Source organism: Cherax quadricarinatus, chromosome 9 (genome assembly GCF_038502225.1).
Source record: "Cherax quadricarinatus isolate ZL_2023a chromosome 9, ASM3850222v1, whole genome shotgun sequence".
Lineage (NCBI taxonomy): Eukaryota > Metazoa > Arthropoda > Malacostraca > Decapoda > Parastacidae > Cherax > Cherax quadricarinatus.
In genome coordinates, this window is record NC_091300.1 from 19,208,716 (window position 1) to 19,497,073 (window position 288,358).

Sequence of the window (288,358 nt, forward strand, 5' to 3'; positions counted from 1 at the left end):
CTCAATGTCAAACTTCAGTGATGAACACAGCAGAAAAATATGCAGCTGATAGCCTGTGCTTGAAGAGCATGAACTTCCCTTCTCCCACCTACATATTTTACTCTGGCTGGTTTGTGTTAATCACTTTATATGTTGAATAAATTAGTCATTCCTACCACAGAAGTCTGCATTCCTCCCAATACAGTCAAGGGTTATTTTGGAACAATCATAGTAGAATTTGCATGTATGCTGAAGCAGGTCACAGACACATCCAGTGCTTGAGACAATAATCCTAAGAAAATTAACCAACTAAATTCCTCTCCTACTGTCAAGCTTACAATATGGTATGGTTATCAAATACCAAAGTAGCTATTACTAAAGCAATGCTGTCAAAACCACAGTAAATCTCGAGCTGCAGAATGTTTTAATATTCATTACGTATCTCTAGCTTGTCTTCAAAATTTAATAACTTTGCTACCATGCCTTAACATTACTGTGAAATAACAAAAGACAAATATTTAAGTGACCACTCACTGCACTGCTATTCTGCATCTTGGGGAAAATACCTGCTCCATTCCATCCTCTGCAACTTTTGCAATGAATCTTAAAATACAAAACTTGGTGACTGCTTCCCACCCCCCTTCCCAGATCTTTATACAATGTTAGGGCCATAGTTTGATAGTATATACCATAATAAAGAATGACTACATTTATACTATATTTGCAATCCGAAGAGCGACCAAATATATATCAACAAAATCAATACACCAACTTCTGCATATAGCAAAGGTTCCTGACAAACATGTGAAGATTAATACCACTCAAGAAAAAAATCCTTTACTTCAAAAAACATTCCAGGACAAGCAAAACATCTGCAGGATGTAACCTTGTGGCATTTCTCTTCACATACAGTACTTCCCTTTGCATATATGCAAAAGAAATATAGCATGGACAATAAAAAAATGACAAATACCTTTCCTGTCAAGAGAGAATCCTCAAAAATAATGGAGGGGAAATTGTCAGCAGAGATATAAGCAGGGCTTTGACCACAATTTAAGACCTTGCAGTTAAAAAATCAGTATGCCACATGGGATAATGATGGAAGAGGTACTGATAACTTTATATACTTTTAATCACCCATAAAGAGTGCAATCCCCCTACACTCCCATATTTCAAATTTATTTAAAACTGCAACATCTTAATTGTCAGTATTGTATTCATACTAAGAAATCTGCATATAACTGGAGCTTTCAAGGCACATTAATGCTTTTTATAAATTACACTAGTGAATTTGATTATGAGACTTCTACAAAACTTTACAAAGATTAGAACAAAATTCAATTTGTGGAACCTGTATCACAATACACTCAATCCACATTAAATTTACCTCATGAATAATGCCCCATCAGATACCAGATTTCTTTCCCATATAGAATGGGATGAATTAAAAAAGTGTAATCACTTACTATTCCATATGAAGTTAATCATTATCTTCAAGGTCTAAAGTTACATTTAAAAGTTTTTATTTAATTTTATCATGTGAAAATTTCCTTTTATTTAATATCATGAATGTTAGAAAATTAGTTCAGCTGATTTCCATAAAATTACACGTGGCAATTAAATTCTGAAGACAAGCAAACTTGAGTAACATCTGAGAATAGCTTCTCTCCACAGCTACAATAAGAATAACTTATGTGCACGAAATAATAAATATTAAAATATAACCTTCAAACATATTTACTGCAATATAACATGTTTAAGATTACTTTGGCACAACACAAGCTAAGATTTTGCTAATGCTCAGATGTTCAACATGCAAAAAGTGGCTTATGGGACATTAGAAATTTGCTTGAAAATTAATAGCGTACTTATCTAGCCTTGTTACCTTCCTTTCAGAATGGTAAAGAGGAACTAAGTAAAGTTAATTTCAGAGAGTATATTGGGAAATACCAATTGAGAGACGAGGAGAATAGCCTCCCTACTGAAAAAAAAAAGCAAATTGCTGACACCCTAATTATGGACCACAGCTATATACAGGACTTGCATTATCTCACTTAGATCATTACATCTTTCCTTTCTTTCAGCATCCGTATGTATTTGTATAAAATACAGAATGGTGAAAAAATAAAGAAATTTACAAACAGACTTAAGAACAAGAGCTGGAGACATATGGAGAAGAAAAAAAAAATTATAAATTTCCTCTCATGCTGGTGAGAAGAGTGGAAGAATGCAATCCAGTTTTCAAATTGGGATGATAATTTTTGCAATGCAAGCCATTCAGTCAAGAAACTACTTATGAGTGAAGTTCAGCAATATTGAACCAATTACTCAATGAATCTGGGATGCATACAATGATGTACTAATCCGAAAACAAATAAATACCCCCTTGTCTGCATGATCAACATTAATCACTCAAAAAATATAAAAAGGTTATCTACATATACGACATTACTTTTTAGAAATAGCTCCTTTAAACTTTAGATCAAAGACCAATCTATAAATGGGTTACCTCCAATTTTCTGTACACATGCCTTAGGATGTTGATGTGCTGAAGAGCAAGTAGTACTGGACAGATCGTCGAAATTATTAGCCATGTGTATGCAGGTGCCAACAGGGAGAAGCCAAGACAGCAGAGGCGAATAATAGATTTCAGTCTCAAACCACCTGGGCAAGCCTTTACAGAAAAATACTATCAGTTACCTCCCCTCCCCCCCCCGCATGCAAATCTTCACCTTGGATGAACACTAAGTTGAATGTCTAGTAATATAATCCAATAGCCTTTCAATTCTAGCTTTTATGCAACTCAGGAAACCGTTAATTTAAAAAAAATTTCATTAAGTAAATGCAGTGGTATACAAATACTAATGTTTAGTTAATGTGTTACCTATTCTATAAATACATAATTTTTCCAAATAGTTTGTAAGTTAGCCCGATGCCAATATACTGTACTATATTTGTTTTAGAAATTGGGATTTTTTTTTTTCAGTTACCTTCAAATATCACTGTCGTCTTGTGTGTATAGCATCTGGGTAGCCTTATGCCAAACAGTCTGTATAATATTTCATCATCTTCAACTTCTTCAAAATTTTAACTGAATTTCCTTTGCAATGCTGCTCCAATCTGCAAATACTGTAATACACGATTCCCCACTCCCTCTTATTTCTCCCAGTAATTTGAAATGCAAAGGCATTAGTAAATTTAACCCTCAATAACTGCAGATAATTTCTCCACATTTTTGATATTACAGCAAATATCACAATATTTCTTAAGACAAGGCAGTCTTCATACCTTTTACCTGGTAGTTCATATGTTGCTCTCAAGATTCCAAGAGACTGGACTTTACAACAGCAACAGATTTGAAAAATTTCGGGGCTGGAAATATGTAAGATAAGTTCACCCACCCTCAATCCCTTAAACTTCAGAGAAAATAATGAAGATAAGGAAGGTAGAGACTGACCTGCCAGAAATAATTAACAGATTCATCTGAAGAGAAAACAAATAGCCACTTGGTATAGTACATACATAATAAGTTTCAAACTATCACAGTTAAAAATATACTGTATCCTAAACCATATGGCAACATTTCTGGAATAATTTACACAATACCCGGCACAACGTTTATATCATGTAACAGCAAATACGTTACTTTGTGCATTTATATTTTTGAAATGAAAGGTTATTTAAAAAGACTTGCATAGGACAATCAAAACAAGGATCAATACACTTGAGTGGTTGCCATATTTTAGGGAGTGATTTTTTCCTTGTGCAACAGCAACAAACTTATGCAGTACTGTAATGTACTTTCATATGAACTGTTAAATAATTCATGATCATGTCTGACTGCCCAACCCCCCTTTGTTTCTTAATTCATACAGAATGTTAAATTAATATTTCAGGATATTTTAATGTATCAGTCAAAGATACTCTATCGTTACCTGTGGGCGAGTCTCGACAGTACATTTGGGATGAAGCCTATTCTGCATACATACAGGGGCCACTAAAATATTGTTGCACAAGCTGTGAAAAGGATTCTTCAGATGAACTTCTGCATTACAAGGCACACACACCATGCAAAGCGAAGACCTAATGAATAAACAATTTGTTTCATTGAAAGACCCCCCCACCCCTGCTTTTTGAAATGTCAGTTCATATACTGTACAATATAACATGCTCTTTCCCATAAGAAATGGGGTGGACTCAGTACCAACATCTTACTGTCTGTACGAGTCTTCATAGATAATAAGGTGATGCTAATCACAGAAAAATTTAAAAGTATTGATATCTTTACTTGTTTATGGACAAAAATTTTCAATCAGTTCAACTTTGGCTTCATAATTCTTAAGCTTAAATTTTAGAATGAATATTTTTTTTTAGCAAATGCACCATAGTACAAATGTTGGTTCAGTCTCCTTATGTTGTGTTTACACAGTAATGATTAATTAACATGGCATTCAAACATTAGAACAAATTAACCAAAGAGATACAGATTACAGTACGATTTAATAACAGATAAAGCACCTGTCGTTTTATAACATCAAATTTTGAAATCTAATTTAGTCCCATTCTGTAGGGGTTATTGTAGCCAGCATTCATTACTAAAAATACTGTAAACTAAGATGCAACATAGTACTAGAATAATCAACATTGTTAACAAGGCCATATCCACGAGCTAATTTGTCTAGTAATAACTGCACAACTGAAAGAAACTAAGATTTAGCAACAACCTAGCATCCAAAAATAGCATTAGCATTATCTCCACAAATACATACATGGATTACTTATTCCAAATCTGAATGAACACGTCTGCTAAGCAAACTACTGTAATAAACATTTCCTTTCATTACTTTGAATTTTTTTTTACTTTATGGTACTTGCTGGCTACTAAACAATGACAGTTTGTATGTCACCTAATGGCTCGCTAGCCCAACAATTCTGATAAACCTCTAGTTTTTGGTGTGAAGAGCAAAATGGAATCATTATTAAATGGGATGAAAACTGTTACATGTCAACTTCTACCCTAACAGCAAACAAAAAATTTGGACAAACTGTTTACTAATGTAGTAGTGCAATGCTGCATGTACAGTATCAAATTCTCAGTGACTTCAATCAAGGTGTACCGTCAAAAAAAAAAAAAAAAAAAAAGTTAGTAAAGAGTTGATTTTCTGCTAAATTCTCTTTAAATTAAAATTGAAATTTGTCTAATTTTTTTAATCAATGGAGAGCTATAGGTGTAATCTCCAAATACTGAATCTGCATTCTGGATAGGCATATTATTAGTGGGGATACAGTTGAAATTAACAGATGGCAGGAACTTAATGTGCTGAAAAATATCTAAGACAGAATTCACAGCAATGTTTTAATAAAGTTGGAAAAAAAATTAGGCTTAAAAGGAAATAGGAAAGCTGCGATTTGGTATTAGAGTTGTGGACGAGTGGAACAAAATCCAAAGTAGCATCACGGAGGCAAAACCTCAGGTGGTTTTAAAAATAGGTTGAACAAGTAAACGAGTGAGTGTAGGTTCGTGCAAGTTAAGGCCTGTCTAGCATGGGCCAACAGACCTGCTGCAAGGCTCCTCCTTACATTCCTATTGTAATTAATACTGGACAGAATCTACTTCCCAAAGCTTGATTTGTACATAAAATCATATTTGAAGGAAATATTAAGCCATTGTTGATTGTATGAAAATGAAACTGTCATCATGCTTTTTCAATTAATCTTTTCTTCATTTGAGTAATTAAGACAAGATAAGATTTCGTTCGGATTTTTAACCCCGGAGGGTTAGCCACCCAGGATAACCCAAGAAAGTCAGTGCGTCATCGAGGACTGTCTAACTTATTTCCATTGGGGTCCTCAATCTTGTCCCCCAGGATGCGACCCACACCCGTCGACTAACACCCAGGTACCTATTTGCTGCTAGGTGAACAGGACAACAAGTGTAAGGAAACGTGTCGAAATGTTTCCACCCGCCGGGAATCGAACCCGGGCCCTCCGTGTGTGAAGCGGGAGCTTTAGCCACCAGGCCACCGGTGTAGTTACTGTATTTAGTTGTTATTCTTAGCAAAACTTATGCTACATTACAAGGCGTAAAAATGTAAACTAAGCAAGCCTAGCATTTAACCGAGAACAGCTCACTTTACTTTTGTACTGTACTTTATGCATAGGACTGTTGGCATTTATGATCATTCTTCAGTTTTATATATATTCTTTTAAATAAAAAAAAAACATGAAAGAATTAGTGGAAATTAAACTAAATTTATACATGGAAAATCAATCTGAAGCACTGTATACAACAGTTTTCAAGAAAACTTCAGACATTGCTGCCAACATTAGAACAGTATGCCACAACTTTTATTGTTTGGTTAAATATTATCAATCAGGTACAAGCTTCAGCATTTTTGGGGGGAGGGGTACATTACTGTATTATTACAACCAAAACTAAACACTAAACCCACAAGGGCTGTACAGCTTTGGAGGGTACAAAAAAAGGTAAGACTTATAGCAGAGAATATATGAACTGTACTTCTTAACTTTCAGAATTTGCTGTTATAGTATTTAAAATTAAATTAAAAATGAAGACTACGAATTTATATAAATTACTTCATATTGATGAAGTATCAAACTGGGTTACCTTAATTTTCCACAGGAATGCTCTATGATGGAGGTGCTGTACCGAAGGGGGAAGAAGCATTGTACAGGAGCAAGAAGCTTCTAAGTCAATGAGATGTATATGCAGGGGAAGCCACCAACCAAAGGCGAACAACACCGTAATTCCACCTGAAGAAATATCAATAACCTATCCACTTCCACCTTTCTAAATGATTTAGGAGCTTCGTACCTACCCATACCTCTAAGTATGTATTCAATAGTCCACTCTCCTATTGTCAAACTGAAGAATTGGAAGCTAAATATAAAGAATTCTTGAGAATCGAGAGTAATTCTTGCACAAAAATAACTTGAGATGGCCCATATCACGTATCTGATTGTACGTACTATAATTTAGCTCAAACACTAATTTATTGTACATTGTAATTTCATAATTTCCTTCCAAAATTACCCTTTGTACATACAATTATATAACTTAAATTCTGCATGGTATTTGCTGAAATCTTTGAAATACATTAGATCCTACTTATCGTAAGTGGGTGGCCCCCATGTCTAGTCACTCCTGCAGGGGTACCTCAGGATGGGGATGCTGTGCTGAAGGGGACGTATCAGGATGTCCAAACTCACGGTCAATGTGCAAACACTCCAACAGGCACATGGCTATTTATAAGTTTCCCCAGTCTCAAAAATCCAGGAATGCCTTTTGTAAAGAAAGGTCAGTAGCCTAACCCCCCCCCCCCAACAAATATGCAATATTTAAAACACTAAATTATACTAAATCTAAACTATCCTACATGAACAGACTAATCACAAAAAAAAAAAAAAAAAAAAAAAAAAAAAAAAAAAAAAAAAAAAAAAAAAAAGGAGCTTACACTTTAAACATTAAAAACTATCCTTTCTCTATGAGATTGGACAAAGGGTCTAAAGTTTCTTTGAACTACAGTACTTACAATTTTATTTATCATGGATCTATTGTTCAAACAATTATCAGTACCTGTATATCACCCATGTACAGTTTCCAAGCGGGTCCCCAGTGGATGTTATAAAGTCGAGAGTTGCAGAACATTTTGGCATGCGAGGGAACAAGTTCAGGCTAGTTGAGCAGGACACAAACCTGTTAAAATCAGAACAATTCTCTCCCCCTAACAGTTTACAGATCACATTTTCATTTTGTACTCAAAAACATACAAGACTTGCCATGCACCAAGTCACAAAATATTGAATAACCTGATACGAAGAAGGATAGATTCAAAGACTACTAGAACAGGCATTAGCTTAACTTTCTAGATATTAATAAGTAACAAAGCCAATAATTACCTTTCAGTTAAGTTTTCAAATTAATTTGATTCGAACAAGTTTAATTGGCAATTGCAAGCTTTTGTGTAAAGGAAGCATCGACGTGTTGGAAAAGTTTTGCATTTAACCATTCAATACATACCAGTTTCACTTGTCATTTTTAGTTTCAGTCCCATACTAGTTTATTTTAACGAAATATCTGGTTACCTCCAAATCCAACCATGTGTGTAGATTTGTGTTCTGCCTTGCCTTGTGTATACTTGCAGAGGACTCTGTGCCACCAGTGCCTGTTCTGTACCTCGCCTTGTAGTACACAATAGTATCTGCTTTTCATAATAATGTTGGTCCAATCTGCAAATACTAAAATTTCCCACTCCCTTGCATTTCCCCCAGCAGTGATGTAATATTTATTTGATAACTACTAAAAAGTCTGATAGTAATATCACCCAAAATTCTTAATCCTTGAAACTGTAAAACGAGCTTGTTAAGTAACTCAAGTCATATTTGACAAAATATAAACATTTTGGTATGCAAGTCTGACCTTGTAATACTATGGAGCTAAGTCACAAATTTAATTCCGTGATTGTATAATGAATTGGGACAATGGCGATGCACCGCTCACCTTTTCCAGTGATAGCAAACTTGGTTGGTCTGACAGCAACTGCGACTAGCAACAGCTCCACATCATAAACACGACAGAACCAGTCACACTGAAAGTACTGTTAGTCCCTATCCTAACCATATTGAAGTACTAGAGGAAAAAAAGTTTAAATTGTCTGGGGAAAAAAAAACTGATGGCAAGACATACCAGCAACATGAAAAAAAAAGATGGAGCATTAACAGTAAACTATCAAAACTACTTTATCTGAGAACACGTTACTCAATCTTGGGATTCGAACCCAAACATTGAAACATTTGCAAATGCACAAAACTTACTACTCGGCGGCGAGTATTCAAGCGCTAAAATACCGCCAGACTTGGACCCAGCAGCAGAGGTTGCACTCCAGGACAGTCGCTACTCCATCACAAGTCGTTCGAGCAGGACAGATACTGACAGCCCATGGGGTGAGAGAGAGTGTGAGACCAATGTGCCAGATGATGTACTGCCACATATATAACAGTTCAATACCATTAATGACAAAACAATCTATGTTAATACTTGTATCTGGTAACAGTTATAGATGAAACCCAATTGCAAGCTAGGCAAAACTTAAGGTTGGAAATTGCAAGTGGTTCTAACATAACTACTTGCAAGCTGATCAACCTTAATTTGATAGTCGAACACTTCAAGGTTAAACATCAGTACAAAACATGTTCCCAAATACAAAATAACAAAAAATCGAACGAGCGATCTCTGGGGGATACTTTATACCAAGCGGCCCTAGGGTGGGATGATCAGCGAAATGCTGGGTGATCTGGATCTCTTCGCCCAGAAGAACCCGTCAGGACGGCTGCAATAAAGAATACGATAGCCCTTCCCATAATAAATATGGAACGTATATCAAAAATATACCAAAGCTTTCAGACAGGATCGATAATTCCATTTAATATACGAAGAGGATTGCACAGGTAAACCATTTTATACGTGTGTGTTTGTGTAAAACCGGCCTTGCGCTGACAGGACAAGCCGTGTGTAAGGTGGCTGCTCGCCTGGACACAGGAGAACCCCAAGGAAGACATTACAGGATCTCAACAGCTGCAAAAGGAAATTATTTACTAATACACTGAATTAAAGTTTCACTGATCTTCACTTTATTTACGTAAATTCACAATACACTGCACTTAATTCTAGAGTTTCTGATTTTAACACAAATTCACTGAAATATGAACGCAAATATGCTCCAAAAACTAAAATTTTAGCGACAAAAAAAAATAGTTTCGTGTTGAAGCCTCCGGGGTGCACTCCTGGTCCAGGTCAGCTGCTGTGTGAGTCAATGCACCACACTACACATATTTATAGCCAAGCTTCCTGCGGAGAATCAACTCTGGGTACATGTGTGTTCCTCCGCGAATGTTCAAGAACTAGGTCCTCACTGTATTATGTTTTATCTCACAATCAGAGTAGCTACTTACGATAAAAATATCATTAAGTCAAATAACAAAACTTTTATGTATACTGTTATAACATACGAATATATAATTAAACATATTTTTATTTTAATCTTAAGCCAAGTGCGGAAGGATAAGTGAGCATAGCGGTGATGCGGCCATCGTGGGAGATGGGAGAGGCGGCGACTGAAGCTGACGTCACGTATGATGTGGATCAATATTGTTTTGTAATCATTATTACTAATAAGTTTCATGCAATTCGACTTCTATTTGCTTTATTCTTAAAAAGGTGCTAATTCCGTTGTAGTCATACAGTGCTCTATTTTACAAACGTTAATATGTCCATTAGCCCAGAGAAAATGCTAGATCTTTCTTCATGGCGTTATTTTTTCTTAAAAAAAAAAAATTAGCTGTCTCCTTAATGCCAGTGAGGGGCTGTTGATCCAAGGAATTAGACCTCTCCTTCCTTGGATCGACCCTTAATGCCTCTCATTCCCCTAGACGCTGTATGACTCCTATGGGCTTAGCGCTTCTCCCAGAGTGTAACAATTATTCAGATAGCTCATGGAACATAAGAAAGAAGGATCACTGCAGCAGGCCTATTTGACCCATGTTGGGCAGGTCTAATTCACACCCACCTACATAAATAACCCACCTACGTCTACTCAAGTACTTGTCTAACCTATTTTTAAAGGTTTTCAGAATGTAATAAAGTTGGTAGAATTACCGACAATATGTAAAGTAAAAGGACACAAGTGCAACTAATGTGACATTTTATTGTGGCAACGTTTCGCTCTCCAGGAGCTTTATCAAGCCGTAGAGCGAAACGTTGCCACAATAAAATGTCACATTAGTTGCACTTGTGTCCTTTTACTTTACAGGTTTTCAGAAGCAGTCATGGGAATCCGTCTCCCCCGACACATTAATGTGTTGGCATAATCGACACTGAAATCTGTATTATATTTTAATTTTTTTCAAGGCGCCTTTGTGAATGCTCGTCCATCTATGGTGGCCTTCCCTACACGGTGTCTTGATGCTGAAGGGCTCTTAATCCAAGGAAATGGTGCTAACTTCTTCCTTAAATTAAATCTGATTACTCCCATTCTCCAGGCGATGTATGATCCCTACTAGTTTAGCGCTCCCCTATGAATGTAAGGTAATGGTGGCTTTGCACCACGACCGTTGAATGAGTCTCAGCATGAACCAGTCTGGAATGTTCCACCAGTGTTTCCAGCACAGCTGTTGTGGCGACCCTCTCACGGCGGCGCCCTAACAAAAGATCTCCATCAAAAAGTTCCCAGATTAACAATGGTCAGATGTGCATATATACATATACCTTGATTTAAAAAAAAATACATGAGAAACTTCCCAGGAGGCAGATTGAGAGAACTGAAGCTGCTCTCTCTGGAATGATGTAGAATTAGGGAGGATCAGTTTTAGGTCCGTTGTTGAGAGTAAGACACATGTGCAACATCTGGGTATCTTTATTGTAGACGTTTCGCCATCCAGTGGCTTTATCAATACAAATTCCAGGACATAACTTGAAGACAGTAGAACTATGTACAGAAGATGAGGTAATCAGTCCCTCAACCTAGGAGTAGGTGCGAACAGCACCATAGTCGTGGTGCTGTTCGCACCTACTATGGTGCTGTTCGCACCTACTCCTAGGTTGAGGGACTGATTACCTCATCTTCTGTACATAGTTCTACTGTCTTCAAGTTATGTCCTGGAATTTGTATTGATAAAGCCACTGGATGGCGAAACGTCTACAATAAAGATACCCAGATGTTGCACATGTGTCTTACTCTCATCTTGTCGGTATTATATACCATTCGTACACAGGTCCGTTGTTGTTTAATAATATATATGTTGATAAATTAGACACATGTGCAACTCTTGGGTATCTTTATTGAGGAAACGTTTCGCCACACAGTGGCTTCATCAGTCCATACGTAGGAGAAACTTGAAGAACAGGAGAAGAATGAGGTAATCAGTCCCTCAACCTTGAGTCGATGTGTTCAGTCCATCAATCTTGATGGTAACGATGAGAGCTATCAGTATGACAACTTTCTGAACACTATACATGCCGCCCAAAGAACATTTATCCTGTATAAAGAAATTAGCTCGAATAAAAATGACCCAAAATGGATGAATAATAGGCTCAAATATCTTTTAGGGCAGAAGAAGGGAATTTATAGGCGTATCAGAAGAGGTGAGGGTCATCTTTTGAATCAGTATATTGTAATAAAGTTGGTAGAATTACCGACAATATGTAAAGTAAAAGGACACAAGTGCAACTAATGTGACATTTATTGTGGCAACGTTTCGCTCTCCAGGAGCTTTATCAAGCCATGTAATGGCTTGATAGTGTGTTAGGTAAGACACATATGCAACAGTTAGACAACTTTATTCCGAAACGTTTCGCCTACACAGTAGGCTTCTTCAGTCGAATACAGAAGAAGCCTACTGTGTAGGCGAAACGTTTTGGAATAAAGTTGTCTAACTGTTGCATATGTGTCTTACCTAACAACCTGTCGGTATTGTATACCATTTTGATGTTCGTTCAATGGCTTGATAAAGCTCCTGGAGAGCGAAACGTTGCCACAATAAATGTCACATTAGCTGCACTTGTGTCCTTTTACTTTACATAATCAATATATGGACATTAAGAGGGACGTTAAAAAGGGATAAGAAAAGCTAAACGGGTCTATGAAATTAAAGTTGCTAAGGATTCGAAAACTAACCCAAAAGTTAGAGATAAGATAGGTCCCCTTAAAAATAATTATGGGCATCTTACTGACAAAGAGAATGAAATGTGCTCGATTTTAAATAATTATTTTCTCTCGGTTTTTATACAGGAAGACACTAACAATATCACAGTAATTAATTGTTACAGTGGGCCTGAAGAAGATAAATTATGTAACATCACACTCACTAGTGAAATGGTTATGAAACAAATAGACCGACTGAAACAAAATAAATCGCCGGGTCCTGATGAGCTTTTTTCAAGGGTTCTTAAGGAATGCAAAATGGAACTCTGTGAACCATTAACTAATATTTTTAATTTATCTCTTCAAACAGGTGTAGTGTCTGATATGTGGAAGATGGCTAATGTAATTCCTGTTTTTAAAGCAGGAGACAAGTCGTTACCTTCAAATTACCGCCCAATAAGCCTCACCTCAATTGTAGGCAAATTACTAGTCAATTATAGCTGAGATTATAAGAAGCCATCTGGATAAGCATGATCTGATTAATGATACTCAGCATGGATTCAGGAGAGGCCGTTCTTGTCTAACTAATTTATTAACTTTCTTCAGTAAAGCTTTTGAGGCTGTTGATCATGATAAAGAATTTGATATTGTTTATTTAGATTTTAGTAAGGCTTTTGATAGAGTACCGCACCAAAGACTGATAAAGAAAGTGGCAGCTCATGGCACTGGGGGAAAGTGCTCTCATGGACTGAGTCATGGCTCAGAGACAGGAAGCAGAGTGGGCATAAATGGGGTTGATAAATTAGACACATGTGCAACACTTGGATATCTTTATTGAGGAAACGTTTCGCCACACAGTGGCTTCATCAGTCCATATGTAGGAGAAACTTGAAGAACAGGAGGAGAATGAGGTAATCAGTCCCTCAACCTTGAGTCGATGCGTTCAGTCCATCAATCTATTCAAGATTGACGTGTACTTAGCTCTGTGAAGACCTGTTTGTGTGCTCTCTGTGAATCTGAACCAGGATGCCCTCTCTTGAGCAGCTTTACCAGCAGCTGAGAGAAGAGCTCAGAGTTGCTAAGCTGGAGATACGGCGATTAACGGAGGAGAACAAGAGGATTCGCAGTAATCCTCCTGTTGTGAGTCCCCAGGTTAAGAGGGGAGCTTGGTCAGTGGCCGGGCAACATGGAACCAAGCTGAAGATCAAGAAAACAGTTGGAGAGGCAGAAACAACGAGAAACCAGAAGACTACCGTGGAAACTTCCAACTCATTCTCGGTGCTACCTGACGAATGTGAATGTTCTACTGGGAATGCCACAACGAGCACCAAGGAAGCATTGGCAGACGTGAGTGAGACATCCCTAGAAACCCCAACGAAGACCATCGAGAACGTCTTGATGAATTCTACAAGTGGTGTAATGCTACCTGAAGAATGTGAGTCGACTACTCCGAGCATCACGAGGGACGACGGCAAGGAAGGTAAAAACATTGTTGTTGTTGGGGATAGCCAGATTAGGTACATGGATAGGGCATTCTGCTTGAAGGATAGGAGTAGGAGGCAGAGAGTGTGTTTTCCTGGGGCTGGGATGAAGGATATTGTTAGCCGTCTGGATGACATCATGAGAGGTAATGGGAGCAATCCTATTATCTGTCTCAGTGCTGGAGGCAACGATGTTGGCAGACGTAGGAGTGAGGACCTGATTAGCAGGTATAGGTCAGCAATAGAGATAATTAGGAGGAAGGGTGGGAAACCTGTCATATGTGGCATTTTGCCAAGGAGAGGAGTTGGAAATGAATGGTTGTCCAGAGCAATTGGTGTCAATTGCTGGCTGGACAAATACTGTAAGGAAAATGCAGTAACATTCATTGACAACTGGGACCTCTTCTATGGCAGAAATGACATGTATGCCAGGGACGGGGTTCACTTATCTAGGTCTGGGGTGGGAGCACTGGCCAATGCAGTGGAGGGAGCTGTTAGGTCTTTAAACTAGGAATAGTTAGTGGTATGGGTTTTTGCGGGAAAACTGTGAAGTCGCAGGGTAGTAATATGAGTACTAGGAGAACTAGTAATAGGCAAAATGAGGTGGATATTGGAAAGTCAGTGGCACTAATTGACAAGGACAGTAATAGGTTTAGTGGAATAACAGAAAGGAGCAGGAAGGGTAAAGAGAGAGGAGGGTCTTTAAATATTTATTACACAAATAGTCGCAGTGCTAGGAATAAGATGGACGAGTTGAGACTAGTTGCTAGTGCAGGTAACATAGATGTATTTGCCATTACTGAGACGTGGTTTAATTCAAAAAGTCGGGACATGCCTGCAGAATGTCACATCCAGGGTTTTAAATTGTTCCAAGTAGATAGAAGTGTCGGAAAGGGGGGTGGGGTGGCATTGTATGTCAGAGATCGCTTGAACTGTTGCATAAAAACGGGTATTAAGTCTGAAGTAACACATACAGAGTCTGTTTGGATAGAATTTTCAGAGGGGGCATGAAAAATTAATTTTAGGTGTGATATACCGTCCCCCAAATTTAGATAGGGACCAGGGGAGACTACTATGGGAGGAAATTGTTAGGGCCACAAGGTACGATAATGTAGTAATTCTAGGAGACTTTAACTTTAGTCATATTGATTGGAATTTCTTGACTGGGAATTTAGAATCACACGACTTCGTAGAAGTAGTTCAGGATTGTTTTTTGAAGCAGTTTGTGACAGAACCTACAAGGGGTAATAACCTGCTTGACTTAGTTCTGGCAAACAACGAATCCCTTGTTAATAATTTAGAAGTTTCAGAGGAACTGGGTGCTAGCGACCACAAATCAATTACATTTAACATTGAATGGAAGTATGATAGTAGGGATAACTCAGTAACAGTCCCAGATTTTCGCTTAGCAGATTACGATGGGCTTAGAGAACACTTATCATCTGTTGACTGGGGTAACGAAGAGAGCTATCAATATGACAGTTTTCTGAACACAATACATGCTGCTCAAAGAACGTTTATCCCTTATAAAGAAATTAGATCAAATAGAAATGACCCAAAATGGATGAATAATAGGCTGAAATATCTACTAGGGCATAAGAAAGGAATTTATAGGCGTATCAAAAGAGGCGAGGGTCATCTTATGAATCAGTATATTGACATTAAGAGGGACATTAAAAAGGGGATAAGAAAAGCTAAAAGGGACTACGAAATTAAAGTTGCTAGGGATTCTAAAACTAACCCAAAAAGTTTTTTCCAGGTATATAGAACAAAAGTCAGAGATAAGATAGGTCCCCTTAAAAATAACTATGGGCATCTTACTGACAAAGAGAATGAAATGTGCTAGATTTTAAACAATTATTTTCTCTCTGTTTTTACACAGGAAGACACTAATAATATTCCGGTAATTAATTTTTATAGTGGGCCAGAAGAAGATAAATTATGTAACATCACAGTCACTAGTGAAATGGTTGTGAAGCAGATAGACCGACTGAAGCAAAATAAGTCACCTGGTCCTGATGAGGTTTTTTCAAGGGTTCTTAAGGAATGCAAAATGGAACTCTGTGAACCATTAACTAATATTTTTAATTTATCTCTGATATGTGGAAGATGGCTAATGTAATTCCTATTTTTAAAACAGGGGACAAGTCGTTACCGTCAAATTACCGCCCAATAAGCCTGACCTCAATTGTAGGCAAATTACTAGAGTCAATTATAGCTGAGATTATAAGAAGCCATCTTGATAAGCATAGCTTGATTAATGATACTCAGCATGGATTCACAAGAGGCCGGTCTTGTCTAACTAATTTATTAACTTTCTTCAGTAAAGCTTTTGAGGCTGTTGACCACGATAAAGAATTTGATATTATTTACTTAGATTTTAGTAAGGCATTTGATAGAGTTCCGCACCAAAGACTGTTGAAGAAAGTAGCAGCTCATGGCATTGGGGGAAGAGTGCTCTCGTGGATCGAATCATGGCTCACAGACAGGAAGCAGAGAGTGTCCATAAATGGGGTTAAATCCGAGTGGGGATCAGTAACAAGTGGCGTTCCACAGGGATCAGTCTTGGGCCCGTTGGAAATAAATGGTATAAAATACCGACACAATGGCAATATAAACACAAATGCAGTATAATGTGATCCTTTATTGACTACGTTTCGCCCACACAGTGGGCTTTTTCAAGTCACAAACAGAATTACGTAGTTCTGTTTGTGACTTGAAAAAGCCCACTGTGTGGGCGAAACGTAGTCAATAAAGGATCACATTATACTGCATTTGTGTTTATATTGCTTGGGCCCGTTGTTGTTTATAATATATATGTTGTTAGGTAAGACACATATGCAACAGTTAGGTATCTTTATTTCGAAACGTTTCGCCTACACAGTAGGCTTCTTCAGTCGAGTACAGAAAAGTTGATAGAAGCAGAAGATACTTGAAGACGATGTAATCAGTCCATCACCCTTAAAGTTTTGAGGTGGTCAGTCCCTCAGTCTGGAGAATAGCATTGTTCCATGGTATGAAACAATATTGTTTCATACCATGGCATGAAACAATATTGTTTCATACCATGGAACAATGCTCTTCTCCAGACTGAGGGACTGACCACCTCAAAACTTTAAGGGTGATGGACTGATTACATCGTCTTCAAGTATCTTGTGACATAATATATATCAATGATCTTGATGAAGGAATTACTAGTGATATGAGCAAATTCGCCGATGACACGAAGATAGGTAGGATAATTGATTCAAACGTAGATGTTAGGGAACTTCAGGAGGATTTAGACAAACTCTACTCTTGGTCAGAAAAGTGGAAGATGCAGTTCAATGTAGATAAATGCAAGGTTCTGAAGCTCGGGAGTGTCCATAACCCTAGCACTTATAAGTTAAATAATGTAGAACTTAGCCATACAGATTGCGAAAAGGACTTGGGGGTTATGGTAAGCAGCAACCTTAAACCAAGACAGCAATGCCTAAGCGTACGTAATAAGGCAAATAGATTACTGGGATTTATATCAAGAAGTGTAAGCAACATAAGAACATAAGAATGTAGGAACACTGCAGAAGGCCTACTGGCCCATACGAGGCAGGTCCTTATCAAAACGATCTCTACCTAAAGCCACCCAAGAAATAACTCCCGTGTGATGAATGGTTTGAAAAACCGACAAGTTGAAGATTGAGACACTTATGCAGAATATGGGAATCTTTATTCAGGAAACGTTTCGCCACACAGTGGCTTCATCAGTCCAATACAAAGAGGAAGTTGAAGATTGAGACACTTATGCAGCATATGGGAATCTTTATTCAGGAAACGTTTCGCCACACAGTGGCTTCATCAGTCCAATACAAAGAGGAATGCGTAAGGAGAGGAGGAGAATGAGGTAATCAGTCCCTCAACCTGGAGTCGATGTGTTCAGTCCATCAATCTTGTAGAATGTACAGCATAGGGCCGTAGACGTGGCTTATATACTGTAGTGAGGTGACGTGAAGCAGATGGAGGCGGGGGTCATAGTGGTACCCTCCACTAGTCGAAGTAGGTCTTCGTCCAAAGGTTGAACAAGTGTTGAAGAATTCTTTGTAACAAGATCCCATGATGCTGCAGTGTCTGACAGTTGTGATGAATGGTTTGAAAAACCGACAAGTTGAAGATTGAGACACTTATGCAGCATATGGGAATCTTTATTCAGGAAACGTTTCGCCACACAGTGGCTTCATCAGTCCAATACAAAGAGGAATGCGTAAGGAGAGGAGGAGAATGAGGTAATCAGTCCCTCAACCTGGAGTCGATGTGTTCAGTCCATCAATCTTGTAGAATGTACAGCATAGGGCCGTAGACGTGGCTTATATACTGTAGTGAGGTGACGTGAAGCAGATGGAGGCGGGGGTCATAGTGGTACCATCCACTAGTCGAAGTAGGTCTTCGTCCAAAGGTTGAACAAGTGTTGAAGAATTCTTTGTAACAAGATCCCATGATGCTGCAGTGTCTGACAGTTGTGATGAATGGTTTGAAAAACCGACAAGTTGAAGATTGAGACACTTATGCAGCATATGGGAATCTTTATTCAGGAAACGTTTCGCCACACAGTGGCTTCATCAGTCCAATACAAAGAGGAATGCGTAAGGAGAGGAGGAGAATGAGGTAATCAGTCCCTCAACCTGGAGTCGATGTGTTCAGTCCATCAATCTTGTAGAATGTACAGCATAGGGCCGTAGACGTGGCTTATATACTGTAGTGAGGTGACGTGAAGCAGATGGAGGCGGGGGTCATAGTGGTACCCTCCACTATGACCCACTGTCAGACACTGCAGCATCATGGGATCTTGTTACAAAGAATTCTTCAACACTTGTTCAACCTTTGGACGAAGACCTACTTCGACTAGTGGATGGTACCACTATGACCCCGCCTCCATCTGCTTCACGTCACCTCACTACAGTATATAAGCCACGTCTACGGCCCTATGCTGTACATTCTACAAGATTGATGGACTGAACACATCGACTCCAGGTTGAGGGACTGATTACCTCATTCTCCTCCTCTCCTTACGCCTTCCTCTTTGTATTGGACTGATGAAGCCACTGTGTGGCGAAACGTTTCCTGAATAAAGATTCCCATATGCTGCATAAGTGTCTCAATCTTCAACTTGTCGGTTTTTCAAACCATTCATCACAACTGTCAGACACTGCAGCATCATGGGATCTTGTTAAGAACATAAGAACGAAGGAACACTGCAGAAGGCCTACTGGCCCATGCGAGGCAGGTCCAAGTCTCCTACCGGCATAAGCCAATGCACCCAACCTAGTCAGGTCAGGTCACATTGACTTAAGGGAGGAACACGGCAACCGACCTGGTAGCACAAGCTATCAGGTCTAACTCACACCCACCCACATCTACTCATGTATTTATCCAACCTATTTTTAAAGCTACACAACGTTCTGGCCTCTATAACGGTACTTGGGAGTTTGTTCCACTCATCCACAACTCTATTACCAAACCAGTACTTTCCTATATCCTTCCTGAATCTGAATTTTTCCAACTTAAAACCATTGCTGCGAGTCCTGTCTAGGCTAGATACTTTCAGCACACTATTTACATCCCCTTTATTTATTCCTGTCTTCCATTTATACACCTCAATCATATCCCCCCTAATTCTACGTCTTTCTAGAGAGTGCAGTTTCAGGGCCCTTAGTCTATCCTCATAGGGAAGGTTTCTGATACATGGGATCAACTTTGTCATCCTCCTTTGTACATTTTCCAGAGAATTTATATCCATTGTTACAAAGAATTCTTCAACACTTGTTCAACCTTTGGACGAAGACCTACTTCGACTAGTGGATGGTACCACTATGACCCCGCCTCCATCTGCTTCACGTCACCTCACTACAGTATATAAGCCACGTCTACGGCCCTATGCTGTACATTCTACAAGATTGATGGACTGAACACATCGACTCCAGGTTGAGGGACTGATTACCTCATTCTCCTCCTCTCCTTACGCCTTCCTCTTTGTATTGGACTGATGAAGCCACTGTGTGGCGAAACGTTTCCTGAATAAAGATTCCCATATGCTGCATAAGTGTCTCAATCTTCAATAACTCCCGTACCCAATGACACCAATCAAACCCAGCCCCTCCCACTCATATAATTGTCCAGTCTCTTCTTAAAGCTACACAAGGTCCTAGCCTCTATCACCCCACTAGGAAGACTGTTCCACGCATCTACAACTCTGTTAGAAAACCAGTACTTACCTATGTCCTTTCTAAATCTAAATTTATCCAACTTATATCCATTATTTCTGGTTCTTACCTGGTTCGACACCCTCAGTACTTTATTAATATCTCCCTTGTTTATGCCTGTCATCCACTTATACACTTCAATGATATCTCCTCTCGTTCTACACCTCTCCAGAGAGTGGAGATTTAAGGCTTTAAGTCTATCTTCATACGGGAGGTTCCTTACACAGAAAATCATTTTAGTCATTCTTCTCTGTATGCTCTCTAATGAGTCTATATCCATCCTGTAGTAAGGAGACCAAAACTGAGCAGCATAATCTAAATGAGGCCTCACTAGTGATGTATAGAGCTGTAAAATAACTTTTGGACTTTTGTTACTTATACTTCTTGAGATAAATCCAAGTAATCTGTTGGCCTTGTTGCGCACACTAAGGCACTGCTGTCTTGGCTTTAGATTTCTGCTTGTAATAAAGTTGGTAGAATTACCGACAATATGTAAAGTAAAAGGACACAAGTGCAACTAATGTGACATTTATTGTGGCAACGTTTCGCTCTCCAGGAGCTTTATCAAGCCATTACGCTTGATAAAGCTCCTGGAGAGCGAAACGTTGCCACAATAAATGTCACATTAGTTGCACTTGTGTCCTTTTACTTTACAGATTTCTGCTTACCATGACTCCCAAGTCTTTTTCACATTCTGTATGATCAAGCTCTACTTTACCTAGATTATAGCTTCGAGGGTTATTTTCATTACCAAGGGCAAGTACCTTACACTTATCCACATTGAACTTCATCTGCCATTTTTCAGACCAAGACATTAATTTGTCCAAATCGTCCTGGAGTTCATTGATATCCTCCTCAGAGTGAATTATACGGCCTATCTTCGTATCATCAGCAAATTTACTCATGTCACTCGTAATCCCTTCATCAAGGTCATTAATGTAAATTATGAACAAGAGAGGGCCCAAAACTGATCCCTGTGGAACGCCACTAGTGACTAATCCCCATTCAGATTTCACTCCATTAATGGTAACTCTCTGCTTTCTATTGGTTAGCCATGCCTCAATCCATGCTAGAACTTTACCTCCTATACCATGAGCTGCCACTTTTCTTAAGAGTCTCTTGTGAGGTACTCTATCGAAAGCTTTACTAAAATCCAAATAAACAATATCATATTCCTTATCACTGTCAACTGCCTCAAATGTTCTATTGAAGAACGTCAGTAAGTTTGTCAGGCAGGAACGACCTCTCGTGAATCCATGCTGAGATTCATTTATCAAGTTATGCTCTTCAAGGTGACTTCTGATAAAGTCAGCTATAATTGATTCTAATATGCTCTTATGTACCTGAATAAACTTACTTATTTACTAGCTGTACCATTTGCAGCATAGCTGTACCAAGGGAAGGGAAAGGGGTGATAACAGTGAGTGAAGGGGGAAGGTTGTGCATCACGACACATATGCAACAGTTAGGTATCTTTATTTTATTGAAAACGTTTCGCCTACACAGTAGGCTTCTTCAGTCGAGTACAGAAAAGTTGATAGAAGCAGAAGATACTTGAAGACGATGTAATCAGTCCATCACCCTTAAAGTTTTGAGGTGGTCAGTCCCTCAGTCTGGAGAAGAGCATTGTTCCGTTGTCTGAAACAATATGAAGTTGAAGTGACAGGATGGAGCCTTTATATAGTGCCAGGAGGTGAGACGTAGGTTGCTTTGGGAGGGCAGGTCCTTCCCAAACCCAGCCGTTCTCACTAGTAGAGGTCGAAGTTGATGGTCTGTACCAAGATACCCTTGTGTTGCAGTGTCTGACAGAATGAACATTAAAATGGTATAAAATACCGACAGATTGTTAGGTAAGACACATATGCAACAGTTAGGTATCTTTATTTCGAAACGTTTCGCCTACACAGTAGGCTTCTTCAGTCGAGTACAGAAAAGTTGATAGAAGCAGAAGATACTTGAAGACGATGTAATCAGTCCATCACCCTTAAAGTTTTGAGGTGGTCAGTCCCTCAGTCTGGAGAAGAGCATTGTTCCGTTGTCTGAAACAATATGAAGTTGAAGTGACAGGATGGAGCCTTTATATAGTGCCAGGAGGTGAGACGTAGGTTGCTTTGGGAGGGCAGGTCCTTCCCAAACCCAGCCGTTCTCACTAGTAGAGGTCGAAGTTGATGGTCTGTACCAAGATACCCTTGTGTTGCAGTGTCTGACAGAATGAACATTAAAATGGTATAAAATACCGACAGATTGTTAGGTAAGACACATATGCAACAGTTAGGTATCTTTATTTCGAAACGTTTCGCCTACACAGTAGGCTTCTTCAGTCGAGTACAGAAAAGTTGATAGAAGCAGAAGATACTTGAAGACGATGTAATCAGTCCATCACCCTTAAAGTTTTGAGGTGGTCAGTCCCTCAGTCTGGAGAAGAGCATTGTTCCGTTGTCTGAAACAATATGAAGTTGAAGTGACAGGATGGAGCCTTTATATAGTGCCAGGAGGTGAGACGTAGGTTGCTTTGGGAGGGCAGGTCCTTCCCAAACCCAGCCGTTCTCACTAGTAGAGGTCGAAGTTGATGGTCTGTACCAAGATACCCTTGTGTTGCAGTGTCTGACAGAATGAACATTAAAATGGTATAAAATACCGACAGATTGTTAGGTAAGACACATATGCAACAGTTAGGTATCTTTATTTCGAAACGTTTCGCCTACACAGTAGGCTTCTTCAGTCGAGTACAGAAAAGTTGATAGAAGCAGAAGATACTTGAAGACGATGTAATCAGTCCATCACCCTTAAAGTTTTGAGGTGGTCAGTCCCTCAGTCTGGAGAAGAGCATTGTTCCGTTGTCTGAAACAATATGAAGTTGAAGTGACAGGATGGAGCCTTTATATAGTGCCAGGAGGTGAGACGTAGGTTGCTTTGGGAGGGCAGGTCCTTCCCAAACCCAGCCGTTCTCACTAGTAGAGGTCGAAGTTGATGGTCTGTACCAAGATACCCTTGTGTTGCAGTGTCTGACAGAATGAACATTAAAATGGTATAAAATACCGACAGATTGTTAGGTAAGACACATATGCAACAGTTAGGTATCTTTATTTCGAAACGTTTCGCCTACACAGTAGGCTTCTTCAGTCGAGTACAGAAAAGTTGATAGAAGCAGAAGATACTTGAAGACGATGTAATCAGTCCATCACCCTTAAAGTTTTGAGGTGGTCAGTCCCTCAGTCTGGAGAAGAGCATTGTTCCGTTGTCTGAAACAATATGAAGTTGAAGTGACAGGATGGAGCCTTTATATAGTGCCAGGAGGTGAGACGTAGGTTGCTTTGGGAGGGCAGGTCCTTCCCAAACCCAGCCGTTCTCACTAGTAGAGGTCGAAGTAGATGGTCTGTACCAAGATACCCTTGTGTTGCAGTGTCTGACAGAATGAACATTAAAATGGTATAAAATACCGACAGATTGTTAGGTAAGACACATATGCAACAGTTAGGTATCTTTATTTTGAAACGTTTCGCCTACACAGTAGGCTTCTTCAGTCGAGTACAGAAAAGTTGTCGGTATTTTATACCATTTTAATGTTCATTCTGTCAGACACTGCAACACAAGGGTATCTTGGTACAGACCATCTACTTCAACAACCTCTACTAGTGAGAACGGCTGGGTTTGGGAAGGACCTGCCCTCCCAAATCAACCTACGTCTCACCTCCTGGCACTATATAAGGCCCGATTCTGTCACTTCAACTTCATATTGTTTCAGACAACGGAACAATGCCCTTCTCCAGACTGAGGGACTGACCACCTCAAAACTTTAAGGGTGATGGACTGATTACATCGTCTTCAAGTATCTTCTGCTTCTATCAACTTTTCTGTACTCGACTGAAGAAGCATACTGTGTAGGCGAAACGTTTCAAAATAAAGATACCTAACTGTTGCATATGTGTCTTACCTAACAATCTGTCGGTATTTTATACCATTTTAATGTTCATTCTGTCAGACACTGCAACACAAGGGTATCTTGGTACAGACCATCTACTTCAACAACCTCTACTAGTGAGAACGGCTGGGTTTGGGAAGGACCTGCCCTCCCAAATCAACCTACGTCTCACCTCCTGGCACTATATAAGGCCCGATTCTGTCACTTCAACTTCATATTGTTTCAGACAACGGAACAATGCCCTTCTCCAGACTGAGGGACTGACCACCTCAAAACTTTAAGGGTGATGGACTGATTACATCGTCTTCAAGTATCTTCTGCTTCTATCAACTTTTCTGTACTCGACTGAAGAAGCCTACTGTGTAGGCGAAACGTTTCAAAATAAAGATACCTAACTGTTGCATATGTGTCTTACCTAACAATCTGTCGGTATTTTATACCATTTTAATGTTCATACAAAGGAGAATCTTGAAGAACAGGAGGAGAATGAGGTAATCAGTCCCTCAACCTTGAGTCGATGTGGTCAGTCCATCAATCTTGAATAGATTCAAGATTGATGGACTGACCATCTAGGCTGGAATATTGCTGCACTCTAACAGCACCTTTCAAGGCAGGTGAAATTGCCGACCTAGAAAATGTACAGAGAACTTTCACGGCGCGCATAACGGAGATAAAACACCTCAATTACTGGGAGCGCTTGAGGTTTCTAAACCTGTATTCCCTGGAACGCAGGAGGGAGAGATACATGATTATATACACCTGGAAAATCCTAGAGGGACTAGTACCGAACTTGCACACGAAAATCACTCACTACGAAAGCAAAAGACTTGGCAGACGATGCACCATCCCCCCAATGAAAAGCAGGGGTGTCACTAGCACGTTAAGAGACCATACAATAAGTGTCAGGGGCCCGAGACTGTTTAACTGCCTCCCAGCACACATAAGGGGGATTACCAACAGACCCCTGGCAGTCTTCAAGCTGGCACTGGACAAGCACCTAAAGTCAGTTCCTGATCAGCCGGGCTGTGGCTCGTACGTTGGTTTGCGTGCAGCCAGCAGCAACAGCCTGGTTGATCAGGCGCTGATCCACCAGGAGGCCTGGTCACAGACCGGGCCGCGGGGGCGTTGACCCCCGAAACTCTCTCCAGGTAAACTCCAGGTAAACATCCATTGAAATCTGTATTTTGGTAAGAATCAGTGATATTGCTCAATACATCCTGGTTGAAACAGGTATCGCATGGAACTTCATGAACAAAACATATAAAGTAGGTTAGGGAAACTCATTATTCCTTAAGGAGAACCAAGAAGCAGCTGGCACTCACAGCTGGTTGTTGTGGTTTGTAAATTTAGAGGATAACATAAGAACAGAGAAAAGAGACTTATAGAGGAACCAGAGAGGAAGTAGAGCGAAGTAAGTCAAGCATGGGTGAAACTTGCTAGTGGAGATGTAATTTAACTTGATGGTTCTGGAAACAGTGACGAGGGTAACGTAGTACTGGGCATGTAAGAGTGGGTAGGGTCTGCTTATGGTGATGTGATTTATTTGATAGATATGTCTGGGAGTTTTGAGATTACTGAGCCAGAACTTGAGAGATGTTGAAACTCTGTGTTTTGTAATATGGTGTAAAATGTTAAGTAAAAGGACACAAATGCAACTAATGTGACATTTTATTGTGGCAACGTTTCGCTCTCCGCGAGCTTTATCAAGCCGTTACAAACAATACATGGACACAGAGGGTGTATATAGGCTCATAGTGAGGTGTAATATTAGTAGTAGTAGTAGTAGTTGTGGTAGTAGTAGTAGTATTTGTATTTTCCGGTAACAGGAAAATACAAGTATGAGAGAGTCATAGAAAAAATGAATATTGAACTTCGTAGAACATCTAATTGGGGAAAGAAATGGAGAATTACAACTAATCCTGACAAGGTCCTTGTTAGCACGATAGGATGTTTTGCATCAACAATTGAAGATGAAGGGGGTATCTCCATCAGAGGTACACCTGTAGCCATTAGAAACCCTAACAAGATTTTGGGATATGAAATAGACAGGCTGCTCCACTCAACATCTCATGTAACTAAAAAGATCAACATAGCCAAAGCCGGTCTTAGCAGTCTCTTTCGATTCAATCAAGCCCCTCAACATGTCAAAAAACATCTGTATAAAATGATAATAAGACCAATACTCGAATACCCTTGTGTCCCAATGTCATTAACAACAAAGACCAACATGCTACGGCTACAAAGGGTCCAGAATAGAGCTCTTCGCTTCATTACCGATACCAGGAGAGACAGAGTTAAAATGGCAGATTTACACATACAACAAGATATTACTGCCATAAATGTACGCCTCGACACTCTAAAAAAGAAACAACTCTATTCAATGCAAGAACTATACATGCCAGATAGAGAACATCCTATACAAGTGGTAAATACCACGGATTATATAATCAATACTCCTCCTCACAGGACTCAAAGAATGACTCTCCCGCAGAGGGTCCGGCGTTTTGTTCATAAAGATGATTACCCTCGACCCATGATATTGAGCAACCTCCCTGATGAAGAAGATTGGGTACCACCAGAACCCTTCTATGTATACTGAGAAAATCATCGCCCCCAATTAGGGAGACATCTTATATAACTTTCTAATGTAAAAATTATGCTATTTACTATGGTTGGACACCACCTGTAAGAAGCCATTGTCACGAAATTTTATAAACTGGCCAGAAAATTATTGCCTTCCTTGTCGCATAAATATCCGTTGTGCAATCGCAAAAAAAAGCAATTGCAACTTGTATAATTACTACCAATTCAGAGTCATGTACTTATATATCTGTTATATCTATGTGACTCTGATGGGTTAGTCTTATACCCCTTAAATAATATCTTATCATTTCACGTACACTTTTTAAATTACACCAAAGTGGTTGGGCCACTTGCCTTTATATCCTACCTCTCACCCCCCTCCCACCCTTTTCCAATATTTCTATCCTTACCCATCCTTCTTCCTTACCCATCTCACCAAAGCTCTGGTCTGAACAAGCAAAGCAAGCTGCACTTCCTACAAGAGTGATGGACTGAACACATCGATTCCAGGTTGAGGGACTGATTACCTCAAACTTCTACTCTCCTTACCCACTTCTACTTTGTATTGGACTGATGAAGCCACTGTGTAGCGAAACGTTTCTTCAATAAAGATTCCCATGTGTTGCATAAGTGTCTCAATTCTTCAACTTGTCTATTTTCAAAACCATTCATCACACAATAACATTAGTTGTAGTAGTAGTAATAACATTAGTTGTTGTAGTAGTAATACAATATGGTAGAACAATCAACTTGTCCTTTTACTTAACATGGTGTAAAATGCTACATGATAATAGACGATTCTCAACATCTGCGTTTACATGGAATTGTTCTTCCTTATGATTATTTTGGCACCATTCCAACTCATAATGTGCCTACGTGAGTTGTACATACAACGCATGAGTATGTTATCTGTTGCATGTATACTTGTGTTCAATGACTGGTGTCAATACATCTAGAAGTTTCCTTCACTAATTTGCTAATATTTGTAGACGAGTGGAAAAACTGGCAAATAGTGCCATTCCCAGAGCCAACTCTGGGAAGCATTAAAAATAGGTTAGAGAAATACGTGGGAGGGAAAGAGTAGGTGTGAGAAGAAACTTTCATATGAATCACCGTGATAGGGTGACGCAGTGTACATGCAGGAAGACAAAAGCTTGGCTGTGGGAGGCGCCTTCATGTTAACCTTGGAGTGATCACCTGGATCAATTGCTTAACTTCACTGTCCCTACACTTATTCTTACTTACTTTTATTTTTTATTGAATATAAGCATATAAAAAGTTTCCCTTGTGTGTATATGGAAAATTCCCATGTGCAGACTGAGTTTTGGCAACCATGCGGCCTCACCCTCAACCCTGCGCCAGGCATCTCACTTCATCTCTTTTTTCCTAACTTTATTTACGAGTATCTCTTTTTCATCTTCGTTTTCTTCAGGTGAATTTTGAGCATATGTATATGGAAAATCTCATATATGGTTAACAAAAATAATGCAAAGGAAAAAGCACTAAGCCCGTATGTGGAAAATTCCGAGGATCGATGTTTGCTGCAACACTGCAGTGCCTCCCTCTATGACACTCTTCTTTATTTATGACAACGTTGGTTCGCATTTCGTCTTTAGTATCATATTTATTTAAAGACTCATATACTGTGTATAAATAAAAAGCAGGTGCATGATGCCAATCTAAACACTATTGTAATGACAACCTTCGATGCTTGGTAGTAGTACACGTGTAGGATGGTCTATACACCATCCCCTTCATGAAGGTGACTCCATGAAGGCTCGTATAGCATAAACCGTCGTAGCCTTTATACAACATGTTCAATGATGGTATAAACCTTGGTAATAAATACCGACAAGTTGGTTTAGAAAGACACGTAAGCAAACACTATGACATATTTATTAGAAAACGTTTCGGTCCTGGGACCTTGATCACTTCTAACATAGTCTATATATATAATTTCTTTCTGCCTCTGTATGTTAGAAGTTATCAAGGTCCCAGGACCGAAACGTTTTCTAATAAATATGTCATAGTGTTTGTTTATGTGTCTTTCTAAACCACGTTCAATGATACTCAGGCGTAAGTTTTGGTAGCTATTAACAACCCCAGTAATATGTTGAATGATATTCCCTACACTTTGGTATCTCTTGTCTTAAGACTGCGCAGCAGGCTTATTCAGTCAAATACAGAGGTGAATTTTATACAGGAGACAGTTGAAGAAGTGGAGAGATAATTTTAAGTATCTGTCCAGCTCCCTCTTGAAGGCAGCCAGGGGCCTATTGGTAATTCCCCTCATGCATGGTGGGAGGCTGTTGAACGGTCTTAGGCCCCAGACACTTATGGTGTTTTCTCTTAGTGTAGCAATGGCACCCCTACTTTTCATTGAGGGTATTTTGCACCGCCTGCTCAGTCTTTTACTTTCGTAGGGAGTGATATCTGTGTGCAGATTCGGAATCATTCCTTCTAGGATTTTCCAAGTGTAGATTATGATATATGTATTTCTCGCCTGCGTTCCAGCAAGTACAAGTGCTTCCAAGCGTTCCCAGTAGTTGAGGTGTTTAATGGAATTGATATGTACAGTAAAGGTTCTCTGTACACTCTTTAGGTCTGAAATTTCACCTGCTTTGAACAGAGATGTTAATGTGCAGCAGTATCCCAGCCTAGAGAAAACAAGTGATTTAAAAAGGATCATCATTGGCTTGGCATCTCTTTGTTTTAAACGTTCTCAATATCCATCCTATCATTTTCTTTTCAGTTGTGATCGTGGCACTGTTGTGATCCTTGAAAGTGAGGTCCTCAGACATTACCATTCCCAGGTCCCTCACATTATTTTTTCGCTCTATTGTATGATCAGAGTTTGTAGTATACTCAGTTCTAATTATTATCTCCTTCAGTTTTCCATAACGGAGTAGTTGGAATTTATCTTCATTGAACATCATATTGTTTTCCGTTGCCCATTGGAAAACTTGGTTTATATCTTCTTGGAGGTTAACCGCGTCCTCAATAGATGACAGTCTCATGTTGATCCTAGTATCGTCTGCAAAGGATGACACGGTGCTGTGGATTACATCTCTGTCTATGTCTGATATGAAGATAAGGAACAGGAAGGGGGCGAGTACTGTGCCTTGTGGAACAGCTTTTCACTATGGCAGCTTCCGATTTAATTAACTCTGTTTACCACTACTCTTTGTGTTTGGTTGGAAAGTTGAAGATCCATCTCCCCACTTTGCCAGTTATTCTTTTAGCACGTATTTTGTGCGCTATTACGCCATGATCGCACTTGTTAAAGGCTTTTGCAAAGTCTGTGTATATTACATCTGCATTATATTTTTCTTCCAGTGCATCCAAGATCATATCACAGTGACCAAGTAGTTGTGAGAGGCAGGAGCGACCTGCTCTAAACCCATTTTGCCCTGGATTATGCAGTTTTTGGGAGTCCAAGTGGTTTGCAATCGTGCTTCTTAGCACTCTTTCAAAGATTTTTATGTGGGACGTTAGAGCTATTGATCAAAAATTCTTAGCTAATGCTTTGCTGCCACTTTTATGGAGTGGGGCCATATCCGTTGGTTTTAGTGACCGTGGAATTTCACCCATGTTTAAGCTCCTTCTCCATAGTATGCTTAGGGGTTTCTTGCAGTTTTTAATGAACACAGAGTTCCACGAGTTTGGGCTCAGCTGAGGCTGAGTGCATGGGCATGTTGCCAATGACTTTCTCAAAGTCTATCGGAGTTAGGGTAATGTCGGAAATCTGGCATACATTGATGGAGTTTTGAGGCTCGTTCATGAAAAAATCATTTGGACTGTCGATCTTTAGACTTATTAGTGGCTCGCTAAACACAGTCATATTGGGATTTCAATATCTCACTCATGTCTTTGTTGTCATCTGTGTAAGTTCCATTATGTCTGAGCAAGGGCCAGATACCACGTATATACTCAATATACTAAAATAACCGTCTCAGTGAGTTATCATTCACCATCACTCCACTAAAGAACCCATTACGACATAATGACAAACGGCTCATTGTTGGTCAGGGGCTCTTGCTCCAAGGAAATTGACCTAGTCTCCCTTTCCTTGGATCGAACTTCAGTACCTCCCATTCTCACAGACGCTGTATGACCCCTACGGATTTAGCGCTTCCTCACGAATTATAACAGTAACAATAATAATAAGGCTCTTGAAGCCAGGAAAGAGTGGATCTAGTAGCGACCAGCGAAGAGGCTTAAAACTTTGGACACGTAAGCAAGTGCTTGTACGTATTTATTACAAATCTACATTACTGAATATAGTAGTAGGTCATTGTTAACAATAAAGAAAAAATAATTTTCTTTTGTCTTGGTAGCTGCGTTCTATATATACGATATCTTTATCGCCATACTGAAATCTCCCAGCTCAGGCTGATAAGTTACATTGCGTTATCTAGTGTAGAAAATCCTGTGACGGAGGCCCCCCTCAAGGGAGGCTCCCAGGCTCCCTAACGCCGGTGAGAGGCTCTTGATCCATGGATTTGGACCTGACCTCCTCTTCTTGGATCGAGCCTGATTATCACCATTTCCCCAGACCTTGTATGACCCCCTGTGGTTTAGTGCATCCCCTTGTAAATATAACAGTAATGATGTGATGGAGTATGCCAAGAACACAATTCTGTGTGATGAAGTATGCCAAGGACACCATTCTGTGTGATGGAGTATACCAAGGACACTTCTGTATGATGGAGTATGCCAAGGACACTATTCTGTGTGATGGAGTATGCCAAGGACATTATTCTGTGTGGAGTATACCAAGGACACTTCTGTATGATGGAGTATGCCAAGGACATTATTCTGTGTGATGGAGTATACCAAGGATACTTCTGTATGATGAAGTATGCCAAGGACACTATTCTGAGTGATCGAGTATGCCAAGGACATTATTCTGTGTGGAGTATACCAAGGACACTTCTGTATGATGGAGTATGCCAAGGACATGATATACATGGTATATTATATCCACAAAATGTAAAATAGAAGTGGATAATTGGATAATATCAGAAAGGAGAAAGAGAACAAACACATGGAAGAAAATTATTAACAAAAAAATAGAGGTAACGGTTGCCAGGTGGTTGAGTGAGCATATTGGACCTTGGACCTGCCATGGTGTAACACCACTGCAAAACACACACACACTCACTCTCAACCCCTTGTAACCACATATGAGTACATATAGGCGAGTACATACACGGGGCCAGGAGCTACGAATCGACCCCTGCAACCACTAATTAGTGGTTGCAGGAGTGTACACAGGTGTACTCAACTATTATAATAAGTAAACCTGTATACCCTCACGGTCTCTATGGCCTCAACATCATAGTGAAAGTTGCCACTGGCTATGGTAGCGCTAATTTTTTATTAATTTATTAACACATCGGCCGATTCCCATCAAGGCAGGGATAGCGCTTATTTATTATTTTATTTTATTATCACACTGGCCGATTCCCACCAAGGCAGGGTGGCCTGTAAAAGAAAAACTTTCACCATCATTCACTCCATCACTGTCTTGCCAGAAGGGTGCTTTACACTACAGTTTTTAAACTACAACATTAACACCCCTCCTTCAGAGTGCAGGCACTGTACTTCCCATCTCCAGGACTCAAGTCCGGCCTGCCGGTTTCCCTGAACCCCTTAATAAATGTTTCTTTGCTCACACCCCAACAGCACGTCAAGTATTAAAAACCATTTGTCTCCATTCACTCCTATCAAACACGCTCACGCATGCCTGCTGGAAGTCCAAGCCCCTCGCACATAAAACCTCCTTTACCCCCTCCCTCCAACCTTTCCTAGGCCGACCCCTACCCTGCCTTCCTTCCACTACAGACTGATACACTCTTGAAGTCACTCTGTTTCGCTCCATTCTCTCTACATGTCCGAACCACCTCAACAACCCTTCCTCAGCCCTCTGGACAACAGTTTTGGTAATCCCGCACCTCCTCCTAACTTCCAAACTACGAATTCTCTGCATTATATTCACACCACACATTGCCCTCAGACATGACATTTCCACTGCCTCCAGCCTTCTCCTCACTGCAACATTCATCACCCATGCTTCACACCCATATAAGAGCGTTGGTAAAACTATACTCTCATACATTCCCCTCTTTGCCTCCAAGGACAAAGTTCTTTGTCTCCACAGACTCCTAAGTGCACCACTCACCCTTTTCCCCTCATCAATTCTATGATTCACCTCATCTTTCATAGACCCATCCGCTGACACGTCCACTCCCAAATATCTGAATACATTCACCTCCTCCATACTCTCTCCCTCCAATCTGATATCCAATCTTTCATCACCTAATCTTTTTGTTATCCTCATAACCTTACTCTTTCCTGCATTCACTTTTAATTTTCTTCTTTTGCACACCCTACCAAATTCATCCACCAATCTCTGCAACTTCTCTTCAGAATCTCCCAAGAGCACAGTGTCATCAGCAAAGAGCAACTGTGACAACTCCCACTTTATGTGTGATTCTTTATCTTTTAACTCCACGCCTCTTGCCAAGACCCTCGCATTTACTTCTCTTACAACCCCATCTATAAATATATTAAACAACCACGGTGACATCACACATCCTTGTCTAAGGCCTACTTTTACTGGGAAATAATTTCCCTCTTTCCTACATACTCTAACTTGAGCCTCACTATCCTCGTAAAAACTCTTCACTGCTTTCAGTAACCTACCTCCTACACCATACACCTGCCACATTGCCCCCCTATCCACCCTGTCATACGCCTTTTCCAAATCCATAAATGCCACAAAGACCTCGTTAGCCTTATCTACATACTGTTCACTTATATGTTTCACTGTAAACACCTGGTCCACACACCCCCTACCTTTCCTAAAGCCTCCTTGTTCATCTGCTATCCTATTCTCCGTCTTACTCTTAATTCTTTCAATAATAACTCTACCATACACTTTACCATTATTATTAGTCATAAATAGGAGGGAACACTGCAATATGCCGTAAATCTGGTTCCGAGTTAGCATTCTTATACCCAACTATTGCAGGTCCCATAAGTTTACCATACTATTGCATTCTTTTTGTTTAACGTTCCAAACTGTTTACATAATGACTACTTGACAGCCTGACCCACTCATCTAGAACCTCCCTACATCCTTTTTTATATCTTTCTATATCTTTAAGGAAATTAACGTCCATATTGTAGTACTATGACTAAAACTGAGCAGCTTATGCCTTGTAAGAGCTCAAGAACAAGTACAGCTTCCGTTAATCAAAATAATATTAAAGTTCATCCAAATGTCCCCCAGACTTACGTTTATATCTGTGGAAAGCCTTATTCGATCTGCTGTATTTTTTAATGTTGGTTTGCTGCCCTTTTGTTAAAGTTACATAACACTATCCTGAAATTTTGTTTCCCTTCGATAACTAGTCTGTACTGATTTGCTTCAAACATTAAAATGAAGGTGTATCCTAATTAGAAGAGTGTTGGAAATGTTACTAAGTGTGTAGTATCAGTTTTCCAATTTAACGGTTTTAAAAAAATGTGGTATTTTTTCCTCATGAAATTTCTCGATTACCTTCTTTGAACAGCTTAAATCGTTAGTGGTTGATGCATCTTATGATAATCATTTAATGTTACCTTATACCAGGAGTTTCCAAACTTTTCACTATGAGGGCCACATCGGATATTTTGCACATTTTCGCAGACCAAAGAAAAAAATCAGTCCTATAAATAAATGAATAAAATTTAAATGAATGAATAAGTTTTATTTGGATCCTTTTTGTAATCAGCATGATATGATTCAGAACAAAAGAGAAATGTGACAATTACGAAGAAATAATACCGTGCTTACAATGAGAAATGATACATAATGAGTAAAAATGTCAAAGTTAAGCCAGTGCTTTGACAGTATAATCAGTTACTGAACTGCAGATAACAAAAAGCTGACACAAGATTAAATTTACACAAGAATAATGGGACTGATGGAACTTTTTTTTTTCAATTTCAAAATATTGCTGAACTGAGGTGAAACCTCAGTTCAGCTTGAGGGGCCAGTTATTAGAATGGACTTCAGATGCTCATCAGATATATTTGTGCGATATTTGGACTTGACATACTTCAGTTTTGAAAATATTTGTTCACAAAGGTACATTGTACCAAAAGCTGGTACGGATCCACAAGCAAATCAGTTCAAATTTGGAAACTATTCAGGCTGTAAAGATTTGCAAAATTGTTTCCTTCTTTATACTTTTCTTTCAGAATATCATCTGCCTGGAGATCAATAATTTCCATTTGAAACTGTCTTGGGAGTGTTTCAGCACTGCAAATGGATTTTGAAACAACTTTATTTCATTTATTTTTTCATCAAGATCAGAAAACCGTTTCTGAAATTGTTTTTGCAAATCATTAATGATTTTTGTTGCAAATGAAGAAGGAAATTCTGCTTCACTTTCTTTGTGAAATTTTTCACAACATGGAAAGTTAGAAACTTTCACCTGGTCTTCAAATAGCATCAGTTTTGCCCTGAATGCCTTGACATGCGTGAATAGATCACAAATCAAATTTGTTTCACCTTGCAACTTCAGATTTAATTGAATCATATGGCTTGTCACGTCAGCAAAATATGTCAATTTCCAAATCCAGTCAGCGTTTGTAAAAAGTGGTTCGGGTCGATTCTTCTCTGTGAGAAATGAATCAATTTTCTTCCCGAGCTGAAAGAACCCTGATAGAACCTTAACACAACTAAGCCATTGAACTGCTATATAATAAGTCAACGAAGGGTATATTTGAAAAAATTAAAAAATTAGAACTAAAATTTGAACAAATTTGGACATATAAATTGTTACAAGCAACAAAATCCTTGACTTTAAGTGGCTATAAATGAGGGTTTATTATTTTTACTATTAATAAATTTTTCAAGTTACTGGGGCCGCATAAAATCTTGTGGCGGGCTGCAGTTTGGAGACGCCTTCCTATAAGCTCAGACGATTTCGGTGCAAATTTGCTAATGTACTAACAAAACATCTTGGAATCGTTGGATTCCATGTGATAACTGGAGACTGTCTCTTCTGGTCAGCTTAACACTTTTAGGGCTTTCATGTTTTCCTGATCGGGAAGTTCTTAATGCTATTGGCCTGCATAAGCCCCATAAAGTGAAGTAGTACAATGACTGCCGTGATCATTGACCCACAAGTGACCTTAGTGTTGGATGTTGCGACGAATTGACGTCACTACTCATGTGACGCATAATGACGTCATCACTCACGTCACAGGGAGCAAAGGTGACTTGTCAAGATATATTTTTATAATTGTATTAATGGGGAAGAACTGAACCTGTTGGGATCAAACAGCATTTCACCAGCTTCAAGACAAGTTGCCAAGAATGGTGATAGTGTTTTCATTGTCATGGAAATGTATTCTGACGCAGTGCTTAGTCAGTGATTCACTCAAGTGATGAAGCAACCTTGGCATACCTGCACTTATTACCAGTAATTATGCAACCAAATCTAGTATTTCTTCTATGATGCTACCTGCAAGTAGTTTGTTTCACTCCTCTACATTAATATTCTACCTCTTTATTGTAAACTGTACTAATTGTAATATTTTTTGCTACTTTTTTTATAATAATGCATAATTAAAATTTACCATTCAGTATTATTATTATTATAATCAAGGGGGAAGCGCTAAACCCGGAGGATTATACAGCGCCTGGGGGGGGGATGTGGAAGGCATTCAGGCTTAATTCGGGGAACTGGAGCACAGATCTAATTCCCTAAATCAAGAGCTCCTCACCAACATCAAGGAACCTTCCTTGAGGGGTACCATTCAGTAACTGTCTAGTCTTAAGTAGCATTTGTATTAGTTTGGCCGAAATGCTCATGCATGTTAGTGGCCTTTGTGCTTAATAATATTTTATTACATGTTAACTACACATTAAACTACTTGAAACTACAACATTTCAAAAGCATTGTTAATTAAGCACCACCAACCACCCAACAACACGGGAGTTACATGATTTCATCGTCTACCCGTCCTCACCCCATGACATTCTTCAGGTCACCATGCGTCACTCACACCTCACTCTCCGCCTATTCAAAAGTTTATTCTCTATAAGGATTACAATGCTGAGTTTACAGAATTTGGTTATTGTGTGGTTTACATGTAGTAAAATAATTACAGAGTGTACCACTAGAACACCTAGCATGGCTAGGCATTTCGGGCAGACTTAGATTAAATCTTAAGTTTAAAGTACGTATTACAAAATTATGAGGTAAGTTGGTATTATGGCTAAGTGACTAAATACTAGTTTGCGAGTTTAGCAATGTGAATGCTTTTGTTTTGGCACAATACATAGTTTCAGTATTGGAGTATCACAGGCCAACTTATGACTAGTTAAGATTCATTATTTTAAGATTGAGATTGATATTTCTGTTTATGGTCAAATGGGTGAGTGAGTGTAAGTGTGAACCACCAGGTGGTATTCGTGTAATTAGTTGACAGGGTGTATCAGGGAGATTAGATGTTTTCTGATGGTAGTTTTGAAGGTGATGAATGTGTCTGCAGTTCTAGAGTTTTAAGAGCATAAGAACATAAGAATGGAGGAACACTGCAGGCCTACTGGCCCATGCGAGGCAGGTCCTTATCAAAACGACTACTACCTAAAGCTTCCCAAGAAATAACTCCCGTACCCAATGACACCAATCAAACCCAGCCCCTCCCACTCATATATTTGTCCAGTCTCTTCTTAAAGCTACCCAAGTTCCTAGCCTCTATCACCCCACTGGGAAGACTGTTCCACGCATCTACAACTCATTTAGAAAACCAGTACTTACCTATGTCCTTTCTAAATCTAAATTTATCCAACTTAAATCCATTATTCCTGGTTCTTACCTGGTTCGACACCCTCAGTACTTTATTAACATCTCCCTTGTTTATGCCCGTTATGCCCTCCCCCATTATCATTTACCCATATTATGATCATAAAAAAAGCAACTTATCCATAGCACTCCAAATTTACCTACTATGCCCTCTACAAGTTTATCCCACTTTAGTACTGTATTTAGATCCCCAGCAACAATTATTTTCTCACTTGGCTCAAAATTCCCTAAGCACTCACATCACTATCTCCCAAAATCTCTCCTCTACAGTCCTCTCTTCCCCAGGTGCATAAACATTTATTATTACCTATTTTTCACATCCCACCCTTACTTCAATCTTCATAATTCTTGATTATATATACACTTTTCCCTCTTTCTATTCATTCCTTAACACTGATTCTTTCAGACGCACCTGATCTAAACCCATTTACACCTCCACACTGAAATTCTCCTACCCCTCTTTAGCTTTGTTTTGCTTAGAGCTAGGACATCCAGTTTCTTTTTTCATTCATTAAATTCACAATTAGTTCTTTCTTCACATCCATCCTACATTCACACACATTCAAACCCATCTTTAAAATTTTCTTTGTCCATTTGGTAATTTATACAGAAAGTTACTTGCTCCTTTCTCCCTGTACTAGTCACCTTTTATGACATGCATGTTTTTTTTTTTTTTAACACTTTGGCCGTTTCCCGCCGAGGCAGGGTGACCCAAAATGAAAGAAAAAAAACTTTCATCATTTAACACTTTCACCATCACTCATACATAATCACTGTCTCTGCAAGAGGCGCTCAGATACGACAGTTTAGATGTCCCTCCAAACTGACAGTATCCCAAACCCCTCCTTGAAAGTGCAGGCATTGTACTCCCCATTTCTAGGACTCAAGTCTTGCTAACCGGTTTCCCCTGAATCCCTTCACAAAATATTATCCCAGCTCACGCTCCAACAGCTCATAAAGTCCTAAAAACCATTCGTCTCCATTCACTCCTATCTAACATGCTCACGCACACTTGCTGGAAGTCCAAGCCCCTCGCCCCACAAAACATCTCTTACCCCTCCCTCCAACTTTTTCGAGGATGACCTTGCCTTCCTTTCCCTACAGATTTATAAGCTCTCCAAGTCATTATACTTTGTTCCATTCTCTCTAAATGGCTAAACCACCTCAACAACCCCTCTTCAGCCCTCTGACCAATACTTTTAGTAACTCCACACCTAATTTCCACACTACAAATTCTCTGCATAACATTTACACCGCACACTGCCTTTAGACATGACATCTCCACTGCCTTCAGTCTCCTCGCTGCAGCATTTACAACCCATGCTTCACACCCACATAAGTGTTAGTACCACTATACTCTTGTACATTCCCTTCTTTCCCTCCATGGATAATGTTTTTTGTCTCCACAGATACCTCAACACATCACTCACCTTTTTTCCTTCATCAGTTCTATGGCTCGCCTCATCCTTCATAAACCCATCCGCTGCCAAGTCAACTCCCAAATATCTGAAAAAATTCACAACTTCCATACTCCCTCCCTCCAATGTGATATCCAGTTTTTCTCTTATCTATGTTCCCTTTCAGTTGTCTACATTTACACACACACCCAAACTTGCCCACTAACCATTGCAACTTTTCTTTAGAATCTCTTAAAAGCACAGTATCATCAGCAAAAAGTAACTCTGTCAACTCCCATTCTGTATTTGATTCCCCATAATTTAATGCCTCATCTCTCCCCAACACCCTAGCATTTACTTCTTTTACATCCCTGTCTATAAGTATGTTAATAAACAACCATGGTGGCATTACACATTCCTAAGACCTACTTTTACTGGGAAGTAATCTCCCTCCCTCCTACATACCCTGAGCCTCACTATCCTCATAAAAACTCTTTACAGCATTTAGTAATTTACTACCTATTCGTAGATTGAGACCCGTGCCAGGACTACGGTCTTGGCGAACATTATACATACATACATGTATTGTTTGTAATGGCTTGATAAAGCTCCTGGAGAGCGAAACGTTGCCACAATAAATGTCACATTAGTTGCACTTGTGTCCTTTTACTTTACATACCTATTCATACACTTCCCCATCTACCGCATTGCTCATCTATCCACTCCATCATATATATGCCTTTTCTAAATCCATAAATGCAATGAAAACTTCCCTACCTTTATCTTAATATTGTTCACATATATGCTTCAATGTAAACACTTGATTTACACATCCCCTACCCATTCTAAAGCTGCCTCATTCATCTGCAATCTTGCTCTGTCTTACCTCTAATTCTTACAATAATAATACTATCATACACTTTATCTGGTATACTCGGTAAACTTATTTCCCTATAATTTTTACAATATAGGTAGTAGGTTGGTAGACAGCAACCGCCCAGGGAGGTACTACCGTCCTGCCAAGTGAGTGTAAAACGAAAGCCTGTAATTGTTTTACATGATAGTAGGATTGCTGGATAGTAGGATTGTAGGATTTCTGTCTCATGAATGTGCAAGATTTCAGGTACGTCTTGCTAATTCTACTTACACTTAGGTCACACTGCACATACACGTACAAGCATATATGTACACACACCCCTCTGGGGTTTCTGCTATTTTCTTTCTAGTTTTTTTTTTTTATTATTATCACACTGGCCGATTCCCACCAAGGCAGGGTGGCCCGAAAAAGAAAAACTTTCACCATCATTCACTCCATCACTGTCTTGCCAGAAGGGTGCTTTACACTACAGTTTTTAAACTGCAACATTAACACCCCTCCTTCAGAGTGCAGGCACTGTACTTCCCATCTCCAGGACTCAAGTCCGGCCTGCCGGTTTCCCTGAACCCCTTCATAAATGTTACTTTGTTCACACTCCAACAGCACGTCAAGTATTAAAAACCATTTGTCTCCATTCACTCCCATCAAACACGCTCATGCATGCCTGCTGGAAGTCCAAGCCCCTCGCACACAAAACCTCCTTTACCCCCTCCCTCCAAACTTTCCTAGGCCAACCCCTACCCCGCCTTCCTTCCACTACAGACTGATACACTCTTGAAGTTATTCTGTTTTGCTCCATTCTCTCCACATGTCCGAACCACCTCAACAACCCTTCCTCAGCCTTCTGGACAACAGTTTTGGTAATCCCGCACCTCCTCCTAACTTCCAAACTACGAATTCTCTGCATTATATTCACACCACACATTGCTCTCAGACATGACATCTCCACTGCCTCCAGCCTTCTCCTCGCTGCAACATTCATCACCCATGCTTCACACCCATATAAGAGCGTTGGTAAAACTATACTCTCATACATTCCCCTCTTTGCCTCCAAGGACAAAGTTCTTTGTCTCCACAGACTCCTAAGTGCACCACTCACCCTTTTCCCCTCATCAATTCTATGATTCACCTCATCTTTCATAGACCCATCCGCTGACACGTCCACTCCCAAATATCTGAATACATTCACCTCCTCCATACTCTCTCCCTCCAATCTGATATCCAATCTTTCATCACCTAATCTTTTTGTTATCTTCATAACCTTACTCTTTCCTGTATTCACTTTCAATTTTCTTCTTTTGCACACCCTACCAAATTCATCCACCAATCTCTGCAACTTCTCTTCAGAATCTCCCAAGAGCACAGTGTCATCAGCAAAGAGCAACTGTGACAACTCCCACTTTATGTGTGATTCTTTATCTTTTAACTCCACGCCTCTTGCCAAGACCCTCGCATTTACTTCTCTTGCAACCCCATCTATAAATATATTAAACAACCACGGTGACATCACACATCCTTGTCTAAGGCCTACTTTTACTGGGAAATAATTTCCCTCTTTCCTACATACTCTAACTTGAGCCTCACTATCCTCGTAAAAACTCTTCACTGCTTTCAGTAACCTACCTCCTACACCATACACCTGCAACATTGCCCCCCTATCCACCCTGTCATACGCCTTTTCCAAATCCATAAATGCCACAAAGACCTCTTTAGCCTTATCTAAATACTGTTCACTTATATGTTTCACTGTAAACACCTGGTCCACACACCCCCTACCTTTCCTAAAGCCTCCTTGTTCATCTGCTATCCTATTCTCCGTCTTACTCTTAATTTTCAATAATAACTCTACCATACACTTTGCCAGGTATACTCAACAGACTTATCCCCCTATAATTTTTGCACTCTCTTTTATCCCCTTTGCCTTTATACAAAGGAACTATGCATGCTCTCTGCCAATCCCTAGGTACCTTACCCTCTTCCATACATTTATTAAATAATTGCACCAACCACTCCAAAACTATATCCCCACCTGCTTTTAACATTTCTATCTTTATCCCATCAATCCCGGCTGCCTTACCCCCTTTCATTTTACCTACTGCCTCACGAACTTCCCCCACACTCACAACTGGCTCTTCCTCACTCCTACAAGATGTTGTTCCTCCTTGCCCTATACACGAAATCACAGCTTCCCTATCTTCATCAACATTTAACAATTCCTCAAAATATTCCCTCCATCTTCCCAATACCTCTAACTCTCCATTTAATAACTCTCCTCTCCTATTTTTAACTGACAAATCCATTTGTTCTCTAGGCTTTCTCAACTTGTTAATCTCACTCCAAAACTTTTTCTTATTTTCAACAAAATTTGTTGATAACATCTCACCCACTCTCTCATTTGCTCTCTTTTTACATTGCTTCACCACTCTCTTAACCTCTCTCTTTTTCTCCATATACTCTTCCCTCCTTGCATCACTTCTACTTTGTAAAAACTTCTCATATGCTAACTTTTTCTCCCTTACTACTCTCTTCACATCATCATTCCACCAATCGCTCCTCTTCCCTCCCGCACCCACTTTCCTGTAACCACAAACTTCTGCTGAACACTCTAACACTACATTTTTAAACCTACCCCATACCTCTTCGACCCCATTGCCTATGCTCTCATTAGCCCATCTATCCTCCAATAGCTGTTTATATCTTACCCTAACTGCCTCCTCTTTTAGTTTATAAACCTTCACCTCTCTCTTCCCTGATGCTTCTATTCTCCTTGTATCCCATCTACCTTTTACTCTCAGTGTAGCTACAACTAGAAAGTGATCTGATATATCTGTGGCCCCTCTATAAACATGTACATCCTGAAGTCTACTCAACAGTCTTTTATCTACCAATACATAATCCAACAAACTGCTGTCATTTCGCCCTACGTCATATCTTGTATACTTATTTATCCTCTTTTTCTTAAAATATGTATTACCTATAACTAAACCCCTTTCTATACAAAGTTCAATCAAAGGGCTCCCATTATCATTTACACCTGGTACCCCAAACTTACCTACCATACCCTCTCTAAAAGTTTCTTCTACTTTAGCATTCAGGTCCCCTACCACAATTACTCTCTCACTTGGTTCAAAGGCTCCTATACATTCACTTAACATCTCCCAAAATCTCTCTCTCTCTCCTCTGCATTCCTCTCTAGTTCTTGTTCTTGTTTATTTCCTCTTATCTCCATGGGGAAGTGGAACAGAATTCTTCCTCCGTAGGCCATGCGTGTTGTAAGAGGCGACTAAAATGCCGGGAGCAAGGGGCTAGTAACCCTTTCTCCTGTATAAATTACTAAATTTAAAAAAGAGAAACTTTTGTTTTTCTTTTTGGGCCACCCTGCCTCGGTAGGATACAGCCGCTTTGTTGAAAGAAAGAAGAAGAATTTTTACAATCTTTTTTGTCCCCCTTCCCTTTATATAAAGGAACTAAACACACTTTGCCAGTCCAATCCCAAGGTACCTTCCCCTCTTTCATACATTTATTAAACAAAAATACCAACCACTCCAACACTATATCAACCCCTACTTTTAACATTTCTGTCATGATCCCATCAGATCCATCTGCTTTACCCCCTTTCATTCAGTGTAATGCCTCACACACCTCCCCCACACTCACATCCTGTTCTTCTTCACTCCTATAAGATATTATATTTCCCTGGCCAGTGTGTGAAATTACTGCCTCCCTTTCTTCATCATTTAAAATTTCCTCAAAATATTCTCACCATCTACCCAAAATGTACCTCGAGCTCCATGGCTTACGGAAGAAAAATTCTCCTTCACTTTCCTATGGAAATGAAAAGAAACACTGTAAAAGATTAGAAAAACTCAGATGGGTGTGTATACACATAAATGAATATAAATAACTGCACGTGTAGTATGAACTAGATGTAAGTAGAAGTAGCAAGATGTACCTTTCATCTTGTGTGTTTATGGACAGTAAGAAAAAACACCAGCACTCCTGCTAGTGTAAAACTGTTGCAACCCCTGAATGGGTTGCAATGATTATTATGTATATATATAATTATTACCTTTTCATTTAATTTTATATTGCTTATATTTGCGATAATAGCTAAATCGTAAATGTATTGCTTTATATTGTTATTTGACGTAGCTTCCTTTGTTAGGTAGGATGTAACATATTATGTGCTCAGTTCAAGTCTTGATTGTCTAACTACTGTAATTATCGCTCTTTGCTTGTTTCCCTGCCGGCTTCTTGTTGGGCAGCGACAGCAACCCACGAAGCTATCACGTGATCGAAGGGGGGGGGGGGGTGTCCTCACCTCGCTTGAAGTATTCAGTCTGCTCTAGACTCTCTTGGAGGTTGGACAGATTGTCTGTCTCATTATTCTTGTTAGTTCTGTAGAACTCTGTTCACAGAACCTTGTATAGACTTAGTGATTTTCGACGTTCTACTGAGGTTGTCTCATAGACACTCTGAGCAACTCAGGTCCTGAACTATAGCTTATGACCTAATTTGTACTGGTATCTGTGTATTATCACAGTTGGGGATTTTCTTATGCTGAACTTAGATTCAGTAGTATGGGAGTTTGGTGACTTGTGGAGGATCTGCTGATGGTCCCTAATTAGTGTCGTTATATCATCTCCTTGTTCCTGATTCTGTGTCGCAGTTGCTTGTTATATTGCTATTGGGTTTAGCATTCTTTTTGTTGTTCAAGCTGACTGTTCTGATTGCCAGTTTGTCAAGAAGTTAGTTTATTTGAGGACTTTGTCAGTCACTTGTTTAAGTCTAGTCGAGTCGTGAGACATAGCGAACTACAGGTCTCCCTCAACGTTCACGTTTTCAACTTTCACGGGCTTCACACATTCGCGAATTCCCGACTGCCAAATTCCCAGCCACCAAATTCCCAGCCACCAAATCATATTTAAGTTTCCCACCACCTGCGAGTCCCTACTACCCTCCCTCCGACCCCCCACAACTGGCAGCCAGCCCTCCCACCACTCAGTGTGGTGAGTGTTTTGTTTGTTCATTATTTGCTATTAAACTACAGTATAAATAATGTAAACCCATTCATGACTGCATATTGGAATGGCTATTCGGACAGGTATTAGACGGTGACATCATGTGTTTACTCTTGAACACTGCAAAGAATTGCACATTTCTGCTACAGCTAATAATAACAATAGTAATAATAATAATAATAATAATAAATATGATATAATTGAAGAAGGAAATTGTACAAAAATACGAGGGAGTGGTTGACACATCGTCAGTGTGACTTTGTTTATGCTGGAGTGAACATTAGTCTCCCTGCTCTTCCAAACATTTCACAATAATTCATTGTGTTTGGTGCTTGTAGATTGAGTGTGACTGGAGTGGTAGAGGCAGTGATTGAGGCAATGGTATTTAATAACATACATGTTAATAATAATACATGTTATTAATAATATGTACTATTATTTATAACAGATGTTATTAAATACATACATGTTAATAATATGTAGGTAGTAGGATGGTAGACAGCAACCACCCAGGGAGGTACTACCGTCCTGCCAAGTGAGTGTAAAACGAAAGCCTGTAATTGTTTTACATGATGGTAGGATTGCTGGTGTCCTTTTTTCTGTCTCATGAACATGCAAGATTTCAGGTACGTCTTGCTACTTCTACTTACACTTAGGTCACACTGCACATACATGTACAAGCGTATATATACATACCCCTCTGGGTTTTCTTCTATTTTCTTTCTAGTTCTTGTTCTTGTTTATTTCCTCTTATCTCCATGGGGAAGTGGAACAGAATTCTTCCTCCGTAAGCCATGCGTGTTGTAAGAGGCGACTACAATGCCGGGAGCAAGGGGCTAGTAACCCCTTCTCCTGTATATATTACTAAATTTGAAAGGAGAAACTTTCGTTTTTCCTTTTGGGCCACCCCGCCTTGGTGGGATACGGCCGGCGTGTTGAAAGAAAGAAGAAAGATGTTAATAATAATACATGTTATTAATAATAACATGTACTATTATTATTTATAACATATATGTTACCCTGCCTCGGTGGGAAATGGCCGACTTGTTGAAAAAAAAAAAAAAAAAAAAATATGTTATTAAATACCACTGCCTCAATCGCTGAGTTATTGTGAAATGTTTGGAAGAGCACGGAGACTAATGTTCACTCCAGCATAAACAAAGTCACACTGACGATGTGTCAACCACTCCCTCGTATTTTTGTACAATTTCCTTCTTCAATTATATCGTATTTATTATTATTATTACTATTGTTATTATTAGCAATAGCAGAAATGTTCGATTCTTTGCAGTGTTCAAGAGTAAACACATGATGTCACCGTCTAATACCTGTCCGAATAGCCATTCCAATATGCAGTCATGGATGGGTTTACATTATTTATACTGTAGTTTAATAGCAAATAATGAACAAACAAAACATTCACCACACAGTGGTGGGAGGGCTGGCTGCCAGTTGTGGGGGTCGGAGGGAGGGTAGTAGGGACTCACATTGGTGGAGGCAGTGGTGGAGTCAAGATAAGATAAGATTTCGTTTGGATTTTTAACCCCGGAGGGTTAGCCACCCAGGATAACCCAAGAAAGTCAGTGCGTCATCGAGGACTGTCTAACTTATTTCCATTGGGGTCCTTAATCTTGTCCCCCAGGATGCGACCCACACCAGTCGACTAACATACAAGTTATTAACACACGTTATTAAATAACATACGTTATTAAAGCATAACATGTATATATTTAGTACAATTTACAACGTTTTCATGTATTTTATGATTATTCATGGTTCAACAAGTTAAGGAAGCAGTATTGTAATATATTTCCCTACAATATATTGGGGCACCAAACATTCACGGTTCTTCAACATTCGCGAGGCCCTTGATCCCCTAACCCTCGCGAATGTTGAGGGAGACCTGTACTTAGAGCACTTACACACATACACACAAACTTACTTGTACATATTTGTAATATCTTATTAAATGTTAATGTACCAGACGGTACTTAAGAATTATAAATGTGATATGTGCTTTCAGCACAATAATATTGTACTCGAGAGATGTGATATTATTTTGATTACTGTGATTAATTTAATTTAATTTAATTTGATAATATACCTCTAGACTTAATAAATTTATTAAATTTTAATTTCTCTAGTTAGTAGCCTACCAGTTGTAATCCTGAAGCACTATTGAATCATACTGAATTCTAATGGATAATTGGACAAGGATACTGACTACTTGTTACAAAAACCCAGTAACAGGCTGGATGCTAGAAGGGCAGTCCTTTCTAGTATTCACTGGAGATTTCTAAGCTTTTAGAATCACGTTTTTTGTAACCAAAACAATTACAGGTTTCCATTTCAAACTCATTTGGCAGGATGGTTGTGCCTCCCTGGGTGGTTGCTGTCTACCAGATTATTCACAAATTATTACTTTATATTTATGGGAAAAGTACTAACCCAAATACAACACAGACTTGCCAATCCACCACTACCTTTTTTTTTTTTTTTTTTTTTTTTTTTTGTTTTGTGTCATCACTCTTAACTTTTTTTAAAGCCATGTATTTCTCATGTGCAACTTTCCAGTTACAGTACTGGCTTGACCTTGTCATTCTACTGTTCAAGCACATGACATTACCAATAGGTTAAACTCCTCAAAGATTCCCTTTAAGTACGGGGTCAACATGGTCAGCTGAGTAGAAGGATCCTAACTGAACATTCATAAGCCAAGTTTTTATTTTAGATTAGGAATACATAACTACAGTAATAAAAAATTCAAGGATTACATGTAGTTTTGGTAAACATAGAACCTGCCACAAAAAGATACAGTATTTAATTTCTATCCTCTGTACTTACAAAAACTTCTGCATGACAAATTTCCTATATACAGACTTCTGAAAGATCTACCATACTTAAGTTTTATCAGACCTATTTCATAAAGTGGGTGTTTGAATTATACAAGCATAGGACAGTGTAAATAATTTAAAAAATCTCAATTCATGGAATTGTCAAGCAAATTGCACATTTGTTTACATTCTACCACACCTCTCCACTTTATGAGGGCCAATGAATAAATATTTACGTATGATATACTGTACATAAAATACTGCACATTTACCCAGCTGAATCTGATATTAAAACTCAGTTGAGCCATATAAACATTAGCAATCATTTATACAGTGTAAGAGCAATAAAGGCATGGAATGAGCTTAGAAACAATAGAGTAAAAGCCAACTCAATACACAGATTCAAAAAATACACATGATGGAGGTAGATCTTGTTAATGACAGCTCAGAAGCAGCCATTGGAGATGTGCTTCATTCATCCTGAACTCTCAAATGTCAAACAAAATTATCTTCATCTACTTTGCCTATGCCTCCAAGTACTTTTGACTTTGTGACCTTCTATGTTCTGCCAATCATGAGGCTAAGTTCATTCAGTCTTTCCAAAAAACTTTTTCCTGTGCCTTTATCACTCTTGCTAAACTTCAAAACATTTGATTTTTATAAGTTCCCGAAGGTACACATTTCTGCCGAATGTATGCCACTGATGTTATCCCACTTTTGTACCCCAGAGATAAATCAGGTAAGACAGCTACAATTTTTTTTTTAATGAACTGGCCATTCCCACTGAGGCAGGGTGACCTAAAAAGAAAAATGAAAGTTCTTCTTTTTAAATTTAGTAATTAATATAAGAGAAGGGGTTACTAACCCCTTGCTCCTGGCATTTTAGTAGCCACTTACAACACACATGGCACAGCTACAAGTATTGTTAACAAATTATAGGAGAGTTGTGAATGGTCAAGCCCAGCTCCTGGTACTGCATCTTAGAGTAGCTGATGCAGTTTATCTTGTTACATGTCTAGTTTATCTTGTTTTGAACTTCTGTGGAGTATGGAGTCAGCCTCTGCTATGTCACTTCTTATCTCATTTACATGTTAGGGTGTCAATAAGGGATCTAGTATGATGGTGACATGCTCTAATGAACAGACCAACATAATTTATATTCATATTGCCTGCCTGAATTTTCTCTCATTTCTATTACATTGCATTTCTCTTCATTAAATGCCATCGTCTGCTTATTACTTCATATGTAAGTGTGCACGTGTAATTACCTGTCGAGATTGCAGGGAGGGGAGGATACAGAGGGTTGAGCTCTATGTTTTTAGTGTTTGCTATATTTTTTAAAAGTTATTAGTGGTTGTAGCAATTACTACCTCCTGAATCCTATTTTAATATTCTACCATACTATTGGTTAAGAATTCTTTTCTAGTAGTATCATTTCAGCACCAATAATTTTTTGTGTACGCAATTATGGCCTCGTGATCTCACTAATGGTGCTAAGAAATCTCTCTCCATTTATATCCTTTAAGTATTTTGAAATTATGTCTCTTCTTGTCCTCCGTTCACAAACATGGGCATTTACATTGTTGTCAATCTTTCTTTGTAACTCATATTTCCTAGATCTGGTAGTCATTTTATATATTATGTTAAAAATTTTGAAATAAAAAAACATGTAAATAATGAGCATGAATTATTGATTACTGGTATCTGATACACATTTTCAATCTCTTGTTTCCAAAAGAAGAATACGATGAGCTGAGGCAGCTAGAGACTGAACATCAGGTTGAGCATCTCTGCGAGCCTCCTCAACACCAGACAACAGATCCATACGAAGTCGCACCACCAAAGTTTCACATACTGCAAGGAAAAAAAGACTTAATGCATTGGCTATCTAATACCAAGGCAGAAAGAGTAAAGAAATAAACTAAATTCACTATCACTTGCTGTCTTTCCAGAAGGGCAAACATGAAGGTCCAATGTAAAACAATTGAACATCTTCACTTGCCTTTCAAAGTGCAAACATTATACAGCATTTCCCTGCTTCTAAAACACAAGGCTTGTTAGCAAAGTTCACATTCTTTGTGTAAATTATCTAGCTCACATATAAAACTGAAAAAATACCAAGAACCTTTCCTTGTCTGACTCTAATATATGCATTATGAATATACAAATTAGTTACCTTTTACTTCAAACTCTTCCTCCAACACCCCTCCCCCTCCCTTCCCTCTGCTCTAGATACTAAATATTCTTCCCTACAAATTTAAATTAATGTACAGGTATAACATAAATAATTTCCACAGTATTGGTATTATAATAGTTATTCTTAACTAGTGAACAGCGACTCAACTGTGATAAAGATATTCGTTTATGAAAACCCTGGTGGACAAAAAGTTTCCACAATAAAGCTACCTGATGTTGCATAAGTGCCTTTTTCATAAAGTGTATATGCTGTGCATATATTTGTAATTCAGAAGAGGATACCTATCATTCTCTTGTTCACATTCATTCAGTCAATACGTATGTTATTATGGATGCGTGCAGATTTGGGACTAGGCCCTCAAGTACCTTCCATATGTATATTATCATGCATCTTTTTCTCTGTTTCAGCGAGTAAATATTTAACTTTTGAGACAATCCCAGTAATTTAAATGCTTTATTGGCTCTGTTATCTATTCCAGCTCCTGATATTTACCCTGCACTAAATGGAGCCATCAACACTTAACAAATCTCTAAACAAGACAGCACAAGTGATATGAATAGTGTCATCAATGGCACAATGGTGGTGATACTATTCAATCCCTTGTTTTGAAAGTTCTCATTATCCACCCTGTCATTTTCCTGACTTTCGTGACATTTACCTTAGTATGTTCTTTGAAAGGTCAGCTGACAATTTTACTCCCAGTCTTTCATATGTTCCTTTTATTCTATTTGGTGGTCCTCTTGGTTTTTGTATACAATATCCCTTTTGAGAGCAGCTGAAACTTAACACCATTGTCATGTTTTTCACTGCCCAATAGAAACCCTGCTTATGTCTTGCAATTTTTTGTATCTTCTACCAAGGTGACTTTCATGCTTATTGTGGTATCATCAACAAATGATGAAACAATACTGTGGCAAGTGCTTTTATCCATGTCTGATATGATGATTAGAAACAATAGAGGCACTAGGACCATGCCTTGGGGTACTGAGTTTTTTATTTTTTTGATCACTAATTTTGGATTTTGCTCTGTTTATTATGACCCTTTGTGATCTGTCAGAAAGTTGAAAATCCATCTACCTATAATCCTCATTTGTGTGCAATCGCCTCAGGATTGCATTTGTTAAACATTTTTGCAAAATCCGTGTATATCACATCTGCACTTTGGATTTCATCCAGAGTCTATATTTTTTTAATATTGGTTTAGCAGCTGTGACAAGAATGATCTCTCAGCTCTAAAACCATGCTGGTTTGGGTTGTGCAGATCATGCTGTTCCATAAAATTTGTAATTTTGGCATCTCATCACTTATTTGAAGACTTGGGATACTTGGGGCACTGGTCTGTAATTTTTCACTACCATTCTACTGCCTCCCACAAATGTAATAATAATAAAAATAATAATAATTCAAGTCTTTTATGTATTATTTACTTATTTTTAATTTTACTGAGGGAGATGGGTTAAACTCCAGAGCTTCATCCAGTCTTTTAGTTTCTGTCTAACTTAGTGTGTTAAGAAATCTCGGCACTTAATGAAAAATACTTTAACAAATACAGTAGGGTCCTGCTTTATGGTGTTTCGCCTTAAAGCGTTCCGCTACTACGGCAATTTCAAATTATGACCAAAACTCTCTATACAGCTCCCTGTCTTTCTAATACAGCGCCTGCCACTGCGTCTCTTCATTATGTTTGGAAACTTTCCAAAATTTCAGGTGTTTTAAAGTTATTTCATATTTTATATACAGTGGTACCTTGACTTACGAGTTTAATTAGTTCCGTGACCGAGCTTGTAACTCAATTTGCTCATATATCAAAACAATTTTCCTCACTGAAATTAATTGAAATGCCATTAATCCATTCCAGCCCCCAAAACACCACCCAGGGGCAGGAGAAAATATTTCAATATAACGCTAATGTCAATTCTATGGCTTATTTATCTATCAGAATTGATCTAATATGACATAATAAACACTATAAGTAACACAGAAACAGGATATATAGTTTAGAATGAATAAAATAGGCCATAATATGGCGAGTGTCCAGGGCCAGTACGAGCATAAAAAATCATTACTGTTCCTTCCTATAACGTGTTCTTTGGTCCTGGGTAAGAGAAAACGGAGTTTTTGAGAGGCTAACTGCACTAGATCACTAGTGCAGTAATATATGAATATCTCGGAAGTAAATTATTGCCTTATTTCATGAAGCTCACCATTTATTTTTGAAGTAAATCCAATAATATTGACAGGAATCATAAAAAATTATTGTTCTACAAATGACTTGTGGAATATTGGAAATATTCCAAATATTTTGGGATTTGTGTGTAAGTAAAGGGCAAAATATTTTGCAAATGTCAAAAACGTAGCAACTTTATTTTATTGTAGAATAACTAAAGATAATTACACGATTACCTCCAGTGAGAACATCGCACTAGCATTGTTTTATAAGTATCAAGTCCCAAAACCACTTTTTGTTGTGTCATTTAGGACGGGGTTCTTGCCAAAAGTCATTTTCAGTAAATATTTTTTTTTCACCCCTAGCTCGGATTTTGGCTCGCAACTCAAAGTATAAAATCGACCGAGCAACGGCTCGTAGCTCGGAAAACTCGTAAGTTGGGGCACTCGTAAGTCAAGGTACCACTGTATACTATGATAATTATACTTATGTGCATCTGTACCTAAGTAAACTTACACACTGTGCTGGCATGCAGTTACACATTAAAATCACAGAGTGTCTTATTAGTCTTGAAGATGTCATATTAATAGTGATAATAATTTTTTTTTTTTCAACAAGTCGGCCGTCTCCCACCGAGGCAGGGTGACCCAAAAAAGAAAGAAAATCCCCAAAAAGAAAATACTTTCACCATCATTCAACACTTAATAATAATAATCACTCTGAGGTGCATTAAATGTCATATAAAACGTTAATATAGACATTCTGCTTAATCCGTCTATGATATTTTTTCAAAATTATATAATAAATACACTATGTAACATATAAATGCGATAAATATACCCACAGTAGAATAAATTAACATAAATATGAGATTTTTTCTAGTTGGCTTGCCGGAGTGAACTAAAACCACACGCATTAGGCTGGTTTGTTTACATAACTTGCGTCTGTCCTTTCTCATATAGTCATTCTCCCTCTCTCTCTCGTTTATTCGTTTAATCTCATTTACTCACCTCTCACCCTACATTAAGACTACAAATATTTTAAGGTAAGCAATGAGTGTACTGTACAGTGCCCATCATGGCATTATGCTGGGTGAGCGCCCTAGCATAATGCCGTGACAAAAATCAAAGGCCAATCATATAGGGAGGGTCTTTTTCATCAGTGCATTCTTCTGGGTAGCAGCCATAAGCATGATATCTCGGCCTGCCACCACACTTCACAGTGACTTCTCATTGTTCACATGGCTGCCATGGTGAGAGGAAGTGTTGCACTGTTGTCTCTCATCTGCCCCAGCTTTTGTCCAGTGTTCCCTTTAGTTTTGGGGCTATACATGTTTGATTATGTGTAAAAGGAAGTCTTTAACACCTGAAAATATAGCTCAAATCATAGGGCTTCACTAAGTTGGGCACCAGACAAAAGAAATTAGTGGAGAATGTTAGTGTGTGTGAGCGTTCATTGAGGAACTGGGTGCAGTGTTTTAAGGCTGGCGGTGGTGTCGAGTTGCCGTCTGCCAAACCTCGGCCTGGCCCCTCAAAGAAGACATCTGTTCATACCTTAACTGCGTTAAAGAAGCAGTTATTCTCTAACTGCCCATTAACTCTCTAACTGCTTCTTTAACACAGTTAAGATACAAACAGATGTCTTCTTCAAGGGACTAGGCAGAGGTTTGGCAGATGGTAACTCGGCACCTCCACGAGCCTTGAAACACTGCACCCAGTTCCTCATTGAATGCTCACACGCACTAACATTCTCCACTATTCCTTTTGTTTGGTGCCCAGCTTTGTGAAGCCCTATGATTTAAGCTATAGTTTCAGGTGTTAATGACTTCCTTTTACCCATAATCAAACATGTATAGCAACAAAACCAAAGGGAACACCGGACAAAAGATGGGGTGGATGAGAGACAACAGTGCAACACTTACTCTCATCACGGCAGCCACGTGAACAATGAGAAGTCACTGTGAACTGTGGTGGCTGGCTGAGACATCATGCTTACAGCTGCTACCCAACAGAATGTACTGATGAAAAAAAAAAAAACCTATATGGTAGGCTTTTGATTTTCGTCACAGCATTATGCCAGGGCACTCACCTGACATAATGCCGTGACAAGCACTGTAGTATATGCAATTTATCGTTCTAGGGCGCTCCAAATGCCTAGTATATAATGTGTGGGTGGGGTGGCCAGATGGGGTTACAATACCTACCACACTATTCGATACATACCTACCCTACTATGCACCTTGCACCCTATATTAAGACCACAAATATTTTAAGGTAAGTAATGAGTATTCTTCCTCCATAAGCCATGCATGTTGTAAGCGGCGACTAAAATACCAGGAGCAAGGGGCTAGTAACCCCTTCTCCTGTACAAATTACTAAATTTAAAAAGAAAAAAATTTCGTTTTTCTTTTTGGGTCACCCTGCCTTGGTGGGATATGGCCGGTTTGTTGAAAAAAAAAGTAATGAGTGTACACTATATGCATTGTATCGCTCTAGGGCTCTTTAAATGTTGAAGTATATTACATGTGGGTGGGGTGGGGTGGAGTGGACTTTCTGGTTACCATACCTACCACACCTAACTTCTTACAATAAACACTATTCACTTCTCGCCCCTACATTGAGATTACAAGTATTCTGAGGTAAGTAATGAGTGTACTGTGTGTGTATTTCTTTTTATTGATTTTTAATGTCTTGATCTATTACTAACTTATCTGACATAAGTGGAAACAAATGACGTTCTGCTTTCCGGCAGTAGCCTGGAACCTAACCTGCCGTATAAGTGGGGCCCTACTGTACTGCATTGTGCTGAAACCTATATTAGGTAACTCACCTTTCACTTTTTCTAGGAATTCATTCAATACAACCAGGGACTCTCGTCGCAGACTATAAAACTTGGCAACACCTAAAAAAACAAAAAGTTGGAGTTAATGACAATATTAAAATTTATACCACTACAATTTACAAATCAGTAATTTTATGATTTTATAATGACAGCAGGCCTTCATCAAATTACTAAAACTTATGCTAAGTGCTCATCACATGATAGAAACTAGCGTCAGTTCAAAATTTATTTCTCCTAATAAACAAAAATCCTCCAACAAAATTGAATTAGCCCCTCAAGCGAAGTTCCTTGATACTGGTGAAGGGCTCTTCATCCATAGAATTAGGATTAAAACTTGATTGCCTTCCATTTTCCAGGTGCTGTATGACCTCTACTGATTTAGTGCTTCTCCTTATAATAATGATAATAATAATAACAACATTTAAGAGATGATAAAATGCACACAACAGCTTTCAAGGATAAATAAGGTACTGATTGAAGGAAAAAATTACCTAAACAATAATTGAATATCTTGCAGGAGTGATGCAAGAGAGGATCAAAGAGAGGTGTTCCCAAAGAGGAAGGAAGCTCTTGCAACAGAAAGTGTCGACTCCAGAAATGCTTCAATGCTCCCACGATACTCAGCTGTGTCTTGCGAGGAACACGTGACACACTGTTATTTAACATTTCCACTACTTGCTCACTGTATTTTTCTGAAATTAAAACCCCAAGTACATATGAAAATACTTGCAGTGCTTATTACAAATCAGTATAAAATGTTTTTTTTTTTCCCTTCTGAGAATGCTCTTTGCAGCATTATAACCAACATTTATAATTTTGACAAATTTGCCAATCAATATTGTAAGGCATATTCTATGGAAAAAAAGGGAAGAAAAAATGGATCAGAAAATATAATATACTGAAGCAGAGGAGGAATTCCTCTGCTTCAATGTGATTTTTTTTCAGCCTTATCCAGCCCCCCTTCACCGTTGTCATCCTTATCAGAAAAGTCCACATATTCCCTATTTTTTTTTTTTTTACTTTATTTATCTATCTTTAAATCTATTAAGAATAATTTAACATCCTACAGTGAATTAACAACCTACAATCAGTTTTAACTTTATTTTTGTACTCACACGACCATGTCAATTTATAGCACTATATTTTACAGCTGCAATAATTGCTAAGATTCAATCTTTATCTTGGGATCCAAATGAAACTTTACTAAATTTGTTAAAAATCTTAAATCCTTTGCATCTAGCTCTTTTAATGTGCCAACATACAAAATATTTGAAAATCTTCTTTCAACAAACTGGCTGTATCCCACTGAGGTAGGGTGACCCAAAAGCAAAAACTAAAGTATATTTGAAAATATGACATGAATATTAGACCTAAACTACCTTGGGTAACCTTGGATAAGGGCCAGGCACGCCCTAAGGAGTTTACCATCTCATCTATAAGGTCCCAGCGCAATGATTCTTCTTTTTTGTTGCGCTCTTCATCATCAGTGGACTCCTGTTCTTGTTTATCCTAAAGATAAAGAGGCATTAATTCTTAGATACTTACTGTTTCTTATTTTTGTTATACAGTAGACCATTACATTACACGTTTTGGTTACTGAAAAATTGCAGCACAATTTTATACAACACTTCATAAAACTAACTTAACACAGTTCAGTTTGCAGGAGGGGAAAAATTTGGAGTGTTGCCCACGGAACACTTGTGATAAGGAAGGAAGGAAGGAAGGCCTGAAAAAAAGTGTATGTTTAGAACAGGCTGGTTCCACAACTTTAAGTTGCATAATAAGTTACTAATATTAAGTTTTCTGGTAAAAGTGCTTCAGCTGATCATAGAGCAGCAAGTAATTTCCCTGCTGAATTGCAGGAAATTATTTCTGAGGGTAGCTATGAGCCACATCAAGTGTTTAACCCATTCACTGTTGGTGGCGTATAGATACATCTTACAAGCTAGTGTTGGCGACGCATTAATACGCCAAAATTCTAGCAGTGTCAAATCTAGTGGGAGAAAGCTGGTAGGCCTACATGTGAGAGAATGGGTCTGCACGATCAGTGTGTGCAATATGAAAAAATCAGGGCACCCACACTGCATTGTGGGAACGCTATTTCAGTAGTCCTTGTTCACCATGCCTCGCAGTAAGAAATATCTCACTCCTCGGCGAATTGGGACTCTTCTGTTCCTAAGTGATAGTTCTAACACAGATGGAAGTGTCAGTGAAGATGAATTTCATAGTTTTGAGGAGTTTGTGACCAAAAGCAATGCCTGAGATAATAGAAATAGTGCTGAAAACCCAGACGACCATCAACCTTTCACCTCTGGTGCTGGGCCGTCTAGTTCATATTCAGCTGTACCACGGCGAAAAAGGAAACTTTTATTTCCCCGTGTCCAGGACTCAGATGTGAGCAGTGATAGTGAGTGTGATTTCCAAGCTCTTATTACAATTCCAGTATTATTATTATTATTATAATCAAAAAGAAGCACTAAGCCACAAGGGCTATACAGCGCTGCAGGGTAGGGAAGGAAGCGAGGGTATTGGATGGCAGAAGGGAGGAGGGATGTTAGGTAAGACACATATGCAAAGTTAGACAACTTTATTCCGAAACGTTTCGCCTACACAGTAGGCTTCTTCAGTCGAATACAGAAAGTAGGCAGGAACAGTAGAGATGTGAAGACGATGTAATCAGTCCATCACCCTTGAAGTCGTAGAATTTGAGGTTGTCAGTCCCTCGGCCTGGAGAAGTTCAGTTCCATAGTCAGGAACTATCTGAAGATCAAGCGACAGTGCGGAGACTTAAATACTGTCGGAAGGAGAGGTGCAGAGTAGTAGTAGTAGTAGTAGTAGTAGTAGTAGTAGTAGTAGTAGTAGTAGTGAGAATGTAACCACTGAGAGGTCATGTCCCTCTCAGATCCAACACTTCTCACTTGAAAAGCTTGTCCATTCTCACTACTACTACTACTACTCTGCACCTCTCCTTCCGACAGTATTTAAGTCTCCTCACTGTCGCTTGATCTTCAGATAGTTCCTGACTATGGAACTGAACTTCTCCAGGCCGAGGGACTGACAACCTCAAATTCTACGACTTCAAGGGTGATGGACTGATTACATCGTCTTCACATCTCTACTGTTCCTGCCTACTTTCTGTATTCGACTTAAGAAGCCTACTGTGTAGGCGAAACGTTTCGGAATAAAGTTGTCTAACTGTTGCATATGTGCCTTACCTAACAACCTGTCGGTATTGTATACCATTTTGATGTTCATCAGGGAGGAGGGATGATCAGTAGGTTACAGAAAACAGCAGGGCAGGGGATAGTACGGGGGTAGAGGGTAGCAAGAGATTGAAGTAGAAAGGGCTGAAGTTATCAGAATTTGTGAAGTCAGTCAGTTGTTGTCAAAAAGTCAATGAGAGAGTCCGAATGAAAGGTGGGTCCATCAGCGAGAAGGGAAGGTAAAGAGAGAGCAGCGGAGCGAAGACGACGACAGAGGTAAATTCTGCGTGCTCGTTGATAAAGTGGGCAGTCCAACAGAATGTGGCTGACTGATAATGGAGCTTGGCAATTCTCACAGAGAGGAGCAAGACGCCTCTCCATGAGATATCCATGAGTAAGACGAGTATGGCCAATGCGAAGACGGGAGAGAGTAGTCTCCCAACCTCGACACTGGTGATAAGAAGACAGCCAGTAACCTATACTCGGTTTAATAGATTGAAGTTTGTTGCCGAGCATAGTAGACCAACGTTGTTGCCAACGGGTGTGAAGGTGGGAAGATATTGCAGCAAAATAGTCCGTAAATGGAATACCTCTATAAGAAACTGGTAGGTCATGTACTGCTGACCACGCAGCAGTGTCTGCCTGTTCATTGCCCTGTACGTCAACATGACCAGGGACCCAACAAAAAACAATATCTTTATGCTTGGTAAAGATGCGGCGTAGCCAAAGTTGGATACGGAGGACTAAGGGGTGAGGTGTATCAAATTTTTGTATAGCCTGTAAAGCACTAAGGGAGTCTGAGACAACCACAAATGATGACACAGGCATAGATGCAATACGGATAAGTGCTGTAAGGATGGCATATAATTCAGAAGTAAAAATACTAGCCGAAGATAGTAAATGCCCTTGTACGACGCTGTCCGGAAACACTGCTGCGAATCCTACGCCGTCAGAAGACTTAGAGCCATCTGTGTACACAGCAATGGCATGAGAATGAGAGTGAAAGTGGTCAAGAAAAAGAGAGCGGGAAGCGACCGTAGACAGTTGGGCTTTCGAGCAAGGGAGGGAGAAAGAACAGACTCGAACGGCTGGAACTTCCCAGGGGGGTAGGGAAAAGTGAGATGCTACATGTACATAGAAAGGTGGTAGTTGAAGAGAAGACAAGAGCGAATGAAGGCGAAGAGAGAAGGGACGGAGTAAACAGGGGCGGCGAACAAATAAAGAATGTCTACTAACATCAGTGACCATTCTATAAATGGAAGGATTGCGGAGATCATGAGAGCGTACATAGTAGCGCAGGCAATGGGCATCACGGCGATCGGATAAGGATGGAACGTTCTCTTCTGCATAGAGGCTCTCAACAGGGGAAGAGCGAAAAGCACCAAGGCATAAACGTAATCCTTGGTGATGAATGGGGTTAAGGCTAGAGAGAGTAGCAGGAGATGCCGCTGAATAGATCTGGTCACCATAATCAAGTTTCGATAAAATAAGGGTGAAATGTAGGCGAAGGAGGGTTCGACGATCAGCTCCCCATGAAAGATGAGCAAGGGTTTTAAGAAGGTTCAGCCGGCTGTGACAAGTTGCCTTCAGAGAGGTAATGTGAGGTTTCCAGGATAACCTATGATCAAAGAGGAGGCCCAGAAACTTGACTGTATCACGTTCAGGGATACGGGAGCCATAGAGGTACAAAGGATGATCGGAGATGACAGAGCGTCTAGTGAAAGTAATTTGGTGGGTTTTAGTGCTGGAAAATTTAAACCCACGTGTGGTGGCCCAATTGGAAACACGGTCGACTGCATGTTGGAGAGAAACTGTAATGAGGTGACAGTCAGCGCCTGCACAGGCAATAGCGAAGTCATCAACATAGAGTGATGACCAAATATTTGATGGAAGACTAGAGGCCAAATCATTAATAGCAAGGAGAAAAAGTGTTGTGCTCAGAACACATCCCTGGGGGACACCTTCAGCTTGGATAAAGTCCGGGGAGAGCACATTATTAACCCAAACACGGAAATGCCTGCCAGTTAAAAAGTTCTTAGGGAAGGATGGTAGATTGCCTCGAAGGCCTAAGGAGTGGGCTTGGGCAAAATATTATACCTCCAAGTTGTGTCATATGCCTTCTCAAGGTCAAAAAATATGGCAATAACTGAGTGGTTATTCGCAAAGGCATTACGAACATACGTATCCAAGCGTAGTAAGGGGTCTATGGTAGAACGTCCCTTACGAAAGCCATATTGACGAGTGGAGAGACTGTTGTGTCTCTCTAAATACCACACTAAACGTCTATTTACTAGGCGTTCCATTACTTTGCAAACTGCACTGGTAAGAGCAATGGGACGATAGTGGGAGGTTTCATGTCCTGTAGTGCCTGGTTTGCGGAAAGGGAGAACAATGGCGGATTTCCACAGCTGTGGAAGAACTCCTTGTGACCAAATAAGATTGTAAAGGCGTAATAGGACTGCAAGGGCTGACTGATGTAAATGTTGTAGCATACGAATATGAATGTCGTCGGGCCCAGCTGCTGATGATCGACAGGCTGAGAGTGTTGCCTCCAGTTCTTGAAGTGTAAAAGGCACATTATACTGTTCTTCTCTGAGAGAAGAAAAGTCCAAGGGTGCTAACTCTCTGGCAGACTTTGAGGAAAGAAATGAGGGGCATAGATGGAGTCCCTGAGAAATACGGACCAGATGATTGCCAATTTCGTTGGCAACATCTAGTGGGTTTGCTATATCAACACCGGCAACCCGCAGAACAGGAGCCGGGTCAGGAGAATATTTACCACTCAGTTTTCGTACTTTTTTCCAGACTGCACTCATAGAGGAAGCAGAGGTGATGGTGGAGACATAATCTCGCCAGCAAGTGCGTTTAGCGTCACGGATGACACGGCGAGCGATCGCACGCTTCTGTTTAAAATCAAGGAGTCTCTCTGTGGTTCTATTGTACCGGTACCTGCCCCATGCAGCGCGTTTCAAACGTACTGCACGAGCACAAGCAGGAGACCACCAAGGCACGCATTTCTGAGAATGCCTGCCCGAAGTTTGGGGTATAGAATGAGAAGCTGCGGTGAAAATGGAGGACGAGAAGAGGTGTAAAAGCTCATCGATGGAGGACGAAGAAGGAACCTCTTTAAAAACAGTTAGGTGTGAGTAAAGGTTCCAATTTGCCCGATTAAATTGCCAGCGTGGGGTGCGAAGAGGTGGCGAATATGAAGGGGAAGTAAGAATGATTGGGAAATGATCACTGTCATGTAAGTCCGGGAGAACAGACCAAGTAAAGTCTAATGCGGCGGAGGAAGAGCAGACTGAGAGATCGATGCAAGAGAGAGTATGAGTCCGAGGATCAAAATGGGTGTAAGTACCTGTATTTAAAACATGGAGGGGGTGGGTGGCAAGAAAAGCCTCTAACTGAATTCCACGGGAATCACAGTGAGACCCCCCCCAGAGGAAATGGTGGGCATTAAAATCACCAAGTAACAGAATCGGTGGCGGTAATGACGAAACAAGGAAGGCAATATCCGGAATAGATAATGCCTGAGAAGGAGAAAGATATAAAGAACAGAGCGTATACCACCTATGTAAGTGGATACGGGCTGCTGTGTAATGCAGCGAAGTATGAACAAATAGCTGATGGTACGGAATATTAGTGCGTAGAAGAAGGGCACTTTCATTAAAGGTCCCATCAGGAAAAGGATCTGAAGAATACAATAAATTATAGCCTGAGATGGGAGAAATAACAGCAGAGTGTAATTTTGGTTCCTGTAAGCAAACACCAACAGGGGAAAACTGGGAGAGTAACATCTGAAGCTCACCCCGATTACCCCTGAGGCCGCGTATATTCCACTGTAAATAGGCCATGATTGGCAATGATAAAGATACTTGAAATCCGCAGGTAAGGGTTCCTACGGACTAGAGGGGTTAGAAAAGTCCACATGCGGAGGCAGTGGAAAACGTTCAAGCAGCGAAGGAACGGTGCGCTGTGAAGAAAGGAGTTGAGCAGATGGAGCAGAGGAGAGAGAAAGAGCGGAAGGTGGATCAGTGTCCATTGATGGTTTGGTCTCTGCAATATATTCAGAGATTAAACCATACCCCCGGCCGGGATTGAACCCGCGGTCATAGAGTCTCAAAACTCCAGCCCGTCGCGTTAGCCACTAGACCAGCTAGCCACAATAAGATTCATCCAACTAGGTATATTTCTACACCATAGGAAGGTTAGCACAGGCACCTCTGTGACCACAAATGCAAGTTTTTACAGACGAATCTCCAGCTAGCGTGGCCGTGACGAACTCTAGCTCAAGTCCCTTCACTGCCGTCAACATGACTTAAGAAATCGTAATGACACGATTGCAAACAAACCATACCCCCGGCCGGGATTGAACCCGCGGTCATAGAGTCTCAAAACTCCAGCCCGTCGCGTTAGCCACTAGACCAGCTAGCCACAATAAGATTCATCCAACTAGGTATATTTCTACACCATAGGAAGGTTAGCACAGGCACCTCTGTGACCACAAATGCAAGTTTTTACAGACGAATCTCCAGCTAGCGTGGCCGTGACGAACTCTAGCTCAAGTCCCTTCACTGCCGTCAACATGACTTAAGAAATCGTAATGACACGATTGCAAACAAACCATACCCCCGGCCGGGATTGAACCCGCGGTCATAGAGTCTCAAAACTCCAGCCCGTCGCGTTAGCCACTAGACCAGCTAGCCACAATAAGATTCATCCAACTAGGTATATTTCTACACCATAGGAAGGTTAGCACAGGCACCTCTGTGACCACAAATGCAAGTTTTTACAGACGAATCTCCAGCTAGCGTGGCCGTGACGAACTCTAGCTCAAGTCCCTTCACTGCCGTCAACATGACTTAAGAAATCCCGGCCGGGGGTATGGTTTGTTTGCAATCGTGTCATTACGATTTCTTAAGTTATTCAGAGATTGCTTCAAGTGTTTCTGAATTCAGAGACGTTGTATGGGAGACAATATTGGAAATGGTAGGGGGAGGATGAGTAAAGATTGGAACTGTATTGGACTGTACCAAGGTAGGGGGGGGGGTGAAAGGGTGGAGGGAACTGGAGAAGCATGGCAGGGGACAGAAGAGGCAGGAACCTGGGAGGTGGCAGAAGAGGAAGAAACTTGGGAGGGAACAGGGTAGGAAGGTACAGTACGAAGAGGAGGGTGAACCTCTACACTTGTAACTGAGCCAGTGAGAGGGGGAGAACCAGGGACAGAGACAGGGAGGGTAAAAAGAGGAGGTGGAAGATGGGTAGGAGGTGTTAACGGACCTTTTTTTGACTTTTGAGAAGTAGAGGGACGATTGGGAGGAGGTGTCGTACGAGGTCTCGTCGATACTGAGGCTTGTGAGAGAGAACTCGAAGAAGCGAGATCAGACTGAGGCGTTGAAGTAGGGACGTCTGAGCCGAGGACAGCAAAAGGATTAGATACAGGAGTGACTATGGGAGAGGTAACCACAGAGGTGGGTGTAGAAGATGGGATACCAGAAGTGGGGGGACGTTTTGAAACACGGGAATAAGAAACACGTGGGAGTCTCCCTTGGAGGCGGAGATGAGAAACTGCCATGGCATAAGGGAGACCTTCTGTCTCTTTGAGGTAACGGATTTCCCGCTCGTTTAAATAGACTTGACAACGGCGAGAGTACGAAGGGTGAGCCTCATGACAGTTAAGGCAAGAGGGAGATCGATTGCAAGACGTATTAGAATGGTCATCGGCACCACAGACTGGGCATTCGGCGATAGATCTGCAATATTTCGCTGGATGGCCAAATCGCCAGCAATTTCTACACTGTTGTGGTGTAGGGATCACCTTTCGAACTTGTAACCGATGTCCTGCTATATAAACTGAGGATGGGAGTTCTCGGCTGTCAAAAGTTAAACGAGCCACATTGCTAGGGTATCGTCTCCGCCCGCGGGCAGGAAGAACGTAAGTGTCTACCTTGAGAATTGAGAGATCTTGGAGTTCCAGCTGTTCAAGAATGTCAGTGCCACATGTCTGGAAATTTTGTTGAACTATGGTATGGGGCAGAATGACGGTACCACTACAAGAATTGAGGGAATGATGTTTTTCAAGAGTGACAGGAACAGTATCGATATGGGAAAGACGAGAGAGCTCATGAGCCTGGGTAGCATTCTGTACGGTAATGATGCGCGTACCGCTCTTAAGAGCATGAAAAGAAATATCTTTACCAACATGGCGTAGGAGTGCCTTGCCAATACTGTGGTCAGAAAGATAGGCAGTAGAGGAAGTCGGTCATAAAGTGAAGAATTTAGTCCATTGTTCAGTCTGAAACTGAGCGTGGAAAGGTAGTGAAGGACGTGTTGATCGTTTCTGAGAAGAACGAGAAGGTGGAGAAGTATCATCAGCAAGTAATTGTCGTTGGCGTTTAGGTGTGGGACCAGAGTTGGTCCGACGTGGAACGGGTCGGCGATTTGAAAATTGCCGCACCATAGAGGGAGAGGCCGGAAGCATAGTCAGAGGAGAGCGAAGGTCCGATAAATCGAAGGAGTCAGTCGAGGCCTCAGTACCTGAAGCGGGTGAGGAAACAGCACCAGCAATAGGTACAGAGGTATGAGGAGTGTCTGAAGAGTGGTCCAAAGACGAGGCGGGGTCAGAACGGGGTGCGGTATCAAGAAGGGGCCCGGGGGTAGTAGGTTCATGGACTAGGGCTGCCATGGTTAGGTTACTTCTTTCTTTTTGTTTTTAAGAAAAAAAAAGAAAGAAGAAAATAAAAATAAAAAAAAAAATAAAAAAAGGGGGGACCGGGGAGGGATAGTTCCTAGGAGGAATGAAAGGGCCAGAAATCTCCCTCCGTGCCCAAGAGGACCTCAGCACCGCAAGTAGCGCAGATGCAGCATGGAACCCGTGCCATACCCTACCCATCATGCTAGTAAACTAACAATCCGGGATAGCAACCTCACATCTGCCGAGCTACCTTGGTGGACAAAAGAGAGGGCGGCCGGATATCCGCCACAAAGCATACCTCCTTCGGCCACCACCCCCGGAATCCGAAAGGTGGCTTCCAGAGATACACCCGTCACCCGAAAGACACCCAAAGCTACTCCGGGATACCGGAGAGGGATCGGGACATCCCCAGGCGATCCAGATTCCACGGCAAACTACGCCACCGCCAAGAACCTCAACGGATTGGGATAGACCCTGGTATCCTTTCCCCTACCTAGGAACTACTGCGCCTGTGGGAGAAATCCCAAAGGCCAAAAAGAGGAAGGGCAAAAGGGAGGGGTGGGGAGGAGGAGGAGGAAAGGAAAAAGGGGAGGATGGGATAGGGGAGGGGAGATTGGGGGGTAATTAGGTTCGGTCTGAGGAAGAAGACCGACAGGTCTAATTCCTCAGACCAAGAGCCTCTTCACCACGCCAAGGAGCCCCCCTTGAAGAGGTACAATTCCAGTAGCGACAGCAAGGAGGAATATTCTCCAGTGAAGCGGCAATATATATGACACATGCATGCATTCTGGTAGTGTGCCATATGCTATTCTAAGGGGAAGGAGTACATCTTGGAGTACATCCCATGGCACTACATCAGGAACAGATAGTGAAAATGACAATGATATTGTTACAATTGGGATGGATAATGTGCATGCATCACCAGATGGTAGTGGTGCCATGCACCTTGAGGCAACAGCAGTGGCCTATGCTGGTAGCCATGCTGCTGACTCAGCACAGCTACAACAAAGGCCACCCTCACCCACCCAACACACCAACCTGCACAATCACAACCACCTGTCAATATCCAGTACCCACCAGCAGACCGCATCTGAGACTGCCAGCAATGTGCCAATTTTGTTCCCAATCCCCATCACTTTGATGAAACTCAAAGTGGAATATGGCCATCTTGTACACTTGGGAACAATGCCACTGAACTGGAATGTTTGTACACCATGGCTAACACAATTATTTCACCAAAATCAAGTCTATTCCAGTGGAAGGAAACAACTGTGGCTGAGATGTATCTGTTCTTTGCCACAATAATGCTTATGCCACATGTGTATAAGCACATTGTCACATCATACTGGTCGACAGACTGCCTGATTTCAACCTCAGCTTTCAGTAATATAACACCAGTCAATCGATTTGTGCTACTGTTATGTATGCTACACTTCTCAGACAAAACATGGCCTGACAGAAACGACAGGTTATATAAGATCAGGAATGTGTTTATGTATCTGAAACAAAAATTCTGTATGTATTTTTATCCCTTCGGGAAGCTTGTTATTAATGAGTCTTTGTTTCTGTTCAAAGGTAGACTATCGTTCAAGCAGTATATACCAAGCAAGAGGAAATGCTTTGGTATAAAATTGTTTGAACTTTGTGACTGCTACAGTGGTCTTGTATTAGATATAATTGTGTACAATGGAAGTAATACACTGCAAGATACCAGGAAGTTATTGGGTATCTCTGGTGATGTGGTTAGAACAATGATGGAACCATGTCTTGGTAAGGGGCATATACAATGGACAATCAGGTAAAGGCTTCATCGGCTAGCGCCAAAATCGACTAATGGCTCACTCTGGCATAAAAATATTGACTCAGCTAACGCCAAATAACTCAGCTAAGGGCTTTTGTCCCGAATGTGTCTGTGCGGCCTGAACGGGCCCGGCCACTCCACGACTTCGTGCACAGCCAGTGTGCCATTGTTTACAAGCCAGGGAGGACAATTCCATGCATAGAAGCGATATATTTAGTATTATTCCATTGTTTTTAGTGCTTGTAACTGCTAAATAAGCCACAATGGGCCCAAAGAAAGCTTTTAGTGCCATCACTGTGATAAAGAAGGAAAGAAACAATAAAATTCAAGAAAAAACTTGTAGCAAAGTACCAAAGTGGAGGAGGAAGAGAGAGGGGAGAATGTGCCTTCTGCAGTGATTCTATGATATGTACAATACTAAAGCAGCAGGCATCGATAAAGGCTATAGTGCCAGCCAGTGATAAAGTGTAGAATTAACAGTGTAGCAAGTAAGTTAAGAGAGTAAGTGATAGAAAAATAACTTGAAAGTAACTCTCCAATGTTGCTGGATGTGTGTAAGGCCGCTAAATATATGCCACCCTGCTATCTTCCACCACTCTAAACCTCTGCCAGCATCTCCTCCATCAAACTAATTAAACTAACATCTCCTCCAAGGTAAGTGTAAATATAAAAGTGTAAGTATAAAAGTAATTTTTTTTTTCCCAACAAACCGGCCATATCCTACCAAGGCAGGGTGGCCCAAAAAGAAAAACGAAAGTTTCTCTTTTTAAATTTAGTAATTTATACTAGAGAAGGGGTTATTAGCCCCTTGCCCCCGGCATTTTAGTCGCCTTCTACAATACGCATGGCTTATGCAGGAAGAATTCTGTTCCACTTTTCCCCATGGAGATAAGAGGAAATAAACAAGAACAAGAACTAGAAAGAAAATAGCAGAAAACCCAGAGGGGTGTGTATATATATGCTTGTACATGTATGTGTAGTGTGACCTAAGTGTAAGTAGAAGTAGCAAGACGTACCTGAAATCTTGCATGTTTATGAGACAGAAAAAAGGACACCAGCAATCCTACCATTATGTAAAACAATTACAGGCTTTCGTTTTACACTCGCTTGGCAGGACAGTAGTACCTCCCTGGGTGGTTGCCGTTTACCAACCTACTACCTAAATAAAAGTAAATACATGTTTAAGTGTAAATATAAAAGGACCCCAATGGAAATACGTAAGTCACTCTGACTTTTTTGGGTTATCCTAGGTACTTTACACATATGCTGCTATGTATGATAATCTATGTGCATAACTGTATTTGTGTATACCTGAATAAACTTACTTATTTATAAATTAAAATGTAAGTATTTCTTATTTATAAATTACAGTGGAGCCCCGACTTACGATGTCCTCAACCTATGTTAAAACCGACTTACGATGCTTGTCAGCATAAAAATTTGACCCCGACCTACACTGAAAAACTCAACTTATATCATTCGTCCCGAACGTGGCCGTCTGGTCTGTCTGGCCTGAGCGCCTCAGCTGAACTAGTGTGACATTGTTTACAAGCCGGGGCGGACGGTTGCACGCATACATTCAATAAATTTTGTATTATTCCAATGTTTTTAGTGCTTGTAGCTGCTAAATAAGCCACCATGGGCATAAAGAAAGCTTCTAGTGTCAACCCTGTGGTAAAAAGGGAGCGAAATACTATCGAAATAGTGTCATACCACGGTCAGCTGCTGCTGCTACTGTAGCACTGTCAGCTGCTGCTGCACCATGGTCAGCTGTACTACTCGAAGATGTGGAGAGACTGTTATTGGTGTGGCTTATTGAGAATACCGAGAAGCAATTAACCCCAGAGGGTTAGCCACCCAGGAAAACCCAAAAAAGTCAGTGTGTCATCGAGGACTGTCTAACTTATTTCCAGTGGGGTCCTTAATCTTGTCCCCCATTATGCGACTCACACCGGTCGACTAACACCCAGGTGAACAGGAAAAAATGCCTGGAACTAGTGCTCATATTGGTGAATTTAAGGCCAGCAAAGGTTGGTTTGAGATACTTGAGAATTGTACTGGCATAGACAGTATGATAAGGCCTGTTCTGGAAGAAAATGCCAAACAGGACCTACATTACTCAGGAGGAAAAGACACTCCCAGGACAGTGTCTCATCACTCATCACTACATCTTCAATAAAGGTAAGGTTCATTTATTCTTCATTTAGTACACTAGTACATGCACAATATATATTGTGCATGTATCCTCCTTTTTGTGTGTAGGAAAATGTATATTTCATGCGGTAAAATTTTTTTTTTTTTTCAGACTTTTGGGTGTCTTGAACGGATTAATTTGATTTCCATTATTTCTTATGAGGAAAATTAATTCAACTTACGATAATTTCGTCTTACGATGTGCTCTCAGGAACGGATTAATATCGTAAGTCATGGGTCCACTGTACATATATTGTTTAAGTGTGATAATGTTGGTGGATTCTGCTGGTGCATCCACCACCACTATGTACAGCTTCTCTCAGTGGCCCTTATAAATCCAACAACAACACTTACACCATTTACTCCTCTCATACACTATGACATATTTTATTCATTCTAGAGCATGCATCATGTTTCTAGGTTATTAACCCTTTCAGGGTCCACAGGCCTTCTTAGAGACTTGTTCTCAGGGTCCCCAAAATTAAAAAAAAAAAAAAAGATAGAGAATCTTTTCCCGATCATAATGACACCAAAAGTATGAAATTTGACGGAAAACTTACGGAATTATGCTCTCGCGAACTTAGTGGTCTCGACGATGTTTACGCATCGGCGATTTTGCCCACTTTGAGCCCTATTTTTGGCCAATTCCAATTTACTAGTTGACAAAATCATAACTATTTCGCCAGAACTCCATTTTTTTTCTATCAAATGAGTACAAGAAACCAACAATTTACCTATTTAAACTATCCAATACAGTGGTCAGAATTTAGCAATTTTGCCAATTTCACACAAATTTCAAGATGCCAATTTCCAAATAGGGTTCAGAATAAACAAGAAAGACATTCCTGGCACTAAAATAATATTTCCTCTGTTTATTAGTCACGTCCCCAGGCCCCTCTTACATTTCTTTTGCTCTCCACTTTGAATTTTTCTCACAAAAAATAGATTTACTGTTTTGCAGACTACTGCATTAGTGTAGAAATGGTATAAATAATATCGGCGCACTTGTGAAAGAATATTAGACTCACCAGTTGACGTGTATTGGACGCTTAGCATGATTTGTTTACTTTTGAACTTTGGTAAAAATCGAACATTTCTGCTACTTTGAATTCAATTTCAAGGTACTTTTCATTGTAAAACCAGTCAAAATCATCTCAATTTCTGTAATATGTCTTCCATTCTATACAATGAGACCAGGAAAACTAGAATACAACAATAAATATCATACAAAAATATAGTGCAAAAGTCGCTGTTTTAATCCAAAAACACAGTCAAAGTTTTTTTTCTCATTATGCACTGTGTGCTGTAGGATTTTTTTTTATACTGTGCACACTGACCACACAGACCCATTCTTTCATATGTAGGCCTACCAGCTTTCTCTCACTAGATTTGAAGGCGCTAGAATTTATGAGTACTAGTATGTCATGGACCCTGGAGCGTAAGCCGCACTAGTACGGCCGAAAACCTGAAAGGGTTAATATTGTTTATAATGTCATATTAGATGAATTGTTATAGATAAATAAGCTGTAGAGATGATATTAGCATCATACTGAAGCATAATAAACTTGCCTTCCTCTTGTCTCCTGTGTGTCTACCATACACCAAGAAGTCAAGTCAATAAAGGTAAGTGTGATGTTAAATGTTCATTTATCCATTTTATTAGTGCATTATATTTATTTATCACTGTTTTCTGTATGTATATTTATATTTAATCTTTAAAAATATTTTTTGTTAATACTTTTGGCTGTTTAAAGTAAGTAAGTAAGTAAGAGTGTGAGTGAGTGAGTGTGTGTGTGTGTGTGTGTGTGTGTGTGTGTGTGTGTGTGTGTGTGTGTGTGTGTGTGTGTGTGTGTGTGTGTGTGTGTGTGTGTGTGTGTGTGTGTGTGTGTGTGTGTGTGTGTGTGTGTGTGTGTGTGTGTGTGTGTGTGTGTGTGTGTGTGTGTGTGTGTGTGTGTGTGTGTGTGTGTGTGTGTGTGTGTGTGTGTGTGTGTGTGTGTGTGTGTGTGTGTGTGTGTGTGTGTGTGTGTGTGTGTGTGTGTGTGTGTGTGTGTGTGTGTGTGTGTGTGTGTGTGTGTGTGTGTGTGTGTGTGTGTGTGTGTGTGTGTGTGTTAGCACAGACAATAAACTGGTGAAGATGGCCTGTAACTCGGGGAACAATGAAAACAGACAAGTTCTGGTGTGACCACTGTGGCCATACAAGACAAATGTCGGAATCATTGGACTTGGTCTGATAATTTAGAAGACCACTGAACACTGTCACTACAAAAAATCCAGAATTATGGACTTTGTTCCATTTTTCCCAATGATTATGGTAGCCCAACCAATTTTTTTGACTGTAATTTCCAAAACCCATTAAATGGGAGTCTGTTAATTAGAGGTTTTACTGTAATAACGACTTTTTATAAAAATCTACCTCAGTGATTATTCTGTATGTTAATATTTACCTTAAACAGCATAATATTTTGCCTTGGTTAGAATATAGTAATATTAACTGATAGAGATATTATCAAGCAATAAAATATATGTAATGACTAAAACTGGAGACATAAAAAAGGCTTATGGGCAGTCAAGCCTGTTAGTTTTTTGGTCTTTTATGGACTATTGAAAAAAAAAATTTAAGTGAATTAAAGAAAATTAGTGACAACTGCTGAAAACAATAACAATGATGCAAAATACTCACAGGTGTCAGGTATGGCAGACAGATATCAAAGACCTGTTCAAATCTGTCAATTTGGTAGGTGTCAAGGACTGTAGAGAGGGCTTTAATGGCATGAATCTTATATTCCATCTTTTCTTTGCTGGCCTCCCTGGTCAGTACCTTAACAATGTCTTCCATTAGTAGTTCATCTCTGTCTGGGTGTTTCAAGGTGCTAAGTATTGACTTTGTGTGCATGGCTACATTTGAGAGTGCTGTAACAAGGGATTCTTTACCAATCCATGTTCTGCCTTGCAGACTGCTGATTAGAAGTGTGATTAAGGATGTGACAAGATCATTATTCATACTTGATCCCAGTTTCTGAGACATTGTTGACAAGGCTCTGCCAGCCTGAGCTTTCATTGCCCAATTTGAACTTTGTAAAGCTTGTTCACAAATTAAAATAATTTCATTTAAATAAAGCCTCACTCCAGATTCTGTTCCAGGTGTATTATCCGACCAAATTTCTTCCCAGATTTCAACGCCACTAAGGTCACCCTCAGCAGTTTTCTCAGCATGCATTGCCAAAAATGCCAGAGGCATAGCCTGGCAAGCATGCTGTTTCATTATATCACTATTTTGAGCATGCATACTACGGAGAGTAAGAGCACTACTCATCCTTACGGTATCCTCATCTTTCTCTAAATACCAAGTCTGTAATTTTGTCAGGATCTTTTCTACACTTGAAGTTTTTGCAGTTTTAACTAGATTACCTATGGCATTAGCATATACCTTCCTCACCACTGCATTTCTATCACTCAGACCATTAACAAGTGCAGCCAAGAGTTTTCCTGTATATTTTTCCAATGGAGCAGGACAGGTATGAGTCAGTGTCTCTACAACATGAGCAGCACCTGCACGGCTTGCAAGGCCAACGGAGCTCTTAAGAACATCCACCAGACCTCCCACTAACTTCTCCATGGTACTTTCATCAACAAACTGCAAGACATAATTTAATGTATCCATCATAGGTGTGCTTCTTGCTGCAGCAACTCGAGCCACATCTAGCTTCTCTCTATCATCATCATTTAACCTCACTGAAGTATAGCTAAGAGCTTGAGATTCAAGTCCTGAAAGAGCTTCGAGCAGAGCTGGAACTAACGTGCCTAAGTGTGGCCTCACTAGGGAGCCTCCTGTACGGCATAATTTGGACACAGTCTGCAGGCTCACATTCCTTACTTCAGGCACAGTACTAGTAATGCCTGATGTCAGTAGAGTGGGCAGGACTTCCTTAAGCATCTTCTCACTTTCCTCACCAGTACTCTCACACACCTGACAAATATATAAATTTTTGTATATACAAAAATAACTTTTATATAATAAGTAACTGCAGTATATTCACATGCTGAATATATGATAAAGCAGAGATTATAAGTTATATCTGATTTGGAAAATACACACACATTCATGCACACATAAATATGAATGCAAATTCACTTAAAGTTTGCAATAAACACAGAAATGGTACACAAATAAGTCAAAGATAAACAACATGAATATGGCCTTTTTGAAGACAAACAGCACCTGGAAAAAAAAATGGAAGCACAAACTTCTGCCCCACATTCTAATACTGCATTTTTAAAATTATCCCATTCCTCTGCAACATCCCCACTACCCATACTTGAACTAGCCCACCTTTCTGCCAAAAGTTGCTTATATCTCACCCTAACTTCCTCCTCCCTTACCTACCCATCAACCCTTCATCCACCAATACATAATCTAACAAACTACTTTTGTTACGTGCTATATCGTATCCTGTATTCTTATTTATATTCTTTTTCATAAAATATGTATTACTTATTGCCAAACCTCCTTCTACACATAGTTCAATTAAAGGGTTCCCATTTTCATTTACCCCTTGAACCCCAAATTTACCTATTACTCCCTCTACAACATTTTTACCCACTTTAGCACTGAGATCCCCCAACTGCAAGTACTCTCACACTTGGTTCAAAACTCCCCATGCACTCACTCAGTATTTCCCAAAATCTCTCTCTCTCTCTTCTACACTTCTCTCTTCTCCAGGTGCATAAACACTTACTATAACCCACTTTTCACACCCAACCCTTATTTTACTCCACATAATCGTTGAATTTATACATTTATATTCCTTCTTTTCCTACCAAAACTTTTCCTTCAATATTATTGCTACTCCTTCCTTAGCTCTAACTCTTATTAGCAACCCCTGACCTAATCCCATTTATTTCTCCCCACTGAAACTCTCCTACCCTTTTCAGCTTTGTTTCACTTTAAGAGCAAGGACATCCAGCTTCTTTTCATTCATAACAACCACAATCATCTCTTTCTAATCATTCGCACATTCAAACATCCCACTTTGACGATTTTCTTCTTTTTCTTTTTAGTAGGCTATACAGGAAAAGGGGTTACTGTGATGTAGTCCACTATGCTTGTGAGGTCTCTGAGGGAGACCTAATTAACCAGTAAATGGTCACACCTTGCCTTGGTAAATAACTGTCAGACATGCCTTTCGGCTTAGGTCTCAGGTCTTTTGTTCTTGACAGCGTCAGATCTCAGTGTCAGATCAAAACACATGGTCTATGCCTTATGGGGAAGGGGAGTGCTTTGAGGATCATATAAGCTCAAGGAACAGCTGAGCAGGAGATTCGAGTGAAGCTGCTGCTGGTGTGCAGAGCTCTGAGCAGCAGAGATTCGAGCGGAGCTCTGGCCTGTGTGCAGAGCTCGGGAGAGGGCTGCTGGAGTCTCTGGAGGGGAGACTCTGTTGGAGACTCTGGGCAGAGTACTGGTTGGAGCAGTGCTTGGCTGTGTAGGTCTTGGGACCTGTGGCTAGAGTGTGACTGAGTTCCTGTGGTGAACTGTCCTCTGAACAATATTGTAAGTTATATTCTGTTTCGTCAGTTGATTGTATTCCCTGTCTCATTGCTTATATGTACCATCCCCATTTATCTAAACCCAATAGTGTTCTCCTGTTCCCAAATATATTATTGTACAAGGACTTAATAATAATAATAATATTCACTGTTTGTTTGAGTGGAATAGTAATATTCACTTTCCCTAATATTTATTCTTTTATTCATTATTTTATTTCAAGTACTGAGAAGGTGAGTAGTGTGGTAGAGATAATGATGTAGTCACCAGTGATCTCACATTACCTCCGCTCCTGTCATTCGACTCACCTCTCTTGCCTATCCCCTGCCTACTCCCTCTGATTACTCTCTTATTCCCCAATTATCCATACATTCCATTACCCCCCTACATGACATTACTAGGCCATTGAAGATAAAACACAATGAGCTTAACTTTTCTCATATAGCTACATATAAGTAATTACAATATATGAACATAAAGAATTTTTTTTTTTTCAACAAGTCGGCTGTCTCCCACCGAGGCAGGGTGACCCAAAAAAAGAAAGAAAATCCCCAAAAAGAAAATGCTTTCATCATCATTCAACACTTTCACCACACTCACACATAATCACTGTTTTTGCAAAGGTGTTCAGAATACAACAGTTTAGAAGCATATACGTATAAAGATACACAACATATCCCTCCAAACTGCCAATATCCCAAACCCCTCCTTTAAAGTGCAGGCATTGTACTTCCCATTTCCAGGACTCAAGTCCGACTATATGAAAATAACCGGTTTCCCTGAATCCCTTCACTAAATATTACCCTGCTCACACTCCAACAGATCGTCAGGTCCCAAGTACCATTCGTCTCCATTCACTCCTATCTAACACGCTTGCTGGAAGTCCAAGCCCCTTGCCCACAAAACCTCCTTTACCCCCCCTCTCCAACCCTTTCGAGGACGACCCCTACCTCGCCTTCCTTCCCCTATAGATTTATGTGCTTTCCATGTCATTCTACTTTGATCCATTCTCTCTAAATGACCAAACCACCTCAACAACCCCTCTTCTGCCCTCTGACTAATACTTTTATTAACTCCACACCTTTTCCTAATTTCCACACTCTGAATTTTCTGCATAATATTTACACCACACATTGCCCTTAGACAGGACATCTCCACTGCCTCCAACCGTCTCCTCGCTGCTGCATTTACCACCCAAGCTTCACACCCATATAAGAGTGTTGGTACTACTATACTTTCATGCATTCCCTTCTTTGCCTCCATAGATAACGTTTTTTGACTCCACATATACCTCAATGCACCACTCACCTTTTTTCCCTCATCAATTCTATGATTAACCTCATCCTTCATAAATCCATCCGCCGACACGTCAACTCCCAAGTATCTGAAAACATTCACTTCTTCCATACTCCTCCTCCCCAATTTGATATCCAATTTTTCTTTATCTAAATCATTTGATACCCTCATCACCTTACTCTTTTCTATGTTCACTTTCAACTTTCTACCTTTACACACATTCCCAAACTCATCCACTAACCTTTGCAATTTTTCTTTAGAATCTCCCATAAGCACAGTATCATCAGCAAAAAGTAACTGTGTTAATTCCCATTTTGAATTTGATTCCCCATAATTTAATCCCACTCCTCTCCTGAACACCCTAGCATTTACTTCTTTTACAACCCCATCTATAAATATATTAAACAACCATGGTAACATTACACATCCCTGTCTAAGACCTACTTTTACCGGGAAGTAGTCTCCCTCTCTTCTACACACCCTAACCTGAGCCTCACTATCCTCATAAAAACTCTTTACAGCATTTAGTAACTTACCACCTATTCCATATACTTGCAACATCTGCCACATTGCTCCCCTATCCACTCTATCATATGCCTTTTCTAAATCCATAAATGCAATAAAAACTTCCCTACCTTTATCTAAATACTGTTCACATATATGCTTCAATGTAAACACTTGATCTACACATCCCCTACCCACTCTGAAACCTCCTTGCTCATCCGCAATCCTACATTCTGTCTTACCTCTAATTCTTTCAATTATAACCCTACCGTACACTTTTCCTGGTATACTCAATAAACTTATTCCTCTATAATTTTTACAATCTCTTTTGTCCCCTTTCCCTTTATATAAAGGGACTATGCATGCTCTCTGCCAATCCCTAGGTACCTTCCCCTCTCATACATTTATTAAACAAAAGTACAAGTACCAACCACTCCAACACTATATCCCCCCCTTCTTTTAACATTTCTGTCATCATCCCATCAGTTCCAGCTGCTTTACCCCCTTTCATTCTACGTAATGCCTCGCGTACCTCCACCACACTTACATTCTGCTCTTCTTCACTCCTAAAAGATGGCATACCTCCCTGACCAGTGCATGAAATTACCGCCTCCCTTTCTTCCTCAACATTTAAAAGTTCCTAAAAATATTCTCGCCATCTACCTAATACCTCCCTCTCCCCATCTACTAACTCCCCTACTCTGTTTTTAACTGACAAATCCATACTTTCCCTAGGCTTTCTTAACTTGTTTAACTCACTCCAAATTTTTTTGTTATTTTCATTTAAATTTCTTGACAGTGCCTCTCCCACTCTATCATCTGCTCTCCTTTTGCACTCTCTCACCACTCTCTTCACCTTTCTTTTAATCTCCATATACTCTGCTCTTCTTATAATACTTCTGCTTTGTAAAAACCTCTCATAAGCTAACTTTTTCTCTTTTATCACACCCTTTACTTCATCATTCCACCAATCACTCCTCTTTCCACCTGCCCCCACCCTCCTATAACCACAAACTTCTGCCCCACATTCTAATACTGCATTTCTAAAACTATTCCAACCCTCTTCAACCCCCCCCCCCACTACTCATCTTTGCACTAGCCCACCTTTCTGCCAACAGTCGCTTATATCTCCCCCGAACTTCCTCCTCCCTTAGTTTATACACTTTCACCTCCCTCTTACTTGTTGTTGCCACCTTCTTCTTTTCTCATCTACCTCTTACTCTAACTGTAGCTACAACTAAATAATGATCCGATATATCAGCTGCCCCTCTATAAACATGTACATCCTGGAGCCTACCCATCAACCTTTTATCTTCCAATACATAATCTAACAAACTACTTTCATCACGTGCTACATCATACCTTGTATATTTATTTATCCTCTTTTTCATAAAATATGTATTACTTATTACCAAATCTCTTTCTACACATAGCTCAATTAAAGGCTCCCCATTTACATTTACCCCTGGCACCCCAAATTTACCTACTACTCCCTCCATAACATTTTTACCCACTTTAGCATTGAAATCCCCAACCACCATTACTCTCACACTTGATTCAAAACTCCCCATGCATTCACTCAACATTTCCCAAAATCTCTCTCTCTCCTCTACACTTCTTTCTTCTCCAGGTGCATACATGCTTACTATAACCCACTTTTCACATCCAATCTTTATTTTACTCCACATAATCCTTGAATTAATACATCTATAGTCCCTCTTTTCCTGCCATAGCTTATCCTTCAACATTATTGCTACTCCTTCTTTAGCTCTAACTCTGTTTGAAACCCCTGACCTAATCCCATTTATTCCTCTCCATTGAAACTCTCCCACCCCCTTCAGCTTTGTTTCACTTAAAGCCAGGACATCCAGCTTCTTCTCATTCATAACATCCACAATCATCTCTTTCTTATCATTTGCACAACATCCACGCACATTCAGACTTCCCACTTTGACAATTTTCTTCTTCTTATTCTTTTTAGTAATCTTTACAGGAAAAGGGGTTACTAGCCCATTGTTCCCGGCATTTTAGTTGACTTTTACAACACGCATGGCTTACGGAGGAAAGATTCTTATTCCACTTCCCCATGGATATGAAAGGAAAAGTAATAAGACCAAGAGCTATTAAGATAAAATCAAAGAAAACTCAGATGAGTGTGTATAAATAAACGTGTACATGTATGTGTAGTGTGACCTAAGTGTAAGTTGAAGTAGCAAGACATACCTGTAATCTTGCATATTTATGAGACAGACAAAAGACACCAGCAATCCTACCATCATGTAAAACAATTACAGGCTTTTGTTTTACATTTTGTTTTACTTTTATATATTTGTTAGGTTTTGTATGCAAAGGGCTTAGACACACAGCAGGCATGTGTGAACATGTCAGATAGGAATGAGTGGAGACTTGAGACTTTACAGGCTATTGGAGTGTGAGCAAGGTAATATTTTGTGAAGGAATTCAGGGAAACTAGTTAGCCAGACTTCGAGTCCTGGAGGTAGGAAGTACAGTTCCTACACTCTAACGGAGGGGTTTGGGATATTTGCTGTTTAGAGTGACATCTAAACTGTCACATCTGCATACCTCTGGCAAGACAGTGATAATGTGAATGATGGTTTAAGTGTTTCTTTTTCGGGTCACCCTGCTTTGGTAGGAGACAACCGTGTTAAAAAAAAAAATTGTATCCCTGTGCAGTATTAATTTGAACACAATTCTTTAACACTCTTTTTACTCACAGCAAATATTTTCCTGTCTTTGCCTTTAAAGGATACTTTGAATCTGATGAATAATACTTTTAACATTAGTAAGATAAATGTGAGTACACTGCTCAGAAAGGTGTATGGGAAAATGAAGTTATGAATGGTATAGTATCAATATGTAATGAAAAAGAGATTTTAAATGTTAACTCTCATTTACTTTATAAGACTTGCACACTTCTCAAATTGTGAAAGAATATAAAGTATTTTAATTTTTAGAAAAGTCTTTTTCAAGGTGATAACAATACATACTCGAAACACATTAGCATTACCTTGATGCAACTCTTGCTTAAAGCATGTAAAGTTTTCTCTGCTGCCTGTCTAACAGATTCTTTGATGTCATCTCGCACTCTAAATAGTGTTGTCCATATTTCCTTGATACGATGTATAGCTTTGGCAGCCGATTGTCTCCGCAGTAAGTCTGTGAGAGCATGGCAAGATGATTCACGCACTCTCCACATACTATGAGTCAAGTTGTTTATCAGGTCACACAGGATTGGGTCATAATACTTTTCAATCTGTAAAAAAAAAAAAAGAAAAAATCTACACCACTTTCTTCAGTTCTTATGAGTGATGAATAAAGAGGAAAATGCATAAATAAATAGTAAGTAGGTTCCAAAATTATAAGGTATGGCCTCATGATCTACAGGTTCGTCATAATCATGAAACTTTGTTAGCCTACTTGATATCCATGGTTGGATTCCCTAATCTGTACGTCATAGATAGTAATATGACATTACCAGTGAACTAAGTTCCATGAATTGCAAAATGACATCATGTATTATCCATTTGTTGATATGTACAACTGACCCAAAACTGTGTAAAATGTTTAAATATATCTAAGTACTGTAAACACTGGCCCTACCATATAAAAATCATAAAATGCATTCAGTTAGTAAATGAAAGCCAATCAGTGTTAAAAGAAGTAATTTAAGTCACTTGAAGGTCTGTAAGGAACTGAATGATACACAATTAGACTATATTCTTACGTAATACATGCTATTTATTTTTTAACGTTCCAGCCATCTCCCACTGAGGTAGGAGTTGGCATTTGTGAAGAGGATGCATGGCAAATATATAGTACATACTCTATATAGTTACAGAAAAAAAACTGTCTGGAGTTTTATGACTCTCTGATCGTGGGTTCTAACCCCATCCATGGTATGGTTTATTTATGCAACATGAGAGAACTTTAAAGATTTTTAAAATTACTATAATTTAGTACAGGATTTACATTAATTAGCAATACTGTATATACAATAGTATAAAATTTAAATAAAATATTTGACACATGTTTGCCTTTCTTCACAACCTTAAATCTCACAATATATAGTGGTGGCACCAAGGGAAGGCTGAAACCTCCCAAAACTTCCCCAGCACCCTAAATAAAAATAGTAATTATAATAATGCTGGTTCATAACAAGTCTCCTAGCCTCCCTTTCTAACCAGACAGCCACTCCTAAGCCAACCCGGTACACAAATTCTAGTGCCACCCCTGCAATAATGTGAAATCAAAATCAAATATTGAAAGTGTACTTGCAGGATTGGAATTTGGTGCAGAGGATTTTCAGGACAACATGCAGACTAGAGACCCTCCACACTCCAATTAAAATCCCACAAACACGCTCAAATTTAAATTCAATATTTGTTTTATACAAATTCTGGGTATAGAGGATAGTTTATGATGAAATTTTATTATAAAATGTACAAGTTAAATAAATATAAAATGTAATGCTTGAAATAAAGGTAGAAATAATAAAAGAAAATGGTAGATAATAATGAAGGAAGAAACTAATTTGCTACTTAAACTGTTAAACTTATCAAGTAAACAAAGTGCTGTAACATGGTTTAAAACTTCCATTAACTGGTACTTTGTTGGTCAAAAGTTACAGGCCAATTTCTGTGAAAAATTTTCTAGGAGTATCTGGGGTAGCAAATTATTTTAAATATAGAATTTCACTATGAGCTGAGAGACAGTAATCATCTTTGTAACTTATAACAATTCTTCATATAATTAATACATAGTTTGTATAGTCCATTTTCCCAATGCCTTGGAGGTTCTATATTCACTAAGAATCTAAGAAGAAAGATGGAGATATTACAGCCAAGTTTGCCGGAAGGTGTTACTCCTGCACCGTTGCCACAAATTTCCTGTGTATCCATACTACTGGGTTTGGAAATTTAATTGTGACCAGAGCAATAGTTTTAAAATAAACAAAAATGAAAACCTAACCTATGTACATTTTGGCTTGAGACTAACAACTCACACAGCCAAATATCCGATATTGTGGAGGATAAACATTACAAATGACTCTGAAGTAACTGACAAAAAGGAATAAAAAGCATACTGATATACAATTAAGGCATGAATGTTTTTGCTCAATTCCATAAATTTACCATTTATGTTTAATATAAAAAGCTTACTTTAGCTTTATGGAGAAACAGTATGCATATAATTGCTCCAAAAATATTATTAAACTATCCAATATTTTTTAATTTTTATCTACAGTGATTCCAGATGTAATATGTAGCTATTTCGAGAAGTAAAGTACATAAACTACTCACAGTTTTTGCATTATCGGTGACTAAGGCATTCCAGATAGCAGCCATGGGTTGTTGGATCTTGGGTGTTGGATCATGCTGGTATCTATATAGCTTTGGAACAATTTGGGGTAGATATGGTTCCAGCTGGGCACCAGCTTGGGTTGCAAGAGTGCCAAAACCAAATGCAGCTCCCTAAAATCAATTAGAGTATTAGAGTTAGGATTTTTGAGTATAGAGCCACCTGTCTTGCTAAGAGATAGATGTTTGTTTATGTGCATTACTAGCCCCAGCTTAGATTAACAGATCAAGGGCAATAACACAAGTAAAAGCAAGCAAGTAATCAATTCTGGTAGAATCAGAGATATCTAACAAATATTTTACATGACCTTTCCCCCATCAGATGTCATTATCTAGGTCACCCATTTCAATGTCTTTACTAATGGGAACATTACACAAACTTACTTCTCAGGTGTCACTAATTCACCAATTTCTATATCTCTATTAATGAGTAATTTATATGGCCTTGATACTGCATTATTCTCTGCATTATTCCCCCAAAAGCCATTAACTTTACTGTCCAAAGTGCCTGCCAAATCTCATTAATATCAATAAAGTAATTTTTGAGGTACTATACTGCTTTTTCACATTTCTGGTGAAGGATAACAAGAGAATACAATTCTATTATAACACATTGTTTTATTCAATACTTGAATGCAAGGTCACAATAGTATTTCTTATTATTTCAATTACCATTTGTGTACAAACATCACCAAATAAATGTCCAAAACAAATGATTATCAATTGTTGCAACATTCAATAATTTCATTTACTTAAGAGCAACTGCTGTTTCCTTGAACATTGCCAGTACTTAAATACACTCACAAACCCCACAAATCAACTATGTATATGCAATAAATATTTATATGTAAGGAACTTAATTTAATACATTACCTTTTTTGAATTCCAAATTGAATTATGGTTGGCAAGATTCATAAACTTGTAGATAAGATCAGGCTGATTGAGATCTGTTGCCAAGGAGCACAGTTCACGATATGTTGACAGGTGTGCTCTGAAATTAAACGTTCTTTTCAATTTATAAATTAAGAAACAATGAAGCTTAAAATGTGTCTTTGTGGAAACATACAGTAGGGCCTCACTTATACGGCGGGTTAGGTTCCAGGCTATCACCGGAAAGCAGACATTGTCGGAAAGCAGAACGTCATTTTTTCCATTTATAAGTGCATAGAAATGCCAGACAAGTTTACACTAAATTATATTAAGTTAGTAATAGAACTAGGCATTAAAAACAAAAAGTAAAATACAGACACAGTACATTCATTACTTATCTTAAAGTATTTGTAATCTTAATGTAAGGCGAGAGGTGAGTAGTACTTATTTGTAGGAAGTCAGGTGTAGGTAGCCCTGGCTCCCCATCTCATACTTAATATACAATATTTAAAACATCCCAGAGTTAAAATACACATACAGTACACTCACTATTTACCTTAAAATACATGTAGTCTTAATGTAGGAAGAGGTGAGTAGTACTTATTTGTAGGAAGTCAGTGTAGGTAGCCCAGAGCCATATTATTAGCATTGACATACCTTGTTCACTGAATTTAATTGTGCATGTGGTGAAAGTGTTGAATGATGATGAAAGTATTTTCTTTTTGGGGATTTTCTTTCTTTTTTTTTGGGTCACCCTGCCTCGGTGGGAGACGACCGACTTGTTGGAAAAAAAAAAAAAAAAAAAAAAAAAACTACCTTTAGATGCCATCATAAATGAAGGGAGAAGTAATGAATAATTCATGCCAAAAATTGTAAACAAAAGTGGAGTGGGAGAGTGGCTGGGCCAAACGCAGATTCATACATGTTTTCTCTGGTGCCTGACCAGAGAAAACATAATGTTGTCCCTCCGCCTGGCTACCACACAGGTCCACAAGTATTATTATCAGAGCACATATAAAATATGCAATAAATGCCAGACAACAAGTTTACACTAACTTATATTAAATTAGCAATAGAAACAGGCATTAAAAACACAATAAAAGGTAAGATACACACAGAGTACACTTATTACTTACCTTAAAATATTAATATTAATGTGTGAGAGGTGAGTGGCAGGGTGTTTATTGAATAAAATCAGAATGGCATACCATCATCCTCTAACTTGGCACTTAAAGCAAGAGGCTTACGACTCCTCTTTTTATCACAGCTAAGCTTAGATGCCATCGTCAATGAGAGCCAACTAGTTAACGGAAGAGTAAACGAGAGAGAGAATGAGATACAGAGTTCAGACAATGTAAGAACACAAACTGAACAGGTAGTGGGCGATTACTTTGTCAGGCAAAATAAATGCGTATTAATATGTGTCTGCTTTTAGTTCATTCACGTACGTTTGTAAGAGTTTGTAAAACTTTTACCTCACAATATTTTTTTTGTTATAATAATAATTACCTCACAATACTCTTACATTATGTACAAGTTGTACAAGTTAGTACAGAATAAACAAACAGCAACACTCCCATTCTCATGCAACACACCATTTTTAGAGTGAATGAAAATTATATTATTATTATCATAATAAAAAGTGTTAAACCCACAAGGGTCATGAACTGCTATATATAGAGTGAAGGCATACGAAAGGAATATTTTTCTACAGTTATCCCCCAGTGTATGACTAGAGAAAATGTAATTCTTCCAACACTATCTACACAGCCGCTTTGTAAATAAATCTCATATTTTTTATTCTGCGAGTGTATGTATCATGTTTATATGCTATGTAACGTGTTTCTTATATAATTTTGAGGAAAACATCATAGATGGATTAATGAAAATGTCTATATTTATGTAAAATAAGGCATTTAATGTGCCCAAGAGTGATAATTATTACGTACTACTGGCGTCATGAGTAGAGAGAGACTTAGCGATTTTAATGTGTACCTGCACACCAGCACAATGTGTAAGTATATTTAGGTACAGGTACAAATAAGTATAATTATCAGAGTACATATAAAATGCACAATAACTGTAAAACACTTGAAATTTTGGAAAGTTTCCAGAAAGAATAGATGTGGTCAAGGCGAAATGCCGTTAAGCAGGGCCCTACTGTATTTTGTGTTGATCACTTTAATTCATCTATCCTAGGTTACTATTTAGGGCTTGTTAGGTGGCATTTGGTACATACACTTGCATAACAGTGTTACATACATATAGCACCATACTAATGCTTTTTTCAGGACCCAATTAACTATACAGACAAGAGTGTATATAAACCTTCACCCTAAAAATAGGACCAATTCACCACAAGGAAAAGAGCTTATATAAACTTTCACCCTAAGAATAAGAGGAAGGATGATTGGAAATCTTCACAAATGATTGCTGGAACTGATGAATTTGGTAATCCACTTTAATTTTTCTTAAGGATAATTTTAGTGCAATGTACATTTTTTTTTTTTTTTTTTAACATATTGGCCGTTTCCCACCAAGGCAGGGTGACCCAAAAAGAACGAAAAACCTAAAGAGAAGGAAAAAAAAACTTTCATCATCATTCAACACTTTCACCATCACACATACATAATCACTGTCTTTGCAGAGGTGCTCAGATACGACAGTTTAGACGTCCCTCCAAGGTGCCAATATCCTATACCCCTCCTTTAACCCCTTGACTGTTGAAACCCCAAATCCTGAAGTGTCTCCTGGTGTCGAAAAATTTAAAAAAAAAAAAATTATGAAATGATAGAGAATCTTTTCCCAATGGTAATGACACCAAAAGAATGAAATTTGATGGAAAACTTAGGGGATTATGCTCCCGCAAAGTTAGCGACCTTGGCGAAATTTATGAATCGGCAATTTCGCCCACTTTGAGCCCTATTTTTGGCTGATTCCATTGTTCCAGTCGACCAAACTCATAGCTATTTCTTTAGAACTCCATTTGTTCTATCGATTGAGTACAAGAAACTGCCCATTTACTGATTTCAACTACCCAATAACGTGGTCAGAATTTTGAAATTTGGCCAATTTCACGCAAATTAAAAAATATGCCAATTTCAAAATAGGGTCCAGAATGAACAATGCAGACATTCCTGGCTCTAAAATAACATTTTCTTTGTTCATCAGTCACATCTCCAGGCCCCTCTGATATTACTCTTGCTTTCTATTTTGAATTTTTATTCAAACAAAAAATAGAAGATTTACTGTTATGCCATATTGTAAAAATTGCATAAATAATGTTAACCCATTTGTGACTGCACATCAGAATGGCTAGTTGGACATTTATTGGACAATGACATCATTTGTTTACTTTTCAACATCGGCAAAAATCAAACATTTCCCCTACTTTGAGCTCCATTTCAAGGTTCTTTTTCATAGTAAAACCAGTCAAAATCACCTCTATTTCTATAATATGTTTTCCATTCTATCAAATGAGACCAAGAAAATGAGAATACAACCATAAATACTATACGAAAATACACCACAAAGTCGGCGTTTTAATAAAAAATACGGTCGGAGTTTTGTTTTCTCATTATGCACTGGGTGCTGCAGGATTTTTTTTTATATGGTGCACACTGACCACACAGACCCATTCTCTCACATGTGGGTCTACCAGCTTTCTCCTGCTTGATCTGAAGCCTCTAGAATTTTTGAGTATATATATGTCAAACACGGTGGCTTGTAAGACGTATATATACGACCGAAACAGTCAAAGGGTTAAAGTGCAGGCACTGTACTTCCCATTTCCAGAACTCAAGTCCGGCTAACCGGTTTCCCTGAATCCCTTCACAAAATATTACCCTGCTCACACTCCAACAGCTCATCAGGTCCCAAAAACCATTCGTCTCCATTCACTCCTATCTAACACACTCATGCAGTTGCTGGAGAAATGCTCATGTTTAATTAGAGCATTGAAAGGAATGAAACAATAATCTTGACCTAATAAAAAATTAAAATCAGACATTAGTTATTACCGAGTGAAAGAGACTAAGCAGATGCATGTAGATAGCTTAATTATAGACACAATTTTCTATCACATTAAACACAAAAGCATATCAAAGGGTCATTCAACACTCATTTGTTGAAACCTGTGAGTTTATACAGTCATTTTATTCTTCTAGTATTACTGAAACATGGAGAAAAGGTAGACAAAAATACTGAAACTGATAAGGGTCATAATGCACTTATAAAAAGCTCCTCACTTCAACCTACCATTATTATCATTGACAAAGAAATAACACAATGCAGATATGAAGAACATGTTCACACAGCAAGCAACTATTAATAATCAACCATGTAACATACCCTGATGGAGCCTTGCCTAGCTCTCCTTCCTGGAAAATTTTTGTGTCATCAGTAACATTCTGGATGGTGCGTTTTCCTTCTGTCAAAGTCTGGACTAGCCCTTCTACCATGGACTGCCGTGTTGCCTCTGAACAACACTCGTATACAACACCCAAGCCCTTGGAAGCAGCATCCTGCACTAAATCTGGGAACAAGGAGCATCTTAAATTTCGTTTTTGTCAACGAATTGGCCAAATCCCACCAAGGGGGTGACCCAAGAAAGAAGACCTAACTTTATAAGATTCATCTACTTAACCACCTATACACCATAGGAGGTTAGAGCTAATGGCCGAGTGGTTAACACACTGGCCTGTGAGTTTTAGGACTCTAGCCTTACCTGTTTTAGGGTTCAAGCCTTACCTGTTCCCTGATTTGCTTGTAATTATGTTGTCATGATTTTGAGTCATAATGGCAACTTTGAAGCGACACGAGCTAGTGTGTGCCACAGCTACTCTGGTGTGGGACTCGTCTGTAAAAAACCTCCATTTGTGGTCCCAGTGTTGGCCCATGCTAACCTCCCTATGGTGTACAGAAATATACCTAGTTAGATGAACCTTATTAGGGCCAACTGGCCAAGTGGTTAGTGTACTGGCCTATGAGTTTTAAGAATCACTTGTCATGGGTTCAAGCCCTACATGTTCTGTGATTTGTTTGCAATTATGTTTTTATGATTTTGTGATGTTAGATAGGAGTGGAGGCAAATGGTTTTTGGGACATGACAAGTTGTTGGAGTTTAAACAAGGTAAAGTTTTGTGAAGGGATTCAGGGAAACCAGTTTGCTGGACTTGAGTCCTCGAGGAGGGAAGTACAGTGCCTGCACTCTGAAGGAGGAGTGGGAATATCTGCAGTTTGGAGGGGCATCAGAACTGCAGAATCGGCACACCTCTGGCAAGAGTGACAGAGTGAATGATGGTAAGAGCGTTTCTTTTTTGGGTCACCCTGCCTCAGTGGGAGATGATCAGTGGCAGTGGCAGCAGAAAATAATAGAGAGAAGCTTACAATGACGTTTCAGTCCAATTTGGATCATTTACAATGTCACACTAACACAAGAGAGAGTTTGATTGATTGATTGACTGATTCGTCAGGACCTGCATCCTGGCACAGATAACCCATCTGAGGATCTTGAAGAATGTTGATATAATTCAGCTGTTCTGTGGCAGTGATCAGGGTCTTGCTGTAGTCCCTGTGCATTCCACAGCAAAATATTTTATGTACAGCATTGGGCTGAGGCCATCAGGCATCCCATCATTGTCTCTGTGTTGGGCGGTTGGGTAAATCTGCAATTAAATGCATGGACTCCGTTTTGTCTATCATGCATATGTTCATGAAGGTTTTCACAATAGATCTGAATGTCTCTGTTTTCTTCTGAGCCTATGAAGTTGCATATGATATTGGTGAAGCACATGATAGTCGACATCATTTGTTGGCTCAGGCAATACAGGATGTCCTGAACTGCTTCCTTGGGATACAGTGCTCTCCACTGGTGACTGTTGTTGTGTTAGGGTTGACACGTTGACTGTAGCCTGTTCCTGCAGCATGAGGCCTGCTGGCTGCTGTTATTGGGTAGGAGTTTGAGCAGGAGAATTGGGAGATGGTTGAGCAAGGGTGCGATTCTGTTGTTGATGTTTCCTTGGCTTCTTTCATCACTGTGGCTGAGGAAGTGACCCTGGATTCCATGCTACTGTAGCCTCCTCTGGACGAGGCTGCTGCTCAGTGGTGAGGGCTCTACTTGATGCTGGAGGCTTGACATCCAGGGTTTTCCATGCAGCCTTGACATGGCAGAGCCTCTCTGAGCACTGCAGGTTCCAGGCATGATGCCTTTTTCTGCAGTTCAGACACTAAGGTTCCGTAGCCTCTCCTCTTTTTAGTTTATCCAAGCAGTCCTTGGTTGGGCGAGACCCACTGCAAATGCAGCATACCTGTTTAAACTGATGCTGGGCACAGAGGTAGTTGTACCTGTGGCACCTGAAGCACCTCAAAGGTTCTAGATTGTAGGTATTAACCTGGTATGTTCCCCAGCAACCAAGATCCAATTGAGCTGGGAGAGGTCTTCTATGTAGAATCAAGACCTGCCTCATAGGTATGCTGCTGTCCTTCTTGGCTTGGAGATGCTTACCTTTCAGGATGATTTTGTTACTGTGAATTGCATCAAGAGGCATGTCTAATGGATAGTGCATTAACCCTTTGACTGTTGCAAGCCCCTTTTTGAAACTGTCACTCTATGTCGAAAAATTTTTGGAAAAAAAAAAAAAAAAATTGTTCTTATGAAATGATAAGAGAATCTTTTCCTGATGGTAATGACATCAAAAGTACGAAATTTAGTTGAAAACTCACGGAATTATGCTCCCGCAAAGTTATTGGTCTCGGCAACATATACGCACTGGCGATTTCGCCGACTTTGAGTCTAATTTTTGGCCAACTGCGTTGTTCCAGTTGACCAAACTCATAGCTATTTCTTTAGAACTCCATTTTTTTCATCAACTGAGTACAAGAAACCACCCATTTGAACTACGTAACAAGGTGGTCAGAAACTGGCAATTTGGCCAATTTCACGCAAATGAAAAAAGATGCCAATTTCAAAATAGGGTCCAGAATAAACAATGTAGACATTTTTGGCACTAAAATAACATTCTCTGTTCATTAGTCACATCTCTAGGCCCCTCTTATATTACTATTGCTTTCTATTTTGATTTTTTATTCATACAAAAAAATAGAAGATTTACTGTTATGCATTATTATAAAAATGGTATAAATAATATCAGTGCACTAGTGAAAGAATATTACTCCCCCCAGTTGACGTGTATTGGATGTGTGGTGTGCTTTGCTTACTCTTGAACATTGGTAAAAATAGAACATTTCTGCTACTTTGAGCTCAATTTCAAGGTCGTTTTCATCATGAAACTAATCAAAATTACCTCTATTTCTGCAATATGTTTTCCATTTTATCACATAAGACCACGAAAACGAGAATACAACGATAAATACTATACGAAAATATACCTCAACGTCGGCGTTTTAATCCAAAAAACGGTTGGAGTTTTTTTTTTCTCATTGTGCACTGAGTGCTGCAGGATTTTTTTATATGGTGCACACTGACCACACAGACCCATTCTCTCATATGTGGGCCTACCAGCTTTCTCCTGCTTGATTTGAAGCCACTAGAATTATTGAGTATACAGTGGAACCTCAAAAATCGAATGTATCACATATAAAATGTTTCGAAAATAGGACCATTTTTTCGGACAAACTGTGTCCCTATTATCGAACGCGCCCCTATTTTCGGACCGCCGGGTACTGGACCTGTCTGCCGCCCGCTCTGTCCACGTCCCCGCGCAGGTGCCGTGAGCAGTCTAGCTTTGTTTATGCTTGAGTGAACACTAACCTGCGCTCTCATTCACACATTTTATGATTATTTCATTATGTTTAGTGCTTGTGGGACTGTGAAATAAGCTGCCATGGGCCCAAAGAAACTTGCTAGTGGTACCCCTGTGGTAAAGAAAGTGAGAAACACCATAGATGTGAAGAAGGAAATAATACAGAAGTATGAGAGTGGTGTGAGACTTGTTGAGCTTGCCAGGATGTATGGGAAAAACAAGTCAACCATCGGTTCTATCCTGTCAAAGAAAGAACAAATCAAGGAAGCTGATGTTGCGAAATGTGTTAATATAGGGAGTGGATGAGGTGCCTTCTTCAAAGATTAAGGAGATTTGTGCCAAGTGGAATGATGTCCAAATGTTTGTGCAGAAGTACCACCCTGAGCAAGCTGAAACAAGCCATCTTTGCAACAAGTTCAATGACAGAACCATGTCCCATTTTAGGGAAATGTTAAAGAGGCACCAGAAACAGAGGACTGTGGACAGCTATTTTGTGAGACAGGGGTCCAGTGACTCTCAAGCTGGTCCTAGTGGCATTAAAAGACAGAAGGGAAGTAACCCCAGAGAGGGCTTTACCTGAAGTCCTCATGGAGGGGGATTCTCCTTCCAAACACTAACCCCAACTCCCTCTCTCCTCCTCCCCATCTTCCAGATACCATCACCAATCTTCAATAAAGGTAAGTAAAAATGTTATTTTATATGTATTACTATACATAATTAAAAACTATAGTATTTGTTGTATGTAAAACTGTAATTAATCTCTATAAAATGTATTTTTTGTGTGAATATTTTTGGGTTTCTGGAACAGATTAATTGTATTTCCATTATTTCTTATGGGAAATATTGCTTCGAATTTTAGACTTTTCGAATTTAGAACTAGCTCCTGGAACGGATTAAGTTCGATTTTTGAGGTTCCACTGTATATATGTCCGAAACACTGGCTCGTAAGACGTATATATACGGCCAAAACAGTCAAAGGGTTAATATGTCTTTTGACATCTGCTCTATGGATTTTAGTTATGTGAGAACGAGTAATGATTCAAGGCCGTTCATCCTCTGCTGTACCTCATAGGACTATGTTTCAGGGAGTGAGAATAAACTCTTTCAGATTTGGGAATACTGATATCTTCAGGCTGTATTTTCTCTCCAGGTGAACTATAGCAGCATAAGGGGTGTCATGGTGTCCTCTGTTCATGAGTTTGAATTTTTTTATCTATGGATGGCTTAGCTTGACTGATCTGCAAGGAAACACTATGCCTTCCCTTGGACTTTGAAGACTGTTCTTCCTGACAGCCTTTGTCGTACGGTATTTCAATGGCTGGGACTGGCATTTCTTCATCTATACTTATCTCACTGGCCAGGCTAATTTCACTCGTATTGCCGTTCGCTAAATCCAGGGAGTAGTCTTGCAGCTTCTTCTCCAGAATTACACCCCATATTTCCAAATTCGAGTCCTCAGTCGAGTCCTTGGAACATCATGACCTCTTCCTTTCAGAAGAAGCCATGTGCTTCCATGTGCCCAGGAGAAGAGATGACTGATGGCTCCTACAAGAGAGTGAGGAGGCCAGTATATACAAGCAAGTGGGGGGGGGGATGACAAGGCCAGGACCAAGAGAGGTAGAAAAAATAGTGGTAAGACTGGTAGTGGAAGCAGCAGTAGAAGAAATAGAGATAGTAAAAAGTAGGGAGAGTAGTTTAGTAGCACAAGAGAGAAAGGGGAGTGTTGAGTGAAGGGAGGCAATAGTAAAGGTAATAGCATTAGTTAACAGGAATGGAGTGGTAGATGTAGTAGTAGAAGTGGGGTCAGTCTAAAGAGAAGAAAAAAAAAGTATTGCAGGACAGCTAAGGGCCCACAAGGGATAGGTTCAAAAACACAGGGAAAGTGGTAGGGAAAGGAGGAAAAGAAAGGATCAGGTCAAGTCATGAGTGTTCTGAAGTTTGGAGCATTTGACAATGTAATGAGAAAAGAAGGCATCAAGAGAGACAAAGCCAGGACTAAGATTCATATAAGGAAAGTTGGCGATTGTGAAGATTAGAAGTATAATATAGTTTTAGCAGAGGACCAGTCATTGGGATGACTGTGATCTCTAACATGACAGAAAAGAGCATTATTAATGTCAGCAAGCCTAACATTTTTTTTGTGTGTTCTATGAGTCTGTGAGACAGTGGCCAGTCACACCGAAGTACAGTGGAACCTTGACTTACGAGTTTAATCTGTTCCAGGAGCTAGTTCATAACTCAATTTACTCGTACAGTGGTCCCTCGTTTTTCGTAATTAATCCGTTCCTGGAGCCGTTACTATAAATGAAATTTACGATTTGCGAATCAATTTTCCCCATAAGAAATAATGTAAATACAATTAATCCGTTCCTGACACCCAGAAGTATTAAAACAAAAATTTTTTTTACATGAAATATACATATAGTACATAAACAATACAATGGGAAATGATGAATGAAACATTAACAGCATAACACTTACCTTTATTGGAGATTCTTCTTAGTGTATGGGAGACTGGAGGAGGAGAGAGATTGGATTGTTTACAGTTTGGAAGGGGAATCCCCTTCCAGCAACACCTCAGGTACCAATTGCTTCTCTGGGGTTGCTTCTTTTCTCTGTTTCTTAATGCCACTAGGACCACCTTGAGAGTCACTCTAGTCCTGTCTCGCAAAGTAACTGTGGAGAGAGCTCTGTTTCTGGCATCTCTTTAACACTTCCCGAAAATGGCCCAAGACTTTGTCACTGTACATATTTCTCACCTTCTTTAGCACAGGCTTGGCACTAGGAGCTTTCTTTGGAGCCATGGTAGCTTATTTAGTAATTGCAAGCACTAAAATGAGTGGAATATTATGAAATATTTTGTAGGAGCACTTGAGGGGACCTTCATTCACTGGTAAACAATGCCAGAGTGGCTGGGTAGGGAGGCCGCCCCGGCTCACACTGTGCGTACGCATCGCGGACGAACTACTATTCGCGAGTCAACCTATGAAAAGCGAGTCCATGTCTATACGAAAATACCCCTATGATTGGCGAAATTTACGATTGCCGAGAACTACGAAAAGCGAGGGACCACTGTATATCAAATTAATTTTCCTCATTTAAGTTAACTGAAAAGCCATTAATCTGTTCCTGCACTCTGGAGACAAGAAAATATTACTTGAATATGATACTATTATCAACTGTACGGCTTATTTATCTATCACAATTCATCTAATATGACATAATAAACAATATAATTAACACAGAAACATGATATATACTCTAGAATGAATAAAATAGGCCATAATATGGTGGCAGAGACAGCGGTGGAAGCATCCGCCATTTCTGTCCCAATTTGACTGTACAGGTCTCCCTCAACATTCGCGAGGGTTAGGGGATCAAGAGCCTCGCAAATGTTGAAAAACCATGAATGTTTGGTGCCCCAATATATTGTAGGGAAATATAATACAATACTGCTTCCTTAACTTGTTGAACCATGAACAATCATAAAATACACGAAAACGTCGTAAATTGTACTAAATATGTACATCTTATGCTTTAATAACATGTATGTTATTAAATACCACAGACTCCACCACTGCCTCCACCAATGCCTCCACCACTTCCTCAACCACTGCGAGTCCCTACTACCCTCCCTCCGACCCCCGCAACTGGCAGCCAGCCCTCCCACCACTCAGTGTGGTGAGTGTTTTGTTTGTTCATTATTTGCTATTAAACTACAGTATAAATAATGTAAACCCATATTGGAATGGCTATTCGGACAGGTATTGGACGGTGACATCATGTGTTTACTCTTGAACACAGCAAAGAATCAAACATTTCTGCTACTGCTAATAATAACAATAGTAATAATAATAATAATAATAATAATAATACGATACAATTGAAGAAGGAAATTGTACAAAAATACGAGGGAGTGGTTGACACATTGTCAGTGTGGCTTTGTTTATGCTGGAGTGAGCATTAGTCTCCCTGCTCTTCCAAACATTTCACAATAATTCAGCGGTTGAGGCAGTGGTATTTAATAACATATATGTTATAAATAAGAATAGTACATATTATTAATAACATGTATTATTATTATTAATAACGTGTTATTTAATACTACTGCCTGAACCGCTGCCTCAACCACTGCCTCAACCGCTGCCTGAACCGCTGCCTGAACCGCTGCCTCAACAGCTGCCTCAACAGCTGCCTCACCCACTGCCTCAATCGCTGCCTCAACAGCTGCCTCACCCACTGCCTCAATCGCTGCCTCAACAGCTGCCTCACCCACTGCCTCAATTGCTGCCTCAACAGCAGCCTCAACAGCTGCCTCAACCACTGTCTCAATCGCTGCCTCAACAGCTGCCTCAACCACTGCCTCAATCGCTGCCTCAACAGCTGCCTCACCCACTGCCTCAATCGTTGCCTCAACAGCTGCCTCACCCACTGCCTCAATCGCTGCCTCAACAGCTGCCTCACCCACTGCCTCAATCGCTGCCTCAACAGCTGCCTCAACCACTGCCTCAATTGCTGCCTCAACAGCAGCCTCAACAGCTGCCTCACCCACTGCCTCAATCGTTGCCTCAACAGCTGCCTCAACCGCTGCCTCAATCGCTTCCTCAACAGCTGCCTCACCCACTGTCTCAATCGCTGCCTCAACAGCTGCCTCACCCACTGCCTCAATCGCTGCCTCAACAGCTGCCTCAACCACTGCCTCAATCGCTGCCTCAACCACTGCCTCAATTGCTGCCTCAACAGCTGCCTCAACTGCTGCCTCAATCACTGCCTCAATCGCTGCCTCAACCACTGCCTCAATTGCTGCCTCAACCGCTGCCTCAACTGCTGCCTCAACAGCTGCCTCACCCACTGCCTCAATCGCTGCCTCAACAGCTGCCTCAACAGCTGCCTCACCCACTGCCTCAATCGCTGCCTCACCCACTGCCTCAATCACTGCCTCAACAGCTGCCTCAACCACTGCCTCAATCGCTGCCTCAACAGCTGCCTCAACCACTGCCTCAATCGCTGCCTCAACAGCGGCCTCAACCACTGCCTCAATCGCTGCCTCAACAGCAGCCTCAACAGCTGCCTCACCCACTGCCTCAATTGCTGCCTCAACAGCTGCCTCAATAGCTGCCTCAACAGCTGCCTCAACCGCTGCCTCAACCACTGCATCAATCGCTGCCTCAACAGCTGCCTCACCCACTGCCTCAATCGCTGCCTCAATCGCTGCCTCAATCGCTGCCTCAACCACTGCCTCAACCACTCCAGTCGCACTCAGTCTACAAGCACCAAACACAATGAATTATTGTGAAATGTTTGGAAGAGCAGGGAGACTAATGCTCATTCCAGCATAAACAAAGCCACACTGACGATGTGTCAACCACTCCCTCGTATTTTTGTACAACTTCCTTCTTCAATTATATCGTATTTATTATTATTATTATTATTATTATTATTATTATTACTACTACTATTGTTATTATTAGCAGTAGCAGAAATGTTTGATTCTTTGCTGAGTTCAAGAGTAAACACATGATGTCACCGTCTAATACCTGTCCGAATAGCCATTCCAATATGCAGTCATGAATGGGTTTACATTATTTATACTTAGGTTTAATAGCAAATAATGAACAAACAAAACACTCACCACACTGAGTGGTGGGAGGGCTGGCTGCCAGTTGTGGGGGGTCGGAGGGAGGGTAGTAAGGACTCGCAGGTGGCGGGAAACTTAAATATGATTTGGCGGCTGGGAATTTGGTGGCTGGGAATTTGGCGGTTGGAAATTCGCAAATGTGTGAAGCCCGCGCAAGCTGAAAACGTGAATGTTGAGGGAGACCTGTAGTATGTTCCCATGCTTTTGCTGTAAGAGAAAATGGAGTATTTTTGAGGCTAACTGCAGTAGATCACTAGTCTTCTAAGGAAAATACTTAAAATATCGTATATAAACACATAATAAATCATAATACACTATAAAATGTAAAGAAATAATAAATTGTTTATATAAAGTGTAGATGTACTTACACACTTGGAGTAGAGATGGTGGCAGAAGTTGAGTGTGGAGGAGGTTGAGTGTAGGGGAGGTTGAGTGTGGCAGAGGTTGAGTGTGGAGGAGGCTGAATGTGGAGAAGGTTGAATGTGGTGGAGGTTGAGTGTGGAGGAGGTTGAGTGTGGAGGGGGCTGAATGTGGAGAAGGTTGAATGTGGTGGAGGTTGAGTGTGGAGGAGGTTGAGTGTGGAGGGGGCTGAATGTGGAGAAGGTTGAATGTGGTGGAGGTTGAGTGTGGAGGAGGTTGAGGGTGGGAGATTTGCAACAACATTGTTTTGTTTCATCACTGAACTTAACTCCTACAGTTTGTTTTATCACTTAACTGACAATTTGTTTTGTTAAATCACTGAACATAAATGATACAATTGTTTTGTTTAATCAATGAACATAAATGATACAATTTGTTTTGTTTAATCACTGAACATAAATGATACAATTGTTTTGTTTAATCACTGAACATAAATGATACAATTGTTTTGTTTAATCAATGAACATAAATGATACAATTGTTTTGTTTAATCAATGAACATAAATGATACAATTTGTTTTGTTTAATCAATGAACATAACTGATACAATCTGTTTTGTTTAATTAATGAACATAACTGATACAATCTGTTTTGTTTAACTGCTCCCATAGCAATGTAAACATGTGTAATGGAATCAGCTGCGCCAACTAGCGGCAGCATTCTTAATTACTGTATTATTACGTACGTGTTTTGTACATAATACGTACGTAATTGTACTAATAATTATTATTAAAATTATTATTATTGATAATAATTTAGGGAACTGAAGCTCTATCATTATTATAATTTTTTTTTTTCAACAAGTCGGCCGTCTCCCACCGAGGCAGGGTGACCCAAAAAAGAAAGAAAATCCCCAAAAAGAAAATGCTTTCATCATCATTCAACACTTTCACCACACTCACACATAATCACTGTTTTTGCAGAGGTCCTCAGAATACAACAGTTTAGAAGCATATACGTATAAAGATACACAACATATCCCTCCAAACTGCCAATATCCCAAACCCCTCCTTTAAAGTGCAGGCATTGTACTTCCCATTTCCAGGACTCAAGTCCGACTATATGAAAATAACCGGTTTCCCTGAATCCCTTCACTAAATATTACCCTGCTCACACTCCAACAGATCGTCAGGTCCCAAGTATCATTCGTCTCCATTCACTCCTATCTAACACGCTCACGCATGCTTGCTCGAAGTCCAAGCCCCTCGCCCACAAAACCTCCTTTACCCCCTCCCTCCAACCCTTTCGAGGACAACCCCTACCCCTCCTTCATTCCCCTATAGATTTATATGCTTTCCATGCCATTCTACTTTGATCCATTCTCTCTAAATGACCAAACCACCTCAACAACCCCTCTTCTGCCCTCTGACTAATGTTTTTATTAACTCCACACCTTCTCCTAATTTCCACACTCCGAATTTTCTGCATAATATTTATACCACACATTGCCCTTAGACAGGACATCTCCACTGCCTCCAACCGTCTCCTCGCTGCTGCATTTACCACCCAAGCTTCACATCCATATAAGAGTGTTGGTACCACTATACTTTCATACATTTGCTTCTTTGCCTCCATAGATAGCGTTTTTTGACTCCACATATACCTCAACGCACCACTCACCTTTTTTTCCTCATCAATTCTATGATTAACCTCATCCTTCATAAATCCATCCGCCGACACGTCAACTCCCAAGTATCTGAAAACATTCACTTCTTCCATACTCCACCTCCCCAATTTGATATCCAATTTTTCTTTATCTAAATCATTTGATACCCTCATCACCTTACTCTTTTCTATGTTCACTTTCAACTTTCTACCTTTACACACATTCCCAAACTCATCCACTAACCTTTGCAATTTTTCTTTAGAATCTCCCATAAGCACAGTATCATCAGCAAAAAGTAACTGTGTTAAGTCCTATTTTGAATTTGATTCCCCATAACTTAATCCCACCCCTCTCCTGAACACCCTAGCATTTACTTCTTTTACAACCCCATCTATAAATATATTAAACAACCATGGTGACATTACACATCCCTGTCTAAGACCTACTTTTACCGGGAAGTATTCTCCATCTCTTCTACACGCCCTAACCTGAGCCTCACTATCCTCATAAAAACTCTTAACAGCATTTAGTAACTTACCACCTATTCCATATACTTGCAACATCTGCCACAGTGCTCCTCTATCCACTCTATCATATGCCTTTTCTAAATCCATAAATGCAATAAAAACTTCCCTACCTTTATCTAAATACTGTTCACATATATGCTTCACTGTAAACACTTGATCTACACATCCCCTACCCACTCTGAAACCTCCTTGCTCATCCGCAATCCTACTTTCTGTCTTACCTCTAATTCTTTCAATTATAACCCTACCGTATACTTTTCCTGGTATACTCAGTAAACTTATTCCTCTATAATTTTTACAAACTCTTTTGTCCCCTTTCCCTTTATATAAAGGGATTATACATGCTCTCTGCCAATCCCTAGGTACCTTCCCCTCTTTCATACACTTACTAAACAAAAGTACCAACCACTCCAACACTATATCCCCCCCTGCTTTTAACATTTCTGTCATGATCCCATCAGTTCCAGCTGCTTTACCCCCTTTCATTCTACATAATGCCTCACGTACCTCCACCACACTTACATTCTGCTCTTCTTCACTCCTAAAAGATGGCATACCTCCCTGGCCAGTGCATGAAATTACCGCCTCCTTTTCTTCCTCAACATTTAAAAGTTCCTAAAAATATTCTCGTCATCTACCTAATACCTCCCTCTCCCCATCTACTAACTCCCCTACTCTGTTTTTAACTGACAAATCCATACTTTCCCTAGGCTTTCTTAACTTGTTTAACTCACTCCAAAATTTTTTCTTATTTTCGTTAAAATTTCTTGACAGTGCCTCTCCCACTCTATCATCTGCTCTCCTTTTGCACTCTCTCACCACTCTCTTCACCTTTCTTTTACTCTCCATATACTCTGCTCTTCTTATAACACTTCTGCTTTGTAAAAACCTCTCATAAGCTACCTTTTTCTCTTTTATCACACCCTTTACTTCATCATTCCACCAATCACTCCTCTTTCCTCCTGCCCCCACCCTCCTATAACCACAAACTTCTGCCCCACATTCTAATACTGCATTTCTAAAACTATTCCAACCCTCTTCAACCCCCCCACTACTCATCTTTGCACTAGCCCACCTTTCTGCCAATAGTCGCTTATATCTCACCCGAACTTCCTCCTCCCTTAGTTTATATACTTTCACCTCCCTCTTACTTGTTGTTGCCACCTTCCTCTTTTCCCATCTACCTCTTACTCTAAAGTGTAGCTACAACTAAATAATGATCCGATATATCAGTTGCCCCTCTATAAACATGTACATCCTGGAGCCTACCCATCAACCTTTTATCCACCAATACATAATCTAACAAACTACTTTCATTACATGCTACATCATACTTTGTATATTTATTTATCCTCTTTTTCATAAAATATGTATTACTTATTACCAAATCTCTTTCTACACATAGCTCAATTAAAGGCTCCCCATTTACATTTGCCCCTGGCACCCCAAATTTACCTACTACTGCCTCCATAACATTTTTACCCACTTTAGCATTGAAATCCCTAACCACCATTACTCTCACACTTGATTCAAAACTCCCCACACATTCACTCAACATTTCCCAAAATCTCTCTCTCCTATACACTTCTCTCTTCTCCAGGTGCATACACGCTTACTATAACTTACTATTATAATTATTATTATTATTATTATTAGTTTAGGGAACTAGAGCACATATCCAATTCCCTAGATCAAGAGCCCCTCACCAGCATCAAGGAACCTTGATGCTGGTGAGGGGCTTCAGTTCCCTAAATTATTATCAATAATAATAATTATAATAATAATAACTATTACAATAACGATAGAGCTTCAGTTCCCTAAATTGATAATAATAATACATTATTATAACGAGAGCCTCAGAACAAAACCAACTCGGTGCACTGTTTACCTAGCTGAGGGAGCAGTTCTCTCCTGCTTTGCTTGCATTTTTGACAGTCATTTGGCCAAATTTCGCTTTTCTAACCATGGGTCCTAAGAATGGATGAATAATGAGAACCTTCAAAACTAGGGATGCCAAGCCCATGAAGACACTCTTCAGGTTGCTTGTTCTATCTAGGCTGGAATATTGCTGCACACTAACAGCATCTTTCAAGGCAGGTGAAATTGCTGACCTAGAAAATGTACAGAGAACCTTCGCGGCACGCCTAACGGAGATAAAACACCTCAATTACTGGGAGCGCTTGAAGTTCCTGAACCTGTACTCCCTGGAATGCAGGCGGGAGAGATGCATGATTATATACACCTGGAAAATCCTAGAGGGACCAGTACCAAACTTGCACATGAAAATCACTCACAACGAAAGCAAAAGACTCGGCAGATGGTGCAACATCCCCCCAATGAAGAGCAGGGGTGTCACTAGCACGTTAAGAGACAATACAGTAAGTGTCAGGGCCCCGAGACTGTTCAACTGCCTCCCACCATACATAAATGGGATTACCAACAGACCCCTGGCTGTCTTCAGGCACTGGACAAGCACCTAAAGTCGGTACCTGACCAGCCGAGCTGTGGCTTGTACGTTGGATTGTGTGCGCCAGCAGTAACAGCCTGGTTGATCAGGCTCTGATCCACCAGGAGGCCTGGTCACAGACCGGGCCGTGGGGGCATTGACCCCCAGAACTCTCTCCAGGTAAAGGACAGTTTTTTTTTTTTTCAACAAACCGGCCATATCCCACCGAGGCAGGGTGGCCCAAAAAGAAAAACAAAAGTTTCTCTTTTTAAATTTAGTAATAGTATATACAGGAGAAGGGGTTACTAGCCCCTTGCTCCCGGCATTTTAGTCGCCTCCTACAACACGCATGGCTTATGGAGGAAGAATTCTGTTCCACTTCCCCATGGAAGTAGGAGGAAATAAACAAGAACAAGAACTAGAAAGAAAATAGAAGAAGAAAACCCAGAGGGGTGTGTATATATATGTTTGTACATGTATGCGAAGTGTGACCTAAGTGTAAGTAGAAGTAGCAAGACGTACCTGAAATCTTGCATGTGTATGAGACAGAAAAAAAAGACACCAGCAATCCTACCATCATGTAAAACAATTACAGGTTTCTGTTTTACACTCACTTGGCAGGATGGTAGTACCTCCCTGGGCGGTTGGTAAAGGACAGTGCTGAGAAGAAAAAAGGATGATTTCCATGGAATTAAATCATGAAATCATACATAAACAAGCGAGATGTCCAGGTTTTGGGTTGAAGGGGAAGCAGGGGGAGCTGGCTCTTAACTCAAATGTTGGCACGTAGCTACAAGCAAAAAATTGACCAATTGACGGCTCGTATCTCAAAAAACTCGTACGTTAGGACACTCTTAAGTCAAGGTTCCACTGTACTGGAAAGGACAAGAAGAGCATGAAACAAAGCAGACACCAGGAGGATCTATAGCATGAGGAGGGGTATGAACTAGATTACTGTGAAGCATGTTAGTTTGGTGAAAAATAAGTCTGAAGTCTAAGGAATGGAGAGAGTTGTTTAGATTTGTAAGGCTAGAAATATAGAGAAGGCAGAGAAAAGGAGATTTCACAGAGTAGAGAATATGGGAGAGATAAAGTCCGTTTAGCATGTGATAAGGTAGAGTTTATGAAATTGGAAGGGTACCCAAGACGAGAGAACAAATTATGAAGAGTGGAAATTTCCAATTCAAGGAACCTAGGGCACAGAGAAAGAGAAATAAAAACACTTTTCTTGACAGAGGGAGCATGGTAAGAAAAGTATTGAATGTACATGCCATTGTGCATAGGCTTGCGATAAATGGAAAAAGAAAAGCCAGTAGCTGAGCAGTGGATATGTACATCAAGGAAAGGAAGCAAAAAGTTAGATTAACCATTCAGCTTTAAACTACGTATGTGCAGGTTATTTGTGTATTGTTCCAGTCACGGTATTGTGATTTTTTGTTCTAATAGTAGTAGTACATAATAAAAATATCAGTAATAGCAGCAGTAACAGTAGTAGTAATAATAGTAATACACTGATACCTTGACTTACAAGTTTAATTTGTTCCATGACCAAGCTCATAACTCAATTTGCTCATTTTTTTTTTTTTTTTTTTCAACAAGTCGGCCGTCTCCCACCGAGGCAGGGTGACCCAAAAAAGAAAGAAAATCCCCAAAAAGAAAATACTTTCATCATCATTCAACACTTTCACCACACTCGCACATTATCACTGTTTTTGCAGAGGTGCTCAGAATACAACAGTCTAGAAGCATACACATATAAAGATACACAACATATCCCTCCAAACTGCCAATTTGCTCATATATCAAATAAATTTTCATCACTGAAATTAATTGAAATACAATTAATCCGTTCCAGCCCAAAAAAAACTACCCAATTTTTTTTGTTACGGGTTTTTCAATAAGAAAAAATGTATTTATAAGTAAGAAATGATTTTTGCCTTTTTTGCCAGGTCCCAGCAATGTTTTAGAAATGCTGGAGTATATATGAAACTCCTTGAAGCACGGTGTAAGACGAGTGTCACTCCACTGCTGACAGTGCAGCAGTGGAGTGACATTTGATGATCGTGCGCTACCTTGGCTTTATTTTTCACTGTTACACCTAAACATGTCTGTCTATCTGTTTGTTTCTGTCTATGTGCTTGTTTCTGTCTATTTGTCTGTCTAGCTCTGTCTATGTTTATCTCTGTCTCTGCTTATCTGTCTGCTTGTGTTTCTGTCTTCCTGTCTCTCTACTTGTCTCTCTGTCTCAGAGAGAGAGAACCGCTCATGAAAAAACAGGTATTACACACGATGCAGAGTCGTCATGTAGATGAATGGTTCAGAGAACTGACAAGTTGATAAATTAGACACATGTGCAACATTTGGGTATCTTTAATGAGGAAACGTTTCGTCACACACTGACTTCATCAGTCCATACAAAGGAGTATGGTGAAGACCAGGAGGGGTTTGAGGTAATCAGTCCCTCAGCCTTGAGTCAATGTGATCAGTCCATCAATCTTGAAAAGATACCTGCACCTGTCCTGCCCAAGTATATAAGCCACTTCTTCGCACATATGCTGTATTCTTTTCAAGATTGATGGACTGATCACATCGACTCAAGGCTGAGGGACTGATTACCTCAAACTACTCCTGTTCTTCACCATTCTCATCTGTATGGACTGATGAAGCCACTGTGTGGTGAAACGTTTCCTCATTAAAGATACCCAAATATTGCACGTGTCTAATTTATCAAAGAGTCGTCATGTCTGATTCCTGAATAAGTGAAAATGTGTATTACTTGCCAGTCATGCTTATTATGCCTTATATCTACAAGCATAGTACAGTATAGCACTTTGTCTGGATTTTTTAGGTTATCCTAGATAATTTACACTATGTATATAATTGTATTTATGTGTACCTGTGAGATAGAGAGAGACAGAGATAGATACAGACAGACAGACAGAAGGAAATAGAGACAGCCAAAACAAGTCAGCCAGCCAGCCAGGCGCCGGCCGGCTGGCCAGCCTACCAAACATGTTTTACATATGTTCCAGAATTGTTTTTCTTTACTTAGGGCATATGTTATAGAACATTCTGGCAGGATGACATTACCAGTGGCATCAAAAGTGAAAGGATGTTACACACTGGTTGTTATAGAGGTTTTTGATATTTCCTCAGTATCTCCTGCAAGTGGTGGGGTATCTGAAGCTCGTTCATAACTCGGATTTTGGCTCACAACTCATAGCACAAAAACTGATGGAGTGATGGCTCATAACTCGGAAAACTCGTAAGTCAAGGTACCATTGTAGTTGTAATAATAGTAATAACAGTAAAAGTAATAATAATAATAATAATAAATGGGGTAGGCGCCTCTGGCCCAGTGGCTAATACATCAGTCTGGAGTTTTATGATTCTCTAACCGTGAGTTCAAGCCCTGCCCATGGTATAGTTTGATGGTAAAAAGAAGAAGAGCAACACTAGGAATTTCTATTGACAAAACTTTTTATGTGACATTATTATTCCTAAGTCTTTCAACTGTTTCCTATTTCAGTTTATTTCAAAGCCCAGCCATGCCCAAGGCATACTACCAACTGACCCCAAAAGAGACAGGAATATCTAGTTATCACAAAGTAATAACCTGGGTGGTAATAACCCAGTTAACATTGCAAGTGGAAACAATCACATTAGTTCACACATCTCATTAACCCTTTCAGGGTCGACAGGCCCTCTCAGAGACTTGTTCTCAGGGTCGCCCAAATTTAAAAAAAAAAAATTATTTTTTCTTATGAAAACAGAGAATCTTTTCCCAATCATAATGACACCAAAAGTATGAAATTTGGTGGAAAACTTATGGAATTATGCTCTCGCGAACTTAGCGGTCTCAACGATGTTTATGCATTGGCGATTTTGCCCACTTTGAGTCCTATTTTCGCCCAATTCCACTGTACTAGTCGACAAAAATCTTAACTATTTTGCTAGAACTCCATTTTTTTCTATCGAATGAGTGCAAGAAACCACCAATTTACCGATTTCAACTATCCAATACGGTGGTCAGAATTTAGCAATTTTGCCAATTTCACACAAATTTCAAAAGATGCCAATTTCCAAGTAGGGTCCAGAATAAACAAGAAAGACATTCTTGGCACTAAAATGACATTTCCTCTGTTCATTAGTCACGTCCCAATGCCCCTCTTACATTCTTTTGCTTTCCACTTTGAATTTTTATTCTCACAAAAAATAGAAGATTTACTGTTATGCAGACAACTGCATTAGTGTAGAAATGGTATAAATAATATCAGCACACTTGTGAAAGAATATTAGACTCACCAGTTGACATGTATTGGATGCTTAGCATGATTTGTTTACTTTTGAACTTTGGTAAAAATTGAATACAGTGGACCCCCCATAGTGATATTAATCCGTTCCTGAGAACTCAATGTTATGCAAAATTATCGTTATGCGAATGAATTTTCCCCATAAGAAATAATGGAAATCAAATTAATCTGTTCCTGACACCCAAAAGTATGAAAAAAAAAAAAATTTTACCACATGAAATATTAATTTTAATACACACAAACTAAAGAAGACATGCACAGTTACAGGACCCTTACCTTTATTGAAGATCTGATGATGATAGATGGGATGGGAGGAGGAGAGAGTCTTAGTGTTTAGAAGGGGAATCCCCTTCCATTAAGACTTGAGGTGTCAAGTCCTTTTCTGGGGTTACTTCCCTTCTTCTTTTAATGCCACTAGGACCAGCTTCAGAGTCACTGGACTTCTGTCGCACAACATATCTGTCCATAGAGGTCTGTACCTCTCGTTCCTTTATGACTTTCCTAAAGTGGTTCACAACATTGTCAGTGTAATAGTTACCAGCACGGCTTGCAACAGCTGTCTGAGGGTGATTTTCATCCATGAAGGTTTGCACTTTAAGCCACATTGCACAGATTTCCTTAAACTTTGAAGTAGGCAACTTCTTCAATTTCTCTCTCCCCTCCTCCGAAGCAGTTTCCTCAGGTGTGGCCTCATGCTGATGAAGATGATCTAGCAGCTCATCAGTGGTTAGTTCTTCATTGTCCTCCTCCACCAACTCTTCCACATCATCCCCACTAACCTCCAACCCCAAGGACTTTCCCAATGCCACAGTGGATTCCTCAACTGGCATAGGATTCCCAGGGTTAGCCTCAAACCCTTCAAAATCCCTTTGGTCTACACATTCTGGCCACAGTTTCTTCCAAGCAGAGTTCAAGGTCCTCTTAGTCACTCCCTCCCAAGCCTTACCTATAAGGTTTACACAATTGAGGATATTAAAGTGCTCTCTCCAAAACTCTCTTAGAGTCAATTGAGTTTCTGAGGTCACTACAAAGCACCTTTCAAACAGAGCTTTTGTGTACAGTTTTTTGAAGTTTGCAATAATCTGCTGGTCCATGGGCTGCAGGAGAGGAGTGGTATTAGGAGGCAAAAACTTGACCTTAATGAAGCTCATGTCCCCACAAAGTCGCTCTGCCAAGTCTGTAGGATGACCAGGGGCATTGTCTAACACCAAGCCGCACTTAAGGTCTAATTTCTTTTCAGTTAGGTAATTTTTCACAGTGGGGGCAAATGCTTGGTGTAACCAGTCATAGAAAAAGTCCCTAGTGACCCTTGCCTTACTGTTTGCCCTCCACAGCACACACAAATTAGCCTTGAGGATATTCTTTTGCCTGAATGCTCTGGGAGTTTCAGAGTGATACACTAATAAAGGCTTCACTTTGCAATCACCACTAGCATTGGAACACATCAACAGAGTAAGCCTGTCTTTCATAGGCTTATGTCCTGGGAGTGCCTTTTCCTCCTGAGTAATGTAGGTCCTGCTTGGCATTTTCTTCCAAAACAGGCCTGTTTCATTACAATTAAACACTTGTTCAGGTTTCAGTCCTTCACTGTCTATGTATTCCTTGAATTCCTGCACATATTTTTCAGCTGCTTTGTGGTCTGAACTGGCAGCCTCACCATGCCTTATCACACTATGTATGCCACTACACTTCTTAAATCTCTCAAACCAACCTTTGCTGGCCTTAAATTCACTCACATCATCACTAGTTGCAGGAATTTTTTTAATTAAATACTGATGCAACTTCCTAGCCTTTTCACTTATGATCACTTGAGAGATGCTATCTCCTGCTATCTGTTTTTCGTTTATCCACACCAATAAGAGTCTCTCAACATCTTCTATCACTTGCGATCTCTGTTTCGAAAACACAGTTGAACCTTTGGCAAGAACAGCTTCCTTGATTGCCGTTTTCTTGGACACAATAGTAGCAATGGTTGATTGGGGTTTACTATACAACCTGGCCAGCTCGGAGACACGTACTCCAGTTTCATACTTAGCAATGATCTCTTTCTTCACCTCTATAGTAATTTTCACCCTTATTCCTGTATGGTTGGCACTAGAAGCTTTCTTGGCGCCCATGGTCACTTATTTTGCAGATAAAATCACCAAAAACGCTGTAATAATACGAAATGTTCCGATTGTATGCTTGGATGTTACCGCGGAGGCTGGCTGGTGAACAATGCCACCCGCGGAACATGTGAGGCTGGCTCAGGCTGCACATTAGACGCGTCTCGGACGAATAGCGTTGAGCGGGTTTTTTAGCGGTATGCGAGGCAAAACCTTAGCAATAAAATGTATCAGTATGCGGATTTAACGTTATGCGATGCCAACGGTATATGGGGGTCCACTGTATTTCTGCTACTTTGAGCTCAATTTCAAGGTACTTTTCATTGTAAAATTAGTCAAAATCATCTCGATTTCTGTAGTCTGTCTTCCATTCTATAGAATGAGACCAGGAAAACTAGAATACAACAATAAATACCATACGAAAATACAGTGCAAAGTCGCTGTTTTAATCCAAAAACACAGTCAAATTTTTTTTTTCTCATTATGCACTGTGTGCTGCAGGATTTTTTTTATGCTGCACACACTGACCACATAGACCCATTATTTCATATGTAGTCCTACCAGCTTTCTCTCACTAGATTTGAGGGCGCTAGAATTTAGGCGTACTAGTATGTCAAAAACCCTGGTGCGTAAGCCGTACTAGTACAGCCAAAACCCTGAAAGGGTTAATACCGACACTCCTGGTCCCTTTCATGGGTAATATCTTAGATCCTATTGTAGTTCATTAGTAACCATGAAGTTATTATCATGACCTGTAGGGTGTGTCTGAATCCATTACTAAAGGGTTGAGAACAGTGAGAATATGAAGTATAGATTTACTGTGTAGCACAATCATCATTGTAGTTTTTATATCTGTTAGTTGTTCTAGGAATTATTGGGCCCTCAGTCAAATTTCAAACCAGGTCTCCTTAACTCAGGAAAATATTACAGGAATAAGAACTATTAAGGAAATACAAAGGAGAGCAAAGCAAGGTTTATACTTAATGGAAATAGAATCTTATAAGGTTTTCTTACATGTAATTGAGACAGAAAAATTCCAGATGGTAGTATCTTCCTTGATAGTTCCAATCTACCAACATATTACCTCAGACCCAGTCTATTTATAGTAAACATCTTTGATGATATTACTTAACTTTAACAAGAACAACTAATGTTTGAGGAACTGACAACTTTTTTTTGATAATATAAATACAGTTAATCACTTAGAAACTAGGATTGCTACATACCATTATTGTCACCTAGGAGGCTCATGAAGGCCTGTTGGATGCTGGACAGTCGTTGCTGGATAATAGGCTTAGTGCGACACCTCTTCAGCAGAGCCAGCAGCCAGATGCACGTTGCCTGTAGGGAAGAAAAAATTATTAAAATTAGAGAATGACCAGAATTCTCCATGGGGAAGTGAAACAGAATTCTTCCCCCATAAGCCATGCGTGTCATAGGAAGCGGCTGAAATGCCAGGAGCAAGGGCTAGTAACCCCTTCTGCATACAGTAGGGGGCCCTGCTTTACGGCGTTCCACTAATACGGTCATTTCAAATTATGACCAAAATTCTCTACACGGCTCCCCCACCTGACTTTCTAATACGGTCACCGTGCCCCACCCAGTTTGTTTACATTCTATGTGAAATCCATAAGCACTAAGTCTCTCCGTTATGTATGGAAACTCCAAAATTTCACGTGTTTTTAAAAGCTATTTCATATTTTATATATATATTTTTTTTTTCAACAAGTCGGCCGTCTCCCACCGAGGCAGGGTGACCCAAAACAGAAAGAAAATCCCCAAAAAGAAAATACTTTCATCATCATTCAACACTTTCACCACACTCACACATTATCACTGCTTTTGCAGAGGTGCTCAGAATACAACAGTTTAGAAGCATATACGTATAAAGATACACAACATATCCCTCCAAACTGCCAATATCCCAAACCCCTCCTTTAAAGTGCAGGCATTGTACTTCCCATTTCCAGGACTCAAGTCCGACTATATGAAAATAACCGGTTTCCCTGAATCCCTTCACTAAATATTACCCTGCTCACACTCCAACAGATCGTCAGGTCCCAAGTATCATTCGTCTCCATTCACTCCTATCTAACACGCTCATGCACGCTTGCTGGAAGTCCAAGCCCCTTGCCCACAAAACCTCATTTACCCCCTCTTTCCAACCCTTTCGAGGACCACCCCTACCTCTCCTTCATTCCCCTAGTAGAATGACATGCTTTCCCCTACCCCTACCCCTCCTTCATTCCCCAAAGTAGAATGACATGCTTTCCATGTCATTCTACTTTGATCCATTCTCTCTAAATGACCAAACCACCTCAACAACCCCTCTTCTGCCCTCTGACTAATGCTTTTATTAACTCCACACCTTCTCCTAATTTCCACACTCCGAATTTTCTGCATAATATTTACACAATACATAGCCCTTAGACAGGACATCTCCACTGCCTCCAACTGTCTCCTCGCTGCTGCATTTACCACCCAAGCTTCACATCCATATAAGAGTGTTGGTACTACTATACTTTCATACATTCCCTTCTTTGCCTCCATAGATGACGTTTTTTGACTCCACATATACCTCAACGCACCACTCACCTTTTTTCCCTCATCAATTCTATGATTAACCTCATCCTTCATAAATCCATCCGCCGACACGTCAACTCCCAAGTATCTGAAAACATTCACTTCTTCCATACTCCTCCTCCCCAATTTGATATCCAATTTTTCTTTATCTAAATCATTTGATACCCTCATCACCTTACTCTTTTCTATGTTCACTTTCAACTTTCTACCTTTACACACATTCTCAAACTCATCCACCAACCTTTGCAATTTTTTTTTAGACTCTCCCATAAGCACAGTATCATCAGCAAAAAGTAACTGTGTCAGTTCCCATTTTGAATTTGATTCCCCATAATTTAATCCCACCCCTCTCCCGAACACCCTAGCATTTACTTCTTTTACAACCCCATCTATAAATATATTAAACAACCATGGTGACATTACACATCCCTGTCTAAGACCTACTTTTACCGGGAAGTATTCTCCCTCTCTTCTACATACCCTAACCTGAGCCTCACTATCCTCATAAAAGCTCTTTACAGCATTTAGTAACTTACCACCTATTCCATATACTTGCAACATCTGCCACATTGCTCCTCTATCCACTCTATCACATGCCTTTTCTAAATCCATAAATGCAATAAAAACTTCCCTACCTTTATCTAAATACTGTTCACATATATGCTTCAATGTAAACACTTGATCTACACATCCCCTACCCACTCTGAAGCCTCCCTGCTCATCCGCAATCCTACATTCTGTCTTACCTCTAATTCTTTCAATTATAACCCTACCGTATACTTTTCCTGGTTTACTCAGTAAACTTATTCCTCTATAATTTTTACAATCTCTTTTGTCCCCTTTCTCTTTATATAAAGGGACTATACATACTCTCCGCCAATTCCTAGGTACCTTTCCCTCTTTCATTATTATTTTTTTTTTTTATTATCACACTGGCCGATTCCCACCAAGGCAGGGTGGCCCGAAAAAGAAAAACTTTCACCATTATTCACTCCATCACTGTCTTGCCAGAAGGGTGCTTTACACTACAGTTTTTAAACTGCAACATTAACACCCCTCCTTCAGAGTGCAGGCACTGTACTTCCCATCTCCAGGACTCAAGTCCGGCCTGCCGGTTTCCCTGAATCCCTTCATAAATGTTACTTTGCTCACACTCCAACAGCACGTCAAGTATTAAAAACCATTCGTCTCCATTCACTCCTATCAAACACGCTCACGCACGCCTGCTGGAAGTCCAAGCCCCTCGCACACAAAACCTCCTTTACCCCCTCCCTCCAACCTTTCCTAGGCCGACCCCTACCCCGCCTTCCTTCCACTACAGACTGATACACTCTTGAAGTCATTCTGTTTCGCTCCATTCTCTCTACATGTCCGAACCACCTCAACAACCCTTCCTCAGCCCTCTGGACAACAGTTTTGGTAATCCCGCACCTCCTCCTAACTTCCAAACTACGAATTCTCTGCATTATATTCACACCACACATTGCCCACAGACATGACATCTCCACTGCCTCCAGCCTTCTCCTCGCTGCAACATTCATCACCCATGCTTCACACCCATAAAATGAGTGTTTGTAAAACTATACTCTCATACATTCCCCTCTTTGCCTCCAAGGACAAACTTCTTTGTCTCCACAGACTCCTAAGTGCACCACTCACCCTTTTCCCCTCATCAATTCATTTATTAAACAAAAGTACCAACCACTCCAACACTATATCCCCCCCTGCTTTTAACATTTCTGTCATGATCGCATCAGTTCCAGCTGCTTTACCCCCTTTCATTCTACGTAATGCCTCACGTACCTCCACCACACTTACATTTTGCTCTTCTTCACTCCTAAAAGATGGTATACCTCCCTGGCCAGTGCATGAAATTACCGCCTCCCTTTCTTCCTCAACATTTAAAAGTTCCTCAAAATATTCTCGCCATCTACCTAATACCTCCCTCCCCCCATCTACTAACTCCCCTACTCTGTTTTTAACTGACAAATCCATACTTTCCCTACGCTTTCTTAACTTGTTTAACTCACTCCAAATTTTTTTCTTATTTTCATTAAAATTTCTTGACAGTGCCTCTCCCACTCTATCATCTGCTCTCCTTTTGCACTCTCTCACCACTCTCTTCACCTTTCTTTTACTCTCCATATACTCTGCTCTTCTTATAACACTTCTGCTTTGTAAAAACCTCTCATAAGCTACCTTTTTCTCTTTTATCACACCCTTTACTTCATCATTCCACCAATCACTCCTCTTTCCTCCTGCCCCCACCCTCCTATAACCACAAACTTCTGCCCCACATTCTAATACTGCATTTTTAAAACTATTCCAACCCTCTTCAATCCCCCCACTACTCATCTTTGCACTAGCCCACCTTTCTGCCAATAGTCGCTTATATCTCGCCCGAACTTCCTCCTCCCTTAGTTTATACACTTTCACCTCCCTCTTACTTGTTGTTGCCACCTTCCTCTTTTCCCATCTACCTCTTACTCTAACTGTAGCTACAACTAAATAATGATCCGATAAATCAGTTGCTCCTCTATAAACATGTACATCCTGGAGCCTACCCATCAACCTTTTATCCACCAATACATAATCTAACAAACTACTTTCATCACGTGCTACATCATACCTTGTATATTTATTTATCCTCTTTTTCATAAAATATGTATTACTTATTACCAAATTTCTTTCTACACATAGCTCAATTAAAGGCTCCCCATTTACATTTACCCCTGGCACCCCAAATTTACCTACTACTCCCTCCATAACATTTTTACCCACTTTAGCATTGAAATCCCCAACCACCATTACTCTCACACTTGATTCAAAACTCCCCACGCATTCACTCAACATTTCCCAGAATCTCTCTCTCTCTCTCCTCTACACTTCTCTCTTCTCCAGGTGCATACACGCTTACTATGGCCCACTTTTCACATCCAATCTTTATTTTACTCCAAATAATCCTTGAATTTATACATTTGTAGTCCCTCTTTTCCTGCCATAACTTATCCTTCAACATTATTGCTACTCCTTCTTTAGCTCTAACTCTATTTGAAACCCCTGACCTAATCCCATTTATTCCTCTCCATTGAAACTCTCCCACCCCCTTCAGCTTTGTTTCACTTAAAGCCAGGACATCCAGTTTCTTCTCATTCATAACATCCACAATCATCTCTTTCTTATCATTTGCACAACATCCACGCACATTCAGACTTCCCACTTTGACAATTTTCTTCTTCTTATTCTTTTTAGTAATTTTTTTTTTTTTTTTTTCAACAAGTCGGCCGTCTCCCACCGAGGCAGGGTGACCCAAAAAAGAAAAACAATTTTCTTCTTATTCTTTTAAGTAATCTTTACAGGAAAAGGGGTTACTAGCCCATTGTTCCCGGCATTTTAGTTGACTTTCACAACACGCATGGCTTACGGAGGAAAGATTCTTATTCCACTTCCCCATGGATATAAAAGGAAAAGTAATAAGACCAAGAACTAAGATAAAATCAAAGATAACTCAGATGAGTCCTAGGTAGTAGGTTGGTAGACAGCAACCGCCCAGGGAGGTACTACCGTCCTGCCAAGTGAATGTAAAACTGAAGCCTGTAACTGTTTTACACGATGGTAGGATTGCTGGTGTCTTTTTTTTTCTGTCTCATACACATGCAAGATTTCAGGTATGTCTTGCTACTTCTACTTACACTTAGGTCACACTACACATACATGTACAAGCATATATATACACACCCCTTTGGGTTTTCTTCTATTTTCTTTCTAGTTCTTGTTCTTGTTTATTTCCTCTTACCTCCATGGGGAAGTGGAACAGAATTCTTCCTCCGTAAGCGATGCGTGTTGTAAGAGGCGACTAAAATGCCGGGAGCAAGGGGCTAGTAACCTCTTCTCCTGTATATATTACTAAATGCAAAAGTAGAAACTTTCATTTTTCCTTTTGGGCCACCCCGCCTCGGTGGGACACAGCCGGTGTGTTGAAAGAAAGAAGAACTCAGATGAGTGTGTATAAATAAACGTGTACATGTATGTGTAGTGTGACCTAAGTGTAAGTAGAAGTAGCAAGACATGCCTGTAATCTTGCATATTTATGAGACAGACAAAAGACACCAGCAATCCTACCATCATGTAAAACAATTACAGGCTTTCGTTTTACACTCACTTGGCAGGACGGTAGTACCTCCCTGGGTGGTTGCTGTCTACCAACCTACTACTTATATATACTTATATATACTTATATATATACTTATATATACTCTGATAATTATACTTATGTATACCTATTATTATTTATTATTATCACACTGGCCGATTCCCACCAAGGCAGTGTGGCCCGAAAAAGAAAAACTTTCACCATCATTCACTCCATCACTGTCTTGCCAGAAGGGTGCTTTACACTACAGTTTTTAAACTGCAACATTAACACCCCTCCTTCAGAGTGCAGGCACTGTACTTCCCATCTCCAGGACTCAAGTCCGGCCTGCCGGTTTCCCTGAATCCCTTCATAAATGTTACTTTGCTCACACTCCAACAGCACGTCAAGTATTAAAACCCATTTGTCTCCATTCACTCCTATCAAACACGCTCACGCATGCCTGCTGGAAGTCCAAGCCCCTCGCACACAAAACCTCCTTTACCCCCTCCCTCCAACCTTTCCTAGGCCGACCCCTACCCTGCCTTCCTTCCACTACAGACTGATACACTCTTGAAGTCATTCTGTTTCGCTCCATTCTCTCTACATGTCCGAACCACCTCAACAACCCTTCCTCAGCCCTCTGGACAACAGTTTTGGTAATCCCGCACCTCCTCCTAACTTCCAAACTACGAATTCTCTGCATTATATTCACACCACACATTGCCCTCAGACATGACATCTCCACTGCCTCCAGCCTTCTCCTCGCTGCAACATTCATCACCCACGCTTCACACCCATATAAGAGCGTTGGTAAAACTATACTCTCATACATTCCCCTCTTTGCCTCCAAGGACAAAGTTCTTTGTCTCCACAGACTCCTAAGTGCACCACTCACTCTTTTTCCCTCATCAATTCTATGAGATATAGTAGGTTGGTAGACAGCAACCACCCAGGGAAGTACTACCGTCCTGCCAGATGACTGTGAAACAAAAACCTGTAACTGTTTTGCATGATGGTAGGATTGCTGGTTTCTTTTTCTGTCTCATAAACACGCTAAGATAACAGGGATATCTTGCTACTCCTACTTACACTTTGGTCACACTTCACAGACACGCACATGCATATATATATATACATACATCTAGGTTTTTCTCCTTTTTCTAAATAGCTCTTGTTCTTTTTTATTTCTTCTATTGTCCATGGGGAAGTGGAAAAGAATCTTTCCTCCGTAAGCCATGCGTGTCGTATGAGGCGACTAAAATGCCGGGAGCAATGGGCTAGTAACCCCTTCTCCTGTATACAATTACTAAAAAAGAGAAGAAGAAAAACTTTATAAAACTGGGTTGCTTAAATGTGCGTGGATGTAGTGCGGATGACAAGAAACAGATGATTGCTGATGTTATGAATGAAAAGAAGTTGGATGTCCTGGCCCTAAGCGAAACAAAGCTGAAGGGGGTAGGAGAGTTTCAGTGGGGGGAAACAAATGGGATTAAATCTGGAGTATCTGAGAGAGTTAGAGCAAAGGAAGGGGTAGCAGTAATGTTAAATGATCAGTTATGGAAGGAGAAAAGAGAATATGAATGTGTAAATTCAAGAATTATGTGGATTAAAGTAAAGGTTGGATGCGAGAAGTGGGTCATAATAAGCGTGTATGCACCTGGAGAAGAGAGGAATGCAGAGGAGAGAGAGAGATTTTGGGAGATGTTAAGTGAATGTATAGGAGCCTTTGAACCAAGTGAGAGAGTAATTGTGGTAGGGGACTTGAATGCTAAAGTAGGAGAAACTTTTAGAGAGGGTGTGGTAGGTAAGTTTGGGGTGCCAGGTGTAAATGATAATGGGAGCCCTTTGATTGAACTTTGTATAGAAAGGGGTTTAGTTATAGGTAATACATATTTTAAGAAAAAGAGGATAAATAAGTATACACGATATGATGTACGGCGAAATGACAGTAGTTTGTTGGATTATGTATTGGTAGATAAAAGACTGTTGAGTAGACTTCAGGATGTACATGTTTATAGAGGGGCCACAGATATATCAGATCACTTTCTAGTTGTAGCTACACTGAGAGTAAAAGGTAGATGGGATACAAGGAGAATAGAAGCATCAGGGAAGAGAGAGGTGAAGGTTTATAAACTAAAAGAGGAGGCAGTTAGGGTAAGATATAAACAGCTATTGGAGGATAGATGGGCTAATGAGAGCATAGGCAATGGGGTCGAAGAGGTATGGGGTAGGTTTAAAAATGTAGTGTTAGAGTGTTCAGCAGAAGTTTGTGGTTACAGGAAAGTGGGTGCAGGAGGGAAGAGGAGCGATTGGTGGAATGATGATGTAAAGAGAGTAGTAAGGGAGAAAAAGTTAGCATATGAGAAGTTTTTACAAAGTAGAAGTGATGCAAGGAGGGAAGAGTATATGGAGAAAAAGAGAGAAGTTAAGAGAGTGGTGAAGCAATGTAAAAAGAGAGCAAATGAGAGAGTGGGTGAGATGTTATCAACAAATTTTGTTGAAAATAAGAAAAAGTTTTGGAGTGAGATTAACAAGTTAAGAAAGCCTAGAGAACAAATGGATTTGTCAGTAAAAAATAGGAGAGGAGAGTTATTAAATGGAGAGTTAGAGGTATTGGGAAGATGGAAGGAATATTTTGAGGAATTGTTAAATGTTGATGAAGATAGGGAAGCTGTGATTTCGTGTATAGGGCAAGGAGGAATAACATCTTGTAGGAGTGAGGAAGAGCCAGTTGTGAGTGTGGGGGAAGTTCGTGAGGCAGTAGGTAAAATGAAAGGGGGTAAGGCAGCCGGGATTGATGGGATAAAGATAGAAATGTTAAAAGCAGGTGGGGATATAGTTTTGGAGTGGTTGGTGCAATTATTTAATAAATGTATGGAAGAGGGTAAGGTACCTAGGGATTGGCAGAGAGCATGCATAGTTCCTTTGTATAAAGGCAAAGGGGATAAAAGAGAGTGCAAAAATTATAGGGGGATAAGTCTGTTGAGTGTACCTGGTAAAGTGTATGGTAGAGTTATAATTGAAAGAATTAAGAGTAAGACGGAGAATAGGATAGCAGATGAACAAGGAGGCTTTAGGAAAGGTAGGGGGTGTGTGGACCAGGTGTTTACAGTGAAACATATAAGTGAACAGTATTTAGATAAGGCTAAAGAGGTCTTTGTGGCATTTATGGATTTGGAAAAGGCGTATGACAGGGTGGATAGGGGGGCAATGTGGCAGATGTTGCAAGTGTATGGTGTAGGAGGTAGGTTACTGAAAGCAGTGAAGAGTTTTTACGAGGATAGTGAGGCTCAAGTTAGAGTATGTAGGAAAGAGGGAAATTTTTTCCCAGTAAAAGTAGGCCTTAGACAAGGATGTGTGATGTCACCGTGGTTGTTTAATATATTTATAGATGGGGTTGTAAGAGAAGTAAATGCGAGGGTCTTGGCAAGAGGCGTGGAGTTAAAAGATAAAGAATCACACACAAAGTGGGAGTTGTCACAGCTGCTCTTTGCTGATGATGCTGTGCTCTTGGGAGATTCTGAAGAGAAGTTGCAGAGATTGGTGGATGAATTTGGTAGGGTGTGCAAAAGAAGAAAATTAAAGGTGAATACAGGAAAGAGTAAGGTTATGAGGATAACAAAAAGATTAGGTGATGAAAGATTGAATATCAGATTGGAGGGAGAGAGTATGGAGGAGGTGAACGTATTCAGATATTTGGGAGTGGACGTGTCAGCGGATGGGTCTATGAAAGATGAGGTGAATCATAGAATTGATGAGGGAAAAAGAGTGAGTGGTGCACTTAGGAGTCTGTGGAGACAAAGAACTTTGTCCTTGGAGGCAAAGAGGGGAATGTATGAGAGTATAGTTTTACCAACGCTCTTATATGGGTGTGAAGCGTGGGTGATGAATGTTGCAGCGAGGAGAAGGCTGGAGGCAGTGGAGATGTCATGTCTGAGGGCAATGTGTGGTGTGAATATAATGCAGAGAATTCGTAGTTTGGAAGTTAGGAGGAGGTGCGGGATTACCAAAACTGTTGTCCAGAGGGCTGAGGAAGGGTTGTTGAGGTGGTTCGGACATGTAGAGAGAATGGAGCGAAACAGAATGACTTCAAGAGTGTATCAGTCTGTAGTGGAAGGAAGGCGGGGTAGGGGTCGGCCTAGGAAGGGTTGGAGGGAGGGGGTAAAGGAGGTTTTGTGTGCGAGGGGCTTGGACTTCCAGCAGGCATGCGTGAGCGTGTTTGATAGGAGTGAATGGAGACAAATGGTTTTTAATACTTGACGTGCTGTTGGAGTGTGAGCAAAGTAACATTTATGAAGGGATTCAGGGAAACCGGCAGGCCGGACTTGAGTCCTGGAGATGGGAAGTACAGTGCCTGCACTCTGAAGGAGGGGTGTTAATGTTGCAGTTTAAAAACTGTAGTGTAAAGCACCCTTCTGGCAAGACAGTGATGGAGTGAATGATGGTGAAAGTTTTTCTTTTTCGGGCCACCCTGCCTTGGTGGGAATCGGCCGGTGTGATAATAAAATAAAATATGGTCAGAATTTTAACGAACTTTTTTTTATGGACCGATTACGTTCATTTTTGGTGTACTATTAGAAGGTTATATCGAGTATGCTGTGCTGAAGTTTCAATCATATCGGCCAAAAAGGAAATGAAATATGCAAAATTTACGAAAAATTGCATTTGGCAGGGCACAGTTTGTCAGTTGTACTTGGACAAGTGGTTTTGATACTTGCTGCTGCTAGAACAACTCTAATTCCAACACTTATCGATGAGAATTCTAAAATAAACCTTATCTTCTTGCTAAAAAAAAATAAAGTTTCATAACTTTTTTGATATATTGGAACATGTCGGCCTTGTTGTCCACATAAATCTAAAAATATTTTGGAAAGTTCGGAAACACGAACGCTACCCCGTAAAACAATCATTCTCCCATGTTTGTTGTGAGAAATAAAGTCAATTCAATCATAAATAAAGCTGGTGTTCCCCTAAATAGGTAAATAAGTTACTTTCGAGATATAGGCCGCAGCGCGTGGCACCCCCGCTGCCTGGGAACAATTTTTTTCCCCGAAAAATTCGCTTTATTTTACACTTTTTCCACGGCCTACGAGTGTTTATTACAGTTAATCATTGTAAATCCGTTTTCTCTCATCACTGATGAGAGAGGGCGGATCCTCTCTTCACCTTCAGGGGAAATATCGATAGAAATTTATTCCTTGGGGCGTCATATTATGCTATATATTTTTTTTTGAGGTGTACTTTTTGTTTATATGCTATTATTATATTGCATTATATCATAATAGATCAATTATGATAGATAAATAAGCCTTATAATTGATATTAGCGTGGGTATGGAATATTTTGTTGGCTGGAGGTGTCGGCCATTTTGTGCACTATTCCCAGGGGTTCCCGATTGGTACCGCGACCATAGTAGCTCCGCCCACTCGGGAATGATCTCATATGGTGAATTTGTATTATATTAGACATAAAGATGTACGAAAACGATAAAAATAACACGGGGAAAAACGTAACAAAAACGTCAACAAAGCTGAGTCAGCGCTTCTTACGCAACATGTTGCGTCAGCGCTGTCACCATGCCTGTTATAAATGGCTGTAATTCCTTTTAGAAACATCGTACAAGGATAATAATTATACCAGCGTGTAGCCAGAAAGTTCAGCTATTTTTTGGTAACAATTACTCAGTTTTCATATATTTTCGAATTTTTTTTTGCTCCGCGCGCGGGAAACCTCAATCTCCCCTTAGCCTTATCTAAATACTGTTCACTTATATGTTTCACTGTAAACACCTGGTCCACACACCCCCTACCTTTCCTAAAGCCTCCTTGTTCATCTGCTATCCTATTCTCCGTCTTACTCTTAATTCTTTCAATTATAACTCTACCATACACTTTACCAGGTATACTCAACAGACTTATCCCCCTATAATTTTTGCACTCTCTTTTATCCCCTTTGCCTTCATACAAAGGAACTATGCATGCTCTCTGCCAATCCCTAGGTACCTTACCCTCTTCCATACATTTATTAAATAATTGCACCAACCACTCCAAAACTATATCCCCACCTGCTTTTAACATTTCTATCTTTATCCCATCAATCCCGGCTGCCTTACCCCCTTTCATTTTACCCACTGCCTCACGAACTTCCCCCACACTCACAACTGGCTCTTCCTCACTCCTACAAGATGTTATTCCTCCTTGCCCTATACACGAAATCACAGCTTCCCTATCTTCATCAACATTTAACAATTCCTCAAAATATTCCCTCTATTTTCCCAATACCTCTAACTCTCCATTTAATAACTATACCTGTACCTAAATAAACTTGCACACTGTGCTGGCATGCAGGTACACATTAAAATCAGTAAGTGTCTTATGTCTCCAGACACCATATTTGTGATGATAATGATGATAATTTTTTTTTTCCAACAAGTCGGCTGTCTCCCACTGAGGCAGGGTGACCTAAAAAGAAAGAAAATCCCCAAAAAGAAAATACTTTCATCATTCAACACTTTCACCTCACTCACACATAATCACTGTTTTTGCAGAGGTGCCCAGAATACAACAGCTTAGAAGTATATACACCTACCATCCGACTTACGACCTGCTCGACTTACGACCACTCGACTTACGACCGTGTTTTTTATGCCAAATATCTGGGAAATAAACAACTATTTGTGTTGTACACAGTGTTTATCCTAAACCTTACAGTATAAAATACAGTACTAACAGCATAAAAAGTAAAGTAAAACATGAAGTACCAAAATAAAACAATAAAATAGTCATTACAAAAATGTTTTGTTGATATTCAATAGTAAAGTTCGACTTACCACCATTTCGACTTATGACCGGTTGCTCGTAACCGAACTCAGTCGTAAGTCGGATGGTAGGTGTACGGATAAAAATACACAATTTATCTCTCCAAACTGCCACTATCTCAAACCCCTCCTTTAGAGTGCAGGCATTGTACTTCCCATTTCCAGGACTCAAGTTTGGTTATATAAAATAACCGGTTTCCCTGAATCCCTTCACTAAATATTACCCTGCTCACACTCCAACAGCTTGTCAGGTCCCAAATACCATTTGTCTCCATTCACTCCTATCTAACATGCTCACGCACACTTGCTGGAAGTCCAAATCCCTCGCCCACAACACCTCATTTACCCCCTCCCTCCAACTTTTTCAAGGATGACCCCTACCCCGCCTCCCTTCCCCTACAGATTTATATGCTCTCCATGCTATTCTACTTTGATCCATTCTCTCTAAATGACCAAACCACCTCAACAAACCCTATCCAGCCCTCTGAATAATACTTTTATTAACTCCACACCTTCTCCTATTTCCACACTCCGAATTTTAGTAAAAATTGAATATTTCTGCTACTTTGAGCTCAATTTCAAGATACTTTTCATTGTAAAATCAGTCAAAATCATCTCAGTTTCTGTAATATGTCTTCCATTCTATAAAATGAGACCAGGAAAACTAGAATACAACAATAAATACCATACGAAAATGCAGTGCAAATTCACTGTTTTAATCCAAAAACACGGTCAACTTTTTTTTTTTTCTCATTACTCATTGTGTGCTGCAGAATTTTTTTTATACCGCGCACACTGGCCACATAGACCCATTCTTTCATATGTAGGCCTACCAGCTTTATCTCACTAGATTTGAGAGCGCTAGAATTTAGGCATACTAGTACGTCAAAAACCCTGGCTCGTAAGCCGTACTAGTATGGCCAAAACCCTGAAAGGTTTAAGACTACAAACATTTTAAGGTAAGTAATGAGTGAACTGTATATGTATTTCATCGCTCTGGGATGCTTAAATGTCAAAGAATATTGTGGGGGTGGAATGGGCTGGTATGGTAGCCTGGCTGGCTACCATACACACCACACTTGATTTCTTACAATAAATGCTACTCACCTCTGACCCTACATTAAGACTACAAATTTTTTTTTTTTTTTTTTATTATCACACCGGCCGATTCCCACCAAGGCAGGGTGGCCCGAAAAAGAAAAACTTTCACCATCATTCACTCCATCACTGTCTTGCCAGAAGGGTGCTTTACACTACAGTTTTTAAACTGCAACATTAACACCCCTCCTTCAGAGTGCAGGCACTGTACTTCCCATCTCCAGAACTCAAGTCCGGCCTGCCGGTTTCCCTGAATCCCTTCATAAATGTTACTTTGCTCACACTCCAACAGCACGTCAAGTATTAAAAACCATTTGTCTCCATTCACTCCTATCAAACACGCTCACGCATGCCTGCTGGAAGTCCAAGCCCCTCGCACACAAAACCTCCTTTACCCCCTCCCTCCAACCCTTCCTAGGCCGACCCCTACCCCGCCTTCCTTCCACTACAGACTGATACACTCTTGAAGTCATTCTGTTTCGCTCCATTCTCTCTACATGTCCGAACCACCTCAACAACCCTTCCTCAGCCCTCTGGACAACAGTTTTGGTAATCCCGCACCTCCTCCTAACTTCCAAACTACGAATTCTCTGCATTATATTCACACCACACATTGCCCTCAGACATGACATCTCCACTGCCTCCAGCCTTCTCCTCGCTGCAACATTCATCACCCACGCTTCACACCCATATAAGAGCGTTGGTAAAACTATACTCTCATACATTCCCCTCTTTGCCTCCAAGGACAAAGTTCTTTGTCTCCACAGACTCCTAAGTGCACCACTCACTCTTTTTCCCTCATCAATTCTATGATTCACCTCATCTTTCATAGACCCATCCGCTGACACGTCCACTCCCAAATATCTGAATACGTTCACCTCCTCCATACTCTCTCCCTCCAATCTGATATTCAATCTTTCATCACCTAATCTTTTTGTTATCCTCATAACCTTACTCTTTCCTGTATTCACCTTTAATTTTCTTCTTTTGCACACCCTACCAAATTCATCCACCAATCTCTGCAACTTCTCTTCAGAATCTCCCAAGAGCACAGTGTCATCAGCAAAGAGCAGCTGTGACAACTCCCACTTTGTGTGTGATTCTTTATCTTTTAACTCCACGCCTCTTGCCAAGACCCTCGCATTTACTTCTCTTACAACCCCATCTATAAATATATTAAACAACCACGGTGACATCACACATCCTTGTCTAAGGCCTACTTTTACTGGGAAAAAATTTCCCTCTTTCCTACATACTCTAACTTGAGCCTCACTATCCTCGTAAAAACTCTTCACTGCTTTCAGTAACCTACCTCCTACACCATACACTTGCAACATCTGCCACATTGCCCCCCTATCCACCCTGTCATACGCCTTTTCCAAATCCATAAATGCCACAAAGACCTCTTTAGCCTTATCTAAATACTGTTCACTTATATGTTTCACTGTATGCATAAATGTCGTAGAATACGTATTATGTGTGGGTCGGGTGGCCTGGTATGGTAGCCTGGATGACTACCATACATACTACTCATCTCACCCTAGATTAAGACTACAAATATTTTAAGGTAAGTAATGAATGTACTATACATGTATGTGTATTTTACTTTTTTATTGTTTTTTTTAATGCCTAGTTCTATTGCTAACTTAATATATGTTCGTGTAAACTTGTTATCTAGTATTTATATACATTTATAAGTGAAAAAAAAGGGTGTTCCACTTTACAGCACTTTCCGCTTTATGGCGGTAGACTGGAACCTAAACTGCCGTATAAGTGGGGCCCTACTGTACATTACTAAATTTAAAAAGAGAAACTTTCATTTTTCTTTTTGGGCCACCCTGCCTCAGTGGGATATGGCCAGTGTGTTGAAAGAAGAACACCAGGAATTATGCATGAGGTGTCCTATGCCTAAATGACATTTTTTTGCATCTTAATATTGCCTAATCTCTATAGAAGAAAGTGAGTTTGGATTGAAGATAGTAAGTCATCATGACAGAATGAAATAGTTAAGAATTTGGTTGAAATGAGCAATGAAACTGGCTTAAAATAGGACTCAAACTCAGAACTTTGAAACAGACGCCATTTTCTGGAACGTAATTACCATCTTTATAGGTAGTAGGTTGGTAGGCAGCAACCACCCAGGGAGGTACTACCGTCCTGCCAAGTGAGTGTAAAACGAAAGCCTGTAATTGTTTTATATGATGGCAGGATTGCTGGTGTCTTTTTTCCGTCTCTTAAACATGCAAGATTTCAGATACATCTTGCTACTTCTACTTACACTTAGGTCACACTACACATACATGTACAAGCATATATATACACACCCCTCTGGGTTTTCTTCTATTTTCTTTCTAGTTCTTCTTCTTGTTTATTTCTTCTTATCTCCATGGGGAAGTGGAACAGAATTCTTCCTCCATAAGCCATGCGTGTTGTAAGAGGCAACTAAAATGCCGGGAGCAAGGAGCTAGTAACCCCTTCTCCTGTATAGATTCCTAAATTTAAAAAGAGAAACTTTTGTTTTTCTTTTTGGGCCACCCTGCCTCGGTGGGATACGGCCGGTTTGTTGAAAAAAAAAAAAATTACCATCTTAATAGATGATCTACTGTATGTGCAAACTCTAAATAACAAACAAAATAAATATGGTAATGATAATACTTCTCCATAGGGAAGTGGAATAGAATTCTTCCTCCATAAGCCATGTCATGTCGTAAGAGGCAACTAAAATGCCAGGAGCAAGGGGCTAGTAACCCGTTTTCCTGTGTACATTATAGCCTCTCCTCACTTAACGATGGAGTTCTGCTCCTAAGACCACATTGGTAAACGAATTCATCGCTAAGTGAGGAGCACACTATAATGGTAGTCAGCTTGTGTCCACCATCTTTGATATTGTGTTGATGTCACCTTTGCACCATTTATAACATTTCTGCTATATTTTTAAATGTTTATACAGTAGTGTACTGTATATTGTAATAAACAGAATAGTGGAAATCAGCTCTAATATACATTACTTAGGTATGCACACTGGTCAGAGAGCCCAATGTAAGTCCAAGTCATCGGTAAACGAGTACGTCGCTAAGTGAAGAGAGGTTGTATTGTAATAAACAGAATAAAGAAAATCAGCTCTAATATACATTATTTAGGTATGGATACCGGTCAGAGAACCCGTCGTAAGTCCGAGTCATCGGTAAACGAGTACATCTCTATATGAAGAGAGGCCGTATTAAATTTAAGAACAAACTTTTGTTTTTCTTTTTAGATCACCCTGCCTCTGTGGGATATGGTCAGTTTGATGAAAAAAATGATAATAGTTAACATATTCCTGTTTACTGTTAATGGAATCATTTTAAACATTTGCCTATGGGGCCTTATAGTGATACACACATTAGGTAGTCTAAAGATAAATGTCCAATATCAAATAAATAAAAAACTAAGCAGTAAGATATCCTCCATCAAGGACACCTAGTAGACACTAGAATTTTAAGGCTCTTAAAACTATAAAATGCATGAAATAGATGTTTAATAATATGAACAAAGAACATTGTCACAAACCTGTCTAACACTTGGTTGTGTTTGTCGAACATACTTGTCGAGAAGTTCCCCCAAAATCCACGTCAGAGTATCTTTCTCAGCTTCTGTGTTTTGTAGTGCTTCCCCAATTGAGGATGCACCCTCACTTATATCCATGGCTTCATCAGTGTGAGGGAACATTTCTGTAATGCCACAATTTGTTTTACTCCTGCAAAATCTTTAAAAATTTATTTATTGTTCGTGCGACTTTCCAGAGCAGAAGTAAGATGCCAATCAAATTCTTATTTTTTAAATTCTTTACTTAATTCTAACACATTCCAGAAGAGACCACTCAAAACTAAACATGTTTCAGTTGCTGCCACAACTGCAGGAGGTATTCCTAGTTTCCAATAACCTGTCAGTAATTAATACAGAATGGTATTTAAATTTTTTTCTTCCCATTCCCTATTTTTCTTCTTCCAGTCTCCTGCAGTAAGGATTTGAGTGTGCATTAACATGAGGTAGTCTACACTAAATGCAGGTAAAAATTTTCAAGTTTTACCTGTCACTGAGCATGTTCACTAGAATGTAAATTTTTTAACAAAATTCCACTTTTCTAACTTTTATAACAAGACAGTGGTACACAACAAGGTGGTACCTCCCTGGATGGTCAGTCTAATAAGTTACTACCCAGACTCGAAAGGTGAAAACAAACATTAACTTTGTGTACCATGTAATAAACTGTACTGCATGTAACTCTTCTGAGAGGCACTACTGACACAATATTGAGTCATACAGGGTTTTTACTTGTTTATTTATTTGTATTGAAAGATACTCAGTATAAACGACATTTAGGTGCTAAATCAACTAACCACTTTACTGGATTTCTTTACATAAGTAAGCAAGGATATAAAGGCCTTATATAAAAGCTAAACAACTATGGAAGGCTACACTCATGTTACTTACTTTCTTCTAACTTCACATAGTCCTTCTCCATGGCTTCATCTGCATCCTTTTCTTTTTCATCTCTGCAACCCTGTAAATGTTTAATTAAACAAATACATGTACATAATCAAATATATTAAAAGAAAAACATTAAGAATATGTATGTAAAAGGAGGAAATTAAAAGTGAATGCAGGAAAGAGCAAGGTGATGAAGATAACAAAAATTTTAGGTAATGAAAGACTGGATATCAGATTGGAGGGAGTGAGTATGGAGGAAGTGAATGCATTCAGATATCTGAGAGTAGACTTGTCAGCCAATGGGTCTATGAAAGATGAGGTGAATCATAGAAATGATGAGGGAGGAAAAAGGTGAGTGGAGCACTGAGGAGTCTGTGTAGATAAAGAACATTACCCATGGAAGCGAAGAGGGAAATGTAGGAGAGTATGGTGGTACCAACGCTCTTATATGGGTGTGAAGCATGGGTGTCAAAAGTTGCTGAAGACAGTGGAGATATTGTGTCTGAGGGCAATGTGCAGTGTGAATATAATGCAGAGAATCTGTAGCTTAGAGACTAGAAGGTGTGGGGTTTCCAAACATATTATCCAGAGGGCTGAGGAAGGGTTGCTGAGGTAGTTTAGACATTTATAGAGGACAGAACAAAATAGAATGACTTGGAGAGCATATAAATCTGTAATAGAAGGAAGGTGGGGTAGGGGTCATCCTAGGAAAGATTGGAGGGAGGGAGTAAAGGAGGTTTTGTATACAAGAGGCTTGGACCTCCAGCAAGTATGCACAAGTGTGCTAGATAGGAGCGAGTGGAGACAAGTGGTTTTTTGACTTGATGTGCTGTTGGAGTTTGAGCAAAGTAACATTGTGAAGGGATTCAGGTAAACCGGTTAGCCGGACTTGAGTCCTGGAGGTGGGAAGTACAGTGCCTGCACTATGAAGGAGGGGTGTTGATGTACTGTAGGTGTGCCTCTAGCAAAACAATGATGGAGTGAATGATGATGAAAGTGTTTCTTCTTTTTTGGTCAACCTGCCTTGGTAGGAAATGGCCTGTGTGTTAATAATAATAAAAAAAAATAATCAGATCTCAAATCTAAATTTTGTGGTGGGAAATGGCCTGTGTTAATAATATCCTATCACACTCAAACATGCCTGCTATATATCCAGGCCACTCCTCTAATAATACCTGAAGCAATTAGTCCAGCAAATAATAAATATTTTATATGAATCCACTTACATTTTTTCATCTGTATGTCTGATGCTTCTTGGAATTCCCCATTACAAATTTCTTCATGTATTCATCCATTAAGCTGCAAAATTTTAACTAGTGACCTGAGTTGAGTTGAGTTCCTCATGTAACAACTGACCAACACTAATACAAGGAACTTACCTCTTCCATGTTTTCTTCTAGCTCTTCAACTGTCTTTTCTTTCATGGGATCCTCGTCAGTCCATAAGTTTCTTCCTGATGGTGACTCGGTACCGAGAGCACAGTCTGCCAGCGACTCGCCAACAGCAAAATGAACCTCAATTTCAGTTGTCTGCAAATAATTTATGTTTAATATAAAAACTACACCAGTAAAATTTGCAACAAAATGGAAGAATAAATCTCTCCTAAATATGGAGTGAACAGAGGTAAAAACAGTGCTAAGAAATAATTATGTAAATGGAAGTTTGAAAGCAAAGACATTTAAAGCAAACTAATGTTAGTAGATCTAAATACAAAATGTACTAATAAGAAGAGAAAACTATGGGGAAAGGGAAAAGAAATATATAAAAGAATATGAGTGAAGGGAAAGGGTAAAATACAATGTAACACAGCTTACCTCCTTAGCCAGAGCCAACAGGGATTCTAAAATTTTCTTTTTATGTGGAAATTCTTGTTGACCTACACAAAGGTATCCAGATGTGGCTATAGCTTGTTCCCGTACCTTAAAGATATGTAATATGTTTGAATTAAAGAAATTCTTCCAATTCTTTGTGAATGTGAAATCACAACCTGTCAAGAAAATTATATATATATATTGCATTAATATACACAAATGATCTATACTTATAAACAGGGTATGTCTATGGTAACCTCTTAAAAAGTCACATTAATGAAAGCATGCTAGTATGGTCTTGGCATACAAGAACATAAGAATGGAGGAACAAGGCAGTATGCCTACTGGCCCATACTAGGCAGGTCCTCCACAAAGCTAACCACCTCCACTCAAATGTTTTTCCAATCTAATATCAAAGAGACTCAACACTTAAGCTTCAAGAACCCTACTAACCCATTATCTGCAGGTCCCAATCATATCCAACCCTTCTCACTTATGTACATCTAACTGATTTTCAAAACTACTTAATGTTTTAGCTTCAATAACCCAGCATGACAGATTGTTGCACTTACTGACCACACTATTACTGAACCAGTACTCTACTACATATTTTCTAAATCTAAACTTATCCAATATGAATCTATTACTTCCATTAACATTACTTATGTATTGCAAAAAGTACACACTTCTACAGAATAAGTGACGGGAGCTATAAGTCTGGGGTGTGGGATGGGCTGTAGCTCTTCCAGTTACGTCCGATGTTGAGCCATTGAAACTAAAACAAGTCTTATAAGCCGAGTTTTACAAGCCGCAAAATATGGTATGTGTAATCCTTTTTACATGTACCCTAAGATAAAATAAAGTGAATGAAAATTTAAGAATTCACAGTTTGTAAACTTGAACATTTTTATAAGCAAGGCATCACATGTACAGGCCTCCCTCAACATTCTCGTTTTCAACTTCGCGGGCTTCACACATTCACGAATTCTCAGCCGCCAAATCATATTTAAGTTTCCTGCCACCAGTGCGTCCCTACTACTCTCCCTCCGACCCCCGCAACTGGCAGCCAACTCGCCCGCCACTCACTCAGTGTGGTGAGTGCTTTGTTTATTCATTATTTGCTATTAAACTACAGTATAAATAATGTCAACCCATTCATGACTGCATAATGGAATGGCTATTCGGACAGGTACTGGACGGTGACATCATTTGTTTACTCTTGAACACGGCAAAGAATCGAACATTTCTGCTACTGCTAATAATAATAATGATAATAATAATGATAATAATAATAATAATAATAATAATAATAATAATAACAACAACAATAATAATAATAATAATAATAATAGTAGGAAGTCTGAATGTGCATGGATGTTGTGCAAATGATAAGGAAGAGATGATTGTGGATGTTATGAATGAGAAGAAGCTGGATGTCCTGGCTTTAAGTGAAACAAAGCTGAAGGGGGTGGGAGAGTTTCAATGGAGAGGAATAAATGGGGTTAGGTCAGGGATTTCAAATAGAGTTAGAGCTAAAGAAGGAGTAGCAATAATGTTGAAGGATAAGTTATGGCAGGAAAAGAGGGACTATAAATGTGTTAATTCAAGGGTTATGTGGAGTAAAATAAAGATTGGATGTGAAAAGTGGGTTATAGTAAGCGTGTATGCACCTGGAGAAGAGAGAAGTGTAGAGGAGAGAGAGAGATTCTGGGAAATGTTGAGTGAATGCATAGGGAGTTTTGAATCAAGTGTGAGAGTAATGGTGGTTGGGGATTTCAATGTTAAAGCGGGTAAAAATGTTATGGAGGGAGTAGTAGATAAATTTGGGGTGCCAGGGGTAAATGTAAATGGGGAGCCTTTAATTGAGCTATGTGTAGAAAGAGATTTGGTAATAAGTAATACATATTTTATAAAAAAGAGGATAAATAAATATACAAGGTATGATGTAGCACGTAATGAAAGTAGTTTGTTAGATTATGTATTGGTGGATAAAAGGTTGATAGGTAGGCTCCAGGATGTACATGTTTATAGAGGGGCAACTGATATATTATTTAGTTGTAGCTACAGTTAGAGTAAGAGGTAGATGGGAAAAGAGGAAGGTGGCAACAACAAGTAAGAGGGAGGTGAAAGTGTATAAACTAAGGGAGGAGGAAGTCAGGGTGAGATATAAGCGACTACTGGCAGAAAGGTGGGCTAGTGCAAAGATGAGTAGTGGGGGGGGGTTGAAGAGGGTTGGAATAGTTTTAGAAATGCAGTATTAGAATGTGGGGCAGAAGTTTGTGGTTATAGGAGGGTGGGGGCAGGAGGAAAGAGGAGTGATTGGTGGAATGACGAAGTAAAGGGTGTGATAAAAGAGAAAACGGTAGCTTATGAGAGGTTTTTACAAAGCAGAAGTGTTATAAGAAGAGCAGAGTATATGGAGAGTAAAAGAACGGTGAAGAGAGTGGTGAGAGAGTGCAAAAGGAGAGCGGATGATAGAGTGGGAGAGGCACTGTCAAGAAATTTTAATGAAAATAAGAAAAAATTTTGGAGTGAGTTAAACAAGTTAAGAAAGCGTAGGGAAAGTATGGATTTGTCAGTTAAAAACAGAGTAGGGGAGTTAGGAGATGGGGAGATGGAGGTATTAGGTAGATGGCGAGAATATTTTGAGGAACTTTTAAATGTTAAGGAAGAAATTTCATGCACTGGTCAGGGAGGTATACCATCTTTTAGGAGCGAAGAAGAGCAGAATGTAAGTGTGGGGGAGGTACGTGAGGCATTACGTAGAATGAAAGGGGGTAAAGCAGCTAGAACTGATGGGATCATGACATAAATGTTAAAAGCAGGAGGGGATATAGTGTTGGAGTGGTTGGTACTTTTGTTTAATAAATGTATGAAAGAGGGGAAGGTACCTAGGGATTGGCAGAGAGCATGTATAGTCCCTTTATATAAAGGAAAAGGAGACAAAAGAGATTGTAAAAATTATAGAGGAATAAGTTTACTGAGTATACCAGGAAAAGTGAACGGTAGGGTTATAATTGAAAGAATTAGACAGAATGTAGGATTGCGAATGAGCAAGAAGGTTTCAGAGTGGGTAGGGGATGTGTAGATCAAGTGTTTACATTGAAGCATATATGTGAACAGTATTTAGATAAAGGTAGGGAAGTTTTTATTGCATTTATGGATTTAGAAAAGGCATATGATAGAGTGGATAGAGTAGCAATGTGGCAGATGTTGCAAGTATATGGAACAGGTGGTAAGTTACTAAATGCTGTAAAGAGTTTTTATGAGGATAGTGAGGCTCAGGTTAGGGTGTGTAGAAGAGAGGGAGACTACTTCCCGGTAAAAGTAGGTCTTAGACAGGGATGTGTAATGTCACCATGGTTGTTTAATATATTTATAGATGGGGTTGTAAAAGAAGTAAATGCTAGGGTGTTCGGGAGAGGGGTGGGATTAAATTATGGGGAATCAAATTCAAAATGGGAATTGACACAGTTACTTTTTGCTGATGATACTGTGCTTATGGGAGATTCTAAAGAAAAACTGCAAAGGTTAGTGGATGAGTTTGGGAATGTGTGTAAAGGTAGAAAGTTGAAAGTGAACATAAAAAAGAGTAAGGCGATGAGGGTATCAAATGATTTAGATAAAGAAAAATTGGATATCAAATTGGGGAGGAGGAGTATGGAAGAAGTGAATGTTTTCAGATACTTGGGAGTTGACGTGTCGGTGGATGGATTTATGAAGGATGAGGTTAATCATAGAATTGATGAGGGAAAAAAGGTGAGTGGTGCGTTGAGGTATATGTGGAGTCAAAAAACATTATCTATGGAGGTAAAAAAGGGAATGTATGAAAGTATAGTAGTACAAACACTCTTATATGGATGTGAAGCTTGGGTGGTAAATGCAGCAGCGAGGAGACGGTTGGAGGCAGTGGAGATGTCCTGTCTAAGGGTGTGGTGTAAATATTATGCAGAAAATTCGAAGTGTGGAAATAAGGAAAAGGAGTGGAGTTAATATAAGTATTATTCAGAGGGCTGAAGAGGGGCTGTTGAGGTGGTTTGGTCATTTAGAGAGAATGGATCAAAGTAGAATGACATGGAAAGCATATAAATCTATAGGGGAAGGAAGGCGAGGTAGAGGTCATCCTCGAAAGAGTTGGAGAGGGGGGTAAAGGAGGTTTCGTGGGCGAGGGGCTTGGACTTCCAGCAAGCGTGTTTGAGTGTGTTAGATAGGCGTGAATGGAGACGAATGGTACTTGGGATCTGACGATCTCTTGGAGTGTGAGCAGGGTAATATTTAGTGAAGGGATTCAGGGAAACCAGTTATTTTCATATAGTCGGACTTGAGTCCTGGAAATGGGAAGTACAATGCCTGCACTTTAACCCTTTGAGGGTCCGTCCCGTAGATCTACGGCTTTACGTTCAGGGTCCAAACCGTAGATCTACGTCATGAGCTCAGCTCACTCTGATAAACTGTGAGTGGTACATTTGGGCCTAGATATGAGAGAATACATCTATGTGGTATGTATGCACCACATAAAACAGATCCTGCAGCACGCTGTGTATGAGAGAAAAAAACTGAAATCATGATTTTTCGATTAAAATAGCGACTTTGCAGTGTTTTTTCGTATGTTTTTTATAGTTCTATTTGCGATTTCTTGGTCTCCTTTGATAGAATGGAAGACATATTATAGAAATAGAGATGATTTTGATTGGTTTTAGCACTGGAAATGGCTTGAAACTGAGCTCAAATTAGCAGAAATGTTAAATTTTTGCCGATATTCAAGAGTAAACAAACGACCTCACACGTCTAATACACGCCAGCTGGTGGGTCTAATATGCATTCACAAATATGGTGATGATATTTATACAATTATTACAGTATTGCATAACAGTAAGTCTTCTATTTTTTGGTGTGAATAAAAATTCATTATGTGAAAAAAAATCAAAATGGAATTTATTTGTAAAGCCTCAAAACGTAACTAATGAACAGAAGAAATGTTAGTTTAGTTCCAGGAATACCTACATTGTTTATTCTGGACCCTATTTTGAAATTGGAATATTTTGACCTTTGTGTTAAATTGGCCAAATTAACAATTTCCGATCACTTTAATTTGTAGTTGAAACAGTTGACTTGGCGATTTCTTGTGCTCTATCGATAGAAGAGAAGTAATACTAGTGAAATAGCTAAGAATTTGGTTGACTGGAATAATGTAATTGGCCTAAAATGGGAGTCAAAGTCGGCAAAATCACCGATTCGTAAATATCGCTGACACATCAAAATTCGCGAGAGCATAATTTCGTCAATTTTCCATCAAATTTCGTACTTTTTGTTTTATTACCTTCACAAAAAGATTCTCTACTATTTCATAAGAAAAAATAACAATTTTTTTTTTTGAAAATTCTTGGACACTGGGGCACACCACTTCAGATTTGGGCCTTGGACCCTGAAGGGGTTAAAGGACTGGTTTGGGATATTGGCAGTTTGGAGGGATATGTTGTGTATCTTTATATGTATATGCTTCTAAACTGTTGTATTCTGAGCACCTCTGCAAAAACAGTGATAATGTGTGAGTGAGGTGAAAGTGTTGAATGATGATGAAAGTACTTTCTTTTTGAGGATTTTCTTTCTTTTTTGGGTCACCCTGCCTCGGTGGGAGACGGCCGACTTGTTGAAAAAAAAAAAAAATAATAGTAATAAAGCAGCTGGAACTGACAGGATCATGACAGAAATGTTAAAAGCAGGGGGGATATAGTGTTGGAGTGGTTGGTATTTTTGTTTAATAAATGCCTCGGTGGGAGACGGCCGACTTGTTGAAAAAAAAAATGTATGAAAGAGGGGAAGATACCTAGGGATTGGCAGAGCGCGTGTATAGTCCCTTTATATAAAGGGAAGGGGGACAAAAGAGATTGTAAAAAAAAATTTTTTTTTAACAAGTTGGCCGAATCCCACCAAGGCAGGGTGACCCAAAAAGAAAGAAAATCCCCAAAAAGAAAAATTATAGAAAATTATAGAGGAGGAATTAATAGAGGAATAAGTTTACTGAGTTATAGGTAGTAGGTTGGTAGACAGCAACCGCCCAGGGAGGTACTACCGTCCTGCCAAGTGAGTGTAAAACGAAAGCCTGTAATTGTTTTACATGATGGTATGATTGCTGGTGTCCTTTTTTGTCTCATGAATATGCAAGATTTCAGGTACATCTTGCTACTTCTACTTACACTTAGGTCACACTACACATACATGTACAAGCACATATATACACACCCCTCTGGGTTATCTTCTATTTTCTTTCTATTTCTTGTTCTTGTTTATTTCCTCTTATCTCCATGGGGAAGTGGAACAGAATTCTTCCTCCGTAAGCCATGCGTGTTGTAAGAGGCAACAAAAATGCCAGGAGCACAGGGCTAGTAACCCCTTCTCCTGTATATATTACTAAATGTAAAAGGAGAAACTTTCGTTTTTCCTTTTGGGCCACCCCGCCTCGGTGGGATACGGCCGATGTGTTGAGAGAGAGAGAGAAGTTTACTGAGTATACCAGGAAAAGTGTACGGTAGGGTTCTTATTGAAAGAATTAGAGGCAAGACAGAATGTAGAATTGCGGATGAGCAAGGAGGTTTCAGAGTGGGTAGGGGATGTGTAGATCAAGTGTTTACATTGAAGCATATATGTGAGCAGTATTTAGATAAAGGTAGGGAAGTTTTTACTGCATTTATGGATTTAGAAAAGGTATATGATAGAGTGGATAGGGAAGCAATGTGGCAGATGTTGCAAGTACAGTGGAACCTCAAATATCGAACTTTCTTCGGTCCAGAAGGCTGTTCGAGTGCCTTTACCAAATGAATTTATTCTCATCAGGAATAATGTAAATTAGATTAGTCCATTTCAAACCCTCAAAAATACACTTATAAAAGCACTTACAAAAATACACTTACATAATTGGTCGTGTTGGGAGCAGTTCGATTTTTGAGGCTCCACTGTACAGTGGACCCCGGTTAACGATATTTTTTCATTCCAGAAGTATGTTCAGGTGCCAGTACTGACCGAAATTGTTCCCATAAGGAATATTGTGAAGTAGATTAGTCCATTTCAGACCCCCAAACATACATGTACAAACGCACTTACATAAATACACTTACATAACTGGTCGCATTGGGAGGTGATCGTTAAGCGGGGTCCACTGTATATGGAATAGGTGGTAAGTTACTAAATGCTGTAAAGAGTTTTTATGAGGATAGTGAGGATCAGGTTAGGGTGTGTAGAAGAGAGGGAGACTACTTCGTAGTAAAAGTAGGTCTTAGACAGGGATTTGCAATGTCACCATGGTTGTTTAATATACAGTGGACCCCCGCATAACGATGGCATCGCATAGCGATTTTTCCGCATAACGATTACTTTTATCGCAAAATTTTTGCCGCGCATACCGATTAAAAACCCGCATACCGATTTTCGTCCGAGACGCGTCCAATGTGCCCTCAGCCAGCCTCACATGTGCCGCTCCGTCCCATTGTTTACCAGCCAGCCTCCGCGGTAACATCCAAGCATACACTCGGAATATTTCGTATTATTACAGTATTTTCGGTGCTGTTTCTGGAAAATAAGTGACCATGGGCCCCAAGAAAGCTTCTAGTGCCAACCCTGTGGTAAAAAGGGTGAGAATTAGTATGGAAATTAAGAAAGATTTTGAAGGGTTTGGGGCTAACCCTGAGAAGCCTATGCCAGTTGTGGAATCCATTGTGCCTACTTCAAAGATTAAGGAAATGTGTGCAGAGTGGGTTGAACTGCAAACCTTTATAGATGAAAATCACCCTGACACAGCTGTTGCAAGCCGTGCTTGTGACTATTTCAATGACAATGTTATGGCCCATTTTAGGAAAGTCTTGAAGGAACGGGAGGTACAGAGCTCTATGGACAGATTTGTTGTGCGACAGAGGTCCAGTGACTCTCAAGCTGGTCCTAGTGGCATTAAAAGAAGAAGGGAAGTAACCCCAGAAAAGGACTTGCTACCTCAAGTCCTAATGGAAGGGGATTCCCCTTCTAAACAGTAAGAAGATAATGCTCTCCCCTCCTCCCATCCCATCAATCATCACCAGATCTTCAATAAAAGTAAGTGTCATGTAATTGTGCATGCCTTTTTCAGTTTGTGTGTATTAAAATTAACATTTCATGTGGTAAAAAAAAAATTTTTTCATACTTTTGGGCGTCTTGCACGGATTAATTTTATTTCCATTATTTCTTATGGGGAAAATTCATTCGCATAACGATTATTTCGCATAACGATGAGCCCTCTTGCACGGATTAAAATCGTTAACCGGGGGTCCACTGTACAGTGGACCCCCGCATAACGATTACCTCCGAATGCGACCAATTATGTAAGTGTATTTATGTAAGTGCGTTTGTACATGTATGTTTGGGGGTCTGAAATGGACTAATCTACTTCACAATATTCCTTATGGGAACAAATTCGGTCAGTACTGGCACCTGAACATACTTCTGGAGTGAAAAAATATCGTTAACCGGGGGTCCACTGTACTTATAGATGGGGTTGTAAAAGAAGTAAATGCTAGGGTGTTCGGGAGAGGGGTGGGATTAAATTATGGGGAATTAAATACAAAATGGGAAGTGACACAGTTACTTTTTGCTGATGATACTGTGCTTATGGGAGATTCTAAAGAAAAATTGCAAAGGTTAATAGACGAATTTGGGAGTGTGTGTAAAGGTAGAAAGTTGAAAGTGAACATAGAAAAGAGTAAGGTGATGAGAGTATCAAATGATTTAGATAAAGAAAAATTGGATATCAAATTGGGGAGGAGGAGTATGGAAGAAGTGAATGTTTTCAGATATTTGGGAGCTGACATGTCAGCGGATGGATTTATGAAGGATGAGGTTAATCATAGAATTGGTGAAGGAAAAAAGGTGAGTGGTGCATTGAGGTATCTGTGGAGGCAAAAAATGTTATCTATGGAGGCAAAGAAGGGAATGTATGAAAGTATAGTAGTACCAACACTCTTATATGGGTGTGAAGCTTGGGTTGTAAATGCTGCAGCGAGGAGGCAGTTGGAGGCAGTGGAGATGTCCTGTCTAAGGGCAATGTGTGGTGTAAATATTATGCAGAAAATTCGGAGTGTGGAAATTAGGTAGTAGGTTGGTAGACAGCAACCGCCCAGGGAGGTACTACCGTCCTGCCAAGTGAGTGTAAAACGAAAGCCTGTAATTGTTTTACATGATGGTAGGATTGCTGGTGTCTTTTGTCTGTCTCATAAATATGCAAGAGTACAGGCAAGTCTTGCTACTTCTACTTACACTTAGGTCACACTAAACATACATGTACAAGCATATATATACACACCCCTCTGGGTTTTCTTCTATTTTCTTTCTAATTCTTGTTCTTGTTTATTTCCTCTTATCTCCATGGGGAAGTGGAACAGAATTCTTCCTCTGTAAGCCATGCGTGTTGTAAGAGGCGACTAAAATGCCGGGAGCAAGGGGCTAGTAACCTCTTCTCCTGTATATATTACTAAATTTAAAAGGAGAAACTTCAGTTTTTTCTTTTGGGCCACCCCACCTCAGTGGGATACGGCTGGTACGTTGAAAGAAGAAAAAGAAATTAGGAGAAGCTGAGGATTTATAAAAGTATTATTCAGAGGGCTGAAGAGTTTGTTGAGGTGGTTTGGTCATTTAGAGAGAATGGATCAAAGTAGAATGACATGGAGAGCGCATAAATTGGTAGGGGAAGGTAGGCGGGGTAGGGGACATCCTTGAAAAGGTTGGAGAGAGGGGGTAAAGGAGGTTTTGTGGGCGAGGGGTTTGGACTTCCAGCAAGCGTGTGTGAGCATGTTAGATAGAAGTGAATGGAGACAAATAGTATTTGGGACCTGACGAGCTGTTGGAATGTGAGCAGGGTAATATTTAGTGAAGGGATTCAGGGAAACCGGTTATTTTATATAACCAGCTTGAGTCCTGGAAATGGGAAGTACAATGCCTGCACTCTAAAGAAGGGGTTTGGGATATTGGCAGTTTGGAGGGATATATTGTGTATTTTTATACATATATATGAGGTATATGTGGAGTCAAAAAACGTTATCTATGGAGGCAAAGAAGGGAACGTATGAAAGTATAGTGGTACCAACACTCTTATATGGATGTGAAGCTTGGGTGGTAAATGCAGCAGCGAGGAGACGGTTGGAGGCAGTGGAGATGTCCTGTCTAAGGGCAATGTGTGGTGTAAATATTATGCAGAAAATTCGGAGTGTGGAAATTAGGAGAAGGTGTGGAGTTAATAAAAGCATTAGTCAGAGGGCAGAAGAGGGGTTGTTGAGGCAGTTTGGTCATTTAGAGAGAATGGATCAAAGTAGAATGACATGGAAAGTATATAAATCTATAGGGGAAGGAAGGAGGGGTAGGGGTCGTCCTCGAAAGGGTTGGAGAGAGGGGGTAAAGGAGGTTTTGTGGGCAAGGGGCTTGGACTTCCAGCAAGCGTGCGTGTGTGTTAGATAGGAGTGAATGGAGACGAATGATACTTGGGACCTGACGATCTGTTGGAGTGTGAGCAGGGTAATATTTAGTGAAGGGATTCAGGGAAACCGGTTATTTTCATATAGTCGGACTTGAGTCCTGGAAATGGGAAGTACAATGCCTGCACTTTAACCCTTTGACTGTTTTCGACGTATAAATACGTCTTACGAGCCAATGTTTCTGACGTATATATACTCAATAATTCTAGCGGCTTCAAATCAAGCGGGAGAAAGCTGGTAGGCCCACATTTGAGAGAATGGGTCTGTGTGGTCAGTGTGCACCACATAAAAAAAATCCTGCAGCACACATTGCGTAATGAGAAAAAAAAACTGATCGTTTTTTTGGAATAAAACGCTGACTTTGAGGTGTATTTTCGTATAGTATTTATCGTTGTATTCGCATTTTCATGGTCTTAGGTGATAAAATGGAAAACATATTACAGAAATAGAGATGATTTTCATTACTTTGACGATGAAAACGACTTTGAAACTGAGCTCAAAGTAGCGGAAATGTTTGATTTTTACCAATGTTCAGGAGTAAATAAATCACACCACACGTCCAATACACGTCAACTGAGGAGTCTAATATTCTTTTACTAGCACACTGATATTATTTATACCATTTTTACAATAATGCAGTAGTCTGCATAACAGTAAATTTTGTATTTTTTTGTATGAATAAAAAATCAAAATAGAAAGCAATAATAATATAAGAAGGGCCTAGAGATGTGACTAATGAACAGAGCATATGTTATTTTAGTGCCACGAATGTCTACCTTGTTTATTCTGGACCCTATTTTGAAATTGACATCTTTTTTAGTTTGTGTGAAATTGGCCAAATTGCCAATTTCTGACCACCATATTGGGTAGTCCAAATTAGTAAATGGGAGGTTTCTTGTACTCAGCTGATAGATAAAATGGAGTTCTAAAGAAATAGCTATGAGTTTGATCAACTGGAACAATGGAATTGGCTGAAAATAGGGCTCAAATTTGGCGAAATCGCCGATACGCATATGTCGCCGAGACCGCTAACTTCGCGGGAGCATAATTCCATGAGTTTTCAACCAAATTTCGAACTTTTGGTGTCATTACCATCGGGAAAAGATTCTCTATCATTTCATAAGAAAAAATAATTTTTTTTTTCAAAAATTGAGCGACATAGAATGACAGTTTCAGAGAGGGGCCTGAAACAGTCAAAGGGTTAAAGGAGGGGTTTGGGATATTGGCAGTTTGGAGGGATATGTTGTGTATCTTTATACGTATATGCTTCTAAACTGTTGTATTCTGAGCACCTCTGCAAAAACAGTGATAATGTGTGAGTGTGGTGAAAGTGTTGAATGATGATGAAAGTATTTTCTTTTTGGGGATTTTCTTTCTTTTTTGGGTCACCCTGCCTCGGTGGGAGACGGCCAACTTGTTGAAGAGAGAGAGAGAGAGAGAAAAAAAAAAAAAAAAAAAAAATCTAAACTGTTGTATTCTGGGCACCTCTGCAAAAACTGTGATTATGTGTGAGTGAGGTGAAAGTGTTGAATGATGATGAAAATATTTTCTTTTTGAGTCATCCTGCCTCGGTCGGAGACGGCCGACTTATTGAAAAAAAAAAATAATACATAATACGATAGAACTGAAGAAGGAAATTGTAAAAAAATACAAGGGTTGAAGCAGTGGTGGAGGCAGTGGTTGAGGCACTGTGAGTCAGTGTGGCTTTGTTTATGTTGTAGTGAGCATTAGCCTCTGCGCTCATCCAAACATTTCACAATAATTCACTGTGTTTGGTGCTTGTAGATTGAGTGCACTTGCTACATAATTAACCATGAGCCCAAAGAAACTTGCTAGTGGTAAACAAATTGAGAAACACGATAGAACTGAAGAAAGAAATTGTACAAAAATATGAGGCAGTGTGCTGCAGTGGTTGAGGCAGTGGTAGAGGCAGTGGTAGAGGCAGTGGCTGAGGCAATGGTAGAGGCAATGGTTGAGGCAGTGGTATTTAATAACATACTTGTTATTAAACTATAACATGTATGTATATAGTACAATGTTTTATGATGTTTTCATGTATTTTATGATTGTTCATGGTTCAATAGGTTAGGGCACCAAGCATTCGTGACTTTTCAACATTTGTGAGGTTCCTGATCCCTTAACCCTCGGGAATGTTGAGGAAGACCTGTACACAAACTTGGGTTAGATTGGTGGCATTCCCACCATCTTAAAACAGGTTTGTGTTCTTATGATGTATCTCTTTACAATGATTCATGGTATGTATAGCTCAAATCCCAGGCATGGCATAGATAAGTCTTCTTAAGCCTGAAGCCCAGGTTCACCTAGTAGTAATGAGGTATCTGTTGCAAGTCACATTCTAGAGGACCCCAGTGGAAATAACATATACTGATTGATTTTCTTGGGTTATCATTGGTTATTAATCCTCTGAGGTTAATAATCCAAAGAAAGTCTTCAGCTATAATACTGTTCACAATATGCTTTAGGTGCTCATTTTTACATTATGTTGCATTGCCCGAATACCTTAGATGGAAGTTTCTTGTTGTTAAATATCTTAATAAGAGCATTGACCAAGGCAAGAGATGAGAGTTGTTTGGTGTCCACTTCAGCAACACCTGGTAAAGGCAGAGTGCTCTGTCTGGCCATCTCTCCTATTGCTATCACTAAAGCATTCTGAATAGGGCTGCTCTCGCTCAGCATCTGATGCACTATGAAAATAAAAAACAAAACACAATTATAGTACAGCAGCATTTATAAAATATAAGAACTGCATAATATTCATGTACTGCTGTATAATCAAAAATAGTATCCTTTAAACATAAAATGGAAAAAGCCATCCAAATAAAAGATGTCAAAATAATGAACTCAACTGATACTTTATTACAGAAGCTCTTATCAAATTGCAGATTGGCTGAAAAATTAATTGTAGTTTATATTCTTAGTATATAGCACAATCAGTATTGGGACTTACCTAGGTCATGAACAATAGATTCATAAGCTGGCCAGTCCTCAAGGTAGACTCCAGACTTCTTCATGTTATTAATGTTGTAAGCATAACTGTGACCCACTGCTAGCACGCAGCTCTCTTGACTGTCCACACGCTGACAGGAAAAACTAAATTTTTATTCTCAGGTAAATTTGATCAATTTAAATACTGCATCCCTTTTATCATATCTTCACTTACAAATATGAATCTATACCCTACCATTCTTTTTATCATATCTTTACCTACAAATATGAATCTATATTCGTACACACTATTTTATATCTTTACCTTCAAATCAGACATTTGATTCTGAAACATCAAAATGCTACAATACTTTTTAAAAAAAGAGAAATATTAGATAATGATAAATTTTGATACTGCATAAATTGCTAGCTAAAAATCAAAAATAAAAATAATTTATATATTACACACACCAAATTTTTCACATTGGTAATCTGGTAAGTGACCTTCTCGAACTCTTGCTGACTCTGAATTTGACCGCTAACTACACCAAAGAGATGAGCTGCCACCTCTCCGTAATGACTTCCACGAAGGATGAATTTCTGTAGGAGATAAATTCCATGCAGGCTACTTATTTTGAGATATGTTATTCATGTTATCAAGGTATGTGGTAACACCTGCAAATCAGACATTATAAACAAGAAAAGAAACTTTCAAGTGTATCACATAATGAATTAGATGCTATTGCCTAAAATTACTGCTGGCAGTCTAATTTAGCAAGAAACTATGTAAACATGGACAGTCTGTGTAAGACTACTCTAAAGTTAAATTAGGTTATGGAAAGCACTAAACTCGCAAGGGTCAGTCAGTACTGCATGGTCAACCTGACTCATACAATGAACTTAACCTGAAGTTAGTTAGCTTTATGGTTCAGTAAATATATGAAACTCTTTCTTCCCCCCCCCACTTACCATCCCCCCACTGCCTAATTTAACCCTTTGACTGTCACAACCCTAAATCCTGAAGTGTCTCCTGGTGTCAAAAATTTTTTTTGGGAAAAAAAAAAAAAAAAAAAAAAAAAAAAAAAAAAAAAAAAAAAAAAAAAAAAAAAAAAAAAATCTTTCATATGAAGTGATAGAGAATCTTTTCCTGATAGTAATGACACCAAAAGTACAAAATTTGATCGAAAACTTACGGAATTACGCTCCCATGAAGATAGCGATCTCAGCGATGTATACACATCGGCGATTTCGCCAACTTTGAGCCCTATTTTCAGCCAATTCCATTGTTCCAGTCGACCAAACTCATAGGTATCTCTTTAGAACTCCATTTTTTCTATCAACTGAGTACAAGAAACTGCCCATTTACCAATTTCAACTACCCAGTAAAGTGGTCAGAAATTGGCAATTTGGCCAATTTCTTGCAATTTAAAAAAGATGCCAATTTCAAAATAGGATCCAGAATAAACAATGCAGACATTCTTGGCACTAAAATAACATATCCTCTGTTCATCAGTCACATCTCCAGGCCCCTCTTATATTACTCTTGCTTTCTATTTTGATTCTTTATTCACACAGGAGGCCTGGTCACAGACCGGGCCGAGGGGGCGTTGACCCCCGGAACTCTCTCCAGGTAAACTCCAGGTAAACACAAAAAATAGAAGATGTACTGTTATGCAGACTACTGCACTATTGTAAAAATGATATAAATAACATCAGTGCACTAGTGAAAGAATATTAGACTCCCCAGGTGATGTGTATTGGACGTGTGGTGTGATTTGCTTACTCTTGAACATTGGTAAAAATCAAACAGTTCCACTACATATTTCTGTAATGTGTTTTACATTCTATCAAATGAGACCAAGAAAACGAGAATACAACCATAAATACTATAGGAAAATTCACCTCAAAGTCAGCGTTTTAATCCAAAAACAGAGTCGGAGTTTTTTTTCTCTCATTATGCACTGCGTACTGCAGGATTTTTTTTATACAGTGCACACTGATCACACAGACCCATTCTCTCACATGTGGGCTTACCAGCTTTCTCCTGCTTGATTTGAAGCCGCTAGAATTGAGTATATATTCGTCCAAAACACTGGCTCGCAAGACATATACGTACGGCCGAAACAGTCAAAGGGTTAACAACATGACTACCTTAATAATCAAGTTTCATGCTTAATTTTTTTTTAGACTCACCAGCATCACCTGCACTTTGATAAATATCCAGCGACAAGATGGGGCAAAGAAAACAAGGAAAAGGGGAGACTGTTTGTTTGCATCAATTCATTCTCCCTCACACCCTCCCTTGCATTACTAAAATAAATGGAGTTGCCCGATGTGTAGCGATGGGTCTCCTACTTGCCAGCTGCAGTGGAAATGTGCGCTAGCAATGGAAATGAATTCAGCTCTGATGTGTACCCTAATGGAAACAGAACACTTCTTTTGGAAACAAAAGCTTAAATTTAAATTGTAGAATACTGAAGACGTGAACTATTATCGCGTGATTATTGTGGCAGGATGCTGAACTTTAAGATTTTTGGAATGTAACCCTAATTTTCTCATATGTTATTCACTTCCTATAGCATGAATTTACAGTGCATGTTGATTTATAAGAACATAACCTGTTTGCTAAGTGAGAGTTTACTTTACATAGTACAGGTCGGCCATCACTTGCCCAGCATCACTGGGACCTGTAGGGTGCCGGATTAGCGACTGTGCCAGATTACAGAGTAGTCAGGTTAGAATACACTTAACCCAACAGTGATATTTATGCATCGGCGATTTCATTCAATTTATGCCCTATTTTTCACCCATTCCATTGTTCCAGTCTACCAAACTCATAGCTATTTTGCTAGTATTCGTTCTGTAGTGATGTTTAAATTCAGCAAGGCATATACAAGCGTTGCACTGAACCTTCGCTTCAGTGCAACAAGAACAGATCTTGCAAGATCTGTTCCTGTTTCTGTTTTGTCATACAAAACAGCTAGCTGGTTCATTATGCGTTAAAACCCATCGACTACACTATAGTCTTCAAGGACCCCAATGGAAATAAGTCACTTTGACTATTTTGGGGTATCCAAGGGTCTCTACACATATGCTGCTATGTATGATAATCTATACAACTGTATTTGTGTATACCTGAATAAACTTACTTCTATTCTGTCAACTGAGTACAAGAAACTGCCCATTCACCTATTTCATCAAAAAGTGGTCAGAAATTGGCAATCTGGCCAATTTCACACAAATTTCAAAACATGCCAATTTCAAAATTTGGTCCAGAATAAACAATGCAGACATTCCTGGCATTAAAATAACATTTTCTATGTTCATTAGTCATGTCTCCAGGCCCCTCTTATATTACTCTTGCTTTCCATTTTGAATTTTTATTCATACAAAATGTAGAAGATTTACTGTTGGGCAGACTACTGCATTATTGTAATAGTTGTATAAATAATGTCAATCCATTCGTGACTGCGTATTAGACTGGCCACTTGGACACATATTGGACAGTGACGTTATATGTTTACTCTTGAACATTTCCGCTACTTTGAGCTCCATTTCAAGGTACTTTTCACTGTGAAACCAATCAAAATCATGTCTATTTCTGTAATATATCTTCCATTCTATCAAATGAGACCAAAAAAATGAGAATACAACCATAAAAACCACACAAAAATACAGTGGACCTCCACCTTACGATATTAATCCGTTCCTCAGAGCTCATTGTAAGCCGAAATTATCGTTAGCCAAATTAATTTTCCCCATAAGAAATAATGGAAATCAAATTAATCCGTTCCTGAAACCCCAAAGTATGAAAAAAAAAATTTTACCACATGAAATATTAATTTTAATGCTCACAAACTGAAGAAGACATGCACAATTACTACTCTACTAAGAATAGAATACATGATAAAAGGTATAAGAGGTCATGCGCTTGCATATTTCAAATCTTACCTTACTAATAGGTATCAGTATGTCACCATTAAAGACACAGCATCAACAACACAGTGTTATGCGCCCCTACTTCACTCCATTATATACAAAAATAAAAGGCCTGGTTAAAATAAGTTCTGTAATAATATATCGCGAACCACTTTATTACTAGCTAGATAAAGCAGGTTCGACTATATATTATTATCGGGTACAGTATGAATCATCAAAAGTACTCTCTTTGTATTATATTGTATTATATTATATCTTTCCCCATGATTATTATAACTATAATATTATATTATATTATTATTAGGTTAGGTATTACGAATGTGTAACCACTACTGTAGTGACCAATTGGTGGTTCTAGAATTGACGCCACGCGTCGCCTTCTGGCAGAGCTGAAGTCATACTATGAAGTAGTTGAGTGAGTCAGTCAGCTCCTAGCTCTGACTCGGTACGGGTCTTCAACCCAAAGCTCCTAGCTTAAACTAAAACTTTATACCAAGTCTTGCCTTTGCCATTAGTCTGGTAATTCACGTCATTTATGAAAGATAACTATTTCGTTACCCTAGACCTTTCTAAAAGAGTAGATTATTAATTGAAATTATTGTATCAAACTCTGTTAATGAGAATTTGAACGTAAGATCGGGTTTCTTGCTGTATAGTGTTTCATTTATAATTGCTTGTGGTTATTTTAATTCACTAACCAAATACCAATGAAGCTAAATGATTGGTAATAAAATAAAACTAACAAAAAAAATGGAGTTATTTGTGCCCCTATTGTTACGGTGAAGATTAAGTCGTAACAAATGGGTTGTCTGTCCGGGAGCTACTTACCCTGAAGTACATATTTGTTTTGCATTAAAATTAAGCTCCCTTGCGAGAATTAAGAAAATGGATCCAGAAATTAAGTCATTATTAGATGAATTAACAGAGGCTACTCTTGACACTTTAAAATTACAGACGTGTTGGCAAATAGCTAGACAGTTAGATATACCTTATAATAGATACCATAGCGCAGAGACTCTTAGGTCCCTAATTAAGGATAGATTATTTCCGAAATCCCAAGCAATGCCAGAATTAGATTTGGAAGATAGTTTAATTTCTCAGTTCGAGGAAGTAGAAATCCCACGGACGGGAACTGCCTTAAATAATGAAGTTGAGCCAGGGTTTACAAGGCCTTACTACTCAGTCCAGTCTCAAAGCTCTTCCCCGTTCATTTCCCCGGAGTATGTATCGGTGGTTGGAACGAACCCTCAGTCAAATGACGGGGATAATTTTAGGACTGGTGCTCGTCCAAAAATACTTCCGGAGAAGACGCCCGAATTCCCTTCGGTGTCATTACCTCTTGGGAATTTCACGTCCGAACAACTAGAGAGAATAGAACGCATATTACTATTACAAAACTCTCAAATCGAAGCTAGAAGACGTCTAAACGAGGAAGAATTTAGGCGTGAAAGGTTTCGTTCTGAAACAAAGCAGAAGGGAGTTCCCGAAGAAAGAGACGTGAAGAGCACGGTAACCGGGTTTGACTTGCATAAAGCAGCTCTAATGGTACCTAAGTTTAACGAAACAGACTTAGATGAATTTTTTTAAATTTTTGAGAATCAGGCACGTTCAATGGGCTGGCCCAAAGACAAATGGGCCACATTGCTGCACACATCTCTATATGGAAAGGCGCAGTCTTGTGTCGCCTCCTTACCATATGAGTTTTATGTCCAGTACGACGTAGTAAAGAGAACTATTTTAGAAGCATATGACATGCTCCCTATTAGTTACCAAATAGCTTTTCGTTCCATGAAACGGCAAACAGGACAAACTTATTTAGATTTTGCCCGAGGGAAAGCAGTGGCGTTTGAACATTGGTGTCGAGCTTCTCGGGTCACGACTTTAAAAGATCTATCACAATTAATGTTACTAGAAGATTTGTATGCAAATTTTCCAGAGGGAGTTCGCCAGTATCTTGTTGGCCATCCGCAAACGACGTTGTTAGAGACTGCCGCGCTGGCAGACAACTTCGAGATTTCCCAGAGGTTGGTACAATATGAAAGCAGCCAGGTTATCAAACCAGCAACGAGACCCGAACCTGCGAAGCCTTTCGGTAAGCGACCTACCCAACCCGTTCACTCCCGTGTAACAAGTAAACCAGAAGTAAAACACCAAATTCAATCGAGCCCATCCTATAGACCAGATAGGTCATGGGAAAAAATTAAATGTTCGTACTGTTCGAAGCTGGGACATTTCAAATCACAATGCTTTAAGCGTGATAGGGACCAGGGAAGGAGTCCATCCTATAGATTGCCCACACAAATCATATCCTCTACGACTCATCCAAGGAAGTCCGAGCCAAGAGTAGACGCTCTGTCCCAAGGGAAAAGAACAGATCCTCCTAGTTGACTAAGCAGAATATGGGTATCATCGTCAAACTTGTCAAGAGCTATGAGTCCTTACTTTTCCAAAAGCAAAGTAGGAATTACCGATAGCCAGTTGTTGCAAGTAAATTCCTTTAGGGATACGGGGTCCTACTTAACATTATTAAGAGAAGGACTGTTATCATTCCCCGCCAGATCATATACGGGTTTCGACGCTCTGTTGGAAGCTTATGGTGGCTCCACTACGCGAGTACCCCTGTACAAGTTATATGTTGAAACTCCTATTTTTACAGGCTGGACGTCAATCGGAGTGTCTCCAACTAACTTCCCCATAAAAGACGTAGACCTATTGATTGGGAACGACTTAGCGGAAGAAGGAATATGGAAAGAGCCCATAGTTATGGAAAATCCAACCGAGGAAAATTACGTCATCGAAGCCCGACGAACGGAACCTACCCTCTTTCCTCTGAGCGTAGTAACCCGGGCGATGACCAAACAGTCGCGTTCTCAGTTGGTATCGGAGGAAGTCATGGACGACGTCGACGTAGGAGTAAGAGACATATTCAACGAAAGCTCGAGTGTAGAGCCAACAATCCACCCAGAACCGATACCAGTTCCTAAGTCGGTGGTTTCCGAAATAGATTTATTCTCGAAGGAGGATCTAGTAAGAGAACTCCAAATAGACCCCTCCTTAAGTGACCTCAGGAAGCTTGCTGTGTTGGGAGAAGAAGCCCTTAAAAGTGACAGCTCTTACTATTGGGAGAAGGACTTACTGAAAAAGAAACTAGGATCTCTTAAAAGTGATCATCTAGTGGTCTTGCCTACCCAGTTTAGAAATTTAGCATGTAAGTTTGCTCATGACAGTCCTCAAGGTGGACATCTGGGACAAAAGAAGACTTTTAGAAAAATTGCTAAGCACTTCACATGGCCAAAAATAAAGGAAGAAGTGGAACGGTATGTAAGAAGCTGTTCCGTGTGTCAACTAGTAGGCAAACCTGCACATAATCCACCACCTGCGCCGTTGAACCCTATACAAGTAACAGGCGAACCCTTTTCACGTCTGGTGATCGACTGTGTCGGCCCGCTACCCAAGACTCGGCAGGGCAACCAGTTCCTGTTCACCATCATGGACACCGTCACCAGGTACCCGGAAGCAGTTCCTCTCAGGAGGATTAATGCTCGCCTAATAGTGAGAGCACTGATTAAGTTCTTCTCTCACTTTGGATTTCCAAGAGAAGTTCAATCGGATCAAGGGTCGAATTTTACTTCAAAATTTTTCCGTGAAGCCTTGGCTCAGTTAGGGGTCAAGACGGTTTACGCGACGGCCTATCGACCCCAATCACAAGGCGTGGTGGAAAGGTTCCATCAAACTTTGAAGATTATGATGAGGTCCTATTGTTTACAGTATTCCAAAGATTGGGATGAAGGTATTCCACTGCTTTTGTTTGCCCTAAGAGAAAGCGAACAAGACAACTTGAAGTTTTCGCCATTTGAGTTAATATATGGGCATCAAATTAGAGGACCAGTACAGGTTCTCAAAGAAGCTTGGACCGGGGAAGAAACGCCGACTTTTAGGAGCTCTCCTACCTTAATGAAAGAACGCCTGAGCCTAGCTAGAGAATTGGCCGCCGAAAACTTACGACAAGCACAGAGTAAGATGAAGGAGGAATACGATCGTCGAACTAAACTTCGTTCATTTGAACCAAAAGATCAAGTTCTGGTTCAACGATTTCATCAGGGACATGCTCTACAGCCCAAATTTGAAGGTCCTTTAGAAATCGTGAAGCGCCTAAGTGACGTGAACTACTTGGTAAGGACGCCGAAGAAGAGGAACTCACAACGGACGTATCACATTAACCAACTTAAACCCTATTCAGGAATCGTTTCACCAGTTTCTACTATAACTCCTCTGAACCAAGAACGGGTTCCAGTAAGTTCGGATGAAATGATAGGAATACCAGTTCTTCTGAACAATTCGACAGCCTTAAAGAATTTAAATTCTCTACTGATAAATCTGGAAGTGGACAAAGGACACGAAATAAAATCCCTGATTAAGGCAAATCTCCACCTATTCAATGACATCCCAAAACCGTGTACGTTGGGTGTGCACGATGTTACTCTCAGAGAACCTACTCCAATCAAGCAATCTCCCTACAGAGTGAGTCCCAAGAAACAAGGTGAGCTAGAGGCAGAGGTGAACTTCTTACTCTCACACGGGTTGATAAAACCAAGTAACAGTCCTTGGGCATCCCCGTGCATTCTAGTCCCCAAACCAGATGGGACCTCCCGTATGTGCACGGATTTTAGAAAAGTCAATGCTGTAACAGTACCTGATGGGTTTCCAATACCCAGAATTGACGACTTAATAGACAAGGTCTCCAGAGCTAAGTATATCAGTAAATTGGACTTGTTAAGAGGGTATTACCAAGTCCCGTTGTCACCAAGAGCTCAAGAGATATCGGCTTTTACGATACCTGGTGGCCTATACAAGTATTGCGTTATGCCCTTCGGCTTCTGTAACGCGGCCTCTACGTTCCAGCGTATTATGAACATACTTACGGGCGGATTGGACGGAGTAGAAGCTTACTTAGACGACTTAGTCGTATACAGCGACAGTTGGCCCCAACACCTTAGACAGCTTAAAGCCTTGTTTGACGCCTTAAGTAAACATAATTTTACAGTGAATTTGTCCAAGTGTGAGTTTGGCCAGACGAAAATTAAATACTTAGGATTTCGGATTGGACAAGGTGAAGTCGCTCCTTTGAACGCCAAAGTAAAGGCCCTCTTAGAATTTCCTACCCCTAAGGATAGGAAAAGCGTATCAAGATTTTTAGGAGTTGCCGGTTACTACCGTCGGTTCTGTCCGAATTTTGCACAGGTAGCTTTTCCCCTAACTGAATTAACAAGTCCAAAAACAAAGTTTTCATGGACTCAGGACTGTGAAATTGCTTTTAATCGTTTAAAAAGATTACTATCCTCTTCCCCAGTATTGCTAAGTCCTGATTTTAATAAACCATTCCACTTACAAATAGATGCCAGTGCGTATGCTTTGGGAGCCGCATTGTTACAGAAGGCTCCAAATTCTGACCTATTACAACCTGTTTCTTATTTTTCTTCTAAGTTAAAGAAACACCAAATTAATTATTCAACTATAGAAAAAGAAGCCTTAGCTCTCGTTGTATGCCTAGAAAATTTTGATGTATATTTAGGATCTTCTACCCATCAGATATCGGTGTACTCCGATCATAATCCTTTGACCTTCATAAATTCTATGAAATCGAAGAACGCCAGAATACTTCGTTGGGCTTTGAGAATTCAACCCTTCTCTATTACCATTTCCCATATAAAAGGAAAACATAATCTCATTGCTGATGCCCTCTCTAGGCCTTGAAATTTTATTAATATACCTTTATTTTTAACAGTATGAGTCGGTACTTTTATGACCATCTATGTTGTGGAGAAAGCTGGAGATGATGTAGGACTGCTGTCTGTTACAACCTCTGCTACTATGACAGATGCTACCCACCACAGAGAGTACAAGTCAATGGCGACCGTCAGTCACGAGGGGGGAGGTGTTACGCGCCCCTACTTCACTCCATTATATACAAAAATAAAAGGCCTGGTTAAAATAAGTTCTGTAATAATATATCGCGAACCACTTTATTACTAGCTAGATAAAGCAGGTTCGACTATATATTATTATCGGGTACAGTATGAATCATCAAAAGTACTCTCTTTGTATTATATTGTATTATATTATATCTTTCCCCATGATTATTATAACTATAATATTATATTATATTATTATTAGGTTAGGTATTACGAATGTGTAACCACTACTGTAGTGACCAATTGGTGGTTCTAGAATTGACGCCACGCGTCGCCTTCTGGCAGAGTTGAAGTCATACTATGAAGTAGTTGAGTGAGTCAGTCAGCTCCTAGCTCTGACTCGGTACGGGTCTTCAACCCAAAGCTCCTAGCTTAAACTAAAACTTTATACCAAGTCTTGCCTTTGCCATTAGTCTGGTAATTCATGTCATTTATGAAAGATAACTATTTCGTTACCCTAGACCTTTCTAAAAGAGTAGATTATTAATTGAAATTATTGTATCAAACTCTGTTAATGAGAATTTGAACGTAAGATCGGGTTTCTTGCTGTATAGTGTTTCATTTATAATTGCTTGTGGTTATTTTAATTCACTAACCAAATACCAATGAAGCTAAATGATTGGTAATAAAATAAAACTAACAAAAAAAATGGAGTTATTTGTGCCCCTATTGTTACGGTGAAGATTAAGTCGTAACACACAGCCACTTGATACTGGAGTTCCGCAGCGAAGTGTCCTTGGTCCCCTGCTCTTCCTCATATACATCAATGATCTTCCAAACGTATCTCGACACCTGAACCCCATTCTCTTTGCTGACGACACGACTTATGTCATCTCTCACCCTAATCTTGCAACCCTCAACACCATTGTTAATGAGGAGCTGATCAAAATATCGACTTGGATGACAGCCAATAAACTTACGCTTAACGTTGACAAAACCTACTACATTATGTTTGGTAGCAGAGCAGGAGATGCACAAATTAACATTAAGATCGACAACACTCTAATTACCAGGCATAATGAGGGCAAATTCCTAGGCCTATACCTCGACAACAACCTGAACTTCAGCACCCATATCCAACAGATAACCAAAAAAGTATCCAAAATGGTTGGGATCCTCTCCAAGATACGATACTACGTGCCGCAAACTGCCTTTCTCACACTATACCATTCACTTATATATCCATACCTCACCTATGCTATCTGTGCTTGGGGTTCAACTGCAGCAACACACCTAAAGTCAATAATAACCCAACAAAAAGCCACAGTAAGAATAATCACTAAATCCCATCCCTGGCAACACCCCCCCCCCACTCTTCATAGATCTAAACTTCCAATATTAACCTTGACCTAAAACGCTTTCTTGATAGTTGTAACAGAACCCACAGGCACAACACCAGACACAAACATCTCTATGACATTCCCCGTGTCCGACTAAACCTTTACAAAAATTCAATGTATGTCAAAGGCCCTAAAATCTGGAACACCCTACCTGAAAATTCCAAAACTGCAGACACATTCATCACCTTCAAAACTACCATCAGAAAACATCTTATCTCCCTGATACACCCTGTCAACTAATAATACGAATACCACCTGGTGGTTCACACTTACACTCACTCACCCATTTGACCATAAACAGAAATATCAATCTCAATCTCAAAATAATGAATCTTAACTAGTCAAAAGTTGGCCTGTGATACTCCAATACTGAAACTATGTATAGTGCCAAAACAAAAGCATTCACATTGCTAAACTCACAACTAGTATTTAGTCACTTAGCCATAATACCAACTTATCTCATAATTTTGTAACATTTTAAACCTAAGATTTAATATAAGTCTGCCCAAAATGCCTAGCCATGCTAGGCGTTCTAGTGGTACACTCTGTAATTATTATTTTACTACATGTAAACCACACAATAACCAAATTCTGTAAACTCAGCATTGTAATACTTATAGAGAATAAAGTTTGAATTTGAATTTGAATTTGACACTTACCTTTATTGAAGATCTGGTGATGATTGATGGGATGGGAGGAGGGGAGAGTGTGGAAGTTATTGTTTAGAAGGGAAATCCCCTTCCATTAAGACTTGAGGTAGAAAGTCCTTCTCCGGGGTTACTTCCCTTCTTCTTTTAATGCCACTAGGACGAGCTTGAGAGTCACTGGACCTCTGTCGCACAACAAATCTGTCCATAGAGCTCTGTACCTCCCATTCCTTTAAGACTTTCCTAAAATGGGCCATAACATTGTCATTGTACAGGTTGCCAACACAGCTTGCAGTAGCTGTGTGAAGGTGATTTTCACCCGTAAAGGTTTGCAGTTCAACCCACTTTGCACACATTTCCTTAATCTCTTTTTTCAATTCCATAGTAATTCTCGCCCTTTTTACCACAGGGATGGCATTAGAAGCTTTCTTGGGGTCCATGGTGACTTATTTTGCAGTTACAAGCACTAAAAACACTGGGATAATGTGAAATGTACCGAATGTATGCGTAGATGCGACTGCATTGGCTGGCTTGTAAACACTGGCGCTGAGGCCACACATGGGACACGTCCCGGATGAATCACGTAAGGCGAGTTTTTTATCACGAGGCGTGGCAAAATTTTTGCGTTCAAATGCTTCGTATGGCGGATTTAACGTAACGCGATGTGTTTGTAAGGCGGGGCCCACTGTATACCACTAAGGGGTGGCTAATGGCTGAGAAGTGAACTCTGTTATTTATCGTCCCATTTCTTTCATTTTTGGTGTACATTAAGAAGCATCTTTGCATCATACATTGCCCAAGTTTCAATAAGATAGTCCAACAAACAACAAATACAGTTATATAGATTATTATACATAGCAGCAAATGTGTAGAGAACCTAGGGTAACCCAAAAAAGCCAGACAAAGTGACTTATTTCCATTGGGGTCTTTTTATGGGGTTCTTTTATGTTTGTCTGTGAAATTCATTGCATTCCTATCATTATTAATGTCGCTACGTTAAGATATAGAGAAGATCGAGACCTTCTCTATAAGTTCTATATAGCTATGGTTTGCAGCAAGCTCACTTATGCAAGTGAGGTGTATGGCTCGGCTTCTTCCTCCTCTCTTCATCGCTTAGACATTCTCCAGAATTCAGCCATCCATAATATGCTGGGGGCATTCCCCTCCACCCCTATCGCAGCCTTGGGGGCAGAGTCGGGGATAGTCCCTCTCTCGTCGGTGAGGACAGCGAGGAACTGTTTATGACTCCATCATATGGCCTCTCTGCCTTGTACTCACCCCTGTTGCCTCTCTTCACAGATGTGGGAGACAGCCTCTGTTCCCCCACGTTTGGCTCAGCCTTCCTTTGTAGCCAGGGCCCAGCGTTCCCTGTCCTGCCTTACTCTTCCTGCACTTGTGATGACTCCCTCCCCTCTCCGGCACCCCCCTGGCTGGACCTGACACGATACATTCACCTGGATTGGCACTACAGGAACAGGGAACCCTCTCAGTTAGCTGCATTTCTATTTGAAGAGTTTCACTCTGTTACATACGGCTCTTCATTCTCCATCTACATGGATGGCTCGGCACGGTCCTCCCCCCCTTCCACATCATCTGCGGCCTTCTTCACTAATCTCTCCCTGTGTCAAACGTGGCGACTGGACCCTGCTCATTCTGTTCTGGCAGGGGAGCTCTTCGCCATTCATCAGGCTCTGGCTTTTGTCCTAGATCACATTCCCCCACAACCATTGGTTCTCTTCTCAGATTCCCAATCTTCCCTGGCACTTTTGTGCTCTGCCCGTCCATGATCACTGCGCGTCCTCGTTCGTCGGACACAATCTCTCCTCCTGTGCTTCTTGCGGAGCCCAGGTTGGAGCATTTCCCTTCAGTGGGTTCCCGCCCATGTTGGAATCTGGGGTAATGAAGTGGCAGATCGGGCGGCCTCCCTCGCGCACACACTTCCTACTGTTACCCCTCTTGCCCTGGGCCACAGTGATTTCACAAGGGCTGTTTGGAAGGGAATCCGTCATCAGTGGCAAGAGGGCCTTGCACATTCCCTCTCTTCTTCGGGGTTGGGCTCTGTCCGAACTTTTAATGGCCTCTGCCCTTGGGCTCGCCATCCCAACCGCTAGGTGAACGTTGCATTGACTCGCCTTCGAGTCGGGCACTCGCGACTGGCGGCTCATCTATATCGCCTTCGGATGACGGACTCTCCGTATTGCCCGTGGTGTCCCTCACAGCCTGAGACGATGGAACACTTTCTGCTGTGGTGCCCACATTATCACTCTGCACGGACTACTCTCCGTGCGGCCTTGCGCACACTTGGGGTGCACACTTTCACTCGACCTGTCCTCCTCAACGGGGAGGGGCTTCGCCCTCTGGACCGTCAGGAGATATTGGCCTGTACCTGCTCCTTCCTGCTGGCTTCAGGGCGTATCATAGACATATGATACATAGTTATTAGTCAAGACATTCTTCCACTTTGGTTGATATTCCCTCTCCTAGCACTGGACGGCCAGGCTCGATACAGCGTATGCTGTCAGTGGCCCTGAAACCCAACAGAAGAAGAAGAAGAAGAAGAACGAAAAAGAGTGCATATCATAGTTAGTCCTGTACTACACTACGTTTTCTCTTAATATAAGCCCCCAAGACAGGGATGAGACAATGGCACTGTTATCCCATATCCTTTATTATTATTATTATTATTATTACTATTATTCATTCTGGAGTATTTACCATGATTTTATGTTATTTATATTGTTTATTATGTCATATTAGTTCATTTGTGATAGGTAAATAAGCAGTAGTGTTGATATTAGTATAATAATACAGCGTATTCCCCACATCACAAGACTCAGGAGCTCATAGCAACTGATAGTGGCTTCAAAGCCACCTTATCTTTTATGGACAATGTACGGTGTAGGTGCTTTACACAACAAGAAGCATTTCTTTTATTCATTGAAACCATGACTAGGGGTAAAAGTGAGCAGGTTATAACAATAAATGGAGAAAACGAAATTGAAATGACTTATGCAGCAAGCAGCACCACCAAACATTAGCAGCAGGTTGGTGTGGTGACCCCAGAAATTTGACATTATGCTAATCAAAATTAGTGCTGGATTACTGATGGAACCGGATAACTGACTGCTGGATTAGTGATGGCCAACCTGTTTAACCAACGTATACAGATAATAAATTTTACGTGATAATTTTAAACTATTTTTGAGATGCTGTAGCTCCCAAATAGTACCAAAAATGCTAAAATTTTTAAAAAATTTGCTTGGGTACCAAATTTCTGGGCCTGCAATTTCAAGAGAGACTACCCTGCACATAATCTTCAACTGGAAAAAGAAAAGCAAGTTTGCTATAATTCTGCTTAGTGGTCACCTCAGTGTGCCATTATGAATACCCTTTTCACAACTGATGAGAAATGGGCTGCTTAAATAGCCACATGAATCCTACCAAATTTCATTAGGAAACTATTTTAACAACCTGTGTAAAAATTACAAAGTTTAAATCCATGAAGAGGTATTCTAAAAACCATCTGTAAACCTGGGTAGCCCCCTTACTGGGGGCTACCCAGTTCAACCAATCATCCTAGATGAAATAAAAAAAATACCTCTTATTAACTATTTTTTTTAACCCTTAAAACTGTCCAAACGTAGATCTACGGTCACTCATATAGCGCTCTGATTGAAAAAAAAAAAAAAAATTAAATGAAGAGTGCATTTTTCTACATGCTATAAAAAAAAAATCTAGGGTCAGCACTTAGCAAGATATAGGCCCATGAAGTTAGCACTGGATGCTCACCTGATGGCAACATTGACTCCTGCCACTTGCAGAAGTGTTGCCAATACAGTGGACCCCCGTATAACGATCACCTCCAAATGCGACCAATTATGTAAGTGTATTTATGTAAGTGCGTTTGTACGTGTATGTTTGGGGGTCTGAAATGGACTAATCTACTTCACAATATTCCTTATGGGAACAAATTCGGTCAGTACTGGCACCTGAACATACTTCTGGAGTGAAAAAATATCGTTAACCGGGGGTCCACTGTACATGTATACCTTTTTTTCTATTTTTTATTTTAAATTATATATTTTTATGTTCTGATAATTACAATTTATAATAGTTCTTGTGATTTCATAGCCAATCTTTGTCCTGACACTAATATTAGGTACTGAAATAGTACTCAAATAGTCACAATCACACAGACAGGTGAAGATTTCCACCTGCCTGGGTCATTTACTATTGTCTAGAAACATATACAAAGTATTTATAGGTCCCAGCAATGTTTTAGACATGCTGGAGTATACCTTCAAGCATGATGTTATGAGAAGTGTCAGTAACCTGCTGACATGACATCATGTGAATCCCTGGTGTTTTGCCATGCCATTTGATGAACGTGCATTCAGGGAACCCTCACTTTATTTGCTTTCACTGTTACACACAAACACGTCTGTCTGTCTGTCTGGCTCTGCTTATGTCTGTCTAGCTCTGTTCATCTGTCTTTCTGTCTGCCTGTGTGTGTCTGCCTTTCCGTCTGCTTGTCTCTGTCTCATCGTAAAATTATTGGTTTACGAGCTGCTCCCTCATTCCTGAGCAAGTAAAAATGCATATTGCATCATAGTTATTTATGTTTTATATTTACAAGCACAGTATAGCACTTTGCCTGGAATTTTTGGGTTATCCTAGGTAATTTACACTATGTATAATAACTGTACTTATGTGTACATGTGAGAGAGAGATATAGACAGGTAGACAGTGATATAGACAGAAAGACAGCCTGAGACAGCCAAAGCCAGCCAGCCAGCCGAATACATAGGAACACAAGAAAGAAGGCACACTGCAGCAGGCCTACTGGCCCATGCAAGTCAGGTCCATGTCACCCCCTGGCTTAGACCAATAACCCACCTAGTCAAGTCACATCCACTGAAGGAAGGAGCATGGCATCAGACCTAGCAGCACCAGCTAGTCAGGTCCAACTCACACCCACCCACACCCACTCATGTATTTCTTTCTTTCAACACACCGGCCGTATCCCACCGAGGCTGGGTGGCCCAAAAGGAAAAACGAAAGTTTCTCCTTTTACATTTAGTAATATATACAGGAGAAGAGGTTACTAGGCCCTTGCTCCCGGCATTTTAGTCGCCTCTTACAACACGCATGGCTTACGGAGGAAGAATTCTGTTCCACTTCCCCATGGAGATAAGAGGAAATAAACAAGAATAAGAACTAGAAAGAAAATAGAAGAAAACCCAGAGGGGTGTGTATATATGTGCTTGTACATGTATGTGTAGTGTGACCTAAGTGTAAGTAGAAGTAGCAAGACGTACCTGAAATCTTGCATGTTCATGAGACAGAAAAAAGGACACCAGCAATCCTACCATCATGTAAAACAATTACAGGCTTTCGTTTTACACTCACTTGGCAGGACGGTAGTACCTCCCTGGGCGGTTGCTGTCTACACTCATGTATTTATCTAACCTAATTTTAGTTTCCTCTTAAAGGGGGAGTGTTAATGCAACATGACATCAGTGAATCCCTGGTGTTTTGCCATGCTATTTGCTCTAGCTGGCACTCAATTGAACTGGTGCTCCCACTAGGTACTAAGTGGTCTCAGATTTTTTTAATACTGTGAACACTGAGTGTTAAGACCCATTCTCTCATGTCTAGGCAATTCAGGCCTATTGCCCAACTTCTGAAGGAGTGAAAAATAAAACGCTGATCTACATTCGGAGCGCTACATGAGCAAAAGGTTAATCTACGTTTGGACAGTTGAAGGGTTAATTATTATGTTATGTAACTGTCTATATTTTACCTCAGGCTACTGACACTTTTATATAATGTTTATCATAACATGGTACATTATACAGAGCTTCTTAGGTTTGCAATACAGTATTAAAAAGCTTACCCGTATCCAATCCATTTTTAGGGAATAATGGGCAAAAAACAGCTCTGGGGCAACAGCTACTATTCTTAAAATTGATTCCAAGGCTGCAGCAGACCAAGCATTGGCTGCCAATTCAGCAAAGCCAATGTATCTCATGAATGGATTAGGACCTGAAATGGAAATTAAATAAAATAGCAGCCATTCAAACCTACTATTTCATTCCTTCATAAAGGACTTCTCTGTGAGTTTCTCTTCTTGATGAGGTAGCAAGTTATTCGAAAAATACAAGGAAATTACAAATACATACTGTATTAGGCATCTATGGAGATAAATAACAAAACAGCCCTAAATTTAGGTTTATGAGGTTGAGTAAGACATGCACCAGATGGGTAGTACTGTATTATTAATGTAATGGTACTGGGTTTGTGTATCTGAGAAAGTATAAAAAAAAAAGCATTTTCAAACATAATGTGCTGGGTATAATTTCAAGTTCATAGCCTGTATTTCTGTAATCCTTTCCTTGTATTATACTGTATGTACTATATACAGTGGACCCCCGCATAACGATGGCATCACATAGCGATTATTCCGCATACCGCTTACTTTAATCGCAAAATTTTTGCCGCGCATACCGATTAAAAACCCGCTCACCGATTTTCGTCCGAGACGCGTCCAATGTGCGCCCTCAGCCAGCCTCACATGTGCCGCCCGTGCCATTGTTTACCAGCCAGCCTCCGCGGTAACATCCAAGCATACACTCGGAATATTTCGTATTATTACAGTGTTTTCGGTGCTGTTTCTGGAAAATAAGTGACCATGGGCCCCAAGAAAGCTTCTAGTGCCAACCCTGTGGTAAAAAGGGTGAGAATTAGTATGGAAATTAAGAAAGATTTTGAAGGGTTTGGGGCTAACCCTGAGAAGCCTATGCCAGTTGTGGAATCCATTGTGCCTACTTCAAAAATTAAGGAAATGTGTGCACAGTGGGTTGAACTGCAAACCTTTATGGATGAAAATCACCCTGACACAGCTGTTGCAAGCCGTGCTGGTGACTATTTCAATGACAATGTTGTGGCCCATTTTAGACAAATCGTAAAGGAACGGGAGGTACAGAGCTCTATGGACAGATTTGTTGTGCGACAGAGGTCCAGTGACTCTCAAGCTGGTCCTAGTGGCATTAAAAGAAGAAGGGAAGTAACCCCGGAAAAGGACTTGCTACCTCAAGTCCTAATGGAAGGGGATTCCCCTTCTAAACAATAAGTTCGACACTCTCCCCTCCTCCCATCCCATCAATCATCACCAGATCTTCAATAAAAGTAAGTGTCATGTAAGTGTGCATGCCTTTTTCAGTTTGTGTGTATTAAAATTAACATTTCATGTGGTAAAAAAATTTTTTTTTCATACTTTTGGGTGTCTTGCACGGATTAATTTTATTTCCATTATTTCTTATGGGGAAAATTCATTCACATAACGATTATTTCGCATAACAATTACCCCTCTTGCACAGATTAAAATCGTTAACCGGGGTCCACTGTACTAGCATAATTACTCTTTCTTCTTTCTTTCAACACACCGGCCATATCCCACCAATGCGAGGTGGCCCAAAAGGAGAAATGAAAGTTTCTCCTTGTACATTAAGTAATATATACAGGAGAAGGGGTTACTAGCCCCTTGCTCCCGGCATTTTAGTCGCCTCTTACAACACGCATGACTTACAGAGGAAGAATTCTGTTCCACTTCCCTATGGAGATAAGAGGAAATAAACAACAAGAACAAGAACTAGAAATAAAATAGCAGAAAACCCAGAGGGGTGTGTGTATATATATGCTTGTACATGTATGTGTAGTGTGACCTAAGTGTAAGTAGAAGTAGAAAGACGTACCTGTAATCTTGCATATTTGAGACAGACAAAAGACACCAGCAATTCTACCATCATGTAAAACAATTACAGGCTTTCATTTTACACTCACTTGGCAGGACAGTAGTACCTCCCTGGGTGGTTGCTGTCTACCAACCTACTACGTTTATAATTACTCTTACTGTTGTCATATAAATCTGAATACACTGTCTGGTTACACGTCCCTGTACTGCTTTTATAATGAACACAATTTATAATACTAATACGTACATAGCATGTAGTCCCATAATGTCTCTATCCTCTTATTAAGTATTTTGTAATTATTGGTACAGTGTAGTAATATCCAAAAGTCAGTGTTACGACACCGTTAATATTATGAAAGTTAACCTCCAATATAAAAAGTTCAGCTATCCAAAAATTCAGTATCATCAGGAAAAAGTAACTGTGTCAACTCCCATTTTGTACTTGATTCCCTATAATTTAATCCTACCCCTCTCTCCAACACCCTAGCATTTACTTCATTTACAACCCCATCTATAAACAAGTTAAACAACCATGGTGAACTTACACACCCTTGTCTAAGACCTACTTTTACTAGCAAGTAACCTCCCTCTCTCCTACACACCCTAACCTAAGCCTCACTATACTCAAAAACTCTTTACAGCAATTAGCAACTTACCACCTATTCCATACACTTGCAGCATCTGCCACATTGTATGCCTATCCACTCTATCATATGCCTTTTCCTAAATCCATAAATGCAATGAAAACTTCCCCACCTTTATCTAAATATTGTTCACATATATGCTTCAATATAAACACCTGATCTACACATCCCACACCCATTCTAAAGCCTCCTTGCTCATCTGCAATCCTACTCTCTGTTTTACCTCTAATTTTTTCAATAATAACCCAACCATACACTTTACCACTTAACTTATTCCCCTATAATTATTACAATCTCTTTTCTCCCCCTTCCCTTTATATAAAGGAATTATACATGCCCTCTGGCAATACCTAGGTACCTTCACCTCTTTCATACATTTATTAAACAAAAATAGCAACCACTCTAACACTATATTTCCCCTTGCTTTTAACATTTCTGTCATGATCCCAACAGTTCCAGCTGCTTTACCCCCTTTCATTCTATGTAATGCCTCAGGCACCTCCCCCATGCTCACGTCTTGCTCTTCTTCACTCCTAAAACATGTTATACCTCCCTGGCCAGTGCATGAAATAACTGCCTCCCTTTCCTCAAAATATTCCCACCATCTACCCAATGCCTCCAGCTCCCCATCTACTAACTCCCCTACTCTGTTTTTAACTGACAAATCCATTAGTTCTCTAGGCTTTAACTTATCTCCAAAACTTTTTTGTATTCTCAGCAAAATTTCTTGACAGTGCCTCTCCCACTCTATCATTTGCTTTCTTTTTGCACTATCTCATCACTCTCTTTACCTTTCATTTACTCTCCATATACTCTGCCCTTTTCATATCACTTCTTTTTAAAAACCTCTCATAAGCTACCTTCTTCTATTTTTATCGCACCCTTTACCTCATCATTCCACCAATCACTCCTCTTTCCTCTTGCACCCACTCTCCTACAGCCACTAACTTCTACCCCACATTCTAATACTGTACTGCATTTTTAAAACTATCCCATCCCTTTTCAACCCCTCCTTCACTACCCATATTTACACTAGCCCACCTTTCTGCCAATAGTTGCTTATATCTCACCCTAACTTCCTCCTCACTTAGTTTATAAACTTTCACCTTTCTATTACTGTTAACATTTTCCTTTTGTCCCATCTACTTCTTATTCTAACTGTAGCTACAACTAGATAATGATCCGAAATATCTGTTGCCCCTCTATAAATATGTACATCCTGAAGCCTACCCATCAACCTTTTATCTACCAATACATAATCTAACAAACTACTTTCATTATGCACTATATATCTTGTATACCTATTTATCCTCTTTTTCATAAAATATTGGCAGAGAGCATGTATAGTCCCTTTATATAAAGGGAAAGGGGACAAAAGAGATTGTAAAAATTATAGAGGAATAAGTTTATTGAGTATACCAGGAAAAGTGTATGGTAGGGTTATAATTGAAAGAATTAGAGGTAAGACAGAATGTAGGATTGCGGATGAGCAAGGAGGTTTCAGAGTGGGTAGGGGATGTGTAGATCAAGTGTTTACATTGAAGCATATATGTGAACAGTATTTAGATAAAGGTAGGGAAGTTTTTATTGCATTTATGGATTTAGAAAAGGCATATGATAGAGTGGATAGGGGAGCAATGTGGCATATGTTGCAAGTATATGGAATAGGTGGTAAGTTACTAAATGCTGTAAAGAGTTTTTATGAGGATAGTGAGGCTCAGGCTAGGGTGTGTAGAAGAGAGGGAGACTACTTCCCGGTAAAAGTAGGTCTTAGACAGGGATGTGTAATGTCACCATGGTTGTTTAATATATTTATAGATGGGGTTGTAAAAGAAGTAAATGCTAGGGTGTTCGGGAGAGGGGTGGGATTAAATTATGGGGAATCAAATTCAAAATGGGAATTAACACAGTTACTTTTTGCTGATGATACTATGCTTATGGCAGATTCTAAAGAAAAATTGCAAAGGTTAGTGGATGAGTTTGGGAATGTGTGTAAAGGTAGAAAGTTGAAAGTGAACATAGAAAAGAGTAAGGTGATGAGGGTATCAAATGATATAGATAAAGAAAAATTGGATATCAAATTGGGGAGGAGGAGTATGGAAGAAGTAAATGTTTTCAGATACTTGGGAGTTGACGTGTCGGCGGATGGATTTATGAAGGATGAGGTTAATCATAGAATTGATGAGGGAAAAAAGGTGAGTGGTGCATTGAGGAATATGTGGAGTCAAAAAATGTTATCTATGGAGGCAAAGAAGGGAATGTATGAAAGTATAGTAGTACCAACACTCTTATATGGGTGTGAAGCTTGGGTGGTAAATGCAGCAGCGAGGAGACGGTTGGAGGCAGTGGAGATGTCCTGTCTAAGGGCAATGTGTGGTGTAAATATTATGCAGAAAATTTGGAGTGTGGAAATTAGGAAAAGGTGTGGAGTTAATAAAAGTATTAGTCAGAGGGCAGAAGAGGGGTTGTTGAGGTGGTTTGGTCATTTAGAGAGAATGGATCAAAGTAGAATGACATGGAAAGCATATAAATCTATGGGGGAAGGAAGGCGAGGTAGGGGTCGTCCTCGAAAGGGTTGGAGAGAGGGGGTAAAGGAGGTTTTGTGGGCAAGGGGCTTGGACTTCCAGCAAGCGTGCGTGAGCGTGTTAGATAGGAGTGAATGGAGACGAATGGTACTTGGGACCTGACGATCTGTTGGAGTGTGAGCAGGGTAATATTTAGTGAAGGGATTCAGGGAAACCGGTTATTTTCATATAGTCGGACTTGAGTCCTGGAAATGGGAAGTACAATGCCTGCACTTTAAAGGAGGGGTTTGGGATATTGGTAGTTTGGAGGGATATGTTGTGTATCTTTATACGTATATGCTTCTAAACTGTTGTATTCTGAGCACCTCTGCAAAAACAGTGATTATGTGTGAGTGTGGTGAAAGTGTTGAATGATGATGAAAGCATTTTCTTTTTGAGGATTTTCTTTCTTTTTTGAGTCACCCTGCTTCGGTGGGAGACGGCCAACTTGTTGGAGAAAAAAAAAAAATGCATTACTTATTACCAAACCTCTTTCTACACATAGTTCAATTAAAGGCTCCCCATTTTCATTTACCCCTGGCACCCCAAATTTACCTACTACTCCCTCTATAACATTTTTACCCACTTTAGCATTAAGATCCCCAATCACAAATACTCTCTCACTTGGTTCAAAACTCCCCACACACTCACTCAACATTTCCCAAAATCTCTCTCCTCTACATTTCTTTCTTCTCCAGGTGCATAAAGACATACTATAACCCACTTTTCACATCCAACAATTATTTTACTCCACATAATCCTTGAATTTATACATTACATTCCCTCTTTTCCTGCCATAACTTATCCTTCAACATTATTGCTACTCCTTCCTTAGCTATTAACTCTATTAGAAACCCCTGACCTAATCCCATTTATTTCTCCCCACTGAAACTCTCGTATTCCCTTCAGCTTTGTTTCACTTAGAGCCAGGACATCCAGCTTCTTTTCAGTCATAACATTCACAATCATCTCTTTCTTATCATTCGCACTACACCCACGCTTGCACATTCAAACATCCCACTTTGATGGTTTTCTTCTTTCTCTTTTTAGTAGGCTATACAGTAAAAAGGGTTACTAGCCCACTGCTCCTGGCATTTTAATTGACTTTTACAATAAGCATGGCTTACGGAGGAAAGATTCTTATTCCACTTCCTCATGGATATGAAAGGAAAAGTAAAAGGAACAATAACTATTAAAATAAAATCAAAGAAAACTCAGATGAGTGTGTATACATAAACGTGTACATGCACGTGTAGTGTGACCTAAGTGTAAGTAGAAGTAGCAAGATGTACCTGAAATCTTGCATGTTTATGAGACAGAAAAAAGACATCAGCAATCCTACCATCATGTAAAACAAATACAGGCTTTCATTTTACACTCACTTGGAAGTACGGTAATACTTCCCAGGCGGTTGCTGTTTACCAACTTACAACCTATAATATTAATGCAAGATTTCAGGTACATCTTGCTACTTCTACTTACACTTAGGTCACACTGCACATACATGTACAAGCACATATATACATACCCCTCTGGGTTTTCTTCTATTTTCTTTCTAGTTCTTGTTCTTGTCTATTTCCTCTTATCTCCATGGGGAAGTGGATCAGAATTCTTCCTCATTAAGCCATGCGTGTTGTAAGAGGCGATTAAAATGCCAGGAGCAAGGGGCTAGTAACCCCTTCTCCTGCATATATTACTAAATGTTAAAGGAGAAACTTTCGTTTTTCCTTTTGGGCCACCCCGCCTCAGTGGGATACGGCCAGTGTGTTGAAAGAAGAAAGATTATGTAAGATTGTGAGGTTGTGTTTGCAAGGGTAGAGATTGTGCACAAAGTTTGAAATAGAAAATATATGAAGGGTAATATTGTAGTGGAAAAAAAATACTGTACTAATAAAGCTTATTACAATACTCCTCTTTCATTGGATAATATTACGATGTGCCTCACCTACCTCTAACTATAGCTCCTGAAGTCACTTTTTGCTGGTGTTCTCCTACAATCTTGTGTACCAGTCTTCCTACAGCAGGTGGGTCAGACCAGAATAATCCTTCCTCACGCCCACTCTGATTGCCTGCTTCAACTTCTAAGCAATGCTCTAAATATTTCAGCATCTGGATGAAAAAATACGAAGAAATTTAATTACACCATAGTCAGTTTTTTTTTTTTTAGCTCAGGCTTAAAACTGATTTGTGGAATGCGATACCGACAAGATGAAAAATTAGACACGTGGCACATCTGGATATCTTTATTTGTAAAAATATTGATAAAGGCACTGGATGGTGAAATGTCTACAAATGAAGATATCCAGATGTTGCATGTGTGTCTAAAACTTTAAAAATTTATTTAATTAAGGGGCACAACATTAGTCAGTTTTGGTAAAAAAATAAATGTTTATTAATATTTTGATAACTGTGGCAACATTTTTACCCTGGGGTCAGCATTTCACTTGCAAACCAAATAATGGCCATACCTGCCCAATCTTTAGGGCATTTAACTGACTCCACATGACCTGCATACTAGAATATGTGATCAAATTTATGTTCTGCTAATGCCACTCTTTGGACTGGAAACTTGTGGAAGTCTAAATACTTTGTTGGCCAGCAACAGTTTCACAGTATAAAAATATGGCACTGTTAATCACCTCACAGACTTAAACAAGTGGTAAGATTTTATGTGAAAGATATTTCACTCATTTTTATTGTGTCTTGAGCATCTTGTAAAATGTTTTGCATGATGTTACATTGGCAATCCTCTCAATTTTTGTTTGTCTTATGAAGCCATAGGAAGGATGGAAGGATTAGAAATGTTGAATAAATACTCTTAATATTATACTGGTAGCATTAATAATATTATAAAAAGTATTCAGAAAGCTAAAATGGTATTCCTTGCAGAGAGTGAGGAAGCTAAGAAGAACAGCAAGGAACACTGATAAATGTCCATAAAATTTCCATATCAAACAAATCACTGAGCAAATGACTTTGATATAGTGACTCAAACACAAAACCAGTTCAATTAAGAGATTGGTTTTAATTTAAGTTGATTTGTTTCTTTATATTTGAGTATCAAACTAAACTTTGGTAAAAGAAAACATTAGACTGGGTTACTATTTTTTGGGAGGCATAGCAAGTAACAGAGCACAATATCCATCTTTGATATGGTGATACCAACACTACCAAACCCCAGTTCAATACTATAATTCTCAAATGTTGTTCTACTGCTCTTCTACATCCAAGACAGATTTACACGAGATGTGTGAAAAAAATTAATCGGGTTGACTTACACACAAGACTATTCAGTACTCTAGTATATGAGGCACTGATTAAATATCACATTTTCCATCATATAAGATACACCAATACATTTGACCCACCTTAATTTTAGGAGGAATTCTTGTGGAAAACACTTTTAATGTTCATTATCAAACATGCACTCTACTGTTACTACAGTTAACGGGCCATACAAGATACAGGGTGTGTTTTTAGAACTTAGTTTTCATGAGTGAAAAAATCGCATCTTATATAGCATAAAAAATGGTACAGTACAGTACTAACTAGTAGTAGTGATCATTACATGTCATAACTGACAGGAGCTATGACATGGGGAAAACTTAAACCCTAAAATTTTTACTCAGACCTGAATAAAATTTCATATTTCAAGAAACCTACCAGCAATATATAATGTAGAGAACTTTAAAATAAAACAGATATGCCACTTAGGATGTTAATTAATTGAAAACTAGGTGCTAAAACCAAACAAGATTCCAAGCCTCTTTAGAAGCAGCTTTAACTACTGAATAAATCTGCATTTCTACTAAACACCAAATGTTACTTCAAGATAAAGAACACTTATTGATGAAAGATTGATAGTGGTTATTCAATGTAAAGTGTGTAAAGTAAACATAAGTCATTGGCAGTGTACAAGAAGAAAGTGTACTTAGTGTTGTAAGGGCAGTATTCTATAAATGTATGCTGTAAAGTTCCTAGTAACTACAGCACTATTTCTAGATGACTGATGAAGAACATCATGTAATAAAGAATAAAAAGCCACAATACTGTGGCCGAAACAATTTACTATACAGTACTAACATACCTGTTCCATTACTGGAAGAGAAAACGGAACAGGCTGATTTGCAACATCATGCCATTTACTTCTTGGGAGTGAATCTACACGCTCCAGAACATAGCTAATAACAGCAGAGAATGGTGGTGCTTGGAATGATGGTGTTCCATCTTTGGCCTCTTTAGCTGCCTTGTATAACTGTCTTCTGGACTCTATACGAATGTCATCATGGCTGGTTAGTAAGAATTATAAGAATTACAGTCATGAAACCCAATCTCTATTGACATATCACAAAGAAGCACATATGTGGATGAGTATATCTTAAAACTTTTAATGAAAACCATACTGAGGAATTTATAATGGGGTTTACCTGTCTCCTGTAGCCACCATGAGAATGAACCTCGAAGGAACATGATCATTAGGAAATACTGATGCTGCATAATGAACAGCTGTACGCCTTAGCTGAGCATTATGATGCAGCACATGCTCAGACAAGAGGACACAAAGTTCATCTTGGCTTGACGTATTAAGCTGTTTACAGACAGGTGCAACCATTGACAGAGCCTCCTGCACAGCCAATAAGACATCTCCTTCTTCCTGTGTTAGTGCATTCATCAGGGTCTGCAGGTAATGAAGCTGCGAGGGATGCGACAACAGGAGGTTTGGAAGTTTAACGGATAATTTTGCCAAAGCTCCATATGCTAATGACCGTAGCCTTGCATCACACTTTTCTTCTTCAATAACCTTAACAACTCCACCAAACAGTACACTTCCCACTGGAGATAACTTATCTTTATCAGCATTGAATGCAATGTGGTGTAGAAATGTTACACCCTGCTGCTTCAGCTTCGTATTTGAATTTTGTCCCCAAAGGCACTCGAAGAACACTTTCAGAGCGAGTGGGGCATAATTACACGCTTCTTTTGACTTTAATAGATATGGCATAAGCTTCAGTCGAATTCTTGTATTTGCAGGATTTTTAAATTTATCTGCTGGAGTTTTATCTTTTGGCATAAGTGTGCCAAGAAAAAGAACATAGAGGGGTGCAATTACTGAACTGCTGTTCCAGTCAACGCTGCCATCTATTCTCTTAAGCTGTAGATCTGCTGCATTAGCCACAGAAAACCTTGTATCAGCTGCTCCTATAATCAACTGCAATACAACTGAGGAAGGTGGCAATACCTCAGAACTTAAAAACCTAATAACAGAAACCTTAAGCTTCTCTAGATCTTCAGGTTTAGGTGCAGTTTCTCCTGTGACTCTTTTAAAGGTGTGGATGCTCATTCCTGCTGGTACACCAGGCACTGGAGGACCCTCAGAATTATCCTGAGCTCCATCACTTGCCCTTTGTTGAGACAGTGGTGTAGCACTAAGGAAAAAAAAAATGTGTATAAAACACACACAAAATGCAATATGACATAACAGAATTGACTATATTCAATACCAACAAAATTACATATAAAATTTCAGTACTTCCAACATTTAAATATATATACAGTACTTTTATTTCAAGTCACTGCACAATTATCAAACCTTAAGTCTTCTTACACACTCCCAATGTAAGTTTCTCATAAACATTTCCATAACCTATGAATGCTATTCACTTTGATAATTCTTTTATCCAAACAACTATATCATTTATTACCTAATGTTCCTTTCAAATATGAAATAATTTCTTCTCTCAAAAGGAATGTAAGCACCTTCATTAGAATTTTTTTTCCTTTACTTAAGGACAAATATACACAATAAGTGTCATTCAAGTCTCCTCAATCAAGCAGAATACAAAATGACTGACCCATAAGGAAGGAGCAAAATATCCAGCATAAAGTCAAGCAGGAGCTTAGCAACTCCTGGTCTCTCCCGCAGACCAAATAATGATGCAGTTTTCTCGGCTGTTTCAGGAATCTTCATATGACCAAATACTGGCACCATCAATAGTAGAAGACTAAGGAAAATTTAATTATCTTAGTTAATAGTACTGTACAATGTTGTTTTATATAGTATAAGCACAGTGTAAATACACAGATGACAAAGTATGTATATATGAACATTCTGTAAGCATTCTATCATCTTCTAGATAAAACAATTACCTGTCCTGATGCTGAGAGGGTTTGCCTTCCAGACTGTTAAGCATGGAGGGTAGGAGCTCTACCTGCTTATTCAGGTCCAGTCTTGGATATCCCATCTTTATGTAGATTATAGAGAAATTCTTGGAAAAAAAAAAAAAAAAAAAGTAAGTATTGCATATAAAATACAAATCGTAATTAATGCTACAATAACCTACAAGCTCTTACATGACATACTATAGAACAAGTCTACTGTCAGACCCAAGAATTACTCAAAATAAAAGAAATTCCCCAATTTTCTACAAAGATTAAAAAAATTAATACATTTCTGTAAAAGATTGCTGTAGTTAAGACTGTACCTTAAAAGACTTGGATACCGCAAAAAGTGAATAATATTATGCATGAAATATCTACAGAAAGTCACATATTTTCTACTGGGCATAATATACTAATCACAAAATTCATTATTACAAATAAAAACGAAAACAGTTACAGTGACAAATGCTGTAGCGCTTGGATCCTGATACTGAGCCAAGAGAGATTCCACTGGCAGCTGGATACTTTCATGATCTTTAACTCGACGGTTAACATGTATCAACAACTCCATCACCTTAGAAATAAACAAGCAATACAAAATTACTATACCATATTATAAATAAAAGAGCTATCTTATGGTTCATGGTAAATTTCACATTACGTATATTGAGCAAGTACTGATTACATTATACAGTACAGTACATTGTAGTTTAGTGTATTCAGAGCAGCTGAAGTACATTAAACAAGGAAGAAGAAATATAATGCATTGCATATAAAGTACATACCTTCTTCCGAACAGGTTCATGTGGAGAGGCCAATTTCAAGATGACAGGTGCTAGGAATTTAAGTAACTCTTCCTGTAAAACATCATCAGTTGCTGCAGAGCCTATTCGAAGAAACACACGCTCTACCAACACTGATAGAAGAAAGGACCATTTAAACCATTAATTGATTTTAAGAAACAACCACACTCAGAGAGTAAACTTTAAATAACATTTCAGTCAATTCTGGATTAATATTAAGTTACAGCAAAGCAAGAAAAACTGAGAAGACCAGAAGACAAGCCATGAAGAAGGAAATGGTGGTGGCAGTGGCAATTGTAGTAGCTGTAGTAGTAAAAATATTGGTGGTGGTGGTAGAAGTACCAGTCATAACAATAATGGTAGTCATAGTTATTTGTGAATTGTTCCAACAACAGAATTGTGACTTTCATTCAACTTTTTTAATATAATGCAATATTAAAAGTATGCTTTTAAAAATAAAATTATGCAAATACTATACTGTACTGGTGGGGCTCTAACTTACAGCGAGTCCTAAAACTCACAGGTCAGTGTGCTAACCATTCATCTATGCCGACCTAACAAGTTTCATCAAACTGAATGTATTTGATAGCTGATTTTGCACTACTTCATTTAAAAAGTGAAACACAAATGAGTTTGTACATTCAAAATGCATAACATGTATTTTTTTTTTTTTTTAACAAGTCGGCTGTCTCCCACCGAGGCAGGGTGACCCAAAAAGAAAGAAAATCCCTAAAAAGAAAATACTTTCATCATCGTTCAACACTTTCACCTCACTTCACTGTTTTTGCAGAGGTGCTCAGAACACAACAGTTTAGAAGCATATGCTACGTATAAAGATACACAACATATCCCTCCAAACTGCTAATATCCCGAACCCCTCCTTTAAAGTGCAGGCATCGTACTTCCCATTTCCAAGACTCAAGTCCGACTATATAAAAAAAACGGTTTCCCTGAATCCCTTCACTAAATATTACCCTGCTCACACTCCAACAGATCGTCAGGTCCCAAATACCATTCGTCTCCATTCACTCCTATCGAACACGCTCATGCACGCCTGCTGGAAGTCCAAGCCCCTCGCCCACAAAACCTCCTTTACCCCTTCCTTCCAACCTTTTCAAGGACGACCCCTACCCCGCCTTCCTTTCCCTAAAGATTTATACGCTCTCCATGTCATTCTACTTTGATCCATTCTCTCTAAATGACCAAACCACCTCAACAACCCCTCTTCTGCCCTCTGACTAATACTTTTATTAACTCCACACCTTCTCCTAATTTCCACACTCCGAATTTTCTGCATAATATTTACACCACACATTGCCCTTAGACAGGACATCTCCATTGCCTCCAACCACCTCCTCGCTGCTGCATTCACAACCCAAGCTTCACACCCATATAAGAGTGTTGGTACTACTATACTTTCATACATTCCCTTCTTTGCCTCCATAGATAACGTTTTTTGTCTCCACATATACCTCAACGCACCACTCACCTTTTTTCCCTCATCAATTCTATGATTAACCTCATCCTTCATAAATCCATCCGCTGACACGTCAACTCCCTAGTATCTGAAAACATTCACTTCTTCCATACTCCTCCTCCCCAATTTGATATCCAATTTTTCTTTATAAGAACATAAGAACATAAGAAAGAAGGAACACTGCAACAGGCCTAGTGACCCATGCGGAGCAGGTCCATATCCCCCCCCCCGGATTAGACCAATGACCCCCCCCCCTGGATTAGCCCAATGACCCACCCAGTCTCGTCACCTCCACTCAAGGATGGAGCACTGCACCAGACCCAGCAGCACAAGTTAGTCAGGTCCAACTCGCACCCACCCACACCCACTCATGTACTTATCTAACCTATTTTTAAAACTACACAACGTTTTAGCCTGAATAACTGTACTCGGAAGTTTGTTCCACTCATCCACAACTCTATTACCAAACCAGTGCTTTCCTATATCCTTCCTGAATCTGAATTTTTCCAACTTGAAACCATTGCTGCGAGTCCTGTCTTGGCTGGAAATTTTCAGCACGCTATTTACATCCCCTTTATTTATTCCTGTTTTCCATTTATACACCTCAAACATATCCCCCCTAATTCTACGCCTTTCGAGAGAGTGCAGATTCACGGCCCTCAGTCTATCCTCATAGGGAAGATTTCTGATACATGGGATCATCTTTGTCATCCTCCTCTGTACGTTTTCCAGAGCATTTATATCCATTCTGTAATACGGTGACCAGAACTGAGAAGTATAGTCTAAATGGGGCCTAACCAAGGATATATAGAGTTGAAGAACAACCTGAGGACTTCTATTATTTATACTTCTAGATATGAAGCCAAGAATTCTGTTAGCTTTACTGCGAACACTAATGCACTGTTGTCTTGGTTTTAGATTACTGCTAACCAGAATTCCAAAATCCTTTTTGCAATCAGTAGTATTAATATCTATTATTTAGTTTATATGTGGCATGGTTATTTAACCCTTTGACTGTCGCAGCCATATATATACGTCTTATGAGGTACCGTGTTTGACGTATATATACTCATAAATTCTAGCGGCTTCAAATCAAGCAGGAGAAAGCTGGTAGGCCCACATGTGAGAGAATGGGTGTGTGTGGTCAGTGTGCACCATATAAAAAAAAATCCTGGAGCACGCAGTGCATAATGAGAAAAAAAAACTCCGACCGTTTTTTTTACTTAAAATGCCGACTTTGTGGTCTATTTTCGTATAGTATTTATGGTTGTATTCTCGTTTTCTTGGTCTCATTTGATAGAATGGAAAATATATTATAGAAATAGAGGTGATTTTGATTGATTTTACTATAAAAAGAACCTGGAAATGGAGCACAAAGTACGGGAAATGTTTGATTTTTGCCGATGTTCAAAAGTAAACAAATGATGTCATTGTCCAATAAATGTCCAAATAGTCATTCTAATATGCAGTCATGAATGGGTTGATGTAATTTTTACAATTATTACAGTATTGCAGTAGTCTGCATAACAGTAAATCTTCTATTTTTTGTTTGAATAAAATTTCAAAATAAAAAGCAAGAGTAATATCAGAGGGGCCTGGAGACATGACTGATGAACAAAGAAAATGTTATTTTAGAGCCAGGAATGTCTGCATTGTTCATTCTGGTCCTTATTTGGAAATTGTCATAATTTTTAATTTTCGTGAAATTGGCCAAATTGCAAATTTCTGACCATGTTATTGGGTAGTTGAAATCGGTAAATGCGCAGTTTCTTGTACTCAATCGATAGAAAAAATGGAGTTCTGAAGAAATAGCTATGAGTTTGGTTGACTGGAATAATGGAATTAGCTGAAAATAGGGCTCAAAGTGGGCGAAATCACCGATTTGTAAATATCACCGAGGTCGCTAACTTCGCGAGAGCGTAATTCCGTCAGTTTTCCATCAAATTTCGTTTTTTTAGTGTCTTTACAATCGGGAAAAGATTCTCTATCATTTCATAAGAAATTTTTTTTTTTTTTTAAATTTTGCAACACCAGGAGACACCTCTGGATTGAGGGTTGCGACAGTCAAGGGGTTAACTGTCCAACATTTAGAACTTTGCATTTGTCAATATTAAACTGCATCTGCCACTTCTCCGACCATTGCATCAGTCTATTCAAATCATCCTGGAGTGCTCTAGTGTCCTCATTAGAATGAATTGGAAGGCCTATTTTGGTGTCATCAGCAAATTTGCTTATGTCACTATTTATTCTCTCATCTGTCATTTATGTAAATTGTGAATAACAACGGGCCCACCGCTTGTGACGTGCCCCCATTCTGATTTCTCCCCATTTATGCAAACTCTCTGCTGTGTATTTGTCAGCCATGCCTCTTCCCAGGAAAAAATTTCTCCTCCTATTGCATGTGCCTTAGGTTTCCTCAATAGCCTCTGGTGTGGAACTCTATCGAAAGCCTTACTGAAGTCCATATACACAATATCATATTCATTACCATGATCTACCTCCTCAAACACCTTAGTGAAAAAAGTTAGTAAATTCTTAAGACAGGAAAGCCCCTTCGTAAAACCGTGTTGAGATTCATTAATCAATCTGTGCCTGTCAAGATGGCTGCGAATTACTTCGGCAATTATCTAAATCATTTGATACCCTCATCACCTTACTCTTTTCTATGTTCACTTTCAACTCTCTACCTTTACACACACTCCCAAACTCATCCACTAACCTTTGCAATTTTTCCTTAGAATCTCCCATAAGCACATTATCATCAATTCAATTCAATTCAATTCAAATTCAATTCAATTCAAAGTTTATTCTCTATAAGGATTACAATGCTGAGTATACAGAATTTGGTTATTGTGTGGTTTACATGTAGTAAAATAATAATTACAGAGTGTATCACTAAAACACCTAGCATGGCTAGGCATTTCGGGCAGACTTAGTTTAATTCTTAATTTTAAAATATTACAAATTATGAGGTAAGTTGGTATTATGGCTAAGTGACTAAATACTAGTTTGTGAGTTTAGCAATGTGAATGCTTTTGTTTTGGCATAGTACATAGTTTCAGTATTGGAGTATCACAGGCCAACTTATGACTAGTTTGGATTCATTATTTTAAGATTGAGATTAATATTTCTGTTTATGGACAAATGGGTGAGTGAGTGTAAGTGTGAACAACCAGGTGGTATTCGTATAGTTAGTTGACGGGGTGTATCAGGGAGATAAGATGTTTTCTAATGGTAGTTTTGAAGGTGATGAATGTGTCTGCAGTTCTAGAGTTTTCAGGGAGGGTGTTCCAAATTTTAGGGCCTTTGATATACATTGAATTTTTGTAAAGGTTTAGTCGGACACGGGGAATGTCATAGAGATGTTTGTGTCTGGTGTTATGCCTGTGGGTTCTGTCACAACTATCAAGAAAGCGTTTCAGGTCAAGGTTAATATTGGAATTTAAGGTAGATGTAGATTGCACAGTAGTAAGTGTGGATGTACTGAACAGGGAGTAAGTTTAGATCTATGAAGAGTGGGGGGGGGTGTTGCCAGGGATGGGATTTAGTGAATATTCTTACTGCAGCTTTCTGTTGGGTTATTATTGGCTTTAGGTGTGTTGCTGCAGTTGATCCCCAAGCACAAATAGCAAAGGTGAGGTATGGATAAATAAGGGAGTGGTATAGTGTGAGAAGGGCATTTTGCGGCACGTAGTATCGTATCTTGGAAAGGATCCCAACCGTTTTGGATACTTTTTTGGTTATGTGTTGGATATGGGTGCTGAAATTCAGGTTGTTGTCAAGGTATAGGCCTAGGAATTTGCCCTCATTATGTCTGGTAATTGGAGTGTTGTTGATCTTAATGTTAATTTGCGCAACTCTTGCTCTGCTACCAAACATAATATAGTAGGTTTTGTCAGTGTTAAGCATAAGTTTATTGGCTGTCATCCAAGTCGATATTTTGATCAGCTCCTCGTTAACAATGGTGTTGAGGGTGGCAAGATTAGGGTGAGAGATGACATAAGTCGTGTCGTCAGCAAAGAGAATGGGTTTCAGGTGTTGGGATACGTTTGGAAGATCATTTTTTGATGTATATGAGGAAGAGCAGGGGACCAAGGACACTTCCCTGCGGAACTCCAGTATCAAGTGGCCGTGTTGCTGATGCTGTGTCTTTAATGGTGACATATTGATACCTATTAGTAAGGTAAGATTTGAAATATGCAAGCGCATAGCCTCTTATACCATAATGGTCAAGTTTGTGGAGTAGTATGCCGTGGTCTACTGTGTCAAAAGCTTTTCTTAGGTCAATAAAAATTCCTAGTGGATATTCCTTATTTTCCAATGCTGTGTAAAGCAGATCTAGCATTTTTATGATTGCATCATTAGTGCTTTTATTTTTCCTGAATCCAAATTGGCAGGGGTTGAGCATGTTTTGTGCCGTTATAAATGAATATAGTCTCCTGTGCACGAGTTTCTCAAAGATTTTGGATAGCAATGGTAAGTTTGATATTGGCCTATAGTTCTTTAAATCTGTAGGGTCACCACCTTTATGTATTGGTGTAACCCTTGCCGTCTTAAGTAGTTTCGGGAAGATGCTAGTTTCTAGTGACTTGTTAAAAAGTAATGAAATAGCATGCGAAAGGACATGGGCCGCTCGCTTGTACAATAATGGTGGGACACGAGACAGATTCCCTGAGCTATTTGTAAGTGACTTTATAATCTCGGTGAGTTCCGTGGGCTCAGTAGGTGCAAGATAGAAGGAATTTGGGAAATTCCCATCTAGGTAGTCCCCTGCATGGGCATTGGTACGTGGGATTTTATTGGCAAGATTAGATCCTATGGCTGAGAAGAAGTCGTTTAGCTTGTTAGCTGTGTCAGTGGGATGCAGTGGTGTTTCATTAGGTTTAGTTAGGACAATATTCTTGTTTTTTTCAGTTTGTGGGTCCCTAGAATCTGAGTGTGTTTTCCAGGTCTTTTTTATATCTCCTCTTGTGTCTGTGAATCTACTGGAGTAGTATAGTTGTTTGGCTTTCTTTATTACTTTGGTGAGAACTGATGAATAGTGTTTAAGAATATCTTTGTGTATTAAGCCCTGTCTATATTGCTTTTCATATTGGTGTTTCTTATCAATGGATTTCAGAATGGTGCTGGTTAGCCATGGGCAACCAAGCCGTTTGTTTGTGATCCGTTTTGTTTTTATAGGACAACGTTTGTTGTAATTTGTTAAGAAAAATGTCTGTCCAGTCATCAATACCATTGGCCTTGGAGAATTCTGTAGGCCAGTCAACAGTCTCTAGGTAAGCTGTGAACTTCCTTATTGAGGCCTCGTCATGGAGTCTAAATGAGACTTCGTTGTATTCAAGTGGTGGTTTACTTGTTTGTCAAGAGGAAGGTAGGGTAGCGGTCTGTAGTGCTATCTGTGATTATCCCTGATTTAAGGGGGGCTAGTATATTGGTCCATATGTGGCCTATTATGGTTGCACTTGTCTAAGTGAGCCTGCTTGGTTTAATTATTGTTGGTATGAGAAGTGTGTTGTTCATATTGTTGATGAAATCAGTTACAGGCTGATCATCTAGTAGGCCAAGGTTGATGTTGAAGTCTCCAGCTAAGAGAAGGTGGTGCTTATTCATTTGTCTGTTTGTTATTAGTGCCTTTAATTTCTCAGTGAAATTTGGGATGTTTGTGTGGGGTATCCGGTAAATGGCACCAACTGTTTTAGGTGTCTTAAAGTTTTTTACAGTAAAATTAGCAAAAATGTATTCCCCATATTCATCACTAAAGCAAATGGTGCTAATACAAGATAATTGGTTAGAGTAATAGATTGCAATACCACCCCAACTTGGTATGGTCTGCAGTTGTGAATTGCTGTGTATCCTGGTAGAGGGTAGATATCTATTGTGTCCTGCTTAAGCCAGGTCTCAGTAAGAATAATGCAGGAGAAGGGTGTCTTTAGTGATTCAAGGAGTGCCAGGAGGTCATCATAGTGTTTACTTAAGGACCTGATGTTGTAGTTAAGTATTGATAGACTTTTAGCATTGTTTAGGATAGTGCTGGCTTGTGATGCTGTGTAATAAAGGCAGTTACTTTATAATAGGTTTTGATTGGGTGTCAGATTATGGAGGTTTAGATCACGGTCAATGTGATCAATCATCTTCTAGGTTTAAATTATGGTTATTTATATCCTGAGTTGTGTGTTGAGTTCTAGTACTGATATCTGTAGTGGTGGGAAGTTTGGACAAGTATATAGCTAGAGTATTTTGGGCATATAGAGTATAGTCACTATTACACATAATGAAGTTGATGTTGTCTATGTGTTGTGCTGGAATGAGCTAAAGTACAACTAGGTATAAACTAATAATATAAAAATTCAAATTAAAAATAGCACAAGATTCTCACTTGTAATTGCACTAAGGTCTAATATAATGACTTTTGTGTAGTCTATGTTTGGTATGGAATTTGGTATGAGCTAGAATGAGCTATAGTACAACTAGGTTTAATCTAATAATATAAAAATACAAATTAAAAATAGCACCAGACTCTCACTAGTAATTGCACTATGGTCTAATATAATGAATTTGGTATTGGTTATGTATTGAGCTAGAATGAGCTATAGTACAATTGAGTTTAATCTAATAATGTAAAAAAGGTATAAGACTCTCAATTTTAATTGCACTAAGGTTTTATACAAGTTGTTTACAAGAACTAGAGTATAACTAGATTTAAATTGACAAGATAAAATACACAAGTTAAGGTAGCAAAAGAATAATAAAAAAAATAATAAAAATAAAAATGGCAATGACTTGGTTATAATACGTTAGTAAGATGGTAGACAGGATAATATAAAAGTTGTAGCTGAAAATACTAGTTTAAAAAAGTATAGAATAAAAATGGGCAATAAAAAAAGTATAAAATAAGTTTGGTCAATATAGTTTAAAGTAAAATTGGGCAATAATAGGGATTATAGAATAAAATTGGGCAATTGAGTATTTCTTAAAGTGAGGTAGAATTATTGAGGACAAGTTATGGTTAGTTTAATATAAAATAAGATATAACAGTGATGTGGTAAGATGTTAAAAAAGGAGATAGATTCTGTAGATATTAATCACAATTAAGACCATAAGGTAGAATGGTCGTTGAATACAACAATGATAATTAAAAGTAGTTGGGGTATTAGAATTTTAGGGGGTGCACAAATTTATGACAATATAACACTAACGATGGACTGTGGGTATTATCTGCACTTTACTCTGATTCTGTTAGTCCAGCCTCACTTAAGAATGTTTTAAGGTCATGTTCTGTAGAGATGAAGTATCTCTTCCCAGTGGGCTGTTTCCTAACTGCGATTTTTCTGTCCCTCACAAAGCACTGGTGGATTTTTTGGGCATAGCGTAATTTTCTTAGCCGATAAAGGAGTTTTGTCTCGTTTTGGTAAGGCACTCACTGACGTAAACATCACTTTTCATAGAAATAGATGTTTTTAGTAGGTTGTTTCTTTGTAGGCTAGTTTGGAATTTTAACAGCACTGTTTTTTTACCCGCTTGGTAGCCCATCAGTTTGCAATCCTTTAGGTCATCACTACGTATGTTAAGGCGAAGGTGGTCCTTGATAAGCTGTAGGGTGGTCTCCATGCAGGTTTCTTGGGCGACTGTGGGTGGGAGATGTTTGCTGTTAACTACAACAGCGTCAGATAGCTGCTGTTGGTCATTATGGTCTTGGAAGTTGGTGATGACATTGCAAGTTGTTGGTCCCATTTTGTATTTAATTCCCCATAATTTAATCCCACCCCTCTCCAAAACACCCTAGCATTTACTTCTTTTACAACCCCATCTATAAATATATTAAACAACCATGGTGACATTACACATCCCTGTCTAAGACCTACTTTTACTGGGAAGTAGTCTCCCTCTCTTCTACACACCCTAACCTGAGCCTCACTATCCTCATAAAAACTTTTAACAGCATTTAGTAACTTACCACCTATTCCATATATTTGCAACATCTGCCACATTGCTCTCCTATCCACTCTATCATATGCCTTTTCTAAATCCATAAATGCAATAAAAACTTCCCTACCTTTATCTAAATACTGCTCACATATATGCTTCAATGTAAACACTTGATCTACACATCCCCTACCCACTCTGAAACCTTCTTGCTCATCCACAATCCTACATTCTGTCTTACCTCTAATTCTTTCAATTATAACCCTACTGTACACTTTTCCTGGTATACTCAGTAAACTTATTTCTCTAAAACTTTTACAATCTCTTTTGTCCCCCTTCCCTTTATATAAAGGGACTATACATGCTCTCTGCCAATCCCTAGGTACCTTCCCCTCTTTCATACATTTATTAAACAAAAATACCAACCACTCTAACACTATATCCCCCCCCCTGCTTTTAACATTTCTGTCATGATCCCGTTAGTTCCAGCTGCTTTACCCCTTTTCATTCTACGTAATGCCTCACGCACCTCCCCCACACTCGCATCCTCTTCTTCTTCTCCTAAAAGATGGTATACCTCCCTGGCCAGTGCATGAAATTACCGCTTCCCTTTCTTCGTCGACATTTAAAAGTTCCTCAAAATATTTTCGCCATCTACCCAAAACCTCCATCTCCCCATCTACTAACTCCCCTACTCTGTTTTTAACTTACAAATCCATTCGTTCTCTAGGCTTTGAGTGTATCTTTACTAAATTACTTTCAAATGTGTTTAAAATATGCATATACATTACAGCACAATAAGTATCTAAAAAAAAAAAAGATTAAGAGCTGGAAAGGTGCCACACATATTGCACTGTTGCCACACTGCATGAGGTTCCACACTCTACAGGGTGCTAACCACTGTAAAAGGCACCTCCCCCCCCCACACACACACATACTTCACAGGGTGCCATAAACTACTCAGGGTGCCACACAATGCAAAGAATATTACATACTGCAAAGAATATCACAAACTGCAAAGAATATCACAAACTGCAAAGAATATCACAAACTGCAAAGAATATCACATACTGCAAAGAATCACATACTGCAAAGAATATCACAAAGTGTCAAGAATACTACACACAATGTAAAGGGTGGTACAGGATGCAAAAGATGCCACATTCTGCAAAAGATGCCTTATACAGCACAAGGTGCCACATACTGCACAGGGTGCCCCACAATTTAGTGGGGCACCCTAAACATTTAGTGTCTCCCCACATGAGGGGAGACACTAAATGTTTAGGGGTTATACAACACCTTCGAGAATGGAAGGTAATCAGATCTGATCCATGGAGAGGGAGAGTAGCTCAAAGGCCTTAGATCAAAAGCTCTTTCCCTGAAGGGTGCCACACATTTAAAAGAGCCTTACATGCAGTGTGTGGAGTCCATACATCATCATAAAAATCCCCCCAAAAATCAGTTTTTCCAACTATGAGGAGAGATAAAGGTTATTTTTTTTTTTTTTATTAACACATCGGCCGATTCCCACCAAGCAGAGTGGCCCAAAAAAGAAAAACTTGCATCATCATTCACTCCATCACTGTCTTGCCAGAGGGGTGCTTTACACTACAGTTATAAAATTGCAACATTAACACCCCTCCTTCAGAGTGCAGACACTGTACTTCCCATCTCCAGGACTCAAGTCCGGCCTGCCGGTTTCCCTGAATCCCTTCATAAATGTTACTTTGCTCACACTCCAACAGCACATCAAGTATTAAAAACCATTTGTCTCCATTCACTCCTATCAAATACACCCATGCATGCTTGCTGGAAGTCCAAGCCCCTCGCACAGAAAACCTCCTTTACCCCCTCCCTCCAACCTTTTCTAGGCCGACCCCTATCCCACCTTCCCTCCACTACAGATTTATACACTCTTGAAGTCATTCTGTTTCATTCCATTCTCTCTACATGTCCAAACCACCTCAACAACCCTTCCTCAGCCCTCTGGACAACAGTTTTGGGAATCCCGCACCTCCTCCTAACTTCCAAACTACGAATTCTCTGCATTATATTCACACCACAATTGCCCTCAGACATGACAGCTCCATTGCCCCCAGCCTTCTCCTCGCTGCAACATTCATCAACCATGCTTCACGCCCACATAAAAGCGTTAGTAAAACTATACTCTCATACATTCCCCTCTTTGCTTCCAAGGACAAAGTTCTTTGTCTCCACAGACTCCTAAGTGCACTGCTCACCCTTTTCCCCTCATCAATTCTATGATTCACCTCATCTTTCATAGACCCATCTGCTGGCATGTCCACTCCCAAATATCTGAATATATTCACCTCCTCCATACTCTCTCCCTCCAATCTGATATCCAATCTTTTTGTTATCCTCATAACCTTACTCTTTCCTATATTCACTTTTAATTTTCTTCTTTTACATACCCTACCAAATTCATCCACCAACCTCTGCAACTTCTCTTCAGAATCTCCCAAGAGCACAGTGTCATCAGCAAAAAGCAACTGTGACAACTCCCACTTTGTGCTTGATTCTTTATCTTTTAACCCCACACCTCTTGCCAAGATCCTCACATTCATTTCTCTTACAACCCCATCTAAAAATATATTGAACAACCATGGTGGCATCACACATCCTTGTCTAAGGCCTACATTTACTGGGAAATAATCTCCCTCTTTCCTATATACTCAAACTGGAGCCTCATTATCCTCGTAAAAACTCTTCACTGCTTTCAGTAACTTATCTCCTATACCATACACCTGCAACATCTGCATTTACTGCATTTGAAGATCAGAGAACCAGAACTGACATGATAATAAAAGTATAAAATAAAGAGGCATTGATAAGAAAGAGATATGGAAATTAAAATTAAAACTTTTTTCTAATGAGCTAAACAAATTTGTTATGTTATATAAAATGACCAAAGACAAGGAAATATGGAAGCTAAAAACAATCACATGACTCTTAGCATACACCAGTTCAGGAAGAGAGCTAAAAGGCTCCTGATGAATGAAAATGCAGAAAGAAAGGAAAGTGATTTCTTGTATAGTTAACATTTATATACCTATTACATTAAGCTGATTTTCTTTATTTAATATTCACATAAACTACTCGGTTTCCTCTTAGCCCTTTGTATCTCTTTTTTATTGTAACTGATTTCAAGCAACTGATTTATTTGTGTGGTTATAATAATGACTGATTTCTATGGTAACTAATAGTTAGGCTGGTAACATTAAGATATTACAAGGACCCTGATGGAAATAAGTCACTTCATCTGACTTTATTGGGTTATCCTAATTAATTTACACATCATAGTGTAAGGCAGTTGTTATCACTCAAAATTTGTGTAACTGTACTTGAGTGCAAGTATACATAAATAAATTTACTTAAGATTCTTGAGATTCAGAGTACAGTGGACCCCCGGTTTACGATATTATTTCATTCCAGAAGTATGTTCAGGTGGCAGTACTGACCGAATTTGTTCCCATAAGGAATATTGTGAATTAGATTAGTCCATTTCAGACCCCCAAACATACACATACAAATGCACTTACATAAATACACTTACATAATTGGTCGCATTGGGAGCTGATCGTAAAGCGGGGGTCCACTGTACTTAGAAAGTAGAATAATCTGGATAAGGAAATAGTGGAAGCAGATTCTGTACATAGTTTCGAGTAAAGGTATGACAGGACCCTAAAGAATAGGAATCTGTAAAATACAGTCAACAGCAAAGATGAGACCAGAACTTTGAACTGACTACAATTAAGTTCACTGTAATGGGTGCCACAAACATTGCATTTATGAAAAAAAGATGATGCGAGCTTTAATTTTTAACATGGTGGACTGGGAGGCCAATGGAAGACCTCGGCCACTTGACCAAAAGCTCTAGTTAGGTCATTACAAGGATTCTAATAGGAATAAATCCCTTTGACTTTTTTGGGGGTTATCCTAGGTAACTTACACTATGTATGATAATTGTATTTATGTGTACCTGCACCTAAATAAACTTAATTACTTACTAGCTTATAATGTTTTTTGACCAATATCCCCATCACTGTACAGGGAGCCCCACCTTCAGAATGGAAACATACTGAATTGTGCTTAAAACGCACAAACAACTCACAGAGCTCATCGTGGAGAGCCGGAGTCGTCATGATACTATAAGATGACAATCTACTGCTGCATTTCTCGTCTTCTTTACCACGGTGTTGCAAAGACGTCTCTTGCACTGCACTGCTGTTGTCTCTGCTACAGACGTGTTGTGCCTTCTGAAGGTGCTTCTGCTGGTCCCTGCCTCTTCTTCTGTGCCCGGGAAGTAGTTTTCTTGAAAGTGTTGTCTTGTGGGGGACTCAATGTGACCGTAAAGGAGAAAAAAGACGAATATTAGCACTGATGCTGTGTCTTATGCACTGTCATCAGCTGGGCAGCCGCGTTCGTCATCCCGTGAAATAAACACTTGATCGCGTTCATTACTAACCAAACTACCAGCAAAACCTTAATTTTATGTCGTATAATTCTCTATAATGGCACTTTTTAAAATATACCCCGGAAATATATGGCCGTTATTTACTATATGTAGCCAATGATGGAATTGTTTGGAGGTACCGAGGATCGCTCCCCGGCACGAGTAAAACGCTCAGCATGTTTCCTTGCACCTGCTGTCCATGTTCACCTAAGTAAGTAAGTAAGTTTATTCAGGTATACACAAATACAGTTACATAGAATTATCATACATAGCAGCATATGTGTAGAGAACCTAGGATAACCCAAAAAAGTCAGACAGTAAGTAGGTACCTGGGTGTTAGTCTGCTGTTGTGGGTCATTTTATATTAGGGAAAGACAAGATTAAAGAACCCCAGCGGATATAAGGACGACAGTCCGCGAATTAGCAGTACTTTGGAGACTGGTTAACGGCCTTAGTCGGACCGAAACATCGCTATAAGTTTCAGTCTCCTAAGTGCAGGTTAAGTAAGTTTATATACTGAGGTGGTCAGTGCCTGAGGGACTGACCGGTTGATGGACTAATTATATCATGTTTACTTTGCTACTACACCTGCTTCTTCTGTAGGTGACTGAAGAAGCCTACTGTGTAGGCGAAACGTTTCAACAGCAATAAACGTTTCAAAAGACTCAAGAAATCGTAATGACACGATTGCAAACAAACCATTCCCCCGGCCGGGATTGAACCCGCGGTCATAGAGTCTCATGACCGCGGGTTCAATCCCGGCCGGGGGTATGGTTCGTTTCAAAAGTGAAGATACCAAACAGCTACACACACACATATATGTCTCACTCCTATATCTGGGTATTGTTCCAGCCAAGGACGCACAGACTTTACTGGGTCATTTATCCTGAGTGGCTAAACCCTCCCGGTTAAAAACGACAAAAGTTGTAAAATCCATTTTAAGATTCCTCGAATGACCCCAATAATTTTCATAACCCTTCAGTTACTTGCATTCAGATGTTTGAGAACGATCCTTCCTAATTGGGACTTATGGAACCCAGTAACAATGTAAATCTTGTCTTCTGGAAAATACACATGGCACGGGGGGGGGGGGGTAATTGGAAGGTATTCAGAAGACTTATTCTTCAGTTGTTAGATAAGACACATATGCAACAGTTAGGTATCTTTATTTCAAAACGTTTCGCCTACACAGTAGGCTTCTTCAGTCGAGTACAGAAAAGTTGATAGAAGCAGAAGAGACTTGAAGACGATGTAATCAGTCCATCACAGTCCATTCACAGCATCGTGAACACTAACTCCAAGGCCGAGGGACTGATTACCTCATCTTTTGTATATAGTTCTACTGTCTTCCTATTATGTCCTAGAATCTGTATTGATAAAGCCACTGGATGGCAAAACGTCTACAATAAAGATATCCAGATGTTGCACATGTGTCTTAACTTTCATATTGTCGGTATTTTATACCTTTCTTGCACAACTTGTCAGACACTGCAACATCATGGAATCTTGGTTCAGAGGACATCTACAAGACCTTCTTCACGGCTGCTGCAACTAACCCATCTCTTTGGGAAGGACCTACTTCCACTGGGGAATCCCGCCTACCAGTGACTATGCCCTCGTCTGCTGCCCGTCCCTATTCACTGACGCCTATATAACCGCCAGTCTTCTTGCCTTTGCTTCACATTTGGACACACAGCTCCATCGACGAACGATCTCGCCTCTCTAATTACCCCGTGTTGAGTGTGACTATCCTCAGAGTGGTGGTTACTAAACCTTCGTCTTCACCTTCAGGATTGGTGCGTCGGTGGTTGCCTGCCCAAGGGCAGGAAGCCTCCCTCTGCACTCCTGTTGCTATCTGTAGCCTCCACGCTCCAGACTACGTGTAGTCTACGCGCTATACAGCCAGTGTTGCGTCTCCACGCCTCAGCCTGTATGTGAAGTCTGCTCGCCATTCAGCTAGTGTTGGCTCTCCTTCGCTCACAGCTGTTGTTCTCCTCACCGAGTGGTGGTTACTGGACCTTCGTCTTCACCATCAGGATTGGTGCGTCGGTGGCTGCCTACCCAAGGGCAGGAAGCCTCCCTCTGCACTCCTGTTGCTGTCTGAAGTCCCCACGCCTCAGCCTGTATGTGAAGTCTGCTCGCCATTCAGCTAGTGTTGGCTCTCCTCATCGCTCACAGCCAGAGTTGCTCTCTTCACCGAGTGGTGGTTACTGGACCTTCGTCTTCACCATCAGGATTGGTGCGTCGGTGGCTGCCTACCCAAGGGCAGGAAGCTTCCCTCTGCACTCCTGTTGCTGTCTGAAGTCTCCACGCCTCAGCCTGTTCGTGTGGTCTGCACGCCTTACAGCCAGTTCAGGGCACACAGTGCTCCATCAAGCTACAGCTCACCTCCTCAGTGTCCTGTGCCTCCAGAGACGGACTCCACAAGAAACTTTAAAGTTATAACCAGGCAAGTACGTGTGTCTACTTCACACGTACTTGCCTAGCCAATTTTTCTCACAGGATTGGCCCCCACATCTAATTTACGATGCCTGCAATGCCTTCCACCTCCTTTCCCCTTACCGCTCCTCTACTGCCAACACCTGCCTCTACTCTGTCTACTCCTGCTTCTAAGGCCTACCCTGCCCCCACCTCTTCCAAGCCCAATTCTTTCTCGCTTAACCTCAAATACTCTAAATCTGATCATGCCACTATCTGTCCTGGAAATTTACTGTACCAGATCACTGGCGCTCCTCAGTATAAAGTCTTTAAAACCAACTCTGGATTCAAACTACTTCTTGACAGACATTCTTACGAAACGTACACCTCAACCGAGACCAGACAAAAACTTCTCAATGCAGGCTTCACTATTATTTGGACTCCTGAGCACCACGCCAAATGCACAGTGATCGCAAAACACGTAGACTATTCTCTCCTGACTGCTTATGACACAGACAAAGAAGACTTAATCAAAGACATTAGTACTATGAACAAAGTCTCTGTTGACGATATTTATAGACCTGAAAACTCTACCATCCTCAAAATACGCTGTTCAACTCCTTCTGACGCCTCTACACTCTTCAATCAAGGAATCCTTGCTAAGACCATCCGCATTCCTCCATACTCCCTCTTCACTCCAAACTTTCACCCCATCACTCAATGTCTGAAATGCTACAAATTCGGCCACGACAAAATCTCATGCACTTCCACACAAACCTGCTCCAGATGTTCAGCAACTGGCCACTTCTGGAACACTTGCAACCTCCCCCTAAAATGTTCTAACTGCGGTGGGTCACACACTGCAGTTGCAAATTCCTGCCCTACTAGAAAAGACATTCTCTCCACCCTCAGAGAAAGCCAACCTCCCTCCCTCCCCAACCCCTTCCCTGCACCTCCCCCTCCTACAATACTTTCCACCCCTATCCCCCAATGCCTGGGGTGATGGACTGATTACATCGTCTTCAAGTATCTTCTGCTTCTATCAACTTTTCTGTACTCGACTGAAGAAGCCTACTGTATAGGCGAAACGTTTCAAAATAAAGATACCTAACTGTTGCATATGTGTCTTACCTAACAACCTGTCGGTATTTTATACCATTTTAATGTTCAACCTGTCAGACACTGCAACACAAGGGTATCTTGGTACAGACCTACAATCAACTTTTACAACCTCTACTAGTGAGAACGGCTGAATTTGAGAGGGACCTGACCTCCCAACATCTGAGTTCTTACCTCTCCTAGTGACCTACGTCTCACCTGTTGGCGCTATAAATAGGCTCCATCCTGTCACTTCATCTCCATATTGTTTCATTCTATGGAACAATGCTCTCCAGACTGAGGGACTGACCACCTCAAAACTTTAAGGGTGATGGACTGATTACATCGTCTTCAAGTATCTTCTGCTTCTATCAACTTTTCTGTACTCGACTGAAGAAGCCTACTGTGTAGGCGAAACGTTTCAAAATAAAGATACCTAACTGTTGCATATGTGTCTTACCTAACAACCTGTCGGTATTTTATACCATTTTAATGTTCAACAATGCCTGGGTTACCCCACGCACTTGGTCTACCAGTCCTACTCTACACACTTCAAACACCAACATACAGACTACAATCACCTCTCCTTCTACACCTACACCCACACTAGACTACAAAACTAACTGCCAACTCGCCACTGCTGCCCACTCTGCGATGGTAATCTCTCAAGCCTACCAATCAGACTACTCACATGTCCTTAACCTAATCTTGTCCGCTAACAATCTTCCCTCTTTAATTATCCCTCCTTCCTGCTTTTCTTCTAAGCCCCCTACAACCTCTACCTCCTCCCTCTCTCCCACCCCCCCACTTCCGACACCCACCAGCTCTCCTTCCCCTCTACCCCTCTTCACTTCTTCCACCCCTCCCACCAACACCCCTACTGCTGCTGCTACGACCACCCCTCCCCCGACCTCCTTACCCACTTCCTCATCCCCATCCAAAGCTTCCGCTTCCTTACCCAGTACCATAGCTTCCACTTCCTCATCCCCTACCAAAGCTTCCACTTCCTCTGCATCTACCTTTGCCCACTCCTCCACCACAACCAAAACTTCATCCAGGTCCAACTCCACCTCCTCCAGACAAAATCCACTCAAACCCAAACCTGCCCCAACTTCTGACAGACATACAAAAGAACATAAAAACAGATCCATCTCTTCCTCCCCCTCCAGGAAACGGGTCCGTAACACCTACAAACTCGCATCCACTGATGGCACCACTATCACGGGTTTTAATCCAAACTCCTCCGACATTAACTTTGCTATGACGAAACCATTAAATCATGTTTAAAGTGATTCAGTTCAACGTACGTTCTTACTTTACTATCAGACACCTACTGGCCGAGCTCCTTGAAGCAGAGACCAGATATTGTTTTGCTAAACAGTACCTGCCTCAAAGCCCCTCAACGTATCCGCCATTATGGTTATACTGCACTACAGTCCCCCTATGATCCCCACGATGGGGTTGCCATCCTTGTCAAATCCAACATAAAACACGAATCTCTCCCAATCCCTTTTATTCACCAACACTGTCTTGCAGTCAGAATACACACCCACCTTGGCCCCTTTATCTTTTTCACCACCTATGCTCGCCCAAACACTATTCTCAACATACACGACCTTTCCTTAGTCTTCAACTACACCAACACACCAACATACCTACTAGCTGACATGAATGCCAAACACACCGCCTTTCATCACACCAGTAACAACCAACTTGGTCACCAATTACTCAACTTCACTAACCATAAACACCTAATTCATCTCGGCCCAGACTTCAATACCTTCTTCAATCACACGGGCCAAGGCAAACCAGACATCATTCTGGCAAACCGAGCCAGTTCTCTATTTCAACACTACATCTCACCTGGCCCTATTACAGGCTCTGATCACATCCCAGTCATCTTGCACATCTCCTCCAACCCTATCCTCATTCCAACCACACCTTCCTTCTCCTACAAGAACGCTGACTGGGATGCTTTCAAACAACACATTGACAATATTAACCTCACCTATGACTATAACAACAAACCTATCTCTGACATCGATACTCAACTTGATCTCATCCAGGACACCATTTTTTTTTTTTTTTTTTTTTTTTTTTTTTATATTTTATTTAAAACAGTGCGATACAAATAGCAGAAATATATTAAAAAGATACACGACAAAAGCTTACTGCACTAGAATTTCACTTAACCCGAAACCTAATATTGATACCATACTGCACAGTGGTAATATTGATACCATACTGCACAGTGGTAATATTGATACACCACAACACACTGTATATTACAATGGTAATACACTCTCACACACAACACACCGTATATTACAGTGAATATACACTCACACTCAACACTATACATTACAGTGATATTGTTTTATTTGTTAAAGAACATCTCTAACAAGGTTACTTATACAAAACATCAAACACTGGAAATTATAAAGATTGTACAATAAAAGAAGAGATATAAAAAAAAAAAAAAAAACTAAACACGCACAATGACACACATACACAAGCACACATAGGTGAGGTTTCTGCCTGTCAACACACACGTATGAGAGACTAAATCTAAGATCTCAGGTGCTTAACAGAGCACCACGATACTCAAACATTAATTTAGGCGATTATCACAAGATCTTAACATACATAGGTATTTAGGATACAAAGAAGGAAACGGGATAATACTAAAAGTCACAATAAAAACATCCAATATAACAAAACAAAACTACGATGTGAAATTTTACATCTCAGCGGAACTAAGAAAAAATGATGCAAGTAGTTACATGTAATATAATATTACTGAAAAGCACACTGTAACACAGCATAAAATATAACAAAATAAGAACCAGTAGCTTATGCTAGGAAAAACTTTTTTTTTTTTTTTTTTTTTTTTATAAACATTACACTTGAATCAAAATCATTAAAGACACCTATAACATATTTGAGTCATTGAAAATTTTCATCATAAAGTCCTTGAAATGATTTATGCATGATAAATGATAATATGCAATCGTAGTACAACACATTTCTAAATGATAACTTTTTAGTTCCTGAAACCCTCGGGGCAATAACCATATTGCCCATAGATATCAAAACTCAATTATACATCCTTATAAACAGCACTCCATGCTCACACCCAAGTCTAGGAAAATAGCCCGTTGTGTCCCCTTACCCATTTTGCAAATCCCATAAATCCCTTAATGTGAAATTTCGATAACCCTCACTAAAATCTCTCTCCCATCTCCCTCCATACACCCCTTTATTCCTACACTGTGTCCTATAAAAAGTTGCTGCCAACGCATTAATTCTTGCACGCACGTCCGCCTCCCTCATAGCCCACATCATGTATATATAATCCGTAATCATATACCCAATCGCATTCTCAACCCTTTTATTCACCCCAGTTATATCTAAACTTAAAACCCTCAAGACCTGCAAACCCCCTCCCCCCACTAACCTTAAAACCTTACCCATCCAAACCCTTATAAGTTCAATACAATCGCAAAAATACACCGTATGATAAATAGTCGCCAATCCTCCACAATCCTTGCATTCCCCATCCTCTCGTATTCTCTTATAGAATAAAACCATTCCTGACGGCAATATTCCATGTAAAAATCTATACATAACTTCTCTGACTTTAGGTTTTAAACGCAATTTGTTTAAACGCCCCCAAATATTACGCCAATCATACATCGGATATACTCCTTCTACCGCCGCTACCAAAGCCTTACCATCTGCCCTATCAAGATTTCTCAATTTAATATGTAAAGGATCCCTCACGTTTATAAATACCCGTAACATTGCCTCACCTATCATGAACTCCCTACCCCCCCACCACCGTCGCATATCCTGATGTATCCTATGAAGACCGTCTCCTTTCACCCCTCCCTCCCGCTTATAACTATGTTTTAAATACATACTTATTATCCTCTTTTCGACATCTATAAGACCCAGCCCTCCACGGCCAACCGGGAGTGTGACAACCGCTCTACTTAACCATTCGCTCCCTGTTCCCCAAATGAATCTAAAAACACTTTTTTGTAGCCTTTTTAACTCACAACGAAGTATCGGAAATATTACCGTAACATGCCATAGTTTACTATATAATAGCACATTCGTTGTAATCACCCTTTGTTGCAAACTTAAATTAGCAGCTCTTAAACCACTGAGGCGCTTCAGAACACTGTCAACGATACGCACGGAATTTATTTGCTGTGCTAACTTGAAATCATTTACATAAACGATCCCACATATCTTTATTTGGTCCACCCTTTTCCACCTTTCAGCAACCATTCCGTCCTCACGTGACCCTTTTCCAAGATTCATATACTTTGTTTTCCCCATGTTGATCGTCATGCCAGTAGCCTTTTCAAAAACTTTCACTAACGTTTCTACCCGAATCAAATCCATGTTTTCTCTCACCAAAATCGTCGTATCGTCGACATATCCAACAATGCCCGCTCCCCCATCCCTTACATTACCCATCCCCTTTGCTTCCAATAAAACCCTTATCCCTCTATAAAAGGGATCTTGAAAACAAGCAAAAAAAATTTGTGAAAGGGGACAACCTTGACGCAAACCCCTTCCCATCTGAATTCGATCTCCCAACCTCCCATTCACCTGCACACGCAAGGTTGCCTCCTGATACATTAATTTGGCCCATGATATAATTTCCGCACCAAACCCCTGCCATCTCATGATCTTCCATAACGTCTCCCGTTCCACACTATCATATGCCGCCTCCCAATCTATAGCCAATACCCCCCCCCTTTCCTAATCTTACTCTTTCTTCAATAAAACTTCTAATCATACCGTGACCTTCATACATAGACCTGCCCGGCACCCCATATTGTCCCTTGTCAATCACTCTGCCCAGGACTTTTTTTATTCTGTTAGCCAAGATCCTTCCAAAAATTTTATAGTCACCACATAATAACGAGATTGCACGATAATCTTTAACCGTTAATGGCTCGCCTTTAGGAACTAGGACGACCACAGCCAACCTTTGTTGTTCCCCTAAAACCCCATCCCGCTTCATTATATTGAATAAACGTACCAAAAACCCCTTTAAAACGTTCCAATTTTGAAGATAAAAGTCGCTGGGCAACCCATCAATTCCTGGCGCCTTACCCAATTGCGCCCCAGATAAAGCCTCCCAAGTCTCACACTCCGTTATCGGCCCTCCCAACATCAAACGATCATGCTCCTCCAGCTCACACTGCACAAACCTACCGATTGACTGCAATGCAATTTCACTTATTCCAACACTTTGCGTTTTCAATTTAACCCATGCATCTATATACCCACTCATACCCTCCGTCGTCGTCAACTCCTGATTCACTCTATACCCCTGCATACCTACCTGAACATTCAACCCCATTAACTCCATTGCTTTGCGACGTCTGTGTTGATTCCTCAACACACACGCCGACGGCCGATCTCCCCACAAAACCTCTTCGATTCCACCCTTAAGCCTTTCCCCATCAAACCTTTCGTTTTGTAAATTTCGTAGTTGCTCCTTAATTCTTTCAATTTCTATAACAGGATAATTAGCATTCGCTTGTACATAGCAGTCGCGCAACTGCCCCTCTAAATATCGTTGGAAACCGTATTGTAACTGACTATATCTCACTCCTTGACTAATATAATATTCCTTAATTCGCTTTTTGGCTATCGTTTCCCACCAATTAACCAAATCCACATCTCTAGGTGCTTCAACCACAAGGCGTTCCCACATATGCCCAAAAGACAAAAGACTTTCCTCCCTCTTCAATAACTTTACATTTAATTTCCAAAAAGATGGACCCCTTCTAGGCACACCCTCAATATCTACATCCATTACAACTCCTCTATGATCCGAAAAAACCACATTTATCACATTCACTCTCCGCACTGTAACCGCACTAGACACGTACATTCTATCCAATCTCGCCGCATAATCTCGTCTAATAAAAGTATGCTCCACCATGCCACCCCCCCCACACACATCCATTAAACCCACACTCGTCAATAAATCTCCCAGGAATCCCAAGCAACAACCTGCTCCTCGAGGCTCCACATCTTTTCGTCGTATTACACAATTCCAGTCGCCCCCTATTATCGCTACATTTGGTAAACTACGTAGATAATATACTAATACATCTTGTACAAAATGAGTTTTAAGTCGTACATCTCCCTCGGCCGGCCCATATACACATACAAAACTTATGTGTGCTCTACCCCATAAACCATCCACCCTAATCACTCTCCCCTCCCCCCTTTCACTATGGCGTACTACAAACGGGCTATTTTCCTTTACCAGAATGGCGACGCCTCCTTTTAACCTCGTCGCATATTCCATATACACATCATAACCATCCATTTCTAACTCATATCCAATTCTGTAATTGTGTTCTTGGATAAATACCACATCCACATCTAGACGCACCAAAAATTCATTAAACCACTTTCGCTTCCGCTCAGATCTCAAACCGTTAATATTTATTGTCAAAACCTTAAAGTCAATTAATGGGGTTTTCCTTTCGTTCTAGGTATAGACTTTTCACTTATACATTTTACACCACCTCTATCCCTCCCCCCTTTTTTGGGAACCACCTTGATAAACCCTTGTTTCGTGGATTCTCTGTTCCCTGTCCTCTGTACATCCGCCCAAGACTTTTTTCCTGGCCTTTGGGCAGGAGTAAGCACGTCGTCTGAGTCTGATGGGGTCGCAGTTCGCTTTCGCGTCCTACCCTCCACCTGCATTGGGATTTCTTTAGTACTATCGTGATGCACCTCCACTTCTGCTACATTTACCGTCATACCATGCGACACACTAGACTCAATGCTTCCATCCGTCGCCTCACCATGATGTTCAACCGATCCCAAAATTGCACCTGGATCCTCCACATGGTTGACGATCGACTCGTCTAACAAAACATCCAGTGCCTTCACTAAAGACGCCGCTACATCCTCTTCCCCCATAGTGGGCAGAGTCTCTTCCAATACTTTATTTATGTCCAGTGACGGTGATTCTTCTCGCTGTTTTGCATCCTCCAAAGCATTCTCCTGCGCTTTTTCTACCTCTTCACTCCAAGATGTCCGTTGTCGAGACGGGTGAGCATAAGACTGTTCTCGTCCCTCAACTTCCTCGACTTCTTCCGGTTGTTGCTGTTGCGATATTTGGAGATTCCCACGACGCTTACCACACTGTGCCGCTATGTGGTCATACGACCCACACAGCCGACACGTACGACGTTGCCCCGCATATGTCACATATACTTGAGTTCGAAATGCTTGCAACATAATATAGGACGGTATGGGGTGGCGTAAGGTCATTTTGACTGAATATGTTCCCTCCAAACTTCCAGCATAAGGTCCAGCGGCCCACCGACCTGCAGAGGCCATATGAACCGTACCATAATTACGTAGTTCATCTTTTATAACAAAATCAGTCGCTTCAAAAGGCACATTCTTGATTTTTACCCATGTGTAGTATCTTGATACATCATGAAGACGTACTGATACAGCTGAATTGACGGCTATAATGGTCTCTTGATACTTATCCACCACTGCTTCGTAGACATTTGCTGACGTCATTTTAACGAAAATCCGTGTCGTCCCATTAAGTGCTACACCACATATCTCTTCATTTGCGATACCGTAGGTATCACGGATAATCGCCGGTAGTAACAAATCCATCGTGGCTCCCGTGACAGCCCCACGGGTCAACTCAACGCAAACAGTGTTGATGCGCCTGTTGCTATGCAGCGCCATGTTGGAAAATGAGCAGCACACGTCCTCACTACTCAATGACTGTTGACGAACTGGTGTAGCTCGCCTGAAACAGCAGAGGGGTGCAGAGCACAACCGCACTCTACCGTGGTCAGGCAGCGAATGGACACAGATTTAATCAAGTTCGATTAGATCTCACTTACCTTAGAAACAACATTATACACAGTCTAGACCAAGACCACAACAATCACTGGTCACAACTCATACAACAAGCGGACAAACAGCGTATTAAAAACACTAAAGCCTTCTGGAACTTTATCAAAAAAATAAGAGGCACTACTCCCACCAACAAATTCAAACACATCACCCACAACAACACACACATCTCAGACCCGCAGGCTGCTACCAACATCTTCAAACACATCTGGGAGAACATCTTCCACCCTCACCGACCTCACCCTAACGTTATTCAACACATTCAGAACATAGAACATTGGAACACTGCACACACACAAGATACAACACCAGATAGCCACATTCATCTAGACTCTCTTACCTCCTCCCAAGAACTCGACACTCCTTTCACCAACACAGACATTAAAACTCTCCTCAGACACCTTCCTCCCAAGGCTCCTGGCGCCTCTGGCCTAAACCATATTATCCTAAAACACCTTCCTGACTCTATCATTACTGCCTACACAAACCTCCTCAATGCCTCCCTTGCCTCTGGATACTTCCCTTCCCTCTTCAAAGCTGCTACTGCTATCCTCCTTCCTAAACCCAAAAAAGACCACTCTGATCCTAGAAATTATCGCCCTATCAGCCTCCTCGAAACTTTAGGTAAACTCTTTGAAAAACTCATCAACCATCGCCTTCGCAGATACCTGGAACACAACTCTCTACTTTCTGATGGTCAGTTTGGCTTCAGAACACACAGATCCACACAAGATGCCATTAACATCATTCTCAACTACATCCACATAAACACAGAACAAAGAAACTGGACAGTCCTGGTTGCAAAAGACGTTGAAAAAGCTTTTGACACTGTCTGGCACCAAGGGCTCAAGTACAAACTCTGCACTAACTTTAACCTGCCTCTCACTACTCGTAAACTCCTCTGCAACTTCCTAGACGGCCGTACCATGAGAATCAAATTCCAAGGCTGTTACTCTGACTACTTCACACTAAATGCTGGAGTACCCCAGGGATCTGTCCTCTCCCCTACCCTCTACATTTTATACACTAACGACATTCCAACACCTGTATACCAAAACTCCATCACACTAGCCTATGCAGACGACATTACACAACTTATCATCTATGCCAATATAGATACACTCACACACAAAGCACAAAATGAGGTCGACAGGATAGCCATCTGGGAACAAAAATGGAGGATCAAAACCAATGCAGCTAAATCCAGCATTACATATTTTAACTACAGAAAACGTGATCCTCCATTACCTGTCGAGCTCAGAACAGCTGACACCCGCACTTACATCCCCATGACACAATTTGTCACTGTCCTTGGCGTTAATCTTGACTACCTTCTACGCTTACACGGACACATTCACTCAAGGCATGCAATAGCTAGTAAGGCCCTTGCGGGCCTCTACAAGCTGAAACGCACCAAACTACTCCTCTACAAATCCCTTATACGTCCTCTGATAACTTACTCTCCTCTAGCCCTTTCTCTTGCAGCAAAAACAAACTTACTTAAACTGCAGCGTGTCCAGAACAAGGCGCTGCGCTGGGTGCTTGATGTCAGATGGGAGGACTTCGCCACATGCGAGTCTCTACATGCCCAGTTAGACATCCCTGCGCTGAATCTGTACTGGAAGACGCTCAGTGACAGACAGATTGACAAACTCGTGACACGACATGACTACTGGACCTCTCTCCTTGACGAAGACATTCGCAGACCCACAAACCAACACAACCTTTTCTACTCCTTGCATGATTCTGCTCCTAACCCTATTTACAAATAACCTTGGATTCTCCGAGAGGTACCTTCTATGACAGGTACCATTCTCTGATCCACGTTCGCCTTACCCTTTGGGTTAAGACATGGCTCAGTTCTACACTCCTCTCTAGCTCTAAACGTCGCATGTCCCTTCCTTCCCGCTCACTCCACCGGAGTCCCAACAGAAGAGCCTGAAGTTCTCTTCTCAATATCTGTCCCACGATCGCCTCGCTGCTGGGTTAAGCCCTGGCTCTATTTCTACGACTAAGAACACTCCTCTCCAGCACTGTTCTTCGTCTGTCCCGTCTTCCCCGCTCATCCCATTTGGGATCTTACCTGAACTTTCGTTCGTTCGTTCGTTCGCCTTTGCTCCAGATTCTCCTCCACCACGATGCTGTGAACACTAACTCCAAGGCCGAGGGACTGATTACCTCATCTTTTGTATATAGTTCTACTGTCTTCCTATTATGTCCTAGAATCTGTATTGATAAAGCCACTGGATGGCGAAACGTCTACAATAAAGATATCCAGATGTTGCACATGTGTCTTAATTTTCATATTGTCGGTATTTTATACCTTTCTTGCACAGATTCAAATATATTTAACGTGATTTAACAGGAATATAAATTCCAAACTATTTAAACAAAACTGGCAGATGCCCGACCTATACACTTGAATTTCACTCTTCCCCGTCGTCGATTTTTGGAGGCACTTTTTTTTTTTTTTTGAATATGTAAATATGTAATATGTAAAGGACATAGGAAAGTATTGGTTTGGAAATAGGGTAGTTGATGAGTGGAAAAGTCTACCTAGTTGGGTTATTGAGGCTGGGACTTTGGGTAGTTTCAAATTTAGGTTGGATAACTACATGAGTGGGAGGGGTTGGATTTGAGTGGGACTTGCACATCAGAGCTTATTTCTTGGGTGGCATTGAAAATTGGGTTGGGCAAATGTTTTGTTAGTGGGATGAATTGTAAAGGACCTGCCTAGTATGGGCCAACAGGCCTCCTGCAGTGTTCCTCCTTTCTTATGTTCTTATGTAACAGCAGAGGGTTTTGGAAGTTATCGAAGCTCTTCCAGGAAGCTGGGAATCGGTTGTGGGCGATTTTCACAAGAACATTCTCGAAATTAATATCTCACCCACACTCAGGGGAGAACTCTAATACATAGAACTCAATCTGTAACTTACTGAAGTTTATATATCCTGGAGACTTGTGGAACTTTAAGGACACTAGGGTGTTGTTAGGTAAGACACATATGCAACAGTTAGGTATCTTTATTTCGAAACGTTTCGCCTACACAGTAGGCTTCTTCAGTCGAGTACAGAAAAGTTGATAGAAGCAGAAGATACTTGAAGACGATGTAATCAGTCCATCACCCTTAAAGTTTTGAGGTGGTCAGTCCCTCAGTCTGGAGAAGAGCATTGTTCCGTTGACTGAAACAATATGAAGTTGAAGTGACAGGATGGAGCCTTTATATAGTGCCAGGAGGTGAGACGTAGGTTGCTTTGGGAGGGCAGGTCCCTCTCAAACCCAGCCGTTCTCACTAGTAGAGGTCGAAGTTGATGGTCTGTACCAAGATACCCTTGTGTTGCAGTGTCTGACAGAATGAACATTAAAATGGTATAAAATACCGACAGATTGTTAGGTAAGACACATATGCAACAGTTAGGTATCTTTATTTCGAAACGTTTCGCCTACACAGTAGGCTTCTTCAGTCGAGTACAGAAAAGTTGATAGAAGCAGAAGATACTTGAAGACGATGTAATCAGTCCATCACCCTTAAAGTTTTGAGGTGGTCAGTCCCTCAGTCTGGAGAAGAGCATTGTTCCGTTGACTGAAACAATATGAAGTTGAAGTGACAGGATGGAGCCTTTATATAGTGCCAGGAGGTGAGACGTAGGTTGCTTTGGGAGGGCAGGTCCCTCTCAAACCCAGCCGTTCTCACTAGTAGAGGTCGAAGTTGATGGTCTGTACCAAGATACCCTTGTGTTGCAGTGTCTGACAGAATGAACATTAAAATGGTATAAAATACCGACAGATTGTTAGGTAAGACACATATGCAACAGTTAGGTATCTTTATTTCGAAACGTTTCGCCTACACAGTAGGCTTCTTCAAGGACACTAGGGGTCACAAATAATATTCCTCCTTCAATGCCCACCATCTCAGCTTCCCAACTAGCTCCGGGACCCAATTTATTAAATTGGTGGTATATTCTAACGCCTTCCACGGGAAGATTTACTAGAAAATTGGTCAATATCAAGTAACCTTATTTGTTCTGTGAGTTACAATACACACTGGAAGGCGAACCTAAATTACTGAAGATTGAGACACTTGTGCAGCATATGGGATGAACATCAAAATGGTACACAATACCGACAGGCTGTTAGGCAAGACACACATTGATAAATTAGACACATGTGCAACTCTTGGGTATCTTTATTGAGGAAACGTTTCGCCACACAGTGGCTTCATCAGTCCATACAAAGGAGAATCTTGAAGAACAGGGGGAGAATGAGGTAATCAGTCCCTCAACCTTGAGTCGATGTGGTCAGTCCATCAATCTTGAATAGAATACGGCATACTTGCTGAGAAGGAGCTTATAAACCGTTGGCAGGAGAGGTGAAGCAGTCATAGGTCGTGTAACATTTGTTCAATGTTGAAGTAGGTCATGCCCAAGAATTAGGCAAGCAAAGAATTCCCAAGCCTAATTCTTGGGCATGACCTACTTCAACATTGAACAAATGTTACACGACCTATGACTGCTTCACCTCTCCTGCCAACGGTTTATAAGCTCCTTCTCAGCAAGTATGCCGTATTCTATTCAAGATTGATGGACTGACCACATCGACTCAAGGTTGAGGGACTGATTACCTCATTCTCCCCCTGTTCTTCAAGATTCTCCTTTGTATGGACTGATGAAGCCACTGTGTGGCGAAACGTTTCCTCAATAAAGATACCCAAGAGTTGCACATGTGTCTAATTTATCAACATGTCGGTTCTCTGAACCATTCATCTACAAAGACACACATGCAACAGTTAGACAACTTTATCCCGAAACGCCTCGCCTACACAGCAGGCTTCTTCAGTCGAATACAGAAAGTAGGCAGGAACAGTAGAGATGTGAAGACGATGTAATCAGTCCATCACCCTTGTAGTCGTAGAATTTGAGGTTGTCAGTCCCTCGGCCTGGAGAAGAAGCCTGCTGTGTAGGCGAGGCGTTTCGGGATAAAGTTGTCTAACTGTTGCATGTGTGTCTTGCCTAACAGCATATGGGATCAAGGTTAGAAGTGATCAAGGTCCCAGGACCGAAACGTTTTCTAATAAATATGTTATAGTGTTTGCTTACGTGTCTTTCTAAACCAACTTGTCGGTATTTATTACCAAGGTTTATACCAGCATATGGGAATCTTTATCCAGGAAACGTTTCGCCACACAGTTTCCTGGATAAAGATTCCCATATGCTGCACAAGTGTCTCAATCTTCAACTTGTCGGTTTTTCAAACCATTCATCACTAAATTACTGAAGAGTGCTGGCGCTAGTGGACAATAATATGTCGTCTAATTCACAGCTTCTGCATCTCATTTTCTCTAGTCCATTCACTAGGTTTCCATTTCATACTCTGACTGGACATTTACAGATGTCTGTCCTCTTCACTTACATTGTAGTGTTGAATTAACCGCTAATATTACTAACGGACACTACAAAATTAGAGAAACATTCACGAACCACCCGGTTCGTCTTACCCTTTCCTTGCTTTTGCTTCTCACTCTCCTATCTTAAGTACACATATTTATTCACATTTAGTAATGTTTCTGGGTGTGTAATACATTTTCCTCATCAGATATTATTTTTTTTCAACATTACAATAATTCCACTTTGCTTAACTTAATATATTATAGAAGGGAATTATACGGAATATGTTCATTCCCTGTGACTTATCACCTTTCATAAGTCACATTAACATTACACACCTACATTATAATCTCCACCAATTATTACATTTGACTTATAGGAAAATTATTAGAATTTTTCACAGGTTCTAAGGAACATGCACATATCAGTTGTTCCAAGAATTTTGCTCTAGTTACCGTACAGCCAGTGTTGGAAACTTGAAGCTGATTGTATGAGACCTGGTGTTATTAGTGAAATAAAAGCGAATAACTGGGAGAAAAATGAAAAAAAATTAGGCAACAGTGTGAAGATCCCCCATCGCATATAACAAATTACACAATTTCTTCTTTTTTCAAGATGTTCATGGGATTGTTATTTATAGTGGTATTGGTGGTGGTAATGGTAATAAAGGGGAGGTTAAGGGAAGGGATGGTGGTGGGTGATGCAGGTGATGGTGGTAGTGTTGCAATACAACATGCTGGCACCCTGCTCCATATAAATACCTGTGGCATCCCTGGTGGTGCCAACCACAACACTGGAGTGACTGCTGGGCCAAAGTCCTCACAAGAGCTGCCTTAACATCTCCTCCACCTTGTTTCTCTGTCTGGAGAACGGTAAGAGACGGTCTCAGATTGTGTAACACATGGCTTTCCAGAATGTGAGTTCATTACCTTTGTAAATTGTGAGTTCATTACCTTTGTAAATTGTGAATTCATTACCTCTGTAACTTGCTCAGCTATCAAAACTTTGAGGCCCAGTCCCTGGACCAATTATGTACCTCTGTAATCTTTTGACTACCGCCCACAGGATGGGTATGGGGTGCATAATAAACATATTAAACTAAAAACTTCCAGAATGTGGGGAAGGTATATTAATACTAATAAAAGGCTCTTGATTCCTGGAATTAGAGCTACCCTCCCAGTCCTTGTATCAATCCTGATTACCTCCTCTTCTCCATCTGTATGACTTTACTAGCTCATGCAGTTATACTATTGTTGGAAATGTTGTAGTGAAGTATTTAACCAGCAGAGGATTACGTGTTATTCTGATTACTCATGAGAATAACATTACTGTGCCTGACTTGACTTGCTGTTTACTCTTGCCAGGAGTGAAACATGTTGGCGGTGTTGTGGGCGGTGTTGTGCTGTGTGGCTGTGAGTGAGGGCGTGTCCAGAAAGGTAGAGGAAGTACCCTTGGCCAGATCTTCAGACCCCAACGTGCAACATGGTGACACCGGCCAGATCCTCCTCGACCCAAGTAACCTCCTCGACCTGCCCCTAGGCTCTCCAGATACAGTCAGTCCTCACTTTTATGTGTGTGTGCGTGTACTCACTTATATGTGGTTGCAGGGGTCGAGTTGCAGCTCCTGACCCTGGGGTTGAGTCCTGACACTAGGTCCCACCTCTTCCAATTCATCAACTGACAATACTAGTTTCTGTTGATCCCTATCAAACCTACTCTGAAAACTATATATTGTATTAGCGTCCATCACTTTCACATCTACTTCATTCCTCTTTCGTAAAACCCTAAGACTGAAAAAATATTTCCTAACATTCTTGTGACTCCTTTATGTTTTAAATTGTCTCCATGTTCCCGGTCCTGACAATGTAACATGTCTCTCCTTATTTGCTCTCTCAGTTCCTCTGAGTACTTTAAATCTTGCAGTAATATGCCACGTATCCTCTTGAAGAACACAGTCACAATACCGTGAATGGAACAATGCACAAATAACCCGCTGGTTATTTGGTCGTCGGGTCTAAGTTCTTTAATCTTTACTGATACTATACTTACCTACCTGTAGTCTACCTGGAGGATGCTCCGTGGGTCAAAGCCCCCGCGGCCCAGTCCATCACCAGGCCTACTAGTGGATCAGGGCCTGATCATCCAGGCGGTTACTGCTGGCCGCATATAATCCTACGTACCCGGCTGATCGGGTATTAACTTGGGTATCTGTCCAACTCCCTCTTGAAGGTAGCCAGGTGTCTATTGGTAGGGAGTGATTTCTATGTGTAGATTTGGGACCAGTACTTCTAGGATTTTCCAGGTGTAGATTATGACGTGTCTCTCTCCTGCGCTGCAGTGAGTACAGATCAAGTGACTCCAAGCGTTCCCAGTAATTAAGGTGTTTGACGGAACTTAAACTTCTCTTGCCTCTTGAATAAGCTTCATCAGGTGAATGATTCCAAGCTGGTGCTGCACTAAGAAGAGCCTGATGTACGCTGTGTACAGATTCCTGAAATATTCTTCGTTGATATTCTTGAAGGTTATTATGAGATTTACTAACATCGTAATGACTAACTATGTGCAAGATCTTCTGGCAAGAACTTTTTCTTTTATTGATGCTTGTGGTTTCTCGCCTCTCAGCATTTCGTCTCTGGTCTGCTCTCCTCATCAGCGCTTATCTTAACTGAATCCCAGCAGTCACTTGTCTGGGCGCCCTTATAATGTAACTGAATCTCCTTGGAAGCTTTCCCTATCCTCTTTTGTTTGTATTCTTAGCAAAAAATTTACATTAAAAGTGTGCAATTACCTGTATGTAGCTACAGGAGCAAATGTATAATTGCGGTGTGCCATTTTAAATTTTCAATGTTTGCAGCAATTATTACCCCCACGTTCATCTGTTCTTATGTTGTTTATAAGATTCCCTTCATAGACTTCTGACTTGTGTTATATTTGACTATATTTTTCTTTATTTATATGTGTCTTCGTCTTAACCACGTTGAAGGAACTAGAAATGTCTTATTAATAATTATATCCACCTATATTATACATGACAGGTAGAACACCTGTCATGTATAATGTAGAGTGTATATAGTGAACACTCTTGGTAAAACATTTGCCTGGTCCACAGATGGAGACAGACATTCCTGGTCCTCCACTCAGCCCCACGGACTTCGAGAACAGTGCTGGAATGAGTAAGTAAATCTCCCACTTGATATTTACACTTTATGTGTCACTTTTGTTTCTTTATCTATGTAAGTGTAGTGCTTGGATTTACATGGTCTGGAAAATATCAGAAATACTCAGGTTGAGATTAAGATTATTATTTTAATGCCTAAGATTTCAACTATTGTGTCTAAGATTTCTACTTTAGTGCCTAAGATTGTGACTTTAGTACCTAAGATTGCAACTTTAATGCCTAAGGTGAAGACTTTCAATCTGTCACAGTTCATGACACTGTGGACATCAACAGTCAGTCGGACCCCATTGAACTAGCGGGACTCTTCGAGGGAGACATTATGCTAAACGACCGTGATGCCCTACTCGACCTGCCTCCTAGGGTGAGTCCTGGGGCACAAGCATGTTTATTTGGGGCACAAGTATGCTGGTGCAGGGCTGAAGGGCAGATGTATGTTTGTGTTTGGCAGTTAAGATAAGATTTTGTTCGGATTTTTAATTCCGGAGGGTTAGCCACCCAGGATAACCCAAGAAAGGCAGTGTGTCATCGAGGACTGTCTGTCTTATTTCCATTGGGATCCTCAATCTTGTCCCCCAGGATGCAACGTACACCAGTCAACTAACACCCAAGTACCAACTTGCTAGGCGAACACAACAACAGGTGTAAGGAAACGCGTCGAAATGTTTCCACCCCGCCGGGAATCGAGCCCGGACACTCAGAGTGTGATGCGAGGGCTTTGCCAGCCAGGCCACGGGGCCCCTTGTGTGTTCGTGTGTGATGTGTTTCCACTGACTTTTAAGTAGGTAAGCAATATCGAGTCGAAATTTGATTGACCTTCAGACAAGCTGAAGTTTGCAGTTGATGCAAAAAGACTGATAAAATTTTTGCCTGTTTATATCAATATCAAATTAATACAAAAGACTGCAATTATCAAAATCCTGCACATAATAATGGTTATTTGAAACACCACAAAATACATCACTGCTTGAGTGTTTTATTATTATTTTTAAGTCTGTCGGTGGTTAATTGGGTTTGAAGCCTCTCGACTATACTAGGGTCGTTAAGGCTGCACATAACCAGTCAAGAAAGGAAAACACTACACACACACACACACACACACACACACACACACACACACACACACACACACACACACACACACACACACACACACACACACACACCCACACATATATATATATATATATATATATATATATATATATATATATATAATTAGAAAGAACTCATTTAAAATTAAGCCCTTTTTAAAATTTTCTCTTATACGTTTAAAGATATATATTTTTTCATTTATGTTAATGTAAAAATTATTCATGAAGGCAAAAGGGAAAATGTACGAGAGTATAGTTCTACCAACACTCTTATATGGGTGTGAATCATGGGTTGCGAATGTTGCAGCGAGAAGGAGGTTGGAGGCAGTGGAGATGTGTTGAGGGGCAATGTGTGGTGTAAATATCATGCAGAGAATTCATAGTTTGGAAATTAAGAGGAGGTGCGGAGTTACTAAAAGTATTATTCAGAGGGCTGAAGAGGGGTTGTTGAGGTGGTTTAGCCATTTAGAGAGAATGGAACAAAATAGATTGACTTTGAGGGTGCATAAATTTGTAATGGAGGGGAGGAGGGGTAAGGGTTCGTCCTAGGAAAGGTTGGAGGAAGAGGGTAAAAGAGGTTTTGTGGGCAAGGGGCTCGGATATGCAGCAGGCATGTGCGAATATGTTAGATAGGAATGAATGGAGATGAATGGTTTATGGGACCTGACGAGCTGTTGGAGAGTGAGCAGGGTAATATTTTGTGAAGGGATTCAGAAAAACCGGTTAGCTGGACTTGAATCCTGGAGGTGGGAAGTAAATTGCCTGCACTTATATATATATATATATATATATATATATATATATATATATATATATATATATATATATATATATATATATATATATATATATATATATATATATATATATATATATATATATTCAACAAACCGGCCGTTTCCCACCAAGGCAGGGTGGCCCAAAAAGAAAAACGAAAGTTACTCTTTTAAATTTAGTAATTTATACAGGAGAACGGGTTACTAGTCCCTTGCTCTTGGCATTTTAGTCGCCTCTTACAACATGCATGGCTTACGCAGGAAGAATTCTGTTCTACTTCCCCATGGAGATAAGAGGAAATAAACAAGAACAAGAACTAGAAAGAAAATAGAAGAAAACCCAGAGGGGTATGTATATATATGTTTGTACATGTATGTGTAGTGTGACCTAAGTGTAAGTAGAAGTAGCAAGACGTACCTGTAATCTTGCATGTTTATGAGACAGAAAAAAAACACCAGCAATCCTACCATCATGTAAAACAATTACAGGTTTACGTTTTACACTCACTTGGCAGGAAGGTAGTACCTCCCTGGGTGGTTGCTGTCTACCAACCTACTCCCTAGGATATATATATATATATATATATATATATATATATATATATATATATATATATATATATATATATATATATATATAATGATAAGGATGATAATAATATAGTTGAGAGAGAAGAATATTATGTGCAGTACAGACACTCTCCTCCCACAGACAAAAGAGAACAATAGGACAGGACGCAGTGCACTTAATGATGTATACAGACGCTGGCCCAATGGAATCATCCCCTACGTCATCTCCCAGACCTACGGTGAGGCTGTCTCTCTGTATCTCAGTGTAACAGCTGAAATACTCACATAGAAGCAAAATTCTATGACGTTGTCTTTAAGGGGGAATTATTGTAAACTGCTATTAATGACATAATTGCTTATTTTTTCGGAATATACAGACTAATAAAAAAAATCATGCCTAGCACATTTTCTAAAATTCTCCCGTCATTAAAATAAATCCAGGATTCAGAAGTCCCTAGGGCCGAAGTGTACAACAGTTTCTAATGAAGGTCTTGGGTATCACATGCCATAGAGAATGATGCCATTGTTAGGCAAAGTCATATTTAATAATAGGAGATAAATTAAAAAATTTGGCTGATTGATTCGAAGTAGATAATGGTTTTCAAGGGTGAAGAACCCGAGAGGTCAAACATAACAAATGGAGTTCCTTAAAACTCCTGCGTCATAGTACAAAACTTCGGTAATAGAAATATTGAGTGACCGGGATAATTGGGAGCTATAGTCGGAGACTTCAGTACTAATTAATGTAAATTATTAAATTTTAAATACTGCAGAAGAGAAGAACCTTGGACTGGTCATTAGCAGTGAACTCAGGTACGGTAAATTAAGTCTAGCAAGAAATAACAAAGCTAACACAATGTTAGAATTTATACAACGAAATTCGAGTACAAAATATTAAAAAACGCCACTGTTGAATAATGTTGCCAGATCTCACACTCAATATGTTATTTTAGTCTCCAAATTACATTAGAAGTAAAATAGAGAGGGTTCAGACAAGAACAGTAAAGTTTGAATCTTCATTACGAACATACAGACTAACGATATAAAACTCCGAGACAGGAGATGCAACATAAATGTGGGTAACGGTATTAGTGCCAACGCAATCAATGAACAATGGAACAGTGTTTTGGGGAGTTTAAGTATTAATTGTAGTGCTTTAAACTTCTATAAACTCGCTCGCTTTAAACTTCTATAAACTGGGACATTTACCATGAATGCGAGGCAGTTACCTAGAGCTGATATGAGTTAGTAAACATGAGTAGAAGCCACCACAAGCAGGCAGCAGTTTTGGGTTCACTTCCTCCGGCACCACGGTCTTCCAATACTCTGCCTCAAACAAGTGATCACACTATTTACCATAATGGGACTAAAGTGAGTGTTGTCTAACTGTTGGTGTTGACTCTCCTTGACAGAGGAGACAGAGCGAGCCACTATCGCTAAGGCCATGAGTGAGTTTCATCAACAGTCGTGCATCCGCTTCGTTCCTCGTACCATCGAGAAGGACTACATCCACATCCTCAAGGGTGACGGGTGAGTGTCATCCTAGTTCCCGGTTGTGAGTGTTGTACATAAGGATGAGCGTCGTCCTAGTTCTCAAAAGGGTAAGGGGTCATCCTTGTCCTCAAGGGTAAGAGGCATGTTTGCCCTCAAGGGTAAGCGTCATCCTCGTCCTCAAGTCTAGTGTTTAAGTAGATTTTTTTCTGAACAGTGTAGAAAAATTTCATATTGACATTTGTTCGAGTTCAGGTCCTCCTCCTGCGATAAGAATGTTCCGTTCCTGTAGGTGCTCGAGTTCGGTGGGCCGGGTGACGGGAGCGCAGCAAGTATCGTTGGGTCCTGGCTGCCTGTACGTGGGTATTGTCATGCATGAGTTCATGCACGCTGCTGGGTTCTGGCATGAACAGTCACGCTACGACCGTGATAACTACATCACACTAAACAAGTTCAACGTCCAGGACGGCATGTGGCATAACTTTGAAAAGTACAACTGGGACAAAATTCAGAGCCTCGGGATTCCTTACGACCTCGGTGAGTGTACTGATAATACCTGTCTCTTACCACCATCTCTCCCTCACCGCCATCTCTCCCTCACCACCACTTTCCCTCACGACCAACACTCTCCCATACAGAGTCAGTGATGCACTACGGGCCATACGCCTTCGCCAAGGAGGGTAAACCCACCATCATCCCCAGAGACACAGGCAAGGAAATCGGTCAGAGGAGAGGATTTTCAAAGGTGGGTCCGTAGATGTCTTGTTCTCACCTAGTGTTGTAACATATTGTTATCAAAGTGTGGAGGTGTTATCATAACGTGGTGTTGTCATGGTGAGCTGCTAAATAACTGACACATTACAGTGGGACGTGGCTAAGCTGCAGAAGCTGTACAATTGTGCCAACACCTCCGTTCACTACGTCACCACCAGCGCTCCCCTCGTAGCAGCTGCTACAGGTAAATCATCGTTTCTCCTTGTTAGATCTCCATTGGTTTTTGTCAGAGCCTCAAGAAGGTCTTGAGTGGTCTTCACCAGCCTCTGCTTGACTGCACACGCGCGCAGTTATTTTCTCATATATGTTTACCTTACCCTCTCAGGTGTTGTATGACTCAGGTGTTGTATGACTCAGATATTGTATGACCCAGGTGTTGTATGACAACAACCATCCTCGCCACTGAATTAATTTTCAAATTTCCCGTCTGAGTTATCTCAGTATTTTCCCGCATAGTTCTCTTTTTAAATCTTAAATGTAAGTATTATTTTTAACGGAGAAAAGTTTTGGTTAACTGGAGAGTGAGTATATAATTTTTTATATGTGTGTTAATATTACTTATATGTGTGTGTGTACTGATGTATGTATATTTACCTGGAGTTTACCTGGAGAGAGTTCCGGGGGTCAACGCCCCCGCGGCCCGGTCTGTGACCAGGCCTCCCGGTGGATCAGAGCCTGATCAATCAGGCTGTTACTGCTGGCTGCACGCAATCCAACGTACGAGCCACAGCCCGGCTGGTCAGGTACCGACTTTAGGTGCCCCATATCACTCCTGTGTGAGTCTTTGTGCACACATAACATCATTATATTCTTTATATATACATCATACATGCATGTACCTATGTACCTATACCATGCTTATGACCACCTTGGTACCTACTATGTACCTGTCTGCATCTGTGTACCTATACCACGAATGTACTTCCATATTAGCACATCACCTGCCCACACCCACAGAGGAGTGTGAGGACAACGTCAAACATTGCCAGATGTGGGCAGATATGGGCGAGTGTGACGCCAACCCTACGTGGATGTACGTCAGTTGTAGGAAGGCTTGTAGGCAGTGCGGTGAGTCCTCTCCCTGTCATTCTACCTAATATTAAAACTTCACAACACCCTCTCCCATTCTCTCCTCTTCCAACGTGCACCTGCTCCTGCAGCCACTAGTCTCTGCTGCACACACTAACACGACATTCTTCCTTGTAAGAGGTATTGGGAGTGGCGTGCTGTGATGCTAAAGGAGGGTTCTTGATCCTTGGAATTAAAGCTACTCGTCCCCTTTCTCGACTGAAACCTGATTATGCCTCCCGGCTGTCTCATTCCATAACCAGTGAGCGACGTTGATAGGTAGAATGTCCATCCATGAATGTAACGTAGTATATTCTTACATCCACAGCAGACACCATCATCATCCTCATCATTCTTACATCCACACCAAACACCATCATCATCCTCATCATTCTTACATCCACACCAAACACCATCATCATTCTCATCATTCTTACATCCACACCAGACGCCATCATCATCCTCATCATTCTTACATCCACACCAAACACCATCATCATTCTTACATCCACACCAGACACCATCATCATTCTTACATCCACACCAGACACCATCATCATCCTCATCATTCTTACATCCACACCAGACACAATCATCCTCATCATTCTTACATCCACACCAGACACCATCATCCTCATCATTCTTACATCCACACCAGACACCATCATCCTCACCATTCTTACATCCACACCAGACACCATCATCCTCATCATTCTTACATCCACACCAGACACCATCATCCTCATCATTCTTACATCCACACCAGACACCATCATCCTCATCATTCTTACATCCACACCAGACACCATCATCCTCACCATTCTTACATCCACACCAGACACCATCATCCTCATCATTCTTACATCCACACCAGACACCATCATCCTCATCATTCTTACATCCACACCAGACACCATCATCCTCATCATTCTTACGTCCACACCAGACACCATCATCCTCATCATTCTTACATCCACACCAGACACCATCATCCTCATCATTCTTACATCCACACCAGACACCATCATCCTCATCATTCTTACGTCCACACCAGACACCATCATCCTCATCATTCTTACATCCACACCAGACACCATCATCCTCACCATTCTTACATCCACACCAGACACCATCATCCTCATCATTCTTACGTCCACACCAGACACCATCATTCTCAATCATTCCAGCCAACCTCTTAGAAACGATTTTGTCTTTAGTCTGTGAACTTTCACTTAACTTTCGTCCTGTGACGATACTCTCCTCGCACTCCAACCTTCTCCTGCTTTCATTCTTACTACCACAACATTAATGCATGTATCATTCACTTCTTAGCCTCATACATCCATAGTATATATATATACACACACACAGAAGCTGTGACTCGACCCCTGCAACCATAATTAGGTGAATTAGGTGAGTACACACACACACACACACACACACACACACACACATACACACACACACACACACACACACACACACACACACACACACACACACACACACACACACACACACACACACACACACACACACACATACACACACACATACCCGCATCCATGGAAGGGATGAAATAATTATTAAGAGATGTTCTAAATACATACGTGTGTATGTTGTTGTTAGCTCTGAGAGTAGCACCACCAGTTGTGGTTGTGGTGGTTATGGTGCTACCATCACCACCAGTTGTGGTTGTGGTGGTTATGGTGCTACCATCACCACCAGTTGTGGTTGTGGTGGTTATGGTGCAACCATCACCACCAGTTGTGGTTGTGGTGGTTATGGTGCTACCGTTACCACCAGTTATGGTTGTGGTGGTTATGGTGCTACCGTTACCACTAGTTATGGTTGTGGTGGTTATGGCGCTACCATCACCACCAGTTGTGATTGTGGTGGTTATGGTGCTACCATCACCACCAGTTGTGGTTGTGGTGGTTTATGGTGCTACCGTCACCACCAGTTGTGGTTTTGGTGGTTATGGTGCTACCATCACCACCAGTTGTGGTTGTGGTGGTTATGGTGCTACCATCACCACCAGTTGTGGTTGTGGTAGTTATGATGCTACCATCGCCACCAGTTGTGGTTATGGTGCTACCATCGCCACCAGTTGTGGTTGTGGTGGTTATGGTGCTACCATCACCACCAGTTGTGGTTGTGGTGGTTATGGTGCTACCATCACCACCAGTTGTGGTTGTTTTTGGGATTTTTTTGTAGAACATCGACATATGGTATGTAACTGTACAGGAATTACAACCCTGGACTTGTTGAGAAATATATGTAAGTATATAATTGCCCCAAAGGAACATATGGCAACATACGTTCAGTAACTGAATACTGAACAATGCCTTTTTTACTTACATATTTGGGCTCGATGGCCCTCGGGTAACCAGGTGTATGATAAAGCTGACTAATTCAAACTTTAGCTCTCAACTGCACAGTCAATTGAACTAAACTACGCTTAAGCAGACTTACCTGGGTATTTGTATCGGACCCTTAAATGTCATCCGGATATCCACTGTCTTGATTGAAGAATTTATGTCTCATGATGCACTATTTGTTTGACGAATGTTCGCAACACTGCACCACACTGTCTTTCAATCTTGTCCTTTGTTCCCAGTAATGTCACTACAAGAAGCTGTGCACACTTCTCTTTTCTGTCATGAATGGAGATTGTCTGAGAGGTCAAGAATGCACTGTTGTAGTTCCATTGTTAAGGTCAATGCATGTATAACACGCTTCTTGGACCAGTTCTTATTTCAATCTGATGGCCTCTGTCCCGCGTCAGTCTCGGCTGCCCTCGGCGTCTCCAGCCAAACAAAAGATATGCTGATTCCAGCAATTTTCCCTTCCTTGCCAAAATGCCACAGGAAGCAATGCAGGATGCTTGATTCTTTTGTTGTCTGGGCATAGACATCAGTGTATAATAGCAATAACTTGTAAATGAATGGGTTCAGGGTTTTTCTTAATTTTCCTGCTAAGATAAGAGATTAATTGTCCCTCATTAATCCACCCTAGTTGCAATATTGGTCTCTTGCAAGGAGTGGCACGACTATGACACGTTGGTCATCTGCTTCCAATTAAAGTGTTGATGTGGAAGCCAGTAAGACGCCACTGCCCTTTCTGAGAGGGTCGTCCCTCAGAGCTGAAAGGGGCCGAAAAGGGCTGAAGGGGGCCGATACCCCCTCCTAGAGAAATTTTCTCCGCAGCTGATGTTCGCTGCAGGTGAACTATTCATCACTTAACATTAATTTAATTTTCTCACTCGCCACCACTGCTGATTGTCTTTTCTGAACAGCTTTAGTCTGTGGGGTTTCTGGAGAATCATTACTTTTGTTTTCAACACTGTGTAATTCTAACGGCACTAACTTATCTATTGTCCGCTTATTCACTACACCTTTGCTCAAAACATCAACTGTCCTGATGATTCCATTTGCATCAGGATATATGGTCACAATTTTTCAAGAGACCATTGGGACCTCGGACCATCATTGTCAATAATCACTATGTCACCAGGTCTTAAGCACTTGTAATTTTCAGGAACACCAGCTCCATAGAAGTGTTCTCTCAGTCTTCTTACCAAATTTTCTCCCAACGTTCAATCGCTTTATTAAGGTGTTTGAGCAGCTGTAATAGTAGTAGTTGTGGTAGAAGAATTAGTGTGGTGGTCAGTGGTGATAGTTGTTGTTGTCGCTGTAGTTTGTTAACTCACAGAATTGAGCAGGTATTCACAGAGTAGCTACTGACAGGTTCACAGTACTCACACCATAGCAACTACTGACATACACAGTACTCACACCACAGCAACTACTGACATACACAGTACTCACACCACAGTAACTAATGACAGATTCACAGTACTCACACCACAGTAACTACTGACATACATAGTACTCACACCACAGTAACTACTGACATACACAGTACTCACACCACAGTAACTAATGACAGATTCACAGTACTCACACCGCTATAACTACTGACATGAAATTAAGACACATGTGCAACATCTGGGTATCTTTATTGTAGACGTTTCGCCATCCAGTGGCTTTATCAATACAAATTCCAGGACATAACTTGAAGACAGTAGGACTATATACAGAAGATGAGGTAATCAGTCCCTCAACCTAGGAGCAGGTGCGAAGAGCACCGTAGTCTTGCAGTTATGTCCTAGAATTTGTATTAATGAAGCCACTGGATGGCGAAACGTCTACAATAAAGATACCCAGATGTTGCACATGTGTCTTAATTTCATCTTGTCGGTATTATATACCATTCTTGCACAACTGCTGACATACACAGTACTCACACCACAGTAACTAATGACAGATTCACAGTACTCACACCGCAATAACTACTGACATACACAGTACTCACACCACAGTAACTACTGACATACACAGTACTCACACCACAGTGACTACTGACAGATTCACAGTACTCACACCACAGTAACTACTGACATACACAGTACTCACACCACAGCAACTACTGACATATACAGTACTCACACCACAGTAACTACTGACATACACATTACTCACACCACAGTAACTTCTGACATACGCAGAACTCACTCCACAGTAACTACTGACACATACAGTACTCACACCACAGTAACTACTGACATACACAGTACTCACACCACAGTAACTACTGACATACACAGTACTCACACCACAGTAACTACTGACATACACAGTACTCACACCACAGTAACTACTGACATACACAGTACTCACACCACAGTAACTACTGACATACACAGTACTCACACCACAATAACTACTGACATACACAGTACTCACACCACAGTAACTACTGACATACACAGTACTCACACCACAGTAACTACTGACATACACATTACTCACACCACAGTAACTTCTGACATGCACAGTACTCACACCACAGTAACTACTGACATACACAGTACTCACACCACAGTAACTACTGACATACACAGTACTCACACCACAATAACTACTGACATACACAGTACTCACACCACAGTAACTACTGACATACACAGTACTCACACCACAGTAACTACTGACATACACATTACTCACACCACAGTAACTTCTGACATACACAGTACTCACACCACAATAACTACTGACATACACAGTACTCACACCACAGTAACTACTGACATACACAGTACTCACACCACAGTAACTTCTGACATACACAGTACTCACACCACAGTAACTACTGACATACACAGTACTCACACCACAGTAACTACTGACATACACATTACTCACACCACAGTAACTACTGACATACACATTACTCACACCACAGTAACTTCTGACATACACAGTACTCACACCACAGTAACTACTGACATACACAGCACTCACACCACAGTAACTACTGACATACACAGTACTCACACCACAGTAACTACTGACATACACAGTACTCACACCACAATAACTACTGACATACACAGTACTCACACCACAGTAACTACTGACATACACAGTACTCACACCACAGTAACTACTGACATACACATTACTCACACCACAGTAACTTCTGACATACACAGTACTCACACCACAATAACTACTGACATACACAGTACTCACACCACAGTAACTACTGACATACACAGTACTCACACCACAGTAACTACTGACATACACAGTACTCACACCACAGTAACTACTGACATACACATTACTCACTCACTCACACCACAATAACTACTGACATACACAGTAACTAACTACTGACATACACAGTACTCACACCACAATAACTACTGACATACACAGTACTCACACCACAGTAACTACTGACATACACAGTACTCACACCACAGTAACTACTGACATACACAGTACTCACACCACAGTAACTACTGACATACACAGTACTCACACCACAGTAACTTCTGACATACACAGTACTCACTCACATACACACTCACACCACAGTAACTACTGACATACACAGTACTCACACCACAGTAACTACTACTGACATACACATACTCACACCACAATAACTACTGACATACACAGTACTCACACCACAATAACTACTGACATACACAGTACTCACACCACAGTAACTACTGACATACACAGTACTCACACCACAATAACTACTGACATACACAGTACTCACACCACAGTAACTACTGACATACACAGTACTCACACCACAGTAACTACTGACATACACAGTACTCACACCACAGTCACTGACATACACAGTAACTACTACTCACATACACAGTACTCACACCACAGTAACTACTGACATACACAGTACTCACACCACAATAACTACTGACATACACAGTACTCACACCACAGTAACTACTGACATACACAGTACTCACACCACAGTAACTACTGACATACACAGTACTCACACCACAATAACTACTGACATACACAGTACTCACACCACAATAACTACTGACATACACAGTACTCACACCACAGTAACTACTGACATACACAGTACTCACACCACAGTAACTACTGACATACACAGTACTCACACCACAGTAACTACTGACATACACAGTACTCACACCACAGTAACTACTGACATACACAGTACTCACACCACAGTAACTACTGACATACACAGTACTCACACCACAGTAACTACTGACATACACAGTACTCACACCACAGTAACTACTGACATACACAGTACTCACACCACAGTAACTACTGACATACACAGTACTCACACCACAGTAACTACTGACATACACAGTACTCACACCACAATAACTACTGACATACACAGTACTCACACCACAGTAACTACTGACATACACAGTACTCACACCACAGTAACTACTGACATACACAGTACTCACACCACAGTAACTACTGACATACACAGTACTCACACCACAGTAACTACTGACATACACAGTACTCACACCACAGTAACTACTGACATACACAGTACTCACACCACAGTAACTACTGACATACACAGTACTCACACCACAGTAACTACTGACATACACAGTACTCACACCACAGTAACTACTGACATACACAGTACTCACACCACAATAACTACTGACATACACAGTACTCACACCACAATAACTACTGACATACACAGTACTCACACCACAGTAACTACTGACATACACAGTACTCACACCACAATAACTACTGACATACACAGTACTCACACCACAGTAACTACTGACATACACAGTACTCACACCACAGTAACTACTGACATACACAGTACTCACACCACAGTAACTACTGACATACACAGTACTCACACCACAGTAACTACTGACATACACAGTACTCACACCACAGTAACTACTGACATACACAGTACTCACACCACAGTAACTACTGACATACACAGTACTCACACCACAGTAACTACTGACATACACAGTACTCACACCACAATAACTACTGACATACACAGTACTCACACCACAGTAACTACTGACATACACAGTACTCACACCACAGTAACTTCTGACATACACAGTACTCACACCACAATAACTACTGACATACACAGTACTCACACCACAGTAACTACTGACATACACAGTACTCACACCACAGTAACTACTGACATACACAGTACTCACACCACAGTAACTACTGACATACACAGTACTCACACCACAGTAACTACTGACATACACAGTACTCACACCACAGTAACTACTGACATACACAGTACTCACACCACAGTAACTACTGACATACACAGTACTCACACCACAGTAACTACTGACATACACAGTACTCACACCACAGACATACACAGTACTGACATACACAGTACTCACACCACAATAACTACTGACATACACAGTACTCACACCACAATAACTACTGACATACACAGTACTCACACCACAATAACTACTGACATACACAGTACTCACACCACAGTAACTACTGACATACACAGTACTCACACCACAATAACTACTGACATACACAGTACTCACACCACAATAACTACTGACATACACAGTACTCACACCACAATAACTACTGACATACACAGTACTCACACCACAGTAACTACTGACATACACAGTACTCACACCACAATAACTACTGACATACACAGTACTCACACCACAATAACTACTGACATACACAGTACTCACACCACAATAACTACTGACATACACAGTACTCACACCACAGTAACTACTGACATACACAGTACTCACACCACAGTAACTACTGACATACACAGTACTCACACCACAGTAACTACTGACATACACAGTACTCACACCACAATAACTACTGACATACACAGTACTCACACCACAATAACTACTGACATACACAGTACTCACACCACAATAACTACTGACATACACAGTACTCACACCACAGTAACTACTGACATACACAGTACTCACACCACAGTAACTACTGACATACACAGTACTCACACCACAGTAACTACTGACATACACAGTACTCACACCACAGTAACTACTGACATACACAGTACTCACACCACAATAACTACTGACATACACAGTACTCACACCACAATAACTACTGACATACACAGTACTCACACCACAGTAACTACTGACATACACAGTACTCACACCACAGTAACTACTGACATACACAGTACTCACACCACAGTAACTACTGACATACACAGTACTCACACCACAGTAACTACTGACATACACAGTACTCACACCACAATAACTACTGACATACACAGTACTCACACCACAATAACTACTGACATACACAGTACTCACACCACAATAACTACTGACATACACAGTACTCACACCACAATAACTACTGACATACACAGTACTCACACCACAATAACTACTGACATACACAGTACTCACACCACAGTAACTACTGACATACACAGTACTCACACCACAGTAACTACTGACATACACAGTACTCACACCACAGTAACTACTGACATACACAGTACTCACACCACAGTAACTACTGACATACACAGTACTCACACCACAGTAACTACTGACATACACAGTACTCACACCACAATATTCAGCTAATAATTCATAAACCAATAATTTTACTCTACTGTCACCTGGATAATTATCATAAATGACCTCTTATTTATTTTTTTGGAAGCTACGATATATAATAATCTTGAATGTCCAATCAATCAATTATGTCAGTCATAAATAGAAAAAAAAAATCAAAATTTTGATTATCTTGCAACTAAGTCAGTAGGCCTATTCAACCGGTAGTAATGTAACCTTTTATAACAGATAAATTTTAAACAGCTATTAAAACTAATTTTCTTGACACAATTATTTTTCTTTTAACACCACTGACGGTCGTTTGTGGGTTTGATGGACTTGCTCTTCTTACCAATCAGTAATGCCAGGTGGTGCTGCAGGTAAAGAGTGCCAGGACCTTAGCATTTACTGCAATATATGGAGTGAGAAAGGAGAGTGTACCAACAACCCAGACTACATGACTCTCCACTGCAAGAAGTCTTGTGGTATCTGTCAGGATCACCAAGGTTAGTTGAAGCCTCAGAAGACACCAGCCCATGCTAATACAACTTCTCCACGCTTCCAAAGTCATTCATTATATATCTATATATATATATAAACTCTAAACTTTCATCAGTCACCTAAATATACATCTTAATTATTTGATTTATAGCAACTGCGGTTTTTAAGAATACAGTGACGGCTGACTTGTTTACAAAATAAGATAATTCCCAGTACCACCACTAACACTTCAAAGTGACAGTGTGTGTGTAGTATTAATAAATGTCTACATATATTCCTGAATTACGCATGTGTGAGGGTGTGTGTGTATACCTTTCAGATAATCCTATAGTGAAACAGTGTGAGGACAAGAACAAGTACTGCAGTTCTTGGAGCCAGATGGGCCAGTGTCACTCTAACAGTAACTATATGCTTGTGTACTGCAAGAAGGCCTGTAAACAATGCTAGAGCAAACTACGTATACCTCTTGCTTTGTTTTAGCTTGTCTCTAGGAGCAGATTCTAGATTCGAGCTAGTCCGAGGCCTCTGCTACAAACCTTTCTCTGGGAGTTTCACTTATACAAGTGCCCACTAGTGAAGATCCTCACTCAGGCACAAGACTCCCAACTCTTCAGTATATCTTGTGTCAGTGTTATACACTTACTGCTGGACCATTCTTGAACTCTCCGGGACAGAGTATGCTCCAGCAGTGTTCTGCACCTCCAGCAGTGTTCTACACCTCCAGCAGTGTTCTACACCTCCAGCAGTGTTCTACACCTACTGCTGAACTCACCCCCGTCATGTTCAGTATTATATATTAATTATGTAGTTTATTGTGCCAACTGAAAATATAAGAAAAGACAGAAAGTGAGTGGGTTAAGAGGACAAAAATATATTACAACCCAGACTTCAGTCATTGAGATTTTACAAGAATTAATTGTAATAAAGAACAATTAATATTATGATATATATTAAAGACCATATTATCAGTAGTAATATTTTCAGAAGTCAATATGTAATAATGTAAAACTTGAGCATACACATGAAGACAAAATTAAAAATTAAAGTTATTTATTTCGACTTCACACCGAGGTTCTTTTCGGTTAACTAAAAAGGCAGGTTGTATAAGGTGAAGCTTATAATGAAAGGTGACATGACCCAAGTCAGATCAAAAGTCTGTTGCAGGAGCATGTGACCTCACAAGGGTGGGTATAGCGTCAGGTTTGCACTGGCCTTGCGAGGTGTTGAAATTAGATTCATTGGAGTCATTGCCAAGGCGGGGATTTTGCGCCTGTACATATAATTGTCTGTATAATGTAAGCAGCTTCCCAGTTAATGTTATGGCGATGATTCTCAACATGATGAACTGATGAACTCTCTTGTATATCCTCTTACACATCTTCTATTGTTTTTATGTTAAACTTTCCTGGTTGTTCAGTGTTGTTAGCAACTGCAGATAACTATCAAATATATAAACAAGAACAGGGAACAAAAAGACGATATTTGAAGTTTATAGAAAACAAAAGAAATCTTCCAGAACTGTAGAAAGAACTTTCTTCAGATTTTCACCCCCGGAAGTTTAGTAACCCCGGAGAATTAACAGCCCTAGAGGGTTAACAATTTCGGAGGTTTAATAAGGAAGAATAAGCCACGAAATACTTAAAATGTGACCCACAACAGTTGGCTAACTCTTAGGTACCTGTTTACTGCTCGGTAATCACCTCTTTCGCCTCGCCGGGAATTATACCCGGGTAACTTCAGTTATGAGCTGAACATACAACGAGAGAGGTGTGAGTCTGGTCTGACATCATGAAGATGTGTGTGTGCCTGGTCTGGCATCATGGAGACGTGTGTGTGTGTGTGTGGTCTGACATCATGCAGACGTAGTGTGTGTGTCTGGTCTGACATCATGGAGACGTGTGTGTCTGATCTGACATCATGCAGACGTGTGTGTCTGGTCTGACATCATGGAGACGTGTGTGAGTCTTTTCTGACATCATGCAGACGTGTGTGTGTCTGGTCTGACATCATGCAGACGTGTGTGTGTCTGGTCTGACATCATGGAGACGTGTGTGAGTCTGGTCTGACATCATGCAGACGTGTATGAGTCTGGTCTGACATCATGCAGACGTGTGTGTGTCTGGTCTGACATCACGCAGACGTGTGTGTGTCTGGTCTGACATCATGGAGACGTGTATGAGTCTGGTCTGACATCATGCAGACGTGTGTGTGTCTGGTCTGACATCACGCAGACGTGTGTGTGTCTGGTCTGACATCATGGAGACGTGTATGAGTCTGGTCTGACATCATGCAGACGTGTGTGTGTCTGGTGTGACATCATGCAGACGTGTGTGTGTCTGGTCTGACATCATGGAGACGTGTGTGAGTCTGGTCTGACATCATGGAGACGTGTGTGTGCCTGTTCTGACATCATGCAGACATGTGTGTCTGGTCTGACATCATGCAAACATGTGTGTGTCTGGTCTGACATCATGCAGACGTGTGTGTCTGGTCTGACATCATGCAGACGTGTGTGTGTCTGGTCTGACATCATGCAGACGTGTGTGTGTCTGGTCTGACATCATTCAGACGTGTGTGTCTGGTCTGACATCATTCAGACGTGTGTGTCTGGTCTGACATCATGCAGACGTGTGTGTGTCTGGTCTGACATCATGCAGACGTGTGTGTGTCTGGTCTGACATCATGCAGAAGTGTGCGTGTCTGGTCTGACATCATGCAGACGTGTGTGTGTCTGGTCTGACATCATGCAGACGTGTGTGTGTCTGGTCTGACATCATGCAGACGTGTGTGTGTCTGGTCTGACATCATGCAGACGTGTGTGTGTCTGGTCTGACATCATGCAGACATGTGTGTGTCTGGTCTGACATCATACCGACGTGTGTGTGTCTGGTCTGACATCATGCAGACATGTGTGTGTCTGGTCTGACATCATGCAGACGTGTGTGTGTCTGGTGTGACATCATGCAGACGTGTGTGTGTCTGGTCTGACATCATGCAGACGTGTGTGTGTCTGGTCTGACATCACGCAGACGTGTGTGTGTCTGGTCTGACATCATGGAGACGTGTATGAGTCTGGTCTGACATCATGCAGACGTGTGTGTGTCTGGTCTGACATCACGCAGACGTGTGTGTGTCTGGTCTGACATCATGGAGACGTGTATGAGTCTGGTCTGACATCATGCAGACGTGTGTGTGTCTGGTGTGACATCATGCAGACGTGTGTGTGTCTGGTCTGACATCATGGAGACGTGTGTGAGTCTGGTCTGACATCATGGAGACGTGTATGTGCCTGTTCTGACATCATGCAGACATGTGTGTCTGGTCTGACATCATGCAAACATGTGTGTGTCTGGTCTGACATCATGCAGACGTGTGTGTCTGGTCTGACATCATGCAGACGTGTGTGTGTCTGGTCTGACATCATGCAGACGTGTGTGTGTCTGGTCTGACATCATTCAGACGTGTGTGTCTGGTCTGACATCATTCAGACGTGTGTGTCTGGTCTGACATCATGCAGACGTGTGTGTGTCTGGTCTGACATCATGCAGACGTGTGTGTGTCTGGTCTGACATCATACAGACGTGTGTGTCTGGTCTGACATCATGCAGACGTGTGTGTGTCTGGTCTGACATCATGCAGATGTGTGCGTGTCTGGTCTGACATCATGCAGACGTGTGTGTGTCTGGTCTGACATCATGCAGACGTGTGTGTGTCTGGTCTGACATCATGCAGACGTGTGTGTGTCTGGTCTGACATCATGCAGACGTGTGTGTGTCTGGTCTGACATCATGCAGACATGTGTGTGTCTGGTCTGACATCATACCGACGTGTGTGTGTCTGGTCTGACATCATGCAGACATGTGTGTGTCTGGTCTGACATCATGCAGACGTGTGTGTGTCTGGTGTGACATCATGCAGACGTGTGTGTGTCTGGTCTGACATCATGCAGACGTGTGTGTGTCTGGTGTGACATCATGCAGACGTGTGTGTGTCTGGTCTGACATCATGCAGACATGTGTGTGTCTGGTCTGACATCATGCAGACATGTGTGTGTCTGGTCTGACATCATGCAGACATGTGTGTGTCTGGTCTGACATCATGCAGACGTGTGTGTGTCTGGTGTGACATCATGCAGACGTGTGTGTGTCTGGTCTGACATCATGCAGACGTGTGTGTGTCTGGTGTGACATCATGCAGACGTGTGTGTGTCTGGTCTGACATCATGCAGACGTGTGTGTGTCTGGTCTGACATCATGCAGACATGTGTGTGTCTGGTCTGACATCATGCAGACATGTGTGTGTCTGGTCTGACATCATGCAGACGTGCGTGTGTCTGGTGTGACATCATGCAGACGTGTGTGTGTCTGGTCTGACATCATGCAGACGTGTGTGCCTGGTCTGACATCATGCAGACGTGTGTGTGTCTGGTCTGACATCATGCAGACGTGTGTGTGTGTGTCTGGTCTGACATCATGCAGACGTGTGTGTCTGGTCTGACATCATGCAGACATGTGTGTGTCTGGTCTGACATCATGCAGACATGTGTGTGTCTGGTCTGACATCATGCAGACATGTGTGTGTCTGGTCTGACATCATGCAGACGTGCGTGTGTCTGGTCTGACATCATGCAGACGTGTGTGTGTCTGGTCTGACATCATGCAGACGTGTGTGTGTCTGGTCTGACATCATGCAGACATGTGTGTGTCTGGTCTGACATCATGCAGACATGTGTGTGTCTGGTCTGACATCATGCAGACGTGCGTGTGTCTGGTCTGACATCATGCAGACGTGTGTGTGTCTGGTCTGACATCATGCAGACGTGTGTGCCTGGTCTGACATCATGCAGACGTGTGTGTGTCTGGTCTGACATCATGCAAACGTGTGTGTGTGTCTGGTCTGACATCATGCAGACGTGTGTGTCTGGTCTGACATCATGCAGACATGTGTGTGTCTGGTCTGACATCATGCAGACATGTGTGTGTCTGGTCTGACATCATGCAGACGTGTGTGTGTCTTGTCTGACATCATGCAGACATGTGTGTGTCTGGTCTGACATCATGCAGACATGTGTGTGTCTGGTCTGACATCATGCAGACGTGCGAGTGTCTGGTGTGACATCATGCAGACGTGTGTGTGTCTGGTCTGACATCATGCAGACGTGGGTGCCTGGTCTGACATCATGCAGACGTGTGTGTGTCTGGTCTGACATCATGCAGACGTGTGTGTCTGGTGTGACATCATGCAGACGTGTGTGTGTCTGGTCTGACATCATGCAGACGTGTGTGTGTCTGGTCTGACATCATGCAGACGTGTGTGTGTCTGGTCTGACATCATGCAGACGTGTGTGTGTCTGGTCTGACATCATGCAGACGTGTGTGTGTCTGGTCTGACATCATGCAGACGTGTGTGTGTCTGGTCTGACATCATGCAGACGTGTGTGTGTCTGGTGTGACATCATGCAGATGTGTGTCTGGTCTGACATCATGCAGACGTGTGTGTGTCTGGTCTGACATCATGTAGACGTGTGTGTGTCTGGTCTGACATCATGCAGACGTGTGTGTGTCTGGTCTGACATCATGCAGACGTGTGTGTGTCTGGTCTGACATCATGCAGACGTGTGTGTGTCTGGTCTGACATCATGCAGACGTGTGTGTGTCTGGTCTGACATCATGCAGACGTGTGTGTGTCTGGTCTGACATCATGCAGACGTGTGTGTGTCTGGTGTGACATCATGCAGACGTGTGTGTGTCTGGTCTGACATCATGCAGACGTGTGTGTGTCTGGTGTGACATCATGCAGACGTGTGTGTGTCTGGTCTGACATCATGCAGACGTGTGTGTGTCTGGTCTGACATCATGCAGACGTGTGTGTGTCTGGTCTGACATCATGCAGACGTGTGTGTGTCTGGTGTGACATCATGCAGACGTGTGTGTGTCTGGTCTGACATCATGCAGACGTGTGTGTGTCTGGTCTGACATCATGCAGACGTGTGTGTCTGGTGTGACATCATGCAGACGTGTGTGTGTCTGGTCTGACATCATGCAGACGTGTGTGTGTCTGGTGTGACATCATGCAGACGTGTGTGTGTCTGGTCTGACATCATGCAGACGTGTGTGTGTCTGGTCTGACATCATGCAGACGTGTGTGTGTCTGGTCTGACATCATGCAGACCTGTGTGGTAAAATGCCTAATGTCTAAATATTGTATACAATATTTTAAGAGGAAAATTAATTGAAACTAAGTTTTATTTAACTAATGAGAAAAATAGTCATCACCTGAACTTATTCATATACATCCAGTTATGGATATTTTTATATATAACTTGATATATGTTGATGTGTGATGACAGCGTGTGTAAGATATATAACTTGATATGTGTTGATGTGTGATGACAGCGTGTGTAAGATATGTAACTTGATATGTGTTGATGTGTGATGACAGCGTGTGTAAGATATATAACTTGATATGTGTTGATGTGTGATGACAGCGTGTGTAAGATATATAACTTGATATGTGTTGATGTGTGATGACAGCGTGTGTAAGATATATAACTTGATATGTGTTGATGTGTGATGACAGCGTGTGCAAGATATATAACTTGATATGTGTTGATGTGTGATGACAGCGTGTGTAAGATATATAACTTGATATGTGTTGATGTGTGATGACAGCGTGTGTAAGATATTATCATAGTTAATACATATTAATGTTTGTTAACAACTGAATAACTTAAAATATATACTTTAAATGTGCTGCTTGTTATTTATCTTCTGTTGTCTCATCCGGTTATTTTAATGTTTATTGTGAGCCCCATAGCCATGGTGTGGGTGGTAGTCTAAGATTACACAGACACATAATGGGTCCAGGGACTGTACCTCAACATTACTGAGACACACAATGAATGCAGGGACTGTACCTCAACATTACAGAGAAACGTTATGTGTCCAGGGACTGACCCCCAAAGTTTTAAATACTAAACAGATTACTGTGGTAATGAAGTATTTACATGTTTGAATCTGGTTACAGCTGTAATGAATTATTTATGCAGATATGAATTAAGTCACAAAAATATTACAGTATAGCTTATATGTGGTTTTGAATTATTTATATTACCTTAAATTGAAGCAAGGAATGGTCATCAGATGCATGATGGAACTGATGAACTGGCAAAGACAAGTCTTCATAGAGGGAGCAGATCACAACTTTGAGCTGTCAATTAGTAGTTTCAGAACAACATGAAAAGAACCTCAAATAAACTTCGTTGATTTCAGACTGAGGGAGAATGACATCAGTCAGTCCTCTTAGCATCATCTTATCACGCAGGAGCAGCCGCATGTCTGTGGTGCATCCAACAAATTCACCAAACACCAAACTCTTAGTTTAATATGTTTATTATGCACCCCATACCCATCCTGTGGGCGGTAGTCACCCTATACCCATCCTGTGGGCGGTAGTCAAAAGATTACAGAGGTACATAATGGGTCCAGGGACTGGACCCCAAAGTTATGATAGCTGAACTAGTTACAAAGGTAATGAACTCCAGGTAGATCTGGTCACAATCATGGCAAGTTACAGAGGTAATGAATCATCCTCACTCCTATACATGGTTATAGTCATGAACAAATTACAAAGTAATGAACCACTGATACGTCCACACCTGGTCACAATTGTAATGAGTTATAAATACAGGTATTAAGTGGGTCATACACCCACACGAGCGGGCGCGCACGCATACACACGAGGGCGCACGCACAGACATGCACACGAGCGTACAAACATACATACATACATACACACACGTGGTAATGCTTTATTTACAGCTAGCAAAGTCAGGGTATTTCTCAAGAATCGTCTGTAATATACCACTGTGGATAAAATACTTTGCCATTTCTTGAAGGTTTCTGAGTGAGTTGTCTCTAAATTCATTAATTTTATCGCACTCCAGTACATAATGACGCAAGGTGTGACAATAGTCCATCTGGCAAAGTTTACATTTCGTTGGGTCTGCTGATCTAACCTGCCAAAGATACTTGTAACCCAGCCGGAGCCGAGCAGTAGTGACATCCAAGAGTCTGCTTATCTTGTTGGATGCACCATAGACATGTGGCTCCTCCTGCAAGATGAAATGATGATAGATGGACTGACTTGTGTCAGTCTCCCTAAGTCTAAGGCCCTTAGTCAATAAAGTTCAGTTGAAGTTCTTTTCGTATAATTGTTCTCAAACTGCTAACTGACAACCCAAGATTGTAAGCTACTCCCTCTTTGAAAGCATACAACTTAGCCAATTTATCAGTTCTATCATGCATCTGTGAGATGGAATCCACAGCATGTGCACTCTGACTCCATTGTCTACAATCTTACCATACCTGTGTCTGGCTTCTGACACAAGCATGCCACAGTTTATACTTAATGAGTTGAGAGCATTTATGGATGACAGAGAATCAGTTACAATTAAAGTGTCAACCTTAGATACATGGACGCATTTGAGTGCAAGGAGTATGGCAGGAGCTTGGACTCGACCCCTGCAACCTCAACTAGCTGACTACAGTTCTGTTTGAAGGGTAGAGGCCCAGTTATTGATGCATGCTTTATGAGAGCCATCACTCTGTATGACAACAGCAGCACTACCAGCTGCACCAGTGGACTGGTGAACAGAACCATCAACGTAAATAATTTGTGAAAGAGTGTTCTGTGTGACCAAGTTATCAATACAGCTTAAGGCATCATGTTTGACTTCAAGACGAAGCTTTGGTTGTGATTTAAGAAGAGTTTTGGGGGAAAATGGAGGAATGGTAGTTTGGAATGGGGTAATATCCCATGGAGCGGAGAAGTGCCTCTGTTGTCTAACTTGACATAGATCATGTAGCTGGTTCATGCGTAGGTCGGTTCCAGTTTTTTCGATCCATCTGGAAGGATGTTCACCAGTGCTGAGGAAAGTTTGGAGGGCTTTTGTGCAGGGGTTTGAATGGGCTAACCTAAGCATATTGACCCCAATAAGGATATTTCTTTCAGTAACACGATCTCGAATGCTTCTTAGATGTCAATACCACCCGGCTCTGGCTGGGCTGCAAGTATCTCTGGGAAGTATCCGCATCACCAGTTGATGTTGACATAACTAAATGTAAACTTTGCTAGATGGACAGTTGCCACACTCTGCGTCATTATGTGTTGGAATGACAAAATAATAATGAATTCAGAGACAACTCACTCACAATTGTTCAAAAAATGTCAGAGTATTTTTATCCTTAGTGGCATATTACTAACAGTTCTGTAAATATACTATGACCTTTGCCCATTGTGAATAACTCGTAACTACTTCTCCCCCGGGAGGTATATCGTGATCATCAGTCCTCTGGGTCAGGGCGCCATACATTACTCCTCGTAGGTTATCAAAAACCTGTAGTTGCTGACTTAAATGGAGGGGAAGTGAGTGTCTGAGTCTCCCGGGTTTAAACAAAGAGGTCCACATGAACTAATTGGGAACATACTCTTCCCGTTTCTATTTCCGGGAAAAACTTTGCTTATTTTATAATTCCCGCCCATACATGGACAACATTTTTTTTTTTTGTATTCCCGAGAAATAGGACTCAATAATGCGTAAGTTTTGCGTGCCCTTAACATCCCCCAGTTACTACTACAACAATTATAAAAGCAAGAAGCGCGTCTTGACGATCTCCCATTTTAGATGAAAAACACAATCGTCAGGGCTTTCTTGGATATTCAGCTAACTCAAGCAATTAAACAACAATCTCCAACAGTGTTTAGAAGTATTTATAGCTCATTGTCTACTGATCACAATTGAAATAAGTCACTGACTTTTTTTTTGGGTTATCCCAGCTTCTCTACACATATGCTGCTATGTATGATAATCTATGTATCTGTGTTTGTATATACCAGAATAAACTTACTAACGTCTAGAATTCGACAGGTTTTCTCAGCCGCGATACGTAAGAGAATTTTAGATATGAGTCATCTAGAATGATAAATATGAAGCTTACATAAAGTGTCGCCGGGGTTAGCACAAGTTAGATAAGATAAAATTATATTTTCTTCGTTTTTTATAACCCCGGAGGGTTAGCCATCCAGGATAATCCAAGAAAGGCAGTGCGTCATCGAGGACTGTCTTGTTTCAATTGTGGTCCTCAATCTTGTCCCCAGGATGCGACTCACACCAGTCAAATAACACCCAGGTATCTACTTGCTAGGTGAACAAGACAACAGGTGAAGACAACAGGTGTAAGGAAACGCTTCGAAATGTTTCCATCCCGCCGGGAATCGAACCCGGACCCTCAGCGTGTGAAGGGAGATCTTTGCCAGCCAGGCCACGGGGCCACTCCGGGTGCCCCCCCCCCTTTCCCTAAAGTAATGAGTATATGAGATCATCGTAATTCCCATCTTAGTCTTAATGTGACTACAATGATACTCACCTCTGGAATATAGATGTAATTCCCCTTCCTTTTTGTTTAATAGTCAAAGTAAATAAACTGATATTCATTATTAGTGCTGTGTTTAAGACAGAAATGTTCCTGAAGTATAAAGGAATTATTGTGAGCTAAACCCGTAGGGGTCATGCAGCTACTGGGGAACAGAAAGCACTCAGATATAATCCAAAGAAGGGGAGGAAAGGTCCAATTGCATTGATGAAAGTTCCCGAGCATCATCCAGGAGTATCCTACTCAAGAGGACTCAGGACAGTCACTCACCTAGTAAACATATATACGAGAGAGAAGCAGACACAGAAGTACAACCAGAGGTAATATTATAATGGTAGAAGTGATGGTAGTAGTGTCCCGTGGCCTGGTAGACAACGCTCTCTCTTCACGCACTTGAGTGTCGCTAGTTTGATCCTCAGCAAAAGTGGAAATATTGGGATGGTTCCTTACAACTGTCGTCCCCGTTCACCTAGCAAGGAAGTAGGTACCTGGTTGTGGGTCGCATCCTGGGGTACAAGATTCAAGGACCCTTTGGGTTATCTTATTTAGTAATTGTTGTAAACATCTTGGGGAAACAACCACGTGATAGGATGACATAGAACAGTGCACTAAGTGACAAGTGTAAAGTGTTGCTTCTAATGTGTTTAACGTTCAAGTGTCTGACTAATAAGAAAGTTTATACAATAGGCACACGTACACACACGTACAGTTATCATACATAATGTAAATTACCCAGGATAACCCAAAAAAGAGCACAGAGTGACTATTTCCACTGGGGTCTTTAACTCAGTACTGTGTTGTTACTGACACTGCCTGGAGTTTACCTGGAGAGAGTTCCGGGGGTCAACGCCCCCGCGGCCCGGTCTGTGACCAGGCCTCCTGGTGGATCAGAGCCTGATCAACCAGGCTGTTGCTGCTGGCTGCACGCAAACCAACGTACGAGCCACAGCCCGGCTGATCCGGAACTGACTTTAGGTGCTTGTCCAGTGCCAGCAGATGATTATTTTGTTTTAATGTCCATGAAATTCATTCTCGTGTATTTATTTACTCACTTTATTTTATTTTTATTTTACCTATTCATCTCGTGTTTCATTTTCATGCATTTGATTTACACTGCCTGATGAGTGATTTTTTACGGTATGTAATAATTAGGCTGTTACAAGTAAGTTATTATATGGGGCCCGGTGGCCTGGTGGCTAAAGCTCCCGCTTCACACACGGAGGGCCCGGGTTCGATTCCCGGCGGGTGGAAACATTTCGACACGTTTCCTTACACCTATCGTCCTGTTCACCTAGCAGCAAATAGGTACCTGGGTGTTAGACGACTGGTGTGGGTCGCATCCTGGGGGACAAGATTAAGGACCACAATGGAAATAAGTTAGACAGTCCTCGATGACGCACTGACTTTCTTGGGTTATCCTGGGTGGCTAACCCTCCGGGGTTAAAAATCCGCACGAAATCTTATCTTATCTTATCTTACCTTGACGTATTTTGGGTTATCATGATGGGTAACTTACACACGATACTCTGTAAGATAATTGTAATTATCCTAAAACTTTATTAAACTTATCTACATACAGATAGGTTTATTGACGACGTTTTGATAGCAAAGCCAATAATCTAAAGTTATATGACTGTCTTATACAATGATCTATAAAAGGTAAATCCAATTTAGACGACAAATAAAGCACAATATACAAATAACCCGCACATAAAAGAGAGAAGCTTACGACGACGTTTCGGTCCGACTTGGACCATTGACAAAGTCACAGGAAGAATGTGTATATGTATTTCGTTGTCAATAAGAAGCCCTCTTCAGCGGATAATGAGGATCACTGAATTAGAAATAACACTTATAAGATAAGATAAGATTTCGTTCGGATTTTTAACCCCGGAGGGTTAGCCACCCAGGATAACCCAAGAAAGTCAGTGCGTCATCGAGGACTGTCTAACTTATTTCCATTGGGGTCCTTAATCTTGTCCCCCAGGATGCGACCCACACCAGTCGACTAACACCCAGGTACCTATTTGCTGCTAGGTGAACAGGACAACAGGTGTAAGGAAACGTGTCGAAATGTTTCCACCCGCCGGGAATCGAACCCGGGCCCTCCGTGTGTGAAGCGGGAGCTTTAGCCACCAGGCCACCGGGCCACCACGGGACGGATGGGATTGAACTCGCGGCTAGTAAGTCGGAAAACTCATTAGCCGCGAGTTCAGTATGCTGCTATGTATGATAATCAGTGTAACTATATATACCTGAATTAACACATCGCCCATACAGTGGTCTGTTTACAGTCGTCTCATTACGATTTCGTGGGTCATAATAACAATTATGTTAACCCCCTTTCAATATTTTAAAGAAAACTAACTTGCTAATTTCGTTTACAGAAAACCTGTCTTCATATAGGTATAACTATCAAATAATGCATGTTCTTACATTATAATAATATTAATAATAATAATATCTTTATTTCTACAAGTACATATACAAGGTATACAGTCCTAGGTGACATCAGTGACATACTACTATATAGAAAGCCCCTTGTTATGCAGAACATTTCGGGCAAATTAGGTCAGATATGCCCCAGGATGCGACCCACACCAGTCGACTAACACCCAGGTACCTATTTTACTGCTAGGTGAACATGAACAGCAGGTGTTTAAAGGAAACACGTCCTACTGTTTACACCAGTACCGGGGATCGACCTCCGGACCTCAGTGTGTGAGTTGAGTGCGCAATAGCATACATGTGCATTTTGGGCTGAAAAAAAATATAGTATTCGTTAAATAATTTATTGATAACCCGATGTTATTCCAATTTATATCAAAGGGTTACAGAATGAATAAATTGTTTAAGGACACCAATGGAAATAAGCCATTTTAACTTTTTTGGTTTACCCTGGATAATTGATAAATTAGACACATGTGCAACTCTTGGGTATCTTTATTGAGGAAACGTTTCGTATCCTCAATAAAGATACCCAAGAGTTGCACATGTGTCTAATTTATCAACATGTCGGTTCTCTTTTATTATTATTAAAGATTAGCCGGTATTCTCCCGGCCCGGGCCTTTTCCAAGTGGTGGCCCGGCCTTGGCTCCCTCTTTAGGGACTGTCTGAGACCTAAGTCTCCCATGGGAGGAGGCACAAGTACCTCCTCATCTTTGGGACCAACTGTCCCCAGGCCTAGTCACAAGCTAGGCCTCTCTGGTCTGTCATCCCCACCCCAAGGGGGCGAATGGGAATGACAGTCTTGTGAGCTGTAAGCTCGGGCTCAGGCACCTACCCTGCCCTAGAAGGGTTAGGCATGGTGTCGATGGTCGGTTCTCTGAACCATTCATCTACAAACCCTGGATAATTACACATATTCTACTGTTTATGATAATTTGTGTAACTGTGTTGATGTATACCTGTACATAAACAAACTGAACACTATTACAAATATTTTTTTTACGTGCATATGTATAACAACTTGCTATACTATTTTATACATAATCATAACCATATTTTTTAAGGGGTGGAGGGGTAAGCCAGCGGAAGGTCTCGGTCGGATGACCGAAAGCTCCAACTGCGGGTCATCTTATGACTAAGACCAGCGTCAGGCAACACTTGTCCTGTTTCCTGACAACTCTTACCTAACCTAACCTAGTTTATACATATTATGATTCTGATTATATTTAATCTAACAGCGGAGGTGGCGAGGGGTGGAACCCAGGCTCGTCTCCTCGCAGCACTCATATTACAATTACACCACGGAGTGCCTAAATAAGGCTAGAGCGAAAGATTTGTCTATCATATACTCCTCACCTGAGGTAGTGTTAACACTGTGCCTCACCAGAATTAGTGTGTTAAAACTTAACTGTGTCTTACCAGAGGAACAATGTGTTAAAGTTAACATTGTATCTCACCAGAGGAACAGTGTATTAAAGTTAACACTGTGTCTCACCAGAGGAACAATGTGTTAAAGTTAACATTGTATCTCACCAGAGGAACAGTGTATTAAAGTTAACACTGTGTCTCACCAGAGGAACAATGTGTTAAAGTTAACATTGTATCTGACCAGAGGAACAGTGTACTAAAGTTAACACTGTGTCTCACCAGAGGAACAATGTGTTAAAGTTAACATTGTATCTCACCAGAGGAACAGTGTATTAAAGTTAACACTGTGTCTCACCAGAGGAACAATGTGTTAAAGTTAACATTGTATCTCACCAGAGGAACAGTGTATTAAAGTTAACACTGTGTCTCACCAGAGGAACAATGTGTTAAAGTTAACATTGTATCTCACCAGAGGAACAGTGTATTAAAGCTAACACTGTGTCTCACCAGAGGAACAATGTGTTAAAGTTAACATTGTATCTCCAGAGGAACAGTGTATTAAAGCTAACACTGTGTCTCACCAGAGGAACAATGTGTTAAAGTTAACATTGTATCTCACCAGAGGAACAGTGTATTAAAGTTAACACTGTGTCTCACCAGAGGAACAATGTGTTAAAGTTAACATTGTATCTGACCAGAGGAACAGTGTACTAAAGTTAACACTGTGTCTCACCAGAGGAACAATGTGTTAAAGTTAACATTGTATCTCACCAGAGGAACAGTGTATTAAAGTTAACACTGTGTCTCACCAGAGGAACAATGTGTTAAAGTTAACATTGTATCTCACCAGAGGAACAGTGTATTAAAGTTAACACTGTGTCTCACCAGAGGAACAATGTGTTAAAGTTAACATTGTATCTCACCAGAGGAACAGTGTATTAAAGCTAACACTGTGTCTCACCAGAGGAACAATGTGTTAAAGTTAACATTGTATCTCACCAGAGGAACAGTGTATTAAAGCTAACACTGTGTCTCACCAGAGGAACAATGTGTTAAAGTTAACATTGTATCTCACCAGAGGAACAGTGTATTAAAGTTAACACTGTGTCTCACCAGAGGAACAATGTGTTAAAGTTAACATTGTATCTCACCAGAGGAACAGTGTATTAAAGTTAACACTGTGTCTCACCAGAGGAACAATGTGTTAAAGTTAACATTGTATCTCACCAGAGGAACAGTGTATTAAAGTTAACACTATGTCTCACCAGAGGAACAATGTGTTAAAGTTAACATTGTATCTCACCAGAGGAACAGTGTATTAAAGTTAACACTGTGTCTCACCAGAGGAACAATGTGTTAAAGTTAACATTGTATCTCACCAGAGGAACAGTGTATTAAAGTTAACACTGTGTCTCACCAGAGGAACAATGTGTTAAAGTTAACATTGTATCTCACCAGAGGAACAGTGTATTAAAGCTAACACTGTGTCTCACCAGAGGAACAATGTGTTAAAGTTAACATTGTATCTCCAGAGGAACAGTGTATTAAAGCTAACACTGTGTCTCACCAGAGGAACAATGTGTTAAAGTTAACATTGTATCTCACCAGAGGAACAGTGTATTAAAGTTAACACTGTGTCTCACCAGAGGAACAATGTGTTAAAGTTAACATTGTATCTGACCAGAGGAACAGTGTACTAAAGTTAACACTGTGTCTCACCAGAGGAACAATGTGTTAAAGTTAACATTGTATCTCACCAGAGGAACAGTGTATTAAAGTTAACACTGTGTCTCACCAGAGGAACAATGTGTTAAAGTTAACATTGTATCTCACCAGAGGAACAGTGTATTAAAGTTAACACTGTGTCTCACCAGAGGAACAATGTGTTAAAGTTAACATTGTATCTCACCAGAGGAACAGTGTATTAAAGCTAACACTGTGTCTCACCAGAGGAACAATGTGTTAAAGTTAACATTGTATCTCACCAGAGGAACAGTGTATTAAAGCTAACACTGTGTCTCACCAGAGGAACAATGTGTTAAAGTTAACATTGTATCTCACCAGAGGAACAGTGTATTAAAGTTAACACTGTGTCTCACCAGAGGAACAATGTGTTAAAGTTAACATTGTATCTCACCAGAGGAACAGTGTATTAAAGTTAACACTGTGTCTCACCAGAGGAACAATGTGTTAAAGTTAACATTGTATCTCACCAGAGGAACAGTGTATTAAAGTTAACACTGTGTCTCACCAGAGGAACAATGTGTTAAAGTTAACATTGTATCTCACCAGAGGAACAGTGTATTAAAGTTAACACTGTGTCTCACCAGAGGAACAGCGTTAATGTTCACACTTTTTCCTATCAGAAGGAGGAACATTTGTGTTCCCTGTGAGGAGCGTGATGATGAGATGCTCACTTGTTCCTCAGTATTGTTCTTCAGTTTTTGTTCCTCATTCTCGTTCCTCAGTCTTCCCCCTCGGTCTTCTTCTTCAGTCTTGTTCCTCACTTCCTGTAGCTCGGTTTTTGTTCCTCACTATTTATGCTGGCAGGCAACTTTCCAAGGTGATGCAGCTGCCAGGTGAAAACTACTGCTCAACTACCACAAACTACTGATCAACTACCATAAACTACTGCTCAACTACCACAAACTACTGATCAACTACCATAAACTACTGCTCAACTACCACAAACTACTGATCAACTACCATAAACTACTGCTCAACTACCACAAACTACTCCTCAACCACCACAAACTACTCCTCAACTACCACAAACTACTGCTCACTACCACAAACTACTGCTGAACTAACACAAACTACTGCTCAACCACCACAAACTACTGCTCAACTACCACAAACTACTGCTCATCCACCACAAACTACTGCTCATCCACCACAAACTACTGCTCAACCACCACAAACTACTGCTCAACTACCACAAACTGCTGCTCAACTACCACAAACTACTGCTCAACTACCACAAACTACTGATCAACTACCACAAACTACTGCTCACTACCACAAACTACTGCTCAACTACCACAAACTACTGCTCATCTACCACAAACTACTCCTCAACCACCACAAACTACTGCACACTACCACAAACTACTGCTCAACTTCCACAAACTACTGCTCAACTACCACAAACTACTGCTCAACCACTACAAACTGCAAAGTAACTACCATAACTGCTACTCAACCACAACAAACTACTGATCAACTACCAAAACTACTGATCAACCACCACAAACCACTGATCAACTACCAAAACTACTGATCAACTACCACAAACTATTGATCAACCACCACAAACTGCTGATCACCCACCTCAAAATACTGATCAGCTACCACAAACTACTGATCAACTACCAAAACTACTGATCAATTACCACAAACTACTGATCAACCACTACAAGCTACTGACGACTACCACAAACTACTGACAACCACCACAAACTACTGCACACTACCACAAACTACTGCTCAACTACCACAAACTACTGCTCAACTACCACAAACTACTGCTCAACTACCACAAACTACTGATCAACCACCACAAACTACTGCTCAACCACCACAAATTACTGATCAACTACCAAAACTACTGATCAACAACCACAAACTGCTGAGCAACTACCATAACTGCTGCTCAACCACAACAAACTACTGATCAACCACTACAAACTACTGACAACTACCACAAACTACCGATCAACTACCACAAACTACTGATCAACCACCACAAACTACTGATCAACTACCAAAACTATTGATCAACTACCACAAACTACTGATCAACTACCACAAACTACTGCTCAACTACCACAAACTACTGCTCAACTACCACAAACTACTGATCAATTACCACAAACTACTGATCAACCACTACAAACTACTGACAACTACCACAAACTACTGACAATTACCACAAACTACCGATCAACTACCACAAACTACTGATCAACCACCACAAACTACTGATCAACTACCAAAACTATTGATCAACTACCACAAACTACTGATCAACTACCACAAACTACTGATCAACCACCACAGACTACTGATCAACAACCACAAACTACTGATCAACTACCACAAACTACTGATCAACCACCACAAACTATTGATCACCCACCACAAACTACTGTTCAACCACCACAAACTACTGCTCAACCACCAGAAACTACTGCTCAACTACCACAAAATACTGCTCAACTACCACAACTACTGATCAACTACCACAAACTACTGCTCACTACCACAAACTACTGCTCAACTACCACAAACTACTGCTCAACTACCACAAACTACTCCTCAACCACCACAAACTACTGCTCAACTACCACAAACTACTGCTCAACAACCACAAATTACTGCTCAACTACCACAAACTACTGCTCAACTACCACAAACTACTGCTCACTACCACAAACTACTGTTCAACTACCACAAACTACTGATCAACTACCTTAAATTACTGATCTACTACCACAAACTACTGCTCAACCACCACAAACTACTACTCAACTACCACAAACTACTGCTCAACTACCTTAAACTACTGATCAACTATCACAAACTACTGCTCAACTACCTTAAACTACTGATCAACTACCACAAACTACTGATCAACCACCACAAACTACTGATCAACAACCAAAACTACTGATCAACCACCACAAACCACTGATCAACTACCAAAACTACTGATCAACTACCACAAACTACTGATCAACCACCACAAGCTGCTGATCAACCAACTCAAAATACTGATCAGCTACCACAAGCTACTGATCAACTCCCAAAACTACTGATCAATTACCACAAACTACTGATCAACCACTACAAACTACTGACAACTACCACAAACTACTGACAACTACCACAAACTACTGATCAGCCACCACAAACTACTCATCAGCCACCACAAACTACTGATCAACTACCAAAACTACTGATCAACTATCACAAACTACCGATCAACTACCACAAACTACTGATCAACCACCACAAACTACTGATCAACTACCAAAACTATTGATTAACTACCACAAACTACTGATCAACTACCACAAACTACTGATCAACTACCAAAACTATTGATCAACTACCACAAACTCTTGATCAACTACCACAAACTACTGACCAACCACAAACTACTGCTCAACCACCACAAACTACTGATCAACCACAAACTACTGCTCAACGACCACAAACTACTGCTCAACCACCACAAACTACTGATCAACCACCACAAACTACTAATCACCCACCACAAACTATTGATCACCCACCCCAAACTACTGATCAGCCACCACAATCTACTGATCAACCACCACAAACTACTCATCAACCACCACAAACTACCGATCAACCACCACAAACTACTGATCAACTACCACAAACCACTAATCAACCACCACAAACTACTGATCAGCTACCACAAACTACTGATCAACCACCTCAAACTACTGATCAACCCCCACAAACTACTGATCAACCACAACAAACTACTGATCAACCACCACAAACTATTGATCGACTACCACAAATTACTGATCTTTGTACAGAGTAACTGTAACTATCTGTGTACAGAGTAACTGTTACTATCTGTGTTCAAAGTAACTGTAACTATCTGTGTCCAGAGTAACTGTAACTATCTGTGTACAAAGTAACTGTAACTATCTGTGTACAAAGTAACTGTAACTATCTGTGTACAGAGTAACTGTAACTATCTGTGTACAGAGTAACTGTAACTATCTGTGTACAAAGTAACTGTAACTATCTGTGTTCAGAGTAACTGTAACTATCTGTGTCCAGAGCAACTGTAACTATCTGTGTACAAAGTAACTGTAACTATCTGTGTACAGAGTAACTGTAACTATCTGTGTACAGAGTAACTGTAACTATCTGTGTACAGAGTAACTGTAACTATCTGTGTACAGAGTAACTGTAACTCTCTGTGTACAGAGTAACTGTAACTATCTGTGTACAGAGTAACTGTAACTACCTGTGTACAGAGTAACTGTAACTATCTGTGTACAGAGTAACTGTAACTATCTGTGTACAGAATAACTGTAACTATCTATGTACAGAGTAACTGTAACTATCTGTGTACAGAGTAACTGTAACTATCTGTGTACAGAGTAACTGTAACTATCTGTGTACAGAGTAACAGTAACTATCTGTGTACAGAGTAACTGTAACTATCTGTGTACAGAGTAACTGTAACTATCTGTGTACAGAGTAACTGTAACTATCTGTGTACAGAGTAACTGTAACTATCTGTGTACAGAGTAACTGTAACTATCTGTGTACAGAATAACTGTAACTATCTGTGTACAGAGTAACTGTAACTATCTGTGTACAGAGTAACTGTAACTATCTGTGTACAGAGTAACTGTAACTATCTGTGTACAGAGTAACTGTAACTATCTGTGTACAGAGTAACTGTAACTATCTGTGTACAGAGTAACTGTAACTATCTGTGTACAGAGTAACTGTAACTATCTGTGTACAGAGTAACTGTAACTATCTGTGTACAAAGTAACTGTAACTATCTGTGTTCAGAGTAACTGTAACTATCTGTGTTCAGAGCAACTGTAACTATCTGTGTACAAAGTAACTGTAACTATCTGTGTACAGAGTAACTGTAACTATCTGTGTACAGAGTAACTGTAACTATCTGTGTACAGAGTAACTGTAACTATCTGTGTACAGAGTAACTGTAACTATCTGTGTTCAGAGTAACTGTAACTATCTGTGTACAAAGTAACTGTAACTATCTGTGTACAAAGTAACTGTAACTATCTGTGTACAGAGTAACTGTAACTATCTGTGTACAGAGTAACTGTAACTATCTGTGTTCAGAGTAACTGTAACTATCTGTGTACAGAGTAACTGTAACTATCTGTGTTCAGAGTAACTGTAACTATCTGTGTTCAGAGTAACTGTAACTATCTGTGTACAGAGTAACTGTAACTATCTGTGTTCAGAGTAACTGTAACTATCTGTGTACAGAGTAACTGTAACTATCTGTGTGCAGAGTAACTGTAACTATCTGTGTTCAGAGTAACTGTAACTATCTGTGTACAGAGTAACTGTAACTATCTGTGTACAGAGTAACTGTAACTATCTGTGTTCAGAGAAACTGTAACTATCTGTGTTCAGAGTAACTGTAACTATCTGTGTACAGAGTAACTGTAACTATCTGTGTTCAGAGTAACTGTAACTATCTGTGTACAGAGTAACTGTAACTATCTGTGTTCAGAGTAACTGTAACTATCTGTGTACAGAGTAACTGTAACTATCTGTGTTCAGAGTAACTGTAACTATCTGTGTACAGAGTAACTGTAACTATCTGTGTACAGAGTAACTGTAACTATCTGTGGACAGAGTAACTGTAACTATCTGTGTACAGAGTAACTGTAACTGTCTGTGTACAGAGTAACTGTAACTATCTGTGTACAGAGTAACTGTAACTATCTGTGTACAGAGTAACTGTAACTATGTGTACAGAGTAACTGTAACTATGTGTACAGAGTAACTGTAACGATATAATGATTTTCAACAATTAGAATATTAACTGTAGGAGAATTTGTTACATATATAACCAAGCAATATAACTCTTGTTTTTAGTTTTATATTACCGACACTCAGAATCACCTGGTAGGCCACAACATTGGTTGTCAGAATGAGAAAAGTCCTCTGTGCTTCAGGAATGCTTTATTTAACTCAAAAGTGTTTTTATTAAGATAGAAAGAGAACCGGAAGTGTGCAAGTGCTTAATAATATAAATATATATGTGTGTGTAATATGAAGCTGGTAAAAGTAATTCAGGACGACTATATTATTGAAGTATAGTCTTAGAATATCCACTAACATACACTGTTAAGAAGCCATAGTGGTGTACATGTGGGGTAAGTGGCAGGGTTCACATACACACACACACATACACACACACACATACACACACACACAGACACACACACACACACACACACACACACACACACACACACACACACACACACACACACACACACACACACACACACACACACACACACACACACACACACACACACACACACACACACACACACACACACACACACACACACACACACACACACACACACACACACACACATATATATATATATATATATATATATATATATATATATATATATATATATATATATATATATATATATACACACACTATGCTATGACTCGACCCCTGCAACCACAACTAGGTGATTACACACACACACACACACACACAAGGAGGAACGAGAAGCAAAGACGGAGACGAGCAGAACCCAGACTCAGGAGGAAAAGCAAATAAACCCTCCCTAAGAACCACCTACAGAAGGACCTCATCCACGACAACCCCAATGCAATCAAGCAATCTAACCCAAAACCCACACACTGTACCCACTGCTCCCCACCCCCTTCAACACAAACTCCACCCCCACAGCAAGCCCCCATAGTTTCCCACCAGGTCTTCTGCTCCCCTAACCCCAACGTTTTCCCCAAACCATAGTTTTAGAAAAGAAGTTGAAGTTTTGGTATACGAATGCAGATGGAACAGCAAATAAATGCGAGGAGTGGCATGAAAGAATCAAAGAGACGTCCCCAGACATCATAGCAGTCACAGAAACGAAACTCACCGGGATGATAACAGACGCAGTCTTCCCATCTGGATATCAGATCCTGAGGAAAGAACGAGTGAGCAGAGGGGGAGGGGAGGAGTTACACTGCTCATTAAAAACCGATGGGGATTTGAGGAAATGGAAAGAATGGACTACATAGTAGGTACAATTCAGTCTGGGGAAAATAAGGTAGTTTGCAGTGATGTATAACCCGCCACAAAACTGCAGGAGGCCAAGAGAAGAATATGAAGAGAGCAACAGAGCAATGGTGGACACATTAGTTGAGGTGGCCAGAGCTCTCATGAGTAGAGCAAGGTTACTCGTTATGGGCGATTTCAATCACAACGAGACTGACTGGGAAAACCTGGAGCCACATGGGGGTCCCAAAACATGGAGAGCCAAGATGATGGATGTGGTACTGGAAAACCTCATGCATCAATAAATTAGAGACACTACCAGAGAGAGAGGGGAGGATGAACCAGCAAGACTGGACCTCGTGTTCACCCTGAGCAGCTTGGACATTGAGGACATCACATATGAAAGGCCCCTTGGAGCTAGTGATCACGTGGTTCTGAGCTTTGAATACACAGTAGAGTTACAAGTGGAGAGGGTAACAGGAGTAGAACAGGAAAAGCCAAACCACAAAAGGGGGCACTACATAGGCATGAGGACCTTCCTGCTTGAGGTTCAGTGGGAAAGAGAATTGGTAGGAAAATCAGTAAACGAAATGATGGACTACGTAACAATAAAATGCAAGGAGGCAGAAGAAAGGTTTGTTCCCAAGGGCAGCAGAAATAATGGGAAGACCAGAACGAGCCCTTAGTTTACCCAAAGGTGTAGGGAGGCAAAAACTAAGTGCACTAGAGAATTGAAAAAGTACAGAAGACAAAGGACCCAGGAAAATAAAGAGATTAGTCGAAGAGCCAGAAACGAATATGCTCAGATAAGGAGGGAGGCCCAGCGACAGTACGAAAACGACATATCATCAAAAGTCAAGTCTGACCAGAAGCTGCTGCATAGCCACATCAGGAGGAAGACAACAGTCAAGGACCAGGTAATCAGGCTGGGGAAAGAAGGTGGGGAGCTTATTGGAGGAGCTCAACGTGAGATTTAAGGAGGCATTGACAGTGGAGACAGAAAGGATTCCAGGAAGTCAGAACAGGGGAGTACACCAACAAAGGATATACCAACAAGTGTTGGATGAAATACACACAACCGTGGAGGAAGTGAAGAAGCGGCTAAGTGACCTTGATACCTCAAAGGCGGTGGGACCAGACAACATCTCTCCATGGGTCCTTAGAGAGGCAGCAGAGAAGCTGTGTGTGCCACTAACAACAATTTTCAACACATCCATTGAAACTGGGAAACTGCCTGAGGTATGGAAGACGGCAAATGTAGTCCCCATTTTTTAAGAGATGAGACAGATACGAGACACTAAACTATAGACCAGTGTCACTGACGTGTATAGTATGCAAAGTCATGGAGAAGATTATCAGGAGGAGAGTGATGGAGCACCTAGAAGAGAACAAGCTTATAAACGGCAACCAGCATGGATTCATGGAAGGCAAATCCTGAGTCACAAAATCTACTGTGGTTTTGTAACTTGGTAACGGACTGCAAGAAGGCCATCGACACAGTTCCTCACAAGCGATTAGTGCAAAATCTAGAGGATCAGGCACGTATAACAGGAGGGGCACTGCAATGGAAACAAGAACGAGTCATGATAGGTGACGAGGTATCAGAGAAGGCGCCCGTGACGAGCGGAGTTCTACAGGGGTCAGTCCTAAGACCAGTGCTATTTTTGGTATATGTGAATGACATGTTGGAAGGGATAGATTCAAAAGTGTCCCTGTTTGCAGATGATGTGAAGTTAATGAGGAGAATTAAATAGGAGGAGGATCAGAAAGGACTACAAAGAAACCTAGACAGGCTGGAAGCTTGGTCCGGCAACTGGCTCCTCGAATTTAACCCCGCCAAATGCATTCATGAAGATCGGGGAAGGGCAAAGAAAACCTCAGACAGAGTATAGGCTAGGTGGCCAAAGAATGCAAACCTTACTCAAGGAAAAGGATCTTGGGGTGAGTATAATACCAAGCACATCTCCTGAGGTGCACATCAGCCAGATAACTGCTGCAGCATATGGGTGCCTGGCAAACCTGAGTCAAGCATGTCAAGAAATTAGAGAAAGTGAAAAGGTTTGCAACAAGGCTAATTTCAGAGCTAAAGGGAATGCCCTACGAAGAAAAGTTAAGAGAAATCGGCCTGACGACACTGGAGGACAGGAGGGTCAGGGGAGACATGATAACGACATATAAAATACTGCTCGGAATAGACAAGGTGGACAAAGACAGATGTTCTAGAGATAGGACACAGAAACAAGGGGTCACAGTTGGAAGTTGAAGATTCAGATGAAACAAAGAGATGTTAGGGAGTATTCCTTCAGTCATGGAGTTGTCAGGAAGTGGAATAGTCTGGTAAGTGACGCAGTGGAGGCAGGAACCATACATAGTTTTAAGACGAGATATGATAAAACTAATGGAGCAGGGAGAGAGAACCTAGTAGCGATCAGTGAAAAGGCAGGGCCAGGAGCTATGTCTCGACCCCTGCAACCACAAATAGGTGAGGACCACACACACACACACAGGCCTAGTGTCTAATCGACATGTGCCTAGGACAAAATGGTAACTAACACACACACACACACCACACCACACACACCACACACACACACACACACACACACACACACACACACACACACACACACACACACACACACACACACACACACACACACACACACACATAAGTGGGACAGAGAACTGGCAGGGAAACCAGTTAATGAGATGATGGAATATGTAGCAATAAAATGCAAGGAGGCTGAGGAGAGGTTTGTACCCAAGGGTAACAGGAGTAATGAAAAAGCCAGGATGAGCCCATGGTTTACCCAAAGGTGCAGGGAGGCAAAAACCAAGTGTGCTAGGGAATGGAAGAAATATAGAAGGCAAAGGACCCAGGAGAATAAGGAGAACAGTCGTAGAGCCAGAAATGAATATGCACAGATAAGAAGGGAGGCCCAAAGACAATATGAAAATGACATAGCAGCGAAAGCCAAATCTGACCCGAAACTGTTGTACAGCCACATCAGGAGGAAAACAACAGTCAAGGACCAGGTAATCAGGCTAAGGAAGGAAGGAGGAGAGACAACAGGAAATGACCGGGAAGTATGTGAAGAACTCAACAAGAGATTCAAAGAAGTGTTCACAGAGGAGACAGAAGGGACTCAAGAAAGACGGAGAGGTGGGGCACACCACCAAGTGCTGGACACAGTGCACACAACCGAGGAAGAAGTGAAGAGGCTTCTGAGTGAGCTAGATACCTCAAAGGCAATGGGGCCAGATAACATCTCCCCATGGGTATTGAGAGAGGGAGCAGAGGCGCTATGTGTACCCCTAACAACAATATTCAATACATCTATCGAAACAGGGAGATTGCCTGAGGCATGGAAGACAGCAAATGTAGTCCCAATCTTTAAAAAAGGAGACAGACATGAAGCATTAAACTACAGACCAGTGTCACTGACATGTATAGTATGCAAAATCATGGAGAAGATTATCAGGAGAAGAGTGGTGGAACACCTAGAAAGGAATGATCTCATCAACAGCAGCCAGCATGGTTTCAGGGACGGGAAATCCTGTGTCACAAACCTACTGGAGTTCTATGACATGGTGACAGCAGTAAGACAAGAGAGAGAGGGGTGGGTGGATTGCATTTTCTTGGACTGCAAGAAGGCGTTTGACACAGTTCCACACAAGAGATTGGTGCAAAAACTGGAGGACCAAGCAGGGATAACAGGGAAGGCACTACAATGGATCAGGGAATACTTGTCAGGAAGACAGCAGCGAGTCATGGTACGTGGCGAGGTGTCAGAGTGGGCACCTGTGACCAGCGGGGTCCCGCAGGGGTCAGTCCTAGGACCAGTGCTGTTTCTGGTATTTGTGAACGACATGACGGAAGGAATAGACTCTGAGGTGTCCCTGTTTGCAGATGACGTGAAGTTGATGAGAAGAATACACTCGATCGAAGACCAGGCAGAACTACAAAGGGATCTGGACAGGCTGCAGAACTGGTCCAGCAATTGGCTCCTGGAGTTCAATCCCACCAAGTGCAAAGTCATGAAGATTGGGGAAGGGCAAAGAAGGCCGCAAACGGAGTACAGTCTAGGGGGTCAGAGACTACAAACCTCACTCAAGGAAAAAGATCTTGGGGTGAGTATAACACCAGGCACATCTCCTGAAGCGCACATCAACCAAATAACTGCTGCAGCATATGGGCGCCTAGCAAACCTCAGAACAGCATTCCGACATCTTAATAAGGAATCGTTCAGGACCCTGTACACCGTATACGTTAGGCCCATATTGGAGTATGCGGCACCAGTTTGGAACCCACACCTAGCCAAGCACGTAAAGAAACTAGAGAAAGTGCAAAGGTTTGCAACAAGACTAGTCCCAGAGCTAAGAGGTATGTCCTACGAGGAGAGGTTAAGGGAAATCAACCTGACGACACTGGAGGACAGGAGAGATAGGGGGGACATGATAACGACATACAAAATACTGAGAGGAATTGACAAGGTGGACAAAAACAGGATGTTCCAGAGATTGGACACAGTAACAAGGGGACACAGTTGGAAGCTAAAGACACAGATGAATCACAGGGATGTTAGGAAGTATTTCTTCAGCCACAGAGTAGTCAGTAAGTGGAATAGTTTGGGAAGCGATGTAGTGGAGGCAGGATCCATACATAGCTTTAAGCAGAGGTACGATAAAGCTCACGGCTCAGGGAGAGTGACCTAGTAGCGATCAGTGAAGAGGCGGGGCCAGGAGCTCGGACTCGACCCCCGCAACCTCAACTAGGTGAGTACACACACACACACGCGCGCGCGCGCGCGCGCGGGTCCGTGGGGTGAAGACGTGGGTAACAAGGCTCCGAGATCCTTAGCGTTGAAAGACGCGTAATATCAGCTAGAAGTAATCAGTGGTAGTGGAACGTCAGTGAACAATACTACGAGTGATAATTAAAGTTATTAGTTAAAGAAAGTGAGAGGAAAGCTGAAATCATAATATTTCAAAGCGCAAACCGTTGGGGGTCTTAGGCGCTGTTGCCACATTGGTAGCGGTAGGCCTGATGAAGTGACGTCACGACAAGTTGTGTGCCATTATACATATAAAGTGAAGTGTATATAATGTGAAGTGTATACTATCATCAGGGAAGAGTGAAGTGAGGAAGCGGGATGTACGAGAATATATGGTTATAATCATCACGGGTGAAGGATCTCCAACATAGGGATTTAAGGCCTACGTACTACTTCGTCATCAGCAGCTGGCAACTGTCACCGCAAGTTTATTCGCCTAGTTGTGGTTTGCATGTTGACGGCCCTGGCTGGCCTTGCATACTGTTTGATACTGGTCACTCACTCCTGCAAGCTATTACCAGAATTAGAATAGAAATAGCATAGACATAGAGAATATAGGGTTGACGAGTGTGGGAAGGTAGGTGGGACAAGCTTTTAAGGGCAACATTGTAAGACCGTGCTAGGGTCAGGTCCCAGGAGAGTTGTCAGGTCACAATGAAGTTGCGGCCAGTAATTACACCGCACAAGACACACTCACACACACACACACACTCACACACACACACACACATGTACACAGGCAGTGTTACTACCGGTAGTTATTAGCAGTAAGAATACTTAGGAAGCTAGGAAGTCCTCTCTCAATGTGAACAAGGAAAATGATAATAACCAGCAACAATTAACACGTAAATCCAGAAAGGGCAATAAGTAGAGAGAGTAGCATAATTGGGAAAGATAAATGAGACTAAATTTGTGCCTACACGACGGATCTTTCAACCACACCACCCCCCCTAACCCTCCCTCCCTCACACACAAGCACACACACACAAGGGTAGACACTCACACACACACACACACATACACACACATACACACACATACACACACATACATACACACATACGTAAACACACACACACACACACGCAAACACAAACACACACACACACACACACACACACACACACACATACACACACACACATACACACACACACACACACACACACACACACACATACACCACACACACACACCACACACACACCACACACACGCACACACACACACACACACACACACACACACACACACACACACACACACACACACACACACACACACACACACGCACATACACACACACACACACACACACACACACACACACACACACACACACACACACACACACACACACCCTCCACCACTTGACACAAACACTAGACACAAACACGTACCACCCCTTCCCTAACCACCTCACCTTAGCCACCTACCCCTCCCCCAAACCACCTAACCCCTCCCCAAACCGTCTAACCCCCGCCCAACAACCTCCCTCCAATAACCATCCTCCCCCTCCCCCATAACCATCCATCCCCTCTCTCCCCCAAACCATCTAACTCCCTCCCCCAACTATCTCTACCCCTCCAATAACCATCCTCCCCCTCCCCCACAACCATCCATCCCCTCTCCTAACCATCTATTCCCCTCCCCCTAACCAGGATGAGGACAAGGGGTTCCAAGGACGAATCTGAGAGGGAGGAATGGGAGATAGAGCTCAAAAAAAGGGAGGAAGACTGGGGAAGGAGACTAGATGAGCTGGAAAGGAAGATGGAAGAGAGGTTAGCAGCAGAATGCAGAAGGTGGAAGCAACAGGCCACAGAAGCAGAAATCAAGATAGAGAGATTAGAAGAGGAGCTGAGACATCTGAAACAGCACAGAGACAAAGATATTACAGAAGTAGCATCGGCAATGGCTAAATTAAACACAGACAACAGGTCTGAAGGAAGCATGGAAACTAAACTATATGCAGAGGTCCTGTCAAACCCACATGGGGCCAAAACAAAGACAGGGAGCACACTAGGACAGAAAGAGAGGTTGGAAGACATCGAAGGAACTAGGACATGTGCAAGGACCTTACCAGATACCTGTGTGGGCCAGGAGCAGGTGAGCAGGAAGGATAAACCAAGAAGCATAGGGGCCATAACGAGGGAAGGGACTGAAGGAAGGAACACTCCACGGGAAGGAACTAAAACACATCAGAGGATGCAATGGGAGTCACAGTGGGAGGTGGAAAGGGAGAGATCCGTGTTTGTCTATGGGCTAGACGAAGCTAAAGGGGAAACTTATGATGAAAGAAAGCAGGAGGAGAAAAAAGCGATTGAAGACATCATGAAGGTGATAGGCGAGGGGGACATGACCCAGGTGGCAAATTTTCGGAGAATTGGGTGGTTCACAAAGAAAAGGAATCGGCCTCTCAAAGTAATTTTCAAGGCAGAATCAACCCGAACCATGATCCTGCAGGAGAAAGCACGGCTGAGAGGCAAGCAGGAGTTCCGGAGTGTGTACCTCGACCGAGACAGAACACAGGACGAAAGGAAGACAATGAAAGAGAGAGTTCAAAAACGAAAGGAGAAATGGGAGGAAATGAAAAAGGAGAGCAGAATGACCCAGGATCAAATGGAAGGACAAGCGCACCCCCCAGAAACACCTGCAGAAGGACTCCAGCCACGACACCCCCAAGGCAACTGAACAATCCAAACCAACCATCACACACCGATCCCTCTGTTTCCACCCCCCGCACCACAGTTACAGTATTAGAACAGAAGTTGAAGGTTTGGTACACAAATGCAGATGGATTAACGAATAAACATGAGGAATGGCAAGAAAGAATCAATGAGAAGTCCCCAGACATCATAGCAGTTACAGAAACAAAACTCATGGAGACAATAACAGATGCAATCTTCCCACCAGGATACCAGATCATGAGGAAAGATAGAAGGGGCAGGGGGGGGAGGTGGGGTTGCTCTGCTCGTAAAAAACAGATGGAAATTCGAGAAAATGGAAGGAATAGATGAGACGGGAGAAAGAGACTACATAGCAGGTACACTTCAGTCTGGGGAACACAAAGTGGTCATTGCAGTGATGTATAATCCACCACAGAACTGCAGGAGGCCAAGAGAGGAATATGAAGAGAGCAACAGAGCAATGGTGGACACACTTGCTGAGGTGGCAAGAAGAGCTCACTCCAGCAGAGCAAAGTTGCTGGTTATGGGGGATTTCAACCACAGGGAGATTGACTGGGAAAACCTGGAGCCACATGGGGGTCCCGAAACATGGAGAGCCAGGATGTTGGACGTGGTGCTGGAAAACCTCATGCACCAACATGTTAAGGACACTACCAGAGTGAGAGGGGAGGATGAACCAGCAAGATTGGACCTTGTGTTCACCCTGGGCAGCTCAGACATTGAGGACATCAAGTATGAGAGTCCCCTAGGAGCTAGCGACCACGTGGTTCTGTGCTTTGAATACATAGTAGAGCTGCAAGTGGAGAGAATAACAGGAGTAGAATGGGAAAAGCCTGACTATAAAAGAGGGGACTACATAGGGTTGAAGAACTTCCTGCGGGAGGTCCAGTGGGACAGAGAACTGGCAGGAAAGCCAGTAAATGAAATGATGGAATATGTAGCAACAAAATGCAAGGAGGCAGTGGAAAGGTTCATTCCCAAGGGCAACAGTAACAACGGGAAGACCAGAACAAGCCCCTGGTTCACCCGACGGTGTAAGGAGGCAAAAACAAAGTGCAATAGAGAATGGAAAAAGTACAGAAGGCAGAGAACACACGAAAATAGGGAGATCAGTCGCAGAGCCAGGAATGAGTACGCACAGGTAAGGAGGGAGGCCCAGCGACAGTATGAAAATGACATAGCATCGAGAATCAAGACAGACCCGAAACTGTTGTATAGCCACATCAGGAGGAAGACAACAGTCAAAGACCAGGTGATCAGATTAAGGACAGAAGGTGGAGAACTCACAAGAAATGATCAGGAGGTATGTGAGGAGCTGAACAGGAGATTTAAGGAAGTTTTTACAGTAGAGACAGGAAGGGCTGTGGGAAGACAGAACAGAAGGGAACATCAAGAGGGAATATACCAACAAGTGTTGGATGACATACGAACAACTGAGGAGGAGGTGAAGAAGCTCTTAAGTGACCTTGACACCTCAAAGGCGATGGGACCGGACAACATCTCCCCATGGGTCCTTAGAGAAGGAGCAGAGATGCTGTGTGTGCCTCTAACCACAATCTTCAACACATCCCTTGAAACTGGGCAACTACCTGAGAAATGGAAGACAGCTAATGTAGTCCCCATATTTAAGAAAGGAAACAGAAACGAGGCACTAAACTACAGACCTGTGTCTCTGACATGTATTGTGTGCAAAGTCATGGAGAAGATTATCAGGAGGAGAGTGGTCGAACACCTGGAAAGGAACAAGATTATAAATGAAAACCAGCATGGGTTCATGGAAGGCAAATCTTGTATCACAAACCTCCTGGAGTTTTATGACAAGGTAACAGAAGTAAGACATGAGAGAGAGGGTTGGGTAGATTGCGTTTTCCTAGACTGCAGGAAGGCCTTTGACACAGTTCCCCACAAGAGATTAGTGCAGAAGCTGGAGGATCAGGCACACGTAAAAGGAAGGGCACTGCAATGGATAAGGGAATACCTGACAGGGAGGCAGCAACGAGTCATGGTACGTGAAGAGGTATCACAGTGGGCGCCTGTTACGAGCGGGGTCCCACAGGGGTCAGTTCTAGGACCAGTGCTATTTTTGATATATGTGAACGACATGATGGAAGGAATAGACTCTGAAGTGTCCCTGTTCGCAGATGACGTGAAGTTGATGAGAAGAATTAAATCGGACGAGGATGAGGCAGGACTGCAAAGAGACCTGGAGAGGCTGGACATGTGGTCCAGTAACTGGCTTCTCGAATTCAATCCAGCCAAATGCAAAGTCATGAAGATTGGGGAGGGGCAAAGAAGACCGCAGACAGAGTATAGGCTAGGTGGACAAAGACTACAGACCTCACTCAGGGAGAAAGACCTTGGGGTGACCATAACACCGAGCACATCACCGGAGGCACACATCAACCAAATAACCGCTGCAGCATACGGGCGCCTGGCAAACCTGAGAATAGCGTTCCGATACCTTAATAAGGAATCGTTCAAGACACTGTACACTGTGTATGTTAGGCCCATACTGGAGTATGCAGCACCAGTCTGGAACCCACACCTGGTCAAGCACGTCAAGAAGTTAGAGAAAGTACAAAGGTTTGCAACAAGGCTAGTCCCAGAGCTCAAGGGAATGTCGTACGAGGAAAGGTTAAGGGAAATCGGACTGACGACACTGGAGGACAGAAGGGTCAGGGGAGACATGATAACGACATACAAGATACTGCGGGGAATAGACAAGGTGGACAGAGATAGGATGTTCCAGAGAGGGGACACAGGGACAAGGGGTCACAACTGGAAGCTGAAGACTCAGACGAGTCACAGGGACGTTAGGAAGTATTTCTTCAGTCATAGAGTTGTCAGCAAGTGGAATAGCCTAGCAAGTGAAGTAGTGGAGGCAGGAACCATACATAGTTTTAAGAAGAGGTATGACAAAGCTCAGGAAGCAGAGAGAGAGAGGATCCAGTAGCGATCAGTGAAGAGGCGGGGCCAGGAGCTGAGTCTCGACCCCTGCAACCACAATTAGGTGAGTACAATTAGGTGAGTACACACACAAGGACAGGATGTTCCAGGGAGGGGACACAGAAACAAGAGGCCACAATTGGAAGTTGAAGACACAAATGAGTCAGAGAGATAGTAGGAAGTATTTCTTCAGTCATAGAGTTGTAAGGCAGTGGAATAGCCTAGAAAATGACGTAGTGGAGGCAGGAACCATACACAGTTTTAAGACGAGGTTTGATAAAGCTCATGGAGCGGGGAGAGAGAGGGCCTAGTAGCAACCGGTGAAGAGGCGGGGCCAGGAGCTAGGACTCGACCCCTGCAACCACAAATAGGTGAGTACAAATAGGTGAGTACACACACACACACACACAGACACGTAGTGTAGTGGGTCACAAGCGCCAGGCTCCGAGAATCTTAGTGCTTTTAGGGCGTGTTTTAGCAGCTAGAAGCAACCAGTGTTAGTGAGAACGTCAGTGAACAACCCTACAAGTGATAACCAAAGTATTAGCAAAAATAAATAAAGTAAAGGCGAGAGAAAGCCTGAAATTATACAACAAAATTTCAAAGTGCCAGTTCGTTGAGGCCTAGTTGGCACTTGTTGCCACATTGTTACACATATACAAAGTACAAAGCGAGTGACTAAAGAGAAAAGACCAAATAGAATTAAGAGAGGGTGGTAACGACAAACTGTGATGTAGCACACAGCGTGAACAAGCTAGCCAGAAAGGGGATATATATATATATATATATATATATATATATATATATATATATATATATATATATATATATATATATATATATATATATATATATATATATATATATATATATATATATATATATATATATATATATATATATATATATATATATATATATATATATATATATATATATATATACATACATATACATAAATATATATAAGCAGAGGTGGTGGCAGCAGTAGGCCTGAGGGAGTAGCGCCGCCATAACAGGTTGGGTGTCATCACAAATAAGAAGTGTACTTACCAAAAGTGAAGTGTAAATTATAAAAGTAGCAGTATACAAGTGATAAGTGTGGTAAATGAGGACTCAAAAGGGCAACGAGAAAAGAATAGCTGAAGAAGTCAGCGGCGGAAGGGCGAGGTGCACGAGTCATCGTACAGCGAGCATCGTACAGCGAGCATCGTACATCAGGCATCTGGATGGACGTCCCCTCTGAGGAGTAACGTACAAATCACCTGTTTGTGGTTGGCGGGAAGTTTGAGTGGTAGAGCCGGCCCTACGGTCACTGGTAGCCATCAAACCCTGCTCCAGAGCGATTATCATACACACAACACCTAGCAGTAGTAGGAAGATAAACTTTGTAGGAGCAAGGAATAAGCAGGAGGATTAAGTCGTGGCTAATGGGACTACAGCCCTGACAACAGTTTCGAGAGATAATGTTTTAGGACACAAAGACAGTACAATCTGAGAAGCAAGTATTGGGTACACATGTAGTAAAAGGTAGTACATAACTGGGTGAAAGAATGACTTGTTAACACACGCTAGTATTATAATTATTAGAATTACTCTCAGTGTTAATGGTATCTCATTAGTATTACGGATACACAGAAGTGAATTGTATTTCTGGGACATATAAACAACTGACGTGCTCACACACACACACACGTGCACACACATACACACTCGGGGCCAGGAGCTGAGTCTCGACCCCTGAAACCACAACTAGGTGAGTACACACAGCTGATCCTTGGAATTTGACCGCCTCCCCCACAGACCTTCACTCCCTCCCGTTCCCCCTACTCACTCTCTCTCTCTCTCTCTCTCTCCCTCTCTCTCTCCCTCTCTCTCACTCTCTCTCTCTCTCTCTCTCTCTCTCTCTCTCTCTCTCTCCCTCTCTCTCTCCCTCTCTCTCTCTCCCTCTCTCTCCCCCTCTCTCTCTCCCTCTCTCTCCCTTTCTCCCTCTCTCTCTCCCTCTCTCTCTCTCCCCTTCTCTCTCTCCCTCTCTCTCTCCCTCTCTCTCCCTCTCTCTCTCTCTCTCTCTTCCTCTCTCTCTCCCCCTCTCTCTCTCCCTCTCTCTCCCTCTCTCTCCCCCCCTCTCTCTCCCTCTCTCTCTCTCTCTTCCTCTCTCTCTCCCTCTCTCTCTTCCTCTCTCTCTCCCTCTCTCTCTCTCTCCCTCACTCCCATAACCCAGTCTCTCACCCTCATCTCTCTCTATAGGCCTCTCTCTCCATTTCTCTCTCTCATAGCCTTTTCCCTCACCCTCCTTTCTCCCTCTCTCTCTCTTTCTCTCCCTCTCTTTCTCCCTCTCTCTACCCTTTCTCTCCCCCCTCACATTTCTATCTCTCCCCCTTGGTCTTATCCCTCACCCCCATACTCTCTCCTCTCTCTCCCTCTTTCTACCCTTTCTCTCTCCTCTCTCTCCCTCTTTCTACCCTTTCTCTCTCCTCTCTCTCCCTCTTTCTACCCTTTCTCTCTCCTCTCTCTCCCTCTTTCTACCCTGCCACTCTCCCCCCCACACCCTCTCCCTCCTCTAGCCTTCTGTCTGCGGTAATAAAAAAAAAATGGGTGGCCTTAGAGGACGGAAAACCAGAGATCTGGTAGACGAACCAGGGAGGAAAGACTGGGAGTTAGAGCTCCAAAAAAGGGAGGAAGAGTGGGGAAGGAAGATAGTAGAGCTTGGTAAGAAAATGGAGGAGCGGATAGCTGAAGAGTGCAGGAAGTGGGAAGTACAGGTCTTAGCAGCAGAAGCTAGGATACAGTGCTTAGAAGAGAAACTGCAAAGCCTGAAACAGATTAGAGAGACAAATGACAATTCAGATGTGACATCAGGAAATTCAAAGTCAGGCGCAGACAAGGGGACGGTAAGCAACAACGGAGACATGCCGTACACGAAGGCCCTATCAGACCCACGTGGGGCCAGGGAAAAGACGGATGAGCACACTAAGATCAAACGACAGGTCCGAAGACAATGAAGGTATGCTATATGCAGAGATTCTAACAGCCAACTGCAGTAGCAAGGGACAGCTGGTCAGGAAAGACAGTTCTTTAGAATAGAAGTTTCAGATATGACAGGGACTGAAGGCAAGAACATGTCAATGGAAGGAAATAAAATGCCTCAGAGGAAGCAGATGGAGACTCAGTGGGAGGAGGAAAGGGCGAGGTCAGTTTTTGTGTACGGGCTCCAAGAAGCCAAGGGGGCCAACTTTGAAGAAATAAAACAGGAGGAGAAAAAAATGATTGAAGGCATCATGAAAACAATAGGGGAGGGCAATATGACCCAGGTGACAATTTTTCAGAGAATTGGGTGGTTTGCGAGTGGAAGGATACGGCCTGTCAGAGTAACTTTCAAGGAAGAATCAGTTCGAACCAGGATTCTGCAAGAGAAAGCAAGACTGAGGGACAAAGAGGGGTACCAGAGAGTATACCTCGACCGCGACAGAACACAAGAAGAAAGGACTACACTGAAAGAGAGGGTACAGAGATGCAAGGAGGAACGAGAAGCAATGAAAATGAGCAGGACCCAGACACAGGAGGAAGGGCAAACACACCCCACAGAATCTCCCACCAAAAGACTCCACCCGCGACATTCCCAACGCAACTGAGCAACCTATACTACAACCCACTCACTGTTCCCTCTGCCACCAACCCCCATATCACAAACCTCACCCCAACAGCTGTCCCTTATGGGCATTCTGACCCCACCCCCATCAACACAAACCCCACCTACACCACAGCCCCATATAGGCCCCCACCAAGGCTCTCGCTCCCCCAACCCCAATATTCTTGCATGACCACAATGATAGAAAAGAAACTAAAGGTTTGGTACACAAACGCAGATGGAATAACGAATAAACATGAGGAGTGGAACGAAAGAATCAGTGAAAAATCCCCAGACATCATAGCAGTCACAGAAACAAAACTCGCTGAGACAATAACAGACACAATCTTCCCAACAGGATATCAGATCCTGAGGAAAGATAGAAGGAGTAGAGGGGGAGGAGGGGTTGCACTGCTCATAAAACACCGATGGGGATTTGAGGAAATGGAAGGCATGGACATGATTGGAGAAAGAGACTACATTGTAGGTACAATTCAGTCCGGAGAACATAAAGTAGTCATTGGAGTGATGTATAACCCACCACAGAACTGCAGGAGGCCAAGAGAGGAGTACGAAGAAAACAACAGGGTGATGGTGGACACGCTGGCTGAGGTGGCAAGAAGAGCTCACTCGAGCAGAGCAAAGTTACTGGTAATGGGCGATTTCAACCACAGGGAGATCGACTGGGAAAACCTGGAGCCACATGGGGGTCCCGAAACATGGAGAGCCAAGATGATGGATGTGGTACTTGAAAACCTCATGCATCAACATGTCAGGGACACAACCAGAGAGAGAGGGGAGGATGAGCCAGCAAGACTGGATCTTGTGTTCACCCTGAGCAGTTCAGACATTGAGGACATCACTTACGAGAGGCCCCTTGGAGCTAGCGATCATGTGGTTCTGAGTTTTGACTATATAGTAGAGTTACAAGTGGAGAAGGTAACAGGAACTGAAGGGGACAGGCCAAACTATAAAAGGGGGGACTACACAGGTATGAGAAACTTCCTGCAGGAGGTTCAGTGGGACAGAGAAATGGTAGGAAAATCAGTAAACGAGATGATGGAATATGTGGCAACAAAGTGCAAGGAGGCAGAGGAAAGTTTTGTTCCCAAGGGAAACAGAAATAATAGGAAGACCAAAACGAGTCCTTGGTTTACCCGAAGGTGTAGGGAGGCAAAAACTAAGTGCAACAGAGAATGGAAAAGGTACAGGAGGCATAGGACCCAGGAAAACAAGGAGATTAGTAGAAGAGCCAGAAACGAGTATGCACAGATAAGGAGGGAGGCCCAGCGACAGTATGAAAACGACAGAGCATCGAAAGTCAAATCTGACCCGAAACTGCTGTATAGCCACATTAGGAGGAAGACAACAGTCAAGGACCAGGTGATAAGGCTGAGGAAAGAAGGTGGAGAACTCACAAGAAACGATCAAGAGGTATGTGAGGAGCTCAACACGAGATTTAAGGAAGTATTTACAGTAGAGACAGGAAGGACTCTGGGGGACAGACCAGATGGGGACACCAGCAAGGAATACACCAACAAGTGTTGGACGACATACATACAGATGAGGAGGAGGTGAAGAAACTGCTAAGGGACATCGATACCTCAAAGGCAATGGGACCGGACATCTCCCCATGGGTCCTTAGAGAGGGAGCAGATATGTTGTGTGTGCCACTTACCACAATCTTCAACACATCCCTGGAAACTGGGCAACTACCTGAGGTATGGAAGACAGCAAATGTAGCTCCCATTTTTAAAAAAGGAGACAGAAAAGAGGCACTAAACTATAGACCTGTGTCATTGACGTGTATAGTATGCAAAATTATGGAGAAGATTATCAGGAGAGTGGTGGAGCACCTGGAATGGAACAGGAGTATAAATGCCAACCAGCACGGATTCACGAAAGGCAAATCCTGTGTCACAAACCTTCTGGAGTTTTATGATAAAATAAGAGAAGTAAGACAAGAGAGAGAGGGGTGGGTTGATTGCATCTTCTTGGACTGCAAGAAGGCCTTTGACACAGTTCCTCACAAGAGATTAGTGCAGAAGCTAGAGCATCAGGCACATATAACAGGAAGGGCACTGCAATGGATCAGAGAATACCTGACAGGGAGGCAACAACGAGTCATGGTACGTAATGATGTATCACAGTGGGCACCTGTGACGAGCGGGATCCCACAGGGGTCGGTCCTAGGACCAGTGCTATTTTTGGTATATGTGAACGACATGACGGAAGGGTTAAACTCAGAAGTGTCCCTGTTTGTAGATGATGTGAAGTTAATGAGGAGAATTAAATCTGATGAGGACCAGGCAGGACTTCAAAGAGACCTGGACAGACTGGACACCTGGTCCAGCAAATGGCTTCTCGAATTTAATCCTGCCAAATGCAAAGTCATGAAGATAGGGGAAGGGCACAGAAGACCACAGACAGAGTATAGGCTAGGTGGCCAAAGACTGCAAACCTCACTCAAGGAGAAAGATCTTGGGGTGAGTATAACACCGAGCATGTCTCCGGAAGCACACATCAATCAGATAACTGCTGCAGCATATGGGCGCCTGGCAAACCTGAGAACAGCATTCCGATACCTTAGTAAGGAATCATTCAAGACACTGTACACCGTGTATGTCAGGCCCATACTGGAGTATGCAGCACCTGTTTGGAACCCGCACTTGATAAAGCACGTCAAGAAACTAGAGAAAGTACAAAGGTTTGCGACAAGGTTAGTTCCAGAGCTAAGGGGAATGTCCTATGAAGAAAGATTAAGGGAAATCGGCCTGACGACACTGGAGGACAGGAGGGTCAGGGGAGACATGATAACGACATATAAAATACTGCGTGGAATAGACAAGGTGGACAAAGACAGGATGTTCCAGGGAGGGGACACAGAAACAAGAGGCCACAATTGGAAGTTGAAGACACAAATGAGTCAGAGAGATAGTAGGAAGTATTTCTTCAGTCATAGAGTTGTAAGGCAGTGGAATAGCCTAGAAAATGACGTAGTGGAGGCAGGAACCATACACAGTTTTAAGACGAGGTTTGATAAAACTCATGGAGCGGGGAGAGAGAGGGCCTAGTAGCAACCGGTGAAGAGGCGGGGCCAGGAGCTAGGACTCGACCCCTGCAACCACAAATAGGTGAGTACAAATAGGTGAGTGTATACACACACACACACACACACACACACACACACACACACACACACACACACACACACACACACACATGTAGTGGAGGCAGGATCCATACATAGCTTTAAGCAGAGGTATGATAAAGCTCACGGCTCGGGGAGAGTGACCTTGTAGCGATCAGTGAAGAGGCGGGGCCAGGAGCTCGGACTCGACCCCCGCAACCTCAACTAGGTGAGTACTAGGTGAGTACACACACACACACACACACACACACACAAGGTTTGCAACAAGGCTAGTCCCAGAGCTACGGGGATTGTCCTACGAAGAAAGGTTGAGGGAAATCGGCCTGACGACACTGGAGGCCAGGAGGGTCAGGGGAGACATGATAACGACATATAAAATACTGCGCGGAATAGACGAGGTGGACAAAGACGGGATGTTCCAGAGATGGGACACAGACACAAGAGGTCACAATTGGAAGTTGAAGACTCAGATGAATCAAAGGGATGTTAGGAAGTATTTCTTCAGTCATAGAGTAGTCAAGCCGTGGAATAACCTAGAAAGTGAAGTAGTGGAGGCGGGAACCATACATAGTTTTAAGGCGAGGTATGATAAAGCTCATGGAGCAGGGAGAGAGAGGACCTAGTAGCAATCAGTGAAGAGGCGGGGCCAGGAGCTATGAATCGACCCCTGCAACCACAAATAGGTGAGTACAAATAGGTGAGTACATACACAAATCACTCCCTCACTCACAAATCCGTTTAGTGAAGGTGTGGTAGTTTCTCTGGATGCTAGTGAGGTTCAGGTAGTTTCTCTGGATGCTAGTGAGGTTCAGGTAGTTTCTCTGGATGCTAGTGAGGTTCAGGTAGTTTCTCTGGATGCTAGTGAGGTTCAGGTAGTTTCTCTGGATGCTAGTGAGGTTCAGGTAGTTTCTCTGGATGCTAGTGAGGTTCAGGTAGTTTCTCTGGATGCTAGTGAGGTTCAGGTAGTTCCTCTGGATGCTAGTGAGGTTCAGGTAGTTTCTCTGAAGGTTAATGAGGTTCAGGTAGTTTCTCTGGACACTAGTGAGGTTTAGTTTCACTGGAGGCTAGTTAGGTTTAGTTTCTCTGGAGGCTAGTGAGGTTTAGTTTCTCTGGAGGCTAGTGAGGTTTAGTTTCTCTGGAGGCTAGTGAGGTTCAGGTAGTTTCTCTGAACACTAGTGAGGTTTAGTTTCACTGGAGGCTAGTGAGGTTTAGTTTCACTGGAGGCTAGTGAGGTTTAGTTTCACTGGAGGCTAGTGAGGTTTAGTTTCACTTGAGGCTAGTGAGGTTTAGTTTCACTGGAGGCTAGTGAGGTTTAGTTTCACCGGAGGCTAGTGAGGTTTAGTTTCACTGGAGGCTAGTGAGGTTTAGTTTCACTGGAGGCTAGTGAGGTTTAGTTTCACTTGAGGCTAGTGAGGTTTAGTTTCACTGGAGGCTAGTGAGGTTTAGTTTCACTGGAGGCTAGTGAGGTTTAGTTTCACTGGAGGCTAGTGAGGTTAAGTTTCACTGGAGGCTAGTGAGGTTTAGTTTCACTAGAGGCTAGTGAGGTTCAGGTAGTTTCTCTGGACACTAGTGAGGTTTAGTTTCACTGGAGGCTAGTGAGGTTTAGTTTCTCTGGAGGCTAGTGAGGTTTAGTTTCACTGGAGGCTAGTGAGGTTTAGTTTCACTAGAGGCTAGTGAGGTTTAGTTTCACTGGATGCTAGTGAGGTTTAGTTTCACTGGAGGCTAGTGAGGTTTAGTTTCACTGGAGGCTAGTGAGGTTTAGTTTCACTGGAGGCTAGTGAGGTTTAGTTTCACTGGAGGCTAGTGAGGTGACGATAGTTCCTCTAGAGGCTAATAAAAGTTGTAAGTAGTTTCCCCTGGACGTTCATAAAAGTTGTTGGTAGTCTTCGTGGAGTGTATGAGGTGATGGCTGCCTGACTCAGCGTTGTGTGGGAGTTATTACAGGAGGAGCACTAGCGGTGTGCTGGTGATGGCGCGTGCACGCATATAAACACTAGAATTAAGCAAATGCATTAATGAGGCTGCGGGGAAAACACAGGTGAAGACAATATGTAAATGAGAGGTGACCTGGATCCCTGATACGACCAGGTGATCTGAGAGGGACTGAGGGAGGAGTGACTGAACAAGAGAACACACCAGAAGGGAGTGACTGAACAAGAGAACACACCAGGAGGGAGTGACTGAACAAGAGAACACACCAGGAGGGAGTGACTGAACAAGAGAACACACCAGGAGGGAGTGATTGAACAAGAGAACACGCCAGGAGGGAGGAGTGACTGAATAAGAAAACACACCAGGAGGGAGTGACTGAACAAGAGAACACACCAGAAGGGAGTGACTGAACAAGAGAACACACCAGGAGGGAGTGACTAAACAAGAGAACACACCAGGAGGGAGTGACTGAACAAGAGAACACACCAGGACGGAGTGATTGAACTAGAGAACACACCAGGAGGGAGTGACTGAACAAGAGAACACACCATGAGGGAGTGATTGAACAAGAGAACACACCATAAGGGAGTGATTGAACAAGAGAACACACCAGGAGGGAGTGATTGAACTAGAGAACACACCAGGAGGGAGTGACTGAACAAGAGAACACACCATGAGGGAGTGATTGAACAAGAGAACACACCAGGAGGGAGTGACTGAACAAGAGAACACACCAGGAGGGAGTGACTGAATAAGAGAACACACCAGGAGGGAGTGATTGAACTAGAGAACACACCAGGAGGGAGTGACTGAACAAGAGAACACACCATGAGGGAGTGATTGAACAAGAGAACACACCAGGAGGGAGTGACTGAACAAGAGATCACACCAGGAGGGAGTGACTGAACAAGGCAACACACCAGGAGGGAGTGACTGAACAAGAGAACACACCAGGAGGGAGTGATTGAACTAGAGAACACACCAGGAGGGAGTGACTGAACAAGAGAACACACCATGAGGGAGTGATTGAACAAGAGAACACACCAGGAGGGAGTGACTGAACAAGAGATCACACCAGGAGGGAGTGACTGAACAAGGCAACACACCAGGAGGGAGTGACTGAACAAGAGATCACACCAGAAGGGAGTGGCTGAACAAGAGAACACACCAGGAGGGAGTGAATGAACAAGAGAACACACCAGGAGGGAGTGACTGAACAAGAGAACACACAAGGAGGGAGTGATTGAACAAGAGAACACACCAGGAGGGAGTGATTGAACAAGAGATCACACCAGGAGGGAGTGACTGAACAAGAGAACACACCAGGAGGGAGTGACTGAACAAGAGAACACACCAGGAGGGAGTGACTGAACAAGAGAACCACACAAGGAGGAAGTGATTGAACAAGAGAACACACCAGGAGGGAGTGATTGAACAAGAGAACACACCAGGAGGGAGTGACTGAACAAGAGAACACACAAGGAGGGAGTGATTGAACAAGAGAACACACCAGGAGGGAGTGATTGAACAAGAGAACACACCAGGAGGGAGTGACTGAACAAGAGAACACACAAGGAGGGAGTGATTGAACAAGAGAACACACCAGGAGGGAGTGACTGAACAAGAGAACACACCAGGAGGGAGTGACTGAACAAGAGAACACACAAGGAGGGAGTGATTGAACAAGAGAACACACCAGGAGGGAGTGATTGAACAAGAGAACACACCAGGAGGGAGTGACTGAACAAGAGAACACACATGGAGGGAGTGATTGAACAAGAGAACACACCAGGAGGGAGTGATTGAACAAGAGAACACACCAGGAGGGAGTGACTGAACAAGAGAACACACAAGGAGGGAGTGATTGAACAAGAGAACACACCAGGAGGGAGTGACTGAACAAGAGAACACACCAGGAGGGAGTTATTGAACAAGTTATTGAACACTGGAGGAACAAATAACACTGTTTCCTATAACAATGTGTTCTGTGAACAAAAATAAACGAAAACTACACTAACTGGATTAGGTACAACTCTTGTTTGTACAAGTAAAGTAAGTTACTGTGTGTTGATGTACCAGCGGTCTCTCTCTCTCTCTCTCTCTCTCTCTGTATATATATATATATATATATATATATATATATATATATATATATATATATATATATATATATATATATATATATATATATTTCTTTTTTCCTGCCAATGTTTACATTCTTGTTAAGTTTGTTCAATAATAAGTATTATCAACATGTTAGGGATGGATGACCGACACACGTACATACACTCGGGACGTCTATTTTGGATACGTTTGGGTCCTTAGTCACGGTCCCAGGACCCAAACCATATCCAATAATATTGTCATCAATATTCATCAATGGTATCGTTATGGTTATATATTTCTGCTTTAATGTTAGGGTTGACGCTCTTGTTGTGAGCATGTTAGGTGCTTGTCTCACTCTCACTCTTGGTTCTCCCGTGAGTGTTGGTTGGCTAGTTTATCTGGCCCTGTTCAGAGGTCGTTATTAGTCGTTTGCAACAACTGGATTAATACTTTCGCTATTGTTTTGCTGTGTTTTTACAGTGGGAAGGTTCAACCTCTCAAAATATTTTTACTGGTATGTGGGGAATTAATAGTGACAGGGTCATGTTGGAAGGTGCTGTTCACTCCGTTGTGCACTCATTGTTGGCAGGAGGCAGTGTGTGCCACCACCACAAGAAGCTTTAAACAACTAAGTGACAAATTAAGCCCTGAAGAACAGCCACCACGAGCATAGCACTGCTTCTGTAACAATGTTCACAAAGTGGTCGTTGGTAAGGAGAAAGTACAGGAGTGACAGTGGAGGATGAGTGGTGTTAGTAATCACGAATCATCGGCGTTTTGAGTAACAAGTGAAGAATCTTGACTTGGAGGAATTCAAAGAATAAATGGTGGATGTGGTAGTGGCATAATTCCCCCTCCAGCCAACATGAAGAAGCCAAGGACGGTGTGTGAGGATATCAACCAGACAACAATAAACGTCAGGGACACAGCAGCTCAGAGAGCGCACACAACAAGCCGAACTGGTCTTTATGTAAGATTTCAACCCCAGCGAAGAACATGAAAACTGGGACCCACCTGGGAAGATAGAAACAGGGAAAGAAAAACTAATGAAGTAAGGGAATGAGAAGTGATGAGCCAGCAAGAACCAATTAAAGAGTGCCAGTGTTCGTGAAGTACCTAGATAATAATAATAATAATAATAATAATTAATAATAATAATAATAATAATAATAATAATAATAATAATAATAATAATAATAATAATAATAATAATCTTTATTTCTACACGTACATGTACAAGGTATACAGTCCTAGCTGACATCAATAACATACTACTATACAGAAAGCCCTTGTTATGCAGAGCATTTCTGGGAAATTAGGTCAATTTTGTCCCAGGATGCGACTCACACCAGTCGACTAACACCCAGGTACCTATTTTACTGATAGGTGAACATAGACAGCAGGTGTCTTAAGGAAGCACGTCCTAATGTTTCCACCCGTACCAGGGATCGACCCCTGGACCTCAGGGTTTGGGCTGAGTGCGCTAGCAATCGAATGAGGAATGAGATATATATGAAACACGAGGAGGCCTTACAGAACTTTATGTGAGCCACGTGAAAGGAAACAAAACAGAGAAACATCGCGGTTCAACTTGTGCTACAGGAAAGCCAACTTGAAGAGTAAAGCTGAATGGAAGAACTACAGAGGAAGAGGAATGACAGACAACAGGGTGTTAGAGAGAAAGAGAGAGCATCTCTTGTGTTCCACTGACCAAGGAACTGGGCAAGTCTGTTCACTCTCGAGAGACTCGAGAAGCAGGAAGAGGCTAGAGAGACTACTCGCTCTCCTGTACAGTGCTTCCTGCAGTCCGCTGCACAGTCATCCTCACCATCCTGCGCACCTTCCATCCTTGTTTGTATACTAGAAGTTATAACAATTTCAACATAAGGATTCTCAAGCGGGTAAACGATTGCAGTACTTGTAAACAATAGTGAGGGAGGAAACAGGTTGGAAGAGAATATAGTTAGGGAGAGAACAACAGGAGGGTGGAGAATATAACAGAACTCCCGACTGTTCGGGCCTGGGGCTCCCAACTCTTCCTATAGCTTAACACAGGAAAGAGGTTCCAGCATGTCAGTATTCACACTATGTTGTGAATCAGAGGGGGAAAGTTATCCGTAATTAACATCCAGTATATAGAAACCGTAGCAGTGAACAGCCTACGTGATACCATAGTGCGCTAGCGTGATAATAGATCTCACTATCATGATACATTCGTCAACTATGCACTGGAGAAAGTGCTCAGTAACCCAGAGCGTCATATTATCCGAGTTTTTCAGTGCTTTCAGTCCATTATAAACTAGACATTTATTTTATATGGTAAAAGCTATTTTCTTAAGCTTTTAAAAGAGAGAGAGAGAGGAGAAAGTGGGAGAGAGAGTGAGAGGAGAAAGTGGGAGAGAGAGTGGTGAGTGAACATCTGGAGAGAGTTTTCCTGCACCACTGTTCAAGTTTCCGGGAGATGAATGTTATTCATTATTTTCTTGATAATGATAGTGAGGGAGCGTCTTCCCTCGCCGCCCCCTCGACCCCCCCCCCCGTCACGCACACTTCCACGCATATGTGAATGACATGATGGAAGGGATAGACTCAGAAGTGTCCCTGTTCGCAGATGATGTGAAGTTAATGAGGAGAATTAAATCAGATGAGGATCAGACAGGACTACAAAGAGAAATGGACAGACTGGACACCTGGTCCAGCAACTGGCTTCTCGAATTTAACCCCGCCAAATGCAAAGTCAGGAAGATCGGAGAAGGGCAAAGAAGACTGCAAACCTCACTCAAGGAGAAAGATCTAGGAGTGAGTATAACACCGAGCACGTCTCCGGAGGAACACATCAACCAGACAACTGCTGCAGCATATGGGCGCCTGGCAAACCTGAGAATAGCGTTCCGATACCTTAGTAAGGAATCGTTCAAGACACTATACACTGTGTACGTCAGGCAAATACTGGAGTATGCAGCACCAGTTTGGAACCCACACCTGGTCAAGCACATCAAGAAATTAGAGAAAGTACAAAGGTTTGTAACAAGGCTAGTTCCAGAGCTAAGGGGAATATCCTACGAAGAAAGGTCAAGGGAAATCGGCCTGACGACGCTGGAGGATAGGAGGGTCAGGGGAGACATGATAACGACATACAAAATACTGCGTGGAATAGATAAGGTGGACAGAGACGGGTTGTTCCAGAGATGGGGCACAGAAACAACGGAAGGTGAAGACTCAGATGAGTCAAAGGGATGTTAGGAAGTATTTCTTCAGTCATAGAGTTGTCAGGAATTGGAATAGTCTAGCAAGTGATGTAGTGGAGGCAGGAACCATACATAGCTTTAAGACGAGGTATGATAAAGCTCATGAAGCAGAGAGAGAGAGAGGACCTAGTAGCGATCAGTGAAGAGGCGGGGCCAGGAGCTGAGTCTCGACCTTTGCAACCACAATTAGGTGAGTATAGTTAGGTGACAATGGCCATGTACACGTCCACGCACACGTCCATGCACACGTCGTCCATGTACACGTCTTCGCACACGTCCACGCACACGTCCATGCACATGTCCACGCACACAACCATGCATCACATAGTCGTGACGGTGGTAGTGGTAATGGTGGTAGTAGTAATGGTAGTAGTGGTGATGATGGTTGTGGTGATGGTGGTAGTGGTAATGGTGGTAGTAGTAATGGTAGTAGTGGTGATGGTAGTAGTGGTGATGGTGGTAGTGGTGATTGTGGTAGTGATGATGGTAGTAGTGGTGATGGTGGTAGTGATGATGGAAGTAATGGTGGTGATAGTGATAGTAGCAGTGATGATGGTAGTAGTGGTGATGGTAGTAGTGGTGATGGTGGTAGTGGTGATTGTGGTAGTGATGATGGTAGTAGTGGTGATGGTGGTAGTGATGATGGAAGTAATGGTGGTGGTAGTGATGATAGTAGCAGTGATGATGGTAGTAGTGGTGATGGTGGTAGTGATGATTGTAGTAGTGATGATGGTAGTAGTGGTGATGGTAGTGATGATGGTAGTAATGGTGATGGTGGTAGTGATCATAGTAGTAGTGATGGTAGTAGTGGTGATGGTAGTAGTGGTGATGGTGGTAGTGGTGATGGTGGTAGTGGTGATTGTGGTAGTGATGATGGTAGTGGTGATGGTGGTAGTGGTGATGGTAGTGGTGATGGTGGTAGTGATGATGTTAGTAATGGTGATGGTGGTAGTGATGATAGTAGTAGTGATGATGGTAGTAGTGGTGATGGTAGTAGTGGTGATGGTGGTAGTGGTGATTGTGGTAGTGATGATGGTAGTAGTGGTGATGGAAGTAGTGGTGATGGTGGTAGTAATGGTCAAGGTGATAGTGATGATAGTAGTAGTGATGATGGTAGTAGTGGTGATGGAAGTAGTGGTGATGGTGGTAGTGGTGATGGTGGTACTTATGATGGTAGTAGTGATGATGGTAGTAGTACTGATGGTGGTAGTGGTGATGGTGGTAGTGATGATGGTAGTAATGGTCAAGGTGATAGCGATGATAGTAGTGATGATGGTAGTAGTGGTGATGGAAGTAGTGGTGATGGTGGTAGTGGTGATGGTGGTACTTATGATGGTAGTAGTGATGATAGTAGTACTGATGGTGGTAGTGGTGATGGTGGTAGTGATGATGGAAGTAGTGGTGACGGTGGTAGTGGTGATGGTGGTAGTTATGATGGCAGTAGTGGTGATGGTGGTAGTGGTGATGGTGGTAGTAGTGGCGATAGTGGTAGTGGTGATGGTGGTAGTGGTGGTGGTAGTAGTGGCGATAGTGGTAGTGGTGATGGTGGTAGTTATGATGGCAGTAGTGATGATGGTAGTAGTGATTGTGGTAGTGGTGATGGTGGTAGTTATGATGGCAGTAGTGATGATGGTAGTGGTGATTGTGGTAGTGGTGATGGTGGTAATGGTGATAGTGGTAGTGGTGATGGTGATAGTGGTGATGGTAGTAGTAGTGATGGTAGTAGTGGTGATGGTAGTAGTGGTGATGGTGGTAGTGGTGATGGTGGTAGTGGTGATGGTGGTAGTGATGATGGTAGTAGAGGTGATTGTGGTAGTGGTGATGGTGGTAGTTATGATGGCAGTAGTGATGATGGTGGTAGTGGTGATTGTGGTAGTGGTGATGGTGGTAATGGTGATGGTGGTAATGGTGATGGTGGTAGTGGTGATGGTGATAGTGGTTATTACAACCCAGGATCCAAATGGCCTGTTACCCCGGGTGTAATGGGAGCAAATAAACACAGTAGAAAAAGTTTAGACTATATTATCCTTCACCAATTTATAACAGCAATATGTACACTATGTACAGTGATAAGTATAGTGCACTCCACGGTAAGCAAAGCAGAAATAGAAGCCACAAGATAGCAGATCGTGCTTCAACCAGCTCTAGAATGGGAATGACAAGGGCAGACAGGAGAGCGGTACCCACATAACCTCTGCGATTGCCAAAACCATCTTCTTATTGGCTAGAACCTGGTCACTAGTTGAACGACGGGGCCCCATCATCAACTCTTAGCAACCTGGTTCGCTGGTTGGGGGAGATAGCCTGTAAATGAGGGTGTGTACGTGCGCCGAATAAAGGTTACGTACTCTTTGCATGCCACAGTGGTGATGGTAGTAGTGGTGATGGTAGTAGTGGTGATGGTGGTAGTGATGATGGTAGTAGTGGTGATGGTGGTAGTGGTGATGGTGGTAGTGGTGATGGTGGTAGTGGTGATGGTAGTGGTGATGGTGGTAGTGGTGATGGTGGTAGTGGTGATAGTGGTAGTGGTGATGGTGGTAGTGGTGATGGTGGTAGTGGTGATGGTGGTAGTGGTGATGGTGGTAGTGGTGATGGTAGTGGTGATGATGGTAGTGGTGATGGTGGTAGTGGTGATGGTGGTAGTGGTGATACTGGTAGTGGTGACGGTAGTGGTGATGGTGGCAGTGGTGATGGTGGTAGTGGTGATGGTGGTAGTGGTGATGGTGGTAGTGGTGATGGTAGTGGTGATGGTGGTAGTGATGATGGTGGTAGTGGTGATGGTGGTAATGGTGATGGTGGAAGTGGTGATGGTGGTAGTGGTGACGGTGGTAGTGATGGAGGTAGTGGTGATGGTGGTAGTGGTGATGGTAGTGGTGATGGTGGTAGTGGTAATTGTGGTAGTGGTGATGGTGGTAGTGGTGATGGTGGTAGTGGTGATGGTAGTGGTGATGGTGGTAGTGATGATGGTGGTAGTGGTGATGGTGGTAATGGTGATGGTGGTAGTGGTGATGGTGGTAGTGGTGATAGTGGTAGTGGTGATGGTAGTGGTGATGGTGGTAGTGGTGATAGTGGTAGTGGTGATGGTAGTGGTGATGGTGGTAGTGGTGACGGTGGTAGTGATGGAGGTAGTGGTGATGGTGGTAGTGGTGATGGTAGTGGTGATGGTGGTAGTGGTAATTGTGGTAGTGGTGATGGTGGTAGTGGTGATGGTGGTAGTGGTAATGGTGGTAGTGGTGATGGTGGTAGTGGTGATGGTAGTGGTGATGGTGGTAGTGATGATGGTGGTAGTGGTGATGGTGGTAATGGTGATGGTGGTAGTGGTGATGGTGGTAGTGGTGATGGTGGTAGTGGTGATGGTAGTGGTGATGGTGGTAGTGGTGATAGTGGTAGTGGTGATGGTAGTGGTGATGGTGGTAGTGGTGACGGTGGTAGTGATGGAGGTAGTGGTGATGGTGGTAGTGGTGATGGTAGTGGTGATGGTGGTAGTGGTAATTGTGGTAGTGGTGATGGTGGTAGTGGTGATGGTGGTAGTGGTGATGATGGTAGTGGTGATGGTAGTGGTGATGTTGGTAGTGGTGATAGTGGTAGTGGTGATGGTGGTAGTGGTGATGGTGGCAGTGGTGATGGTGGTAGTGGTGATGGTGGCAGTGGTGATGGTAGTGATGATAGTGGTAGTGGTGATGGTGGCAGTGGTGATGGTAGTAGTGGTGATGGTGGTGGTAGTGGTGATGGTGTTAGTGGTGATGGTAGTGGTGATGGTGGTAGTGGTGATGGTGGTAGTGGTGATGGTGGTAGTGGTGATGGTGGTAGTGGTGATGGTGATAGTGGTGATGGTTAGTGGTGATGGTGGTAGTGGTGATGGTAGTAGTGGTGATGGTGGTAGTGGTGATGGTGGTAGTGGTGATGGTAGTAGTGGTGATGGTGGTATTGGTGATGGTGGTAGTCATGATGGTAGTAGTGATGATGGTAGTAGTAATGGTGGTAGTGGTGATGGTGGTAGTTATGATGGCAGTAGTGATGATGGTGGTAGTGGTGATTGTAGTAGTGGTGATGGTGGTAATGGTGATGGTGGTAGTGGTGATGGTGATAGTGGTGATGGTAGTAGTGGTGATGGTGGTAGTGGTGATGGTGGTAGTGGTGATGGCAGTAGTGGTGATGGGGGTATGGTGATGGTGGTAGTGGTGATGGTGTTAGTGGTGATGGTGGTAGTGGTGATCTTAATAGTGGTGATGGTAGTAGTGGTGATGGTGGTAGTGGCGATGGTAGTAGTGGTGATGGTGGTAGTGGTGATGGTGGTAGTGGTGATGGTGGTAGTGGTGATGGTGGTAGTGGTGATGGTGGTAGTGGTGATGGTGGTAGTGGTGAAGGGGGTAGTTGTGATGGTAGTGGTGATGGTGGTAGTGGTGATGGTGGTAGTGGAGATGGTAGTAGAGGTGATGGTAGTAGTGGTGATGGTAGTAGTGGTGATGGTAGTAGTGGTAATGGTAGTAGTGATGGTGGTAGTGGTAGTAATAGTAGTAGTGGTGATGGTAGTAGTGGTGATGGTAGTAGTGGTGATGGTAGTAGTGGTGATGGTAGTAGTGGTGATAGTAGTAGTGGTATTGGTAGTAGTGGTGATGGTAGTAGTGGTGATGATAGTAGTGGTGATTGCAGTAGTGGTATTGATAGCAGTGGTGAGGGTAGTAGTGGTATTGGTAGTAGTGGTGATGGTAGTAGTGGTGATGGTAGTAGTGGTGATGGTAGTAGTGGTGATGGTAGTAGTGGTGATGGTAGTAGTGGTGATGGTGGTAGTGGTGATGGTAGTAGTGGTGATGGTAGTAGTGGTGATGGTAGTAGTGGTGATGGTAGTAGTGGTGATGGTAGTAGTGGTGATGGTAGTAGTGGTGATGGTAGTAGTGGTGATGTAAGTGGTGATGGTAGAAGTGGTGATGGTAGAAGTGGTGATGGTAGAAGAGGTGGTGGTAGAAATGGTGATGGTAAAAGTGGTGATGGAAGTAGTGGTGATGTAAGTGGTGAAGGTAGTGGTGGTGATGGAAGGGGTGGTGATGGTAGTAATGGTGATGGTAGTAATAGTGATGGAAGTTATCGGTGATGGTACTAGTGGTGATGGTAGCAGTGGTGATGGTAGCAATGGTGATGATAGTAGTGGCGATGGTGGTAGTGGTGATGGTGATAGTGGTGATGGTGGTAGTGGTGATAATGGTAGTGGTGATGGTAGTGGTGATGGTGGTATTGGTGATGGTGGTAGTGGTGATGGTGGTACTTATGATGGTAGTAGTGATGATGGTAGTGGTGATGGTGGTAGTGGTGATGGTAGTAGTGATGATGGTAGTGGTGATGGTGGTAGTGGTGATGGTGGTAGTGGTGATGGTGGTAGTGGTGATGGTGGTAGTGGTGATGGTGGTAGTGATGGTGGTAGTGGTGATTGTAGTAGTGGTGATGGTAGTAGTGGTGATGGTAGTAGTGGTGATGGTAGTAGTGGTGATGGTAGTAGTGGTGATGGTAGTAGTGGTGATGGTAGTAGTGGTGATGGTAGTAGTGGTGATGGTAGTAGTGGTGATGGTAGTGATGGGGATTATAGTGGTGGTGATGGTAGTAGTGATGGTGGTACTAGTGGTGATGGTAGTATTGGTGATGGTAGTTGTAGTGATGGTAGTAGTGGTGATGGTAGTAGTGGTGATGGTAGTAGTGGTGATGGTAGAAGTGGTGATGGTAGTAGTGGTGATGGTAGTAGTGGTGATGCAAATGGGGATGATGGTAGTGGTGGTGATGGTAATGGTAGTGATGGTAGTAGTGGTGATGGAAGTGGTGGTGATGGTAGTAGTGGTGATGGTAGAAGTGGTGATGGAAGTAGTGGTGATGGTAGTAGTGGTGATGGAAGTGGTGGTGATGGTAGTGGTGGTGATGGTAGTGGTGTTAACGGTAGGGGTGGAGATTGTAGTACTGGTGATGGTAGCAGTGTTGATGGTAGTACTGGTGATGGTAGTAGTGGTGATTGTAGTATTGGTGATGGTTGTAGTGGTGATGGTAGTGATGGGGATTATAGTGGTGGTGATGGTAGTAGTGATGGTGGTACTAGTGGAGATGGTAGTATTGGTGATGGTAGTTGTAGTGATGGTAGTAGTGGTGATGGTAGTAGTGGTGATGGTGGTAGTGGTGATGGTAGTAGTGATGATGGTAGTAGTGATGATGGTAGTAGTGGTGATGGTGGTAGTGGTGATGGTGGTAGTGATGATGGTAGTAGTGATGATGGTAGTAGTGGTGATGGTGGTAGTGGTGATGGTGGTAGTGGTGATGGTGGTAGTGGTGATGGTAGTAGTGATGATGGTAGTAGTGGTGATGGTAGTAGTGCTGATGGTAGTAGTGGTGATGGTAGTGGTGGTGATGGTAGTAGTGGTGATGGTAGTAGTGGTAACGGTAGAAGTGGTGATGGAAGTGGTGGTGATGGCAGTGGTGGTGATGGTAGTAGTGGTGATGGTAATAGTGGTGACGGTAGTAGTGGTGATGATAGTATTGGTGATGGTAGTAGTGGTGATGGTAGTAGTGGTGATGGTAGTAGTGGTGATGGTGGTAGTGGTGATGGTAGTAGTGGTGATGGTAGTAGTGGTGATGGTAGTAGTGGTGATGGTAGTAGTGGTGATGGTAGTAGTGGTGATGGTAGTAGTGGTGATGGTAGTAGTGGTGATGGTAGTAGTGGTGATGGTAGTAGTGATGATGGTAGTAGTGGTGATGGTGGTAGTGGTGATGGTGGTAGTGATGATGGTGGTAGTGGTGATGGTGGTAGTGGTGATGGTGGTAGTGGTGATGGTAATGGTGATGGTGGTAGTGGTGATGGTAGTAGTGATGATGGTAGTAGTGGTGATGGTGGTAGTGGTGATGGTGGTAGTGGTGATGGTAGTAGTGATGATGGTAGTAGTGCTGATTGTGGTAGTGGTGATGGTGGTAGTGGTGATGGTGGTAGTGGTGATGGTAGTAGTGATGATGGTAGTAGTGGTGATGGTGGTAGTGATGATGGTGGTAGTGGTGATGGTGGTAGTGGTGATGGTAGTAGTGGTGATGGTAGTAGTGGTGATGGTAGTAGTGGTGATGGTAGTAGTGGTGATGGTAGTAGTGGTGTTTAGTGGGTGAGTGGTAAGTGGTGGTAAGTGGTGATGGCAGTAGTGATGATGGTGGTAGTGGTGATTGTGGTAGTGGTGATGGTGGTAATGGTGATAGTGGTAGTGGTGATGCTGATAGTGGTGATGGTAGTAGTGGTGATGGTGGTAGTGGTGATGGCAGTAGTGGTGATGGTGGTAGTGGTGATGCTGATAGTGGTGATGGTAGTAGTGGTGATGGTGGTAGTGGTGATGGCAGTAGTGGTGATGGTAGTGGTGATGATGGTAGTAGTGGTGATGGTAGTAGTGGTGATGGTAGTAGTGGTGATGGTAGTAGTGGTGATGGTGGTAGTGGTGATGGTAGTAGTGGTGATGGTGGTAGTGGTGATGGTAGTAGTGGTGATGGTGGTAGTGGTGATGGTGGTAGTGGTGATGGTGGTACATGTGATGGTGATGGTGGTAGTGGTGATGGTAGTAGTGATGATGGTAGTAGTGGTGATGGTAGTAGGGGTGATGTTAGTAGTGGTGATGGTAGTAGTGATGATGGTAGTAGTGGTGGTGGTAGTAGTGGTAATAGTAGTGATGGTAGTAGTGGAAATGAAAATCGTAGTGATGGTAGTAGTGGTGATGGTAGTAGTGGTGATGATAGTAGTGGTGATGGTAGTAGTGGTATTGATAGCAGTTGTGAGGGTAGTAGTGGTGATAGTAGTAGTGGTATTGGTAGTAGTGGTGATGGTAGTAGTGGTGATGGTAGTAGTGGTGATGGTAGTAGTGGTGATGGTAGTAGTGATGATTGTAGTGGTGGTGATGGTAGTGGTGGTGATGGTAGTAGTGTTGATGGAAGTAGTGGTGATGGTAGTAGTGGTGATGGTAGTGGTGGAGTTGGTAGTGCTGTTGACAGTAGCGGTGGTGATATTAGCAGTGGTGATGGTAGTGGTGGTGATGGTAGTAGTGGTGATGGTAGTGGTGGTGATGGTAGTGGTGGTGATGGTAGTGGTGGTGATGGTAGTAGTGGTGATGGTAGTAGTGGTGATGGTAGTAGTGGTGATGGTAGTAGTGGTGATGGTTGTAGTGGTGAAGGTTTTGGTGGGGATTGTATTGGTGGTGATGGTAGTAGTGATGATGGTAGTGGTGGTGATAGTAGTAGTGGTGATGGTAGTAGTGGTGATGGTAGTAGTGATGATGGTAGTAGTGGTGATGAAAGTGTTGGTGATGGTAGTAGTGGTGATGGTAGTAGTTGTGGTGGTAGTAGTGGTGATGGCAGTGGTGGTGATGGTAGTAGTGGTGATGGTAGTAGTGGTGATGGTAGTAGTGGTGATGGTAGTAGTGATGATGGTAGTAGTGGTGATGGTGGTAGTGGTGATGGTGGTAGTGGTGATGGTAGTAGTGATGATGGTAGTAGTGGTGATGGTGGTAGTGGTGATGGTGGTAGTGGTGATGGTGGTGACGGTAATGGTGGTGATGGTAGTAGTCTTGATTGTAGTGGTGGTGAAGGTAGTAGTAGTGATGGTACTGGTGGTAATGGTACTGGTGGTGACGGTAATGGTGTTGATGGTAGTATTGGTGATGGTAATTGTTGTGATGGTAGTGGTGGTCATGGTGGTAGTGGTGATGGTAGTGGTGGCGTTGGTAGTAGTGGTGATAGTAGTGGTGATTGACGTAGTGATTATGGTAATAGTGGTGATGCTAGTAGTGGTGATGGTAGTGGTAGTGACGGTATTAGTGGTGATGGTAGTAGTGGTAATGGTAGTGATGGTGATGGTATTGGTAGTGATGGTAGTAGTAGTGATGGTATTAGTGTTGATGGTAGTAGAGGGGATGGTAGTAGTGGTGTTGGTAGTAGTGTTGATGGTAGTAGTGGTGATGGCAGTGGAGGTGATTGTAGTAGTGGTGATTGTAGTAGTGTTGATGGTAGTAGTGGTGATGGTAGTAGTTGTGGTGGTAGTAGTGGTGATGGCAGTGGTGGTGATGGTAGTAGTGGTGATGGTAGTAGTGGTGATGGTAGTAGTGGTGATTGTAGTGGTGGTGGTGGTTGTGGTGATGGTACTAGTGGTGATGGTACTAGTGGTGATGGTACTAGTGATAGTACTAGTAGTGATGGTACTAGTAGTGATGGTACTGGTGGTGATGGTACTAGTGGTGATGGTACTGGTGGTGATGGTACTAGTGGTGATGGTACTAGTGGTGATGGTACTAGTGGTGATGGTACTAGTGATGGTACTAGTAGTGATGGTACTAGTAGTGATGGTACTGGTGGTGATGGTACTAGTGATGATGGTACTAGTGATGATGGTACTAGTGATGATGGTACTAGTGATGGTACTGATGGTGATGGTACTAGTGGTGATGGTACTAGTGGTGATGGTACAAGTGTCACGTGATGGTACTAGTGGTGATGGTACTAGTGTCACGTGATGGTACTAGTGGTGATGGTGGTAGTGATGATGGTAGTAGTGATGATGGTGGTAGTGGTGATGGTGGTAGTGGTGATGGTGGTAGTGGTGAAATAATAATAATAATAATAATAATAATAATAATAATAATAATAATAATAATAATAATAATAATAATAATAATGACAGGCGCATCTCCCAGATTGCAGCAGTACAACAGCGCAGCAGCGCAGCAATACAGCAACACATCAACACAGCAACACAGCAATACAGCCACACAGCAGCACAGCAATACAGCAACACAGCAACACAGCAGCACAGCAGCTCAGCAACACAGCAGCACAGCAACACAGCAGCACAGCAGCGCAGCAGCACAACAGCACAGCAACACAACAGCACAGCAGCACAGCAACACAGCAACGCAGCAGCGCAGCAGCAAAACAGCACAGAAGCACAGCAGTACAGCAGCACAGCAGCACAGCAACACAGCAGCACAGCAACACAGCGACACAGCAACACAGCAGCACAGCAGCACAGCAGCACAGCAACACAGCAGCACAGCAGCGCAGCAACACAGCGCAGCAGCACAGCAGCGAAGCAGCACAACAGCACAACAGCACAACAGCACAGCAGCACAGCAGCGCAGCAACACAGCGCAGCAGCACAGCAGCTCAGCAGCGCAGCAATACAGCACCACAGCAGCGCAGCAACACAGTGCAACAGCACAGCAGCGCAGCAGCACAACAGCACAGCACCACAGCAGCGCAGCAACACAGCGCAGCAGCACAGCAGCGCAGCAGCACAACAGCACAGCAGCACAGCAACACAGCAGCACAGAAGCGCAGCAGCGCAGCAGCACAGCAACACAGCAGCACAGAAGCACAGCAGCGCAGCAACACAGCAGCGCAGCAACACAGCAGCACAGCACCACAGCAACACAGCAAACCAGCAACACAGCAGCACAGCAGCACAGCAGCACAGCAACACAGCAACACAACAGCACAGCACCACAGCACCACAGCAACACAGCAAACCAGCAACACAGCAGCACAGCAGCACAACAGCACAACAACACAGCAACACAGCAGCACAGCAGCACAGCAACAACACAGCACAGCAACACAGCAACACAGCAGCACAGCAACACAGCAACGCAGCAGCGCAGCAGCACAACAGCACAGCAACACAGAAATACAGCAGCACAGCGGCACAGCAGCACAGCAACACAGCAACACAGCAACACAGCAACGCAGCAACACAGCAGCACAGCAACACAGCAACATAGCAACACAGCAGCACAGCAGCACAGCAACACAGCAGCACAGCAACACATCAACACAGCAACACAGCAACACAGCAACACAGCAGTACAGCACCACAGCAACACAGCAGCACAGCAGCGCAGCAGCACAACAGCAGCACAGCAGCACAGCAACACAACAGCACAGCAACACAGCAACACAGCAGCACAGCAACACAGCAACGCAGCAGCGCAGCAGCACAACAGCACAGCAACACAGAAATACAGCAGCACAGCGGCACAGCAGCACAGCAACACAGCAACACAGCAACACAGCAACGCAGCAACACAGCAGCACAGCAACACAGCAACATAGCAACACAGCAGCACAGCACAGCAACACAGTAGCACAGCAACACATGAACACAGCAACACAGCAGTACAGCAGCACAGCAACACAGCAGCACAGCAGCGCAGCAGCACAACAGCACAGCAACACAGCAGCACAGCAGCACAGCAACACAGCAATGCAGCAGCGCAGCTGCACAACAGCACAGCAACACAGAAACACAGCAGCACAGCAGCATAGCAGCACAGCAGCACAGCAGCACAGCAACGCAGCAACACAGCAGCACAGCAACACAACAACACAGCAGCACAGCAGCACAGCAACACAGCAACACAGCAGCACAGCGACACAGCGACACAGCAACACTGCAACACAGCAACACAGCAACACAGCAGCACAGCAACACAGCAGCACAGCAGCACAGCAACACAGCAGCACAGCAGCACAGCAACACAGCAGCACAGCAACACAGCAACACAGCAACGCAGCAGCACAGCAGCACAGCAACACAGCAGCACAGGAACACAGCAACACAGCAACACAGCAGCACAGCAACACAGCAGCACAGCAACATAGCAACACAGCAACACAGCAGCACAGCAACACATCAGCACAGCAACACAGCAACACAGCAACGCAGGAGCACAGCAGCACAGCAACACAGCAGCACAGCAACACAGCAGCACAGCAACACAGCAACACAGCAGCACAGCAACACAGCAACACAGCAACACAGCAGCACAGCAACACAGCAACACAGCAGCATTGCAACACAGCAACACAACAGCACAGCAACACAGCAACACAGCAACACAGCAACGCAGCAGCACAGCAGCACAGCAACACAACAGCACAGCAACACAGCAACGCAGCAGCACAGCAGCACAGCAACACAACAGCACAGCAACACAGCAACACAGCAACACAGCAACACAGCAACACAGCAGCACAGCAACACAGCAACACAGCAACACAGCAGCACAGCAACACAGCAGCACAGCAGCACAGCAACACAGCAGCACAGCAACACAGCAACACAGCAACGCAGCAGCACAGCAGCACAGCAACACAGCAGCACAGCAAAACAGCAGCACAGGAACACAACAACACAGCAACACAGCAGCACAGCAACACAGCAACACAGCAGCACAGCAACATAGCAACACAGCAATACAGCAGCACAGCAACACAGCAACACAGCAGCACAGCGACACAGCGACACAGCAACACTGCAACACAGCAACACAGCAACACAGCAGCACAGCAACACAGCAGCACAGCAGCACAGCAACACAGCAGCACAGCAGCACAGCAACACAGCAGCACAGCAACACAGCAACACAGCAACGCAGCAGCACAGCAGCACAGCAGCACAGCAACACAGCAACACAGCAGCATTGCAACACAGCAACACAACAGCACAGCAACACAGCAACACAGCAGCACAGCAACACAGCAACACAGCAGCATTGCAACACAGCAACACAACAGCACAGCAACACAGCAGCACAGCAACACAACAGCACAGCAACACAGCAACGCAGCAGCACAGCAGCACAGCAACACAACAGCACAGCAACACAGCAACACAGCAGCACAGCAGCACAGCAACACAGCAGCACAGCAACACAGCAACACAGCAACGCAGCAGCACAGCAGCACAGCAACACAACAGCACAGCAACACAGCAACACAGCAACGCAACAGCACAGCAGCACAGCAACACAACAGCACAGCAACACAGCAACACAGCAACACAGCAACACAGCAGCACAGCAGCACAGCAACTCAGCAGCACAGCAACACAGCAACACTGCAGCACAGCAACACAGCAGCACAGCAACACAGCAACACAGCAACGCAGGAGCACAGCATCACAGCAACACAGCAACACAGCAGCACAGCAACACAGCAACACAGCAACACAGCAACACAGCAGCACAGCAGCACAGCAACACAGCAGCACAGCAACACAGCAGCACTGCAGCACAGCAACACAGCAACACAGCAACACAGCAACACAGCAGCACAGCAGCACAGCAACACAGCAGCACAGCAACACAGCAGCACAGCAGCACAGCAGCACAGCAGCACAGCAACACAGCAGCACAGCAGCACAGCAACACAGCAACACAGCAACACATCAACACAGCAACACAGCAACACAGCAGCACAGCAGCACTGCAGCACAGCAACACAGCAACACAGCAACACAGCAACACAGCAGCACAGCAACACAGCAGCACAGCAACACAGCAACACAGCAACACAGCAACACAGCAACACAGCAGCACAGCAACACAGCAACACAGCAGCACAGCAACACAGCAATGCAGCAGCACAACAGCCTCACTCAGAGAAAGTAGTCCTGGCTTCCTGAGTCATATACATACTTAATAATATAACTTGTTACATGAAGGTTGAATATTATACCTGAGTAAGTTTTAGGTGAAGAATAAACTTCCTCACCGTGAAGTTGGTTACGATGTTTATTAACATAAGAACAGAGAAACACTGCAGCAGGTCTACTGGCAGGAAGTCTTCTACACCCTCCCCCCCCCCCTATCCTTCCCTCTCGTCTCTCATCTGGTTGAAATATTGGTCCAGCCTATTCCTGAGTCTACATTAGGCTTAGGTTTCAATAAACCCTAGTAACCCATGGAAAGTGAGACACAAGTAGAGTGTAATGAGATCCTGATCGAGGGGGTTGACTCTGCGGTGTTGTTAAGATTTTGTTTGTATTTTTAACCCCAGAGGGTTAGCCTCTCACATCAGGATAACCCAAGAAAATTGGAGCGTCATAGAGGGACTATCTTTTTTATTTCCACTAGGGTTCTTAAATCTTGTCCTGCAGGATGCTACCCACATCAGTCGACTCTAACACCTACTTGCTTGCTAGATGAACGGGGACAAGTGTAAGGAAGCACGCCCACTGTTTTCACCTTTGCCGGGGATCGAACCATGGACACTGTGTGTGTGAAGAGAGAGCGTCAGTAGTGTACTGCTCAGACTTGTTTCAGTCAGCAGTCACACCATCATCTGCTTTTCAGTCCTACCAGAGACACCTTATGTTTTGGTCTACCTTATGTTTAAACACACACACACACACACACATACACACACACACACACACACACAAACACACACACACACACACACACACACACACACACACACACACACACACACACACACACACACACACACACACACACACACACACACACACACACACACACACACTCGACCCCTGCAACCACAAATAGGTGAGTACACACACACGCACGCACACACACGTGGCGAGGTGTCAGAGTGGGCGCCTGTGACCAGCGGGGTCCCACAGGGGTCAGTCCTAGGACCAGTGCTGTTTCTGGTATTTGTGAACATGACGGAAGGAATAGACTCCGAAGTGTCTCTGTTTGCAGATGACGTGAAGTTGATGAGAAGAATTCATTCGGTCGAAGACAGAGAAGAACTACAAAGGGATCTGGACAGGCTGCAGACCTGGTCCTGCAATTGGCTCCTGGAGTTCAACCCCACCAAGTGCAAAGTCATGAAGATTGGGGAAGGGCAAAGAAGACGGAGTACAGTCTAGGGGGCCAGAGACTACAAACCTCACTCAAGAAAAAAGGATTGTGTTAAGCAACCTCCCTAATAGAGCTAAATGGTTCAGATATGTTGATGATATTTTGTGTCTTATGCCCAAAAATGTAGATATACACCATTTCCTTGGAAAATTAAATAGCTTAGCCCATTCTATAAACTTTACTGTTGAGTTTGAAGAAAATAACTCATTGCCTTTTCTAGATGTTTTAATTATTAAGGGTAATAATGAATTCAAATTTAAAATTTACAGAAAACCTACAAATAACTGTTCCTATGTCCACTATTATTCCTCGCATCAAGATAGAGTCAAACTGTCTGTTTTCTCATCAATGTTTTTGAGAGCTTTACGAATTTGTAGTCCTGAGTTCATAGATGAGGAAATATCCAAAATTTATGAAATAGGTAATGATTTAAAATACCCAAGAAATGTAATTGATAAATCTTTTAAAGTTGCTAGAAATACTTTTTACAATCCAAAAAGGGACAACCAGCCTTATTCAACTAAAAATATGTTGGTTCTCCCTTACCATGAAAACTTGGTTGATATGCCTTCTCTTCTTAAGACTTTTAATATTAAAGTTGTATTCAAAAATCTTGATACAGTAAAAAAACTTTTGATAAAGAATTCCCCCCAAAATGCTGTTGGATGTGTCTATAAGATTCCTTGTAAAATTTGCGATAAAGCTTATTACGGTCAAACTGGTAAAAATCTCGAACTAAGATTAAAACAACATAAATATAGCATTAGAACTGGACAAGATTCCAATGCTCTATTTATTCATGTAAGAGATTTTAACCATCCAATTGATTTTCAAAAAGTTGAGAAAGTAGTATCAAGCAAGTCCATGGTCGACAGGAATATAATTGAATCTTGTTTCATAAAAAGCAGTTTTGACAATAATATGAATATTTCCTTTGGTTTATATAAATTAGATCCATTTATAATTAATAGAATTTGGGAAGAATTTAATAATACACTGGACAAATAATAATTTTTAAATTTTCTTGGGTAGAATAGTTTGTGGGTGAGTTGTGCAAAGGACCTGTCCAGTTGGGTCGTCGCGCATCAGGTGTTTAACCGTTGTGGGATCTGATAGTGAGGTGTTGGCCAGACCCCTTATATAGCTTCCTTGGATGCTTTACTTTCATAGTTCTTTGATAATGTGAGTAGTCACGAAAGCGCTTGGAATTTCTCTATTCTTTCAGAGTGGTTGTTTTGCATATATATATATATATATATATATATATATATATATATATATATATATATATATATATATATATATATATATATATATATATAGGGAGGTACCACCTCTAGAACTGTCCTAGGGACCTTCATCCTCAGAGAAAAGAATAAACTTGCTTCAGGGAAAACTTAAGGTTCTCCCTGAAGCTGTTTGAGAATTTTCTCCTACCACCCCCTATATTTCAAGTATGTTTTATTTAAAGACAAAATACATTGGCCAAACATTCACAAAAATACAACAGAAAGTAAAACAACATAGGTAACTCAGAGCTACATCTCGAATACTTCGTCCAGCTCCCCTGCGGTGGGCCGCGTGCCCAGAATGCTGCAGGCATTTCCTCTCTGGATCGCAACACTGAGTCTCTGAAAGAGGAAGCTGGTCGCCCTGTGGTCCTTGGTTTCTATGATGAGCTTTTCACCTAGCTCTTTGAGGAACTTTAGAGCACACTTGCCCCATGCTCCAAGGGTCTCCGACCCTATTGGAATGAAGTTATAGCAAGGGGGAAGGTCTTCATATTTTCGGATCTTCTGGGTCTCCCTGTGGCTGGCAGCTCCACCCCCTTCCACTACGGAGTATGGCAAGTGTATATATATATATATATATATATATATATATATATATATATTTTTTTTTTATTTTTATTATCACACCGGCCGATTCCCACCAAGGCAGGGTGGCCCGAAAAAGAAAAACTTTCACCATCATTCACTCCATCACTGTCTTGCCAGAAGGGTGCTTTACACTACAGTTTTTAAACTGCAACATTAACACCCCTCCTTCAGAGTGCAGGCACTGTACTTCCCATCTCCAGGACTCAAGTCCGGCCTGCCGGTTTCCCTGAATCCCTTCATAAATGTTACTTTGCTCACACTCCAACAGCACGTCAAGTATTAAAACCCATTTGTCTCCATTCACTCCTATCAAACACGCTCACGCATGCCTGCTGGAAGTCCAAGCCCCTCGCACACAAAACCTATATATATATATATATGCAAAACAACCACTCTGAAAGAATAGAGAAATTCCAAGCGCTTTCGTGACTACTCACGAAAGCGCTTGGAATTTCTCTATTCTTTCAGAGTGGTTGTTTTGCATATTTTGAAATCACCTGTTTACTGTGATCTTATTGCATATATATATATATATATATATATATATATATATATATATATATATATATATATATATATATATATATATATATATATATATATATATATATATATATATATATATATATGGGGGGTTATGTGCTAATGTGTGTGTACTCGCCTATTTGTGATTGCAAGGGTTGATTCACAGCTCCTGGCCCCGCCTCTTCACTGATCGCTACTAGGTCCTTGCTCTCTCTCTCTCTGCTCCCTGAGCTTTGTCATACCTCGTCTTAAAGCTATGTATGGTTCCTTCCTCCACTACATCACTTGCTAGACTTCCACTTCCTGACAACTCTATGACTGAAGAAATACTTCCTAACATCTCTGTGACTCGTCTGAGTCTTCAGCCTCCAATTGTATGTGTCTGTGTGTGTGTGTACTCACCTATTTGTGGTTGCAGGGGTCGAGTCACAGCTCCTGGTGTGTGTGTGTGTGTGTGTGTGTGTGTGTGTGTGTGTGTGTGTGTGTGTGTGTGTGTCCGGGAAAGGTGAGAGAGTGTGGGTGGTGGAAAGAGAGAGAGAGAGAGAGAGAGAGAGAGAGAGAGATGTGAGAGAGGTACCTGGCCAGGCCAGGGTGGTGGTCACACAGTAACTGTGTCGTCCTCAGCTCCGTTACACAGTCAACAATACTCACGGTTTACATTGTTTTACTTTGATTCATTATTCAGTATCGTATGTTAACTGCTTGTGTTGTTAACATTTAGAATGTTTATCCTGTGTTTACACACAGTAACTGAAGCCAAGTAAATATTTCTTCTTCAGTCTGAGTCGATAATAACTGAGCTTATTAAACACATCACCTGACTGGCCAGGTATATATTGGACTCGCCATGTTGTGCGTGTACATGTTGAATCACAGCCCTTGTCCCAGTCTCTTTACCTCTTATGATGATGATGATGATAATAATAATGATGATGATGATAATAATAATGGTGATAATAATAATGATGATGATGATGATGATAATAATAATAATAATAATAATAATAATAATAATAATAATAATAATGATAATAATGATAATAATAATAATAATAATAATAATAATAATAATAATAATATTAATAATAATGATAATAATAATTATAAAAATTAATTATTTTCTGGAGTGTACAGGTAATGTAGTTACACGTAATAAAGTATTGTTAGACACAACAGAAAAGTATGCGGTACATTTCGACCAGCTTTCCTGATTTCTGACCTCCAGGGCTCGTTCATACCTTCTCTTGAAACTATGTATAAAGTTTGCCTTCACCTATTCAACCAGTGTGTTCCACTTTCGTAAAAGGAACTGAAAACTGAATACAAACTTCCCTGTAGTTAATCTACATTTTAGTTACAATATGTGTCCCCTTGCTGTCTCTTCTCGAATCTCAAACAGCCTGTCTCTATCTAATTATCAAGTCTTCTGAGTATTTTGTATGTTATGATCACGTGCCTCCCCCGGACTTCTCATCTAGTATTGTGAGGTAATGTTTCTTAATGCTGTCCTCGGAGTCCATTGCTTTCGGACTCATTGTTGTAGTTTAAATATTGTTTAGATTTTATACACATGATCAGGTAGTCTCTTGATGCTGGCCACCAATACTTAAGGATCAACCTAACACAGGTTGTGTACAATGTCCTAAATTAATCTGTATCAAGCAGCTTAAAGTTAGTTTTGTATCTGTCGCTGAAGTTATACGATATATTATGTAGTTGTTATTAGAGGCATCGTGTAAGGCTCACTTCCAAATATTCAGCCAAGGAAGTTATGACCAGCGTCGAACCTGTGTTGTGACACTGCTGGCATTAACTGCGTCAAGCTCCTTCTTAACTGAGATTCTCGATAACTTTAGTGACGATCAAAGTTCCTTGTGGCAGAGTAGCGTGAATCATTCTTGCTGTGTGTTGAGCAACAGTGTGCTGATAGATGGGTGCTGCCAGTTTCCTGCTTTTAATGGATGCACTGAATAGGGTGTGGCTTGTTGAATGTGACCTGCTTTAAGCCCCGAGTCACTGTTGGTGTTATTGTTTGTCCAAGTGAAACAGTGGGAAGGGTTCCCCCTGCCTCACAGAACCACCCTGTACCAGGTACTAACCTGTCCATCTACACCACCAGGTACTAATTTGTACATCTACACCACCAAGGTCTAACTTGTACATGTACACCACCAGGAACTAACCTGTCCATCTACACCACCAGGAACTAATTTGTACATCTACACTACCAGGTACTAACTTGTACATCTACACCAATAGGTACTAACTTGTACATCTACACCACCACCAGGTATTAACTTGTACATCTACACCAATAGGTACTAACTTCTACATCTACACCACCACCAGGTACTAACTTGTACATCTACACCAATAGGTACTAACTTGTACATCTACACCACCACCAGGTATTAACTTGTACATCTACACCAATAGGTACTAACTTGTACATCTACACCACCACCAGGTACTAACTTGTACATCTACACCAATAGGTACTAACTTGTACATCTACACCACCACCAGGTACTAACTTGTACATCTACACCAATAGGTACTAACTTGTACATCTACACCACCACCAGGTACTAACTTGTACATCTACACCACCACCAGGTACTAACTTGTACATCTACACCAATAGGTACTAACTTGTACATCTACACCACCACCAGGTACTAACTTGTACATCTACACCACCACCAGGTACTAACTTGTACATCTACACCAATAGGTACTAACTTGTACATCTACACCACCACCAGGTACTAACTTGTACATTTACACCAATAGGTACTAACTCGTACATCTACACCACCACCAGGTACTAACTTGTACATCTACACCACCACCAGGTACTAACTTGTACATCTACACCAACAGGTACTAACTTGTACATCTACACCAATAGGTACTAACTTATACATCTACAGCACCAGGTACCCAGCTACACACTATTCTGATAGTTGAGGAGGTTACAAGACAGGTGTGAACA

The 288,358-nt window shown here is 41.2% G+C and overlaps 3 protein-coding genes across 13 annotated transcripts in view; 1 reads left to right on the top strand and 2 right to left on the bottom strand.

Annotated features, from left to right (window-relative positions):
- Nucleotides 1-9,817, bottom strand: part of LOC128686102 (uncharacterized) — a 25,398-nt gene extending 15,581 nt beyond the window's left edge. For 10 of the 11 annotated variants that reach the window (XR_008406601.2, XR_011391774.1, XR_008406603.2 and 7 more), the window contains exon 1: nt 1-9,816. This exon is cut by the window's left edge and continues 1,177 nt beyond it. The gene's annotated coding sequence lies outside the window, so the exon portion shown is untranslated. The other variant, XR_011391778.1, reaches the window with a different exon arrangement.
- A 38,837-nt stretch (nt 9,818-48,654) lies between these two features.
- On the bottom strand, nt 48,655-185,343 carry LOC128685961 (proteasome adapter and scaffold protein ECM29). The gene is made up of 26 exons (XM_070083283.1): nt 185,062-185,343; nt 171,512-171,642; nt 171,184-171,300; nt 170,715-170,833; nt 170,420-170,569; nt 168,995-169,993; nt 168,655-168,856; nt 166,517-166,676; nt 159,503-159,651; nt 142,180-142,308; nt 141,731-141,860; nt 141,283-141,467; nt 128,276-128,380; nt 127,841-127,990; nt 126,465-126,534; nt 125,541-125,701; nt 108,585-108,699; nt 86,891-87,074; nt 82,544-82,661; nt 81,614-81,784; nt 79,321-79,566; nt 71,631-72,917; nt 56,439-56,568; nt 55,551-55,751; nt 55,048-55,119; nt 48,655-49,708 (listed from the first exon to the last, which is right to left on the bottom strand). Exons 1-26 carry the CDS (start codon nt 185,090-185,092, stop codon nt 49,572-49,574), a joined length of 5,649 nt encoding a protein of 1,882 aa, XP_069939384.1. The 5' UTR covers nt 185,093-185,343; the 3' UTR covers nt 48,655-49,571.
- A 16,822-nt stretch (nt 185,344-202,165) lies between these two features.
- Nucleotides 202,166-223,228, top strand: LOC128686004 (zinc metalloproteinase nas-4-like). The gene is made up of 12 exons (XM_070083284.1): nt 202,166-203,107; nt 203,600-203,788; nt 205,345-205,408; nt 205,662-205,786; nt 208,002-208,094; nt 209,268-209,380; nt 209,634-209,878; nt 209,980-210,086; nt 210,206-210,299; nt 211,073-211,183; nt 220,571-220,717; nt 221,032-223,228. The coding sequence occupies exons 2-12, from the start codon at nt 203,609-203,611 to the stop codon at nt 221,157-221,159; spliced, it is 1,407 nt and encodes a 468-aa protein (XP_069939385.1). The 5' UTR covers nt 202,166-203,107; nt 203,600-203,608; the 3' UTR covers nt 221,160-223,228.
- Nucleotides 223,229-288,358: the final 65,130 nt, after the last annotated feature.

Bases quoted from the DNA above. Each gene is read 5' to 3' on its own strand.
- LOC128685961 (XM_070083283.1), bottom strand. From the start codon at position 185,092: ATGACGACTCCGGCTCTCCACGATGAGCTCT. The intron at 166,677-168,654 runs GTATGTTAGTAC...TTTTTCATCCAG, and splicing joins CTCTTCCAGTAATGGAACAG to ATGCTGAAATATTTAGAGCA. The intron at 55,120-55,550 runs GTAATTTTTTCC...TTGTTTTTTTAG, and splicing joins GATATTCAATTATTGTTTAG to GTGTTGCCAAGTTTTATAGT.
- LOC128686004 (XM_070083284.1), top strand. From the start codon at position 203,609: ATGTTGGCGGTGTTGTGGGCGGTGTTGTGCTGTGTGGCTGTGAGTGAG. The intron at 203,789-205,344 runs GTCAGTCCTCAC...CCTGGTCCACAG, and splicing joins CCCTAGGCTCTCCAGATACA to ATGGAGACAGACATTCCTGG. The intron at 209,879-209,979 runs GTGAGTGTACTG...TCTCCCATACAG, and splicing joins CGGGATTCCTTACGACCTCG to AGTCAGTGATGCACTACGGG.